Source organism: Peromyscus eremicus, chromosome 10 (genome assembly GCF_949786415.1).
Source record: "Peromyscus eremicus chromosome 10, PerEre_H2_v1, whole genome shotgun sequence".
In the NCBI taxonomy this organism is placed as follows: Eukaryota; Metazoa; Chordata; class Mammalia; order Rodentia; family Cricetidae; genus Peromyscus; species Peromyscus eremicus.
Window position 1 is genome coordinate 18015159 of NC_081426.1, and position 251493 is coordinate 18266651.

A 251493-nucleotide genomic window follows, 5' to 3' on the forward strand; every position below is an offset into this window, starting at 1 on the left:
CTAGTATGCAGGGTAAGATTCCAGGGAACAAGCCCTTGCTTTGTGCAAACATGAATAACTTTCTGAGGCTCCCGAACTCTTGTTTTTTCCCCATTGTAAAATGGTGACAGCAATGATACCTATGTTTTGTGTTGATTTTCTGTAGAGGGCAGTGCTGGGGATAGAACCCAGATAGGCACCCTATCACTGAGCTATACTCAAGCCCTTTGGAGTTTCCTTAAACATTAAGTGATTAGCATTTTTTAACAAGTTTATCATAATCCACGGCATCTAATTGTTGTATTTTGATTTTGTTTTACTTTTTGCAGCATTGGATGCTGAATCTCACCCACATGCTGGACCCTGCAACTGTCCACCACCAGCCCCTATAGCCACTGCTTTTAAATATTAACTTTTGCTATGGTTCAACAAACATTGGGGTATTGTCCACTGGGTACATGAAGTTATTATAATTATTACTCAAAGAGAGGAAGAGACAAATGAGTATCTATACTGTTTAGTTGCTGGGGGGGCGGTTCAAAGGAAATAAATGAATCAAAGTGGAGACACGGATTCAGCTCACAGACTGTGATTTTGAAGTACAGTAAGATAGGGACTCCTCCCATAAGCCTCATCCATTGCTGGCAAGTCTGTAAAATAGTGCAACCACTTTGGAAAACAGCTTTGCATTTCTTCAAGGGAACCCTGGAAGGAACAAGTATGGAGTTACCTATTGGTCTGGTAATGCCTCTTAAGTACATACCCAAAGAGAACCCAAAATATACATCCACACAGTTTTCAATATGTATAGCACAGCAGCAGTATTTATAACATCCAAAGCAGAAATCCAATTAATGTTTATCATCTGATCCACAGTTAAATTCAATGTTGTTTGTACATTCAATGGAGTATGATTTGAGTATTAAAAGATGAGATAATGACATGTGCTACACTGTGGATAAACCTTGATGATATTATCCTAAGTAAAATAATCCAGCCATTAAAGACCATTTGTTGTATGGTGTCATGTATATAAATTGTTGAGAATAGGCAAATTAATAAGGGAGATTAATGGTCCCAAATAATGAATGCCAATAGATACAGGGCTTACTTAGGGGTGATTATAATGATCTGGGATGAGATGGTGGTGGTTGTTGCCAAGATCTACATGCATACAAATACCCACTAAACTGCATTCTTCATTTCTTTTTCCTGTGTGTGTTTGTGTGTGTGTGTGTGTGTGTGTGTGTGTGTGTGTGTGTACACCTGGAGGCCAGAGGTCAACCTAGTATGTCACTTCTTAGCTGTACTCCACTGTTTTCTTGAGACAAGGCTTCTCACTTGGATTGGAACTCACCAATTAGGCTACACTGGCGGTTGACAGGGCTCGGAGATTTGCTCATTTCTGCTCTCTAGTGCTGGGATTATGAGCATGTCTGACCATGCTGTTGGTTTTTTGGCCTAGGTTCTGGAGATCAAGCCTAGGTTCCCATGTTTGTCTGGCAAACACATTGCCAACTGAGCTACCACACCAGTCCCAAACTGTATGCCTTGAAAGGGATCACTCTCATGGAATGTAAACTGTATTTTCCATAAAAGAGAAGCAATCTGTACAAACATTTAAGCCATCATTATTACCTAATGATAGCATGTGTGGGGAGCCATCCCTCACCCCCACATTCCCCCAGAGTACTCGAGTAGGAGCAGCAGGAAATATTAGATAGAAGAATAGAGGGGAGAGAAACAGAAAATACAGGCTAGCCTCTAGAGGGCTTGGATCCGAATCCATCAGGCCTCAACTGTCTCTGCCCTAAGGTATTTAAAGGAATGCCAAGGGGTAGAACAAAAGACCTCCCCCACAACAGCCAAATGCAGACCACCTCAGACACTTGCACCCAGGACCATGGTTCAATCATTCTCTCTATGCAGACCTGCTGGGTAAAGCCACTACAAAACCTGAAAATGGGCTCCAATAAGCATGTAAAATATGCCATTTAAATACTTGATTCTGCTATGTTTTAGATATGATTTGCCACCAAAAGTTCACATGGTGGAAGCTTTGTCCCTAATGCAATGGTATTGACATACTGAGCCCTTTATGATTTGATTAACTTATGAAATACCACCATTTGAAGGGAGTCATGTAGTTCTTTTAGAACCAGGTTTATTCTACTTAGAGAACATGGTTATAAAAGAATAAGTCTGGTCCCTCCCTTTATTCATTCCTCACTTCCATCTCTCTGCTCCTCTGTAATGCCATCCATCATGCTGTGACACAGGCAGCCTTATGGGATTAGGCAACACAATCCTGGAATTTTAGCCTCTAAAGCTATGATATAAACAAACCTCTGTTTTTTATACATTACCTAGTATCAAGTATTGTTGTAGAACACACAAAACTGACTGAGACACATGTGCTAGCTGGCCTTTGAGTTGCTGTGACAGAATGGGCAATGTAACTTAAGAGAAGGAGGGCTTCTTTTGCTCATTGTCCCTGATGCATCATTCCTTTGTGGTGGAGAGGATGTGATGAACAGAGCAAATCCCACTGCAGCAAATAGAGAGATAGAGAATGAATGCTCTTAGCTGGCTTTCTCCTTTTTCACAGTTTATTTCATTCAGAGAGGACAGTGAATTCAAAGTAGGGCTTCCCCTCTCAGTTAACTTATCTTCTCTGGAAATGTCCACACCAACATGCCCAGAGATGTATTTTACTGATCCCTGGGCACTTCCCAATCCAATCAAGTTGACACTCAAAATTAATCATTGAAGATACCATCCTAAAGAGAAAGTGTTGTAGAATATTATTTTAAGGTGTGTTACTTTTGTTCATGTTGCATTTGTTTAACTCTGTGACGCTGTGTTACTGTGCCTGTCTAAAACACCTGATGGTCTAATAAAGAACTGGCCAATAGCAAGGCAGGAGAAAGGATAGGTGGGGCTGGCAGGCAGAGAGAATATATAGAAGAAGAAATCTGGGAGGAGGAGATATAAAGGTAGCCAGAGAAGGAGGAGGACTCCAGGGGCCAGTCACCCAGCCACCCAGCTACACAGCAAGCCACAGAGTAAGAGTAAGATTTACAGAAATAAGAGACTGGAAAAGCCCAGAGGCAAAAGGTAGACAGGTTATTTAAGTCAAGGAAAGCTGGCAAGAAACAAGCCAAGCTAAGGCCAGGCGTGTATTACTAAGAATAAGCCTCCCTGTGTGATTTATTTGGGAGCTGGGGTGGCAGGCCCCCCAAAAGAGCCAAAACTAGCAACAAGAAAGCAATTCAGCCTTTACCTTGAAGTAGAGTTGAGAATGGCATAGCAACATGGATGTCAGGACATGGGGTTATCAGGTCTCTTCTCAAGAGACCTTGGGCCTAAATTTAATGACTCCTTGTTGCAGACTCCAGGTGGGTGCCACAAGCTGCACAGAAATAACACACAGCTGCAGCTGTGAAACTCACACTTTCCCCAGGAAAGTGGTTCCTAGGACTTCAAGCACCCAAGCAAGATGGCTGAAGAAGAGACTTTGGTCCCGAGTTACTTCTCAACCTTCACTCCCGTGAGGAGAAAGGCATCCCTGTTCTGGCACTGTTTACCACCAATAACCTTCCCGCCACCACCCAACTCGTGTCACCTGCCAGAACAAAATGACTGGGGTGTGGCTTTTGTTTATGTTCTAGCAATGGTTCAAGGAGCTAGAACTCTGGTCACACACGTTTGAAGGGAACTATGCACCTCAAGAAAAACGAATATCTAATCTGTGCAATTAGAATTAAAAAGGATTGATTACTTATGAGTGCCAGGTGCCACCGTAAGCCATTGATAAGTGATATCTTGTTTAATCCTTACCCAGACATGTGAGATAAATATTACTCTTTATTCTTACCCCTGGGCGGCTGACTTACTGATATGCTAGCAACCTGCTGATTTGTAGTGGTGTGTCGACTTTGAACAATTGTTTTAGTGGTTTATTTTCTAAATCTTTTTCAGTCTCCTCAGACTGCCATAACAAAAATACGATGGAATGGGTAGCTTAAAAAGCAGAAATTCATTTTCTAATGCCTCTGAACGCTGAAAAAGACATGATTGACATGCTGCTGAGCTTGTGTTCTGGTGAGGACTTTCTCCTTGGGTTCCACACCGCCACCCTCTCACTGTGTCCTCAGGTGGCCTTTGTTGAGCATACTGAGAATGCTGGTATTTCTTCTTTTCCTATAGGACATCTACCACATGGGAGAAGAGATTCAACAGCATGTTATTGTTTTATCTTACTGCCTTAGAACCTTTCTCCAAATACTGTGGATTATAGACTAGGACTTTATTATTCTTTAGAAGGCCACAAAATTTTATCCATACAATAAATAACCACCTTAGAATTACAATTTATATCAACCATATTATTATTTTTAAAAGGTTCCTGAAATCATGTAAGGTTAAGGCCCCACAAAACCTGGATCCGTTTAGGTTGCTCTCACATTGCACAGAAGGAAATGAATGTTTAGAGAGAAGGAATTTGCTGCTGGCAACACTACCAGTCAGTGCAGGATCAGTCCAGAAGCTACTGTGTGTGACCTTCAGTCCCTGGGCCAGCAAATTTTGCATCCCTGAGAGCTCATTAGGAACAAAAGCTCTCAGGTGCATCACTAACTGGATCAGAATCTGCACCCTTTTCACATTCTAATTCAGGAAGCACCGGCCTAGCCAGATTCACCTCTACCCATCTTTATGTGCCCTTGTGGTGACCCTGGGCCATCCTGGGCACCTTGTATATGGTCTGGGTGTACAGTAGTAGGGATTCTGAGGTCCCAGGTGTCCCTACCAGAGGAAAGGCAAGACTTGAGAGGAAAGGTAGAAGGGAAAGGGGAGATTGGGACACAGTAAGACAAGGAAGTCCCTCTAGTGACCTGGACTCTGGTGCTAGCTCTTTCCCCTGAGTCACCAGCCTCTCCAGTCACAACCCCGAGATGCACAGCTAGTGCTTAGCTGTGCTCTTGGATGAAAGGGACAGAGGTACAGCCTTTGTGTAGCACATAGGAAGTTGAGATCTGAAGAAGTACAAGCGTGTTGCCTCCCCCTTCTTCCTTCAGGAACACCTTGATGGGAACCTGACATCATCAGTCCATGTGGACTAGTCAAATCATGCAAACTGACAAATACTACATCCTTACCCCCTCAGCAATTATAGATAATTATCAGAATATCTTGGCTGTTTGCATGTCTATAAAATATTTTGTGAAGGTCAATATTTGAAAGAGTGTTGGTTTGTTGAAAGGCATTTTAAAGTGCATGCAGGGAGGAATCATCCTCTTCCTGGAATCAGTGTCCTAACGTGTCATTATGTAATTTTGCTCTACTCAGATCAAGGTGTACATGAAAGCATCCAGTGTCCTCCAAGGTCAAGTCCTCTCGGCATGTGGTACTGTACAGAATCCTCCTCAGACCTTTGTTTTACAGCCTCTGTCTCAAAGAGCTATGCCTTCTGCGTGTTATTTCTGTTTTCCCTGTCTGGTTCTACCTATTACCGGCCTTCATAGGTACCTGTGAGAAAGATATGATTTTGGAAACAATTGTGCATAGATGGATCTGTTGGGACCCTTTCCATAAGGGAAGCTGGGTCCTGATTGTCAGGGCTGGCCTATTTACATTCCGAGCAGAGGCGTTGGGAGCTTAGATCTGCCTACGGGTATTAAGCCCCAACCTTGCCTTGTGCTTCACTGTGGTAAGTCTTCCCAGTTTCTTCCACCCACTCCACTTCCCTTTTGGGTTTCTCAGATTATGGTGTTTAGTGGATTCCCTAGAGTTGGAAGTTGTCCAAGCCCAATGCTACCAGGGCCCTTTTCCTAGGACAGAAATGGGAAGCTCAGCCTTGAGGTGGACAGTGCCTGACTTCCTCTAATACTTTTTGTGTGGTATTCTCTCTCTCTGAGAACCAACTGCCTTCCGTGCTCATGACTTCTAGCTGCTATCTCTGCCCACCATCTGAGCCACTGATACTTCTTGAGATATTCGCTGGGGTCTAGATCCCTAGTTCCTGGCCTGCTGGCCTCTCCCAGGCTACTCTTTCCCACAGTAGTGTCCAGAGCACGGAGAGATCTTAGAGATTCCAGAAGGTAACTTCTGATACCCACACCCAGAGCTGGAAAGCAGCCTAGAAATTCATTCACTCAATGTTCTCTTTATGTAGTGAACCCTAATCTACCCTCACTTGCTCTCCTAAATGTTGAGAGTAATGAAAAAAATCAGACAAGGCCCACTGTTCGAACACCGAGTCACATTCTCAGGAAAGAAACCCAGGTCAAATACATAAAAACAAAAAACCATATCCAATACAGTATGGACATATGCATATACTTATATCCCATGTATATATAATTCACACATCCATATTTATATAAATATAAAATTTGTATGTATATACATGGAAGCACTTTATAAACATACAGACACACACACACACGCACACACACACACACACACACACGCATACACACACACACACACACACACACACAATAAAGTGATAAGCATCCATGAGGAACATCAAGACAATGAGCAAGAGTGTCAAATTCAAGACACTGGACAAGAAGCAGATGGGAACTGAGAATGGGGTTGTGCTTTAGTGCAAAGGGGTCACAAAAGGCCTCCCTGAGTAGCAGGTATCCGAGCAGAGCCAGCAGGGTTCATACAGATCCCAGAGGCCCCAGGGTGGGAAAGTGCTCTGAGTATTTGCATTCAGAAGGCGGCCAGGCCATGCTGCAGGTGTGAAGTGGCTCACCTGTTCTGAGTGGGCACTGGGGCTGGAGGAACTGAAGGCTTTGCAACCACCTCAGGACTTACATTTTGTACAACGTCTGGCCTTCCCATCTTTCCTTAAACAGAAAGTTGGGGCTCAGAGGCAGAAAGGCTTAGGGCTGGCTTCTGAATACCGAGTTCAGTCACAGAATCTTGCATCTTACTAGTCTTTTATTCTAATTCGAAGAACCTAGTACAATTGCTGTAGTTGTAGGGCTGAACTTCATAGCCACCAGGTTCTTTTCCTGTTCCCCTGGTGTCAATTAGCAGTGTGGAGAGGTGAGGCTTGGTGGATCTGGGCCTTTAGGTTGACTTGCCCTGAGGTCTCAGCACCTGTTTTTGCCCACCAGTCCGCACAGGAGTCGCCACAGTAATGTCCACTACTATCCAGTCAACCAGGCTGGCAAATCGAAGCATGCATCCAACCCAGTGCAGTTCTTGTTGGCACAGCAGGTCTGCACCAGCCTCACTGCTTTCTGACGTCTCAGGAACGTGTACCTGTACCCCAAACTACATCCCTCTCCACTTCCCGGTGCTGCACACCAAGAACCTCATGGACCACTCTCCCCGCCCCTCGCAGTAGCCCTGTGGCACTGACCAAGCTTCTTTTAGGTCCCGGGGCAGAAATTGGGGCCCCAGGTACGCCTCTCGGTTCCTTCCACTCAATTCTCGACAGCTGGTCCACCAGCCTCGCCCTACACAGCCACAGGTGGCCAGGTGGTTCCCTGCCCAGTTCCTACCACCCGCCTGGCAGGCAGGCAGGCAGGCAGGCAGGCGAGCCGGTGCCCACCGCGGGGTGCGCGCCCCGCCCAGGTGCGCTCGGGCGGCGGCGGGGGCGCGCGGGGAGGCGGGCGCTGGGGAGCGGCGCGCGGGCGCGGGGCGGTGCCGCGGTGGGCGCGGCTGAGCCAGCTCGGCGGGGGCGCGGCGCACCTTGCTCCCGCGTCCCGGCCAGCCGCGTCGGTCCCTCCCCGCGCCCCCGCCCGCCCGGACGCCTCCGGTCGCTTCCGTCCTCTCCTCTCGGCACGGCCGCTGATCCTCGCCAAGCCCGCGTGGGAGGACGATGGGTCAGCGCGGAAAAAGTGAATGAGGACGGCGGCGCCGCAGCCAGCGCCCCACTCGGCCGGCAGAGCCCGGAGCGCAGCCCGCCGGCTCCATGGACGCGCCGCAGGCACTGGCGGCCAAGCCCCCCACCGGGTAAGCGGGTGCTGGAGAAGGGCGGGCACAGTTCTCCGCGAGGTGCTGAGTACTTGGGGCGCCAGGGTCTTGCACTGGTCACCATGGCAGGCCTGGCCCGGGAGCACTTTCTGCGAGCGGTGCTGGTGTAAAAGCCCTTGTGTATAAATGTGTGTGTCGGGGTCGGGGGTGGGGGGCTGACCCTCTGTGCAGAACCTCAGCTTGGGGCTGCCTCCTGCCCCTTGCGATCGTGGCCGCTGCAGGCCGAGGGGACAAGGGGACTTCGGGCCTCAGACTCCAGGGGTGCCCGTCTGGTCCTGTGTGTGGGTTCCTCCAGCCACCCCTGGCAGGCCCAGTGGCCAGTTTGCACCCTGCCTCATGACAGGAGGGTACTTGGACGCGTGAGGCCCATGTGGCCAGGCGATCTTGGGAGGTGTGTGTGGAAGGGACTAAATGAACACTGTTCTTCGTGCTGCCCCCCCCCCCCCGGCTGTATGGGGCCGGAAGAGGTGAAGACCCCTTCATCGGACCAGGAAAGCAGAGCTGTCATCCCTGTCTTCCGGTATCCTCTAATGTCCCAGCCTCTTTAGTTTCTTTTTGCTGTTCCCACACCTTGGCGGCAGAGATTGCCTGTCACATTGAGGATTTTACTTGCAGAAAGAGAAACTTGCCTAACACAGGTCAAACAACCTTGCCCTTTAACCCCTCCCCAGATCGTGCCCACTCGTGCCCATCCCTGTCAGGACGGTTGGCAACCCTTGTGGACTAGGTAGATTTCAGAGAGTGCCATGGGGCGGACCTTTGACCTCTGATCTCTGGAGCAAATGTGTCATGAGTGTTGCGAATGGAATGAGTTGGGGTGGGCCCGCACCTGCTCCCGGAATGGCCCACTTTCCACTTGAGCAACTGGGTTTTCTGAGGCAGCATTGGGGACAACAAATCTCTTTTCTTTTGCAGTTATGTCCACTGACTCACCCTGTCCTTTGCCCGTAGATGTTGTTGCCCAAGTGTTTATAAAACCCTTCTAAAGCAGCTCTTTATTATTTCTTAAAAATCTCCCCCTGGAGGCTTCCAAAAAGTAAGCTACATTAGTAACTCATAACCTTGAAGCTAAGGAATGTTGAAAAAAAAAAAAGACTTTCCCCCCACTATACTTAGGTGTGGTTATATAATTTCTTTGAACAAACAGATTCCCCTTAAAGAAAATAAATACGGGAATACTTTTTCTTGGTAACCGGAAATCCCAACATGACCCGGGGAGATGTAAACAGAATTGCTTTTACATTTGTGGCTTTTCTAGATTATTACATAAGTGTATTTAAGGGAATTGAATTATTTGATCACATTTTCTTATAAATAAATATGAATAGAATATTTAGGAGGCCTGCAAAGTTTCCTATAGTATCTACAGAACCAGTAAAAGAGTCTGGTAATAGTGAAACCATCCTCCTCTGCCTGATCCCTAAGAGGACAACCTAGGTCCGCCTTCCTCACTTCGGGTCACCAAGGAAAACCAAGGACTTGTACCATGGTGCAGAGCATATGAGGCGTGATGGCCAGCAGCCCAAGCATATTGTTTGCTTGCTTCAACCTCTCTGTCCAGGAAATGTAGATCTATTTTTTGTAATGTCTTTTATTGCCATTTGTCACTTGTTTATACTTTGAGTACAGAAACACCAAGAAAGTAAAAATATGCTTTTTTTTCAACAAAGATTACAAGTTCGATATAAAGTATCTTGTGTTAAAATTCGAAGAAGGAAATGGCACTAGAATTTTGGATATTTTATATTGTTTAGTTGTATTGCTTGCCCCTCATAAAGGATTGTGGCATTTTGGGGCTTCACAGTGTTATCGGAGGCAATTAGATTTTGTTGGCTTGTATCGGAAATTACTGTTTTCTTTATCTCTTGAAAATAGGCAGTGTTTGCAGTGTGCTTGAGGGAAGTTTGTTTTCTATCTGATACCAAAGAGGCTAGTTATAAAATTAAACTTTGTGTAAACTATCATTTTCCCATGTGACAGCAGACAACTGATGTAATGGGTTTGTTATTATTGACAAAAACTCCTCAGTCCTCCTTGTGCTGTGTAGACTGGTTGGAATGGGCAAGAGATTGCGTATTATAAAGCGTGGATTAGTGAAGGGACAGATGGGCTGGTGAATGTAAAATCATCTTCTTAGAGCGTTATCTTTGTTAAGAACACAAATGCAAATTTTACTTGGATTGAAATCATATTTTTCTTGGTAATTCCATTAAAGCAGTGACTGTGACGTGCGTCTGTCTGGGGAAGGCATTCTTTTAGGAAGGAGATTGTGTGTAGACTTGATGTGTTGCTTAGGGAATTTTAGAGCTCATTTTTAAAGGGCGTGGTGTGTGTGTGTGTGTGTGTGTGTGTGTGTGTGTGTGTGTTTGCAAATGTGGCTGGCTGCACACATGAGTGCAGATTAGGAAGACAACCTGGGAGTCAGTTCTCTCCTCAGGTTTCGACTAGTCAGAAGTGATAGCTGGTGGAATATTTTAGAATACAGATTTAAGCAAATTGCTTTTGGGTGAAGTTTTAAAATATAGTTAAGCCCATACTTAATGTATTTTAATGCATCTGTTTGAGTATGTGGGATCCATCTTAGAAGTTGGTTGTTATAGAACTAGAGACTGAATTCTGTACTGAACACCATGTAAATAAGGGAGAGTGTTTGGCATTTGGCAGGATGGTAGATATTGATTTTTTTTCCATAGAGAAAATGCTTAATTGTATAGAACTAGAAAGTATCCATTGACATGAAATTTCAAAACTGGGTACATCTGAGCAAAGGCTGAGTCGCTCATACAAAATCAGTGAACTTCACAAAAACGTAACTTTACTTATTTGTATGCATATATTTATTTTAATAGACTTATTAGAACAAGAAATAATTTGAAAAAATATTAAGTGGGTGACTTTTTGTTGTTGTTGTTGCTTTGGGATATAGAGTCTCTCTATGTAGCCCAGAGTGGCCTTGAACTTGTGATCTTCGTGCCTCAGACCTCTGGGATGACGGGCATGCATTGCTATGCCCTGCTCAAAGTGGGCAATGTGAGACACTCTTACCTGTCAGCAGCCAACACAATATCAAGAAAGAGGGCCTATCCATTTTAATGGTAATATGACCAGCCATACTCATGCTTTGTACCAAACCATTCAGTGTTTTGATAGTAAAGAAATAGTAACTACATATCATAAGACATTTAGATTTGCTTTTGGAGAATGGACTGGGGAGTGTTGAGATCCTTAAGAATGAGAGAATAAGGATTATCTGTTACAAAACTTCAACACTAAATTTGAGCTACATTTTTAAAGATGTTATTACTCTGAGCTCTTCTTTATTCCATCAATCCACTTAAATAACATTTAATTTCTGGTTTGGAGAGTATTCCTAGGGATTTTACTTTTTGTAGTCATGGTTTTTTATCTATGAGTAATTAGACATTTACAATGTCAAGTAATCATAGATCATTTTTATTACATCAGAATAGCTGTGTTCAGATGATGGATCTGAAGGGCCATGAACATTGCTTCAAAGATACATGCCAACTGTTGAATCACTCCTTCTCTGGGATTCTAGAATGCAGGCCATCCTTTGGTTTTCTCTCATGGTCTCCCATGCATGGGCATATTAGATTATTACTGGGTGGCACTGTGACCTGGAAATATGACAATCCCCACATTTATGCAGGCTTGAATTCTGTGGCCTCTTTAATTTGTGACTTGCACAATGAGGTCGTAACTTGTGTGCACCCAATTATATGTCTGTATTTATTAAGAAAACAGTGATTATAGGATGTATCTGTATCCCATAATAACTGCCTTAAGATACTAGGCCTTTTGAACTTTGTGATTGAATTTACAATTATATTTGCTTTTGCAACTGACCAAAAGGTTTCAAAACTGATCAGAAATATTTAATATCAAATCAAATTTGAAATACACGAACAAGGTCTTATTTAGACTTGAACTAAGAAGACACATTCAACAGACAGTGTATTTACTGTGTCCCTTTGGCCCCATTCACCTTGAATGATGGGGTTTGTGGATTTTGTGGATCTATTTAGTGATGTGTTTTAATCTGTGCTGCAACACAGCACAGCTCTCATATTGTACCAGCCACTGAAAACTTACATATCTTCTCCTACTTGTACTTTTCTTAAACTATTTACATTGACTTATATTGTTGGTATAGATAATGTATCTTTTAAAATTATTTTCGTTTATATAAGTGAATTGTGATCTGTGTGTCTGCAGTCTTCCTTCCGTCTTGCCACTGTGTGGTTGAAGGGCCTCTCACAGGTTTCCATTAGCCTTCCCTGCTTCCACCACTCTATATTTCCGACCCTTCTCTTGCTAGGGGGACATTATGTATGCTTGACAAGGTTTCGGTTGCCTTTTATAAAGCTTTCAAGACTTGTACTCATCATTGTAGACGCACGGTGGTATGTATGCACTTTACAGTGACAAATGGTGATGTTTCTCCAACAGTACATACATTCCCCATAGTCCATCCCAAGGGCCTTTCCCATGTTTCGGAGCAAGTCTCTTTATAAGATAGCTTTTTCCCCCAGCCAGCAGCACCCTGTAGTAATTTAGGATTTTAAAATCATCTGTCTAGTCTCCCTCAACAGGAGGTAAACTGCTCCTGGCTAGGACCGTGTCTTCCACAGGCCAAGTCCAATTAAAGTAAGTTCCCTAGCCAAACATATTTTATTTAAAAAAACGAACAAGAAGCTTTTTTTTTTTTTTTTCCTTCGAGGCAGGGTCTCTCTGTGTAGCTTTGGCGCCTTTCCTGGAGCTCGCTCTGTAGACCAGGCTGGCCTTGAACTCACAGAGATCCAACTGCCTCTGCCTCCCGAGTGCTGGGATTAAAGACGTGTACCACCACTGCCCAAGAAGTTTTAAGATCAACTGTCAAAATATGTTTTACTTAGGCTCATTTGATTAGACACATTCCCAGGTCACAGGTGCTTTTACATAAATGCTCTTGTAGATCCACTTCCCATCTACACCAAACCTAGTGATGTTTTGTTTTTGTTTTTGTTTTGTTGTTGTTGTTGTTTTTTTGGGGGGGTTCGAGACAGGGTTTCTCTGTGTAGTTTTGGTACCTGTCCTGGACCTCACTCTGTAGACCGGGCTGGCCTCGAACCCACAGAGATCCGCCCGGCTCTGCCTCCCAAGTGCTGAGATTAAAAGTGTACACCACCACCACCCGGCCCAAGTGATGCATTTTAAAGACTCCAGCTGAAGCTGGGCATGGTGGTACAGGCCTGCAGTCTCAGCTACTTGGGAAACTGAGGTGGTAAGATCGTAAGTTCAAGGCCAGTCTGAGCTACAGACTCAGTCACAGTGTCTTCTTGGGTTCCGGAGTGAGTTCAAGGCCGGCCTGGGCAACTTAGACCCTTTTTCAAAGTGAAAAGCACAAGGAAGGGTGGAAATGTGGCCTAAGATAATCTCTTAGGATTCTCACTCAGTGGTATAGCTCCCCACCCCCAGAACCTAAAATCAGTCAATCAATCAAATAAACCCTGCACACAACAACAGCAAAACACTACCTTGAATTCATTTAGAGAATTCAATAAGCCCTTATCCCTTTAAAAATTTCCAACTGTAAGTCACTGAACTCAAGAGTCCTACTCCTCTACCTCCTCCTTCTTACCATAGTTCCTGTCCAGTCTTTGCTGCTCTAGAACCCAGTGAGGGAGCCATTGTTCTAGGGCAAGCCCCATGTTACTCCAGGCACAAGGCAGCAAGGATACCCATTCTCTTTTATGCACTAGGAGAAGGTGGAGTTAGTGGGTACCATTTTAGGTGACTAGGACTTTTGCTTGTTACTCCTGTTCTCCTGTGGGAAGCAGAGAGAAGACTGGAAGGAGATATGGATGCTGGTGGTAGTGTGCACCTCTGATAGCATGGTCTGCAGCCCTCCTGACAGGGCTCTGCATGTCAGTCAGTTGAACTGTCTGATCTTACAGTGACGTCCTGTGTGAGTGGCCAGTGCACACGGAGGACAGAGTTCTTCACCTGGCCTGTTTTTAGCTCATTTTAAATCTAAGTTACTCTGTGCGGCTTGGAGGTCTAAGGTGACTGGTCAGGATTCTGACTGTGGTTTCTCAGTCTCTGATGGCCACGGCAGCATCTTCCCTATAATTCTGCCAGTGTTGCACACTTTTCCCCATCACTTTGCCCTGGCAGCCTTTCCTTCTGTCCCAGGATGGTTCCTGGAAGCCTTTAGACCGTGTAGGCTTTCCATCCCAGGCCTCCGGTGACTTACAGAAGTTAGTTGACTGGCATTTCCTCTTGCATCTCCAGGCTTTCCCCTAACAGAACCTTTGTAGGAATTGTGATTTTAGTCGGCTAATCTCTTCCCCACTGAATTCAGAGCTCCTCGGAGGCAGGCACCCTCTGTGTTAGTGTCATCTGCCTGTGGCACAGGAGACAGCTGTCATCCAGTAAACCAGCTCCGCTTCCCATTTGTGGCTGGATAAGATAGAACTCAGAGGGGCCTCATGTCATATGATTCAGTGTGTTCCCAGCATGTGCCGAATGCCTCTTTCAAAAAGACATTTTTCAAAATGGCATTTTCTTAAACTCTCACATACCTTTGTTTCTGCCAGACTGTGTGTGAACAGACAGATCAGCTGGCACTGTGGGTTCTCGGCTCTGACAACATTTGCCAGCGACATGGCCCTGTTCTGCACTGACTTGAGAGGTGTCGGATGCCTTGTGGAGGAACTTGGAGCAATGGTGGCTTTGGGAAAGTATGTCCATTTTTAGCTGATTGTCCAGTGAGTGGGCTGGGGGAGATCCCAGCTTATCACAAAGCTCCTTCCTTGCCTTGATGCTTTGAAATGGCCATCATGTGGCTTTGCCATATTCTAGCCCCAAAGAGGAGCAGGACGCAGAAGCACCTGCCCTTTACTTTGTGACACAAGTTGTACATATCTCTTTTATGTATGTGGCCTTGGCCCAGCTCCCAAAATACAGTCATTAAGGGGAGACTCAGCATAGAGGAAGACAGCCTCTGACAAGATGGGGCAGTGAAGGATAGGAAGAACTTGACACAGTAGACTGACGGGACAGGTGATCTCAGTGCACATGTGACTCTTCTCCCTCCTACCAGGGGCCTCAGAAGTCAGCTGTCAGGAGGTGTGTCCAGATGGTTTCTAGCCTGAGCTGACAAATGCATCCTTATTTTGCTCAGTTTATAATTGGCAGGAAATGGGCCTGAGCTTCACAGAATGGCTATGTATTGGCCTCTAGCAGCTGGTATTTCTGATTCTTGTCTCCACATCTGAGTGTGGAGAAAATGCAGACCCTTCACCCCTGCCATCTCTCCAGGACTTTAGAGACTCAGAGCATAGGAGTTCCCTGTCCATCCCCAGGAGGAAGTGACATTTAGACAGTCACCCAAAAGGATGGAAGGGAAGGAACCAGGCCTTTCTCTCTGTCAGATGTTGGGGGACTGGCATGCTTTGACTTTTATGATTTTCATCTTCCATATTCATGTCACACCAACTTTTTTTTGTTCGTGGTGTACAACAGTCTAAAATTGAACAGGTTGGGGAGGGAATTCCCTAGCCAGAGCCATAGGCTAGCTGTGCTGGGAAAGTTGGAGAGCCTCTTGCCTCCTTAGAGAAGGCAGGATGAGCAAGGAATACCTGTTCTCCAATGACGAAGGTTGTCTGCAAAGTTCAGCAACTTAAATACTGTGTGTGGCTGGAAGAGTCAGAGACCTGAACCTGAGACGTACCCAGGGCACTGATTTTCAATTCTAACTACATAGTCTGAGCAATTAAATACTTAAATAGCTTCCTCAATCAGTCCTGGCAGTGTTTCCCAAACTTAATAGTTTGGGAGTTGTTTAAAAATAGGCCTGGGTGGGAGTGATAATTCAGACATGAACACTTCTGTTCAGGTGGCTAGAACCTTGATAATTAAGAACAAAACTCACTAATGTTCATTAAACAAATGGTTAGCTTGCAAGCAGCTGGTGTAGTGTAGGTAGAATCTAGACGTTTGCCATTGCAAATAGTTCCTTGTCAAGGTCCCCATCTGTCTGGTCACCCATCTTGCTGCCGCTAATTTGGTGTTGCCTCGGTTTTAAGGTAGAAGTAAAACCTTGTCCGTCCTACTCAGTGCCTAAGTCACTTATTATGTGGTAATGGTCATTTATGCTCTGACAGCATTGTTTGTATGGAGAATGAGTTAGAGATCTCTTCCGGCCCTTACCAGATCACATGACTTGTTCTCACGAGTGTTAGTTGGGGTACAGAAATCTCGGTGTTTCTCATGCTGTATCAGCCCTCTAAATTCCTATCCTTAACTACTTCTCAGATGTTTTTGACTGGTGTTCATGGAGTGATTCATTTTCAAAGAAAATGCTCCAAATGAAGTTCATGTGCAAATTTCACAACATTAAGAACCATAATGAGAGGCTGGAATGATGGCTCCCTGGGTAAAGTGCTCACTATGCAGGCATGAGAACCTGGGCTCAGAATTCCCAGCACCCGAGTAAAAGCTGGGTGTGGTGGCATGCATCCGTAAAGTACAGCATCAGGGGCAGAAACAGGCTGGCCTCTGGGGGTTGATACCCTCTCAGTCTAGTAGCTAGACTCTAGCTGAAACATGGAGCTGCCGGTTCAGTGAGACACCCTGAGTCAAGTAATAAGGGGGGCAGTGACAGAGGAAGATGCCTTGCATGGATCTCTGGCTTACACACACACACACACACACACACACACACACACACACACACACACACTGGCACTCACACAGATGAGAGTATACCCCACATATCTGCACACACACATACACACTGGCACTCACACAGATGAGAGTATACCCCACATATCTGCACACACACACACACACACACACACACCATACACACTGACACTCACACAGATGAGAGTATCCCCCACACATCTACATACACACACACACACATACACACACACACACAACACACACACACACACACACACACACACACCATACACACTGACACTCACACAGATGAGAGTATCCCCCACACATCTACATACACATACACATACACATACACATACACATACACATACACCATACACACTGGTACTCACACAGATGAGAGCACTCCCCCACATCTATACATACACACACACACACAACACACACACATACACACACACACACACACACACACCATACACACTGACACTCACACAGATGAGAGTATCCCCCACACATCTACATACACATATACATACACACACACCATACACACTGGTACTCACACAGATAAGAGCACTCCCCCACATCTATACATACACACACACACACACACAACACACACACACACACACACACACACACACGCACACACACACGCTCACGCACGCGCTCATGCGGGAAGGTAATGAAATCTAGTTTGTAAAGTAGACCAATTTGAGAAATTTCCTTATTATTTTTCAGTTTACCTAAAATTTTACATTTTTGGAATGGTAGTCTTTTGGGTTATAGTTTTTTAATTATTTATTTTTGTTTTATTTACGTTGGTGTTTTGCCTACATGTATGTCTGTGTGAGGGTGTCAGATCTTGGAGTTACAGACAGTTGTTAGTTGCCATGTGGGTATTAGGAATTGAACCCGAGTCCTCTGGAAGAGCAGTCAGTGCTCTTAACCACTGAGCCATCTCTCCAGCCCAGTTTTTTTTTTTTCCTTTTTCTTTTTAAAGGAGGAAATTGAAGTGTTCATAGGCTGTCAGTTAGGTGTGTTACTGTACTGGTGGTATGCTGTAGGTTATGTTGAGTCTTTAGATGCTCTGTGGGGCTTGACTCTTACAGGGTATTCTCCTGGTCAGAAGGACAGTAGTAGCTTTCTTCTGGTTGGGGTTTCAATTGTCCTGTGACTTTCTAATCTGGCAGGTAGCCCCTGCACCTCATCCCTTGGTTCTATTGCTGCACCAGCTGGAAACACAGAACTGAGGTTCCAAAGTCCCCTCTGCTGGGCCTCTTCTGCTTCCTGCAGGAGGATGTGATACCCCGATATGCTATAGCTTCTCACCAGCCTTTTAAGAAACAGTCTACCGCAAGCATCCCCATGAAGTCTCTTGATATCTGTCACCTGCTGCTGTCCACCTGATGATGTCTTGCTACAGTTCCAGGAAGCACAGCCCCTGAGACTCTAAATGGGACTTAATTTCCTGAAGGAAGTATGCATGTGTGGTAGGAGAGGACCCCCCTCAGAAGTGGGTGGATGCAGTAAGAGCATAGCTGAATTCATACAAGTTGGGCCCAGACTCTGCCTCCCATCTAGCAAGTGTTTCTGCCCCGATGCTGGCTAATGAATTAGTAAACATGAAAAGCCTTCCTTTGTACTGATATGACTCGGCTCTCTGTGCCTTGTGCTGATACCTTTGATAGAGGTGCAGAATTCTGCTGTGTTCAGTAAATGCACTCCCTAAACTTCCAGGTTTCTTAGTTGTGTTTTCTTGTGTATAACTTTAGGCAACCCTCAGTGAGAGCTAGGTGATTCTTTAACTGTTCCTTTGTTGTTGATAAGTGAGTTTCACTGACAACAAGTGTACTTGGTACGTGTAGGGCTTCTAAGGGCTGATATCCTTCTGCAGGGACATGCTAGACAGGGGAAGGATAGTGTGTAGCATTTTGGTGTGGCTCTTTTTTTTAATATAATAAAAATTTATTTATTTATTTATTTATTTATTTATTTATTTATTCATTCATTCATTCATTCATTCATTCATTCAACATCCCAGCCACAATTTCCACTATCTCCTCTTCTCCCAGTCCCTCCTTGGCCTGCCCCATTGTATGCCCCCATTCAATGCCCCCAACTTCTCTTCCACTTCTATTCAGAAAATGGCAGGCTTCCAATGGATATCAACAAAACATGGCATATCAAGTTGCAATAAGACTAAGAACTTCCTCTTGTAGTTATACATAAGTCTACACAATTATAATAATAAAAATCTTGTATCACCTACCTCAATGTGGTATTTTTATTTCCTTTTTTCTTTCATTTTTCTTTATTAAGAAATTTTCTACTCACTCTACATACCACCCACAGATCCCCCCTCCTCCCTCCCTCCACCCCCCATCATAGAGCCTTTGTCCAGTGACTGATGGAGGCAGATGCAGAGATCCACAGCCAGGTGCCAGGCTGAGCTCTGGGAATCCAATCGATGAGAGAGACGAGGGATTCTGCAGGCAGAGAACGTCGAGATCATGATGGGAAGATGTGCAGAGATGACCGGCCACATTGGTGGAAGCCCATGAGCTGTGGACTAGTGGCTGTGGAGCCCCCATGGGACTGGACTAAGCCCTCTGGATATGGGAGATGGTTGTTTGGCTCTAACTGTTTGGAGGGCACCCAGGCAGGGGGATCGAGATCCATCCCTGGTGCATGGGCAGGCTTTGGGGAAACCGGTGCCTGTAGTGTGAGGCCTTGTGCGGCCTTGGTGCAGTGGGGAGGGGCTTGGACCTGCCTAGGTTCAGTGTGCTGGGCTCTGCTGACTCCCCATGGGAGACCTTGATTTGGGGGATGTCAGGATGTGGGGAAGCTTGAGAGGGTGTGGCTCTTACTGGGTTATTGTGCCTGGTATTGCACCCATTCCTACAGCTTACTGGTTCTTATTTTTATTAGTCAACTTCTTATTAATGTGACAATTACCTAAGATATTTAAGTTCTCAGGAGGAAAGATTTCTTGTGGTTAGGGTTTTCAGTGGCTTTAGTCCATGGTCTCCTGTTCCTGTTGCGTTTGGATAGTGGGAGTACATCATGGTAGGGAGTACTGTGGAGGAAGCTGCTCAGATCATGGTGGCTGACTGGGAAGTAGATACAGGAAGGGAGGGCAGGGTCCCCAGTAACAGGACTTTCTCCATCTGGGCTCACTTCCTCAAAGTTATGTCACGCCCCAGTAACACCAAGTTCAAGACCAAGCTATTAAAATGCCAGGCTTTTAGGAGCTCTCCAAATCCAAACATTACGTTGCACACTGAGAGACACAAAAGTGGAAAACCATTCCTTCTTCATGGCTAATGCATTTCTCACTTAGTGTGAGTTGTTTTTGTGTTGAATCTTCTCTTCTCTACAAATTAGATTCTTAGCTCTGTGGGGGTCTGTGCACATGGAACATCCCTCATCCAATCTTTTTTTTTTTTTGAGTGGAATCTGTTTGTGGTGATGTTGGATGGACCTGAGCAGAATCCTTGTTTCTGTTTTAACCAGTTGCTATGGCTAACTCAGGTGAAGGAGGAAGAGTATACCCCTGACTCTTATTTTAACTGTTGCTCTGTGGGAAACATTGCTCCTTACACAAGACATCTGAGCAGCAACCGTAGAGGAAAATTGTATGCTTGAAATGTTTTTTGGTGCTGACTTTTCAAAACTATAGGTCTCTTACGTCAGTGATGATCGTTTAACAGGGAGCTTAGTGGAAAGTGATGGGTTATTTGCCTTTGAACTGAGTTGGCCTTCATAAAAAAAAAAAAAACCTCCCGTGCCCTGAGGGGAGGGCTGCACACTCATTTGCATAACATTTTTATTTAGAAAAGGCAGTGTTTCTGTAATGAAAAGAATGTTTATTGGCTTGAAAATGTGTTTATTTGTTTTAAATATGTCTAAGTGTTATATGATTTTTGTGAAAGGTTTTCCCCACCCGTCTGTCTTTCTTTTGTTAGTGATACAAGGGATAAGGCCCTGCTCTGTGGGTGCTTCCTGGCGTTGGGACTGTGGGGGATGTTGCTGCAGAACCATGGCTGTGGTTCTGGTCTCTTTCATGCTGAGCATGTGGAACTGCAGATCTTGTGGGGAGGAAAAGTAAGCTCTTCCAAACCATCCTCGGCCACTGAGACATGTGTAACTTGAACCAGTTAGCTAGTTTCCTTGTCCCCCAGGTCCTCTTGATTTTCTGGAATTACATGGATTATAGAATGTTTTCAAAAAATTTTAAATATTATTTAGTGTGTGTGTGTGTGTGTGTGTGTGTGTGTGTGTGTGTGTGTGCTACAGTGCATGTGGAAGTAAGAAGAGGATTTTCCGGAGTTGCTTCTTTCTTTCTACTGTGAGACTGGGGACTCAAACTTAGGCCATCAGGTTGATGTGGTCTTTATCCCCGAGCCATCTTGTTGGCCTTGGGTTGTAGAATTCATGAGATAATTTGACAAGGAGTAAAAGGATCCAGTGGAGTGCCTGCCATATGGTGGTTCCTCTTTTTTCCCCATTACTTTTTTCTACCAGCAAGCCATCAGGCTAAACAAAGGAACAGACAGTAGGTACTAGTACGGTACACTGCCCCAGAGCATGTCTGTAGAGAGACATGCACTACATTTCCCATTGTTTTCCCACGGTAGAGACACGGCCGATGCTACTGTAATAGGAAACCGAGGACTTAGTATGTGTTCAGAAGGGCCTGCTGCTTTAACACGGGAAAACAGCAGTAGGGGTTCAATAAAGATGATAGCTTGTGTTCCTAAATTGCTCCTGTGCAGATGTTATGAGCACAGCATTGTACATGGATCAGGTAGGCTAAACTACTGCGGGAGTTCTGGGGTGGACAGGACTGGAAAGACTCGGGGCTGATGGAGAAGCTCCAGAGACCTGTTTGTCTCTCTTGAGGAGTTTTGTCATCATTTTGGAGTGTGGGCTGCACCTTGTAACAGCTTGGTGACCCTGGCTGGGGGCTCAGTGCTCTGCTCCCAAACAGAAGTGTCTGCTCCATGAAGACAAGGCTAGGTCTCCTCCAGGATGAAGTGATAGCTGCCCTTAACAAAGTTATATGCCATCCTATATCCAATTAAAATGAGTGTGAAAGTACATCTTTGAGCTTGGTGTTTGTGTAGCACCATCAGTAATAATATTCAGAAAAGAAGCAACAAGAATCAGGATGACACATTGGTGTCTAGGTGTTAGGTAAAATGCTGCACATGTGTATAGGTCATTCCAGAGGATGTTTACACGTGTCCTGTTGGGAGTTGGACCAATAGTTAAGCTAAACTATGAACAGTATGCCTATTCTTGTCACATGTAACATCTAAGAGTCATTAAGACGTTGCCCTGCCTTTTTCCTGAGGCCCCACTGTCCAGATGGGGCAGGGTGCCCTATCCCACCAGTGATGATGCCACCTTGATATGGCACAATAACTTGATGTATGGTTTTAGATGGTGAAATTTTCCTTTCTCATTCAATTGGGTTTTATGTCCTCAGACTCTATAAGGGGTAAAAAGCATTTATGTATATCTTTGCCCTCTGCAAATGAATATTAGAGCATTACTCTGAGATTATAGTGTTTTGCATTAACTCTGTAAGGAGGCTTAGACAAACATTAGTCCATTATAGTATTTTAACCATCCTATTTTATAAAGTATAGAGTATATAGCAGTAATGGAGGCAATAGCTCCTTTTGAAAATGCAGGCCTGTTAATTGGTATATGTTATCATACTTTTAGCGTTACATTGGAAACACTAACCTAGTGATTTCATATGTGCCAGAGCCTGGTTCCGCTGGTGCCTGGCAGGTGTCCCTGTCCAGCTCTGAGTATCGTGCTTGGTGCTGTATGTGATGCCCCTTTTTAAAAATAGATGCAAACTGGCAGAAGAAGTTCTCATGAAGAGGTGGAATGGGCCCACATTAGGGCCCTATATATAGTTTGAAAGCGTGGTTATCAAGACACTTGTGATCCTTTAGGGGGAGAGAGGGCTTTATCAGTTTACATGGCAGTAGAATGTGGGTATGGCTTGAAAGTGTCCTCCAATCTTTATAGGTTGGAGATTTTAATTCCCAAATTGATATCTTAGTGGAGAGGTATTTGGGAGGTAACTGGGATTTAAGATCATGAGTTGGGGACCCCATGCTTGCTTTGGTGGCTTTTCAGAAAAGGTAGCAGGAGCCCAGTTAGCCCACAAGCTTTGCTTTATTGCACAACAATTCAGGACGCAGCTGTATCAGATGCTAAGCAAATGCGGGTGCCATGCTCTGGATGTCTCTGTCTCCAGAATCATGGGGTAAGGGAATCTGTATTCTTTGTAGGTTTCCTAGTCTGTGACATTCGGTTACAACAATAGCAATGTCTGGGAGTGGGACTTCTTGTCAGGGTTCAGCACTAGGAAAGATGTTCATGCTTTATTCACAGGTTTCTTCCAAGCTTACTCTGCAGAGAGTGAGGTCAGGTCTTTACCCTTGTTAGCTACAGTTCTTTCATAAGGGCCTTTTTTAGCACAAGGCACAGGGACTGTCCTCAGAGAGGACATAGGAATTGAGTGGGATGCAGGTGAGGGAAGGTTGAGGCAGTGAAAAGCAAGCAGAGGCAATCAAAGGCAAGGCCTGGCTATTGCTGCTGAGAAATGATGCCTTTGTGAAGCTGGGGGGGGGGGGGTTGTTAAGTGCTTGTGAGGCTTTGAGCTGGAGGTTGAAAATAAGATAAGGTATAGCTAAGGGGATTGCAGAAGGGTACCAAATGGCATGAATAGAAGCCACAGGACTGACGAAAGTGTGGGCTGTAGTCACCACCGTGCATGCGTAAGTCAGTAGCAAGGGTAACAAGTGACTTAGATACTTGCATCAGGAGTGCATTGTGGAGGGTCAGCAGGTGGGCAATGCAGAACATGGCTTTATCTTGATGAACTAGGAATCGGACCAGCATTTTTGAGTGCAACAGGATACTAATGGACAAAGGTTGTTCTCAGAATATTTCATGATTCCAGAGAGAGAATAGAGGAAAGAAGGGTGGAGATTAGCTGGGTTGTGATGACATGGCTTGGTTCTGCTGTCTCATAAATAATGAAGTTGGTATCCTGAAGCGGCTCTAGTCTGATGAGTCCTGGATGGTAGGGTGTTGCCCTGTCCCACAGTCTTGGCGGAGGGAGTATAGTTGGAAGTGTTAAAACCTTCACAGTGGGGGTGTTGGTGTCTTGGACAGATCACAAAGTGGGAACTGGGCAGAAGCCCAGGGTCTGAAAAGCTCCATAAATTTCCTTAGTGTGGGAATGGGTGTGTTGTATTCTGACCACAGGATAACGATTCATCAGATGTGACTGTTAGCAGGTGCCTCTGTCTCCTCGAAGATTGATAAACTTTGTGATTGGCCATGGGGTCAGGACAGCTGCTCCAGTGTATAGCAGAAGTAAGGGGGCAGGCGGGGCTAGGCCCTGGTGATATCAGCCGAGAGTGTAGAAATTGGCAGGGTACATGATGTCTAATGTCTTCCTGTGTGTCCTCCCCTTTACTTCTCACAAATACCTCATGGGGTGGGTTCTAATCCTATTTCAAAGGCAAGGACTGCAGACAGACCACAGAGGGTTAACTCTCATGACCAAGGACAGCTAACTTGATACATTCACCTATTAATTCTGTTGATGTAATCTCATTCCCTCCTCAGATATTCATGGATAACATGCTGGAGGGCCCTGAGGGAAGTCCAGACTCTGAGGTGAAAGCAGGGAGATCAGGGAGGAGCAGTGAGAGCTCACTCAGGTCCTTGGAATGCAGGTGGACCTGGGAGGAAGGCTGGGTTTACTTAGGCCATGCTTGGCCCTTGGCGTGGTTGGCTTGGAGTTTGTCACAGTTTATTCTTTTATTCCCCTGAGAAGGTATCCATCCTGCTTACCCAGTGTTTCTGCAACACACAGGTGGTAATGACATGGTAGAGGACATAGACCAAGGACTGTTGAGTGTGCACTGTTTATTCTAGTACACGGTGCATCCTGCTCTTTGAGAAGCGGGGGTGTCTGAAACTTAAAGCAAGCATGAACACATGTGTACATAAAGCAAGCAAGAGTGGAAGCCAGTGAGCTTCTGGTCAGAGATGTGCAGAGTTACTCAAATTAGTCTGTGGGCTCATCTGTCCACAGTGAGATAAGCATGGCTTTGAGAGTGAATCCCTGCTTCAAGAAGTTCAGAACCTTGTGGAGACACCCAGGCATACCATGAGAAGGATGCATACAACTTTGGACTTCTAGACCCAGAGCAGGCCACCTGAGTCACTGAGTACTTTTCTTAGATTTTTGTCATTCATCCACCTCAATAGATCTGTTTGCAGGACCATTACACTCCCCATTTTGGAGCTGAACATAGTGAATCCAGAGAGATTGAGGAGCTAGTTTAGGGTAACCTGGAAATAGTACCACACATAACACACACACACACACACACACGCACGCACGCACGCACGCACGCACGCACGCACGCACGCATGCACGCACGCACACACGCGTGTAGCATTTCTATTGTTAATACCACCTGTCCTCTGAACAGGACTACCAGCCTCTACTGGCTCCAGGGCCATAGGACCCATCCTTACTTGCAATGAGTGGGAAGCCACAGGTGTGTACCCCTGGAACCAATGCTGGAGTGCTGGGATTTATTAATCCTGCAGGGGTTTCAAGCTTATGACTGGGAAGAAATAGGAACAGATAGGAAAAGATGAGTAAACTCTAGATTACTTTGGTCTCTGATTATAACTCTTTTTGGTTCCACAGCAAATTTGCATTAAAATGTCTTTGTTTGTTTGTTGGCTTTAAAAAAATTTTTTATACCATATATTTTTATCATACTTTTCCTCTCCCCAAGACTTTGTGCCTTACTTTCCCTTAGCCGTGCTGGGATTTTGTCTGGCTTGAAATTACTCAGGTCTTATACATGATGTCACAGTCTCTTTGAGTTCATATGTGCATCAGCACTGTTGGGTCTGGAAGATGTTCTGTCCTTGGAGAATATAATGCTTTCTTAACAGACAACTTCATACCTTCTAGGAAGCCAGGCAGTGGGGACTGACTGCGATTGCTCAGCTACATTACTTCATTTCTCAATGTCTTAAGAGTGCTGAGCCCTGTGAGGGGTGTGCTTATGTGTGTGTGTGTGTGTGTGTGTGTGTGTGTGTGTGTGTGTGTGTGTGTACAGACCATGGAAGGTTGTGTTGGCTGGTCTTTGAGAGGGTGTGTTGTATAAGCTTGTGGCCCTAGGAAAGAGCAGAACAAGACTACATCCTCTTCAGCAGTGCCTGCCTCTTTTCTTGGCCACACCATTTGTACCATAAGGGACTCTATTCAGATGGTTCTTCCTGACCACAGGAACTCTGTGATGGGGAGAGTCTTGGAGGGGAGTCTTTAGGGGTAAGTGGAGGAGATCTGAAATGACAGAAATGAGTCATTATACTGAGATGAGCTGATTGGACTGGAGAATTAGAGTCTACTCTATTCTACACAAGCAAGTCGACTGTAAGCTTTCTTATAGCTGTGGATTGTCTGGGATCTTGGATGCTATACAGAATTCCCTCTGTTGATGTTATTTAGGTCATTATTGTTACTTCTGGGGTCTGTTTAATGATACTTGATACATGTCACTTGAATTTCATGAATTTCATTCTCTACTTTCCAAATGGAGAATAGCCAATGTACTGATTAAAGACATCGAAGTAAGCTGGGCATTATAATTCCCATCTGTTATTTTAGCACTGGGAAGGCTGAGGCAGAAGAGCTATGAGTTCAAGGCCAGACTGGCCTACATAGTGAGTTTCCAGGGCAGTCTGAGCTACAGAGGAAGATCCTATCTCCAAACTAACCAACTTCAAATAAATCACTCATGATGACGTAACCCACCTTGCTCAGTTATCTGCCTTTGTGCTGGGTTGTAAAGCTCCTTGGGGCTGGCTCTATGTAGGTAGCCTGTATGCGTGGATGGTTGTTGTTTACTGTGATGAAATCACATCTGATCACAAAGGAAAGTGACTGGATTTAAGACTATAGATAGTAGTGATTTGTTACTTTGTATCAGTGTCCTAAAACTGTGCAAGGGGCATCAGGAACAGCTTTTCTAAATGTGACATAAGCTCCCTTGTTGCAGTAGCTCTGTGTAGTCATTCATATGAAATGGCTAGGAGATGGCTCCATCTTTGTTAACTTACAGTGGGATGCCTCGGCTCTTTGCGGTGTGGCCATCTTTCTCTGTGTGCTTGGGTGTCCTCACAGCTGGTACCTGACACCTGCAGATGACAAAGTGACTTGGGGGAATGAAGGAGGAAGCTGTAAGGCCTTTTGTGACCTATCCTCCAAAGTCACACATGATAGCTCCGAATTCTGTCGGTTAGATACAAATCACTAAGTCAAGACCATGCTGGCGGGGGTGGGAGGGGTGGGGGTGGGGGTTGGAGGGGTTGGGGGGTGGTTGTAGTGGCTACTCTAAAACACCTGTTTGGGAATTTCCATGGCGCACTCAGCTGAATCGCCTTCTTCCAAAGCAACTGTCAAGACCCTATTGAGGATCCACTAACAACATCCATCAGGGGTCCAAAGAGGAGACTTTTATAACCAAATCCCACTTGAGGTGGGATGGGCACAAGGTGTTCTGATAGTTGTTTTTCTGTGTGCAGAGAACTGCATGTGGTAATTATCTTTACATGAGTATGTATCATTGTTTACATAGACATTCACAAAATGGTGAAAGTTTGCCTGCTGTTAATAACGAAGGACAACAAAACCCTCAGATACTGGAAAGTGAACAAGTATCTCAGTTTGGGTTTACCCTTGTTATCCTCATGTTGTTCCTGATAATGTCCATTTGCTGCCATTTTTAATGCATTTCACATGCTTCATCCGTGTTGCTTAGAGAAAAGGCAGCTGAGTCCAGATTACAGGCAAGCTCTTGATGGGCTCAGCACTCTCTGTGAGTAATCAGCAAAGGGCTTCAGGAACACTCATGGTTAAAGGACCAATTAGTTCTGCCTAAAGTGCAGGGCCCAGATACGTCCAGTTTACTTTTGTGAAGGGCCATCTCAGAAAATCTGATGTGTGTTTCATCACCATAGTCACCATGTTAAGTGTTTTTCTTGCAGCCAGCAGTTCCGGTATTCGGGTATGCACCTCCGCTGTCCCTCCGCGCCTTCGTCTGTCTGGTGCTGCCGTCAGTCTGTGTGTGGCTGTCTGCATGTGGCGCTGCGCATCGCAGTGCTCTGCTTTGGTTATGTTCTTTCACTGAACATAATGGTTTCGATATTTACTCTCGTGTGGCACTTCTGGGCTTCACACTCTTTATTGACAGGCACTGATCCATGCACTAACTTGGAACAGTTTGTCTAACCATTCTCCACTTGACAGATATTTGGATGATTTCCAGGTTTCCTATTATAGGTAAAGCTACTGTGACCATCCACATACAGGCTTTATGTGACATGTATCCCCTTCCTTTTGGGTCAATACTTTGAGAAGAAAGGCGGGGTCACATGATTGATGTGCTTTTAATGTTTTAAGGAACTTCTGCCCAGTCGTACATTCCACCAGCTATGCACAGGAATTATATTTGCTGGGCCAGTTTTCCCCCCATTTTAATGTGTATGAAACTTACTGAATTTTACATGTAAGTGGTTTTTGTTTGTTTGTTTGTTTGTTTTGTTTTTCAAGACAGGGTTTCTCTGTGTAGCTTTGCGCCTTTCCTGGATCTTGCTCTGTAGACCAGGCTGGCCTTGAACTCACAGAGATCCGCCTGCCTCTGCTGGGATTAAAGGCGTGCGCCACCACTGCCCAGCTCATGTAAGTGTTTTGATTTGAGATGTGATATATGTTTGGTAGCTTTCTTCAGAAGGACAACAGCCTTCTTTATAAGTGCACCTTGTTTCCAAGCATGGGCTGTGAGGCAAGTGTGTGAGGCTTTACGCCTCTCCTCCCACATATGCAGAGTGAAGAATCAGTCTTCCTTTGTGGCTCTAATTCTCAAGTGGCTGAATTCCTTGAGCCAAGGTTTCCTCTTTCCAGTTTCTAGTATTCCTTGTGCTGGTCATCCAGCTCATGATGCACGCACACCCTGACGTTAACCTAGCCTCTGCTGTTTGGGGATTCAGCGCTAGATGTCGGTGACTTGGCTCTTTAGAAGGCGGACACAGTTGGTTGTAGTCATGCAGGCTATATGCTGTTGCTATTGGTGAGATGTGGCAAGAGGGACAGGCAGTCAAACCTCAGGGGAGGCCTCTGCTAGAGGGAGTGCCCCAGGGCTTCCTCAGAAGATTAGTATGCGTGTGCAGGGGAGGCATGTGCTTGACAACAAAGTCAGGGTTGGATCTATGGGGAAGTGCCATTCACATATTAATAGTTAGTGTCATTATTTTGGTAATTCAGTCTTCCTGAAACTTGAACGGAGAAGAAAAGACTGACGATGTGAGGAATGATACTGGGAAGTAGTCTAGGATGGTAGAGGAGCCCCAGAGGTTCAAGTGGGCTGAGGATAGGCTTGGGTTTAACTTCAGGAAGACAGCCACGTGTACTCCTCAGTGCCCTTTCTCTTTGTATTTATGCTTATCTTTGTGGGTGAGGGAACAGTTAAACTTTTTGCTTAAGACAAGATTTAAAGGAAGACTGAACGCAAGTCTTTCAGTGATATTAACAGGTTTTGTTTTGCTTTCCTGAAGTCGGCTTCTTGAACTGTGACATTTGGTGACTCACATGATCTCTGCTGGGAAGATCCTAGTGATAGGGGTTGGGGTAGGGGTGTTCCAGTCTGCTTAGCTTCTTGGAACCAATGTGTCCCAGAGATCAATAGCCAGATTTCCAAGGAAAAGGAAATGGTCCTTTGTCTTCTGGTAGCCAACAGCACATGGCGCACATAATGATATTGTGACTTGGCCTTCTACTGTCTCTACGATTGGTGTTTGTGTTTGACTGTATTTTTTCAATGTAAATGTGGACCTTGAACAATCATTGCTTCTCCACTTCAAATGGAAGTCCAGCCACCCTGAGGTGAGGCCGATGCTGCTCCAGTTAACATCCTACTTCCCGGTACCTTCTGAATGGGTGCCTCCCAACACCATTTTCTTGCTTCTGTGCTCCTATTTTTTTTTTCTATACCCCATCTGTTTCCCCAAGGCTTTAATAGGGCCCATATGCAAGGATGGTAATAGAAACAGAACTAGCAGAGCAAGCCAAACAAACAAATAGAGAATGGAGAGAGCCTTTAGCTATGAACACAAAGCAGTGTGCTGTGACTGAGCATCAGTTTTGTCTTAGTATTTCTGGCAAGCTGAGCATAAGGGAAACAATAATTTCCATTATTCCAGTTATTAAAAGTAGGACATATTCTGGTTCCCCAAAAGTGGCGTTACTTTTCCTGCTACTAAAGGGTAATCCCTTGCAGTTGTTTGGTCAGGGCCCTGTACTCCGATCCATTCTGTGGCCCTTTGGAAAGGTTTACTCAGAATTTCCAGACTCTGTAAGCATACCTACTGCATGTGGAATGTGGTAAGTGGTTGATGGTGTAGTGAGAGCATTTGTGGAACCTTCTGTGGGTATGGTGCTCCACTGAGTCAAGAGCATGGGGCTGCCTGTGCTGGGCTCAGTGGCCTGGGCAGTGAAATTTCCAATAGAAAAGGCATAGTAGCATAACAGGAGCAAGGAACAGAGGCATCTGATGAGATTTATTTATTTATGGATGGCAAGAAAGTTGGCATTGCATGAAGGGAGGCCAGCAGAAAGAATATCTGGGCAGGATCTCTCATAGAGGCCACACAGCAGTGTAGCCCATCAGGAGCTTTGACCAAAGGCATTGGAAGATCATGAGGGACCACTGGAGCCTATCTTAGAAAACTAACTCTGGTAGCAGTCAGGGGATGCTGGGAGACAAGAGCTTGGGCTATGCAGTGGCAGCCAGCCTAGAGGGAGGAGAAAGAGGTTCTGAGCTGCCTCAAGAAGGAGGTTGTGGGTTGGGAGGGGATTTAGGATGCCTATCATTGATGGAGCAGAGACCCACTGTAGGTGCAAATTGGGGAAGGAAAGGGACTTTTGAGTTCTAATGTTATGACTTGGTTGGTCATGAGCCCATAAGAATAGTTTGAAGAGCACTTTGTAAATGCCTTTGCAAGCATGATAGTGCCATCATACATGCTTGATCTTCCTCAGAGGACAGGACAGGTTCAGTTCAGTCTCACTTCATCAAGACTCATTCAGAGTCACATAGCCAGAGTGGTGGAGGCCGGCCTACAGCTAGCTGGAGCTGCCAACTCCCTGGGTCATGGTGGTTGTCAAAGCAGGTCTGTAATTTCAGCCATCAGTTTGGGGTAAGGAGCCAAGGGCCAACTTTCATATGGAGTGAGAATGCAATGGAGGGCTGGTGAGCAGGGCCTGCCTAGAGTGCTCAGCAGCGACTGGGTACCTGCAGGGAGTCCAAGCTCCTGAATGGACCTTGGAGATCACCAAGTGGACCAGAGACTAACTCTGATTAAAGGTTGCTAAAGCCGCAGCAGAAACTGACACTACCTGTCTCGTTTTTATCACCCATCTATCTGGTAGGTCTCACCTTCCTCTCTTCCCTAAGGATACTGTGACATGGAGGATCAAGAACTTTCCCAGGGCCTGGAAGCTAAGGCGATGACTCAGCTGGTTAAAGGACTTGCTGCACAAATGTGAAGACTTAAGGTTGAGTCTCTAGTACCCACGTAGAAAACTGGACAGAGTGACCCCATTGCTGGTAGGGAAGGTAGGGTGTAAATAGGAGGACCTCAGGAGCTAGCTGGTTAGCCAGTCTAGCATAATCAGTGAGTTTCATGTTCAGTGAGAAATCCTGTCTGAAAAAAGCAAGTAGAGAGGGATAAAGGGAGACACCTGATAATCAAGTTCTGACCTCCACGTGCACACATGCACATACACCTACATTTGCATGCCACACAAGTCCACACACACACACACACACACACACACACACACACGTGTGCACATGCCATGTCCTAGGGTTGTCAACATACAGGAAGCCCAGTTAAGTGAGAATTTGAAGTGAAAAGCAAGACTTAAAATTAAAAACATATCCTAACTCTTCATTGTTTATTTGAAGTTCACATTGAACTAGGCAGCTTGTATTTTTGCTTGCTGTTCTACTGTGTATTTGACTTAGTTTTCTGACAGTCTAAACTGACTAAGAATATCATAGACTAAACAACTTAAACAACAAATATTTATTCTCACAATTTCTGGATGCCATGAAGCCCCAGATCACAGTGCCAGCATGGTTGGTTCTGATTCTTGGTGAGAGCTTTCTTCCTATCTTAGGGTTTTGTTGCTGTGAAGGGACATCATGACCATGGTGATTCTTATAAAGGAAAACATTTAATTGGGACTGCCTTACAGTTCAGAAGTTTAGTCGATTATTATCATGGTGGGAAGCATGGCAGCATGCAGGCAGACATGGTGCTGGAGAGGTAGCTGAGAGTTCTACATCTGAATTTACAGGCAACAGGAAGAGGCAGTAAGCCACTAGGCCTTCGTTGAGCTTCTAAAACCTCAAAGCCATTCCCCAGTGACATACTTCTTCCAAAAAGGCCACACCTACTCCAACAATGCCATACCTCCTAATAGTGCCACCCCTTTTGAGCCTATGGGGGCCATTTTCATTCAGACCAGCACACTAACTTAATGATGGCATCCTTCTTCATGTCCTGAAGTGGGAGAGATGGAGGCACAGGCAAGAGAGAGAAAGAACCACTCCTCAGGGTACTGATCACATTTTTTTTAGACTCTCCACCCATGGCCTATGCTCTTCCTTCAGGCCCTACCTCCAGGTGGCATCATCTTGGGCATTAGGATTCAGCAGAGAATTGCGGGTGGGGGGTTGAGAATGTGAGGGGTGGAGGGGGTGGGGGTGGGGGGTGGCATGAACATTGATTCTCACAGTTCAGGTGACAAAGCTGTTACTGCAGTCTATGAAATTTGTCCTTCCCTTCTGAGATGGAACACAGTGTTCTTCAACAATCGCAGCTGTAAGTCCCTGAGGGAAAGTGTGTGAAGTGAGGACAGAGGAGGAACAGGTGCAGTCTTGGAAGCACTGTTCCCAGAGGGATGACCCTAAACCCTAGACAGCTAAAAGAAAAAGCACTGCCATGAACCAGTTGATGTCTATTCACTGTCCATCCAGTTCTGAACCCCAGATGCAGCTGGCACACTTGGAAGAGATGCAGTGACTGTTATGTGCCCTTTTCTATCAAACATGGATATGATGTGTTTTGATCATATTTACCTTCACTACCTCCACCTCCTCCAAGAATTATCTCTGCCTCCTAAATCCTCTTACAACTTCATGCTGCCTGCCATTTTAAAAAATTGCCCCCACTGAGTCTAATTTGTGATGCCAGTATATTCAGTGGGCCGTCTGTTGGAGGATGGTAGACTTACCAAGGGCCATATTTTTAAAGAAAACTCACTCTCTCTTCCTGAGCGATCATCAACTGTCAATAGCCCCTCAACCTCAGCGTGTAAGGTTTCTAAGCCCTTTCTCCCTTCCAAGCAGTCATGTTCACAGGCTTGATCTTATGCATGTCTTGTGCAGGCAACTAAGCTGATGCCTTTATGAGGGTGGTGGTCTGTCATGTCCAGAAGACACTGTTTGCCCCACTGCTCCCCAGCCTATGGCTCTCATAATCCATCTCTTCTACCAAGATAGTCTCTGAGCTCAATTATGGTCAAGCATTCCACCAACATTTATCCTCTGCGCTTTGACTAGGGTTGGGGGTTTCTTCCTTAATTGCCTAGTCTACTGCACAAAGAAACTTCTCTGATGAGGTCTGAGATATGAAATAATCTATGGGTATAGATGTAAATTTAGATCCGCCCTACTTCCTACTTAAGCTGTATCTATATGGCATCATTATCCACAGCAAGGCAATCCATTTTGACATTTTAGAAATATTTTATATTATTCTTAGGAACAGGTTGAAAAAATGAATATAGTATGTGCACTGTAGCTGCAGGTTCTCCATTTTTAGTTTGAATATGCATGGATTGAAAGTTATTTAAAAATTGCATCTGTAATAAATATGTACAGGCCTTTTTCTTGCATTTTAAGCAATGCATGACAATAGCTGCTTCTGTATAATTTATGTTGTATTAGGTACTGCAAATGAGTTAGACATTAAAGTGTATATGATAATATATAAATTATAAGTAAATAATACAATCTTACTATTTTATAGGAGGCACATTAACAGGTGAAAATTTTGATATTTGGGGAGTCCTGGTAAACCAAAGGGTCCTCACTCTCTCCATTATGAAGGATGACTGTCATGGTTTCCAGTGACATTAAGGGGAAGATAGTTTTTCATGAACATTAATTGTAAAGACAGATACTTGAATGAGTTCTTGTTTTTAACATTTTATTTTTTAAAGTTAATATAGTATGCAATTGATTTATATATATTATATATATATATATATTTTTAATAAAGTCCTGTATCTGTGTAGGTTTGCTAACACATTATAGATCTGTGTTTATCGTCAGGGTGAAGAACATACCCCTGACCTCTCATGTTCTTATCTCATAGTCTTCCTGACAACTCTTCAATCTGTTCTTCCTCACTGTGACTTTGAGAATGCCACACAAATAAAATCTTGCAGGTATGTTTTTGTTGCGATGAAACACTATGGCCAAGGCAACTTGGGGAGGAAAGGGTTTGTTTGGCTTACACTTCCACATCATTGTTCATCATTGATGGAAGTCAAAACAGGAGGTCAAACAGGGCAGGAACCTAGAGGCAGGAGCTGATGCAGAAGCCATGGAAGAGTGTTGCTTACTGGCTTGCTCCTCATAGCTTATTCAACCTGCTTTCTTAAAGAACCCAGGACCACCAGCCCAGTGGTGGCACCACCCACAATGGTCTGGGTCCTCCCACATCAATCACTAATTAGGAAAATTCTACAAGCTTGCCTACAGCCTATGGAGGCGTTTTCTCAACTGAGGCTCCCTCCTCTCAGATGACTCTAGCTTGTTTCTAGTTGATATAAAGGTAGCCAACACGGTGTATCCCTTTGAGTCTTCACTTACCATTACACTGGTGATTGTGTATGTCTGTTTATTCCTCTCTGTTGCTCAGCAGTAGTCTATCCTGTGGGTCCACCAATCTGTTTACCATCACTCATTGTTCCAGTGTTATACCACTGCTATGCTGCTATCAGCATTCTTGCAGGTCTGTGTTTGTGTGCACTTCCTAGTTTTATGTTGCCAGGGTGAGTATGTTTACTCTTGCATTTACCTGATGACTAATAGCTTCATTTCTTTGCCAGCCATGCATCTGTTTAGTAAAAGAATGCGTCTAAGTCCTTTGCCTGTTGCTTTTTTTTTTTTTTTGAAAATAATGTTTTTTTGAAGTTTCTTTATGTAACCTGAGTACAGTTCTTTGGCCCTGTATGTGATTTGAGAATCTGTTTTACTCAGTCTATAGCTTGTATTTTCATTTTTTTTTTTAATCATCATCTTCAGAAGAGTGGAAGTTTTCACTGAAGACATTTATTCTCTTTGAACTTCATGTTTACATGTGTAGGTACCGTGCCTGAGAACTCTTGCCTACTCCTGAACAGGAAGGTTTTGTCTTATGCTTCCTTATATACATCTCATTTTGTGAATTTCTGTATAAATGTGGGATTTGGGTCAATGTTCTCTTCCTTCTCCACTTTCTCCTCTCTGTCCCTTTTAGCCCAGGGTCCAGTCACAATGCCACCACTCATTGAAAAGACCGTTTGTTTGATTGTTTGTTTTCCTTCATTCCTTCATACTTTTATAAAAAAAAAAAAATCACCTGGCCATATTTGTGAGGGTCTGTTTCTTGATTAACTTGTTTAATGACTTAAACCTGTTCCCCACAAATACCACACTGCTTGAGTATTGTAACTTTATAGTAACAACTAAAGTAGTGTAGTCTAATGCCCTGAACATTCTTGGTTTTTCAACACTGTCTCGGCTGTTTTTCCTTTGCTTCTCCACACAAATTATTAAATAAGGTTATCCATAGCTACAAAATAATCACATTGACAATGCCTGGAATCATGGGAAATCTGTAAAGCAATTTCAGTCTCCCAATCCATGAATATTTGTCCCTTTTTCTAAGTCCCCCTCATTTCTCCCATCAGCATCGTCTATCAATTTTATCAGTGTTCAGGACGGTTATACCTAAATATGTTTTTCTTTAGGAACCAAAAATATAAGTGATATTTTCAAATTCCAGTTTGAAATTGTTGATTGATAATATAGAAATTTAATTGATTTTTGCATGTGGACCTTGTCCTAGTCCTTTGTTAAATCTATTAATTCTGTGGGTTTATATTATTTGAAGATTCTTTCGGAATGTATATGACTGTCTAGAAAACAGGCATGGCTTCATGCCACTGGTCTAAACTTTATTTCTTTTAAACTTTTCCCGTCCTATTGCCCAATGTTTGGGTCGAGTGAAAAGACTGATGGTGTCATCCTTATCTTGTTCCTAATCTTAGTGGGAAAACATTCAGTTTTTTAACCAAAAAAATCTATCAGCTGTAGGTGTTTTATAGATGTCTTTTTAAAAAAATTGTTCATTTTTATTTTATGTGCATTGATGTTTTGCTGTGGGTTGTTGGGTTCCCTGGAACTGGAGTCACAGACAGTTGTGACCTGCCATGTGGGTGCTGGGAGTTGAACCCAAGTCCTCTGGAAGAGCAGTCCATGCTCTTCACCACTGACCCATCTCTCCAGCCCCCTATAGATGTCTTTTTAAAAACTAAAGGGGTTCCATTTTCTTCTTTATTTATTGAATTACATCATTGTGTTTTTTAATTTGGTTTTCCTTCAACTGATAGTGTTGATTATTTACAATAACTGATTAATTACATTAATCAAGTTTCAAATATTGAACCAGCCTTGTACTTCTGTGATTAAGACATTTTGTGTGACATATTATTCCCTTTATGTATCTCTGATTCTATTTGCTCTTTTTTCTTAAGTTTTGTTTTATATGTTGCTAAGGGCCATTGATATGTTGGTTTCTGTTCTTTTTTTTTTTTAAATTTATTTATTTATTATGTATACAGTGTTCTGTCTGCATGTATGCCTGTATGCCAGAAGAGGGCACCAGATCTCATTACAGATGGTTGTGAGCCACCATGTGGTTGCTGGGAATTGAACTCAGGACCTCTGGAAGAACAGCCAGTGCTCTTAACCTCTGAGCCATCTCTCCAGCCCTGGTTTCTGTTCTTCTGCTATTTATTTTTTCAGATTATTTCATCTGGTTAATAATAGCCTTATGTAATAATTTGGAAAGTGCTGTCTTCTGTTTTCTAGAAATGATTATATAGAGCAGAATTTTTTTTTTAGTGTTAAGTAGGCCTGAAAACTCCTTTTCCATAGTGTTCCTAACTATAAATTCAAAGTTATTTGTTACTGTTCATGTTGGTGGGGATTGAAATCAGGGCCTTATGAATGTTAAACATGTGACTCACCACTGAACAGCATTCCCCCCCCCAAAAAAAACCCAAAGTTTTAAGTGGATATCTTTAGGTTATCTATTCTGATTTTTTAATTTCTGGTGGTTTTTTTAAAATTTCCTTTAGAAAACCTTTAAAATTCTGTGAATTTACTAGTATGGGAAATGCACAAGCTTTTGGCATTTTACTTAAGTTAGTATTTTGCCATTTATGTGGCATATAACATACAGGTCAAGCATTTCTAATCCCAAACCCTGAAATCTGAAATTCTGTAAGATATAAAACACTTTGAGCTAAACATTATTCTAAAAATGTACAAATATTTAAGAACCCACCCCCACCCCACCCCCCAAAAAAATAACCCCAGAAATCCAAAGTACTGCTGGTGCCAATCATTTCTTATAAGGAGTGCTCAGCTTATCCACTCACATGGTGTCTGTCATCTGTGCCTTGTGCGCTGTGCATATTGTCAAGAACTGAAGTCAAGAATGCGCAGAGTCTATGGAACTGAATGTGTTACCAGGTTCCCTTTCCTCATAATGTATGTGCCACGTTCATTGCCATGTCTTGTCATATCTGAAGAGCTTAATTTAGCAATTGTAGAACAGTTTTGTTGACAATAAATTATTTTTAATCTGCCTTCATTTGAGAATGTCTTTTCTTTTTCAACTTACATGTGAAGGAAGGTATTAGTTTGCTTTTCATGGCTATGACCAGATAGCTCTTATAAGCAGCTGAAGGGAGGAAGGTTTTACTTCAGTTGGGGTTTCTTAGGAGTCAGTCCATGATTGGTCTTGTGTGTTTTAGTAGAACATGATGTCTATAAGAGCTTCTTCACCTGGTTGTAGACAGGAAGCAGCAGAGACAGGAAAGAGCAAAAACAAGAGACCCCCAAAGACTTGCCCCCAGTGACCTCCTTGCTCCAGGTAGGCCTCACCTCCTAAAGTTTCCAGAACCTTCCAAAATCATGAAGTCAGCTGAGGACTCAAGTATTTAACATGGGAACTTATGGGGGGGGGGATCTCATATTCATTTCAAACTGCAGCCAGGATACAGTCACCGAATGTACAGATTCCCTTCGGTACTTTGCATAACTGTTACTCCCTAGGCATTGTTTCTGTGTCATGAAAAATGTGGTTTGCTCTGTTTGCTCTCAAGATGTCTTTCTTTCCTGCAGCCGTTCAGTCCCAAGTAAATACACAGAGGCTTATATAAATTATAAACTGTCTGGTCTATGACTCAGACTTCTCACTAGAAAGCTCTTTCATCTTAAATGAACCCATTTCTATTAATCTATGTTTTGCCACATGGCTTCGTGGCATTACCTGTGTTCCATTACATCGTGCTCCCCCAGCAGCACTCAGCGTCTCCCTTGACTCTGTCTTCTTCTCCTTGTCTCTCTGCTTAGATTCCCTATTCTGCCATAGGCCATAGCAGCTTCTTTATTAACCAATGGTAGCAACACATATTCACAACATACAGAAAGACCATCCCACAGCACTTCCCATTTTCTGTCTAATCAAAAAGGAATGTTTTTATTTTAATATAGTAAAATTACATATAACAAAACAGATATCAAGGAAGAATTATAGTTACAATACCTAGTTTATTTGTATTTAGCAAAATTAAAGAAAATACTCTATCCTATTTTTGTGAGTCTAAAGTTTCATATCTAATTTACCATTTATCATGATTAAGAAAACATGTACTTATAACTATCTAGTCTTCAATTCCATCAAAAACCCCAAAAGGATATAATATTACCTGAGTAAACAGGAAGTGCATAGTAAACAACTTCCAAAAATCTAGAAATGACAGAGACATCTGGCTATCTGGATAATCACCCAAAATTCCTCTGTAACATTGGGGTATCTATCTTCAACCTGCAGGCTTAGATTCTCTGGCAGACTTTTTGGTGAAGCAGGAAATTTGAAGGACTGTTTCACCTATTTTAGCAAAGTTTGTCAATCTCTTTTCTCCATGTCCTGCAGAATGTCTGGCAGTTTCTTCTGTGAGGCAGGAACCTGAAGGACCGTCTAGCTCTGTTTTGACAAAGTTCAGGGGTCATTTTCCCATGGGTCCTGCATGTCCAGTTTATACAACATACTGTCAAACAGTCCAGGCAAGAGCAATTTCTTGGTTCATATATCTCATGCGGGCCAAGGCACAGAGACACTGCAGCATTCGAAATTGAGCACAACACGGTGGATTCCCACTGTGATACACAGAGGCATCTCCAAGCTGCACAGAGCACTGTATAGCAGATTTAGCTTTTGCTAGTGCAGACAAAAAAAAAAAAAGTTTCTGGGCTACACGCTGCTTGATGGAGGCATAGACAGTGTTGGCAGTGATCATGGCTCCCAGTGCTGGCAGTAAATGTACCTCTGCCATGTTGGGAATCTATGTTTTGCCATGTGGTTTCATGTTCTCTCACATCTTGCTTCTCCTGGTGTCCATTTGGAACGTCTCTTACTCCACCTATCTTCTCTCTATCTCTCTTGGATTTCCTGCCTGGCTCCATCCTGTCCTGACATGGGCCAGTGCAGCATTTTTCATTAACCAATGGAAGCAACACATATTCACAGCATACAGAAAGACATTCATCCCACAGCAGTCTTCAGCTTTAAGATAACTTAGATCATGATGTCCAAGATTGTGCAGTGCCTTCACTCTGTATGGGGTTTGCTGAACTTTATGAATATGTGGGTTTGTTTCTTTTGCCAACTTTGGGAAGTTTTCTGCCATTAACTCTTGAAATGGTCACTTTCTCTTTCCTTTCTAGAATCCCATTGACATGAAGCTTAGACCCCTTGGTACCATTCGGTAGGTTCCCAAGCCTTCATTTTTGACAGATTATTTCTCTCTGACACTCAGATTGGATAATTCCACTGACAAGTACCTAGGCTTCGTGATTCTGCCGAGGACCCCTCCCTTGAGTTGTTTACTTCACTTACTGCACATTCTCATTCCTCCTTTTCTTCTCTTTCTGCTGGATCTGGGGGAGGGCAGGTGGTGGTTGCATGGTGCTTGTCCAGATTTCCTTATTCCAGCCTTGCCTGCCCCAGGTTTCAGGCTGTGCTGAGTCCAGGACTGAGCAAAGAAGTGGCAGACCGAGCTGGTGATCCTCCGAATTCTGGCTTTTGTTCTCAGTTCATCCACCACTGTTCGCGTTCCCCAGCTCACGCAGCGCTGTGCACCCCGAGCGTCTTCTGTAGCTGCACTGATCAAATCGTGCATTCCTTGTATTTCAGCCACTCTCCTTTTTCTGTGAAATTCATGTCCCATTCACATCCAGACAGTGAAACTTCATTCAGCACTAAGAAGAAATAATGAGTCAATCTAGGACAGGACAGGACGGGCTGTTAACTGTGTGTATTATGAAGCTAAAATCATCGGTCTCCAAAAGCTACATGCATGCTGTGTCCTTCCAACTGACTTCTGAAAGGGAGAAGATAATGGAGAAAGTGAAAAAGAACAGTGGGTGCCCGGGATTGAGGAGAGGGGAAGTGGGCACATTTGTACCTTACAAAGGATGTGTGGGACACTAAAAGGGCTTACAGGACACTACTGGTGATTTGTGGCTTTGCACCTTTGTTTGCTGTATAGCCTACTGGATGTACAGCACTGAGAGTGATGTGATGATGTGATGTAATGTAATGTAACATAATGTAGGTCACGGTGATGTGTGCTATACTGTACCAGTTTTAACAATGCATGATCACAATAGAAAGTGTTGATAGTGGGAATGGCTGTGCCAATGTGAAGGAAGTGAGCATATGTGACCTCTGTACCTCCTTTTCAAATTCACTGCAAACCTAAAACTACTAAAACATTTAAGTTGATTTTAAAATTAATACATTCGCCCGAGGTTACATAGTAAAGCAATTGGAATGCCTAGGAACTGTAGTTGAAATCTTCAGTGTATTTGCTTTAAAGCACAGTGTTATTAAATTTATCAAAAAAGCAATGTGCACTTTGGAAGTGTAATGCAGCCCCCCCCCCCACTTTTCCTCTTCATTTGTCAGGATATGACTGCCGGCTGCTTTTTATGTGTCTTATTGGAATTATCAGGATCTAATAGATAATTTTGAACTTGCTAGAACTCCATGATAAATTTAAAGTGTGTACAATGCCTTTTTCAGAACTTTGCCACATGCTGCCCTGGTGAATCATTGGGTTTTAAGAGCTGAGACAGTGGATTCATCTCACTGCTGGGCTGGCACACAGGGTGGGGCTTGGTGGTAATTGGAGAACGATAACAGCTGTACCATTCCTTATAGGACACAAGTGTCTCTGAGGAGAGCATTTCCCTGTCGCCTGCCCTGAGGCTGTGTGGGTGCTGCAATTAGTCATAACACACAGCCCTGGAACAGTCACAGGCAAGGCATGCGGTAGCTATGTAGAGTCTGTAATTATCATGTATCTCCAAATTGAAATCTTAAAAGAAATACCACCAAACAAACGAACAAACAAAACAACAACAACAACAACAAAACAGAAAAATAAAACAAAACCAGACAGTGCATATTAAGAGACAGGGTCTCCACCCCATCCCTGTTCTCTATGGCTGCCATTTTATAGTTTTTGTAGTTTGTTTGTTTGTGGGTTGGTTGTTGTTGTTGGTTTTGGAGGGGTTGTTTTTGTTTGTTTGTTTTTCTGGTTTTTTTTTTTTTTTTTTTTTTTGCTTTTGGAAAAAAAATGAAGTATTAAGACACTGTCTGTAACCCACTGGCTTAGGATGTGAGAGTCAGGGACTTGTCTAAATATAACACTGCTGCTGTTTCTAGTGCTGGAGAAGGGGCCATCGGAGTGACTATACAAAGGTTGTTCTGTCCCCTGGTCTGGGAGGAGGCTCATCCTTCCTCCCTGCCCTGGCCTGTTTCTGGGTTCAATTCATCTGATCAGACACTGCCCTTTTGGTGTGCCTGTATGAGTCTGTACATGTGGAATTTCTACATTTACTTATTGCTTGATAAGAATTTTGTGTTCTTGTATTTGGGTACTCCAGGCTACTGCCGCTATTAGTACAGTTTGGATTACTAGACATGTTCGTATTCCTATGCAGTCCAAAGATGCATGTGGAACTGAACTGCCTACTTACATCACAGACACAGCTCCTTCATACATGTCAAGCTGAATTGCCTACATCACAGACACAGTTCCTTCAATTCCTGCATGCTCAGAGGTGGCCCTCGAATATTGCAGTGACTCCAGGATGTATTTGAGAGCCCATACCGGGCCAGGTTCCCTGTCTTCCCAGCTGAAGTCAGTGTTGATCGTTCTCATTGGCCAGACTCTGTGTGTTACCTCTTCAGTGGCTATAGTATAATTTCCTGCAGCAGTCTCCCCCCTTTTTTTAATGAAAAAAGATTGTTTTCATACAATATATTCTGATCATGCTTCTCTCCTCTCTCAACCCCTCCCAGATCCTCCCTGCCTCCCTACCCACCCAATTTCACTCACTTTCTCTGTCTCTTTAAAAAACAATCCACACACACACACAATCATAAACCAGAATATACAAGTAATAGACCAATTAGACAAAAAAAAAAAATGCCCTAACAAAGCTATATGAGACAGAGTGTGATGGTTTGAAAGAAAATGGCCCCCAAAAGGAGTGGCACTATTAGGATGTGTGGCTTGATTGGAGTAGGTGTGGCCTTGTTGGAGAAAGTGTGTCACAGTGGGGGTGGGCTTTGAGGTCTCCTATGCTAAAACTATACCCAATGACATAGTTCACTTCCTGTGGCCTGTGGATCAAGATGTAGACCTCTCAGCTCCTTCTCCAGCACCATGTCTGCCTGCATGCCACCATGTCCCACCATGATGATAATGGACTAAACCTCTGAAACTGTAAGTCACCCGAATTAAATCTTTTCCTTTATAAGAGTTGTCATGGTGTCTCTTCACAGCAATGGACACCATAACTAAGACAAAGGTACTAAATTTGCTTTGTATTGACCATATATTTCTGGACATGGGGCCTGCCCTGAAGTGTGGTTAATATACTCAGTGAGCCTCTCTTGGAAAAGACTAATTTTTTCTTTGAAAGTGGGTACCAGTTGCAGATAGCTTCTTGGTTAGTGATGTGGGCCTGTATCCACTTAGGTTATGATCCTCCCACCTGCATTTGACCTTAAGAACTGTGGAGGAGATAGGATGTTCTGTCACGTCAGCCTTGCTGAGTTGATTATCAGTGGTTAGATACTGTAGATCACTAAGGGATATTCACCATGACTACAGAACCTCATTGTAATTAAGGAGGGCCAACTCATGGGAATAAAAAAAAAACATATACTCTTCATACAGTTAAAATTTTAAAATGCGACCAAAAGTTCTTCTTTGGAAAATAATTAAATTGCTTCAAATAAAGAATCTTGAATTCCTCTTAAATGTTTTAATTTATACATCAAAAACAACTACTTATGACTAAATTAAGACAGATGACAGAAGAGAGGCTTGAGGCCAAAGTTGGTAAAGTACTACCAGGAGTGTTAGGAAGTGGTCTGGAGGAGTGGTTAGGGGTGTCTCTGGTACACATGAGTAGGTGGATCAAACAGAAATTACACCATTATATTTGTGGATCAAATCTAATTTCCTTTTTTCTTTTTTTGCTTTATATTTTTGGAATAATATCAGATTTATGGGAAGTCCCACGTTGAAAGAATCTTGAAGAGAGTGAGGCAGTGGTGGCACACACCTTTAATCTCAGCACTTGGGAGACAGAGGCAGATGGATCTCTGTGAATTTGAGGCCAGCCTGGTCTACAGAGGGAGTTCCAGGACAGCCAGGGCTACACAGAGAAACCTTGTCTCAAAAAAACAAATAAATAAATAAGTGAATGAATGAATAAATAAGTGAATGAATGAATGAATGAGGGAGGAAGGAAGGAAGGGAGAAAAGAAGGAAGGAAGGAAAGAATCTTGAAACACTCTCCCTCGATATATTCCTGCTGTTCACGTGGATATACTGTTCTCTGCTGCTCTCTCTTCTACTCCTTATTGTCACATGTATCTGTTCACATGTGTGTGACACATGCACACACATTCTCTTTTATCTCAGAGCAAGATATACTAATTCAAGAGCTCACCCTTATGTCTCTCTGTCTAACATTGCCCCTCCCAGCCTTCCCACACTCCTTATTTATAACTCATTCCCTGGCACTGATAGGCCTGACTCCTAGTCTTTTCCATATAATTACATAGTTTTCTCACTCCCCTCAGCCAGGTCTACCTTCCCCTTCCCCTCTAAACCAGTACTCCTCAAAGAAAGAACAGAGGTATAAAGGGACGAGGTTCCTTTAGGGAAAGGCTCATTTCTTCCCCCCAAACGGTGATTGTACTGATACATGAGAGTTCCACACATTTTTGGAAATGTGTTTTGGGACATTGGACTTTTCATAGGTAGAAATCTTACAGCAAAATACTCTGTTTTTCATAATTAAAAAACTGACAGTTTTGTTGATCTTTGTACCGTACATTGCCATGCAACTCATACCTACATTTTCAATGTTTTAGATATAAAAACATCCAGATGAGTAGAGGCCAGAGTCACATCATTATCAACCACTCACCCCCTTTCATCAGCATCCCTAGGCAGAAAGCCTCTCACTAAACTCTTGCTCTTGATGCTATCTGTGGAAAATGTAGAGGAGGCAGGGCCTTGTGTCCCATGGAGCTGCTGGATGGGGACTGGCTGTGTGCAGATATCTGCCGGCTTATCCACAGATATCAGACAAATCTGGGCTCACAGTTAAGACTGGGTGCTACCAACTTAAAAATCATTGCATCCTGCCGACAGTGAGAAAGCGCAGGGGGAGGGTCTGTTCTTGGCTGACTGACCCTAGCTTTTTAAGAGCACAACTGGCATGTTTGGATTGGACATGACATTGACTTGGACTCCAGAGCATCTGTGGCCATCATAGAAGCAGTAGGGTTATATCCTGAGCCTTGACAATAGCATCTCATCCTGCATTGAGAGAGATTCTGTGCTTGGGGTCCTGTCCCCTGCCTGCTGCCTTTGTGCAGGCTGGTGACAGACCAGGAGCAGGAGGGCATGAAAAATACCTACTTCAGCTTCCCTCCATGTGTGTGTGCTCACTGCAGGTTCCGGGCCTTCCTTCCCTTTGGTTTCCTGTGCTGTATCTCATAACTCTTGCTGGTCAATTCCTACTTGCTTATGTGTAAGCAATGACTACAGATGACTCCTCTCCCCTCTGTGGTGCAAGCCAGGTTCTTCCTTGGGCATTGGGCCCAGGTACACGTAAGGCTTGGCTAACATTGTGTCCAGCCTTCCCCTCCCCTTTGCTAACGGTGACCTGAAACTTCCCCCCCCTCCTCTGGAGGCATCTTCCTTCCCACTTACCCACTCCCTTGCTCAACCCACTTAACACCATGCCTCTATGCCCATTCTCAGGTTCCACCACAGCCCTTTGGTCAGTGTGTACCCCTGGGGCCTCCTTGCCCTGTGTGGTCGCTGGCTTTCTGGTGGTATTCTTGGAAGTTTTCTGAAGGTTTCAATGACAAAATAAAAAGAGCCATTGCTGGGCAGGATTGGTGAGAAAGTCCAGCATGGACGTTCCCTGAAGTCAAGGCAGATTCTCCATCTGTGGCTGAGTGTATGGCATCACCAGCAGGGGCCACCCTGACCCGGCAGCTACCATGGGTAGTGCCTCCTTTCCCAGAAGTTTGGGTTATCCTTCCCTTTCCCATAGGCTTCAGGGCCCAGAGTTCTCTAGAAGTTGTAACAAGTCAAAGAGTCCCATTCCTCATGTTCTCCAAAACAAAGAGTTAATGGAGTCAGAGACCTTCTTACATAGACTCAGAAGGTACTGAGCATGCGTGTGGGCCATCCAGCCATATATGAGAGTACCGATGGAAAGAGATTCCTTACCGTTCCTCTCTTACTCTAACAAAAATGTACGGAATGTCCTGGAAACCTGTCTTCATAGTAGATTCTCCAAAGTGTGCCTTCTATTTGGAAAAACCAGAGATTAATTTGTAGAGAAAAGAGTGGGGGCTGATAGTTATCCACGAGTGAGTAGAAAGAAGATCAATTCCTCTCTGTTAAGGTAGACACTTCAGTTCCCACCTGACAGGTTAGAGGAAGAGGGAAACAGGTGAAAATAGGGCTGCAGCATTTGCCAGGGCTTTGAGAACATATTTGAGGTTCCCACTGGGAGGCGGAAGCCACAATTGCTAGCCTTCTAGGAGTCTATGGGTAATTGCGTTTGTGCCCTTGCATGGCCAGGTGGGATGCTGTGGTTTCTCCTGAGCACTTGTCACTGACCATGGGGTCTGTGTCTATGGGCTGCCTGGTGCCCTGGGCATCTGTAATTTTGTGTTCACTCACTGACCATGGAGGTCAGTGCCTGTGGGCTGCCTGGTGCTCTGAGCATCTGTCACTTTGGGAAGTTCCTTCGTGACTCTAATAGATGCTAAGGGCTGAGGATACTTGTGTCCTTATAGTGGCTCTTGAGCCACACTGCATTGTGTGACAGACATACTTGGATGTCTTTTTCTTTGTGTGTTTCCTACATAGTCTTTTCTCCATCCTTCAAGGAACCTCTTGCTGTGGTGGGGTCTTATCCTCATCCTCTCTCTTCTGCCAAATGTGCTCTAGAAAGGATTATGGCCACTTGGACTGCAGAGGCCAGAACCCTGGAATAGTGTGTGACCCAGTTGGAGAGCAGGGCCAGAACTCTGTATATCATGTCACCCTGTGTGCCCTGCCCTGCCAGATCTGGAAGCAGTAGTTCTCCAACAGCAACCACAAGTATGCTAAATGTGGGGACAGAAAAAAAAAAAGCTAGAGGATGAGGTGTTTGTTGCCTCAGTTTCACATATGCATAACGTCCGGAGGGGTTTATCCTTCAGGCAGAGAAGGGAACTCCCCAGTGGAACTTCCTGGCCCTTACTGAAGCTGCCCTGGTGCCCCTTCTCTTTGTGAGCTGGCCTCTGCTGTTGCTTCCAACTCTCTGGCATGGAGTAATCATCTCTGTAACGGTTCCTAGTGTTTACCATCCCTGTCAACCCCGTCTCCGCCAGCCTCTTCAGCCCTGCCTGCATCTCTTCCAACGGTTCAGTCCCTGATGAAGTGAACTCTCAGGCAGCCAAGAGTTCAAGCCAGATTGTTTATATTTTAAGTTGTTATCACCATGGGTGTTTCTCCTTTCAGAGCCTCATAATGAGCATGCAGACCTTCAAATCAAATCAAATTATTGGTGTCAGAGAAGAATTCCTTTTATTAACAATGTGTCAAAATACTGCCTTGCGTTTCAAAACATGACTAAATAACAAAGATTTAAACTAGTGTTTTCTAAAACGAATCTGTTGTTGGAGGCAGGGAGTCCCTGAACTTGGAATTCCTGCAGGAGTGTTGTTTACTTTGACGAGTCCTCCACTGTGCAAGGCAAAGATTGTGTTGAGCCTGTGCAGAGAAGCATGCTGAGTGGCGGATTTTAGTGGGGCTTTGTAGGTTGAGCTTTCCAGAGTAAGTTACCGCACAGATGCAAGAGTTGTCTACTGTGCTTGGCTCCAGACACCCCCGCTCTGTGGCCTATTTCTGCCTTTCTTTCACAGATAATTAGTGGTCTCGACTTGGTTCCTTTGAAAGCAAGGGAGTAAGAAGTAGAAAACAGTTTGGAGCCCATTGTGACAGTAAAGCAAACAGATAAAAAGGAACTGGAGGGTGTGGAGGCAATAACCATGGGCAGAAAAGAGCACATTAGAGGTCCTTGCAAGTGATGCCATCCTCAGGCCTGGGGTGACTTAGCTTTGGGGGTGAGCTGGGGTAGTTATTCAAGGGGTGTTCTTTGTCTGAGGCACAGTGTATTTATTTGGTAGGGAAGGTGCTAAAACATGGTTAGGTATAAATTGGAAGTCTATTTATATGGGAGGGAGCAGTTGAAGGCAAGGCACAACATGACAGTGAATTTCAGGCAAAACGAGGCCCTTCCAGGAGAGGAGAGGAAGGCCCACTCAAGGAATAGAAAGGTGCCTCTGTGGAGGGGGCCACTGTGTCCTATGACACGAAGAAGAGGAAGAGAGCTGTGAACAAGTGGCCGCCGAGGAAGACTGCATTTTCACAAGGCGTACAGGCCTGTCCAAGGTTTTGCCTGCTTTTCTGTTGCTCTGATAAACACCATGACCAAGAACGACTTCGGTGAGTAGAGTTTCAGTTTACAGATTACAGTCCATCGTTGAAGGAAACAAGAGCATGAGTATGGAGGCAGGAACTGAAAGAGAGACCATGGAGCGGTGCTGCTTACTGGCTTGCTCTCCATAGCTTGCTCAGCTTGCTTTCTTACACATTCCAGGACCACCTGCCACCACTGACAGTGGGCTGGGTCCTCCCACATCAATCATTAATCAAGAAAATGCTCCACAGACTTGCCTATCGGTCAGTCTGATGTAGGCATTTCCTTAATTGATGCTTTTTTTTTTTTCTTGCCAGATGACTGAAGCTTGTGTCATGAACACCAAAACCAAACAAACAAACAAAAAAAAAAAAAAAAAAAAAAAGAAATAAAACAACTGACTAGCACAAGTCCCCATCGCAAATAGGTGGAGTTAGTGTCACCAGAGAAAGCGCTGCTGGATGCAGGAGTTGGGACGGTTCGGTGACACTTAAAAAGAAACATCTAAAATAGGTTGTATGAAATGCTGGCATTCCAAGGCCGCTGAAGTGATAAAGTATTTTAAGAATTGGTTTTGATTATCAAACACTTTAGGCAAGTTCACTATTTTCAAAGAAGTAAAATTAGTTTGTCTCACTGGCAAAGCTCGCCATTCTCATTTAGAATCTTGATGTTAAATGCCAGCTAGACCAGGCCGCTATAAATATGCAGCAGACAAGCGGCCCAGGCCCTCACATAGGAGGAGCTGAGGATGGAGGAACAGTCTTCTGTCTTAAAGCAGAGGACTGTGGCAGGGAGTAAGTCCGATCCAGGTTGTCATGATCTGACATCTGCAAGAATTTTCTCAGAAATGTCGCTGTAGGTACTGGTTACTTTTATGATAAATTTTATGGGAATTTTAGATAGTGGCATTTTTCGTCGTATTACCTCGGACACCTTTACAGTATGTTGATGATTAATAGCAGATGGTTTGTATTTTAAGATGGCTATCCGACTGATTAGCATTTTACTTGTTCTAAAACAGGAGCAGGCATGTGTTTGGGTTATTGCTTCTGCTGTTGCTTGTGTGGCGTTCCATAATGGAAGCACACATCGAGGAAAGGGGTCTGTTCTGTGGCATCTCCTCTTTCCAGTAAGCAGTGGATTGTGAATAGCTTTCTGAACTCACAGGCCTGCTTTAGGCTTCTGTTTGGACATCTCCGGACTCCAGAGACAGGTTGGCGATATGGAGAGAGGAGCCTGGACAGCATTTATGTGGGTACGTGGGCTCCCCTTGATCTGGCAGCTTGCACCTATTTGAATGTTTTAGATGTCTAAGGAAATATTCACTGATATTTTAGGACTTAGACTAGAACTGAATGACCCTTGAATTAGTTTTTTTCCTGAATTTATTTGTTCTTAGTAATCTGAATATTCTTTTTGAAACTTCAAATTAAAAGAAGATTTTTGTTTTACCTGTGGTGGAGGGTTCAACGGGCTAAATATTTCTAATTCTTATCTGTACAAAAACGTGATTTGGGTTTCTTCAGAGTGAGAGTACTAGAGACTTGAAGAAAAGGATGCTGTGTTGGATCAGGTTGCCTGGGATTAAATGTGCTGCCTCTGAGCTGTGAGACCTTGCCAGGCTAAATCCATACTCAAGATGCAAAGGGGGAAGAAACTCTACCCCAGTGGAAGAAGACCCAGCTTGAGCGGGCCATGCCTACCTGAAAGAGCAGGGACCTTAGGCTCTTTAGGCCCTCACTGTGCTAGCAAGAACTCACTTAAGTGAGTTAATTTACTGTCTATTTACAAGGATGCGGCGGCCTTTTGATAGAGGGCCATGCCCAGAATGTGACTAGGAACTGCAAACCATGTGGTAAAATCTGAGATTCGGTCCTCCTCCTGCTCTGAATCTTTCTCAGTTCCCTCTCTGTGACCTTAGTAAACATCTGTTTACATGTTTATAATTTTTAGCAGCTCACTTAGGTTTTCCTTAAACATTAAAATGGAGCTTTTGTAAAAATACTTCTACACTCTCTTTACAGCTATTATCTGCTGCAAAATTTTGCAAATAGTATGACTAGCTATTACACTGCTGGCCTGAGCCATTTGGGAATGTCAGAGTTGGCATTTAATGACGATGTCCCCACCTCACAATCTGGCCCCTGGAGGAGCCTGGTAGGAGCTCTTTCACAGAAGGAGCTGAGGAAGTGGTTCACAGAGTGGCCGGAAGAGGGACAGCCCATGTCTTGGAAAACCTTGCGTGCCCTACGCAGCAGGGCAGGAGTCGGCGAACACTTTGGCAGAGGGTCAGGTGGTAAATGTTTCCAGCTCTGTGGACCATCTGTCTCTGCAGGACTCCTTGGCTCTGCCATGACATCCATGGCCACTGAGCAGTTCATAAATGAGTTCTGGCTGGGATCCAGTGCTGCTTTGTCTATGGGCAGAGGAACTTGAATTTCTTGAAATGTGTAACAGGAAATATTGTTCTCTTGTTTTCTCACCAACCCATTTTAAAAATGCCAAAGTCATTTTAGTCATGATGGTGGTTGGGAAATTTTTTCAATGTCTTTTATACACTTACTACCATTTGTATATGTTCTTTCTTCAAATTTTATTTATTCTGTGTGCATGTGTGTAAGATGTGTGTGTGGGGGGGGTACTGTGTTGTCCATGTGAAGATAAGAGGATACTTTGGGAAGCTGGTTCTCTTCCCCTTTTCCACAGGTCCCAGGGATGGAGCTCAGGTTGCATACACCTTTACTTGCCTCGCCGTCTCAGACCCCCTTTTGTCTTCTCTAAGGAGGTGTCTGTTTCAGTCCATTAAATGAGAAAGAAGGTTGAGGTTAGACCTCTGATACAGAGATAATCTGTTGTATTCTCAAGCAGGCCCTGGGTTAACAAGGATGCTTTCCAGACAGTCCAGAACCAATGTGCTGGCAAACCTGCGTTTGTAAGAAGGTCTGCAGCTACAGCAGGGAACGGACCAAAGCTTGTGAGCCAGTGTGCCATCCCTGCTGGTGGAGGGGCGCAGGGCTGGCTCATAGTGCCCGCACCGAGGCCTGGTGGTAGCAGGTCTTCTTTGACTGGACAGGTTGCACAGGAGCCTGTTTGTTGCTGCAGAGGAAGACCAGCCTGTCCACATTCCCTAGCTAATGCCCTCCCACATGTTATCTACACAAATACATTGAACAAAAGCAAATTAGTAAGAGTTCAGCACTGTGTGTTGGTAGCAAACATACTTCTGCGTGCATACGTGTACATGCATGTCCGTGTGGGTGTATGTGGACATATATGCATGTGTGTGTACAAGGTCAACCTTGGGTGTCATTCCTCAGGAGCTGTCTACCTTTTGTTGTTGTTGTTGTTGTTGACAGAGTCTTTCCTTAGCCTGGAGCTTACCAACTTGGCTAGGCTAGCCTGCTAGCCAACCCCAGAGATCACCTTGTCACTAGTCCCCAGTTCTGGAATTACAAGGTATACCGCCATACCTTACTTCTTCTTTCATATGTTGTGGAGGTTGATTTAGGTCCCCAGGCTTGTGCAGGAAGCACTTTCCTGACTGAGCTTCTTCTCCACCTGTTTAACATTTCTAAAATCATATAACCTTGTTGTTTTTTAAAAAGTCAGATGTGTTTTGTATGCTTCGTAATTCTCTAGTAAATTGCTATCAAAACGACACTGAGGTAAATGGGTTTTTCAGTCTTTCAGATCGCCTTTTGTGAGACCTTAGTTTCCATGTGTCTTCTCTATCCTATTAGCATTCCTATTTTCTATAGAAATAGTCTATGAAACCCCATTCGGAAGGTTAAAAATCTGACAGTGGGTTATTAAATTTATGTTTCTGTGCCACGTCTCCTAGGGATATTTGTGTTTGCATAATCAAGTTTGCCCAGCAAAAGGCACCGTCTCCTTTAATGATGTCTGAAGTGTAAGCAAGTCAGATGTTTTTGCCCTCTGCCAGAATTCAGGCTGTGCTTTCTTACCCCCGCTTCACCACACGACTCCTGAAAGCAGCGCTTGGCACCCAGTAAGCACATATTAAACACGGGGATGAATGAGCAGATTGAGGAAACTCGGAACTACATCCAGGAATCTGAGTTTGCAAGGAACCTCGTTTTGAAGTCGTTTTTGAATGGGACTGCTGCTTCTCACCACCTCGGAGCTGGTCCTGGCGCAGAGCTTTGGTGTCTTTCAGCTGAATAAAGAAACTTTTCAAATTTCTCTTCCCTTCTGAAAAGGATGCCTTTTATTTTGTTTCAACTAGACCCCCTGTGCTTTGTCAGGTGCTCCAAATATGCCCCCATCACAAGTTCTGCTCACTAGAAGCATTTGCATGACAAGACAGGGGCATTCATATAAGTCCGTGTCCATGTCAGAGGCTGGCTGTGTAAGTAGACTCCAGACAGAAACCAGTGCTTGGGAAAGGTTTAGGCATCGGTATATTTACATTCTGCTAATTGAAATTTAGCCAGAAGGGAGGAGAAGCATGGGCGTTTTCTGCCCTTTCTCAGGACAGCCTTCAACTATCTCAGGATTTTCTTTGTTTTGTTTTGTTTTCCCCTGAAGACAGGACAGACACCTTATCTTTCCTATGGGAGTGTTGGTATAACTGAACATTGATTTTCTAACTGAAAAGATGAGCAGACATAGAAAAGGTTGATAAAGAACCCACAGAAACATGATTTCCCTTTCCTGCCTCTGGTTGTCTCAAAAGAAAATTTCAAGGATGACACCAAGAAGTCTGCATTTATTGTCCCTTGCCTTAAACTGAGCAGGTCTTGTCTGCTTACTTGGAATCCGCCATGGAAGAGCTAACCCACAGGAGTCGGGTGAAGAAGAACACGGGGCTCCTTTCTGAGTGCTTCCCCACCCTGTGTGGTAAGGCAACACCCAGACTTGAATACATGCCTCACATTCCTGCCAACTGGGCCAGCCAGGGGCTCTGGGTGATGGCTGCATCTCGTTCCTTCTGTTAGTTACAGAACCATGACAAGTAGGTCCTTGCAGTACCACCCAGCCCTCTCCTCTCCTGCAGCCACTGGTGTATATGACCTTAGAGCAGACCTCCAGCTGTGGGTTGCCTAGAGACCCTGTAGCTTTCTGGGACATGCTGAAAGGGAGAAGGGATGCATCTGCCTTTAGGGCTGCTGCTGCTTGCACTCCTGGCTCTGGAACACTCATTTCCTGTCCTTGGCAAGGATGGGGCAGAAGGCTGTAGGTTCCTTATCACTCCACCATAAGACCCACCAAGCGTGGATAGATCACTTGTTCATTTGTTAGAGCTATGTTCCCCCAAGTGTTTGTGTGTCATCCTTGCCTGCGCCTTGTGATCCAACTGGATTTTGGCAAGAAAATATTTACTGTTCTCTTAGTCTTCCAAAGATCTATTTTGTATAATTTTTGTAATGCTCACAATATGCTAATAATGTGCCTATGATTTATAAGTAGTCAAATATACAGAAATAGAGGTAGTGGCATAAAGCCTTTTCAGATGCATTCATGATGTGGACCTTGCTTGATGACCAGAAGGAATGGCTTTTGTCCTTAGATTGGCCCCCTAGGGTTGTTTTGTCTCCAACTACTATGTGGAAAAGTGCCAACAACCTTCAGTTTAGAGGGCTTACCTAAGTAGACAGGCTATTTACTGTATCAGAATTGGCATGAAAAGTCAAATTTAAGGAAATAAAGGGGGGGGATGGTGATGATGATGACGATTGTTACTATTATGTCATGAGAGTCTCACTTTGTAGTCTCATATGGCTTGAAACTCATTATGTAGAACAATTTTGCCTTGGATTTACAGAGATCCTCCTGCTTTTGTGTCTTTAGAGCGGGCATCAAAAGTGTGCACCACCTTGCCCAGCTAGGGATAATTTTTTTTATTGGTTTCCTCCTAACACACCCTGTTTATTTAAAGAGCCAGTGTGCTAGAAGGAAGATTGATAAATTGAGATGACATCTTTGACTCCTTTGAGGTTTATCCCAAACGCATTTGGAAATTTAACCATGACACTAGTTGAAATGGTTTTGTTTTTGTAATTATGTTATTTAATTTAGCTGTGTAATAAATCATTGGCTGAAACTGAGAAACTAATGAATGCAGATTGCCATAGTGTTAATAGGGTATATAAAAATGGGACTCAGTTTACACATTTCCCTTTCCATGTACCTCCCAAGGCAAGCGAGTTGCATTATCTGAATAAAAACACAATTATCCACAGTCTACAGTCCGCAGCACTTGGAAGCAAGTCATGAAACAGGCACACACTGGTGCTTTGCCCTGCAGTCCATCCATCCATTTGTGTGTGGGAGGATGGAGGTGTCTTTGTGTGCAAAAGGGCTATCAAGCAGCCGGTAGAAAAACCTTTCTCACCTTGTCCTTTAAAGTAATAGCAAGTTGACCTTTAAAGCAAAAAAGAAAAACAAAAACTGCATGTCCTGAATGACTCTTTTGCTTATAATAAATAAAGTTCAATCTGTATTTACTATACATTTTCTTTCTGTGACAGAAAATGATAATTCTTATTTTGTGATTAATTTGCTCACATACAAGTTTGTTAATTACCAAATTAAAATATTTCCACAGCATGTGTCATTAGGTACTTGAAATGCTACAGTTTGTCCTAGTGTCTGGTAAATATCAAATGCTAACTGTTATAGTAACTCAAGAAGGCTCACAGGGTTATAAATTACTGTAAAAGAAATCATGAGTCAAAATGTAGATGGAATCATGGGTGGACTGAATCCCACATGGACCTAGTTTTTATTACAGATACAGAGATACTGTTTCCTTAGACTGTTGGTGGGTATACATTTTATCATATGGTTAAAAAAAAATTTGCTGGTCCCCATAGACTGTATCAATCTATGTGAAATTTGAGCTCCTTGTAGAAGCCTGAGAGCCCTAGCAGGGAGGGAAGTGACAAGAAACTGAACATTGCCTGTGTGACCTCGGCTGGGAGTAAGTGCCAGCCTTCATCCCCATCCTTTTGCCCTGAGCAGCAGGAGTCTCCACTGGATCACTAGGAGAACAGGATCCCATCCAGAGGTGGGCCTGGCAGGTTGCCCTCCCCCCTTCCATCATCCTCTGCAGTAAGCTCTGTTCCCAGGACCGGGAACACCTTGTCTCACCTGCTTCTCTGTCCTCGCTAGAACCATGTGACAGTTGTGCCCTCTAGCCACTCACTGATGAACATTCTGCCCTAATGCTGGTAGTGGTCTGTCTGGGGGACAGCAACAGAGGCAGGAGTCAGTGGTTGGGGACCCTCCCCTCTGAAGTGTTGCACTGACTCTGTGCTCTGAATTTTCTAGAGGTTTCAGGGATACAAATGCCACTAGCCTTGAACAGCCAAGGGACGCTGAAACAGATGAGAACATGACTGAAGAGTAAGAATGCCCCTACCTCTGAGGTCCTGCCTAGTGGATTTTTCTTGAGCAGCTCATAAAACACTTTTGTGTAGAGGTTTAAGGCCACTATCATGTAGCCCTTTAGGAGGGACTCACAGTAGAAATGAGAGAGTGTGACTGATCTGAGCAAGGAGACTTCCGGGACTCGCTGGATTGATGCCACCAGCTTAAGGGAATTGAAGGCATCTGCTTCTTCTTGCCTCACATGTTAGGATTACTTTTATCATACACCACTCTGTTTGGCAGCGAGCATCTCCTGGTGACTGAGCTGAGACAGACCTGAGCTGGAGTTATGGCTCCATCCCTTGCTAGCTAGCTCGTGTTTTGACAGTTACTTAATCCCAGTCTCGGTTTCATCTATAAAAATGGGAAGTAACCCCTCCCTTATGGGTTGCCATGAAAACCCAAGGAGACTGTGTGTCTGGACGCCTATCTCGGCACCGTCTCAGAGTGAGGGTGAGCATTCCATCCGTATTAGTTATCTCCTCTCCCTCCTGTGAAAAGGGGATAACTCTACAATGCCAGATACTTTCGCATAGAAATGATTATGAAATGTTCGGAAGTCGCCAAAAAGGTGTTCAATGACATTAGACTTGTGTCACCATCAGAGGGACAATCTATCAAGACCAGTCTGGCTGGTTCTTTCTCCCAGGCCTCAACCGGAGTCCTGGAACTTAGAGCCAGGCTGGCAGGGCTGAAACCCGGAGCCTTACAACCACGTCTGGGAGTTCTTATCCTCATGGCTTTTGAAATTTTTACTAAAAATGGTTAAGATTCATCTAAAAGTCAATGTGTGTCTTTTGCAATATACCTTAAAGCAGAGTCCTCTGCCTGCTGCATGAACAGGTCACCTATTAGTTTCTCTCTCTCTCTCTTTCTCTTTCTCTCTCTCTCTCTCTCTCTCTCTCTCTCTCTGACTCTCTCTCTCTCTCAATCCCTCTCTCTTTCACACACACACACACACACACACACACACACACACACACACACAGAGAGAGAGAGAGAGAGAGAGAGAGAGAGGGAGGCACCCACCCCTTTTTGTTCAGGAAGATAGATCCAGCTGTGAACATTTCCCCTTTCATTCCCCTTTGACAGAATTTGTCCCTGTGTAGTCTGTGGAATCTTGACTAACTTCAGACCCTACTTGGGGTAGCTGACCTTGGTCTGTCTCCCAAGAAGCTCTGGCTCCTGTGAGAAGTCCTGGCTCCACACAAGGTGTGGATCCTAAGGCATGTTCAGAATCTGCAACAGATGGGAATCCAAGCCTGGGTTTGGAGGGACCTTGGTAATCCACTCGGCCCAGGTAATGAAGTGACACAGTGAATGTGGCTGTGTGTGGGATCGGCATGGTTGTCATGAGCCAGATAATGTGGGGAGAGGAAAATGCTGACAGTGGTCGGTCATGACCCTCTGAACTCTCAGACCCCTGCTCAGCTACCCCTCCCTTTCATTGTGGTCTCCTCCAGCATTTCCCTATTCCGTGGTCTTATCCCCACTGCAAGGTTTGCGCAGCCCTGGTTTTTGTTCAGCGCCTTGCCGGTTCCTCCTGAGGTTTCTGAAGCTTTCTTGCTTCAAGCCTCATACTTGCTCACCCATCTTCTGTTTGCTGCAGAGAGTTCTTGAAGCACACTCCTCTCGTCGTCTTTCCTTTTCAACAATGTACTTGCACCTTCTCTCTGTCCCAGTACCACTCAAATGCAGCAGCCCAGGAGCATCTGAGAATAAGGTCCTGTAGCCTAGTCCAGATCTTCTCAGGCTGTGTGGTCCATGCTCAACAGAGCCTGAGCGGGAGCATGCTTCTCTTCCTTTGCCCCAGTGGGGTGAACGTGACAAGTGATTTCTCGAATAGGACTCTGTCCCAGGGCCACTCTCTGGGTTTGGGAAACTCCCAGTGAATGAGTAGTCACTCCATATGTGGTCACCCTACTGCTATTAAGGACATTGCCACTAATGCCAGAGTGAGCCCGGAGCCCCGGCTGTTGCTGCCTTCATCTTGCTTTGCCCAGCCCACCAGGGCAATGCTGATTGCTCTGTGTACACATGGCCTGGGACTCTTTCATCTCAGAAGCTTTTGTCCCCAGCTTCTTGGAGGACTTATCAGTGCTCTGTCCTGTGTGACTTCTGCTGGGGTGTATCCATGTGTTTCTGGCCCCACTCTATAGGGTAATACCTTCTTTTCTTTTCTCTTCTCAAAATTCTTGAAAAACCCACAATTTTTCTGCCTTACATTCTTTCCTGAGGGTGTGACCTTCTGACAGCACAAAGGCCACTGTTCTGTAGCACTTCCTGCTGTTTCTGGGACAAGGCCTCTCTATTGTGGAATATTAATTTAACTGGGCAAAGATGTGTTCCCTTAGTTTATGCTGCAGAATATCACTTTAACTGTGTAAAGATGGGTTACATTTGTTTATGCTGCATTTGTTTAACAATGTATGGATGTGTGTTTAATTTTGTAAAGATGTGTTACATTTGTTTCACGTTGCCTGCCTAAGGCACCTGATTGGTCTAATAAAGAGCTGAATGGCCAATAGCTAGGCAGGAGAGAGATGGCCGAGGATGGCAGGCAGAGAGAATAAATAGGAGAACTGTAGGCTCCAGAGAGGAACAAGAGAGGAGAGAATAAGGAAGACACCCGGGGCCAGAAGCCAGGCAGCTGCCAGCCAGCAGACACGAGAAGCAGCGAAAGTAAGTTAAACACTGTGCATTCTAAGTTCAAACCATGCTTGTAAGCTCAATTGTTCCTATGTCCAGCCATGTTTCCCGTCTTTTCCTCTTAGTTCATACCCTTCTTTCCATGATGAATATTGTGCTGTTCCTTAAAACATAGCTCAACCAGCACCTCCAGAGATTGTTGCCAGGGACCACATTCTCTTCCTTAGGGAGACAGTGCGCATACTCTGATCTTGAGCTCTTGTCTTGTAGCACGAATCTTAAAGAGTCTTGTTAATAAAAACAAACCCAAGGCCAGTTATTGGGGTGAATGCTGGATGATCAGAGAAGCAGAACAAGCCACAGTTTCCTCACCTCGCCAGTTCCTCAGCTGATCTTGTTTCCTCAGACTGGAAGCCTCTGATTCTTTATCCAAATGAATCTCAGCTGAACTGCTTCTCAAAAGCCTGATGCTTAACCAGCCTAGTTCCTAATTTTCACGCCTTATATACCTTTCTGCTTTCTGCCCTCACTCCCTGGGATTAAAGGCTCACTTTCTGGGATTAAAGGCATGTGTCACCATGCCTGGCCATTTCCAATGTGGCCTTGAACTCACAGAGATCCAGACAGATTTCTGCCTCCGGAGTTAGGATTAAAGGCAAGAGTGCCAACATTTTCTAGCCTCTGTATCTAGTGGTTATTCTGTTCTCTGACCCCAGATAAGTTTATTAGGGTGCACAATATTTTGGGGAACACAATACCACCACATTGTCTAGTTAGGTATTTTCTATGTTTAGCATGCTACTGGGGTTGGAATTCCCTGTATCTCACCGTATCCTTCCTCTTAGAAGGGCCTTTGGCAGTATGCTTCTGTGGGCCACTGCCTTTTCCATCTTGTCCTGGCTGTAGTATTCATCTTTGTTGCGACTGCTTAGGAAGCTCAGAGTCCTGCCTACTACTGTAGGGACTGAAGAATTTGTGGCATCGTGGACTTCGGAGCATTTGTGGGGCCTTTCACATCCCTATCTGTTTTAGGTACAACATAATGGATAAATAATACTGGTGAAAGAAATGGTAAAAATTCCCATCTAGGAAACGTGTGGCCTCTTTACCTGCAGTAGTAACTCAGGGAAGCAGGCTGTCCAACAGGAAATGTTTTAAGCTGGACAATTATGAGGCAATAAAACTTCCTCTAGTGTACCTGTCATCTATGAACCAGCTGGCCACCTTCATCAAGCCTCAAAGCTTCTTCATCTAGGTTTGTGTTTCCTGTTAGTGGCCACGGTGATACTAGCTCTGCCTCCTTGTGGGCTCCTTTTGAGTAGACTATGCTTAGAACTGTCCGTGTACTAGAAAGATTATGTAAAAGCAGGTTGGCCAGAAGAGAGCTATGGCCTCCAGCAATGGCACCACGGGCAGGCAGCTCCCATGATAGTTTTTCCCCAGGGATTCTGGCCTCTGAATCCCAACTCAGAACAATGTGGGTGCAGTTGTTGACTCTCCATGGTGTTGTAAGAGTGGGTTCTGCTTCCCAGTGGCTATGTGTGCCAACAGTGGACTTCTCTGGTGCACAAAGGCTTGTTTGTGTCCCTGCAAGCTTGATTTCGAAGGATGCTGAGGAAGAACAGATGGGGTGGCTCCTGTAAGAATTTCATGACTGGATCTTTGTGTCTTTGGCTTCAGCCTTTTATTTGGCTCACTTCTCAAGTCTATAGCAAGTGAGATTGCTAATTTGTTCTTGTCAGATCAAGTACCCAGGACAGGCTGACGAAGGGCCAGTATAAAGGCTAGGTAGCTCTGTTACTGCCTGGGAACACTGCCTTTGTTCTGAAAACTGACATGACATCAAAATCCTGCTCATGGGATTTCAGAGTGCATTTTAGAAAACCTAACCAAGAGTAATAATGTTAGTGTAGTGGGTAAAAATAGCCTCTAGTCCTGTCATGGAGAGGTAACTACAGGCTGGTCCTGGCTTTGAGGCCAGTGTCAGGGTATGGTAGGCTTGCTGATAGGAGGCAAGCATCCGACTCTGTAGGAGCTTAAGGAATAAAACAGAGTGGGGCTGGAATTCCTGCAGGTCAGCTGAGTGACTGTGATGGGTGAGGCCACCTCTAGAGCCTGAATGGCCCTTGTGTTGGGAGCAGGACAGTTCTCCTTTAACTGTAGTCTCCCATGATATGAGACAACAGAGCTCTGGTCATGATTCATTGCGAGCCTCACAAGAATGCAAATGCCACAAGGACAAGGCAACTGGTCTACCAGAAAATAATTAAGGCCTGGATGATGCCATTTCCTATAGTGTCCGAGGTCTGGCCATCAATAAGTTTGTTCAGAGGAGACTTGGCAAAGGCTGTAGTGTTACTGCTTGGCTCTTTTCCCAGAGAAAGACGAAGAAATGCTCTCATAGGATGGCTGAATGTCACTGTGCACCCAGCAGTACCCCAGACACTCTTAAAGACCTTTTTTCACTTTACCCTCACAGTAGCAGCAATGTGAGATAGCTGCGATGATCCCTCTTTCACTTAGAATGTGCATTTAAAATGCTTATTTTTAGACAAAGGAATCTGGCATGTTCTAAACAGCAGGCTCAGAAATAGCATAAGATATTCAGATTAATTCAGCCTTTGCAGAAATCTTATGGTTCAGTTTCTTATTAGTGATTTAGGGGAAATATATGTTTGGCTGATGGCTTGAAAAAGTGTTTGTAGTTAAGTGAGTACGTACATGATAGGACATGTTAATACTTTTTAAATGGAGGTAGGACTGCTATAGATCACCTGAGGAGTAAGATACCATGGAATCAAATATTCACCTAGCACTGTGCTGAGGTCTGAGCAAGACTACAGGAAACATAAGCAAACAGGGACCGTGGGATATAGGACCATGCCTTCACCATAAACCCAAGAACTAATAGGCCCTTGTCTAGAGAATTTTAGTTACTCACAGCTCTAATATTTGATCTGGAGGATTCTTGGAGTTTAATAGGCCACTTGATGACCCTAATGGAGGTGAATGAAAGAGGAATTCAAAGAGAGGGAAAGAAGATGGATATGGAGCTCTGTATGGGTGATAGGATTTGGTTGTTTTTATATGATTTAGTTCAAGTTCACAGTTCAATGTTGAAGATATGTTTTTGTCTACTTGCTGTAAATAGATAATGCATTTTCCTATTTGCTTTGAATTTAGGATCCAATTAAATACAAATAGCACCTCATTCTACAGTGATAGTGCCACATTTAATTATCAAAGGGAAGATGCTTCTTTCTCTGTTCTTTCATATCAAGACAGTATTCTTAGTCTTAGCTCATTTTCTAAAAGTACTTTGTAGCAACCATAAAAATAAAGATGAAACTCATTGATGGTTAACAGAGTGATTTCTAATAGTCACTGTAAGAGAAAAGAGCATTCAGAAGCTGTTTGTTGTATGTCTTTGGAGCAAAAATTGAAGGGAAAATGGAATAAACACATATTTGCTTTCTTTTGGGGAAAAAAATATCAAGAGAAATAGTACATGTCTACAAGAAAAGGATGTCTGAAGAAAATAGAAATGAGACTTCCTCAAACATTCCTCTTTATATGATTTTGATTTTGAGATGTGAGATGTTTTACAGATTCAGAAAACAAGATAGTGCCAAAGCTGAAGTGAATTCTGAAGTTGAAAACCAAAATGCTGTCTGAATAGAGAAAATTGATAACATGGTTGAGACTTTTCAACATAGCAGCAGTAAAGCTTCTTCATAAAACTCAGTGTCATGATCCTAAAAGTCCTGTGGAAATGCAAGAGACCCAGGAGAGCTAAAACAACCCTGAGAAAGAACGGCAAACAGTATGCCAGGACTTGTTTTACCTGATTTCAGTGTGAGCAAGAAGAGCCTTCCAACCAGGGCTGCCAGTCAACCAGTGCTTGCTGCAGGGCAACCAGTGCTGCCAGGAACAGCTGTATACCCACACACAAAAGAATGGATTCAGTATTTGTATTATATGCAGTGGCCCGCACACTCTGATTTAAATTTATTAGTATTACTATTATTACTGTGTGTATGTGTGTGCACATGTGATTGAGTATGGGTGTATGTGATGTGGTGGAGGTCAGACTACTACTTTGTGGAGTCAGTTCTCTCCTTCCTCCTTTACATGGATCCCAGGAATTGAACTCAGGTTGCTAGGCTTTTGCAGCAAGCACCTTTATCATGGAGCCATATTGCTAGCCCAGATCACAGACCATAATCTAAGAGCTAAAAATGAGAAAATTCTTAGAAGGAAACAGGAATAAATTTTTTGTGATTTTGAATTAGGAAAAGATTTTTAAAACTAACAGCAAGTACACAGTAGGCCAAAGAGAACCTGGATTAAGTTAGACATACAAACATTTGTGCTTCATAAAATATCATGAAGAAGGAAAAGTGTAATCTGTGGAGCGTGTTAAAATATTTGCCCATTTCTTATGTGATGCAGGCACTTGATTCTGGAACCTGTGAAGAACTCTGTCCATCTCTGTTGTAAAAAGGCAACCTGGTTAGAAAACTGCCAAAAGGTTTCAGCAGATCTTTCTCCAAAAGAGATATCCAAATTGTCAACAAACACATGAAACGTGCCTGATTCCATTAGTGATTGAGGCCATGCAAATGAAAACCGTGTGAACTGCCTCTGAAAAACCACTAAAATGGCTGTAATAGAAAAGTCAGTACAAAAACAAAACAAAACGACAAAAGCAAAGCCAGTAACAGATGCCCCCGGAATGCAGAGCAGCGAGAAGACTCGTGCATTGCTTGTGGGACTGTCCAGTGACTTTGAAAAATGGTTTGTCAACTCCTCTATTTATTAAACACGGGCTGGCCACATGGCACAGCAATTTTATACCTACGCAGAAACATGAAAACACATGTCCACACAAAACCTTTTTCACAGATGTTTATGGCAGCATTATTTACCATAACTAAAAAAATGGGAGCAGCCAAAATGTCCACTAACTATTGAATTCATAAATATAATGTGGCCTGCTCTTACAGTGGGATATCTTGCAGCACTCAAAATAACCAAGTGCTGATACATGGTGCAGCAATGAGCATACAATTTGAAAATATTCTGCTATGTGAAAGGAGCTAGCCACAAAGACCATGAGGTATATGGTTCCATCTATATGACAATGTCCGTAATAGACAAATCCAGAAAAAAGTTGATCAATAGTTGCTCAAATCTAAGGAAGGAAGGAGCAAGAGGACTGGTTACTAAGACATATAGGTGTCATTGGGGTTGATAAAAATATAGAATTGTTGGCTGTGAATCGATGAAACATCGAAATGGTACAATGTCAGTGGGAAAATCTTATGATATGTGTATATCAATAAAACTGCTTTTAAAAATCCAATGCTAGAACTACAATACAAAACAAAGACAAAGGAGAGAATGTTTTCATTTAAACGGGTCCAGCAATGAAGCACAGTGCCTGAAACTTGACTGTGATTTTGACTGAAAAAATTCTCCAAAGAATTGCTTGGGCACAACTGAAACTTTTGAGTTTAAATTGAGTGTTAAGTACTTTTTGCTTAGGTTTGATGAAGGGTCATGGGATTGACTAGGGTTCTTCTCCATGCCTGAGAGATGCTTGCTTTGAGAAAGATTGCATTTAATTGATTTAAGTACTCCTTCATGTGGTTGGTAGCACCCTGAAGCAGACGCAGAACCCCTTATCACCAGCAGTTTCCTACGTTAACGCTCTACTCTCACCCCTGAGATGGCGGGAGATACAGAACTGTCGAGTGTATTTTGTGCTTGAAATTCCTAGAGAAAAGAGGTCTGAAGTATACAGGAAAATAAGATGTCTGATGTGTCTAATACATTTTCATGGGGTTGCCTATTCTTTAATTTATTGCAGTCATCTTAATTTGCATGTTTATCTCTGGTCCTCTTCCCATTCATGTGACATTTATAGGGTGGTTATACTGTTCAAGATATTGTTAATCATTTTAAGTTTAGAATATATACTACAATCTGATGTTAGACTCTGACTGTCATTGAGGAGATTTAACAGTGCTCAAAAAATCATCTTAAGCAATGCCAATACTTGGTCAGCTGCTTTAAAAAGTTATTTAAAGGAGGAAATATGGTACATACGTACCTTTATCTTAACAAAATATGTAGAATACCTTCATTGGCAAATTCTTCAATATAGGGCTGTCTTTCAGTTGTTGTAACAGAATTCCTGAGGATTGCTGACTTATAAAAAATAGAGGGGCCTGGCAGTGGTGGCACAGGCCTTTAATTCCAGTATTCAGGAGGCAGAGGCAGGCAGATCTCTGTGGGGTGGAGGCCATCCTGGTCTACAAAATGAGTTTTAGGACAGCTAGAGTTGTTACACAGAGAAACCCTGTCTCAAAAAGAAAAAAAAAAATAGAGATTTATTTTGGCTCACAGCTCCGAAGTATGGAACCAAAATCAGCATCACTACCTGATGGTGATCTTGTACTGCATCATAACACAGTAGAAAACTAAGATGGATGTGTGAACATGTAAAATAAGGCACAGTACTAGGGGTGACCTTGCTCCTACCAGTATTTGATAACCATTAGTCCTTGGGGTGACTAATCCTTTCCTGAAAACACTGCATTCGTCCTGATGACCTGTTCACTTCCGGAAAGTTTTTACATGCAGGATTTTAGCGTGCATTTTGGAGGGGACAAACCGTATTCAAACCACAGCAGGAGTGAGGCCCTTTCCCCAAGTGTGACTGGAGGCTGTATGGCTCTCACCCTCAGCGTTCTCAGGGCACCTATTACCTGGGGCTGGTGAGGCTAACACCAGCTTGTCTCTGTTTGCTGTTGCCGATGCCTACATTGTTGGCAGGAGGACTATTGCCTTTTTCTGTATTACATCAAGCCCCCTATGGTTGACATGGGGTTTAATACTTAAGATTCAAGAGCATCTTTTAAGCAATTTTATTCACGTAAGAACTTGAGATTTTCTTTTAAGTTTCGTAAGGGACAAAGACAATAAAAGACAGTTGTACTGAATCAGTAGTGAATGCATTTTCACTTTAGTAATTCCCATTCTTTTACAGTTTGCTTGATGACTTCTAGGAAGACTATTTTAAAAACAAAGACAATCATTGTTACTTGTCCACAGTATTTTACATACAGCCATCTGTTGTTTTGCTGTCACTAATAGTTGGGGTCTGGAATGTCCCCTAGACCCATGGTTCAAAACTTGATCCTCATAGTGGTGCTTTTGGGTAGTAGAATCCAGTAGAAGGAAGTTACGTTGTTACAGGTGTGCCTTTCGAAGGGATATGAAGATTTCCCACCCCCTGCTTCTCTCTTTGCTTCCCTCTTTGTCGAGGTAACAGAGCCTGGGCTGTGTTAAGAAAGGAAGCTGAGCAAGCCAGAGGGAGTAAACCAGTAAGGATCATTCTTCCATAGCCTCTGCTTCAAGAGCCTGCCTCAGGTTGCTGCTTGAGTTCCTATCCTGACTTCCCTTAGTGATGTACTGTGATGTCAAAGAGTAAGCCAAATAAATCCTTTCTTTCTCCGAATTACTTTGGGTCATGTTTATCACAGCAGTGGGAAGCCAGCTAGGACAATTGCATATCTCAAGTATTTTGCCCATGTGATGGAAAAGGCAATTAACGGAGTTGTTAAACTTAGATCTCATTACTTTAACTGATATTTAGTTAAGTTATATAATTGGTCACATGGACAACTGGTAGTGATGAACGTGTACACACAGCCCGTTCTGCTTTGTCAGTTATCATCATAGCCAGCTAGTAGGAGGAATGGCTGTTTGGTGGGTGTGATGGGTTGAGGGGACTTTGGTTTTGCTTACTAGAGACACGGGAGCCCATGCTTGTAGACCTGCCACACATGGACTTTGGTCAAGAGAATGCCCGTTCTGTACTTCATTTGATAAAGCTAGAGTTCACAGTCAGACCCAACCCTGTGCAGAGAGCATGAGCCTCCCTTCAGGGCTGGGTCTGCTGGCTTCTGCTACTTTGATGCATGAAAACTGCAGGATGGTCAAAGCACAAAAATAAATGAAGAGTCTTCACTGAGAAGCAGAAGTAGGAAGAAAGGAAAATGTCAAGTAAGAATAAAAGCTGTGACAAAAATGTGGGTGTGTCTTGCTTGGAGAAGTGAGATTGCAAAATATATTTCATTAAGGAAAATGTAGTTGAAAGGAGTCACATTATCTTTATATAATTCAGATGATCTACTCTTGAAGAATTAAAGAAAGTCACTTTTGGATTCCTTGGTCTGCCCTCATTGAAAGTGTGATTTGATATATAAAAATGGACTCATGTAGCCCTTTCTTTCCAGAGTTTTATTCTGTGGATCACATGATGAAAATATATTTTGGGGAAGACCCTGGGCAGGTTAAGCAGCAGAGTCTCTGTGTTAGTTATTGGTTTTCATGTATTCTTTTCTCTAGCAAAGATTCCATTTTAGGTTACAGGACTTATGTCTCCCTTTGGTTGTCTCTTAGAACTCACGCCTTCCTCTCAACATACTGTTAATCCTGTGGGTCACCAAGAGCCCAAGAGAGAGGAGAGGCATACAAATTGGTTGAAAAGTTGCCTCATTTAAATTTACTGGATGAGTAGAAAGGCAAACTCACATAAATAGGCAGCCTACTTTCATATTTAGGAATTGTAATCCATCCATTTTATTTTACTGTATATTAGAAACCTCAGACAACTGAGCTTCCACCTAATCAACTTGGTAAAAGCTATTTTTTTATTGAACTTTCATTTGTAAGATCCCTATAGCTTTGGCAAGAAAAATATGTAACTTTGCTTTAAGATAAATACATACACACATACACATTTATGTATACATTCCTTTCAACACACACATATATACATATATGTATACCTTTCAACACACATAATACACACACAGATACACAAACATATAGACACAGACACAGACACACAGACACACACCATCTTCCATCTAGCTGCCTAGGATTGTCTCAAGTTTAAAACTGAGAAAAATGAATCTTTATTTCCTGTACAGCAACACTCCCAAAGGAGGAATTGCCTTATTTACCCTTTATCCTCAAAAGGCCTTGTACCAAGGGCCAGTGGGGGTCTTTGAGGGGGAGAAGAGAATACACTCTCCACATCCTGCAGGTATCAAGGCAATTCAATGCTAGCAAGAAGGCAAATGGCTCTGAAGGAACTGGACCCCAAACTTACTGTATTTCTAGAGTCAGTTCCAGTTGGGAAGTAATTTGAAGGACTTGTTGGTGGGTGGTGTTGATGTTTCACATCCTGTGATTTTGCAGCATAGACAAGAAAGAAAGAATGTGGTATTCTTAATTTAGTAATGGAGGGCGTGGACTGTGCAAGTTCCGATGATATTCATAGGTGTCCACTGATCTTATAAGACACCCAGGCCCAAAGATCTGATGTGCTTCTGGTTTGTAGAAATGCCAGTCTCAGTTAACTGTGAGGAGCTTTTGTGATGTGCTGGACCCTAATGGCACTGACATGAAACAGGTGCACGGTCCCATCTAGATCATTCTATGAAAACCCTGAAATTTTTCTAATATCTCTGATGTTTATCATGTAGTTTAAAAAGAATAATTAAAATGCACTCGAGTTGTCTACATAAAATGTCTGTTTGCCCATGTCCTACCTTGGAAGAAGTCAGCAGGTATGGCAAAGTGTTCATAACTGGGATATCTGATCAAGTCAAGCACGATCTAGAATAACAACCACCATAACTTTTATTTCATAAACATTTTAGTGATTTATTAATCAGCATTCAGTGCATTTTTTTCTTTTGATCCAGTACCACACGTTGTGCTGGGCTGTGTTATGTACAGATATCAGTCTGTCCCTATCACTGCTGGAACTGAGAGCTGGGCCAAAGTATGCAAGGGTGGGGCCGAGATAATGTCTGAGATGTGTGCCAGGGACTTGGTTCACTCACGTAGCTTTGAGCAATGCCTTGTGACTAAAGATGGACAGGGAAGGATCTCAGGAGACTTGGAGGAGTGGAGTTATTAGGTACCCTGCAGCCACAGTTATCATGAGGTCCCAAGCTGGCCGAGAAAAGAAGAGTTGTCCTTGCTGTTGTAGCTCCTGCCTGGACAGAGTGCAGATTATCTGTCACTTTCTGCCTGATTATACATTGAAATGCTTTTTTCTGAACAGAGCCCCTTTGTTTCGAATAGGGAATTGAGATATTAGATTGTTCTTTGTGAAGTTTAGGGTGTTTGAGTTTTCTTGTTTCAAATTAATGGAATGATAGTTTTTCTTTAAGTGTACTAAATATTTTTGCTTAAAATTAAATACCATATGCTACTATGTGACATAACTGATTATTATTTTGTATTTAATATTTGCAATGATCTTTGTTATATTGAGAATTAACCTTCTGAGTAATATGTCTTTTGTGCCAAAATAAAACTATCTTACAAAATTGTAAGTTACTTTGCAGGCAAGCTTTGTTTTTTCATCTAACTTTCTTTTGCATAATTTAGTACCATTAATAATTGCTTTTAAATGTCCACATTTGAATCCTGCAAGCTGCCTTCCTTACTTCCTATCACTTAATCAACATGCTTTCTTTCAATTTAAAACTTAAGTGTGTTTCTTACCATCTCTAATAGACTGTTAGCTACCAAAAAATCTGAGACCATATAACATTTGTATCACAAGTTGCCCAGTCAATCTTCCAAAAATAACAAAGTCCTAAATAGTCACCCCTCCATATCCACAAAGGGATTGGTGCCAGGACCCCCCAAAATACCCATCTACAGATGCCCAGACCCCTTACCTACAATGACATAGTCCTTGCCCAGAACCTATGCAGTGCTCCTATAAAGCTTAAGTAATCTCTATATGACTTGTAATGCTACAATTACTACAATGTAAATTCTATATAAGTAGGCGTTTTATTGTTTAGATAATTGTGATGAGGAAAAGGTCTATTCAGTACAGATGCTATTTTTATTTTGAGAAAGGATCTGGTTATGAAGACCAGGTGGACTTGAACTTGAGTCCTCCTGAGCCTCTACCTACTAAGTGATGGGATTGGTTCCAATCAGGCACCATCATGCCCAGCCTCAGTGTAATTAAAAAAAAAAAGTTTTAACTCTGCATTTGATTAAACTCATGGATGTGGCACACCCATATTCAGAAAGTCGATTTTCCATGTTTATGAATTTCGTGCTCTTTGCATGCCGTTTCTATGGGTATAATTAATTCACTTGGCAGTTATGCCTTGAGCTTATATTTTCAGCTAGCTACTCTTGACTGTTTGATTGGTGCAGAGTTTGGTGAGAAGACAAAGCTTATGCCACTTGGGACCAAGTTGATCAGAGCACATGTTGCAGAGCTCTGGGGAAAGTGTTGAGAAGAAGCACAGAACTGATATCCTAATTGGGAGGTTGCAGAAATGGCTTCTCATTCTCACAGGAGTGGGTGGAAATGAAGAGGAGGTGAGGGTTAAAAAATATAAGGTGTTTTAGGACTAGCTAAAGTTTTTGTTGCATTCTGTAAGAGGTATGAGAGCAGGGCAGAGACAGACTCTCAGGAAGAATGAGGAAGAGGGGCCATCTTGGGAGGGGACACTGTATGTAACCATGATAACTTCCTACAGACTGGTCATGGTCAGCTCTCTGACCAGTCCAAGTGCAGAGGTAGAAGTCTGACTTTTAGAGATGCTGAACCAGTAGGGGGCTTTTTTTTTTCTTTTTCCTTCCTGGGCCCTGCACTCCCTGCATAGAATTGCTAAGCTCTGTTGATGAGAGCATGAGGGTTAGCGCTCAGGAGAAGATCTCGGCAGAACTGTAGTGGTCAGTAAGAGGTTTGGCAGGCATAGGAAGGAGCAGCCAGGAGACCTTGCATGTCTTTGGAAGTCATTAAGTGTGCATTTGGAAGGAGATCATGTTTCTTCCAACAGTGAGTACCCCGAAGCCAGCCAGGGAGAAAGCTAAGGGAACGCAGGGAATGGGAACAGAAGCAAGTGGCTTCAACAGAGGCTTGGCCCCATCAGGCCTGAACTGTTGCATGTGAGAGAGAGGATTCGGTTTGCTAGGAAGTAATTAGTCATCTTGTACACCAGGAGAAGACAACTCATTATTTTACCCACTACCCCAGTATGCTCTCGGTTCTGTAGCCATTTCAAAGACACTGCCCCTGCCACTTGGCTGGTGTCCTCTCCTGCAACCTCTCCTGCTTACGGAGTTTCATTATTTTTCCTCTAATACTCATGCTATTGAGAGCTCTATCTTTTGAGTCGGTGAGCTTCATTCCTCATCATCCATAGAACACAGTTCTGGGGATGCAGACCATGATAATGACACTTCTGTGTCCTTGTGACCAGCATTAATGCATTGGTCTGTTATCTCTTCAAAGACTCTGTAGCTGTCCAGATCTTGAGATATTTCATGAGTTAAAGTTTGGATCACCTCAGACGCCTTCTCTATCCTGAGGGGAAGGCCCCTGCCCGATTGGTGAAGGTACCTACCCACACTGAAAGGAATTAAATGCCCCAACTCTTGGACATGCTGATAAAATCTGTCTACCAGACTTCCCTGGGATTGGATCTCATCTTTTCTTTTTCCTGGGGATCAAGCCAACAAATTTAAGGGTCATTCTTCCAGTGAAGCTTGAAAACCCTAAGTCTCTGGTAAGGGGGTTTAGTGATTTTTCTCCCTGAAAAATAGTGGTAGGTCAGCTGTAGGGTTCCATCCCTGCCCAGATGAAAGGCTTTATGAAGAGTTTTCTCGGGAGATCTCCTGTGTCTTGTCTAGTATCTACTGTTCTATACCATAAGTGCTCCAGGGCTGAATTCCTGTTCTAGTTTAAGTCACTTATGGACAGGAACTGGGTTTCTCTATTTTTAGGACTTCCCAACCCTTCCTGTGAAAACAGCAAACCTCAGTTTTTCTCTTTTAAGTCAGATGACAGCTCCCGTGTGGGTCGCCACAAAAGACCTTGGAGTTTCACTGAAATGTTAGTTTTCTTCAGTCTTGGAGGACAAAACAGAGTAAGGCTAAGCCTCTGCTTATATAAGGGAGGGGACACACTTGAAAACATAACAGTTTCTTTTTTCCCTACATAAGAAAGGTATGGGGTGGGATTTTTGGCACAGCATACTGAAGTGCCCTGTCTATGGGAAGAGTAGAGAGAGTAAAAGGTGAGACTGGATTGGGGCTGGGAAAAGTAGAGGGAGCTGGGTAAGAAGAGTGTGCACTTTTGCTGGAACTAAAAGCCAATCCTTCCCCATCCCACTGTTAAAGGAGTCTCTGGTTCCCCTCCTTACTTGATAGCTGGTTTGGATGTTCTAGCAGGGAGTGCAGCTCTTCCTATACCCCTGACCTGAAAGCAATGCTACTGCATTGGAGAAGGTTGTCCTTTTTAATTGAACAGACAGCTCTAGGAAGTATCTATATGGAGTGGTGAGGGAGAAGTGAGTGTTTTGTAAGGTTTAGAGAATGATCCATGACAGTCATATTTGGCCTTTAAATGAGTGAGTTTATGAAGTACATAAACAAGTCAAATCAAAGGAATAAATGATAAGAGATGGCAAACAATCATGGTATCCAAAGCATCCAGCAGAAATCAGTTAGGGAAGGCCTGGTGAGGCAGACGTTTATAGTCACTGGCCAAGTCCCAGGATAGTATCCCCTTGGATAGAACTTCCAAGTAAAATAACAAATAATAGCCGAAAGGTAACATCATCAAACACATGTTTACAAACATCCTGCAGAAAACAGTTTGGAGGAAGCTCCCCAGCCAGACTACCAACAAGGGAAGGACAGAGACCATCAGCCAAGGACACGCCCTCTTCCATGTCCCCACCTGGGCCATGGAGGTAGATCTCCAAGGAGAGGAGGCCAAGAGCAGGAGCCGGCGCTTTGCTAGCCAGGCCCCGCAACTGTGGAGTTCGTGGTGGGAGCAGGGGATTTAGCCCAGTCTTCATGTTCACCTTCTGAGAAATGGAGCCGTTCAGGTAGTGCATAGAGCCTGCTTCCAGGAGAGAAGAGTGACAGAGACAACTGTTAGTCCAACTCCCCATAATGCAACAGTGTCCCCTTCAACTCCAGTTTCCAAAACTGAACCCCGTGCCCCAGAACTGAAGTCTGGGTAGCAAGGTATACTGAACTAACTAGCCAATTTGAAATAATGTCCTCCTGAACATTTGTCCAGTTTCTTCCCAGACTACTTGACCACTGCCAGCTACATCCTCTGGAACTACCTAGGCATTCTAGTGTTAAATAATAGGTAATTAGGAAACCACCAGAAGTAAACTGCACAACATATAACTATAAAAATGGAAAACAAGCCACAAGAGTGATTGGCGAAAACAAATATAGACAGCAATTAAGTTATTGAACATACCAGAATGAATGTTTACAAACCTAATTAAAATGAAATTTGTCAAATTTGGGAAGCATAACCAATTTCCAATTACATCTTATCATCACATTAGCCCCAGAAGAGATATGCTGGCTGAATCGGCACTCATTTTAGATCTAAAATTCTACAATAAAATTAACAGTTTTCATGTGAATCCACTCACGGAGCTAGCGAGGGTAGAAGTCACTGTGTCTCCTGTCTCAGGAAGAACAGAATGCCATGCCCAGAAGTCAGGAAAATATTAAAGATAGTCATTTGCTTTCAGTAAGCCACATGGTGTAGTTTTTTTCTCCCCAATCAGTGGGAAAAAAAAATAACAGAGCTGTATTAAATTCCTTCTAACAAAGCATGAAGAAAAGTGGAGTGGGAATCTTAAGATAAAGATGCCAGAACCAGGAGTTAAATAGGAAGCCATCTACTCTGAAATACATTGTGGCTCCCCACTGATAAGCCAGCTCTCTACTTACTTTTGTGAATAACTGAAAAGCAGGGAAATCTGACTACACAGTTTTCCACACAACTAGTAACTGATGGGAATTGAACAGAGCTCAGAGAAGTTCTCAGGAAAATGAAGCCAGCTCCCTGCACCTGGGGGTAGGGGCTCATATAACACAGTGAGTCAAAGAAGCAAATGTCCACGTGGTCCACATCCATGTCTTAGGGACTTCCTTGTTTCTAGGCCGGCACTCTTCCATACAATGTCACATGTTAACAAACGTCTGTGTATTTGTTCTAAAACCAGCTAGACTTGTGTATAAATGTACTTACAATTTAATTAAATCACCTTACAATCTTATTTTTGCTATTGTTTTAAACAGAGCTTCCACTGCCTAAAATAGACACAACTCGCTTCCCCCCACCCCCCCGCCCTCCCGGGGTTGGGGGTGGGGAGACATGCTATAATCCAAGATACCTCCAGTAAAAACATCAGAGAGAAGGGACAGTGTAAAAACACAGCAACCCAGAGCCACTCTGATTCCATATGGACATTTTCTGAACAAAGAGCCAAGTGCTGGGTGCCTTTTAATTCTCTGTTGAAAATATGACACTTGATAACCTCACTGTGACTGTTTCTCAAAATAGGGACAGGGCATTACAGCAGATGTCTGGGCTGGTGAAACCTGAGCTGAGTGGCCCCACAGGCTCTGTGGGAACAGGCAACACAGCCTCTCTGGCTCTTTGTCCACCCTCTCAGAATTCCTGCAACCCACCCCCAGGACTTAGAACTGTGCAGAGATGCCAGACCGTGGACTCCAGCTCTACTCACCCACTTCCCAGATAACACCTGCAACAAGAAGTCTAAGCAAAGAACACTAACAATGACAGCATAAACAAAAACAAACCTTGAAAACAGTGTGATGATTGCCCATCATTGGAATTGACTGATCAATTGGCTGAGTCCTAGGCATGGGCCTGTGAGAAGCATTGGTCTTCCTGGCTTGTTACAATAGAGAAGGAAGAGAGAGAGAAGGGATATTGTAAAATGGTTTTTGAAAAATACTTTATGGTATTTGTTTGTGTGTTATCTGCACCCCTGAATCCCAGGGGCCTTTGTCACTGAGCTCTTGGGATGCTCCAAGCCTGAAAGTGTATCCTGTCTGCTGACCTCACCCTGCCCAGCCCTACATAGGTCACCAGGAATCCCACTTGTTTGTGGGGTAACTGGAGAAGCACCAGGTAAAGAGGGCAGTCTGATGTCCTATCATTTCTGTAGTGTGATATCAGGGGATGAGACACTTGTTGCTTGCTGTGGGATGTTCTGTATGTCAAATGTGTTGCTCTGATTGGTTAGTAAATAAAACACTGATTGGCCAGTAGCCAGGCAGGAAGGATAGGCGGGACAAGCAGAGAAGAGAATTCTGGGAAGTGGAAGGCTGAGTCAAGGAGACACTGCCAGCCGTCACCATGACAAGCTGCATGTGAAGATGCCGGTAAGCCACGAGCCATGTGGCAAGGTATAGATTAATAGAAATGGATTAATTTAAGCTGTAAGAACAGTTAGCAAGAAGCCTGCCACGGCCATACAGTTTGTAACCAATATAAGTCTCTGTGTTTACTTGGTTGGGTCTGAGTGGCTGTGGGACTGGCGGGTGAGAGAGATTTGCCCTGACCGTGGGCCAGGCAGGAAAACTCTAGCTACAGTTGCTGCTTTCGAGGGCTCCCCAGTACAAGCACATTCCTAGTGTCTGATAATGGGATTCTGAGTCAGCTTTAAGATTTCAGGAGGTGTGTAACACAGACTGCTTCATTTTTGCACTGTGTTGCAGGGTCATTTCTGAAGGCTTAGGCACTAGGAACTTGACTTTGGCCATGGACTTTGAAGATTAGACTCCTGCAGTCTCTACTTGATCCCATGGTGAAGGGGTGGCCATTATCCCCATCACACAAAGGGGAAAGAGAAGCAATCATAGCATATATTGTTAGGCCACGCATGTTCCTGATAGTACTGAGATTTGAGCCCAATAAATGTTAACTTTTCCCCGTCACTCCTTAAGGGTCTTCTTTACCTCCTTGCCTCCCACTGCAGGACACTTTTACAGTCTGCCCTGTGACTCTGTTCTCTACTAACTCAGTGGAGGCTAGGAGGGATTGGCAGACCATGAAACCTGGAGCCTACACCAAGGTTCTTGCCATGGATGATGCAGGGAATGATGGATATAACATTGGAGTCTTAGATCAGACAGAACGATCTGGACCAAGCAGGGAATGGAGACTCAGACATTTGTATCATGGAGGGAAGCTAGACGGAGATTTTCTAGAAAAGATACATCTTTAGCTTGAGATGGGACTTGGGGGTTGGTGAGCCAGGTAGGTGGTGGAGATTTCTTAGGAGTCTACCCTAAGAGTCTGAAGGTAAGAGGAACAGCCAGAGCATCTGTAGCTCTAGAGACGTGGAAAGTGCCTTGGCAGCATTGAAATAAAGTTGGATTTGGAAGAAGAGTAGAAGGATTTTGTTGAATGTGAGGAGGAAGAGGAGAGGAGAGTGTGGGGTTGAACCCTGAGCAGAAGATGAAGTACTGCAAGAGACAAGAAGCTCCTTAGGAAGTTCTGCTCTGGATATCCTTAGGGGCTAGGGTGCTGCAAACTTGGATCCTCATGGTGCCTGTATATTCAGGGTCAGGGGGTGTTTCAGTATGCTGAGTGTTTGTTGTGAGGAAGAGTGGAGGAGATGGCCTCTCCCCAGGGATGCCAGAGGCCTACTCTGTACTTCCCTAGGTGTATTTTGGAAGTGGCCTTTGTCCCTAGGAGATGAGAGAGGCTGATCACAACTGTGGAGGTCGTCAGCCAGGCATGGCGTGGATTCTGGTTACACAGCAGTGGACATGGAGATGAGGGGAGCAATCAAAGATGGAGGAGAGCTGGAGAGGATGGCCAGATTCCTAGATCCTGAAACCTGCTGTGCGTTCATCAGGGTCCTTGAGCCCTTGACTGCAGGAGAGCTGAGAGTCCACCAGGCTCACAGACGTAACTGCTTGCCTGTGACCTTTGTATCAGCAGCAGCCTTTGTGATTCTGGGACAGGACTGTGAGTGGAACAAAACGTATCTTTCAGATTCAGTAAATAAATAAATAAATAAATAAATAAATAAATAAATAAACCATCCCTTAAAGACAGACTACCAAGAAATAACGAGCTTCCGGTTGCATAGCTTTGAAAAGAAGAAAACCCCAAACTCCTTCAGGAGAAGGTTCTATATCATGGCTGAGAAGATGATAAGGAAGGATTGCTATATCCAAATTCAATAAAGCTTAAGCACATACGGCCACCTGGCAGTGTTAGGAGAGCTGACTCATCTCTCCAAGAATACTTAGGCATCTTCCCCACAGGAACGCCTGTGCACCCACACTGCCAACTCCCAGAGGTTTGCACACGCGTTGGGAGGAAGAAGCAGGTGCTGCCAGACATCCTCATTCCATAGGAACTCTGCTCTTCCTCCTGCATAACTTCTGTGTTCTCCTCTATGTTTTTATGGGTTTAAACAGAGGAGGGGGGAGCAGGACAATTCCATTGATTTCGTTCTGCAAAGAGCCTTGTGAGCTTTTTGCTGGGAACCCAGGCAGCAGCCTTTTCCCCACCTGTGAAGTACTACATCAGGTGGCCCTCATAAAAATGTCACTGTGCTCCTCCACCAGGCCTGACTGAGCCCAGTGGAATCTTCCCCATAGCTCCTGGGACTGCACTGACTACCATAGAAAGCACATGCTCACTTCTGTGTAGGGTGAGCAAGTCCCCTGGCCCGGGTAGGGAACAGCCTGAGATGTACGCATGTGTTGGCTAATGGTTTGGCAATTGGTAAGTTTTCTCCCAGTTTACCTCATTTCATTTGTTAAGAATGTTCAAGCCTCAGTAAACTAGTATTGGCTTGTTTTTGAAAGTAGATACTCCTTTTCTGTAATATTCAACAATCCAACTCTAGCTTTTATCTGCTCCTCAGAGCAGGAGCTGCCATGCTCAGCCCCAGGGTGGAGTATTTGCTGATAGCTAAGACATGCACACTACAGGCTTTCTTAACTTGATAGGAGTTCAGTAATAGCTATGAGACCCAGGTCTCAAATGTTCCTCTTTGAATATGTACCTGATGTCTGGTGAGATATCAGCATTCCCATATGTACTAGTCCCTGAGTTTAGAGGTTGGTCAGACCTAATAGCTTTTGTCACTGTGCTGCAGAGAATCCTATCAGGAAAGTCAATCTTTTTATGGTGAGTTACTGAAAGCTTCCTCCACCCTAGGTCAAAACTAAAATTTTATTGTGAATAGCGTTTCTTAGTTTTCAGTGGGTTTGCTGTGTAAGTGAGCTTTTCATTGTGCATCTGGAAGAATAGGCTAATGTTCTGCTCTTACACAGATAAAAGGTTTTTCTCTTAATCCCAAAGAGTAAAAATACGTGTGGTTAAGTAGTAGTCATTGATCATTGCCTGTGTCCCCGTAGGAGTCATTTCATATAATGCTCATGCCACCACTACCTGGTAAACCTCTGCATTTTCTGTTCAGCTCTTGGAGAAACTGAGGCCTACAGATTACAATGGTTTGTCCAAATAGAGCCACCTGCTGGAGGATGCACAGTACCTCAGAGACTTGCTGGGTCTGGCCTGAGAGACTTAGTGAATCTGGAGTAGGGAGCCATACCCAGTATTTCATTTGTACTTATGAGAGGGTATCCTGAGGCTGACTGTTTCCCTGAAATGAAGTATTTTTGTGGGTTAACTTACATCCCTGCATCCGATGAGCAGTGAGCTAGACAGCACCTCTCAGCAGCTCTCTTGCAAGCCGTAGTTTGAATGTGGTCTCAGCCTGTCTGTTTTATAGATACATACTCTAGGCCTCGATTATCTGGATCTTGGATGTCTTCTTAGAGTTAAGTTCTGTTTTGAAAGGCAAGGACAGCTGTGAAAGCTTTGTCAGAAGTTTCCTGATTTATCTTTTCTATCATTAGAAGACAATCTTGTCATAGGAACAGTGCCCTGAATTTTGGGATTGCTGAGCCCCCAGGGTTTCTTACCTTGGGTCCCTGAAAGACAACCTGTTTTGCAAAAACCATGTTTATAGGAAGAAAATGTGGTATATCTTGTTTTCAAGAAATTTCCCAGCTTTGGTTATATGTTCAATGGAGGTTTTGGCCCCAGAGGCATTGTGGAACCCTTGGGACTAACGGGCCTGCCTCAGCTCAACTACCTGTCGTCAGCCTGAGCATGTGTTTCCATCTGTTTGCAACTTCAGTTCTTTCTCCATTTCCTGAGGCAATTTAGCAAGTTCCTGACATTATGTCTGAGTCACATGGAGCCTTAACAGTGGGTGCAGTTCTCAGGGGGCACCAGTTCTGTTTACAAAGGTTGGCCATAGCCCTCATTAGAGAAGAGGATGTATCTGATTGTATGCTGGAAACCTTGTTGAAGGATGGCCCTTATCCAATCCCTTTCCCTGCAGGGCCCCCAGTGTGCTAAGGCAGTGCATAGGGCCTGCATTTCTACATTAGCTTGGGGTTGTTTGGTTTTGAAAAGCATTTAAGGCAGTGTAGTGTCCACAGCCACCAGTGCAGTGCTCAGGGGTCAGTAATGCTGCAGCTGGAGTTCTGACGTTCTAGCTGTGTGCTTGTCTGAAGGTTGATGCATCTGTTGGATCCTCAGTAGCCTCAGATGGAGAGAGGAAGCTTGTCACATGAAATTGCTGTTAGGATTGGATACTTACAGTGTTTGGTTTGACGACTAGTTCCTAATTGTTCAGGGAAACAATAGCTAAAAAATTGACTGTTAATGGATTATAGATGCAGGAGCTGGGTGCTGGACAATGAGGACGCCCCTTAACTTCTTGACCTGATTGTATGCTGGGTGAGAGTGGGTTCCTGAAATCCTTTGTATAAAGTTGAGCACAAGACGACTGACCACAGGGGATTTACTCCAGTAGCCACTCTTTGGGCCAGTGGCTTCTGAGCTCTCTTCCCTGGGCTTAGCACTGTCCTGTTGAAGTCGGTGGTTTCTTGGGATTGCTGTCTAGAGCTGTGGCTAGTAACTGACACTCAGACAGAACAGAGACAGCTCACTTTGCACTCAAAGGCTCCCTTCCAGGAGAAAGCAAAGACAGGAATCCAGAGACCTCCAGGAGAGAAAGGAAACCCCCATGGGCCTGCAGCATAAACAGATACCGGTTTGCTTCATGGTGTGATTGGCAGGCAGGATGTGCCAGGTCTACCCGGTTCCACTAAAATGTCCTGTGAGCAGGTGCTATTTAGCATTAGCTAGGCAGGATATCTTGCTTGGTAAATTGAAAGAATCTCATACTTGGCATTTTTCAGGCGAGTTAGTGTCAGCAACCTGTAACTCAATTTTCTAAATGGTCTTTTAATTAAAAAACCCAGAGCCAGATATTGGGGTAAATGCTGGAAGATCAGAGAGACAAAGGAACAGGCCACTGCCTTGTCTTACCTCTAGGACTCCTTAGCCTGGAAGGGCTTCCTCAGCTGAAAGACTTCAGCTGAAAAGCATTCCTCAGCCAAAAAACTTTAGTTCCTGTCTCCTCACACCTTATATACCATTCTCTGCCCAGCCGTATCACTTCCTTCTTAGTGCTAAGATTAAAGGAATGAAGGCATGTGTGCTTCCCAAGCAAAGGCATGAAATCTCAAGTGCTGTGATTAAAGGCATGTGATTCCCAAGTACTGTATTAAAGGTGTGTGCCACCACTGTCTGGCTCTGTTTCTCTCCTAGACTGAGTCAATCTCATGTAGTCCATGGTGACTTTGAACTCACAGAGATCCAGACAGATCTCTGCCTCCCGAGTGCTAGGATTAAAGATGTGAGCCACCACTGCCTAGGCTCTATGTTTAATCTAGTGGCTTGTTCTGTCCTCTGATCTTCAGGCAAATTTTATTAGTGTATACAATATATTACCACATTTCCCCTTTTTGTCTAAAATAATAAGAGAAGTAACTAATATAAGAAAAACTATATACATAAGTATATACAATATATACAGTCAAAAATTACATTAACAATGTCCAGTCCATTACCATTTGACAGATTCAGAGAAAATACTCCATTATTTATCCTATTTTGGTAAGTCCAAAATGTTGTACCTAATTCATTTTCTATCCTAACTTGTATTACCAACGCAAAACTATCTTTTGATATCGTTCAAACTTACACACTTTACCCCTCTTTAGTGAGTTTCTTTTCTGAATTTATTAACAAGGAAAACTATAACTATCTAATCTTCAGCTCCCTCAGAGACTCGAGAAGGAAATGATACTAACTGAGTAAGCAGGAAGTGAAAACAAGAGACTTTAAAAACTGTGAGAAATGACAGAAACAGCTGGCTGCCTGGAGAGTCACCCAAGGTTCCTCTGCAACATTGGGGTGTCCATCTTCGGTTTACAGACTTAACATATCTAACAGACTTTTCTGTGAAGCAGGATTTTCTGAAGGGCCTTCCCACCTTGCAAGGTTTGGCAGTCCTTTCTTCTGTGTCCTGCTTGTCCATTTTGGACAGCATACTGTCAGCAGTCAATGTAAGGGCACTTTATTGCCCAGTGGCTAACTTTTGCCACAAAGAAAGTAAATTCCATATGGAGTTTCTTCAATACCCATCATCTTCTCTGAAATAGATTGGTGCTGCCAGGAGCAGACATGTCTCATTGTCATAAAAAAAAAAAAGAATCTATGTTATTAAAACATCTTAAGTGCCATATTCTGAGGATCTCTGAAGTGTTTGAAGATGACCTGTCTATCTAAAATATATCTGTTTGAACTTGAAAACATACCTAATATGATTACAACTTCAATTGTAAAAACTAAATACTAACTTTCATTTCTTTATATTCTAATAATTACTTTAAAGGATTATCAATTTGCATTACATTGTTAAATGAGCTGTATAGGTACAATACCTTGAACAAGTGTAGAAATGTAAGTACAGTATATTCCAATGAAAATAATCTCAACTTTGTATCAATATACACAATTTGTATACAATATAGAAAAATCCAATCCAATGTAAAATATTTAAAATAGTAGTTGCTTTTAAAAAGTGGATTCAATAATCTACCTTTTAATCTTATCATATTCATATTCTCTCTTTTTTCTTTTCAGAATAGATTCAATAATCTACCCTTTTATCCTATTATTTCTCTCTTTTTAGAGTAGATTCAATAATCTACACTTTTATTCTATCATTTCTATGTAATACACTTTTATATCATACTCCCCTTTCTTCTTCTATGACCAATAGCAATTTTTAACCAACCCCTAAACAAAGACAAACATCCATAATCCATTTTGGGGGCATAGTTTTCTAGGCTACTTCCTACTGATTGGGGATGCTGGTAATCTTATGGGGACACAAAGAAAATTTTGGATTATGGTCAGGTCCTGACAAGAGTAGTATGTGAGGCTGTATTGTCTCAGCTAGCCATCTCAGTATTGTCCAGAGCAGTTTGTAGTCCAAAGCTGATCTTTTGGTGATGTTTGTCAGCTTAATGGTGTCATCATCATCCTGATGATTGTTGTGGTGGGGTCCCGTCATCCTTTTTGGAGACTTCAAAGGTCGCTGTTAGGCTTGGTCATGGTTCATTGCAGAAAATCTTTTTCTTGCAACAAGTTTTCTGGATGATTTGTCCTTTTTGTTTGGATGTCTCTTTTGTCCAGTGTTCTTGAGATTCTTTAGCTTTCATTCTCCTGAAAGACAAAAACAAAACCTTTCCCCAACCCTAACTTTAGGGAGTTTCCAAATCTAATCTTTATCAATTTTGATTTATAATTTTTCCTTAAATTTTTGTTTTATTTTCTAAAGCTATTTTATCATCCAGAGTTAAATGGTTTCTTACAATAGGCCTTAGGTTATTTAATTGCTCTGAGAAGGAGTTTCTTCCATCATGACTGGAAATGACTGAAAGGAATTTGACATGGAGGCCTTTGAAAGGTCCCTCAGGGCATTTTCTGCAGGCAAAGGCAACGGATTACCTTGTCTGTCCCTTGTTGATCTACATTTGTTAGTCCAATATCTGCCTTTGCCACACCTTTTGCATAATCCAGAAGAGAGGGGTGTTCTGTTGGGTTTATTCCTTGAAAAAACATTGTTTCTAGGAACACCCTGTTTACAATCCCTTCTTAGATGACCATGTTTACTGCAATTGAAACATTTGACATTACTATTTTTCTTCAAACCTCTGGAAATCACCTCTCCTATCCAGGCATCATCATGAGATTCAATATTTATTGTATCTCAGATCCATTCTTCCAAGGGTGCTGATCTTGCCTTTAACAGCATAATTACCCTTTTCATTGTGCATTAGCATTTTCAAAAGCCAGAGATTCAATAATTATATGTCTAGCTTCTGAATTTAGTATCATTCTATTTACTGCTGAAGTCAATCTTTGTAAGAAATCAGTGAAGATTTCTTTTGGGCCCTGTATAACTTTAGTAAATGACTCAAATTTCTTTCCTACTTCTTCAGTTCTGTCCCATGCATTCAAAGCTGCCATGCAACATAAAGCCAGGGTGTGGTCATCGTATAAAGATTGTCTTTGTACATCAGCATAATCACCTTCTCCAAGAAGTTGATCTTGGGATATTTCAAGACCTCTAGCCCTACTTCATTGTTCAATGGTCTTAGTCTCATCCTTCCACCAGGTCCTCCATTGTAATTGGGGACCAGCCTCTAAGATTGCTGTAACAAAATCTTTCTAGTCTTGAGGGACAATTCTATTACAAACTGACCATGAGTCTAACATCTGCTTCACAAAAGATTAGCCATATGAGACTATTGCTTCTTTGAGTCTCCTCAGATTTAACATTTGCATAGGAGTCCATTCAGCTTGTATCCAGTCTTGGGGATATCTATTATTTGGCAGTTCCTGTAAGGTTACTGGATAAATTAAGGTTGGCTGTTTGAAAGCATTAGGCAGTTTCTCTGTAACCTTATAATGCAATGTTGAGATTTCATCTCCTTTAAATTCTGTCTGGGTCTGAATATCTCTAAGATCTGTTTTAACAAGTTTTTTAAAACTTTTATCTTGGCACTCATATTAACAAACTTTTTTAATGATAAAATAGAAATGATCAAACAAATAATATTTATAATTAACATTACATAAATCACATCAACATTAATTATCCTCTCATTTAATTGTTCTATCATTAGACTGTCTGTCATTTCATATTATCAAACAGAGACCAAACTCCCTCCAATGTAAAAATACTTCCTAATTTTTAATGTGGGAAAAAAATTTCTTTTAACTAATTTCTCCCTTTAAGAAATCTTAATTGACTCACCAAATCTGCTGACAATGATGATTCAGATAATGGTGTTGCCACAGCCCAAAGAGGGTGCCCAAGGAAAGCCAAAACCCACCAGGCGAGGAAAGAAGTGAAAGATCCAGCTGTCTGCACAGGGAAAATGTACGAAAGTGGCTAATTCCTGTGGTTTTTGGAGCTGAAAAAACCTACGGAGTTTGCTGCAAAGAGGCTGCAACAGAAACTTAGCCAGCAGGGTGGGAACTCTGGCCTTGTGTAGCTCCGGCCTGAGCCACAGACAAGCAGTCTTTTTGTGAATTTGTGCCCCAAAAGTTGGACACCAGATATAACTCTAACTTCTAAATGGTCTTTTTTTTTAAAAAAAAAAAAAAAAAAAAAGAAAGAAAGAAAGAAAGAAAAGAAAAGAAAAGAAAAGAAAAAGAAACAAACAAACCAACCCCCCCCCCCAAAAAAAAAACCCGGAGCCAGATATTGGGGTAAATGCTGAAATATCAGAGAGACAAAGGAACAAGCCACTGCCACATCTTACCTCTAGGACTCCTCAGCCTGAAAGGACTTCCTTAGCCAAAAGGCTTCAGCTGAAAAGGGACTCTCAGACAAAAAGCATTAGTTCCTGTCTCCTCATGCCTTTTGTGTCCTCTGGTCCTGGGCAGCTACAAAGAATTTATGCCTGGTCTGGCGGTGGTGACGCACGCCTTTAATTCCAGCACTTGGGAGGCAGAGCCAGGCAGATCTCTGTGAGTTTGAGGCCAGCCTGGTCTACAGAGCGAGATCCAGGACAGGCACCAAAACTACACAGAGAAACCCTATCTCAAAAAAAACCCAAAAAACCAAAATTTTTATGCCTCTATGTCTGCAGCTGAAGGCTCTGATGGAGAGACAAGAGAAACACAAAGTACATACCCTTTAGATGCTGGCCTTGGGGCTACAGAGAGGCGGGAGAGGTATGAATTTTCCCTGTTCAATCTACAGACCCTGGACTCCCTCATCCTGGGCCTCAGTAGTCTTGAGTGAAGGCCTTTGATCCCTTATGGAATTTGGGTTTAACTCATCTGTCTGCACAGAGCCTGAAATTTGCAGTCTCTGGACCATGTAGCCCATGTCTTCATAGGGACCAGGTTTCAAGCACTCTTTGCTATAGTGAAAAAGCTATCAGAAATAAAACCCAGCTGGGAGCCACAAACTGATGGGGAAATTAGTAAGTACTCAAGTACTCAGGAGCGTGGATGTAGGATGGTCCCACATCATTTGGAGCCACAATTGATGACTTGGAAATGCCAGGACTGTTTTCTTATATAATATACTTTTTTTAAATAAACAGTTCCTGCCAGGGCACACACACTGTTTTAACTTGGAGAGTTGGAAAGGAGTTGGGTTATGTGCTAGTGATTCATCTCCTGAAGAGCCCTGGCTGGACCAACCTGGTGGCAGCTGAGCAGCACCTGCCCTGGGTGTGCCCAAGAGGAGCCAGGCAAGGCCCTAGCCCTAAGGACTTCATGGCACTTGGGCAGAAGCTTGGCCCTCTCTCATGTGCTCCTGTATTCTTGAATCTTAGCTTCTGTAGATTGACGATTTGCATAGATCTTTGACAACCATCTACTTGGTAGCGCTCATGAGGTTGTTCACTGCTGAGCGAAGATGACTCAGGATATCTGTTTGAACAGCAGTGGTTCTGTCTGTGGTGTTCAAAAGGGCAGGAAGGTGGAATTTTCTGTTTCTCACTACGACTATGTTCTTTTGTTTGTTTGTTTTTTGTTTTTGTTTTTCAAGACAAAGTTTACAAGTTTCTCTGTGTAGCTCTGACTGTTCTGGAACTTCATCTGCATGCCAGGTTGACCTTGAACCTAGAGATCCACCTGCCTCTGTCTTCTGAGTTCTGGGATTAAAGGCATAGGCCACCATACCCAGCTATGACTATGTTCTATGGAGGACATTCAGAGAAGCCATGCCTGCAAGCATGGAGAAGGGAAAAAAGATCTTTGCCCTAAGGCTGTGTACTTCACCCACACTAGAAACCTCTGCTCCCTAATGCGCACATCCTTGACAAGCCTGACTATAAAATATCTGCATCAGTACACTGTCCCTTGATGGAAGATGAGTCAGGGGGGAGCCAGGGTTGAGGCTTCATCGTATTCCATGCACAGCCTGTTCCCTCCATCAGGATCCCTACCTGGGAGACTCATCATGTTAACCATGACCTCCTAAGAGACAGTTTAAAATCTCTGTCCGCTTCCTCTTCAGGCTCAGCATCCTTGCTTCATCTGGCAGCCTGCTCATCAAAACAGCCACCTGCTATGAACGCAGGTGAACAAACACCTAGTCAAGACTCTCTTTTCAGTTCTTCGGCATCTATGTCTAGAAGGACTTGTTAGTCACATGGTAATTCTAACTTTTAAGGAGTCACTCTCCTGTCTCCTGTAGTGCCTGTGCTGCTGCATAGGGTCAGTAGCAGTGCACAGGTATTCCACCTCTATAGTATCCTAATGGCTACATTTCGTTGTCCAGTGAAATAAATGTTGTAGCTATAATAATGCTATTTTAACTTTTGATTACAATCCATACATTTCAGATGTTAGGATTTAACTGGTCAGTGACAGACGCAGGGCACATTTTCAGCTCCCTGTGGAGTCTCAGGCTGAGTGTAGAGAAGTGGAGACTCTTCATCTTGGTCATAGGTCTTTCCCCAGGCCTGTCACATCCAGAGATGAGCACTCTGAAACTGTGGTCTTCCAGGGACCTGCACGGGACAAAGAATAAGGAGAGGGCAGAGTGCCATGAGGCTCATACAGATGGGGCTGCTCCAGACTACGGACCAGTTGTCAGGACAGTGGGAGAGACCTGGCAGAGGTTGAAGGCCAAGACTCCAAAGGTGTGGTTACCAGTATAGTCTGGTGGGGCAAAGATGTATGATGTCACTGAGATGGAAACCCCCTCCGTCACTGGAATGGACACAGCTGACTTTGCTGCGACTGTGTTCAGTACACTGTCACGTTTCCTCCTTAACAGGAAGAACTAGAAATTATGTTGTGGTTTTGAAATAATTCTGTTTTTCTTAAATATTGGCTGACTTGCCACATGTGCATATATGATGTACACACACACACACACACACACACACACACACACACACACACACACACCCCTCTCACTGTCCTGAGCAAAAAGCTCTACTCAGAGTACTCACAGCCTTCCAAGTTGTATCAGGCCATAGTCAATGGGCTTTCCCAGGTAGTTTGTGGGGTGTGCTGTGAGGATCAGCCCTCAGATCATGTTCCCTAAATACTGTGGAAGGAACCTTAGGGTGGTGTAACTGACTGGGAAAGAAGCTGGTGATGTGACTGTGGAATTGTGAGGTTCATGACCACTGGAATCATGAACACGGTAGGGTGGATAAAGTGATATCACAAGGTATCTAGAAGATGGTGACAGGTTGCTTTTGCAATGAGTGAAGGAATGGATGACAGCCGTGGCCTCACTATAATACTGGGCTCCTGTAATAGCACTGAACACTGAGCTGCTTCCTGCCTGACTCTGCTCTGCTAAATTGGAAAGGTATTTCTTCTCTAAAAATTACAAAATAAATTTTTTTTGTCTAGGCACCTGTGGGAGGTAACTCATAGACTGAGCTTCTGGCTTGGAGTTAAGGCTAATTGGTGAATGTTTCTTTGTCTTCGTCTTTTTAATCTCCAAAATGGATTTAACAGCTGTCCTTCAAAGAGACTCAATAATACAGTGGTTAAAATTTCAGAGACTGTGTAAATTATCTGGGTTTGAGGGTAGCTCTATGTCTTTATAATGTTGGGAGGATGTGCCCCTTTGTTATCTATACCATAGGAAAAGTCTTACCTTTGGAAGCGGCACAGACGGAAATAGGAGTTAATCAATAACGGGACCTCTGATTCTAAGGGTTTTATTTTTATTTGAAATTGTTTTTTCATGGTTTTGTCTTATATAGCCCAGATTTGGCATGAAAGTTACTATGTAGCTCAGGCTGGCCTGGAACTTGCTACCTTCCTACCTCAGCCTCTTGAGTGTGTTGGGGCTATATGAGTACACCACTATTCCCGGATATTTTTGACTTTTATGTCTATGAATGAAAAGAAATAAGCAATAACAGTTAAAATATAGCATAACATACAAATATTATAATATAAATCTTATGTTTTTATTTTTTAAACTTAATTTATAATTACTTCCCACAGCAGAGAATAGTAAGCAAGTGCCATTCCTCAGTCTGTGTTAACTGTGATGGGGACATCTGGAAGCTTACAGCCTCTTCTGGATCCCATTTCCTGCTTGTTCTCATTTCTAAATGATGGCTCATGTTTTACAAGTAACACACATTACAGTAGCAAAACACATGTCATATCTGGCATCTCCCACTGCTAATTGTTCACTGTGTCTTTCTAGACTGTTGTAGAGTCTGTTGCTAGAATGTAGCCCTCTCTAAAAATGGTTTCCTAAACAACTATTTTGAAATTTTCTATTTTTTTTAAATTATTTTCAAAAACATCTGGTTTTGCCCATTGAATGACACATTTTTAACTATTGGTACCAATATACCAATATAAAATAATTTATTGATTTTTACGGATATGTCCTATTGGTTATTTAATTTACTGGTTGGTATGGGGTTAGATTAATTGTCTGCCATTAGAAATGATGTCATCATATTACATAGTAGAGTCGTATGAGCTTCTTGAGAATAAATTTCTAGAAGCCTGTCTGATATCTTTGAAACCTCATGCCAGAATGCCTACAGAAGTTCAGTTGGGCAGTAGAGCTCAGGGTGTGTGAAGGACTCTCATGGCCTCTGTATGGGTCTTCTGGCTAGGGCTGTACAGGGTGGGGAGGAAGTAGGCAGGCAGTAGGAGCATTGGGGCATCAGCTAGGTATGGTTCCCACCTCTGCCTGATATTGAGTGATTGTGGGCTTTTAATTAAGCTACAAATCAATCTGGGATGCAAGTTATTTTGAAATCTGGAAAGTGACTATTGAATGAATAGGTAGTTATTAAGCAAATTGTGATGGTTATTTAGTTCAGGGCATCCAGTATTACAGGTTCATAGATCCAGGCCCTCAGAGCTGGTCCTGGTTCCTGAGCTGGAAAAGGTGGACACGAGAGCTTTGCAGAAAATTAGGTATGACCACCTACTTGTTAGTGGTGAGCCAGCATGGAGAATCCAGAAAGGACCAGGCCAACAAACTCCTCTGTACACGCCTACACCTTGACCAGGGTGGGTAGAAAGTAGGACATGTTGCTTACAGATGGGGACAACATTTTTAGGATGTTTCTTTTTCAGAAACACTTTCAGAAATGCTTCTCATGCTGTTTCTTTGAACTGGTTTGGTTTTTACTTGTTTGTGGAAGATATTATCTGTTAGGACTGGAGACTGCTGACACAGAACTTTGAAAGGTCTCCATAGCTTTCAAGGTATTTCTGAAGCAAGCCATGAATGCTTTTAAGGATGAATCATTTGGAGGCAAGCATAAAACCCTCATCTAGTGTCTCTGTGTTATCATTTTCAAGAAGGAAGATGAAGGCCCGTGCTCCACCACCTCCTGGAAAGCCTACTGCCCAGAGTATCCACAGTGAACAGAAACTGCCTCATGATGCCACACTGGGTTCACAGCAAAGCCTGGTCCACATGAAGGAGGGACTACAGAATAGCACCTTGGACATCACTGTGGTTCTGCCCAGTGGACTGGAGAAACAGAGTGTGGTCAGTGGAAGGTAAGATCCTGGTACCTGGATGATAGATAGCTCCTGTGTTCTGCCTCATGCATGTGGGAAGAAAAGGAAGAATGGGTGTGGGCATGTCATACTTAGTTCCATGTTGAATTTGACTCAGGTTAGAATGCATGCTATCGATTGGTACAAGATCACAGCCTAGGAGAACCAGAACAGTCCCCCTGGGAAGAGTGTGGGCTGACTGGCCCAGCCAGGCTCTCTGTAGTCTTTAGGGGACCCAGAGCTAAAAGCCCACCCTGGTAGAGTTTGGGCTCAGAGAAAAGTATAGAGATACATAAGTTTTCAGGTTTATTTTATGTGATAATTAAACATAATATTGATGAGTATTGCTTCCAGCCTCAGTCTATAGCCACAACTGGAATTGTTGTGTTCTAAGATACCATGCCTTTAGTTATAATGGGTAATATCACACTGTCCTTGAAGGTCTCACCACCAGCATAGGGTAAGAAGATATTTTTCAGCAGGGTTCCTCCTTGCCACCATTGTCACAGGTGTAGGGAGATCTTCACATTAGCATCAAAGGAGCTTCTTGGGCTTGAGACTGATACCCAGTGGCATTTCCCCAGTCCCAGCTCAGAGACTCTGAATTGTAAGAGTTTCTATGTGTGTCTGGTTGTTTTATAGAACAGTCATTAGGTTTAGCACACACTTCCTGCAAAGTCAGGAGTATGTTATACTATCATATCATAGATTAAAAATGATTTTAGAATGCATGCCAGTCTACCAGTAAATGTATATTTCCCATTTTTATATTTTGTCCCAGTTGATAGTTACCACTTTCTCTTCCCTTAGCTTGTGGCATCTGGATAATAACACATGAATCTTCTTTGACAAACACAGGAAAATGTGGGGTTCCTCCTAGAAAGTAGAAATATTTCTGAAAAAAAAAATGCTTTCAAGTGAATGCATTGTGCTCCCTCTATCCTTCAACTTCTCCTTCCCTTTAGAGCAGAAGTTATCACTGTGCAGTTTTGTAAGATTGCCACAGAGACGAAGCCGAACCTTATAAAAGATTCAGATACATTCTCTGTTCTAAGCAGGGAAGCTTAGAGTCAGGAAGAATCAGCACCGGCCTAGAGGCCTCTGTTCCGGGGCTGCCCTCTAGGTGCTACAGGTGAAGGCATGTTAGGTTCCTGATGTCAGGTTCCTGACTCTTTGCTTTTCTGTTACATTTTTTTCCTCTTCTGCTTAAGCAGTGGCTTTAGCAAAGAACATGCTCATCTTGCCCTAAAAAGCACTTTACAAAACATAGCCAGCCCTGAACCTTGTGTTTCCTGACGGGCAAGAATCACCTAGAGAAAACATGCTAGTGATTGAATGCTTATGGCCCCATTCTGCAAATCATAGTTTTTGATTTTTTGAGCTGCTCCGTAACTTAGGGACTTTTACTTGTGTTTCTATCTGTTCTGAAATATTAAGATGTAAGGATGGGGCTTGGAACCATTCCTGACTAAGGGAGAAGGCCTGGCAGGCCTTTAGGAGTTGGGCTGCCAGCTCTCTGCATGGCGGGTGGGAAGGAAGCCAGCAGCCCCATTGCTTTAATTGGGAGCACAAGTGAAGAGAATATCTTTGAAGACACAGTACCCTCAGCCCCGGGGGAGCTTCATAAAAGGCTCGTAAGTGTTGACAGTGTTAGGCTGTGTCATTTTAGTGTAGAAAATTAGTCACATCCACATTGGTTCACACAGCTAAGGGACATCTGGCAGGAAAAGGCAAGTATTTCTTTTTCCAGAATAGATGAAATCTCTCCCAGGGTTCAGTCCTGATTCTGCCCCTAAGAACCATTGTGCCCCAAACACCACAGAATAGACAAGTTTATACCTGTGCAGGGAATTCCAGGTCACGAGCCTTGTAAAGCAGCATAAGACTTCCACTTCCTAGTTATTAAGCCTATGAAAAAGGCTATTAAAGGACATCATTATTTACAGGAGTTTCCATACCCAGTTTCCCCTTTCTTCCTTCCTCCCTCCTCCTCTCCTTCCTTCCCTCCTTTTCTCCCTTCCTCCCTCCCTCCCTCCATCCTCTCCTTCCTTCCCTCCTTTTCTCCCTTCCTCCCTCCCTCCCTCCATCCTCCCCTCCCTCCCTCTTTCCTTTTCTCTCTCCCTCTCCCTCCCTTTTAAATAGAGGAAATTGTCTTTTCTGTGTAAATAGCAAGACTGAGGGTCTGACATTTGAATGGCAAAGAGCTTGTTGTCCTGCAAAAGGAAAGGAGTGTTTTCACACACCCACAGCCCGATAGATAGTTCATAGAAGGTTTTGTCCTTGTTTGGTGGTCCTATTCCAATCCAGGAGAAGTATTACTTTGTGGGCTCTTGATAGGTTACTAAATAGTAAAATGTTCATTTATCCATCAAGAAAAATAAGTAATAGATGACAAACCCATGCGAGTCACTGGGAAGAGGGTATCTCAGGCAGCAGGGGGAGAGGGAACATTTGTTGAGCAGCCCACATATGAAACAGGCAGGTCCATGTTACAGAGTCTAGAGTGAGGAGGAAAGGTAGATGGGCCTGCTCATGCAGTGGTTTTTCCTTAGCCTACAGAAATTGTAAGAAATCTGGCTTTGGAACACTAATTTTCTTCAAACCCAAAGAAAAACAAACATATTGAGTGGCATGTAAAATTTAGATGAATTTTTAAGACAACCAGAATTCATTACTCTGAGGGTAATTAGGTGTGTCCAGGTCTGCCACGGTACAACCTCTTAATGAGGATCGTATAGAAGACATCTGCTTCTCCAATAAGCTGGACACAGAATGGTATAGACCAGTGGTTCTCAACCTGTGGGTCTCAACCCCCTTTGGGGTCAAATGACTTTCTCACAGGGGTCGCCTATTGATATACTACATTGCATATCAGATATTTACATTACAATTCATAACATTGCCAAAATTAGAGTTATGAAGTAGCAGTGAAATAATTTTATGGTTGGAGGTCACCACAACTGTATTAAAGGGTTAAAGCATTAGGAAGGCTGAGAACCATTGCTATAGACTCTGAAGAAAGGTGACCTCTAAGACACAGGTGGAAAACAGTAAGGACAGAGTTAAAAAAGGACAAGAGTAACTGTGGTCAGAAAAGGGATACCTTTGGGGAAGAACCTGTCCACACTTGCTCCCATTACCCGCATCATATGGGATCGCTACTGAACAGGATAAGCACCAGGTTCTCCTGGATTCCCAGCTTAAGCTTATCTCCTCTCTTCAGAGCAAGGACTCCAGGCAGCGTTGTTTTCAGATTGTTTTTAAGTTCAGTTGCCGTAAGAAGACAGGCTCTCTCCACTTAGCAACCTGCACTTCTCTCTAAGCCCAAATTATTAGACCTCTTATAGACAGGCAACAGCTACACGGCCTTGGGAGATCAAGTCTCTGGAATTTTACTCCATTGTTCTCTCTATAGCGTTTGTTAACCAGGACTCAGGCTTTCATGAGACTGGATTCTGGTTGGAGATTTCAGCTTCATATCTGAAATCCTGCCTTTGGCCATCAGACCTCCCTGTCTATGGGCCTTTTTCTGGTCTCCTATCTTGTTCTTGACTGTATTGCTGTATGTTCCCTGGTAAAGATCCTCAGTGCAGACTGTCTGCCAAGGACCTTGATTACATCTTGCCTTTCCTCTTTGGTGCCACATGAACCTGTCAAACTGGACTTTCTCTCAGGATTTGTACTGGCCTTGTGGTATGCCTCACCCAGAGCTTCGGGCCACATGCTGGCCTTGGTCCATACCAGAAACTAGGACACATTGGAACAGTTTGAGATTTGGCCATGCACGTAAATTCAGTTTGTTTTAAGACTGCTGGGTTATACCTGAAAGCACTCTGCGTACCTAGCACCCGGTGACCATTCAGTCAACATAGGTCCCCAGTGTGCATGTTATGATACTTAGTATCATGACGTTCTAAAGGTGAGCCCCTACAGCTGTAACATTGGCACCACCAGGGCACTTGTAAGAAGTGTAGGTTGGGGGCTGGGGATTTAGCTCAGTACTAGAGTGCTTGCTTAGCAAGTGCAAGGCCCTGGGTTTGGTCCTCAACTCTGGGGAAAAAAAAGTATAGGTTTTTCAGCCCCACCCAAGCTTGGCTGAATCAGAACACCACGGGTGGGGTCCATTAAACTATGTCTCCATAGCCCTAAAGTTTCAGATAGCATCCTCATCAGGAGATCTTCTGCTAACAGCATGTTCTTGGTTGTGCCCTTGGCCAGGCACTCTGTCCTGACATGAGTTTGGGCTCTTCCTGGCCTGATGACATGAGGAAGGAGATTGGAGTACTATATGTACTCCATCCTCTTTATCACCCAGACACCCAGATGGAGTGTCCTCAGTGCCTTTCCACCTATCCCATCCCTCTGAGGGTAACAACAGGTTGTGATCTAGAGACAGATTCCCTTCAGTCCAGGACAGCAGTTGGTTTGTGGCCCCTCTGACTTTGGCCTGTTGGCCTCTGAGTGGCTCACCAGCGTGGGGATAGTGCTGGCGGCCACACAGACCTTTCATTTCTTGTTTAGTTCCTTAGTACGACTCTGAAAACAGCCACGTAAGGCAGAAGACCAGTTTCTTACTGGAGTCACTGACTCAGGCAAAACCAAGTTTTAAACTTTGTATACTTTTAGAAAGCAATAGATGTATATTATACATACATATATATATATATATGAAAAAAATTTTTATCTTGTCCCCAGAGACAGGGTTTCCTGACTATCCTGGAATTCACTTTGAAGACCAGGATGGCCTTGAACTCACAGAGATCTCCCTAACTGCCTTCCGAGTGCTGGGATTAAAGGTCACCACTGCCTAGCAGAAAGAAATATTTTTAAGAGAAAGAAGTTTATAAAAATTCTGCTCACTTTTCAAATTTATAATTAGGTTTATAATAAGTGCCCAGAAACAGTTTCATCTGTGTTATGAATGTTAAATGGCATTGGGCAGCAGAGGGCAAAGCAGCTGAATGAAAAAAGCCATGGAGGGTAAATGGGAGGAAAAAATTAAAGAGACAAGTAAGCCCTCCAGCTCAGCTTACTTGTTTCTGGGAGATGGTCACTCCCCCTTTATTACTATAATTTTTGTTCTTCTATTAAGCTTGTGATTCCACCTTAATTTTAAATGGGTGATTAGGTAGAGAAGTAGCACAGAGGGCTATTTGTGTATTTTATTCAGATTCTTGAGTGTTCCTATGGCATCATCCCTGGGGGCTGGGTCTCTAGCACTTCCTGGTTTTCTAGCATGCCTAACTATGCCTTTGACATTCTGAGAGTGTCTGATTGCTAAGTTTCATTCCTTAGGAGATAGGGGAAACTCTTTTGCAATTTGAGGGTCTGATGTCACTTGCTGAGAGCAGGGTGGCACTTAGTCACATACACTGTAATCCTCTGCTAGAGCAGTATACAGTTCACATGGAACAGAGCAGTGAACTGCCATTGACTTAGCAAGCAGTGACATGGTGCCTGCATCTGGGCTGACAGTGTTTAGTGTCTTAAAGCTATTAATTTATGGAAGTCTCCAACAACCCTCTAAGGTGGACTCTAGCCTAATGCTCATACTGTGGGGAAACTGAGGCACAAAGCAGTGCAGGCACATTTCCTAGGCTAGAGAGGCCATGCGTAGTGATCCCAGGATTCCACACAGGCAGGCTATCTGAGTACCACTAACAGAATGCTGCTGGGGAAAGACACCAGTCCCTGACTAGAGGATGATGTCAGGAAAGTTGTGGACCAGGGGCCAGGATTTCTCTAGGAGTTCATGGGAGGAGAGGCCAGGCTCAGCAGGTGGTGAGAATGATGAGGAGTGGCCAAGCAGCCTTGCCAGTCTTTGGAAAATTCTCTGTGGTAGAGTGACACAGTGACCTACTAACACCACGTGGAGGTATACGCATAACACTCAGTTAATAAAGTCATTAGTTCTTGGTCCATGGGCAGCAGGAGGCAAGTTGGGATCTGATGCGTCTGTCATAAAAACACACAGAGACTGGAGGCAGCTAGCACCTCTGTCCATTCTTAGGCATTGCCACTATGCATAGAGCCATCTTTCCCTTTCTGGATAGGTTTCTCCAGGAGGATCAAAGGAGCTTTTAGAGACCTGAGGAGCTCCACCAAGTAGCAGTTTAACAGGTGTGCTTCAAACTGGAACAGACATGGCCCCACTCACACTTGGTTTTGATGAATGTAAAATGATGGCAAAGTCACAAGTCATGCCAGTGAGCATCCTCTTTTAAATCAAGTGCCAACCCCCTCTCGACACATAGTAAATTGACCCCGCATCCTGTGTTTTCTTATCTGTACCCAGGTTCCCATTACAGCCAAGTCAGTCCTTAGGAGAAAGCTCCAACAGGACTTTCACAGTGAAAGATAGCTGGGGCAGGGTGGAGCAGCTACTAAGACCTCAGTCCTATCTGCCCCCAAACCTCCTCACCTTTCCATAAAAACTGATCTGAGCTGAGTATAGGCTCTAGCCACCAGGAAGGTGTGGGAACCTGTTTGCTCCTCAAGGCAGAATTAGTAATGACTCTGTGCTCTTTAGTAATGTAACATTCATAGTGAGGCATGTCTAGTTTATTGTGTTTGGGAGTTTTAGGTTTTGCTTTGTTTTTGTGCCTCCCCCTCCACTTAATGATAAGTTGGAGTAGGTAGGTTATTGGCTATTGATAACTGCTCCAACCCTCAGATGTTGAAATGTCATTGCAGTTCTATGGAAATCTGCATCCTTTCCTCGGTGACTTGGAAGGATGGAGGACAGTATTATATAGAGATTGGGTCAGCTGATTTTAGAATTTCATTTGATATAGAAAGTTGAGATTTGGACACCAAGTTATTTACTTCGACCTAATGATAAACACTGTCAATACATAGAGTTGCATGTATTGGCATCTACTAAGGCAAAAAGGATGTATTCTCTCTAGTGGAGAAAGCCCCAAACATGCATGCTCCCTTTTATAGCACTTTGCATTTCAGATATATTTCCAAGGACTCTGGTTGTTCTTCAGACATTAATGTTTGGATGGTATTAGTTAATGGCTGTGTGCTTTTTTGTATTCTTTGATAGTTTCTATTCACATGTTTATGTGGTGGGAATTGATTCCCCAGTAGGCTTAGTTGAGACAAAGCTGGAATCAGTATCCATAGATGTGGGTATAAATTGAGCTCCAGCACGGCTAGTTTGTAGAAATCTCGGAATGACTGTCCCTATTGCTCATACTGGAACTACTTGTGAATATACAGTAAGTAGCCCTAGGCTACCAGAAAGACAATGAATGGAAATTAGTATTTTTTAAAAGATTTATTTTCATTTTATTATATATATATGTATGTATATATAAGCATTTTGCCTGCATGTATATTAAAATGCATTGCATATGTTCCTGGTGCCCTCTAAGGCCAGAAAAGGGTGTTAGATCCCCTAGAACTGGAGGTACAAATGATGTGAGCACTACAAGGATGTCGGGAACCAAATCTAGGTCTTCCACCAGAGCAGCAAGTGCTCCTAACCACTGAGCCATCTCTTCAGCCCAATGATAGTGGCATTTTATTGTTCTATTTCATTTTATTTTTCCACAGTGCCTATTTCATGATAGTCATGCCAATGAGCTTCACCCTCAGCCTTATTTTATTTTATTAAACCACCAAAAAGAAAAACCTAAAACCAAAGGAGGCAACAGAAAATCATAACAAATATTCAAAGAATTACACAGCAATGCTTCTTAAACTCTTCAACAACCGCAACAAAGAATAAATATCTCCAAACTACAATATCAGCAAACCACAGGCTGCCATCCAAAATGAACAGGGATGAGAAAAACCCTGAACAAAATACTAGCAAAGAAGATGCAGGGTTGTTTTAGTACTTTTCAAAGAGATTTCTCTGTGGAGAAGGCTTTACTGTGGTACACTGCATGGCAGTGTGTGTTTTCCTTGTACTGTAAGTTCTGTTTTGGGAGAAAGGTGAGTATGTATCCAAGCTGGAAGAATCAGACGTCACAGCAGGGCTTATCCTGCTCATGCCTTAGTGTATATGTGAAGGTTGAAGGTGTCCTGGTCCCTCCCACCCAATGTCAAAGGGAACACAGGTTGTCAGCTTCATGAGAATCATTGTTGTACTGGTTGGCGCATGCTGTTAATGTCATCTTAGATGGAAGATGTGGTAACCATTGCTTGACAGTCTTGAGTATTTCTTTGAATCAATCAGAATATTCTCAATGTTCATTAGGTAATAAATGAATAAATAAATGAATGAGAAATACAGCATTTAGGGGATTCTTTTGATACTGTATTTGCTCAGAGCCAAGGATCGAGGAACCAAGGGCTTGTGTTTTCTTCTGGGTTCAGACACAAGGCTTTATTTATTTTAAAATTTTTCAAATAAATGACCCCATACACCAGTAAGTGTTCTATGCTTCTTCATTCTCTCTCTCTCTCTCTCTCTCTCTCTCTCTCTCTCTCTCTCTCTCTCTATCTCTATCTCTATCTCTATCTCTATCTCTATCTCTGTCTCTCTCTCTCTGCATGTGTGATTTTTATTGTATTGCAGTAAGTTCTTATGTATCTATTGTGGTGAGAGATTTTTAAATCATGAATGGATGAATTTTGTAAGATATTTTTAGTATGAATTGAGATGTATATTTGTGTTTTTATGGTAAATTTTGATGGTATGATATATCACATTATTTATTGACTTGCCCTTATATATTGAGCTGGGCTTGAATTCTAGAAATAAATCCTATTCATTCATGGGACATAATCTTTTTGCTGTGCTATTGAATTATATTTGCTAGTATTTTATTGGAGTTTTTTTTTCATCCCTGTTCATTTGGTATGGCAGCCTGTGGTTTGCTGATGTTGAGAGATGTCTATTCTTTTGTTACTATTATTCATGAGTTTAAAAAACATTGGTGTGTTATTTAATTAATTGGTATAATTTTCTGTTGCATCCTTTGGTTTTAGATTTTTCTTTTTGGTGAGGTTTGATTTGGTGAGGTGATTCAATCTCTATTTATTATTGGTATGTTCAAGATTCTCATTTTTCTTTGATTCAATCTTGGTAGAGTCTGTCAGTTGTTAATTTGTTGGCTCATTGTTCATCAAAGTACCTCTCAATTTTTTCAACTTAAAATTTAATCTTTGAATTAATCTTTACATTTACAAATAACTGAAAAACCAGTGCCATGAAACCATAGGTTGTGTAGTTTTGCTTATAGAATTTAGAGAGCTAACCTAGTAGATCCATGGATTTAACTAGAAATGGAACTCTTATTTTCATCTATTATGATTTTGAGGGGCTGTTAAAATAGTTTTTCTTTTAGTAATGTTGGTAGCATTGAAACTGTTAATATGCCATCATATAATCATGGATAAGAACTTAGTTTTTACATTGTTTTTGTCGTCATTGTCTTCTTCTTCCTCCTCTTCCTCCTCTTCTTTTCTTCTCTAGGCTTTTTCATGCATCCACATGTGCATTTGCTCTGCCTCACTCAGCTAGACAGAAGGGAGCCTGCAGACAGTCTTGATAACCATGATTTGTCTTCTCCTTTTCAGCCATGCCATGATGGACCTTCTGGTTGACCTCTGCCTTCAGAACCACCTGAATCCTTCTCATCATGTCCTGGAGATCTGGTCTTCTGAGACCCAACAGCCCTTGAGTTTTAAGCCAAATACTTTGATTGGGTCCTTGAATATACACACTGTACTTCTGAAAGAAAAAGTTCCTGAAGAGAAACTTAAGCCTGGCCTACCCAAGGTGCCTGAGGTCAGTGGCGCCTGTGTGTTGTCCGAGAACATACAGAGATACAGATTTGTGTGTGAGTGTGCAGGAGTGCTGTCAAGGTCAGGCTTGCTCTTTGTTTGAGTACCTAACACACAGTGCTGTACTGAGGGTTCTTCTTCTATGCCAAGTGAAGGTAGGTACTAATGAGATTTGCAACAGGAAATAAGAACTTTAAAGCCGGGCGGTGGTGGCACAGGCCTTTATTCCCAGGACTCAGGAGGCAGAGCCAGGTAGATCTCTGTGAGTTCGAGGCCAGCCTGGTCTACAGAGCAAGAACCAGGAAAGGCACCAAAACTACACAGAGAAACCCTGTCTCGAAAGACCAAAAAAAAAAAAAAAAGAACTTTCCAAATTTATAATGTTTGTTGTTGTAATACTGACCCTTTCTATATTATACAAGTGGAACTATTATAGGACAAAGTGTCCATCAGAACCACATCGAAGATGGAAGTGTTCCTAAATCTGCATTCTCCAGCATGACAGTCACAGGTCCTATGTCACATCTGAGCACTTGAAATGTAGCTGTGCGATCAAGAAATTGATTTCTCAATTTTACTTAACTGGTGACTGCTTTCTTGACACACATATTCCTGGATTTCTTTTGGCCCTAAGAGTCAGAGCTCCATAAAAGAATTTGCTGTCTGAGAGAGAGAGAGAAGAGATAGGCCCTTTGGAAATTTTTATTTTAAGTTTTGATTTTTGCTATTTGTTTTCTTTTGGTTCTGAGAGAGGGGGATGGGGCAGGCATATGAAGTTGGGGAGTGGATAGGACCTGGTAGGAGCTGGGAGAGAAGAGAGATTATGATCAAAATGTATTATTTAAATTTTTTAATTTAAATGTTTAGACTGTTGCATTCAGGGAATATCTTAGTTGTTATTCTATTACAGCCATAAATTATCAAGTAAAATTAATCCCAAATTCCTTTAAAATTTTTTTTTCTGAGGCAGGGTTTCCTTGGGTAGCCTTGGCTGTCCTGGAACTCATTGTCTAGATCAGGTTGGCCTTAATATAACTATATGTAGTGCATATGTACATACATATATAAATATATGTATATCTATATGTACATATATATCTGTCCATACCTTATATGTACTTATATTACATATAATGCCTTTATATATAAACTTATATATATATTCACATTTATATGGATATTTTGACTTCTAAAGCAAGCATTTTTATTTTATGAGACTTATTCTTAAAACTATTCATACCATTTACAGAGAGTTTTCCCTTAGGAAAAATATATAAATGATTTGTGCCTGAGTCTAACCAGAATCTGTGAAAGGCTGTACATGTACAGGATTTAAATTTAGATGCCTCACTTATGTCGATTTCTCCCTGTTGTTTAGTGGTTGCTAATTATAAGAGCGATCCTAACAAACATCTAATATTCTGTACATTTATTTTTCAGTATTCATTATGTTATTTTTTTCTCCTGGACCCACCAACTTCATGGAAGAATGACTAAGGCCATACTCAACTCTAGAATTAAAACAGAAATTAAAGTAATACCAGGAAGACGTATTCATAGAATTCTTGTGTCTGGTGTGTTCTTGCAGAAATCCGTGCGTCTGGTCGTGAATTACCTGAGAACACAGAAAGCTGTCGTGCGTGTGAGCCCTGAGGTGCCTCTGCAGAATATTCTGCCAGTCATCTGTGCAAAGTGTGAGGTCAACCCGGATCACGTGGTTCTGCTCAGGGACAATGTTGCTGGGGAGGAGCTGGAGCTGTCCAAGTCCCTGAATGAATTAGGGATAAAGGAGCTGTATGCATGGGACAATAGAAGAGGTGAGGCTTGCCGTGTTGAACATACCCTGACGCATAGTGACTCGGACATGAGGTCTGCACACAAAACCTGTATTCTCTGCTTGCCTCTGTCAGTAGCACTACCTAGACATGGGTGTGGGGAGCTTCAGGCACCTGGATTTTTGTCCAGTGGTGAAGTAGGCAAAAGAAGAGTTTGGCCTGTCTGCTAAGTGTGTCTCCGTCTTCCTTCAAACTCTGACAAGAAATAGCAAATAAAAAGAAATGGTGAGGAGAGGGTCCACCTTTTGCTATTCCTACTCAGAGACCACTTACAACATCGCTTGAATTCTGGTTCAGCTGTCATGGCTCCCAGGCCTTAGCCACTGTTCGTGTCTAAGATCACCTGCCGGAAGAACACTGACTATCTTCTGACATCCACCAATTCTGGTTCCCGTGATCGGTGCCGCAGGCCAATTTTACACTAGTTTACTGCCCATGCTGCACCTGTGATGTGAATGTGGCACCATCATTAGTGCCAGAGATGAGTGGCAGGCCCTGTGTAAGGTTGGTATAGAGAAATACATTATGTGATCAGAATTTTCCAATTGACATAACAATTTGAAGTTTTCGTTAAATAACTCTCAGGCAAAAGTATAATTTATAGTCCTTGGCATTTCAGTTTTAAGATGGACTTTCAAGGGTGGAACTCTGCCCTTGGTCAAGGCATAGATGCCACCATCATGAAGTCAGAACAGCTGCGATTACCTGCTGGGGACTCTCACAAAATGGGTCCAAATAACACTGGCTGCTGCCCGTGTCCTTTATTCTCCAGATAGCCTGGACTTCTAAAAACATGCAGCTGGTCTTTTATATGTGCTTCTATGGTCTTTCAAATACAGCTTTTAAGATAATTGATTCTAATAAAAATATGGTTTTCCTGATTAGCAACTATATTGTGAAAACAGTGGTTTTCTCTGGGTCCAGTCCATACTTTGGCTCCTCTCAACCCACCCCTTCTCTGGGGATTCTGGGCTCCTTCTCCCGATTGACATGGAAGAAAGGGTTCCAGTCCCAGGTAGGGTGAGGCACGTGGAGTAGTGAGTCTCCTGGAAAAGGTGCTCTGAGGCTTAGAACATAGTCAAGTTTATTGTTGCTGATATTCCTGGTTCTGGAGGTTGAACTTGGGAACCTCAGGTGTGATCTCCCAACCCGAATCTTTTTCAAGCACACACAGCAGTGCTCCCTGTGTTAGCAGCACAGACCCGGTGCTGAGAGTATATTTGCTTGGTTACATTTAAACTTGGATTATGGGATTTTTTTTTTTATGTGTGTGTGGTGGGGGGTCTTCTCTCGTAATACAAAAGGAAAAGAAAATCTCTCCTAATAGAAAAAGAAAAACTGTTCTATGTTTAGGGATCCAAGAGTAAAAAGGCTTGCACACCTAGGCTTCTGTTACACACTCACTTGGACATATCTTAAAGAGCAGAAGCCAAGCTGCTTCCTGGAGAAGTCATACCAGCCTGCCTCTCTGTTAAGGAGAAGTCCCACTGAGGTGTCAGAAACATGAAAGTTGAAGCCTCAGCAGGACCATGACGCTGAGCACAGCTCATGTAATCTATGGACATGGCAAGCTTCAGAACATGAGATACAGCCAGTTAGCCTTTCCACTCTTGACCGAAACTCCAAAGACCCAGAGTAGCCCACTCTCTGCCGTGGCAATATATCTCCCAACCCTGTGGTGGGTAGACCTCCCAGCCCAAGGCCACCTGTATGCCTTTCACTTAGACCAGGCCTGTTTTGATGTCCTTGGGTACCACCCTGCCACATGCCTCCATCTCATCCTGCTAACCACCAGACATCTAAGAAGAAAGGAGCATTTTCCAGAGGTCCTTGAGGACCCTTCTCTCTTTGGAAGCTGACCAGCAGAGCTGCTAGGGTGTGGGTGGGGAGCCTTTGCAAGAGGGTGGGGAGCTTTTTCTCGGGTCCTGCGGCTGCTGGAGAAAGGGGAGAGAGCCGCAGGAGTTTAAGGCTGCTGGCTGATGCCTCAGCTGTCTGGGCTCTGATGGATGCTTGAAGAATCCCAAGGCTCTGCTGCCCCCTGTGCTCACTGCAGGCCTAGCAGCCTGTGCTGGGGAGTCCAGGCTTGGAGATACAGGCCAGCTCTGCATAGGCCTTTGTCACTTTTGTGAGTGTGGTAACCCACACTTGAGACTGAGGAGTAGTTAGAGCTTTGGTCGGGGCTGCTGCAGACCTCCAAGCTGTTCTCATTCTCTCCTTGCCTGCCTTTTCCAGTTCCTCTGACCAAAACGCAGTCTGAACCTTCTCTGAGCAGTCAAGGTAACAGTGAGTGAGCTCACAGGCTGCACTCTGCATGGCTCCGGATGGGAGGGTGCACGGAGGCGATATGTATGTCAGACCCTGAGGAGCTGAGTTTGGCTTGAGGCACCCCAGGGAAGGGAGGGGGCCTGCTGGGTTGACAGGAGGTTATGGTTTAAGTTTTCAGTTCCCCAGTTGTTCTAGACAAGAGCGTACCCGTGTGAGAATTTGCTGTGTGGCTTTAACCCATAGCAATGGCTGCGACTGTTGAAGATAGGGAAGTCTGTGGGCCAGGGCTTCAGGTGAAAGGGATATGTACTGAAATGACACCAGGCCCCTTTTCCTCCACTTGTCTGTGGTTCTCACTTTTGTGCTACCTGCCCAGGTCTAGCCTACATGCTGCGGAGTATGCGCCAGTGTGGGATTGAAATTGAACCCTATATATCCTAGTAATATAGGTGTGCAAAGGGTTGGTTCAAATTTGGCACTTATTTAGAAAGTCTCTGTGTATTTACATGTACATTCACATATATATATATATATATATATATATATATATATGAACACGGAGGTACACATATTTACATGCATGTATTTGTGCATATTTGCATAAGCATATACATACAGACATAAACACATATGAATTACGGTTTTAGTGAGCCTTTTAGAGCGTACACATACCCATATGAACATATATACTAAAAGCTAATATTCTGATGAGTTTCTGTTTTCGGCAGGAAGTTTATCATTTTTGGTAAAGTATTGATTATAATACAATAAATGCCAATTTATGTTTAAAACACATTTAATGAAAGAAAATGCAGCATTTGCATAGAGCCCAGTGATGTGATGGAGCATCTGAGTGCTGGGGCTGTGTCCTGTTTGCCAACCGATAGCTGACCTGTCTCTTCAACAACAGAATTTCTCACACAAGCATTCTCTTTAAGGAACACCATTGTTCTGAACAGGACACTCATGACACGTGAAGGCTTTAGCCATTCTGGGAGATTTTACTTCGGGATTCAGGCAGACTGGGGCTGGGGAGAGGTACACTTACTGCCTCTTCCTTTGCTGCCCTGTGTCTGTACCTTAGAAACAGCCTATGATGAGAACGCCCTCACGGACCATGTGGGAACTCCCCACCCCACCCCCCCACCCCCCCCACCCCACCCCCCCACCCCATCCCCCGTTCTCTCTTCCGGGGACTTGTTCAGTGGCCTTTTTCTGGTCACGGAACTGCAAAGTTTCCACTTTTCCCATCTAGACAAACAGGTGCTCTGGACTAGATTCAGTGATATTTTCACTTTCTCCTCTTGTGCCACTCAGCGCACCTCTATCATTGTCTCCATCACTTTCATATGTCCACATGGGAATTGCTTTCTTGGAGATTAAATGTGAGCCTCAAAAATAAGTGCACTGTTCCCATGTATGATCATCCATTTGGAGCTGTGATTCCAGTTCTTAGAGCACATGCTCTCCGGGGAGATCTGTGTGTCCACAACTCACTGCCCTCATGGGAGAGCAAGCTGTCTGTGGAGACTGAGGCCAGTGTAGAGATCTCTCTGTTGCTCAGCTCTCTCCCCTCTACAGTGTTTGTCTAGTATCAGGAACCTCTTATCGATCCATAGGTAAAGCCTTTAGAAATACGCCATCAGTTTGAGGCCCTACTGTACCACGCAGTTGTTAGACAGTGGCGTGAGAAGCCACCTTCCAAACACTATGGTTCTGATGCCACGGTCATACATAACCCTTCTTCATAGGGTGCTCTCAAGCCGCTGAACAGTCACTGTCTATTCAGGGAGAGAAACAAAAGATTTAGCTTGCTTTCAGTTTTCTGTTTCAATCTATCATTTTCATGGGTATGATAGTTGAGCCTGTGCGATAGCAACATATTTTCTTTCTTGTTTGCCTATGGGGTTCTGCAATGTTACCAATTTTAATATATCCTTGTCATATGCCATTCAGTTGTAAAACCAATATAAATTAGAAATACACATGTTAATGCATGCCGTAGTTTGAATATGGTATTATTTTGTGCTGTAAGATATTTTATTCTTCCTAATTCTACACCGAGTGAGGATTTTTGAAGTGACTAACATATAATTATGTGTGTGCATGTGTGTCTGTGCAACTGCATCATGTGAGCAAGTCCTCTGGCTTGGTTGCTGTGTGATGCAGAGCCTGTTAATCTCCTTAGCTAAGCCCTTTGCGTGTCGGTAAGCGCCCTGGCCTGCCCAGGCAGGACCAAGGCCCTGCTTCCTGCAGGATGGTTTAAGAACCACAGGGCCTGGGTTTGGCTTTGTTGACTAGACAGTATTATTTCATTACGAATTTTTAAAATGCATTGACTTTTATATTCTTCTTCAACTTAGATAATGAATCCACATGTCATTAGACACAAACATTAATGGGTGTTTACTGTGTTTGGGTTGATATACTCCAGGCAGTTTGTCAAATCCCACAAGGAAGTATTTCCACCAGTGGTCCTGAGGTCTGGCCATCCTGAGGTTTGGTCTGGGAAAGTTGATCTTTCTTCCCTTTACAAACACCTGTTTTGTTTGTTTTTTGTTTTCCCCAGCTCTTTCAGACCTTTAAGTGTTGGAAAAGAAGGGCAGAGTGAATGAAGAGTAAAAGCCCAGAATAGGCAAATAGGAGAGTGTAATTTAAAAAGGAAATATTCTGTGATTGGAGAGAAGACAGCTCAGTAGTTACGAGTGCTTACTGCTCTTTCAGAGGACCTGGGTTTGGTTCCCAGAACTTATATGGCTGCTCCCAAACATCTGTAACTCCAGTTGAGGGGACTTGATGTCCTCTTTGGGCCTTTGTGGGCACCAGGCATGAATGTAGTACACAGGCATACATTGTAGGGAAACACCCATATGTGTAAAATAAAACAAATCAAAATTTTAATTAAAAATGTAAGAAAGATTATAGAAAAAAATGATGACCAGTACCCCTGGAGATCTGGTTTCAATAGTACCCAAATCTCTTCCACTGTTCCTCCATGTTCTAGGAAAGAACAGGGGAGTTCATGATTTATTTAGCATTTCTTTAACCTTACTTATAGCTCCTGAGGCAGACTGTTTTTTACAGATGCCGTAGCCCTTGCTGCAATACTATTTAATTGAGTAGCACCAGACCATCTCTTGCCCTTAGAACTTAAGTAGTCAGTCCAAATGGAGAAATACTGTCAGTTCCAAGGCAAGTGTAAAAGATCAGTCACATTCGTATTAACCTTGGTAAAATTATAATATTTTAATTATTTTTGATTAGATAAAATTATAAAGTTGACTTCACCTATTTTTAATTTTTCTTGTTTGTAGAAAATTTCTTAATTAAAAAAATAAAAGAAAATAGTCTATTTTCAATAAAAGAAAAAAGGAAAATACATCACCTGGTTTTTTTTTTTAATGCAGCTGCTAGCAGATGTAAAACGACAGTTTGCATTAGCCGTCTCTTGAAAGGCGTCACTATTGAACCTCCATTGATTTGCTTCTTTTCAGCTCCACAAGGACAAAGCCATTCTCAGAGAAAACGCTGCTTTAGTCCCTAAAAACCTGTGTAAGGACTTCATGTGATTTCCTGTGGGCCAGAGGGCTTTGAGGTAGCGCCGAAGGCTTTGAATGAAATCGTGATGATTTTCTTCTTAGAACTAACAGATTAAAGGATTCGGTTAAGGTTTTAACAAGTGAAGTACTTAATCTCACATTTCAAATGCTGAAGAATACAACTTTTTTTTTCCCCCTCCAGAAGTGTTCAGGAAATCATCGCTTGGCAATGATGAGACAGATAAAGAGAAGAAAAAATTTCTGGGATTTTTCAAAGTTAATAAAAGGAGCAGCAGTAAGGTAATTCACCATACGCATATGACTCTGTGGGGTATAAAGGTGTTTCTCACAATATTTCTACTGCACCGATCTTGGGACTTTTTTCTAAATAATTCTGTTTAGTAATACTTAATCTTCACCTGGTGCTCCAGGCAATTATTTAAGATGAAGTCATTCACTTATTGGTAGAGTGGCAAACCTCTGGACTCCCCAGGCCAAGGTGAGCCACACGCTGCCGGGTGCCCACACTCACACGGAATGCTCTGAGACTTAGCACACAGTCCTTGGGTATATGAATGAGTGAATCTTGCATTATTAAGTTTAAGTGCCTGGTCAGAGTTCCTGCAAATAATTGCAGCTTTCTAGCTTAAAGTAGGAAGCCTGGAAGAGCTGAACTCAAGACCATTTGCAACTGTCTGGAACTAGCCCATTTTCTATAGTTTTAAATGTTTTCATACCTTTTTAACATGGCCTGAAATCATAGAACATTGTAAGTTGTTTTTGATCTCATTACTCTTTGTTAAATAAGTCTTTATATTCATATTATAGATGTAATATTGTACGATAATTTAAAGTCGTATTACAAAGAGTTAAAATGAAGGGCTTTTTGTTTGTTTTGACTTCTAACTATTTGGCAAAGAACACGTTAGTGTTATTCTATTCTTTTAATATGTGTATTTTACTAGCATGTAGTATCTGTTCCTTGCTAATAATTATGGCTCAAAAATACAAAGTTGAAGGTAAAGGGGTGGCTTAATGGGTAAGCGTTATCTGCTGTGCAACTATGAAGAAAGACCTGAGTTTGGGTTCCCAGCTCCTTGTAGAAAACCAGGCACATGTGTGTAAGACACACATAGAACACACACACACACACACACACACACACACACACACACACACACACACCGTTTTGGGGTTGTTTTTTTTTAAGAAATGACTAATATAAGTAATTGACATTAATATCACTCTCTCAGTTGGGACAGGGTCGCCATCTGTGTGGCTTTATAAGAGGTGAGGAAGCCCTTCAGCTCTACTTTACAGACCTGTACCTCTGTGCTACATAGACATCTCCTGCTCTTTCCTTCTGTGACTTGCAGCCCTGGTATTATGATTCTGCCTGTGCTTGCTGCTGGTGATGGTGCTAAAGCTTAGAAATGTAACGTGCTTTGCCCAGTGTCCCTGACCCGTTAACGCCAGGGTCTGTCCAGCTGTGGAGGCAACCAGCACCTTCCACTAGACATAAGTTACACAGAACTCCAGACTCTTAACAGGGAAACCCTCATGTCTTCAGTGATTTCAGTCTATTCCTCCTTCCTCCCGGAACCTTGTACTGGTTTTCTCATTCTGATTTGTGAATGGTGAGGTGTATAATTATATATTTTCTGCTCTTTACCATGTTGTTCTGTGTTCTTTGAGAATTTGTGCTCAGGATATGACTCTCTACTGAGATCTTTTTAGCCTTGGGGAGTTCACCCCCTCCTCTTCTTCCCCTTCCCTTCCTGGCCTCTTTTCCTTTCATGTCTAGTATAAATGAAATTAAGGAATCAAAATTCTTTAGGTCCCTTAATTGTGTTTTTGTTCCTGGTGTTGTTTAGATGAACTTGCTGAGACTGTGTTTTCTGATGTCCCCTCGGTCACCAGTTCATAATAAAACCGCCATTCCCCATTCCACACCTTAGATCTGGCTGATTCTGCAACTCCTTCTTTATGTGAGGCAAACCCAAAAAATAAAGCAAAATATAGGGGGTCGGAGTACATTTGGTTTAGCCAGTAAGGCACCTGCCAAAGCTTGGGGTTTGGAGACGACCATGTAACTTTTGATAACTAGAAAGGAGTAGACACCAGGACCCCATGACTGTTAGTCATGTGGTGGTATAATCCGCTCCGTTCATCATAAGGACATTTCCTTATGTAGTACCTTATCTTTTCTGTGTTGGAATTCTAGAGTCATTTTTCACTTTTTATGTACCTCATCTTTCATTTATTACTGCTTTATTTAAATATATTTTGCTCTAGACATCCACTTACTCAGCCTTGTCTTTATTCTCATTCTCTCTCTCTCTCTCTCTCTCTCTCTCTCTCTCTCTCTCTCTCTCTCTCTCTCTCTCTGGTGTGGTGTGTGTTATGCATACACTTCCTAGCTCTTTGCCTCTCTCCTTGTTATAGTTAGAGGTTTTTGCATGCTAAATACATCCTTACCTTTGTCCCTAAAGGCCTGGGAGAGAAGAATTATCATCACATTATACGGATCAATATGGTCCGGCAGCTCGTGCCTTTGTAATTTAGTCAGTTATAGGATTAATAAATGCTAGAATTAACACCTTTCTAAGTCCTTTATGTTAATAACTCATTCATATTGTACAATGCTTAGCAAAACTTTCAATTTCTTTATCTATAAAAAACACTTGGAGTAGCTTTAAAATGATTCTTAAAATCCTGTGATGTGATGACACAGTACAGAATCAAATCTGAGAATGGGGACTTGTGAAAGCATTCAAACTGAAGTTATATTCTAGTATATTGCCATTATGGAAGACTATGCATAGGTGTATATAGGTGAGTGAACGTTACATCCATAAAATGTCAATACAGTATATACCTTATAGGAACATAATTTTGGTTCAAGTAAGTGAGGGCCAATGTTTTATAATTTGATTTTTAATGCATGCCAGTCTTGTATCACTTTGGCATCATATATTCTCTTAAACCAGTTGCTTTCGAAACATACCCAAGTGTCATCTTGAGACCTAATTGAAAGTGTGAATTCTTGCAGGTCATGTCCCCAGATTCTCATTAGGAGGCCAGGGAATTGAATTTTCCAATTAGCTCTCCCTACCTGATCGTGTGGCTGATGGTGTATTATTGTTGGCCTTTTATGCATAGGAAGGGAATCAGCTGTTTGGTAAATGGTTTCTGTGTACACTCAGTCCATTAACTGTGCAGAGATTAAAACTGGGAAATCTTCAAGACCTAGTTAATCAGTTGATTTGTTGGGCTAACTTGTCACTTCACGGCCCCTGCTATTTTTTAAATTAAGTGTTTTCTAAATTAAAGAAATGCATTGGGGAAAGAGAAAAGGAAAAAGTAAGTCTCTTCCCATGCGTTGTGGGTTCAGTAATGTGATTTTGGAGTGAGGGAGTGCTTTGGTTAGGAGCTGTTTTAAGACAGTATTCCATTTCATAAGGTGAAGGAGTGAGTGTGGACACTGCACTCTCCATTGTCGGAAGCTTGGCCATGCCATGCCGGTGTTTTTTGCCTTAAGAGCTGCTAAGGATGCCTGCTCTTGTTGGAGCTGATTTTCCCTGGAGTTGACGGTGGGGTGCATGTCTGTGTTCTAGGCTGAGCATCTCGGGCTGTCTGGTGCAGATAGTGATGAGGACCCCTTGAAGTCAGCGTCTGGAGGGGACTTGAACGTGAGTACTTAATCCAGTGGGTGCTTCTGCTAGCCAGGCGGAACTTCCCACTGCAGGTAACAAAACTGAAGATTAGCTTCTCTTCACTCCTCTGCTTCGTTTCTGTAGTGGCTGCATATGGTTGCTTGGACTTATTTGGACAGTGTTCAGTATTTTGGCTTCTGCTCTTCTATATTCCACTAAGCACAGGCAGGAGAACCCTGCATTAGATTAGGCAAATATACACTTTCTGAAGTTTTTCACATATGCTACCAGGAGCAGGCTGATAGTTTATAACCACTGGCCACCCAGAGCTAACATTTATTAAGCTCTGTAACTATATTTTGTGCACATAACCAAGAAAGGAATCTCTTCAAACTCCATTTTACCCACATTTAAATACTGGCATCTAGAAAGTTTCCTTCTAATTTTTTTAAATACCTGAAAAAATGTAATTCATTGCATCGTATAAGGATGTATATGTTGAATATCTTTAATAAAAGTCTGACAATTACTTCTAAAATTTATCTAGACAGGGCATAGGAAAATGGCCCAGTGCCTGGCACCCACACATAAAGCCAAGTATGGCTGCTTCGTGTGCCTGTAACTCCAGATTGGAGGCTAGAAATGGGTGGATTCTGGGAGCTCACTGGCCAGCCAGTCTAGCTGAAATGGCAGTTTCCAGGGGCAGTGAGAGGCACTGTCTCAAAGGAATAAGGTGATGAGTGACAAAGTAGGACAGCCAGTGTACTCCTCTGGATTCTGCTCAGCTCATTCATTATCCTCAACACACATGTGGACACACGTGTGGACATGCACACACGTACATGCATGCACATGTGCATCCATACAGGCACACACACATGCATACATGCACACACAAATTACCCAGACAAACTTTCCGTATCAGTAACAATTTTATATTGTCACTCTTGGTCTCACCTCAGTTACCACGGCAAATTTTCTTCTAGCCAGTGTGTTTTATACTTTAAAGCATTTAATAACAATCTTGAAATAAAGTCTGGTGTAGAAATATCCATCTAAGATTTGTTTTATTTCTGTGGTTATATAGCTATAAATTAGAAAACATTTTCATATGTTAAGTTTTATAACAATTCTTCAAGATAATATAACGATATTACATTTGACATTGAATCGTTAAACATGAGAAATAAATTTTTCTTGCAAAGGCCTTTCTTCCTTCCTTCCTTCCTTCCTTCCTTTCTTTCTATCTTTCTTTCTTTCTTTCTTTCTCTCTTTCTTTCTTTTTGTTTTTTCGAGACAGGGTTTCTCTGTGTACCCCTGGCTGTCCTGGAACTCACTCTGTAGACCAGGTTGGCCTTGAACTCACAAACATCCACCTGCCTCTACCTCCCAAGTGCTGGGATTAAAGTCGTGCACCACCATCAACCAGTGCAAAGACATTTCTTAATAAAATGAAAGATAAATTGTCTTTCACCTATTCCACAGGTTCAGAAGAGACTCAGCACTAATTCAGTACATCTTTCCCCATTCACTGATTTAAACTGAGGAACACCAAAGCACAGAGACCTAGGGTCAGAATAAACAAATTGTCTTCCAAATCTGTTCACGGCCCAAACTTGGGAGCCTTCGGATGTGTAGTCACTCGGGAACAGCTGATTTCTGGGAGGTGTAAAGGTCTATCTCAGTCGTTATCCAGTGCTTGTCACACTCACACCAGTGGGTAGTTTCTAAACCTTATGTTGTGAGACTTGGAGTCTTTGTAATAGCCTTACTTTCTACTAATTTTTGCAAACAAATTCTTTTTTTTTTTTTTTTTTTTGGTTTTTTGAGACAGGGTTTCTCTGTGTAGCTTTATGCCTTTCCTGGAACTCACTCTGTAGCCCAGGCTGGCCTCTTAATGATTTGTATTTTCATGAAGTGCAAGTCTATTTTGGGGGGAGGGCAGGCAAGAATGTGGAATTTTATTTGAGATCAATCTTGGGCTTATTTTTTTGTCAAGGGCTGGGGTTAGTGAAAGTTAGCTCATTCAGACAGTGGGAGATGCCTGTTATCTAAGTTAATTGGTACAAGAAGCCCTTACTGTTGGCCTTAGAAAATGTCAAATTTCCCTTAGTTACAAAAGTCCAATTACGTTTTTAAATTCAAGGAAATAAATAAATATGTGCCCGAGGTAATTATGTCACGTCTGCCTTTAACCACAGCTGTGCTGGGATGTACTGATGCTCTGTATGCACTTGAAAACACAAGTTTAATGCTCCGAACTTAAGTGTTTCCTCCTTTCAATGGCCTCCTATGAATGCACCGTGGAAACCAGACTTCCGCCTTTATTGTAGCCACTTCTTTTTGGCAAGTAAGAATGTTTGCAGTTTTGAGGATTTAATGCAATCCCCAAAGCTCCGCTGAGCCCGCATGAACAGGGGCACACACTTGTCCATGCCTTTTCCCATACAAATCGCTCCAGCCTGAATAGAATTATGGAATGATTGTAAGGAACGCTCTTCTGTGGTAATCTTCAGTAAGTTCCTATCTGAACTAATTGCACCAGCCAGGCATTGTGTTTGTTTTGCTATTAAACAGAATTAAATCAACAGAGGATGACTTTTGATGGCTATAAACTCCCTAGTCTTTTGGGCTTGTCTTTCATCAGCCTATTTTATCCAGGAGATGTTGAAAACAAAATGTCTTCTAATATTTCACACACTCAATAAACAAACTACTTATGTTTGAGTGGGGAACCCATTATAGCCAAGGGCTTGGCATCTCCTACGTTTCAGGCTATTATATAACCAAGTAGTAACTCTTTCTATGTTAATGAATGCTAGCTTAATTTTTCAGTAAGCATCGCTAATTTGGGTGAGCCATTTTGGTGTGCTTAGGAACATAACATAGTCGTGATACCCATGGCTGGCTGACTGGATGAGTAGATAGAAAGGTGGATGGGTGGATAAATGATGGATGGTGACACATAGATGTCAGAACCTAAGCAAAAACTTCATAGGAAATGTCTAAAACATTTTTTTTTTAATTTAAGATCCTACAAATATATCTGACAATAGAACTGTTTCTATGGAAACAGGGGCCATACTCTTGGACAGGTTGATTCAGTACCATTGTTTCAGTTAGGTTTTGTTTTAGAACCAATTAAGTTAATTATAAAGTTTAGTTGGAAAAATTAACAAACAAGAATAGCTAAGAAAACCTTTAAAAAAGCCTGAGAGATGGAAAGCCTTATATTTTTTCAAGTAAATTTTGAAGCTTTGAAGAAAACTATAGCAGTTTGGCAACACTATGGTGGTATGGCAACACAGTAGGAAAACTTGGAGCCAACTGCACAGGAAATACGGACTACAGAACAGTCAGCACTCCCCAGCAGAGGCCAGTGAACATTAATAAGTGAGGGTGGGAATGACCAGGAAGAAAAGTGAAAACTGAGCATGCTCTATAGCATACAGCACAAATCCAAAGATCAAAAATCTACATGTGTATATTGAAACCAGGCATGTGACCAGCAGAAAACATGTGTGAATAATTTCTAGCTGTGGCTCAAACTCAAGATGTGCTAATGAGAACTTTGATAAATTTGACTGTGGGGTGGGGTGGGGGGGTTGGGAATGTTGAATGACAGGATGAAAAATAAAGGCATAAGAAAGCAATCCAGGAGAAAGAGGAGGGAGAGCGAGAGGAAATATGAATGTAAGAATAGTATAAAAACTATAAAACTCCAAATATCACATGGGAGAGGGCTTTTAGAAATATCGAAGGCAGATTTAAGTTGATGCATAGACAGTCTAGAAAGAAAACTGATGTGTGTGGTATGTAAATTATTGAAAATAGTTGAAACTTAGTCATGAGAAATACTAATTACACTTATAGGGAACTTTTATTACCCACCTATTAGATGGCAAAATTTCTGAAGTTTGCCCATCACTTCTGCTGGCTAGTCTGTGGGGACTCTTAAATGTGTTGCTGAGCAGAATATAAAACAACATAGCATTTAAAGTGGGGGATTTGGTACTATCTAGCCAAACTGTTAAGTAGATTTATTATTCCTTGCATCAGAAATTCTACTTTTAGAAAGCTATTGATCGTAAAAGCTCCTTTATCAGAGTCTGTGGTGATGCAGGAGTCCATTTCTTACGGCATCATTTGTAATAGCAAGAGCTAAACAACGCCCACAGGCTCCTGAGTGGGAGCCTGAGCGGGTAAACAACCGTGATTCAGCATGATTCACTGCAGCATTGTGAAGGGAAGAAAATGATGTTTACCTACTGATGTGAGGTCTTCTCTGGGATATATATTTCCCCATTAGAAAAAAGAGGAATAATTATTTTTAATGTAAAACAAAGTCTGTAATGAAGCTTTGATATGCCAGGTCAACCGTTGATTTTGAAAATCATTCAAGTCCTAGGACAGGATGACATGTAATGAAATGGTGACTGTCCCTACAGGTGACCTTAGCTGCTACCCCAGCCCTGCCTGGCATCAGTGGTTAGCTTAGTTATATGATCTCAGTCCATCTTCCTTTTACAGACACAGAAAAATCCAATTTCCAGAGGTGGATGATTGATCGAATCTGTTGCACTTGTTGAATCCCTTTGTGGGTGTTTAATGAGATCTCTGCTTTGCCAGAGTGCATAGATGACACAGTATTCCTTCAGAACACCGTGCTGCCGTTGCCTGTTACTTTGCTGTTGTCTTCTAGCCTGCAGGTACACCCTCAAACTGACAAGAAGGCAGGGTCAGATTGCGTTAGCAGGCGGGGGCACAGAAGCCCTTCATATCTTTGTACGTTCTCTGTTTTGAAGGACTGAAGGCAGCCATTCCTCCTTCTAGTTGTACTATTTAGACTGAGAGACTCCCAGTACACAGATCCAGTGATAAATTGCAAGCTCTTCATCTCCTGGTTTCTTCTTCTTCTAGGCCCGATACTGTGTATTGCCTTAAGAGCTGTGAGATGATGGCTCTGTGACTCTTGAGCACTCCTCTGCCATTAGGCTGCTCTGTGCTTTTATATAACTTTTCCAGCCACAGACAGTAGAGTGCTTGGAAGGGTGTGTGTGTGTGTGTGTGTGTCTGTGGTAAGGGTATGGTCAGTATGAGACCCAGGCCAAGTACCTGCCTCAGGGTCAGGAGCTGATCTTTATATTCCATCCTCGCAGGGGGACCTGTCCATCTTTCCTTCCTCAACTGTAAAACAGCATCCTTCAGGAGAGCTCAGTATAAAGATTAGCGTTGCATGGCTCACTTAACACCACCCACCGGGAAGCCTTCTGAAATACTGAACACAACTGAGTGGGGCCTTGTCAGAGGGGTTGCAGATATTGTTGATTGCTTTTTTCTTTAGAAGCTTGTAACTAGGTTATCATATCTATGAAACAAACAACTACAAAAAAAGGTATCAATATAAATGGTTCATATAACCCACTTCTCAGGAAAATTCAGTTTCTATAGACTGAAGTTTACTTTAAAGATTTAGCTTCCTTCTGTTATTTGAATCAAATTAAGTATACTCAGTACTTTTCTAATAACTTCAAATGATTTTCTTGGAATTCCACATTTTCCAGGAAGCATTTCTTTCTGTGTCTATGGATGGAATGTGCTTTAGAGGATTTGTCATTAGCTCAGGTACACTGAGCAAGGCATGCTGACCTTTCCAGAATTAACATGGGAAATAATCTACCTTTAATAGGCCCCATCATTTGCTTAAAAAAATCCTATAAATGAACCAATCTACAATTCATTAACAAGAGGTTCATTGGTACTGTTGTCTTGCTACTGTGAAGTCAAAGGCTTTTTGATGAATGAGTTAAAGAATCAGGGATCAAAACATAAGTACATAAAATTCAAACTAGAGGCAGTTTATTCACTTGCCCCGTTCAAGTCCTGGGGAAAATTGGTACTGTGGCATTGGCTCCCCTGGGTAGAAGGAGTCTCTTGCTGTGTTTTGCAGTGGCTTCCATATTCAAAGCCCTCATAAGCTCTCTGTAGTCTTTACCCACAAGCCCAGCCATTTAGGACTCCAGAAAATAGCAAGGAAGCCCATGAACACAAGGACAACTTAGGAAAGGTCATTAGAAATACCGTCTTCAGGAAATTCTGTCATATTTCCAGATGCATTCCAGCCTAGCTTCCTTCCCAGCTGGTGCTGGCCTAGGTGAAGAAGACAATGAACTCCCAGAGGCTGCCAGAAGCATGTGTGTGGAGCTGGCTCACCACAGGGTGTCAGTGTTCCCACAAGTACAAGGAATCAGGCTTGCCCTAGCCTGGAAAAGCTCAAGAAGGCTGTTTCTGGAACATTCACAAATTGCTAATAAGAAAATATATCCTGAGGGCTGAGCCATGTGCTTTTAGGGTAGAACTAACTTTTGTTAGAAATCAATTTTGTATAGTCTGTATCTTTACATTATATATTCAATATTGTAAAATGAATAGCAGATGGCAATTTAAAAATATATTTTTATTTATTCTTTGGGAATTTCATGCATGTATACAGTATATTTTGATCATATCCACTCCACTCCACTCCCTAACTCTTAACTCCAAGATCACAACACCATGTTTCTCTCCCCAACTTAAGGTCCCCTTTGTTGGTTTGTTGTTGTTGCTGTTGTTGTTAAATCCGCTGCATCTAATTAGTGCTAGCTACCAGTCCGTGCATGAGTAGCCTGGGAGTCACATCAAATGCTTCTGGTCTCCAAGGTTTCTTGTCACTTTGTACCTTTCTTGGTGGTAGAGCCACTCTGATGTACACGTAGAGTGGCAGATTTGCTCTCCCCTTTCCCCCATTTAAAATCATATGCTTAAAATTTTGCCCTGCTGTCTTCATAGTGAAAAGGCTGGATGTGCTTTTGGAAAAGGAAGCTGGGAGTCCAGCTCAGTGGAAAGCCATTGCCTAGCGCACCAGGCCCTGGGTTCCATCTGCAGTACAGAAAGGAGACTGACTCTGGGTTGTGTCTGTACGAATTTGGATTCTGACTTTAGCACTTAGAGTCCTCTGACCTTATAGAGCCCTGTCTTTCCCTGTGTTGGGTGGATTTAACATCCCCGCCACCCCAGCGTCTTTAGGGAAACTGAATGATCCCGAGTGAGTGGAAGCAGAGTGAGGGCTCTCGGTCATTTCTTGATAAAGCTCACGGATCTGTCACTTGTTACTGTTTCACTCATGCAGGCCACCATGGTCTCCAAAACTGTTTGCATTTGGAAGTTTTGTTGTTGCTGTTGTTGTTTTAATGAAGCTAGCAGAAGAATTAGTAAATCAGTGCAACTGGGAATTTTGTGGCTTTCACAGGACTGTGCCACTACATTGATTCCTGCAAGGGCATGCTCCTGCCAGAAACAAGTACCAGTTCATTGTGAAGTCGCTCAGTTTTGAGTTTCTTTTCCCATGACTCAGTTGTGAAATTCCTGTACGTTGGAGGTATGTAGACCTCAACACACAGTTGAGAGGAGTTATCAAATATTTTTTTCTGTGTGTACTTGTGCAAAATAGTAATTAAAATGTTCACATTAGGCTGATGAGATGACTCAGCATGTAAAGGCACTTGCTGCCAAGTTTGATGACCCCAGTTCAGTTCCTGGGACCCACATGATAGAAGAAAAGTGACTGCAGCAAGCTGCCCTCTGTCTGACCTCCATATATGTCCCCCCATGAAATAAATGGAAAAATTATATTAAAAATAAAATAGTCATGCTATGTCCTTCTTAGAGCTAATGTGGGAGCTGTCAGAGAAACATTCATATTTAAAGCTTCAGTGAGTTTTCCTCCCAAAGTATTTGCAATGAGAGTTCAGATTAATGCCCCTTATCCAACAAATACTTGGCACAAGAAGTATCTGCAGTATTTGTGTTTGGTTTTCCAGCTGATAGTCCTTAATTCAAAAGTTCAAAATCTGAAAGGCTTCACAATGGGAAACATAAGCATCATGTCAGTACCCAAAACCTTTGGAATGTCAGAGCTTGTTAGATTCCTAATTGCCCAATTAGAGATGCTGTGTTCATCAGCATCTGCTACTGAAGCGAGATGTCTTTAGATGAGGTTAGGAAGATGGCTTAGTGGGTAAAGTTTCTGTCACAGAAGCATGAAAAAACCAAGATCAGGCTTGCCAGCACCCACCTTCGAAAAAGAAAAACGTGTGGCCATGTATGCCCATAATCCCAGCATTGGGAGGCAGAGCCAGGAGGATCTTGGGGACTCAATGAGCTCCAAGTTCAGTGAGAGACCAAGTCTCAAAAAAAGAAGGTAGAGAGTGGTAGAGGAAGCCATGTGCTGTCCACATGTGTTCTCTGCAGGCAAACCCACAACTGTGCACATGCATATTAAAATTAAAAGTATCTAAAGCAGTCTGGGATGTAGCTTAATGATAGAGCGTCAGCCTACCCTATTGTGTGCATGATCCTGGATGCCATCTCCATAAACACACACACACACACACACACACACACACACACACACACACACACACACTCACTCTCTCTGTCTCTCTGTGTCTCTCTGTGTCTCTCTGTCTCTCTCTCTCTCTCTCTCTCTCTCTCTCTCTCTCTCTCTCTCTCTCTCTCTCCCCGCCCCACCCCCAATTTTTAAAAAGGTTTATCTTAGCTCACATTTTGCATTTTGGAGGTTTCAAGTCATAGTTGATTATCCTGTTGCTTTGGGGCTTAGGTAAGGTAGCAGATTATAAGGGAAGTGTGTGGCAGAGAAGGCTGGTCATCTCATAGTGGCCAGGAACCCAAGAAAGAAGAGGATGAGATTCGAATATCCCTATCAAGGCTATTCCTTCAGTGATCTAAACTCTTTGTACTAGGTCCCCTTTTGAAGCTTCTGCCACTTCCTAATAGGTTCTAAGAACTAAGTCATGGCTTTCAGGGATACTCCACACCCAGCAATTGCAGATGCTTAGCTTGTAGTACATAACAGAGCCTGAAAAATTGATTGACAGTCATTAACTCTAGGTGAAAAAAAAGAAAAAAAGGAAGTATAGATTTTTTAAAAAACTTTTTATTGATTCATTTTGGATTTCATATCATGCACCCCAATCCTATTCATCTCCCTATCTCTTTTTATCCACATTTTGCCTTTGCAACATCCTCCCCCAAACAAAATAAAATTTAATTAAAAGAAAAAACTCTCATCATGGAAGCTGTACTGAGGCACAGTGAGTCACACAGTGTACCCTTTAGTCCAAACATCTTCACTTGCAAGTGTTTATTGCAGTGAGTCATTGGTGTGATTCAAGGCTGGCTTCTGCTACACTATCAATAATGACCCTCACTGGGACTCCTCTTGAATATCCTGTTGTTGTCCTGTGTCATGGAGAGCCTGCAGCTTTGGATCTGTAGAACCACCCCTTCACATGCTCTAAAAGTTCATAGATAAGGTGGATGTTGGGGTGGACCACCTCATAGCCCTGGTTCTGGGCTTGGGTGGTCGTTGGGTTGGTCTGCCCGCCAGTTCTCCTTTATCCTTACTATCAGAGAGAACTCTCCAGCATGGCCTAGCTAGCTCACCCAATGGAACAGACTGCAAGGGAAAGGGCCATTTATCCTGTTCTCAAGCTCTGAGGGCCAGCTCACCCATACCCACACCTCCAGGGCCAGTTCTACTGTGCTGCCCAGACAACGCGAAGGGGCCCACTCTCCAGAATGCTGCAGCCGGTGAGGGGTGGGGCCAACTCTGTGCAGCCCTTGGATATCAACATTGTCCCCAGGTGGCAATCTAGACCAGGGACATCCACATGGCCTTTGGTGTGCCTTGGACATTGACACAGACCCCTACTGCTTCATGGCCATCAACCCAGTCATGGCCCTCAGTGACAACATGGGCCAGGACTTGACTTCACCATGGTCTCAGGTGGCTTCACATCAGGCTGTTTCTCTCCACCTTTGAGTCTTCGGCTCTACCTCTCTTCATCATGCTCAAACCATTCAGCTTTTCTCTTTCTCTCCCATCTCTCCATCCCATACTTGCACGGTATAGTGGCTAGGAAGTACAGATTTTTAACTTCTACTGAAAACATGGTATTTGTAGGGATTCTGGGGGTAGAAAATGTCCCTCTCAAAACACTTATTTCCCCTTTCCCCCTTAAGGCATGACTTGCTGTTTCTCACATCCTTAGTTCTTTCCTGGCCTTGTCCCTATTCTCTAACAGGTGAATACAAAGCTAGACTCTCACATGGCTACATGCCGATTGGTTTAAGTTGCTTCAGGTACTAAGGAGGGGTGACTTGCAGAGCACTGGACCCATGATCATTTCCATCCAGGAGATGGTAGTTCTGTATTCTCTATGCCTAAACAGAAACCTAGGGTGCTCTCTGCTTCCTTTGTCTACTGTTGCACCTGTGACCCACTGTCAGGTCATCTGCTACCTGCAAGGAGCACGCAGAACATCATGTTGTGGCACAGCCCTGTTGCCATCATCTTGCCCAGGCTGATGCTCCCAACTCCCAGCACAGTCTATGCAACCACCTTCTAATTTTGGAGTTTGTGGTCCTGGTACAGCCCTTCAAAAGCTAGAGAGATGCTGTCTGCAGCCTCCTTGGCTTAGAGCCTTGGAAGTCTGGCTGCCTGAGAAGGATGCGTCTTCCTGGGGCCTCCTCATTTCTTCAATCTCATCTCTTCCTGTGTTGCTCCCTCAAACTTCCTGTGCACATTTGCTTGTGCCTGTATCTAGATCTGTATGGAGACAGGCTTTCTATACTATGGCTTTTCCCTGGATATGTCCTTTCAAACAATTGTAGAGTCTTTTTTCTACTCATTGCCCAACACCTATGCTATCTCAGACCTCTTGCTACCTTGTTCTAATGCTCTGGATTTATTTTCAGTTTGTACCCTGAGAATGTTGAGTGGTGGGCACAAGGCCAGCTGCGCTTTGCACATTCTTATGATCTCATGTGTTCTTTCTACAATGAGTTATTTCTTCCCGAAGCTGTCTGATGTTAGCTCTCTTGTCTGCTTTCTCCCTGGACTTAGCAGGCAAAGTGTGTCCAGCAATGTAGCTATGGGTTCCCTGGGAGCATCTAGCCCCCACTTTTTTGCAGTCCTGGGATAAGTTCATCTCTAGTGTTTAGGACCTTGGACCGGGTATCTGTGACATGTATCTCTACCTCTACAGCATCTTGAAAAATCCCAGCATTCCCTGCTGCTCCATTTACTTTACATTTCCTTCTCTATTGGCTGGCCTTTGCTGTGACTTTCAGCTTAAGTGAGTTCCATGTTGACCTTGTCTCTTACGATGGTTTTGGACTCATGACTGGGGAGACTTAGAGGTCCTCAGCATCCTACTCCTTCGCTTAGGACTCCACTCTGAAAACAAACCACCTCTGAGGGTCCTTCTGCATTTTAGAAATGCTCTTAGCCCCAATTTGTACTGAACTACTGAGAACAAACAAAACCACTCATCCATCATGCACAGCTCACAAGGCTTCATGTTTAGCTACATTTATATTGTATTGTATTGTATTGTGTTGTATTGTATTGTATTGCATTGTATTGTTAATCTCTGAGAAACACAGGAAGTGCAAATGGTGTTGCCCCTCTAAGCCTAGCACATCTCATGCTCTCCCTCCCTGAGGTAATGACCCCTCTGAAGCAACATTCCCCCACCCAGGGTAAGGACCCTTTTGACAAGTGTTCATAAACAGTACACAGTATGTTTTTTATAGTTTAACAGATGAGGACTCCTTTTCTTCATTTAACTAATAAATGAAAATTATGTAGCTTTTTCTGTATACTATGATGTACAAATGTTCCTTGCAATATAGCTGAATCAAAGTAACATCTCTGCTACATCATATTTTTCTCAGTTAGAGCTTCTACATTTTCCATCAGCACTTTTCCAGCATGTCAAACATTAAGTATAATCACAGTGATGTAAAGTAATCAGCTCTTTTGAAGTGATGGCTTATTCTCTAATGTTGGGTCTTGATTCATGGAATAAGACCAATTAATATTGATAGGGCGAGAGATGAGGGATGGAGGGAGGGAGGGAGAGGGCATAAAAACACCTCCCCTGCAATAACTAAGCACACAGACATGACTCTCACTGGCGCAGACTAAACCTGTACTGATGCTATGGGCCTGAGGTCATGGTACTCAGATGGAAGCTCATCTACATGCTAGGGGTCCACTCCCTCATTGGTGTAGGTTGCTCCCAGTGAGAGAGGAAGAAGGCCTGGACACATAAGATCAACTCTCCTCCGGAATTCCCTAAGAATCCTGAGGGGAACTCCAACTTAAGGGGACATTTGGGCTTCCAGCTCAAGTGTAGAAGAGTTTAAAGGAGACGGAGAAGAAAGGCTAAGTAAAACTTCCAGTTCTTCAGTCATACTATTTTATGATTAGGAAGCTCACCCTTAAATGTTTAACTTAGGCCGTGGTGTACACGTTTGTGCCTATGTGTGAGCATGCACCTGGGATGTACATATGTATATAAAGGGTGGTTTTTAATGGCTACTATTGGAAACATGCATCTAGAGATAAGCTGAACATATGGCCTATCACTACTCCATACATGACCTCCACTGTGGTGAGAAAGATGAAGTAATTCTTTTCATGTCACAGTCAGAATGACTCCCTAGTATCTTGGCTAAGAGTGCTTTCAGCTGTGGATGAAGCCATGCACTCGTAATTAGAAAGCATAACTCCTTTGAAGGGCGGCCTCCCATAAACCTGGACACTTCTGCGTGATGCTTCCTGCCATGGCCTCCCTGGAGCTGGGTGTCTCCTTTTAGGGTGAAACTTGGATGAGCCTTCAGGAAAGGACCTTTCATCAGGGATGGCATTGAACTTCACACTGAGATGATTTGGTAAATTTGGACAATAACTACTTCATGAATACTTTGACGAGATTTTTTTTCTGAAAGGAAGAAAACACATGAAAACTAAAAGTGTAAGAAAGAAATTGTTTGGCTTCCTCACTTGAAAATAATAGTTATTTATTGCTAATATATGTATTCCAGCTTTTTATATAAGCATTTTGAAGTAAAACTATGTATTTAATCATAATTCCTAAGTTAACTCTATTGCCTTGGATATTTGTTTTCTTTTAGCATAATGAATTTCTGTCTTAGATGGGCTAGAAGCGTTGTGTGTATGCATTTGTGTGTGTGTGTGTGTGTGTGTGTGTGTGTGTGTACGTGCATATATATGCAAGTTGTGAGTTTTCTTCCATTCTTACTCTCGCTTTATTTAATGTGATGTGGATCCTCTTGGTCTTGTGGAGATGAATAAGTAAGAATGCTGGAAATTTCCTGAGTGATGTAGGCTGTCCTCCATAGAAATCTTTATAATTGGACCCAGATTAGATGCCTCAAGTAAAACCTAAACAAGTCAAATAGCTGACTTAAATATTACTAGGAAGGTGGTGGTCTGCTTATGTTCCATTAAATCAAGTATGAACTCTATTTAGTATGTACTACTCTGTAGATATCTTCCTCTGAGTATTTATTTTTTAATTTGGGGTAAGGAAGGGAATTTGGACTATGCAGATAAAAAGCCGTGAACTCCCATAAATTATGTGTACAGTCATTGTCACTACTATTAACACTTTATCTTCTATGTACTGTATCTCTAATGGCCCTGCCAAACAGTGACTGTGGTTTCCTTTCAGTCATCTACACATGTTTGACCATGTCAAAATCTACCTCTGCTATTCGTTTTGGGGGTTATCTTCTTACTTCAACAATCAATTGCATCCTGCTTCTTTTTGAAACATTGGAGTGATTTGGTAGCACATAAAAGATTTTAACTCTAAAACACAAGCACCGTTTATTATTTTCCTTATTAATCTTACAATTATTAATCCAGATCGCATTAAACAATGCAGCTGGAAAGTGGAGTAGAGCCATTACTTACATGTCAAAATGTCATGTTCGAAGTACAGCCAATGAGAACTGACTTCTGGTCTAATTTGTTAGTATTCATGGCCTACACTAAAGCAGATTGCAGTGTTTCGGCAAAGCTATGATGCACACAAAAAAAGGAAGACTATTAGTGCTAAAACTTCTGTCACAGTTGCAAAGCAGGTTTTCATGCAGAGATCTGGAAAGAGGCGGCCTCCTCAAAAGGATAGAGCATTACACTCAATTATTACTGGGTGTTCATGGAAAACTATGAGTGCCCATTCCTCTCCAGGAACTGCCATCTCCAGCCCATGCGGGTTGAGGTCAGGAGGACCAGGCACAAGTACCAGTAAGGCAGCCCCAGATGTCACTGATGACCCCTACTTCACTGCATTGTTGAGACTGCTGACTCTCAAGAGGAAAAGGATATCCCATGTCCTGCAGAAATTTTATATGGCAGAAGCAGAGGAGGGAAAAGCTTCAGCCTGATATTTTTGTTGAATCACCAGGATATTTATTTTTTTGTTGTTGTTGTGAGTACCATCCCCCCAGGTCTACTGTCTCCTTTAAAATATCACCTTTTGCACTGAACGCTGTAATGACAACTGTGTTACCTTTGTTCTGTGACTCTCAAGCTCCTCTGCCTCCGGGCCTCACCTACTAGTTACCCATGAGGTCTATCCCGTGTAGCTCACAGTTGCTGGTCCATTCTCAGATCCAGTGAACAGCCTTAACAAATTTCTGCTTCGGAAAGTAGCTTAAAACTGCCATAGTCCTTCTTCAGGCTTTCTTTTCTAGACTAACATCCATGGCCTTCAAACAACCTCTCACAGTGGCCACCATAATAGGGAAAGATATGCTGCTATAACAAGATTCCAAAATGCAGAGGTTTTGATCAGACACTCTCTCACACAGTGCCTGAAAAATTGCAGTAATTAGACATGGAGGCATCGGCCTTTTAGCACAACACAGTTCCAGGGTGGCTCTCATTGGTGACTATGGTTGGGTGTCACTCTAGAGAAGACAAGCCTGGAAGTACATGGCCATTTTGTTGGAGAGAGTTTAAGAACACGGGTGTATAAAGCTACAAAAGAGCCTGGGAGATAATAGCATTCAGCTTAGCACAGACGTTGGAATAAAATAAAGGGAAAGGAGTTGGGCACACAGCTGGCGGAACCGCCATTACCCTCCTGCAAATGAAAGTTGCTGAGACCTCCTTTGCTTGTCTGCCTCTGCTGCCCCTCACCTCCCTTTCCTGATGGCAAGAAAGTGGAAGATAGGGAGAAACAGTCTGAGTTGGGCAGCTACTTTGCTAATTTACTTTGTGGGAAGAAAAAAATTCCTATATGGTTTTAATTAGTTGAGCATGCTGTTAAAACAGCAACAACCAAGTCATATTCAACATCTTTTTTTAAGAAAATAAATAAAAAAAACAGCAACGCGTAGTTCTGGGCAGCATCTCAGTAATGAGTTATTATTATTCAGATAAGTAGGATGAGATAATGTTTACGTATGTTTTAATCTCAGAGTATAGATAATCCCTTCTGAATTTTATGTCATTCTAGTTTATGTAAAAAGTATATGCTGAGCATCCTGTTCACAATAATACTTAATTGCTAGCAAGCAAGCAAATTCAACAGCAATATATCAAGAAGCACAGTAATATAACCTCAAAAGAAAGACCAATTTTTATGTGACTACTTATCCTTGGGTGTCTAACTAAAGATGGTCCACATTTGGTAAGACCCTTACATTCCAGGACCCATAGGAGAGGACAAAACTAGAATCCACAGTCAACTCAACGAGCATGTAAATTTAATATTATGGGCACAAAAGTACAGTAACTCCCTAAGGGTTTCAACATATATAAAAATAATTCCCAATAAATGAGGGCTCTAGCTTGTATACTGTTGGTTCCTGCCTGTCTATTCTGAGAAATCCTATAGTCCAGCCATAGCTGAAGGTCTGAGCTGCAGAATCCTGGTGGGTCAGCCAGAACATTTCCATGTTGGGTCAGAGAAACAGAAATGCCCCTCAACCCATTTTCATCCTTTGTTTCTCCAAGGCCACCATGTCTTCCCTGCAACCATATTCTAAGGCAGAGAGAAGATGCTGTCTCCAAGCTGATTAGTGCTATCCATTAGCCTGTGTACAAGCTGCTTTCAATTTCAGAATATTTTTGGCCTTCGCCAGCTTCTCCTTAGCAACAGAACACAGCACCCCAGGAAGCCAGAGACTAGTGAGAAAGCTTAAAGCAGCGAATTGACAGCACTAAGAAATACCTGGGGAGCCTTGAAAATATGAAATGATGGTTTATTCCTTCTCCTCTTGCTTTTGGTTTGGCAATTGTGCTAAAAAGATGTTGGAGAGAGTTGGTTTCTATACAGAATCAGTGACCTCTGCAAGGATAAATGCTGGAGCTTTTCGTGAGGCCAGAGGGAAGGGTGGAAGGTGAATATCGCCACTGACCACCTTTGATTGGTACCAAATGCCTGGTCATCTGAAAGGTGGAAGTCGGAGCAGCTCTGACACAACCTGTTGGTTCCTGCCTGTCTATTTTGAGAAATCCTTTCCTCAGAATAACACATAGAAAGAATATAGTAGAAAGCTATAAACACCTTTCTACTGGGGCAGAAAGATTGGTTTTTTGTTTGTTTGCTTGTTTTTTTGTTTGTTTTGGCTTACAGCTGACAGGTCCCCTGCTTCTGAAATTCTTTCCTGAACCAGAAGTGAACAACTACCTTAGAGTACTTGCCATGTCTACCCCTTTGCCCTGTGCCTAGCCAGCCCTTCCTGGAACACTGACATTGCAAGAGCAGCCTTGCCATTTCAGATCGTAACGGTTTCCTCAAACACTGTCTAAACGTTTAATGCAAAGTTGCAGTGTGTAAATTAAACATTAAGGTATGAGTCAGAGTATATTTTTCCCTAAGACCATATGATATGTGAGCTAGGCATGGATGGCATAAAGCCAGATTAGATCACTGAAGAAATAATCTGCCAATGTATTTGAGTTCAAGAATGGACTCAGGTCCCTGCGGGTGCTGGCCTTGGTGCACAGGTGGGAGGACAGCCATGCTGCATCCCTACCCTGCACAGGCAGGAGGATGGCCATGCTGCATCCCCAGCCTGCACAGGCAGGAGGACGGCCGTGCTGCATCCCCAGCCTGTATAGGCGGGAGGATGGCCATGCTGCTGCATCCCAGCATGTCTTGCTGTGAATCCTTCATCTTGTTGCAGTGAGACTTCTGCTTTTGAAAAAAATGACCATGCTCATGTCTTAATCAAGGAAGCTTGGACTTTGCCCCTCTAATTTTTCCTAGTATGAGTGTTTTTCATTTTTATATTAAAGCCTGGTAATGTATACCTAGAGAACTAATGGACTATGCTGGACATTATTGTAGGTAAGCTATAGTTGCCCTTAAATGCCTTAGTTTCTTCTTAATTGCTTTATGAAATATACTATATCATGAGGACTACACACAGACTTATTAGCAAGGTTTAAATACACCTTCTTTAAATTATGTCTTTTATTTTTTTGAGATTAAAACATAATTAAATCATTTCCCCCTTCCCTTTTCTCCCTCCAAGCCCTCCACATACCCTGCCTTACTCTCTTTCAAATTTATGTTTTTTTCTTCATGAATTGCTGTTATATACACATAAGTATATGTATACATACATACACATATATATTCATACACACACACACACACACACACACATATATATATATATATATATATCCTAAATACATAGGTATAACCTGCTCAGTCCTCATATTGTTACTTGTATGTATGTTTTCAGGGCTGACCATTTGGCGGTGAATAACCAATTTGTGTGTTCTTCCCTGAAGAAGACTATTTCTTCCACTCCCAGCATTCCTTAGTTGCCTATAGTTCTTTGTGTAGGATTGAGGCCTTTTGAGCTGTCACCCATCCATGTTAACATTTCTATTGTTGTTGTCTTTGTTCACCTCACTTTTAGATAATTTTGGTGAGACTTTATGGTTGTAGCTTCTGACATTCCTAGGTGACACTTATGAGGGTGCATTCATGTCACACATACCTTGTTGGTACCCGACAGCTCTCTAATTGGACTTAAGATCCTCTTAACAAGAGGGATAACCTGTATGTTACCAGAAACCTACCTAACTGCATGGGGCTAGTGAGGTCAGGAATCTTGGAGTAGAACCTACAACTACCACTTTACTAGACCGGCACAGTCCCTGACTGCATTCTAAATATTTGCTCTTGTACCCCCAGATAAGTGAATTCCTCACCTCTCATCAAGGAAGCTTTGCAGCAGGGACCATTACAGAAAAACCACAATGAATCACAATGCAGAGTTGTAGAGCCCTGTCCCGATGGAAAAAAAAAAATCTATAAGCCCGACACCTAAGACACAGGGAACATTGTGAAAGAAGGGGCAGGAAGATTATAAGAGGCAGAGGAGCAGGCATTGAATCTCTTCTTTAAACATCAGAACATCTGTTTGCCAGCCTTCTCTACTTTCCTACACATGCCAGTGTCCTATGGAAACTCTTAAGAAGGCAGACTGGGCACAGTGGGTGAAGCTTGTTTTATCTTTCTGTAGTGTCTGAGAGGAGATGCCAATGTATATCCCAGGCTCAAGCATATAGTATACCAGTGGGCAACAGACTGGCGCTAACATACAAAATTTATATGGATCTTGGTTTTCTGTGATTCAGAGCCAAGGGAAATTGGCATAAATCGCTGAATTAAGATTGGAAAATTTGGGGCGTGTTCAGCAGATGAGGTGAATCCAGATCTTGTGGCGGCTTATGCATGAATGCACTGAGAATTTTAGTTGGCTCAAAGTTTCTTACTAGTATCATTCTATTTTGCTCTGAGGGTATGTCTTGGTCATGTCAGAATGGCTAGTGCTAGTTGAGGATGGGAGACTGGTGACTCTCATCTTGATCAAGGGCTCTCTGTCTCTTCAAGACTGAGCATCTGCAGAGAGTTTCCACATAAGCTCATGTCTGAAAATGTGACATCCCAGCTCTAAGATCCTATAGTTTTATGTGGGAAGAAACAGTGCATACTCCCCAAAGGCCAGTAAGCCAGAAGGAGACCCATTACCCTTTGAGTTGTGGAGCTCAGCATCTTTCTTTGGCTTTAAGTGGCCCTTGTTGGTTTTCATCATTACAAAGAATTAACTAGACCCTTTGTAACAATGGAGCCATAGGTTTGCTCCCTTTTCTCACCTCCAGACTACAAGGCCATGGGGTAGTTCTACTTTCTCCTGGAGAATTACTTATATTTACACACTCCCCAGGGAGTTGTTAATGTGCTAAGGAGGATATTGGCTCCCTTGTAGCTAGAGTTACAGATGGTTGTGAGCAATCTTACATGAGTTCTGGGTTCTAAACTTGGGCCCACCACAAGAGAACTATCTTTCTAGCTGCTTCATTTGATACCTCTAATGTGACAGAATGATGCCAGGTGCTTTCCCTTAGTTACTTCATTTAGTGCTTATAATAGTGTTGAAGCCAATAGAATTTTCCCCATTTTAAATGTGATAGCAGTCCTTGCCCTAGTTGTTGACCATTCAATATGTCAGTGCTTTTGGGGATGGAAGAGTTATAAAATTAAAACTTGAAATCAGTAAGTTCCTTGTCAAATGTTTTAATGGGAATAGGCAACATAGAACTTTAACTTTACACAGAGACATTTAAAGAACAGAGGTAATTTCACAAGCATGTTGTGTGATCAGTCAGGCAAGCATACTTAGTGGTGAATACTAAGGAGAGAGGAAGTGAAGACCCATAACTAGACAGGATGGAGTGAAGAGAAGCAATGAGATGCCAGAATTGTAAAATGCATTGTCCTGAGAATGGTATTAGTGTTACTGGGATGCCAGATAGTTAGTCTTGTTCTCCATTGAGGGAAACCAACCTCCCTAACAAGAGTGTGTGAGCTTATGCTAATATTGTGTGTTAAATGTTTATGTGAAGGGGTGTGTGTGTGTGTGTGTGTGTGTGTGTGTGTGTGTGTAATCACCTGACTTTATGTATAAGTAAATTGCTTGGATGGTCCTGATGTCTATGTTTCTGGCCACATGCAGACTGGTAAGGAAAATCGAGGTTTATGCTCCTCCAAAATTCAGAGATAATTTAAGTCAACTTGCCACCAGTGAAACATCTCCACAACTCCAATCATTGAATGAGCAAAGTTCCTTTAGTGGTTTGTTTTTTATACTTCATTTAGTCACTGAACCCTCAGGTCCTGTGTTCTTGAGGTTTTCCATGAACAACTTGGAAGCAACTTATAGAGGAGAGAGTTTATTAGGGGTTCACTTCCAGTTTCAGAGAGTTAGTTCATGACCATCATGGCAGGGAATATGAAAGCAGGTAAGCAGACATGGTGCTGGAGCAGTAGCAGAGAGCTTACATGTTGAGACAACCACAAGACAGAAAAAGAGCTAACTGGAATGGCATGGTCTTTTGAAACCTCAAGGCCTCCTAATGACACACCTCCTTCAACAAGGCTATGCCTACACCAATAAGGCCACACCTCCTAATCCTTCCCAAATAGTTCTACCAACTAGGAACCAAGCATTCGAACATGTGAGCCTATGGCGACCATTCCCATTAAAATTACCACAGCTTTTGTAATTAAGATCAAAGAAATCTGAGACTAAATTTCTATATCAAGTAATTGAATAATAAAATTTATGACTAACCAAAGTAATACTAGGTTGTTGATTACTCTTTTATATATTTCTTTAATTAAAACAATTATGTGATAAAGTCTTGTCGTATCGCTCAGACTGATCTTAATCTCATGATCCACCAGCCTCACCATTCCAAGTGTCTATGATTATAGGCATGTGCCACAATGTTCAGAAATATATATCTACATCTATCTATCTCAGAGAGAGGTGGGGGGTAGGTTACATATGAGGAATGAGTTGGTCACATGAAACCTTACCTACAAGTTCAAATGTGAAAGTGGAGTTTTGTAGAGGCTAAAGACCATCCATTCATTCCAACAGATATAAGCTCATGAGCCTTCCAGGCTCTAGGAACTATGAGTGCTGAGGACATAGCAGTGACTAAAACAAGAGACAATCACTGTCTTCACAGAGCCCTCATATAAATAGGAGAGAAAGATAGACAGGGCATTACATAATCGTAATCACTTAAACATTTTGAGTGTTCACTATGTGCCAAGAACTCTTTCATGCTCTTTTACATGTAGTAACTCATGTAGTTCACAATGATGGTTCTGTTATGTAGGAGCTATTCACTTCAGTTTTGAAAGACATAAATTGTTGCAAAGACAAATTAAAACTTGCCCAAGGTTATGTGGCTGGTGGGGGACAAAGCCAGAAATCAAACTTAGTATCTCCTGAGTCTGAGACTTGGTCTTTCTCTGCACTGACTTTATGTGGAACACATCCAGGATGGCTTGTGCTGTCGATAAAGATCAATGTGAGTGACAGTATAGCTTAGGGTATGGCTGCCTTTTGTTTTTAATGTGATGTTAGAGTTTTCGTTCCCTAAGTGTTTTTTTTCTTCATGAACATACCTTCTTTTCCTATTAAGAAACTTGGGCAACAGTTGATTGCAAGAAAATGTGTATGTTATTTAGCTCATTTCTCAAGGATGGAAATTGTTTCTAGAGACCAACAAGAAGTGTGTTGAGTGGCAATTATATGTTTGCTCACTAGCAACTGTTGCCAAGTTCTACACTATTGGTCTGAGAGTCTTCAAAGCCTAGTGCTTACAATACACCATCCCGTTTTCATCTAACTTTTGAAGGTTAGAAGAACCGGGAAGTAGGTGAAACATTTGTCAGTGGTAAATGACTGTTACTCTTCCCCATTGCAGTGCATTGCTTCAGGAGCCCCTTCTTTGCAGTCTCTAAGAACTCATTCCTGTGACACATTAAAGCTTTAAGATTGATGATTTACGCCCACAGTTTAGATGGAAATGCCAAGTGGTTCTAGCTGTTAAGTGCCCTTAACAGTTTAGAGCTGCTGAATGCTTCGTGATTGAGCTGTGCCCACGAAATCTTCACAGTGTACTGGCCCAAACAATACCTGAAAATGACAGTACCAACCGATGTGCCAGTGTGAATGGGAGAAATCTCACAAGGTCCTACCCCTAGATAAAAAGCTATGGACAATTACTGACTTTTGAGAGAGGGAGAATCTGTCTGCTCCCACGCTGATCTTCTGATAGGAGATCCAATCCCAAGCAGTCAGTCCAAAACACATATACATATGAGCAACACTAAATGAACTCAACAGTTGTATATAAATTTATGTGCATATATATGTATATGTGTGTGTAACAATTAAAGAAATAATAATTAAAGAAAAAAGGTCATGAATTTGAGGAATGTGGGAGAATATAGAAGGAATTAAAGGGAGGAAAGAGAAGGGACAAATGATGTAAATACTGCATGCATGCATAAAATCCTCATAAAAATCAGTAAAATAAAAGAAAGTAGATCCTACTACATAGGTCTGGAATGCTGTAAAGTTTCCTAGGAGAATGGTAATAGGTGTTTTGCTCTAGTCCTTCATGTCATAAATAGATGCCAATAGAAACTTGAGTGGGTAGTTTCAAGTTTGGACATCCATACAGAGAGAAGTCACCTTATTGATGAGGTGTTGTCTGTCTCTTCTCCTACAGGGCTGCTTGACAACACCCAACTCACCGTCCATGCATTCTCGGTCCCTAACACTGGGTCCCTCCCTCTCACTGGGCAACATCTCTGGAGTGTCTATGAAGTCAGAAATGAAGAAGCGCCGAGCCCCTCCTCCTCCAAGTCCAGGACCCCTGGGTCAAGACAAAACATCGGAAAAGGTAGGGGAATGCTCCTCTCACGACCAAAGCATCTTTTCAGTGACCCACTTAACTCCACTGCAGATCCTTGGAAATGCTGAATTCTTTACTTTTGTGGTTTTAGCAAGCTGTGTTCAGGGTGAATATCTGAGCTTTATTTAGAAGTCAAGGTGCGACGTCACTGTGTTTCAGTTACTAAGGTAGGAAACTATTTTGGGGGCTTTGGTTCTTAAGGACCCAATGCTTGTAGATTCACATGTGTTTTATTTTAGCACTGAAGTTTTGGGGAGTGTCAGAGAGATTGCATATGAGAAATTGCACAAATAAAGGTACTTCAAGAAAACCGGAGCCCGTGAAAGAGACAAATTGCACAAATAAAGCTACTTCAAGAGAGCCGAAGCTTGTGAAAGAGACAAAGTGTGTAACCACAATGCCTCAAATTATTCAGACTCACAGAAAAACAAACTTCACCATATTAAGTTGCTTTTAATATGATACAGGGTTCATTTCATAGGCCTGGTATTTAAGAAGCCCACTTTCTGTTTGTCTTAAGAGCAGTGCAAAGCCTTCTAAGGCATTGTGTCATTAGATGTTGTGCTGAAGATCACATCCTCAGCAGTGAGTTACCTAGCCCATGGTTTCTACTGGTTCTCTTTCCTTCAGCTACCTGCTGATACCTGGAAGCATTACTTGAAATATCAAGCCCTCTCTTCCCAGGAGTAGGGAACCATGTGTCCGTATAAACTATGATATCGTTTTCTGACATTTCTGTTACTCACAGCTAACTACACTCCAAAAATATTAAATAGGAAGTTCTAGAAACAGTTTATATATTTAACTCCCACACTCCTCTGAGTAGCATGATGGAAGTCTCAGTCATACTCCATCCTGCTAGGAAATGAGCCATCCCTTTGACCAATGTATCTATATTGTATGGACTATCTGTCTGTCAGTTACTAAGTGGCTATCTCAGTTATGACTGACTGTCGTGGTATTACAGTGCTATAGTCACATAATTCTTATTTGACTTAATTGTGACACAAACATGAAGAATAGTAATTTAAACATGGAAGTGGTTGGTATTTGCGAAAGAGAAGCTTTCATTAAGTGGAAAGGTGAAACATTATTCAAAGTGTATGTGTACACACACACACACACACACACACACACACACACACGGAAGCACAGAGTATAAGTCGTGTGTGTGTGTGTGTGTGTGTGTGTGTGTGTGTGTGTGTGTGTAGTTTGGTACTAAGGTTTCAGGCATCTCTGAAACTTGTGGCCTCTGTAGGTATTGGGGGAGGGATTACTACTCCTCTTTTCCAAGCTCTAAAGGAAATACTGAAAAAAACCATGAAAACTTATTTTTCTAAACACATCCTCACCTGGATGAAGTGTGGAGATCACCTCTTGGGTACCTGCGAGGGGCTCATGCTTTGGGCTGTTCCAAGCTGTGCATCATCATCCATGTGCTAAGGTGCAATTTGAGAATGAGGATGGCTTTTTCTTCATTGGCTGCTTTGTTTCAGCTGGCCCAGCATTTCTTCTCCCAGGAGAAGAAAGCATACCCTGAACACTGGTATCACATGAGTCATGCTGTACATCTTTTGCTCTCTGATGGACTTCACATCCTCTTTTTTCCTGATGCCTTGGCATCCCTTGCTCTGTCCCTGCATTATGACTCTCAAGAACAATGACAGTCTATGGGTTTGAATCATTTTTACATTAGTCATAACATGGCTTATTCTGAAAATATACTTATGTATACTAAAAACAATGTCCAATCCACCAAAATTTGAGGCTTTGCTTTGGGTCTTCATTACAGCTGCATATCACTATGATGGGGTCCTGACATCTTCCTTGACATGTGTTAGTTGTAGTTTTCATTGCTATGAGAAAATATCACCCTAAAGTGGGAAGGGTTTGCTTTGGTTTGCAGTTTGAGGATACAGTCCATCACGGCAAGAAAATCACAGCAGCAGGAGATTGGACATCTGTTTACATTTCATCAGGAAGCAGGGAAAGATGAGCGAATACTCTGCTCTCTTTCCTTTTTATCCAGTCCATACCTCAGTTCATCAGATGATACTATCTACACTCAGCATGGCTCTTCTCTCTATTAAACCTTTCTGGAAATGACATCATAGACATAGCCAGAGGTAGGTTTCCAAATCAGATCAAGTTGACAATGCAGACTAGCCATCACAGCATCTTTATCATTCTGTCTGTCTGTCTATCTGTCTGTCTGTAGACTTGTCCTATAGGTGTCTTTATTTTTTCCACAGGCCTTCTTAACCTTACCTGTCAGAGACCACATCTGACCCTATAGGCCCAGACTCATTTCACTAGAAATAAATCTCAAAATCCTACAACACAACACATTTTAGAAGAAGTTCTGATATTTTTTGTCTCAAATACTCATTTCTTTTGAGATTTCTGTGATGCTGCAGCCATGTTCTAATTAAAGGAAATTTAGTCACAGAGGTACATCAGTTTGTTCCATACTTGATGGGATGATGTAGCCACTACGTGAAGCTCTTTCCTGTGAGCATAGTTCATCCCTTTAATCAGTTTAGATTCTGTACTTTTTCAAAACACCCAGATATAGTGATAACATTAGCCATTTCCAGTTACTCTCGAGACATCTTTTTCCTTCTGGTTCAGATAGATATTTCTTTAATGATAAAAAATATGTATTCCAGGAGCAGGGTTATGTAAACACTTTACTTCAATAAGAAACCTTAATGTGATAGAACATAGATGGTACATCAACATTTCAACATTTTCTTCTATACAAGGATGTTATGTTTTGTTTTTCTGAATTTAATTTAGTTACTCATACTGGATATTCTGCTGGAACAGAAAAACATATAGTAACTAGAGAATTGGGAACTTTAAATGGAAAATAAACAGTACATTCTCCCCTGCAGAATGAACAGAGTTCCCTCTGCAGCAATAAAAGCTTCTGCTGAAATCTGTTTTATTTGGCACAGAATGAGTTGAGAAATTGGTTGCTGGAAACCATCTTCCTTTTTAATTGTGTGAGTGAAATACAGATTGCATTTAAGCCTTTCCAATGAACATGCTTCTTTTTAAAGAGAAATATATTTTGTTATTTACCAATTTCTGAGAAAGGAACCCAAAAAACTATGTTGTCCTGGTTGTTGGGAAGAACATCAATTCCTTCTAATGAATTTCCTTTCATCTAAAGATAAGTTGTTTGTTTGAAAACCTTATTTATATGTAGCTGCTACTAAAACCAAAATCCTGAATCAGGAGAAAAATGTTTAGTTTCAGGACTTGGCCAGCTTAGGAGAATACTTAGGTTTTCATCTTTACATGTCTCTTTTTCTTATCGACTAGGTGGCAAAATTTAAATTTTACCTGTCAGTGACTTAAAGGTAAAACAATTTCGCCATGTTCTGAAATTAAAAAAAAAATATTATCTATCTTTTACCCAGTTAAATACTCATGATTTGGTCATCAGTATTTATGTTTGAAGGTAATTCCCAAGAGATGTCCCTAGAGATGCTGTAGCTGGAAAACAAGCAATGCCACCTTTATACAAATCTCTGTAGAGTATTTGAGAACATGAGTGGGAACAAAGGCATGATCTCTTCAGGAGGAGGATGGTGCCTCTCTTCAGAGTCCATTGCTTCGCCAACAGCATCTTGACCATTGACTATATTATGGGGAACTTTCAGGTAGAGATAACATATTATGTAGGTCATGCACTAGGTGCTGGGCCAGTATTTCTCTAACTTGAACAGACACAGAGTAGGATTGTAAACTCATGTTCTAAGCCTTGTTCCCAGAATTCCCATCCATTGAGTCTGGGAGGAACCTGAGCATTTTCATCTCACCATATCTGTTTTGCACTTTGCAAACTACCACTGCATAGAAGACTGTCTCCACTCAGAATTCTGACTAATCAATGTTATATATGGAGAAAACTACAGCAGAAAATTTATCTCAACACCAACAAATATAATACCACAAAATAACAATTATTTACAATTGGCTTTACATAGCCATCGATTCCATATCTGTAGATATAGCCAACCTTGAACCAATGTAATTGGAAAAATATTGTGTCTGTGCTGAATGCATACAGTCTTTTTTAAACATAGTCCCCTAAAAATATGATTTCCATAACATTTATGTTTTATTAGGTAATCTAGATGTAATTTGCAGCATATAGAAAGATGTATACATATATATGTATATATATATCATATGCAAATGCATTGCCATTCTAAATAAGGGATATGAACATAATTTTGTATCATTGTGGATACAAAATTGATACCAAGAGACACCTGTAAAACTACCATGAAAGAAGTTGAGACCTAAAGTTGTATTTCAAAATTCAAAAGAAGTGCACACTGGGACCTGAGGAATATTCATCAAGCAGAAAGGAAATATCCATTTTCCTTCTCTTGTCTCCTGGTTAGGAAGTCCATGCTGCATCTCCCGCTTGCCTGATGCTGTGATGGCTTTTCCCAAAACCTCAGCTCTGAGTCCAATGGGATCTCAGCTTGCTGTACCTGCCTTTGAGCCACAACTTATGTACTGTCTTCAGCAACCTGCCCCAGGGAGAACTGTTTCCTTTCCATCTAGCCATGGCTTTCCCACTTGGTTTGCACTTGTTTTGTGCAAAGCAATGACAGATTATGAACAAATGCTCAGTCAGATCCATGCTTGACTGAAATCTATCCCCAGCTCTCTCTGTGGTCCCCAGTGCCATCCTCTGTAAAATGAAAACAATCAGCAGTCTTGACAGGAACATGTTGGAATAGTCAGAATGAGGGACCTGCGGCAAGATCCCCTGTGTACCTACGTTCTTAAGTGTGCAAAGTGTACAAAGGAGGTGCAGGAACTGCTCTGTGTGAGGGGGAGGTCGGAGGACGGAAGGGTGTCATGAGAGAGCTGTAGGGTCTAGCCAGAGTTAGACCACGTATCTTTAAAAATCAAATTATTTATAGCTACAAAGTATCAGGTATATGATAAAAGTGTCACCCTGGGACAGATTCATGTGCTAAACAACTCTGGAGTCTTTTCCCCTCTTAGTGATATTTTCCCTTCTCAGCTTTGTTAATGTAAAACACAGCCCTTTCTGACAAGGAAGAAAGAAATCAGTTTGTTCTGAGCCAAATATGAGTGACGATGGCTTGGGAACATGGTTTCTAGTTGCCCCAAATGAAATTGGTCACACGAACTTTTAAGAATCATAAAACGAAAGAAAGTCATAAATCAATGCATTCTGCAAATACGTTGGTGGGGACGACATTGGGTAAGTTGGTAACAGTGAATTGGAAAGTGTCTGCTATAACTTTAAGATGCTGATGAGGAACCAGGTGAATATATTCCAAAAGTTTTATCTCATTGTCAAAAGGATGTTAGGTTCGATGGGTTAGGTGATGCATGGCTACTGAAGGTACTAATATAGCCCAAGATAATGTCAGCTCTCCATCTGCAACGTTCTAGCTTTCCGCTGTCTGGAAATTCTCGTAAGCTAATCAATCTTGTGAATCTTCAACATAGGTGTGGCTCTTATTATTATTTTTAAGTTTGGTTCATAACCACAAAGGACAGACCCACTACCCACTATTCCATACCTTCAGAGAATTATGAAGAACAGGGACACCCTTCCTCCCAAGTCCTGGTCATCAAGCTGGGTAGAAAACTATTAAGAAGACATTCTTCTCCAGATGACTTCATTGCCCAGTAAAAACTGCAACACCACCCTCTACCCAAGGCCTGCTGATACCTCGTTTCCCCCAAACCTGTGCATATCACAGAGAAGTTCATTTTGCTTTCATCTCTATCAATTAATTAGAAACAACTAGGAGAGGTTTACCAGATAATGCTGTTGTCCAATTTCAGTTATCATTATCTACAAATACATAATGAACAACTATTCCTTTCTTCTATAAGTATACGGTTATTATGTACCTACTTTTATGCATATCAAACTGTATATTTCTTCTCTTGTGATAAAAAAGAAAATATTTTAAAGCTACTGAAACATCCTTTTATTTTATATTATTTGAAATGTTGTATTCTAATGTTCAGCATCCCAAACTTTCAATGTGACAGGGATTTTTGATGTAATTTTGGGCTCATTGCCCAAAGGGCAATAGGGATTCAAAATAGCAATGTGAACTACAAAAATAAAATGGTGAAGGCCTGTGCTGTGAACAGGCACTAACATCATCCAAAGTAAGGTTTTCTATGATGGTGTTGCTTATTTGTTCAATAAATACTGGTGGAAAGCAAGTCTTTGCCCCAAGACCAGGAATTACCATTCATTGTTGTCATGCTTCAGTGAAGCATGCACATGGAAGCATAATATCTCATATCATGAAGATACAGAATGATCCTAGATTTTAGAAACTTCACTAATAACATCTCTACTACTTGGATTTAGTGGTTAGAATATTACAGAAAATAAAAAACTGCTGAGGGTACCTCAGAAGGAATACTTCCTTGAGAATTGAAGTATCTATCTTACTATTAAACTTAAAGGCTGGTTCTTCTTGTTGTTTGTTCACTTGTTTAAGAAAGGGTCTCGTAGCTTAGGCTGGCCTCCAGTTCACTCAGTATATGTTGGGCCAGTCAAGGGTAGCCTTGAACTCTTGACCCTTCTGTCTTCACCTCGAGTTTTATGGTTACTGGCATGTCTCCCACCACATGCAAATTCAGGTATTTATGCACACTAAGCAAGAACTCTACATCTTCAATGCTAAAGGCTGATTCTCTTTTCTTTATGAGGCATAATTTGGTTTTTAGTAACAGTATTTTAATACAATCTTGACCCTGGGAGTCATAAAAAAGAGAGACACTGTGGAGGAAAGATAAGATACACCCAATGTGGACGTGGCTTCTTTAAAAGGAGGTTGTAGAAATTAAGACATACAGAAATATAGGTAGAGAGCGTACAAGGGAGAGTGGCATTGTAATATATTTTGCCTAATGTTCAAAGAAGGAATAGGAACGGGGTGAGGAAAAGACAGACTTTTTGAGATAGAACTCAGAAACGTGGGCAGGGTTAGTGGAAATGTTCTGCAAGCAAGGCTCCCTGCAAGGTCGCCTCTGATGGCATGGCACTGTGTCTGCTCTCCAGAGAGGTCACCTTGGCTGAGGTGGACTTTAGGATCTCTGGTACTATGGAGTCCCTGTAAGTTTGCCAACAGGACTAGCATGGCTACTGGGAGATGGTTAGTGCTATCTACTTCATAGAATCTAGAATAGCTGGAGAGGTAGAGTTCTGGTTTTGCCTGCAGAGGAACATCTAAATTGCATTAATTGAGGTGTAAAGATACTCCCACTTGGTGTGGCACCATGTCATAGCTGTCATTCTGGACTATATAAATGGAGGACAAGAAAGCAGACCCTTATGTGCATCACTCTCTGCTCCTGATTGTGGATATGATATGACCAGCTGTTCTAAGCTCACACGTTATACCCTTGAACTGGGGGCTGAAATAAACCTTTTCCTTTGTGCTGTTGCTGGTGGGTGAAGTTTTATCACAGCAGCAGGAAAAGAAACCAAGACAGCCATCTTCTCTTGTCATTCTATGTTCCCTTCCTTGATTTCACTTTTCTCTTAGCCCTCAACATATAGGTTTAGGAGACAAAGCAATTTGTATCTTTATTCACTAATATCTCCAGTATATCACATAAGAAATACAAAGAAAAGTAAAACCCAAAAGGCCAAGCTGACTGTTGTGGCAGACAAATCACAGATATATGGATGTTCAGTGGCAGTCCTTTCCTGTGACTATTGGGCAGTAAAGTCCCCTTCATCTAACTGGCCCCAGGTCTCATAAACATAATTATAGTGGTTTAATAACAATTCATCTTTTATCCAAAGACCTTTATGCTCACCATCTCATGTAGCCTAATAGTTGTTCTGTCTTATAAATAATGTACAGTTACTGTCTTCATTTTACCAGTAAGGGCAATAAGCTTAGAAAGAAGAAATGAGGTCACAGGGCAGCGGCCATGCCAGTCAGTGACACATTATAGACTAACTGATGTCTTCCTTACATATAACCATTGGAATTAATGCTGGTTGCCTCACAGAGATATGTAGCTGTCAGTTGGCTGAGTGAGGAACATGGTGGGGTGAGTCTGATCTGCACCCTTTGCCAGCTCTGACACTGGGGAGGTAGTAGACCAAAGCACATTGTACCACCGAGGTAAATGGCCTTCACATGAGCCTGCCTGACAGGGAGATGCTGAGGGTCAGGGGATGTTTGAAATGGAAGAGATTACTTATTCACCACTGACAAGGAAAGCCTATGTTTGCTGTCCGAGGGTCAAACAGAAAAGACAAGGAAGTTCCATAAATGCTGAAGGAAGATTGTTTTCTTGCTCCACATTTCACATCACTCATGTGTTTTTAAGAAACAGCTTCTTCCTGCTGTCAGGGCAACGATCTTTCTCAGTAGCTCACGCCATTTGTCCTAGAGGTAAAAAGTACTGGTAGAACACTTGGCAGAAACAGGTTAAAAATCAGTTCACCTCCACATACATCCATTGTCAAAAAATTAATTTAGACTGGCATGAAACTGATGAGGGATACTGGACTCATGAGAGAACTATTTTAAATAAATGTATTCAACTGTCTTCGACTTACTGGTTTCAAAGTAAGAGTTTTAAGAGTTTTGAAGCCCATATTAAGCTCATATTTTTAAAACTATTTTATTAGAATATTTAAATTTATATAATGAGAACTCATGAAAGATAAAAGGCATGATATAAAAATGAAACTCGGTGAAATGAGTTGAATGTGTAGACATGTGCAAAAACAGCTCATATTTAGAAGCGTAGTATTCTAAGGCCATTACTGTAGATATAGCCAAATGAATGATAACTATATTTACAAGTGTAGCTGAAATGTGATTATCTGTGTATTTTCTGAACTGCTAGTTTTATTTATTGACTCCATATAATTTCCAAGTCTGTTTATGTACTCAGATGGTATCAGAAACTTCACAAACCTTGGCAGAAATGAAGAATAAAATGAGTAGAATTCATTGGACCTAGCCAAACTGTCTTTGAGTCCACAGTCTACAAAGAAGTGTGTTATTAATCTTTAAATGTTCCAGATGTTAAGTTTATTTGTCTTTTTAGTGAATGAACCAAACTAGCACGAAACTAATTATTTGGATTTGTTATGATTCTGTTTTGTATGGATACCCTAGTAGAAGCTCCATTTGTATCTAAAATGTGGAAGTATAACGCAACATTTATGGCAGCGTGGAACAGCTTTTTAAAAAGTGTTGGGTCGGTGGAAGTGCGGAGATGTCTCTGGTGTTTGGGAGGCTTCCTTCTTCTCTGGAGATGGAGAAAGTGAGGGCAGACAGCATTGTGTTCAGCGGCATGGCGGAAGACAGGCTCTTTTCCAACATAAACATCCTGAAGAACCTGGGTGTCTCCCTTCCACTGCAGAGCCTGGGAAAATAGGCCACAGAGGAAGTTCTCCAGTGGAAACAGCAGGGCGGCCATACTGAGAGTGCATTGTGGAAGGAAGTGGTAGCTATTTTAGCTCCTGGACATCTACCTTTTGTTTATAGATCCTTTCCTCTTTGACACTTGCTGTGAAAGCACCAAATGTGGCTTTGAAAGAGATTAGATTTCTCACCTATTTTTAGCTATCCTTAAAGTGTGGCATTTTAGAGAGGCTTTCAGCTAGAATCAAAGTAAGAAGTGCCATGTCCATTTCCCAGTGGGAAACAGTTTCATGGGCAGTGGAAAAGGGAAGCTGGACTTCGTGTTCTGGGCACATTGTTTCATTTTTGTCATTGGTTTTGCCTGTCAGCCATCTCAACAGAGAAATAGGTGAAATTGTGGTTCTCCTAACTTCACATCTTCCCTCTTTAGTGTTGATTTTTATTTTTAATTATGTATATATGTGTGTGGGAGGAGTTATATATGTTAGTGCAATTCCTATATGTCCAAAAGAGGTCATCGGGTCCCCTGAAGCTGGAGTTGGAGCTATGGGCAGACATGTAGTGCCCAGCATATCACTGAGCCATCTCTCCATTCCCGTAACTTTTTATATTTAAGTATTTTCATGATTCTTTCCAGCTACCTTGATAATCAACCTTAGGAAAAGTGAGTTTAAGAATACAAATCTGTGCTTAAAACTTGAAGTGAGAAGTACCCTACATCCTTTCTTGGAGGCATGATCTGTTTTGGAAGCTGAACCCAAGTGCTGACTTACCAGGATTATCTTGTATTAAACTTCCATTCTGGACTTGGGTGTCTCTACTTTGGGTTTGGAGTAGTTAAATAACCTCCATGTTTTGAGACTTTTGGTTTATTCTTCAACCAATCTTATGAAATTTTAGTGTCTGTGACATGTTTACTTTTTATATCAAATGACAGACCTAAAAAATTGTAGAAGCAGCCTAGGGAACTTAAGATATTTGAAAAGAGTATTTCTAATAGAGGATTTAGCATCTACAATATATAGATAAATTAGAATTTAGCAACAACAAACAGAATAACAATAAAACATTCACAATACAGTTGAATAGGCATTTTCAAAAGAAAATATGCAAAGAGACAATGTGCATATGAATAGATGTTCAGTATCACTAATCACCAGGGAAATGCAAATCAAAAATCATGGTATGAACTCACACTTACTGAGATGACTACCATAAAAAAACAGAAAAGGAAAAAAACAAAATGCCGAGAATGTAGATAGACTGGACCTTGTGTGTTCTTTTGGTGAAAATGGGAATGGTACAGCCTCTATGGTGAAAAGTGTGTCAGTTACTCAAAACATCACAAACTGACTCCTGTCATAAATCTCCTTCTGGTATGTTCCACAAAAGATTTAAAACCATGGGCCTAAGGAGATAGTTCAACACTCATTCTATTCATTGTAATCAATAAGGGGGAGTGGCCCCAATGACCCATCAGTAGATGAATGAGTAAGGAAAATGGAGTGTACCTGTATCATGAATTATTAATTTTAAAAATAGAAATAATTCTGATACTCGGATCAACATGGATGAACCTTGAAGACATTATGCTAATTGAAATAAGCTAGCCTCTTAAAGATAAATACTGTGTGATGCCATTTATAGAAGATGCCCAGTGTGGTCAAGTGTATAGATACAAAAAGTAAAGTGGTGTCTGTCGTGTGTGGGGAGAGAGAAGAATGGATGAGTCCTGCAAGGAGAAAAGAGTTTAGAGGACTAATTGTACAGCACTACCGTTCATGTAAAAATGGTTAGGATGGTAAACCCCATGTGATTTTTACAATAAAAATAATGATTTCAACACTTCCTTGAAAAGGTATAATCTTAAACAAAATGCTTTACTTAATTATGGGAAATACACATTCCAGTGAAGAACTTACATATGTTTTTGTCTACCTTTCTTGTTCTCTGTGTATATTGTTCCATTTGTCAGCATAACTTTGATTACTTCTTTGATAAATGTGTGTTTTAAAAAGCTATTGTTTTCTTTCTGTTTTGCACTCCTATAGTTAATGTATTCATTTCCACATACATACATTTGTACACACACATACACGCACTGTGTGGTGTGGTGTGGTGTGGTGTGGTGTGTGTGTGTGTGTGTGTGTGTGTGTGTGTGTGTGTGTGTGTTCTGCCAAAAACCCTAGTGCAACAGGAGACCTGAAAGCATGTAGTGCATCTTTGCTGAGGTACCTACAATGGATTAAGAAGTCACAGCATGGGCTGGAAAGATGGCTCAGTACATAAAAGTTCATGCTATGCAAACAGCAAGATCTGAGTTTAAACTTGTAGCACCCACAGCTGGGCACATAGTCTGAGCATCTGTAATCCTAGCACTCTTTCGGGGATGTGGGAGGTGGAGACAGGAGAATTCCCAGAACCTAGAGGACAAGCTATCCTGGTTTGCACAATAGAAAAACCACAAAGAGACCTTGTCTTAAACAAGGCAGAAGGTGAGGATTAACGCTTAAGGTTGTCCTCTGAGCTCTACGCATGTGTTGTTACATTTGCCAACCCATCTTCATGCACATAAATTCACACACACACACACACACACACACACACACACATCATACATACCCATTACATACATACATGCATATACTTACACAGTGACATGTTGAAATTAAATTTAATAGTTTAGAGGTACTCTTCTCATCCATGTATTTTTACAACTTTGGGCAAGTCATTCAAAAGAACTTAATAATCACCATTTCTGACTTCTGTTTCTATGAAGTAAAATAATCTGTCCACATGACGAAGAGCTTTTGAAGAGCTCATGTGTTTATTAATAAAACATGTTAGAGTGGAGGAGATGGGAATGGGGGGTGGGCTGGAGGAAGGGCAGGGGAGGAGGGAAGAGGGAGGACAGGGGAATCCGTGGCTGATATGTAAAATTAAATCAAATTATAAAATAAAAAAGGAAGTATTGAAATACTAGGTTTAAAAATGTAAATCTCTATATAGATGAATGCTTTAAGTATCTTATAATGGGAGTCATTTGGAGGCCTTCTAAACAATACTAGACTTGTGGAAATCGTCATAGACCTACTATAGCATGCTTGATCTGAATGGAATGTAGAAATTAAAGGTGTATAGTATTATCCTTAGTACAGTTACTAAATCAAATAAGCAAAAGAGAAGAAAATGTTAAATACAAAAGTAACATTGGAGCAAAAAAGGAGGAGGACGTAGAGGAGGAGGAATGATGCCTTCAAGAAAGAGAATGGCTAAGGTTGAGGGTGGACAGGGTTCAGATGGACCCACAATAGTCATGGCTGCCTCTGGAAATTTCGCACTTCACAGTTCAAGAACTCACTACGTGGGTCAGAATGCAAGCAGTAAAACAGCTCTCCCAGAATTTCCTCCTGGGTTTAAGGCTGACAGATAAAATTGTAAAGAAAGCTGGCAGCCTGCCAGATGCTTATGTTTATGAAGTTGGCTGTGGGCCAGGGAGAATCACATGATCTATTCTTTGCCAGTGTTGGTGAACTTCTGCTGGTTGAAAAGATTGTGTATTCATTCTTGGATTGCAGATGCTTTCTCATGCAGACCCCAGAACACTGAGAAGTGTCCCTGGAAATATGTTGACATTTAAGATAGGGAGGCTTTTCCAGAGAATCTTGAAATTATCTCTTTCCCATGTCCTGTATATTATTAGAGACAAAGAAGAGATCGGAGGTCAGACTTTGGAGGATCAGGATTCCATACATTTTGTGGGCATAAGGAAATCTCATTCTGTATTTTACAGTCATAGAGGAAAATGGTGGGTTGCTTTTCTTTCTATTGTGATAAAAAACCATGACCAATACAACCAAAGTTAATAAAGTAAGAAAAACAATAAGACAACCTGTAGAGGAAAGTATTTAATTTGGGACATGTGGCTTCAGAGGGTTAGAGTCTATGATTGAAGAGCAAAGGCATGAGGGCAGAACAGCTGAACGTTTACACCTTGATCACTTTCTCTCCTAGAAAGCAGAGAAAGAGAGAGACTGGGAATGGAGCATCTTTTGAAACTCTAGTGTCCATCCCTAGTAACACCCCTGCAACAAAACCACACCTCTCAATCCTTTCCAAACAGTTCTGCTGATCTGGGACTAAGTATCCAAATAGATGAGCTTAGGGTAGGCATTCTCATTCAAACCACCACACTTGGGTCTTTGTAAGTAGCCATAGCTGTAATGGGGTCATGAGTATATGAACTTTTCCATATCCAGAAGACACTATTCCTCAGCAGTCCCTTCCTAACATCTGGCTCTTTGAATCTTTCCACCCCTTTTCTCTTCTTGAGTAGATGTAATACGATTTGTTCCTTCAGATACTTGCCACTGTCACTTCCCTGCCATGATGGACTATACCCTGACACTGTGAAAATAATAACCCGTTTCTCCCTTAACTTGCTTTTGTCAGAGTATTTTATCATAGCAATAGGAAAAGAAACTAAGGAAGTTGGTTAGAATGATTGTTTCCCTCATCTATCTTTATGTCTTTAGGATGGAGTGATTTTTTTTTTTTTTTTTTTTTTTTTTTGGCGCGGGCCAGGGAGCAGGGTTGTGTGTGTGAAGATTTCGAGATAGGGTTTCTCTATGTAGCCCTGGCTGTCCTGGGACTTGCTCTGTAGACCAGGCTGTCCTCAACTCAGAGATCTGCCTGCCTCTGCCTCCCAAGTGCTGGGATTAAAAGCGTGGTGTCAGAGTGATTCTTAATCACTGTAACCTTAGATATAATACTCTTATTATACATCCATGTAAATCTTAGGTGAGTTACAGAGAGGGAGGGAGGGAAGGAGAGAAGGAGGAAGGAAGGAAGGAAGGAAGGAAGGAAGGAAGGAAGGAAGGAAGGAAGGAAGGAAGGAAGGAAAGGAAGGAAGGAAGGAAGGAAAAGGAGAAGACAAAGGGAGAGAGAGAAAGAGAGGGAAGATAAAAATAAAGAACTCAGTCCTGGATTAAGATGGGAAATAGGGAGAGAAATTAGACTTATATCCCCATTTAAAAGCTGAGAACACATTTGTATTTTGTGTTTGGGTTTTTTTTAAAGTCATATAAGGAAAAAATGCTTAATAGACAACCTCAGTGTTATATTTTATGGAGCATAAAGAGGAGGCAATAAGGAGAATGGGAGACTGAGCCAAATCCTTTAGGCAAGAGAGTTATTGATGCTATAGGTAGAATCTGATGTATATAGTTTCATCTCACCCATTCCTACACCTTGCAGGCACAGCAAAGTGGCTTCTTCTATGGTTTGCAGGGGAAGGAGAGATCTTGCATTTCTGGAAGCAGGTCTAGTTAATGTGTTACCTATGCCATGCGACAGAGGGCCATGGAACATGTGTGACTTACTCTACATGACAGGCTTTACTCTTCTGATGGGTAGGGAAATGGGGCTTGGTTAATGTGTGACCCATATTATGTGACTATATTCTTGGTGTCTCTGACACCTAGCCAGTAATTGTGTTCTTGCCTCGCTTGTAGCCTGGATGGTCTTGGTTTGCTAACAGTTAGTTTATTCTCATAACACTCTGTGAAGAGTTTCCCATGTTTTTCTTTCTTGAATTACCAAAGACTGTGATGATAGGTAGTGTTCCCTGCCAGCATGCCTACACCCACCTATGAAAATACTTTTTTAAAAAATACAACGTAGACAACCAAGGGAGTGCTCTGTTGACCTATGGCATACGTGTTTCCTTAGACTCTTTCCAACCTTCCAAAGGAACCTAAAAGTAAAGCAGAGTCCCAAAATACCATATAGATCCTAGATTTTGCATGAAGAAAATGCAGTCATTTTACAGCCATTTAACAGCAGTAGATTATAAAACTCTTTGTTTTCATCTCCCCACACTTTGGGGACAGGTAGATAAAGTGTGCTTTGTTCAGACCCTGGAAGGCTTCCTACTTCAGGGTTAATAATTTTATCAGTTAAATTGGAATTTTATCCCTTGTCCATCTTCTTAGATGGGAACTTCTGGAATTCTATTTCTGTCAGACAGGTTCGTGTACACAGATCATTATTCCGTTGTCTGCAGTTACTGTGTGACAGACTGTCCTTAGGAGACAACACACACACACACACACACACACACACACACACACACACACACACACACACACACCCCTAGTCCCCTCAGAAAAGGAACCCAGTGCAGACCAAAGTAATGACTGCACCCATGTCCAGTATGGTGGACCAGTGAGTGTTTATTGGGTTACTATGAGGAGTACAGGTGAGAGGTTGTTACAAGGACTAGGGATGACTCCAAAGCAGGTGCATCACCAGAGTGCTCACCCCAGCACATGTGACAGCTGCAGCCCTAGAGCTCCCATCACCACTTGTAGGCAGCTTGACAGTCTGAGGGCCTCTTCTCTCCGTGTATCTGCTGCCGAGGCTCCTCCCTAAGTAGTTGTTGAAGCCTACATACACTGCGGGGGGGAAAGGGCCTCTAGAATGTTTCAGATTTCTCTTCTTCCAGACATGGACCTTTTGTTTCCCTGCTGAGTCTCATGAGCCTCTCCTTCCCTCCTGGAAGGAGACCTTTAATTTGACTGTTGTTGCAGGAAATGGCAGTGTAACAACAATGTAAGGAATAAGATGTAGGGCTATTCTCTGCCAGGAGGATTAAATTCTTCAGACGGCACGAGGATGGCTGCATTGCAGAATCTCCTCCTAGGCATCACTAACAGCTAGGGTGAATACCCTGCCAGGTGAGATGCTCCAAAATTAAAAATTAGGATGGTATGGCACCACCCCTTCTTCACTTCCCAGGAAAGAAAACCGTCCTCACCCAAGAGTCCTTTAGTTTGGTTCCTACAAGCCAATTTTAGCTGAGAGAGGGATCTCAGCAAACTCAGCCCTATAGGCCTCACCTTGATGGCTCTGCAGAACAGGCTGGTGCGGAGGGAAAGTCCACCTCCGCTTCCATAAATATTATAAATAACGACAAACCAAAATCTTCCAAGACCTCCTCTTTCCTCATTATGTCCTTTGACCCAACATATTAAGACTCTCACCTCCACTTACTTTTTTCCATTTCTGTCTTCCATTCCTTCCCTGAAGTCACTACTTGTCTGGGTTCTTGCATAATCTCAACATATGCTCAGAATGCCCAGATGTGGTGTCTGTGCTCATAGTCTCTGAGCAGCCTTCTAGGAACACAACAGCCCAGTCCCATAGTTTAGGGTAGCCCTAGATCAGGTCCCTTCCCATCATGTACCAGTCCTGACCCACCAGGTTTCACCTCTGAGGTCTCTTCCTAAAAAGTTTCTCTCTACACTTGTGTGGCATTTTGTATGCTACATCAGTGTCCAAGTGGGGAGGATGCCTCAGCATCCCACCATGTTTTAGACCACTCACTCACACACCTGCCCCTCTTCTCCACCTTGAACTGCCATGGCAGAAGCAGGTGTCCAACCTTCTTCAGCTAGATCCATGTTTGCTTGACCGTCCCTTCTGGGAGAGTACTCCTTCCCTGTGTCCGTTCTTCATTGTCTTCCCCCAAACTTCTGTTCTTGGTTCTTTCCAGCAGCACATAACACGTTCATCAGTTCACTTAGCAAATATTCCTTACATACTGAGTTTGTGCAAAATCCTCTACTGGGCATGGAGAAAATACAAATAACACAAAATACCTGCTGTCCCTTTGAAGTTTCTGCCTGTCACCCCTGACTCCCCAGAACCCTAATCACATGCTCTGCCCTGCTTGATCTTGTCTTATTCTCAGTGTCAAGTTCAGCTTTCACATAGAGTAAGAAGGAAGCCATCAAATGACTGTATCTATCCTGTAAGTAACATTGTTTTAGTCACCTACATGCCTTTGGTTAAGGACATTGATTCAGCCAGTACTTTGTGAGCATCCTGCATAGGCCAGGAAATATTCCAGGGTAGAGGGCTGGCTACAGACCCTTTCCTTCTAATATACAAAATGGGAGACCTGTGGATTGGCTGAATGCATACTGCTCTACCACCATCTCATTATGTCAAACAAAGGTACTGCAGCATCCAAAGGGCAAGCTGTCCTCCTACACCCTTGCTCAAAACCTCCAGCAACTTTCTTGACCTTAATGAGCTTCTTTTCCTCTTTGGCGCAGTGAAAATTACAGCCATGTCACTTCTTAGGGTCCGTGTGATAATTAACCACAGTAGTGACACATGGGAAGCTCTGAGCACAGATCTTGCCTTGGTTCATGTTAGATGTTCAGTGAACAGGCTGGGTCCGTTATTCTTTTTCATTCAAGATGGATAATGTGATCTTGGTCTATCTTCCAGCCTCTTTTCTTACCTACGGCCTATGCATCTGGTTCAAAGATATTGTGTTTCTTTTATGTCATTTAGCTAACTTCCCAATTATTTAACATGCACATATATAGCACTTTCTAACAGCCTCTGCAGCCAGAGACCTTTCTGAGCACTCAGGAATTCTTACATTAGCTCTGTGGGGTGAGAGCTGTCATGATCCCATTTAAAATGAGGAAACCAAGACACACAGAAATAGGTCACAGCCCAGGTAGGCCGATTTCCAACCTGAGGCTGTTTGTTTTTCTTTTAGGTTTTTTTTAATACACTTTTAATTAAAGTATGATTATATCATTTTTCCCTTACCTTTCCTCCTTTCAGCCCCTTCAAAATCCCCTCCCTCCAACTCTTTCCATATCTTCCCTTCCTCACTCTCAAATTGATAACCTCTTTATTATTATTACATTTATGTATGTATGAATATGCACAAATACAGAAATACAACATTTTGAGTTTGTTTGTGTTATATTTATAACAAATTAGGAAGTCATCCCTGAGAGAGACTAATTCTCCTCAGTTCTTGTCTAGGGAAGCCAGTGAGATTCCTCCCTTCGGAGTTAGCGTGTCTACTGATACTTTTGTTTAGGCAGGCATTTCTAGGAGAGGCTGTTTCACAGCAGATGTCCTTGTATTCTGGCTCTTACAGTCTTTCTAGAGGGAAATGGAAAAATGGGGGGGGGTGAGACTCCGGAAGGGTCAATACAAAAAGAGAGAGAAGGAGGCAAGAGGGACAAATCACACCTAGGGGTGTGTGTGTGTGTGTGTGTGTGTGTGTGTGTGTGTGTGTGAGAGAGAGAGAGAGAGAGAGAGAGAGAGAGAGAGAGAGAGAGAGAGAGAGAGAGAGAGAGCTGGCAGTGTTCCGCATTAAAAAAAACATAGAGTACCAAAAACCTTAGGACCATGCACCAGAAACCTCCTTTGTTTTTTAACTGAAAATATTTTTCCATACAATATATTCTTATTTCAGTTCCCCCTCCTGCAGCTCCTACCAGATCATCCCCAACTCCCCACCCATTCAACTCTTTTTCTGTTTCTTTAGAAAATAGTAAATTAAAAACAGAATTTAAATAGATACAAGCAAATAGCATCACACACACACACACAAAAAAAAACAACAACGTAAAACCACAGAATCAGAATCTGTAACATACAAGCTAAGACAAATAAGGTAAAAAAAAAATGCTCAAATGAAGCAATGTGAAACAAAATTAAAACTCCAAAAATATCACTGAGTTCATTTTGTGTTAGCCTTCTATTGCTGGGCATAGGGCATGCCCTTAAGTGTAGAAACCTCCTTTCTAATGGTTGGTCAGGGTAATTCAAGTGACTCTTGAAACCCAAAACGATAAAGACAATTGCAGTTGCTCTTGGTTGCCTCTCAGAGGTTGAAGGTAAACTCTTACTGCTGAAGATACCACATCCAAGACACGGGACTTGGATGATTGGAGTTCGGTCTAACCTGATAAGCTCCTTCCTGTGGTCTAGCTTCCATAGCACCAGAAAATACTCTGCAAGCTGCCAAGGTAGGGAAGCAACTAATAATCCTTAGAGTTGTGATACCTATGAACTACAGAGTGGCTGAAATCAGGACATCCATAAGGTACTGGGGCACTCAAATTGATAGCGACCAAAGACTATCTAATTGGACTTCTGGCCTTCTCAACAAGACAGAAATCTTATCTAGTACTAGAGGCCTAACTAACTTCCTGGGGCTAATGAAGTCATGGGTTTTAAATGAGAATGCACTGTTGCCATTTTGCTATATGGCTATACCAATATAACTCCTTATCTAAATTCTAAATCTTATCCTTATACCCACATATAAGGGTAGCTATCACCCCTCATCAAAGAAGCTTCTCTTTGCAGCAAATGGAGACCATCACGGAAAACAACAACTATATATACCTTGTTGTTGTTTTTTTTAATAGAACTGTATTATCAATGTGTTTAAGCTCAGGTAACCAAAGTAGAGAGGCAAATATTGTTCTCTGAGAACTCTGTGTTCCCTTAGGAACAGAGTGACTTAAGGCAGTGCAGATCTGATGCTAAGGTGCCTCTGGGTGCCCAGGTTCCCACCAGGCTGGATGCTCTTGATAGGGAAGAGCCAAGATTGAGAGTAAGAAGTCTGCATCAACTCCTCCAGAAGTTCCTGTTCTCTGTGTTTCCCATTTGGACCTCATAGGGACTGGAAGAGCCAGGTTCTGTTTCTGTTCTAGATCAGTGGCTTATTTAATGTTGTCTGGCCAGTAGACACAGACCTGTAAGCCTGGCAGTCTGCTTACCATCATTCCAGGCACTTCTTTCCTATTAGTCTTTCCTTGGCTATTTTGGTTCATAACATTTGTCACATAGTCTAGGAATATAGAGTATTTAAAGGAAATCCTATATAATAGTCATCCTGTAAGCATGTGAACAAACAGTTTTCTTCTACACACATGAAAACTAATGGTAATTTTTAAAATTGCTAATCCCAATGTTCATTATCTATATAATGCTTTTCATGTATTCTAATAAAAACAAAAATGGATACCAACAATTATTGAAGATTAAAACTCATACAACCTTTCTAATTCCAATTTGTAAAACTCATACAACCTTTCTAATTCCAATTTGTAAAACTCATACAACTTTTCTCATTCCAATTTGGCAAAACGGATCACATTTAAAGCCAATTTTATTTCAAAGCATGTTTCTCCCCATAGTAAGTTCTCAAGCACATGGTGTAGTGTTAGTGACCACAGGGACAAGTGTGATAGCATCTCCAGGCTTTTTCATCTTACATAAATGAAACTAGATTAACAAACTTTGCCTCATTTCCCTCTCCCATATGCCCCTAGGAGCCCCTGTTACACCCTTTGAGTCTGTGAATTTGAACTGTTTTAGAAGGAAATCCACTCGGTTTTCCTCTTCTCCTTTGGGTTTTTCTTGGCACCAAGCACACTTGTACATGGATGAATGGACAGACAGATGAATGGATGAAAAGATGAGGAAACACATAAATGGATGTGTGATGGTACTCATTCTACTAAACACCATATGTGGACCCTTTGATCCATTGTTCTTCAGAGCGTTGTTAAACATGAGACCCAAAAGAATGTTTCCTTTCTCCTTAAGAATGCTCATATAATTCCCTTCTTAGTCAGTGTTCTATTGCTATGAAGAGACACCATGACCAAAGCAACTCATATTTTTTTTTATAAAAGCATTTAATTGGGGCTTGCTTACAGTTTCAGATGTTTAGACCATTATCATCATGGTAGGAAGCATGGTGGTATGCAACCAGGCATGGTACTGGAGAAGTAGCTGAGAGTTCTACATGTGGATCTGCAGACAGCAGGAAGGAACAGCTGCTGGAACTGGCTTGGGATTTTAAAAACCTCAAAGCCTACCTCCAGTGACACACTTCCTCCAACAAAGCTATTGCTCCTAATCCTTTAAAATAGTGCCTGCCTCTCCCTTATGACTAAGTATTCAAATCTATGAGCCTATGGGGGCCATTCTCATTCAAACCACAATACCTGTTTGGAGATTAGAGCTATAAAGGATCACAGAAGCCAACATAGGCTCATTTACTCACCTTGTATGAAGTTCCTATAGAATATCATACCCTAGCAAAGTTGCAGGAGTCAAGGTGAGAAGCACGAAGCTGTGTGTCTCATAGTGAGAATCCATATTTATCATCTTTTAATTAATTTCTCCTCCCCTTGAGATGCTTTTGGAACTTGAGTCTGGTGCTACATATAATTGACACAATGAGATTAAGAAACTAAGTAACCGAAGAGGCCCAAGGGAGCAGTGCTTTCTAACACTAAGCAGCCCAATGTTCTCTAGGCTGCTGTACCAAATGCACTTAGACCACAGACATTTATTTCTCATAATTCTGGAACGTGTGAGCTAGAAAGTCTGAGCTCCAGAGGCTTCAGACTTGGTATCTGATAAGGTACCCCCTCCTGGTTGTCTGACATATGTCTTCTTGCTGTGTCCTTAACTGGCAGACACGCTGGGATCTGAAGCTTTATAAGGACACTGATGCAGTCCATGAGGGTTCCACCACCATGACCTACTCACCCCTGCAGTCCCCACCTCATACTAGCCTAATACCATAGCATCAGGGCTGAGGTTTTCAACATAGGAGCTTGTTGAGAAGATGCACAGCATTCGATTTGTAACAAGGAGCTACAGTTCCTGGTTCCAGAGAGGAAAAGAATAGAAGCAAGCTCCACAGAACAGCTGAACTGGTGTTTGTGTTTTGTTTTCCTCCAAGAATCCCCTAATGAAGATAGAGCTCAGGGAACCCACGGAAGAGGAAGAGGAAGGATTGTAGGAGCAGAGGGGTTGAGGATACCAGGGGAACATGGCCCACAGAATTAACTAAGCAGGGCTCACAAGGCTCACAGAGACTGAACTGGCAATCACAGAGCCTGCATGGGTCTACACTCAGTCCTCTGCATGTATGTTATGGTTGTTAGCTTGGGGGTTTTGTGGGACTCCTAACAGTGGGAGTGGGGGCATCTCTGACTCTTCTGCCTGCTCTTGGGACTCTTTCCTCCTACTGGGTTGCCTCATCCAGCCTTGATAGGAGGGTTTGTGACTAGTCTTATTGCATCTTGTTATGCCATATTCAGTTGATATCCCTCGGAGGACTGCTGTTTTCTGAAGGGAAACAGAAGCAGTGGATCTGGGGGAGAGGGCAGGTGGGAGTGGGAGTCGAGGGAGGGGAAATTGCCATCGAGATGTATTGTATGAGAGAAGAATAAATAAAAAGAGAAAAAAAAGAGTGCCTTAATGAGACTATTAGACTTTTTAAGTGTCTCTAAAGCAACATTTTCAAATACGAACTGGTTTATGTAGTGTCCAGTCAGCAGATGTTTACCATATGGGACATTAAGAACTCTAGTGGGGGTGGCTAGAGATGGCTCAGTGGTTAAAAGCACTGGTTGCTCTTCCAGAGGACCCAGGTTCAATTCACGTGGCAGCTCACAACTGTCTGTAACTCAAGTTCCAGTGGATCTGACATCTTCATACAGGCATACATGCAGGCAAAACACCAATGCACGTAAATAAAAAAATAATTAAAAAGTAGTTTAAAAAACAACTGTGCTATAGTTGCTTACAGTATCACTGGAAGACGACGTATTTCTTTTCAAGCTGCAGGTGTTTAACCCTAAGCCTCTCACCCCTAGCCAGATAAACAATATAAAGAAATAGCCAAAGAGATTCTGTTTTGTGCCCGTTAAAGGCCGAATGCTGGCATTGCCCACTTCTTAGCTGTATAAGCAAAGGCGAGTTATTTTCCTTAAGCCTCCATTTCTGTTCTCTGTAAATGAAAGAGGTGGGCTGGTGAGATGGCTCAGCAGGTAAACACACTTGTGACCCAAGCCTGATTGCCCACGTGTGCCCCAGAACCCACGTGAAGGTGGAGAGAAAGAAGCAACTCCTCTCTAATTGTTCTTTGATCTCCACGTGTGTTCCATGGCACACACGTGCCCCCACACATGTTATAGACCCCCTATACAGACAATAATGATACATATTTTAAAAATGAGAGTAACTGGCTCTTCAGAAAGGATCTTGGGGTGGTCCTGTGAGATACACTTGACAACTCCAATAAAATGTCTAATAAATGTTTTTGGCTGCCACTGTTCGTGTTTTCTTCCAAGTCTATAAACCTTTCTACCGAAAGCCTTTGTTTGGGCATGGTAAGCCTCCAAAAGCTTCAGGAAAATGTCCTTGCCCATTAGGACTTACCTTCATCGGAGGGCCTCAGACCTTGCCAAACCCTTTGCAAGCACAGTGCCTTAATTAGTTTAGTGTGAGTGGCCCTGTGGCTGAAAGGCACCTGCTGTTCCCCAAGTGCTGGCTGAGTGGGAAAGATTGGCTCAGAGGAAGCATTTCAGTGGTGGCGTGAGGCAGCTTTGGCAGGGGCTCCGGACGTTAATGCTGCTCCAGATCTGTAATGAGGAGGGCGCAGTCGCTGTCTTTCAGCAGGTGAAATTGCTTTTCCAAATTGGGCAAGCCTGAATTGTTTTCCTGTTCCCTCTCCTAATTAATTCCAACCTACTGTGGATGTGCAGCAAACTTCTAGAACGTATCCCTATCCAGACATCACTGGGAGCCTAGAGATCTCTGCTAGCTAGTATGAATTACAGGGGAAAAAAATGACCCAGGCCCCCAAATCACAGGTCAGGGCAGCATTTCCAGGCCAAGAGACTGTATAAACTCTATAGAATTACCTATCATACACATACAGAGAGAGAACATGTTGAGGTTGGAGATTGTATGTATCATTGGATCTATTGTAAATTCAGTTACAGAACAATGACTCAGCAGCTTCTTGCTGATTCACTGAAGGGAATAAAATAATGGCTGGTACCAAAGTCTCACTGTATTTGAGGAAATAGTTGAGAAGCAGGACGTAGTTGATCACCTCTATCATCCTAGTACTCAGGAGGTTGATGCAGGAGCATAACAGTGGATTCACATATGCTGAGTTCCAGGCAACCTAAACCACAGAAGGGAATGCCAATCTCAAAACAAAACATAAGAAAATAAATAAATATTAGGATGTATGGGCTAGAAAATAATGCAGGTGGGCAAACCCACAGTGTTGAATGACCACAATTAATGAATGGGTTCTGTTAAGCCTAGAGGAAGAAGTCTGTGGCCAAAAGACTTTATGGCTTTCAATGTTAGCAGCAGCAGCTTCAGTGGAAAACAGAAGTACTGCCAAAGGCCAAACAGTCTTGCCTACTAATATCCCGCTAATTGGGTACAAGGCAAGCTGCTGCTCCAGGATGCTTGGCTCACCATACCACCAATACCGTGCAGGCCTTAGAATTTAGAATACTGTACCATAGTTGATATTTGCAGAAACATTGCAAGGTTTGCTGTTCATCTTTTTTCTTTTTGAAAACATGCTGGTGGTAATTTATAAACTCAGTGTGAGCTAGCCATCTAACAAGGATTCTTTATATTACCAATGTGATACAGCAGAACCATCAAGGTAGAATCTTCATCACCCTCAAGTGTGCATCAGTGAGGCTTGGCAGGCAAGAGTGCACACTGCTTTTACAGAGGACCCACAATCAATTGCTAGCCTGACCCACATCAGGCAGCTTATAGCTGCCTATAACTCCAGTTCCAGGAGATTCCACTTCCTCTTCTGACTTCTTTAGGCACCATCATGAACATGATGCAGAGAGAGACAAACAGGCACATATACATAAAAATAGAAAATAGCATATCTTTGTAACTTTGTACAAAATTTAGGTATGTGTACCCTGTACAGCTCTCTCAAACTGTTTCCTGTTGGATAGCTAAACTTTATAACTACTTCATCTCCCCCTTCCTCTATTTCCTGTACCCCCAACAATCACTATTCCTACTTTCTGTAATTTAGAATTTTGGCTGTTATAGAGATCCCATGTAAATGGAATCATGCATTATGTTTTCATGACTGATATGTTTCACTTAGCAGAATCTTCCAAAGGTTTACCCATATTGTAACATGCTTTATCATTTCTTATTTCTTAAGGCTAAATGTGTTTTTCACAATGCATTCAATAATCATCAGAAATTTAGGTTTCACATGTCTCTTGGCTATTTGGAACAGTGATACAATCAATACGGATATACACATATTTATTTGAAATCCTACTTCAGTCTTAATTGTAGTTTCTAATGTATACACAAAAAATAAGATCATGGATTATATAGTAATTCTATTTTAATTATTTGAGGCTCTACCATTCATTTTTCATAATTATTGCACTGTTTTTATATTAATATTTCATATTCTTGAGAATTCTGTGCATGTATACAATGAAACATTATCACTTCTGCCCCCACTTCCTTCCTTCAACTCCCCTCCCCCAACATGGCCTGCTCCCAACCTCCTGTTTGGTTTTGTTGATAACCTGCTAAGTCCAATTAGTGCTGTCCATATGTGCATGGGTGTGGGACCATCCACTGGGGCGTGGGAAACCTACCAGTGGCCATACATTAAAAAAGAGAAAGAAGAAGAATGATTTTCCTCCCTCCGGCAGCTGTCAACCTACCCCTTCCCCGCATTATCGCCAAGGCACAGGGAACACCAAGGAAGGGAAGGAGGGGCAGGAGGAATGTAGAAGCTGCAGGATGGGAAGAAGCACAATGAAATGAAAACTTCTGGGCTCAGCAAGTCAACGAGAGCTCACGCCAGCCACGGCTGTGTTCACAAGATGCCCATGGTCACACGATCAGCCCAACTGAAATTTGGGAAGTGCTCTCCAGGCCCCAGTCCTTACTGAGATGCTATTGGCAGGTGATAGCTCCCTCCCTTAACATGTAACTCCCGTCAGAAGACCCTTTTCTAGTGGCTTAGTGTCTTATAGGTAGGAGTTCTGTTGCTGGGATAAAGCACCATTAACATGTAACTCCCATCAGAAGACCCTTTCTAGTGGCTTAGTGTCTTATAGGTAGGGGTTCTATTGCCAGGATAATGCACCATGACCAAATGATTCTTGGGAGGAAAGGGTTTCTTTCCTCTCCACTTCCACATCAGGTACATCATCAAGGAAATCGGGGCTGGAACTCAAGGCAGAAACATGGCTCAGGCCGGCTCCCCTCCACTGCTGCTAATGTCCTTTGGCAGTTGTCCCATCTGCAAAATTCTGGGGTCTCTGCAGCTGGGCTGTACCTTCACAGATAGCCTCTCCTGGACCCTCTTGAGGGACTTGACTCTGTTACTTGACTTAAAGCTTCAACTTCTCTCCAGGACCCCTAGGGCACCTACTGAAATGGAAGCTGTACTTTATCTCACAGCCTCTCCTAGCCTCTCACTATGGCAAGCCTCGCTCTCTCCATGACCCCTTCATGTCTTCAAAGCCAGCACCCCCTGGGTGATTCTTACACCGAGTTCAGCTGGCAGCATGAGTTACAGACTTGGCCCCCTTCTCTACCATAGCTTCTATGTGCTGACACCGAGGAAATACTCCCAGAAGATTTTACCTCAGTGCTGCTGGTCTCCTAACAGCATCTGATTTCTCAGCCTCAGCTGACCAGAATCAGTTGTCCCCATAAAACAAAGTTTTTACTCCAGTGGTGATAATTTTTGTTAATTACAGCTGATTCTTGATCCCTGCTCACCAGATACCACAGATCCTAAACACAAAAATATCACTCCACTGGTCCCGGTGGGGTCTATTAGGCTCTCAAAGCTCACTATCTACTACTACTATTCTTTCAATTCAAGTAAGAAACCACTTTTAACAATCTTTTAGTGGAGGTCTGGCCCTGATAAATGCCCTCAGCTTTTGTTTTTCTGATAAGGTCTTATTCCTTGGTTTGAAGATTTGATTATTTTAAATAAATAACAATTGTGTGTGTTTCTGGGTGCACTGTGATCCTTGATATATTGTAGAAATAGTTAAGCTAGTCAACATATCTGTTACCTCACCAATTTGCCTTTTGTGGGGGGGGGGGTGGAAAATATTAATCATCTATTTTCTAAGTAATTTGAGAATTTATATTATAGTGTTAGGAACCGTGGTTCCCATCAGGCAAAAAGGAAATTTGCTTCTTCAGTTTAACTAAAACATAGCATCTTTTGATTAAACCCCTCCCCTTTCTCTCCTCCTCTGTATTCCATAGTATGTATATTCTACAGTTTCTTTCTATGTTTGTACACTGACAGATGATTGTCTCTGTGTATTGGCTCTTGTGAGTAACATGAGAGAGCAGATATTCCTTCAGCTCACTTTTGTCCATTCCTCAGCAAATGGACCCCGAATGGGAATGCCTGGGTCATGTGGTTCCTATTTTATGAGCCTTCATGCTCTTTCTACGAAATGACCACTAACTCAAATTCCTTCTAGTAGCTAGCAGTACTCCTTTTTTCTATATCCTCCCCAACTTCTGTTATCATCTTTCAAAATAATAACCATTGTAACGGGTGTGGTGAAGTATTGTGGTTTTAATTGTCATTTCCATGATGATTTGAGTTGTTGACCAGTTTTCATATAAATTGGTTTGTTTGTTTGTTTGTTTGTTTGTTTGTTTAAGGTAGGGTTTCACACTGCAACTCAGGCTGGTCTAGAATGCACTATGTATCCCGATTTGGCATCAGACCATATCAATCCTTCTTCAGCCTACTGAACACTAGGATTACAGATGTGAGTCACCATGCCCGACTTCTATTGACTATGTGTTCAGACCCTTTGGCCATTGTTTAATTGAGTTATTTATGTACTGTTGTTTGAGTTCCTTATACAGTTTGTATATTGTCCCTGTGTTGGGTATATCGTTTGAAGCACTTCTCCCAACCGATTTCTGTTCTCTTACTCTTCATTTTTTGATTTGCTATGTAGAGGCCCTTTAGCTTGATCCCATCATATTTGTTTCTTTTTGCTTTTAGAATTTTATAATTTTAATCTAGAGAGCAAAAATGCAAAGCATTAGTGATTAAAAACTGAACAAGACTCAAGTAAATGAAAAGATACTCATTGTTTAAATATTAAAAGTATTAGTGTTATTAATATGTCCATAACACCCAAAAAATCTACAGATTCAATCCAGTCAAAATTCCAAAGTTGTTTTTCATACAGACAGAAGAAGCAATCCTAAGATTTGCATGGAACTGCAAAAAAGACCCCAAATAAACCAAACCTCAAGAGCAAAAACCAATGAAACAAACAGAGCCAAAGACATTACATGTCATGATTTCCAAATACAGTATATGTTATAAAGCTACTATAATCAAAGCAGCAACAGATCACATAAAAATAGATAGAGCCATGAATGAGATAGGTCAGAAACACCAGAAGTATACTCACCAGTTTACAGTCACCTGACTTTCAGCAAAGCCATCAAGGGCACTCCATGAGTAAGAGCTTCTTCAATAAATTGTGTTGGGAAAACTGGACATTCATATGTAGAAGAGTGAAATTGGACTTTTATCTCACCCCATGCACAAGAATTAGCTCAAGATGGATTTTAAAACCTAGAAGTAAGACCTGAATTCAAAACTATATGGAGAAAATATACAAAGAAAGTTCTGCGACATTAGTCTGGGCAGTTATTGCTAGTTAGATCTCTGTTTTTAGCACATGGTTTTGCCAGAGTGTTCTTGGTTGTCATTCTGTTTTTCCACACAACTTCGGGTCTACCATCCCATCACTTCTGGTCTCCACAGTTTCTTCTGAGAAGCCATAACCTGGTGATCTGCTCATGTGTAGCACTTAGCAGTCTGTCTTCGCTGCTTTGAACTGATTCTCTCTGCCATTGGTTTTCGATGATTTCTTACCAGGTGTCTTTCCTCTGGTCCGCTCTGGGTTTGTTTCAGTTTGAATCCTTTGATCTACCTGACTTTTTATGTGGGGTGATTTTGATTGTTATTTCTCCAAAGAAGCTCTACCCTTTTCCCATTCTTCTCTTTCTGGGACTTCTATAATGCATACATTGCTCCCTGTGAGATTATCTCAAAAGGAGTCTCATCTTCCTTCTTTCTTAGGAAGTCCCTGACTCAGTAACTTCTAGTGGCATGTCTTTAAGCTTGCAGACCCTTTCTTCTGTTTAGCTAGGCTTGCTGGGTAAACCCTTAGAGTGAACTTTCAGCACTGCTGCCTTCCCCAGCTCCAGGACTCTCTCTCTTTCCCGGCTTTTGTCTTTGTGTTGATCTTTTAGCTTGCTCACATACAGTTTTCTTTAATGTTGCTTACTCTGTCTGTCTGTCCTCTTATAATTCATCAAACTCTACTAAGATAATTACTTTTAACTTTTTCAGGCCATCAATCGCCATTTCTTTGGGATTGCTTTCTAGAGATTTAATTTGTTGATATTTCTCAGGACATAGTTTTCTGGCTTTTTAGTGTAATTTTTATTTTTATTTGTTATTGTAAACTGTACATTTGAAAAAAAAAACAAAACAAAACAAACAAACAAAACCCACACATTCCTCCAGACTTTACAGCATAGCATTTTATGGGTCCATCGGGGTAGTAAATTCATCTGCAGATCTTGGAACAGCTCAAGCTTTGCCAGTGTTTGTATCTTCTCTGGCCTTATGTGACTATATTCCCAGATAGAATGTGCATGAATTTCTTTTTTTTTTTTTCAAGTAGCTTATAATTTCTTCCTCCCTCTGGTGTTTGACTGTGGTATTGCAGGTTCTAACACTGCCGCCAGTCTCTAGGCTCCCGTGGTCTCCATAACTTCCTCAGGAAACTTGAGAGTGTTCTAAGAAATGTAGTTTGTAATAATCAAGACAGATATTTTTAATATTCAACTAAAGGCAAGGGGCCTTCGTTGTGTATGGCTCATCTGTCCAGCTGAGTAACAATCACTTAAGAAAATGTTTGAAATTTTACACGTAAGAGGATGGAGGGAGAGGGAAAGAGAATATAAACATAAAAATAACAGGTATCAGAAATACGTCACTTCTTTCCATACCCCCAGTCAACTGTGACCAAAACCTTTCACTCATGGAGGCCTATACAGAAAGCTAAAGCATTACCAGCCCTTCCCACTCTTCTCATCCCCGCGTGAGTAATCTGCACGTTAGTGTTTACTCCTGATTGTGCCACACTATAGCAGTCTCCATTGGAGGCAGTGCCAAGTCTCTGAGCTCTGAAGCAACCAGCCCTTAAATTTTTATTTCTTCAGTTCCTGCCATCTGCCCACATCCGAATGACATCAGCTCCCTAAGAGCTCTCCTGTAACTCACGACAGAGCCAGTCCCTGCCTAGGCAACCCTTCTCAAAATCTAGAGAGTGGCCTTATGCTTCCTTTGTCTTCCACCCTAGGGAGAGCTGAGCTATTCTGGCTTGGGGGAAGGAATGAGGTACTTGAAATGAATTGGCTTTCTTATTCATGTTCATGCGACTGCTCTTGCTTGAGTGGTCTGGATGCTGTGACATCCTAGCTGATTACGGGAATTCTCATTAAAGCTTTGCAAGCTGCAGATGGATGCTAAGTCATTGCTTGTATAGAACAAGGCCCAGGGCTTCATAGTCCTCCATCTTACTGTTGAAAAGGATTTTTAAATTAGGATAAGTAAATCTGGACTCTGTTGTCTTCACTCTGAATTTGCTTGAGAAGTGAAAATAAATGGACTTAATGAAGATTCAGAAGAAGAAAGGAAGAGATAAATGTTGGGAAAAGAAACGAGAGTGTTCTAAGAAATGTAGTTTGTAATGATCAAGACAAATATTTTTTTCTTTCTTTTTTTATTTAAGAAAATTTTCCACTCATTCTACATACTAACAACAGATTTCTTTCCCATCCCTCCTTTCACTACCCCGCCAGCTTCACCCCCTAATCCACCCTCCATCCCCTCCTCCAAAAGGGTAAGGCCTCCCATGGGGAGTCAGCAAAGCCTGGTACATTCAGTTGAGGCAGGACCAAGCCCCTCCTCCCTGCATCAAGGCTGAGCAAAGTGTCCCATCATAGGTAGTGGGCTCCAGAAAGCCAGTTCATGCACCAGGGATAGATCCTGATCCCACTGCCAGGGTTCCCTCAAACAGACCTAGCTACACAACAAGACAAACATTCTTAATATTCAACTAAAGGCAAGGGGCCTTAGTTGAGTAACAATCACCTGAGAAAATGCTTGAAATTTTGCATAAAAGATAAGACAAAGATAAGAGGATGGAGGGAGGGGAAAGAGAATATGAACATAAAAATAACAGTAAGCATGTGAGTGAATAGATTTATTAAGTAGCTTATGATTGTTTCATAATGTATACATATAACAAACCTTCAGTTTCAGCACCTCAAATATATTCAATGTTTACTTACCATCTATACATCAATAAATTTGAAAGTAAAGGAAAACATGACAAATTAATGTCTCTCCTTTTGAAACATTTTAATGAAAATGAATAAAAATTATTTTTAAAATAATGTTCAGATAATTTTAAATAATAGGGAGTGAAACAATGGCAGTTTTCAGGAGGCACTGTGATAAATGCCTAGTAAAGTGGGAGCAGCTGAATAGGGATAGGGCAGGCAAGCCCAGAACCGGACTAGGCTCAGAACCCTGAGTCCACTCTTTGGGGATGGCTGACTTAGGAGAGAATCCTACACAAGTGCATATGTGGAGCTCTTTCCTGTCAGCTAACAAGATTTCTGCCCAGACACTTCAGGGAATCTTGTATGTGTGTGAATAGACTCTACCCACCAAAACAATATATTGTAAGCAGTCAGCCAAGGAGCACAGATATTTGAAGACAGGTTAAAATGAAATTATCAGAGACAGACAGAGGTGCAGGGAGGGGAGAGAGGGAGGAAGAGATAAGGGAGAGAGACTTATAGAAAAGTACAACAAGTAGTTAAAAATACTGAAAGTAAAAATACTGTATATGGGTCAGGCAGTGGTGGCACACACCTTTAATCCCAGCACTTGGGAGGCAGAGGCAGACAGATCTCAGTGAGTCTGAGGCCAGCCTAGTCTACAAAACGAGTTCTAGGACAACCAGGACTGTTACACAGAGAAACTCGGTCTCAAAAAAAAAAATACTATATGTGTATTACTGTCAAGAAGAAAATGAAAGAAACTATACCCAAGAAAGAAGACCACAATGCTGATTTTAAAATAAGTAGAACTCCTAGAAATTAAATATGCTGTAGTATACTTTAACACTCACAAGACCTGGGCATTCGAGTAAAGGAAATTTCTAAGAAAGAGGCAGGAACACTAGAGAAAAAATAGGCAGTTGCTTCACAATCCTCCATACTCAACTGACTGAAATTCAGAGAGGAAAAACAGGGAAAGTAAAAGTAAGAAAAACCTGAAAGGTAGAGCTAGAAAATTCTGCAGATTGCAGGAATATAAATGCCTCAGAAAAGGATGAAAAGAGCATGCTCCGCTACACCATGGACTATCTGGGCTCAGAGGGGAAGAGGACCTTCCAGGTCAGCAGGAGGAAAGACTAAAGCAGGTGGAAGACTGAGTCTTAGCAGGGTTTGTATCCCATGGGCACAGTGGCAGTCTGGGAGTGGGCAGACTGAATGTTTCCAGTATTTTGTAATTGGATATGTCTCCTCTGTATCTATGTACAATGTAATAAGATAAAGACATTCTTAGATTCAGAATCTCAAAAATCTTTATGTATAGTATGTTCCATAAACAGTGGATCAATAGAACATAAAAAGCTAATTTCCTGGATGTTCAGCTAAGAAAAGAGAATTAGGTGGCAAGCCTGTTTTCCCAGGCAGGAGGCAGTGGGACAGTGCGAAGCTTTGTCTTTAAGGAGCTGGACCCAGGGGAAAACTTAAGAACTGCTTGTTTTCTGTGTAAGAATTTCAGATCACAGTTGACTTCCGGTAACAGAAACCGAACCTGTTGGTAAGGATGGAGTCCTGGGCCACTAGAGAGTGGAGGCTGATTGAAGTCTCAGACTGTAGTGTCAGGGGCACTCTGGAGCAGAAAATCAACCCCTTCCCTGTGTGTCCAAGAACTGAGTCTCCATCTTCTGGAGCAGAAAGACAGCACTCTAGCACATGCAAATCAAGAGAGCATAGCGACCTTACTCTGTGGTGAAATAGTGAATTCTAAAGGAAGGTGTTTTCTGCGGGTGCTGCTGGAGTGGAGATGGGAACCAAGACTCACTTTGAAGGGCTGTTTGAGTTCCGGTTTGGCCCACTCTTTATGTGCAATATACCAAAGAACTTTGAAAATACAGGAGATTGTTGTGATATATTGCATATATAAAAAGCATCACTTTAAAGAGAGAAAACTAAAGATTAGAAAAAAAAGATATGACAGCTGTTAGTACTTTATCTGAACAAAATGATTTTTCTATCTTTTGTTTTCATATACATTTTAAACTTTTTGCAATAAAAGTGTATTACTGATAAAATTTATACATGTTTTACAGAAGCACACACCTCTAGTCAAGAAAAGGGGTTTTTTTTTGTAGTATGGTGCTGTATAGATACTATATTGTACTACTCATGAAGCATGCTTCAATTATTAAATCAAAGAGTACCCATGGCAGGCCTGAGTTACTAAAGGGTGGCAGTATGCTCAGGATCCAGCCCTGGAAAGGTCTAGGAATGTTTGGACAGGACTTGGCTATGAATAACTGAAGACATAAAAGAGTGAAGCCATCCTCTGCACCGAGGCCCCTCCTCTTAAATGGATTCCAATCAAGTGAGAATGAACTAATGATAACTTTGACTGCAAGGAGGAAGGGAAGAGAATCGAGTCCTTCAGGAGCAAAGATCTATAACCAGTGGATCACAGACAAAAAACCTATTCTACTTTCAACTGTGAACGCTGCCCAGGCTGCTGATAGACAGTGTTACAATATCATTGTCATCCTCCCTGAGCCAGAGCTGGACATAATGTGGCTCATGCTGGCCCTGGGATGTCCACATGTGTTCTTGTACAAACCAACTAATCCTTGTTATCCTTTATTGTGCTTCCCAGGCCTCACTCAGCTCACAGGCTGATCTACAGAAGAAGAAGCGGCGGGCGCCAGCTCCTCCTCCACAGCCACCACCACCAAGTCCTGTGGTCCCCAGCCGCAAGGAGGATAAGGAAGAGAACAGGAAGAGTACAGTGGGTGAGTTGAGTGTGGCCTGCTGTGTGCATGCCTCTGGGATGCCTGCTTTAACACAGTTCTTTCGCACTGTTGTTAACCCTGGCAGTGAACTCCTTGTTAATTATATTAACCCAGAAAACATGAATGCTAAAGAAAGAAAGTCTGGAAATGATTAGCTCTGAATTCCCTTAATATCTTATTTACACCGAGGAAGGCGTCGAGGAGGCGAGGATGGTGGGAAGGGTGGCTTGTGGTTAGAGAACCCCAGAACCCCAGGAGAAAGTGATGAATGGAGCTCACGGTGTGAGTGGCTATGGCAGGTGTCTCTGGAGGATGTCTGTAGAGGGTGTTTGAAAAGTGTCTGTCATTTGAAAGCTTATCTTAGACCCCTCGTGGTATATGCAGGTTGTGCATTCTTAATTTGAATGTCTGAAGTCTAAAATTCTTCATAATCTGAAACTGGTTGAGCATCAGCATATGATGCCACAAATGGAAAAACCTGCACCATGGAGCTTGGTTTCATGAACAAAATTATTTAAAAATTACATGAAATTACCTTCAGATTCTATAGATAAGGTGTACATTAATTATAAATGAATTTCATATTTAGGTTTGAGTTCCATTCCCCAAGATACCTCATCACGTATATGCAAATGTTCTAAAATGAGAAAAATCTGAACTCCAAAACACATCTGCCTCTGAGCATTTGGATATCAGTCAGTGAGTTCCTACTTGAAAATAATCCCCATTTATATACTGTTTATGCATTTAGTAAAACCCCATGTTGCGAGTAAGAGAACACAAAGAATCAGGCTGGAGTCCTGACATCTGTAAGCAAGGAGTAATCTGTGATGTCATTCTACCCCCCCCCCCTCATGTGCTGGAGACCATGGAGGGGAGATGCTAAGGGCTGCCCTTCCTGGGTCCATGAACCTTAGGAGGCTCATCTGAGTTTCAAATCTTTCAGCATCAGCTATCTCACTGCAGTAGGATATCTCACTTGCAGCTTTAGAGACTCCCATAGGTACATCAGAGCCCTGGCTGAAACCATGAGGCAACCATGCCCATTCACTGACTCAGGCCACCCATTGTTCCCCTATTGGTCTGTGGCCCCAAAGGGACAATACTCCCAAAGATAAGTGATTGCATTGTCAAGTTCTGAAATTTTAATAAGGGTGACTTGGCTGTTTGTCAGCATTTTTTCGCTTTAGTCAGTACTTTACTTTTAATGCCTGGCATTTCACAGCCTGGGAATCAATTACCCTAAGAAGTAATAACCTGCATTTTATATATCAGTTCATCCCATTTCCCAAAGGAATATAATATCAGAATGAAAAACAAGGGCTGAAGAGACAGCTCAGAGATAAAGGCTCCTGCCACCAAGCCTAACACCCTGTGTGTGATTCTTGGAACACACATGTAAAAGGAGAGAACTCCCACAGGTTGTCCTCTGATATCCACATGTCACTCATGCCCTGACCCATGCACATGTATATGTGTGTGTGTACACACACACACACACACACACACACACACACACACACACACACGATAGATAGATGATAGATAGATAGATAGATAGATAGATAGATAGATAGATAGATAGATAGGAAAATGGAATGACCTGGGGTCCATATTGGACATGAGATCAGCCAGTGCCCACAGATGGCAGCAGGGATGTGAGGTAGGTGTCTAGAACTGAGAACTGAGCTAACATCCCTTCACTGATAGTGCAAAGAGAAGATGTGGATAGTAGCAGTTTGCCATACTTCCCCTACCTGCTCTGTAACTTGTTGGTGGATACAAGAAAGCCAGACAGAATCCCTTTCTTTCTAAAAAATATTGTTACCCTTTGAGGGCAGGAGTGGTAGACAAGGTCTTGAGAAGCTGAATTTCCCTCCCGATCAGAAGAATCCATAAATTAAGAGGATATCCCCAACACCCCACAAAACTCAGCAACAAAATCTAGGTATCAGGTTAGAAGGAAGATAGAAGATTCTTCACACACACACACACACACACACACACACACACACTGCATGTGTGCACACATACACACGTGTACACAAAGTTGATTTTTCTACTCAGACATCTAGATTTTAAAAAGCAAGAATTATTTTTGGAACATGAAGTAAAATAATATTGCAGTTCCCTTCCTTTGAGTCAAGGGTCTAATTTATTAGAAATCACAAATAAATCTTGGCACGGGGAGCATCCTTCCAGTGTGCCTTGCTCCCATGGTATAACCTTATGTGTGCTTCCTCCCACATAAGGCTGCTCGCCAGGGGCCACCAACAGCATCACTCAGACTGATTTGCACTTTGGGGAAGAATGACTTTAGCATGAGGAAGTCAGTGTTTTCCTACATCTAGAGAACCAGATCCAAATAGGGGATACAGGAGTCTATCTCTTAGTGAAGAGCATATTTCTCAATATTTTAGTTGTATGGCAAAGGGCATAAACCATAGGCTATATTATTAGAAGATTCTAAACTGTACATCTTGAAGAAAGTATTTTTAAAAACACAGCAGTAAACATGAATTATGACATGGTAATTTATGTCATGTATGAACTCAAGCCATTGGCTTTCACAAAATCACTAGTATAAGAAATCTATTTTCACATAAAATTGTAAATGTATCCTGACATGTAACAAATAGAAAGGGACTTCTCTGATTCTTGATACAAAGTACAGGTGGACTGCACACCCCTAGCTCTTTCTGCAACCTGTAACCCACTTCAAAAGAAAATTTGAAGACTTTGGTCCTAAAAAAAATGAAAGAAGTTGATAGTGAGGTAGTCTCAAAAGTAAGTGAACGAGATCTGTGAGCCTGGAAAAGGCCAATGTGAGGAATAGTCTCATTTCAACTTGACTGTGCTGCCTCCAGGGCTCTCTCAACTTGTTTCCGGGCCAGCATTTATGAAATTGTGCCTGACAGACACAAATGGCTACCAACCAAGCAAATCTTTCCAAATTATAGCTGACAGTAGAACACTGTGTATATGAAATGTTTAAGCATGGGGATGGTTGGCTGTGGTGTACAATTGGGTGAGTGACTTTGAAATGGGGTGTGGCTGGCTTGATGTAGAGTGAACTGGGATTTGGCATTGAGTGTGACTTGTTTGGTATAGACTGAGGCTGCATTTGAAATTGAATGTGGCTGCTTTGGTATTTGACTTGGTATTAGCTGTGATTTGTTTAGTGTTAGATTTGGTGTTGGGCGTGACCGCTTTGGTATAAAATTTGATGTTGTGTGTGTGTCTGCTTTGTTGTTGGATTTGGTGTTGCATATGGCTGGTTTGGGGCAGAGTGGTGTGAGCTATGGTGTTGATTATGACTGGTTTTGTGTCTGGTGAGCAATGGCAATGTGCCCTTGGTTAGAAGACAGGACATCCTTTGGCTTAACCTTTGAATCCTTCCTATTGATTCCATGTAGGTGTTGGACGTCAGGTGCCACAAAAGCCTCCCAGAGGCACAGCCCGGGGCCCACCCCAGTTAGTGCTCCCCCCGCCCCCACCCTACCCTCCTCCTGACACAGATGTGACAGAGCCTGTCACCTTTCCTGGGGAAAGCGCTGGTTCCGAGACCTCAGAGCTGAGACCCAAACGTACGTGCCTCTTTTTTTCCATCCCAGCTATGTGTTGACCATCTGTCTTTCTGGTCGCTACTGGTACGAATATGTTTCCAGACATTCCCTTCTTGCTTTTGGACATCTGTACCTTTCCTTTTCAAATTTCTTTCCAAATGCTCAATGCAATGCATCTAGCGTCACAGAGAGTGCACTGTGAATGCCACACAGTGGCCTGTAAGAATGATGCAGTGAATCAGTTGTTCCTACTGCCTCTAGACTTTAGCTAAAGATGTGCTCGTGGGTGTACCACCAGGGGGGAGCTGATGCTCTTGGTGTTGGGAGTTCCCTCAGAATGTGTGCAGAGAGCAAGAGCCACTGGCAGAGCAAACTTTGCCATTCTGTGGAGGCTCACTCAGGATGGCTGTGAATGCCTGTCAGGGCAGTCAGTGTTCAGGAACTGGAGTACTTCACTTTTTTAAGTCAGCTGTGACCCTCGTCTTTGTCGTCGTCGTCGTCAGTGGGTAGGCACTGGACTGCTTCTCTGTAGTCAAAAGAAGCTGAGAAACCCAAAGCGGAAGCAGCTTCTGTCTGGCCACAGCCAGAATTAGAGTTCTATTGTGCCTGTTTCTCACTATGCATCACCTCCCCTCACAGTCTCTTGGGATTCTTTTAATAAATGTTAATAACTGTGTATAGCATTTCTGCCTTGAGATGGATAAGAGCTTTACACACTCTGCATGTTTGGAAGGCATCATCTTCATGCCAGGCCTGTGACAGTGCACACTGCATCACAGCCCATGTATTCTAATGGTGCAGTGTCACTCTGAACTAGCCCAGTTGCCAACATCTGTATAATTGTGCCATGTAGGAAGTTTGTGCTTTTCCACTATTGCATCTACCTTTTTCTAACTTTGGAAATGACAATTACCTGTCCACTAACTTATTACCTTTCTTGAGGCAAAATAATGGTGATTGAATTTAACTTTCTCCCCAAATAGTTTTTATACCCTTCAATTATTTTTATCCTCTTTATATTGAGCATGTTTCTTCATGAAAATGAATTATTATAAAATATTTGATTATTAATAATCAACAAGTGCCAGGTGGTGGTGGTGCACGCATTTAATCCCAGCACTCAAGGGGCAGAGGCATGTGGATCTCTATGAATTCCAGGCCAGCCTGGTCTATAGAGTGAGTTCTAGGACAGACAAGGCTACATAAAGAAACCTTGTCTTGAAAAAAACCAAAAAAAAAAAAGAGATGCTGAAGAGATGAATCAGTGGCTAAAAGCAATTGTTGCTCTTACAGAGGACCCAGGTTCAGTTTCCAGCACCTACACAATGGCTTACAACCATCTGATGCCGCCTTCTGACCTCCATGGACACCAGGCATGCACATAGTGTGCCTGTGTGTGTGTGTGTGTGTGTGTGTGTGTGTGTGTGTGTGTGTGCAAGGAAACTGATAATACATATAAAAATAAAAATAAATCTTTATAAAAAATCAACTAGACATCAGTGAAATGCTAGTTATGGTGGTATCAAGCCATTGTGGCATCTCTGAAGAGAGGGGCATTCTCAGCCCCCTCATACCAAAGCACACGATAATTTCAGAGGCCACTTCTGTGACTGTTATCCTCACTCTATCAGCATCTCCTTCTTGTGGGGACAAGTGAACAGAAATAGTGGGTGAGCACAGTAAAGCTCACACTGTCAAGAAGGAACACCCACAAGACCTGCAATGTGGTGGTCTACAAAGGGTGGAAGAGCCAGATAAACCTGAATCCTCTCCCCTGCTTGCCTTTCTTCAGACCCCCAGATGTTTTGACATCCAGCAAGCAGGCTGGGGTTTCAGGCAGACAGGATTGGGGAGGAGCTTACAGAAGCCTTCATTAGGCTTGGGAGGCAGAGCTTCCCTCTTCATTGGCGGTACTATGAAGATATTTCCCAGCCTGCCCTGAGACTTCCTTAGAGGTCTGAGGGGTGTGAAAGTAATGCAGCAGACTTGATTGCTTCTTGCCTTGTGGCTCAATTTCTCATCCTATGGTCACTGCCATCCGACTTTGAGTTACTTCTCCAAATATGGCATTTCCTTAGCCCTCCACATCATAAATCACCTTTCCTCCACCCTCCCTACCCACAAAGATGCAGGTAGTGGAGAATACACCGAGACAGAGGCTCCGGAAACCATTAGATGAGAGTCAACAAATGCCACTTTGTTCAGTCTCCCTTGGCCCCTGCAATGCAGTCCAGCCCCTTGGAAGCAGCCTGAGGCCACTCCTCTTCTCTCCTGACTGTGTGCACCAGAATCGCAGGCATCCAGTGCAGACCTATTATGCTGCCTAATTAACAGAACTGGCCTGTCTGATGTTTATGACATTGAAAATTGCAATCACCTGCCCAGCCAGGCAGACTACAACTTGCCTTCTTTGATTCAGGATTTAAAGGATAGTTAGGGAAAAGGAAACCTTTGTATTCTTCCATTTCTTTCCATAAAGCAGAAATCTAGTTACTCCTCTTACCTGTCTCAAGAAAGGCAAAAGTGGTGAGCATATAAAGTATCTGGTGTTGATTTGTGTCCATATCATATGCTCTCTCAATCAGACTTCTGGCTGTTTGGGCTACATGAATGCTCAATAGAGACGTTTTCATGTGAGCTCCAAGCTCTTCTGTCTCTCTTCCTCCTTTCAGTTTTAAAACTTCATTCCTTATCAAGGAATTGCCATGCCTTCAGTGGGAACTTATCTTGAGTATCTGTGAGGGCCAGATGGCCCATCAGGAATCTCATGCACAAGACCTCATGTAGACTCCACCCCAGCTCTGCCATGCTAGAGAACTGAGCTTGAATGCCTTAAGTAATGCAGTGAAGTTTCTCACTATAGCGTCTCCGGCCCTCTCTCTCTCGCGCGTTGTCTGTCACCTGCTCTTTTCTCTCATTGTGCCGAAATCACCCACGGGACACCTTTGGCTTTGGCATACCCATTGTGATTTGTGTAACAGATGTGTATATCATTCAGGTGTTTTAGTCTTTCTTGGAAACAGTAAGCTCAACTAGCCTTCCTAAGTTTGAGAACGTTCCAGAAGCCAGTCGATGATGGATCTGTATGCAGATGTAGGAGGGCAATGGGAAGACACAAAATAGGTTCTCTGACCTCTGTCCTGTGCTTTGATAGCTCCCAGTCTATCTTTCTATTTCAACCCTTCCCTCACTTCCTCCCTAACCTTTATAAACACTTGGTCCATGGCTGTGAAACCACACTAACCTGTGATGGGGGAAAATGGAAAGACAGTGTCCATGTGTTTGCTCTCACACAGATTTGGAGCTTTTGAACGTATCTAGAGTCAAGAGCTCCAGAAGAGAGAGAGAAAGTAGCCATACATTAATGTATGGACTTTGCTTTAAGAGCCCACCTGTTGTAGCCTGTTCTGTAGCCCAACTTAGATGGTCTCAGACTAGATCCAGGTTAATATGAAGTCTGTACACTCCAGTTTGTTAGACAGGCTGCATTATCTGTGTGTACCCTGCTATCTAGGAACCAGCCTACCACCCTTCTGACTTGAGTTTTTCTAGTCATCTCTATGTGTTTACCCTTTCTTGTCCTATATTACATGTAATTGGTATATGCCTAAGGAAGCTAGAGGCTGTTGTCTTATATTTTTGTTTATCTTACAGCTTGGTGCTTGACGTAGTAGAGACCACTTTTCCATTCAGCTTCATTAAATTGAGATTCACTTGAAGCTAGAGAGAATTCAGCAACACCATCCTAATTGTGCCGTAGGCTATCTATCCTGAGTGAGCCAATGTTCTCTAAAAGACATGTGTCCGTTTTACTTCAGAGAGATTGAAAGTCTAAGCGGAGTTTAGTATATCAATTTCTTTCTGCTTGCTTCTTTTTTCTTTAGTTGGAGCTAGACCTTCAAATGTGGTGAATACCTCTTTTAGAATGTTCCCCAATAATGTCCTTCCTCCTTGTTAATTTCCTTCCCTGGCCCCAGTGATTCCTAATGAAGAGGATGTGACAAAGTAGTAGGGAGATCCTTGTCACTTCCAAAATGAACCTAGATGATGGCTGTGGCTTTAATCTTAGACATCCCTTACTCCTTCCTTCTGGAGAGACCTGGCTGCTATAGGCGAGCTGATTTCAGGAGACCCTTGGATAAGGGACTGAAACCCTATGTTCACGGAGCACAAGAACAAATCCTGCCAGCAGCCCCTTTGAGTCAGTGTGGAGGAAGACATCTTGCCCGCAGAGCCTGCATATGAAGCCCCAGCCATGATGTAGCTCTTGTGGGAGACCTTCTGCCACAGTCATCCAACTAAGTATGCTTGGTCTCCAGGCCTACTACAAAACTGTGATGTAAGAAATGCTATTGCTTTAAGCTTCTGGGTGTTGGGGCAGCTTGTTTGGTAGCAATAGGTAACCAACTCAAGTGGCAAGTAAATGAAGCCTATCTTCAAGGGCTGGTGTCCCCAGTGAGAGAACGTCATGTCACAGAGCAGGTGTGGCAGAGATGAGCCCAAACTGGTCACCAGAGACCCAGGTGCTTTCTGCCCCTTCTCTGTCCCCTTTGGGGTGATTTCCTTCTCAGGCCTTAAGCAAGAGGTCTGTGGTTCTTTCATAGGTTACATCCAGACACCAGAATCTTCAGAGGGAGACAACTGTCTCTCCTAATCCCTTGTAGCAGGAAGCAAACTCATTAAAGGGTTCCTCCATGTCTCTTGATCACACTGGAGAATACACTGGCCCAAGGCCTGGCAAAAATGACATCACCTTAAATGAACCAGGCTCATCTAGACAGAGGGGTTGGGGACCAGCTCTCCTTGAGGCATTGATGGGTGGCACTGGGGTACCATGGTTAATATTGCGTACACAGCCAGTGGTGTCTGCCCTGCTCGTTAGAAGCCTTCAGTTTGGTGGTTGTCTCCATAAGATGGGCTGTGAATGGGTGTAAAGAGGAGGTGCTGTCTCTTGGTAAAGGGTACATGAAAGAGTAATGTCAAAGACAGCGCAGCCAAGGACCTGAAAGCCAGAAATCACCAGGGAACAGTCCTCTTGAGGAGGGACAGTGCCATGCAAGACAAGCCACCTCAGACTTGGCATCTACCTATCTCTCTCATTTCCTGATTTTTACAGAGCAGAGGAAGTACTGATAGAGCTCCTAGCCTCAGAATGTGGACATCCTTCCTCGCCTCCACTCATCTGTCCCATAGTTCCAGTCACCATTATCTGAATGCACTAAAACATTCCAGACATAATTCATACATTTTAAATTATATACTCTCTTAAACCTTGTGATAAAGTCTCATACCATCCAGCTCTCTCCTGCCCAGGACCTGAATCACCCCTTTTCCCTGTACCCACACTGTTGCTGCTACCTGCCATTAGTGTCACTTGGTAGCGTCTCTGTTTTAAGATTGACTGTGAGGATACTGCAGTGCCCGTGTCCAAGTAATCCTTATTGTCCTTAATAATGGCCCCAAAGTGCAAGTGGAGTAGTGCTGGCAATTCAGACATGCTTCCCTTAAGTGAAAAAGGAAAGGAAAGCCTACGCTGAAATTGCTGAAAGATCTATGGTAAAAATAAATGCAACACACACACACACACACACACACACACACACACATATCTATGTCCATGTATAGTTGTAACTACTTCAGTATTCTTAGTATTTTCTAGCATCCAGTGGGGGTTTTAGAACACCTTCCTTGTGGCTATTGTATGCCTTTTTAGTATCCAGAGACTAAAGTGTCTGTCTTCTGGATAGTCTTAGTAGTAAAGAAATAGAAAAGCAGTGTTGGTGAAGGTGTGTATCGAACTCATGAGTCCTAAGAGTGTTGTCATTTAAAATTACTTCCTGCTTTAGAAAACATTCTTCCATGTTCCCAAGTACGTTAACTATAAACAAAAAACAACAGAAGGCACACATGAAGTTGCCTCTGCCAGAGAGTAAGTTCTTCCTTCTGCTAGCCACTGCTACACATAGAGTTAAGGTTCCTTCTCTATGAGCCTTGCAGTCAGGACCTTCATTGTCAAAACATCTTGCAGATTCTGCATGGATGGATGCCACAGGAAGAGAGGTGATTAAGCTCAATAGCCTCCCAAAGCCTCGTGTTACCAAGTTCATCTCCAATAAGACTGTGTATGAATGGTTCTTAACGTAATTGTAAGGGTGGAAGACTAATAGGTGTCTGCTCTGTGTTCTTTAATCTTGTTCATATTAATAGGTTTTCCTATTTCCCATTAGGTATCTACTTATACTACTTACATAGGCAAGTGCTTGGTATGCATGTCTAAACCAATAATAATGTGTGCATTTGGATCTTGCTTCATAGCTTTCTAACCAGCTCTCACATTCTGAGAGCATTTGAATCTGCTCTCTGAATCACTTCTGTGGAATCATCCCATGAGTTGCACTGAATTGTTTGTTTTCAGGATTTACAGTACAATCCTAATTGGGGTATTAATGGCTCATCAATTACAAATTCCAGTTAGAAGACCCCGGGGATTTGCAGATAGAGCACATGGAGCTTATACTGAAGCATTGCTTTAATTTTTTTATTTTTTTTTTTAGTAAATTATCCAATGGCTATCATTCTCTTACACATTTTCTTGTGAATAGCTTGAGGAAATAAGTCTTTCTCTGGATATATGTTTATAAGAGAATTGGCCAGGAATTGTAATGGCATAGAAAAAAATCAGGCCATTTTCTCCTGTTCTCAGCAGGAGCCATCCCATTGTGTTATTTCTAGCATTTTGATTTTAAATTGTGATCACTTCGGGGTCTTCTGGTTAAGATTGTCTGTAGAAGCCTCTTAAATTTGAATAGAAACCCTGTTCTAAAACACATTAAGGAAATTCTAAGCCAGAGGGGAGGAAAGATCAGAGAAAAGAATTACCATTTTGAATTAAAAGTCGGTAATTTGAGTTTGATCAATGCAAAATGAACAATAATAATTCACACTCCAGGCGAGTGACTCAGCAGAGGAGCTAAGGAACAGAGAGATCTGGAGCATACTGCCGTGGTAGTTTGCAGATGCCTGCCTGGAATCTAACTGCAGATGCTCACAAAGGGAGGGCTGATGGCCAGTGACACTGTCTGCCTGAACAGAGAGCCTAAAGCTAGTGAGATGAAGTGAAGATGCCTTTACATTTGGGTCAGTGGTCCTAAGTCACCTAATCTTTTGTTCTAAAATCCAACCCCGCCCCTGCCCCTGCTAAATACTTCTGCTTTTAAAAACAAACCCATTAATTGCAAAGCTCCTTAAGTCCACAGGTGGGTAGAGGTCAGAGCCAGCTCAGGAACGTTCGTTACTTGCCCTTTTCTCCTATTGATTTCCTCCTTTCCTGACCATGGCAAGGAAGCTCGCTGCACAGCTGCTCCTGCTGCTGTGGGAAAAGGCAGAGCATCCAGGAAAACAGGAAATAGATCATGAGCGAATAGCCTTTTCCATAAAACAGCAGGAAATTATTGACTGTGGGAGCAGAGTCTGTCCCTGACTAGATTTTCAGCCTGTTATTTTTGTACCTTGGGCATTATTATCCCTACCTAGCACGAATATTGGATGCTTTTTAAGATAGAAGCACGGAGAGCCACAGTCTGTGTGCAGCACTGAGGGGGAAAAAAAGAAACTTAGGAACTTAATTCTTGTTGCTTATTATTTCCAGCCCTTTATAAGGTGTCATGTCCCTGACTTGAAAGAGAATTAAAGAACTTAGTGACAGGGGCCTGTGTCAGCTCGTGAAAGCATGTTGTTAAATCTTCGGGAGTGTTATAAGCCAATTGCTAAATAGAATTATTAATAAAAAGGAAAAATGTTAAGGGTGAAATTTTTTCATTTTTTTATTAATTCTTTGGGAATTTCACACAATGGGTTTTGATCATGTCCCTCCCCCACTCCACCTCCTTCTAGATCTTCCCCTATCCCTACCTGCCGAAATCGTATCCTCTTTTTGTTGTTTGTTAAACCCAGCAAGGGCAGTTGGTGCTGCCCGCCTAGTCTTAGACTGGTGGCCTTTCATTGGGAGGTAGTCCACCCACCAGGGGATACACCCTTAAGAAGACTGACTCTCCCTCTCCTGGCAGCTATTAATTGCCAAAACCTCCTTAGCTAGGAATGGGACTTGGTGCCCAGCCCCCCCCCCCCACTTCACCCTCTCTATGCTGGGATTTGGTCTGGCTTGAGCTTGCACAGGCTCGGGGCACACTATCACAGCTGCTGTGACATCATAACATCATATGTGCAGCTGTCCTGCTCTGTCTTGGAAACAGTTCCTTTTAGCCGTCCACGGCCTCTGGCTCTGGCTGCCTTTCCAGTCCCTCTTCCACAGTGATCCTTGAGTTGGGGGAGGAAACAGTGTGATGTAGATGTCCCATTTAGGGCTGAGAGGATTTAAAAGGAAGGACGGCTAGAACACCATGGCCTAAAAGGAAAGGGGGGGATAGTGGACAGGAAGGGATAATTGGGGGGAGGGATGGAAGAACAGGGTAAAGGAGGGAATAAAGAGAAGAAGAACAATACTGCAGATATTTCAGCAAAGTCATAAGAAACCTACTGCTTCTTAAAAAATATACATACACAAATATAAAGACTTTAAGTGGAATCACCCTGTAACAGAGCAGCAATGCCACTACTAGACATCATATACTTACAAATGAAAAGACCTAGTGCCAGGTATGAGTTACTACTTTTGGAGTTGTTGGCCCATGTGGTCCCAAAGACCCCAGACATTACAGGCTGTTATCAGTCCTGTTGGTTACCCTCCAGAACTTGACGTTAAGAACCTGTTGCTGTAGATACCACAAATTGGAGTTTTAGAACACAAAAAAATCAAGTCCTCACCTTGAAGCCTCATCTCTACCAGCTAATTTTCATAGTGCTGGAAGGTACACTATGCATGATACCAGAGGAGAAAAGTAATTATCAGTATTACCCAGCTGTGACCCCTGCAAGTCATGATGATAACTGGCCTGGCAATACAAGTAATAGTGGCATAAATGTCATGTGAGTAACCAACTATTTTCTGATTGGATTTAAGGCCTGCTCCACAAGATGGAACCCATACCTGGCACCATTATTGAGAACCTATCACTAGACAGGTCCTAGGTCCTAGGGAAGAACCTTCTACTATTCCTTTGCTAAACCAACATGGTATTAAACCAGCTCCTAATGACCTACTGTGATAGATTAATACATCTCTCAGAGAAGCTTCTTTTTTGCTGTAAATGGTAATTAAGACAGAGATACACAATTGTTCAAGGTGCAAAGAATAAAAAATGAAATTATATTTTGGCTGTTATAAATTAAGGAATTTGACAAAAATTAATGAAAGTATTCTGTCAGAATCAATTGGTTATATAAAATTTATAAAATCAGTATTACATATTTTATAATTTCTTATAAATATTGTGCTTCCAATCCTTATCTCAGTAAAACTTATAATTATGCTTTTGCTTCTATACAGCTGGTTATTATTTACCATCATATCAATAAAAAGAAATAATAAATATATATAGAATGGAGAAAAGAAGTAAAATTGTTTAGGAAGCATAGGGACAAGTTTATCTTCAATTTTCCAGAAGTTAATCAAGCACTATGTTGACTCAACAATTGTACCCTTACACTTATGGTTGTGTGTCTTAAATCTTTAGCTTATAGCATTAAATCAAGTTAGGAATACAACTTTTTTATATGAAATGTTATGAGAACTTTTTTCTGGATTCATATAAATTTAAATTCTTCTAAGAAATAAGTAATGGGCACATTGGTTTTTCAGGAATGGTGAAAAAAGTATTAAGTACCATTGCTTCCTTTTATCAAAAGTAAATAAGGTCCATGATTGTCTTAGTTAGGGTTTCTATTGCTGTAAAGAGATACCATGACCATGGCAACTCTTCTAAAGAAAAACATTTAATTGGAGTGTCTTGCTTACAGTTTCAGAGGGTAAGTCCTTTATCATCATGGTGGGGAGCATGGCAGCCTGTAGTCAGATGTGATACTGTACCAGTAGCTGAGAGTTCTACATCTTGTAGGCAAAGGAAGTTGACGGAGATGCTGGGCAGTATCCTGAGCATAAAAAAACCTCAAATCCTGTTCCCACAGTGACACACTTCCTCCAACAAGGCCATACCCACTCCAACAAAGCCACCCCTTCTAATAGTGCCACTCCCTGTGAGATGCGTGTTAGGGAGCCATGTGCAATGGTGTAAATTCAGAGTCCTTGATTTCAGTCCTTAGCCATAAGACCTTAAAACTTCGAACTACTTCCCTGTAGTTGTCCTTTATATCTATCATAGGTCAGTTTCGCCCTAGAGGAAACAGCAGGACTAAAAAGAGCTTAGGACCTTTCAAACACTGTATCACAGCCTGCCCTGACACCTTATGTCTATCTCCAACTCAGTGAACTCTGACCTGTGAATGTAGGCTTGAGCTCACTAGAATCAAGAAGGGATATCTGACCTTGAGAACATTATACAACAATACAATCTATTTTTCACTAGCTCTACAGGTAGCTTGGCCATTTTTTTTCCTGAAGGTAGTCCTGCTTCCAGCTGAAAAGCTATTGACAACTGATGAAGAGCTACTGGGAGTGACAGAGTTAGTTTTCTTCAGGGGTGCATCTTCTGAGAGGCTAGCCATGCCCCCAAGAGATGGGCCTATACCGTGCACATACTGGCAGGACTAAGTGAATCCAATGGTATTTTTAAAAGGATACAGGAAATTGAGATCAAAAAGTGGGGGGATAAGAGAGGAGTTTAAAAGGATGAAATGGGAAGGTGGTTTGGTCAAAACTCATATGCACATATGAAGTTCTTAAGCAATACAAAACTAAAATAAAATAAATGAGGTAGGAAATAATATTTTTCTTCTAACTAATAAGTGTTATTGCTTATTTTATCTGGTGAACTAAAAGACATAACACAGTTTTCACTGGAGACAGAATTCTACTGCTGGATCAATAGACCCACTTAACAACAGACCTGGGAAGGGACTAAAAAGAGCAATGCTGACGTCAATTGACCAACACCGCTCTGTGTGCAGTGTGAAATCTCCAGGGGTTGAAGTGCATGGTACCAGCAGGCAATTGTTGTACCAGGACTTTACATTCATTTTGCCATCTATTTCCTCTACAGTTTATTGCTGTGCGTCGTTCCCTACCCATGGCAAGCGCTCCTGATGGACAGGCCTCTTCCTGCCTCAGGCTTTTCCTGGTGTCTCTGCTGTCCGGGCTCTGATGCTGCTGTCCTTCTGCGTTCTTCCAATTTTAGGACAAAAAAAAAAAAAAGCTCATTTGTACCCCCTTTACTTTCTTTAGAATTTACATATAAATGCAAAAATGGCAAAGATTTGCTTCAGGTTCATGTTTCTTTGACGGTGATAAAGACTTCTAAATATAAATTTTAAGTTGATGATATCGACTTATTGGACATTCACTGATACATGCATCTCTTACTGTGAAGTACATTATTTTAGCTTATTATTGATTCATACTTTTTCTTATTCTGTGTTCTTTTCCAGAATTTAGTCTCCATTTTCCTCAGAAGTAGATTGTATACATGATTTGTCTGGTATTGTCAGTTTGGCCAGAATGGAAATAGTCTATCTACCTTGTAAAACATAGTGCTGAACACATGAACTCTAGCCTCTAGAACTCAGGACCTAGGATGTGCCCTTCCCCACTTTGGCATTCATGGGTCCAACTCCTTGATGTGTCTCCAGTTTTCCTGTTACTCTATCTTCTGCCATTTGGCTAGTTTACAAAAGAAAGGAGAAGAGGAGCTGTTTCTCCCTTCTTCTGTTCATTATTCATCCATCTTTTTCTCACTAGACACTCATCAAGCACTGATCTGATGCTAGGCGTTGTCCCACTGTCCAGAAAATAAGAGTAGCTAGCAAACACATGGGTTTTTCTTAGTTGTGGAAGGAAAAAACAGTGGCTCTGTTGGACAAATACAGGTCCTAAGATTCGTACAGATGAGAGAGGTACCAAAGAATATAGCAACTATGTCTACAAGGGATGGTTTGGATCTCCATGGTGTCCAAACCTCTGCAATCTTGAAGAAGCTGACATACTCTGTCATCATACAGCTGTTACTGTCACCTCTGTCATCCCAGAGTAGGTGAGGATGATCATATCTGAAGATTTAAGGTTAAGCAGAAATGGCAAATGTTCCTTGCTTGCTTTGGTTAGCTTTTATGAGTGTGCAAAGACACATTTGATCTGAGAGGTTTGTGTGTGTGTGTGTGTGTGTGTGTGTGTGTGTGTGTGTGTGTGTGTGTTTCTCTCCGAATCTTTTAAAAAGGGTTTTGCTTAGAGTAGTTTTTATTGCTCTTGTCTTGTTGATCGCAATGAAAACATTAGCTAACAAATACAGGAATGATCATAGCAGATGCTGGTATGTGTAATAAAACAAATACAAGCTAGAGCTACATAAAACCAATGTAGTGCCATGAATTGGGGATAAAAGCCAAAAACTGGTAGGATTCACACACGCAGAGACACACGTGCACGCACACACACAGACACACACACACGTACGCACACACATTAGAAAGTGCTTTCTCCTTTCTTTTTCTTTTTTAATTTTCCCTTTTTCTTTCTTTTTTTTTGCATTGAAATAAAGGACTTTTGTCTGATAAGTAGCAGTCATTTGACCTCAGATCATTAAGTGGGGAAAGTCTAAACAAGAAAAGGTAATGTTTATAAAATGTTGGGAAAGCATCAGGATTTATGAGCCAGACATTAAAGCTTGTAGAAGATTGTATATAATTACAGCAATAAGCATTTGTGTGAGAAGCAGCTATTATGCTTAGGAAAGATGGCAGCCAAAAATTCTCAAGACAAAACATGAGTACAAAAGGGGAGGGTGATACTACTTATGAAATCATTGATTAAAGTGAAAGAGATATGGTGAAAAATATACTGAAGATGAGTGGAAGTAGAGTACACACACACACAAAGGGAGAACAGTTCAGTCCATGGCAAGCACAACTTGACTGCACAAACCCCACTTACTTGATTATAAAAGTCACCTAAGACATGGATGGGTAGTCTCTGACAGTCCCCAGTTTACCTTTATGACCAAGGACCTAAAAGCCTGTTACAGCATTATTCAGAAGAGCTCAGTTAAGTCAGGCAGATTAGTGTCTGCCATGCATTATACCAGAGTCTTCTACAAATTAGAAACATTGATTTGCCCCAGAGCATCTGCATTTCAGAAAGGCGCTCTCCTCTCTGACTTACTCCAGAACCCATCCCTGACTTTGTGGGTCGTGCCTTCTCCTGATAAGCCAGCTGGAGGGAAAACATGTTGATATCTATTCTCCATAATGTGTTGTGCGTGCTATCTGTGAAAGATGATAGTTCCCATGTCCCGAATGGAGACCTACAAATCAAGCAGACTAGTAACTGGCCTGTTCTTTTGCACATTCACAGAGCAGAAAGCACCCTGGAGAATATTGTTCTGTAGTAAATGCTAAGGTAAAAGAAAAATTAACTGTAATTATTTGTAAATTATAATTAGCTTAAAGGCTTCTGTTTTTACTGTAGAGAGCATCTATCCAGCGGACAGTGGAACACAGTGAGTCTGTAAACTGCATGAGCTTTCACTCTTGATGGGAGGATTCTGAAACTTTCTCATTTTACGTAAAAGCTGCTAATTTTGCAGCTGAAATAATTTGGAGATATTTTCCAACTGTTTACTCAACTGGTATTTCATTTTCGCACCCATTATAATCAATCACACATTGCATCTGTGTTTGCAATGCTTATCAGCTGCTAATTTTCACAGTTTTCATGTTAATTTGGATGTATAATATGATTCAGTTTGTTCACAACTTTTATAGTTCCTATAATCGGATTCAAAATATTTCTATGTGGAGGCTAACATTTCCCATAACCAAACAAGCTTTTTGCAATAGGGGTAGGATTATATTTTCCAGAAGTGGAAAGGAGAGGTAAAGGCCTTCCTCACAATGATGCAAGGTACGTTTCAAACATCACAATCATTTATAAATTGCCAAGGTCCTGAAATTCATCTATTACAGAGCATTTGCTTCCGGTCTCCTCTTTGAGGGTGTATGTGTGCGCATACACACTGTTGTATTGTTCAGGCCCACGAAATATGGATCAGGGAAACAGCTGAACATAGTATTTCTCTCATCAGTCACAATGGTTAAACAACAAGAAAACTTCAAACATGTCACTAAAAACAAATACCTAAATAGTAAAATTACGCTGCTCAGGAGGCCTCTTTGGGATGGAGAGGGTGGGTGGGTTCATGTTTCTCTTCAGTAGCTGGATGGAGTTAGTAACCATGACTGAGTAGTCCCCTTTATATCATTATTTCTTTGTTTATTCTATCTTCAAGTGACCCCGATGACTTCTGACCCTTTCTTCTTCTTCTTAAGTAAATAGTGCATTTTATCATAACGCATGAAGCTGCCTAACAGTCAGAAAACAGTGTCTGCTGGTATTCCCCAGTAAAGAACAAAAGAAAAGAAAAAGGAAGAGGACACAGAAAGAGAGGATTAGGCAGACTGGATAGGTTGTATCCAGATTTATAAACTGGATGAAGAAGGGAGAGAAGTGAGGAAAGAGTAAGCCAAACCTGAGTCCAGATGCCAGAACTGATGTGTGCCACACAGCCATCTTGGGCCTGGAACGGACTAGGACTGAAGAACAAATGTCTCCTCAGGTGGACTATAGGGAGAAGCGGCCTTGAGGAATGTAAAAGCCCCCTGCCTCACACAAATCTCCAAACAAAGGAGACTGGGGATGGCAAGAAAGCATACATATGGCATAATTGCATGGCCTCACTGCTCAGTAAAGCTTCCTGTGTTGAAGTTCCATTTAACTTAGAATGCTAGTCCCTCTGGAGTGTATGAGAAGCCTTCCACACAGACTTACGTACCCCCAGGGAAACACGGGCAGCAGGTGCCCATAAGCACAGGCTTGGACCTTTCTGGTCCCCTTGGCCCCAACATTTGTATTGGCACCTAGGTGTTTTGGGGTGCTGCTTTTCCAATAAAAGAATTAAATGGAGAGTGGTTGTGTGATTGTGTCCCACAGCCAGGCTCCTGACTGTCTGACCATAGGTGGACAGAGGTGTAAAATTAAACATGTGCTATTAATAGAGCTGCTGTTTGTACAGGAGAATGGGTGGTTCTTGGGAGCAATAAAGAACCTTTGTTCTCAGGGCCAGTTTCTGTCTTTGCTGTTTGCTGCCTGTACCCAGGAGCATGTCATTGACAGCCTCCCTCTCCACCGTTTTTGCTTCCATTCAGTCTTCTCTTAAATAGGCAAACTCCTCTTAATCTGTACCACAGTTCCTTAAATGTTTCTTTATCTCAAATATCCTCAAATATTCTGTTATCCAGAGCCATTTTTATTCTGCAAGTATGCATATTTTTTGCACAAATGAAACATTATTTACATATCTACATACATCACCTTATGTCAGTATTAGAAATCTAAGGGGGAAGTGAGCAAAACATGCTTTCTAATGACGTTGTAAATCAATTGAGATGTAAAGCTCCATCCCATCTAACGAGGAGATTGTTGAAGTGTGGACCATCACACGTTGAAATTAACATCCTTAATGATGAAGTGGCCTCACTCTTGGGAGAAGGAAAACTGAGTACGGCATGTTGTCGTCCATGCAATCGTCTGGATATGTTATTGTAAGTGAAAATGCAGATGTGTAAACATGCACACAAGATGTTGCCCTCTGCCCCCTGTCCGTTTCCAGAGGAAATATGAGGCTGTTCTTCGTGCCACTTTCTCCTGCCAAGGAAGCATGAATGCATTTCTCATACATATGTCAACCTCCCTCTTTGCTATCCTAACCCCACCTGACAGCCAGCTGATAGGACCAGCTTCAACCAGTCTCCTTCAGACCATCTCGGGAGTTGGCAGGGCTGGTGCTAGGGGAGAATCTTTCCAGGTTCCAGTGTGGACCAACTGCTGACCAACCCTCATTCTCTGCAAGCTTGGCAAGTCCCTAAGGGGCTGGTTTAATTTAAGGTATCTTGGAAAACAAGTGGTTTTATCTGCTTATATATGTAACCACCAGGGGGAGCTCTAGTTATCCTGTCGACGGACAGCTCTGCAGAATGGAAACAAAGATACAAAAAAAATAAACACCAGGGCTTTGCTTTTATGCCAGTATTATGTTGCAACCAGTCACACAGAACAAGCAGGCTTGGTGACTACAGTCTTAAAGCTGATCCCTCTCTAGTCACACAAAGAAGAAAGTAAAGCCAAAAGAATCAACTGATTTGCTTAAAATCACACAGTTAAGGGAAGGCCTGCCTGTACTCAGCTTGGTAGATTCTCCATCTGCTGTTGCTGGGGTGACTAATGAATACATGTATCTGGTAACATTATGTATAGGTGCATATATACATGTGTGTGTGCGCTTTGTGGGAATATACATGTTTATTCACTGTATCTCTGTATAATGTATACATATGCACATGCATAATTTAGAAAGACACTGGTACATGCTATAAACACATGCATATGCACACGCAACACACAGGAGTGTCCATACCATATACATGTATGTGTATACATCATTGTTATGGAAACACTATATCCATATATTCATTCATAACATATATACAACCATGCATATAGACATAGTGCATTATATGTGTACATGTCCGTGTATGAGGTTAGTATAGTATGTGATATTATTAGCTTGTGGATGCCAGTTCATGTCACACACGATATTTATGAACCTGTGTTTGGCTTTGTAAGAACTGTGAACCTGTCCACTTAGCCTTCCCAGAAATCATTGATGGCCTCCTTTATTTCCTATCTCGGGTCCTTTTCTTATGGCTGTGACCAGATACCCAGCAAAAAGCCATTTCAGGGAGGAAGCGTTTATTTTGGAGCACATTTTGAGGGGCTGTAGTTCATGGTGGCAGGGCACATTAGTAGGAGCATGAGGCACTAGTCACATTGCATCTGTAATTAGGAAGCAAAGGGTGAATAGGATGTAGAGCCAGCTCTGAAACATCAAGGCTCACCCCTGAGGACTGATTTCCTCCAGGGAGGCTCCTACCTCCTAAAGTTCCATAAGCTTCTAAATGAGCACCACGAGCCAGGGACCATGTGTTGAAATATGTAATAAAACATTACACTTTATATCAAACCACTGTGATTCTTAATTTGCCACCGGAAGGAGATTTGCAAATGGAGGAGAACACGATCAAATGGTTAAAATGGAGAGTTATCCAACTTTGGCTAGGGCCAGAATCTCATACCGCCATATTGATATGCTTGTTTCAACATTCATCTTAATATCTGTATCCATTAGCTGTTTTGTGTCTGGATATCGCTGACACACAGAGGGGGGTGGGTGGGCACATAGTCGGTCTGCAAAAAGAAGTCTTCTGGAGATGGACAGCGCTTTGTACTCCATGGCCTCACCCCTCATAGGATAAATGCATGAGGTAAAAGTAGCTAAAGGTACCCCCCCCCATTTTTATGAGTTAATTCTTTAATCTTTACCACAGGCCTAACAAGGCAGTCCTGTTGTTAACATCCTCGGTTTACAAATAAGAAAACCTTGGCACAGAGATAAGTAACTTGTCTGGGCCAAAAATCAAGTTAATGCTTAAGCCAAGCCGTGTTCCTTGCCAATTGGGCCCCACTCGCTTAACTTGGTGTCTGTTTCCTCCCTTCACCGTACCTCCTGCTAGTGTGCGGCCAGGCGTTGTGCATCTGCTCTGCCGCCTCCTCCTCCTTGTCCCCCAAAACTGTCCATAGGTCCCCAGAAGGAGAGTATGGAGCATGGCAGCCCTTGCCATTTGAGGTACGGGCAGTGGTGTTTGGTCACGTTTGAAGCTCTTGAGTCCACCGCCACCAGTTACGCTGCGTGTTAAAACGCCAGCCGAGAGCAAGTACAGAGATGAGCCAAAGCACTAGGGCTCACATAATTCCCCACCTGTGGACACCTCTCGAGACTAGATTGTGCAAGACTCTTCTCCAAAGCCACACCGTACACTGCTGCCTTGCGGAGGCTACTATGACGTAGTAGCGACCGTCAACTCAAACAAGCCATGTGTTCTTCCCCGACTTTGAAGGCCAGAAGTACGTGATCAGGATGTCAGTAGGATTGGTTCCTTTACATGCTCTCTCACTGACTCATGGATGACATTTTTCTCCCTTTGCCTTCATAGCTCTTCTGTGTTTGAGGCTCTGATCTCTTCATTTGTTAAGAATGCCAGTCATATTGTCTCACCGAATGAGGCCTACCCTATGGTCTGACTTACTTGCTCACTACTTTCAAGACCTTTTTCACATAATGTTCCATTCTGAATTTGCTGCAGCTGGTGTGTTTTTAGAACAAATTTTGGACCATAACAATCGCTGTCATCATCCTGTGGTTGCTAAGGAGATAGGCTGCAGAGAGTATGATGTACCATGTGTAATCATGGAACAGCAGTAGTTCCTGACTCTAGGGCCTGCGCCCTTTTCCATGTCAGTACCCCACCTCTCTCCAGCTACTAGCTGTACTGAGTTTACCCATGTTTGTCATGGCCTGTGATGCCCTGTCCCTGAAGTAGCCATTTTCCTGTGTGTATTCCTGCCCTTACTCTGACTTAATTTCATCCATGTTGACAGTTTAAAGAGTGTCTGCAGTTCTGATGACACTGAGTTCTCCGCTGACTATCAGAGAAAACCTGTCAATCCCAGGAGATGCTTCCAGGAGCAATCAGGAACTGTGATATCCTACACCATGCTGACATCAGAGGCTGCTTCTGCTTGTGCCAACCCTTGGCCCCCATGTACCTCTCAGCCTCTCCTTGGACCTTTCAAGCATTTGTGGAAACACATGAACCTATATGCTGGTGTACACACACACACTCACACACACACACACACCACGGTTGAAACCTATCTTGTGCCTTGGTTGCATTTGAACTTTGGGTTTTACAGACCATTCATAGTAAGCTCAGCATTCACTTCCTGTTTATCCTATGTTCTTTCAGAGCATTGTAAAGATGCTTCATATTTATGGACCTGCAAATGTTCTCCTGAAGTCAGTTACTTACACTCCTCTAATGTAATGAATTCTATCTATCTTAAAGGTTACCACATTGTCACTGGTTTCTCCCAGCTAACAGGACTTCCGAGGAAACTGAGCCAAGATATTAACCATTAGCCACAGATTGTGTTGCAGACTTTGCAGGCAAAAGGGCCCTCGAGACGCTGCTCCAGGGCCTGGCAGCCTCTGTGTTTTGCTTAGACTTGTTTTTGCTTGACCTATGCAAGGCATCTTAAATTGTTTGAGTAAACTGCTGAATCAGTTAGTAGCCCTTAATTATAACTTTAAAAAATAACACAAAATGTGCAACATTAGATATTTCCAAGTACACGATTCTGTGGTGTTGGGATATTCACATGGCTGTGCAGCAGACCTCCAGGTCCTTTGCTGTCTTTCAAGCCTCATTCTATATCCATTAACTTCTGTTTTGCCCTTTTCCCCAGCCTCTGCCAACCACAGTCCCACCTTCTTTTTCTAAGAATGTGATGCTCGAGGTACCTCATGTAAATGGAATCACACAGCATTTGTCTTTCTGTGACTCACTCAAGGCCCTTAGCACAATGACCTCAAGATTCATTCATATGGTGGCGTAAGGCAGAATTGCCTTCCTTGTAAAGACTCAGTAACTCCCATTGTTTGTGTATGCCATATTATCTTTCTCCATCCATCCATATACAGAGATTTAATTTGTTTACACTTCTTATCAGGACTAATGCCAGAGGGAACACAGATGTACAAATACCTCTTCAGAGACACGCTTTCCATTGTTTGGCATAACAGATCCAGGAATGGGTGGCTGGAATGTCACTCAGTATGCCTTTTGTCTCTGCCAGTTCCAGTGACTGTGACTCTAGAGGTGGGAACTAGCTCCCTTAAACCAAAGTAAGTCTCATGTGAGCTCTAGAGTCAGTCAGGGTGACTGATCCATGCAGTTACATTTTTTAGGCCAGAATGCAATGACCAAGCCATAGCAAGGACAGTAAGATTTGACTGGGTCACGAGGATCCTTGTGCTAGACAATTAGGCTGCTTCTCCAAGTAGAAGAGGTAGAAATGATCCTGAGCAACCCCAACGGTGTCTACGGAAGCCTCTCCAGAGCAGCAAGCAGGCTAGAGTCATACAACTTGGGCCAAGTTCTTAACTCTGTTATTGGATAATCTCAGGCAATTTCATTGTACTCTGCCAGAGTTTCTATGAAAAGAAAAGCTGCTTTTGAGAATTACACAAGCAAATAAATGCAGAAACATTTAGAACAACAATCAACACTGAACAAATCATAATTAGTATGAAAATGGCTACAATTCAAAATGCAAGAAATTATACATTAAAATCTAGACTTTTTGCTTCTGATGAGAAAAAGAGGCAAGGCAACATCAGTTTGTCTCTTTGAAAGTGTTATGGTACAGTGATGCTTATGTCTAATAGGTGGCGCCTGGCACTCTAGATATCCTCTATGCCCTCTCACTCCTATCCCTTGGCCTGTCTCTCACTGATGTCCCAAGATCTCTTTCAATACTCTTCTCAGATTTCTACAAACTAGAAAGATTAAGCAACTCAAGTCCTCAATTGTAAACAACAACAACAACAAATATCAGAAGAAAAATGCTGATCATGTTATGAAGTAAGCCCAACTAAAACCTCATTTTCTAATTCAGACCCCTTCCTGAGAAATGTGGGGCTAAATTGCTTTTCTCTTTTTTCTTGAGATGTGGTCATTGCCTGTCTCCCTTGAGAGAAATCTTAAAGTATCTTTAACTGCTTTTGAAAATGAATGCCTTGCACTTGGGGAGCTCCTGCCACTTCTCAGAGAACCTCTGATGCCCCCCAACTACGGCTGTGAGTTCTGGGTGCCATGCCCTTGGCAGCTAGGAGCTGAAGAGTCGGACTCCTCTGTACCCTCTTTTCTTTGTACTGCAGAGCATTACCAACTGTCTTCGTGCCCATGAGCAAGTACTAGTCTTTCTATGCAGCAACAAAACGCAGGAATAAATTAGCCCTGGCATCCTCTGGGAGCACTGCAGCCAGTGTCTAATTGAGATGCCTAGAGTGGACACTTTTGCCACTTCAGAGACACAACTGATGCTAATTGGGAGCTTCTCATCCAGTCGCTACAGGTAGGCCCAGTGCTGGACACAAAGTCCCCCAGTGTCTAACCAGAGTACAGGATTCCCCAAGCTACAGAGAGGCAGTTGAGCCCTCAAGCATGTTTCCATGGCTGTGAGTCCTGTATCTCTCATGGGACAGTTGAAAGAAGCAAGAAGGGAGGGGAAGGGGGAGGCTGTGCCAAACATCCATGCTGGATATGCAGTTAGGGTTGCACCCTGGGAAAGCTGATTCGGGAGGAATTACACCATTGCTAATTGTGTAATTCATTCTCTGAACAACTTCAAAGCATGGGCAGAATAATAAAGTTTTTATGAAATATGGATATGTTAATCCTGCCTACTGTTTAGCTCTAGTGACGTATGCAGTCACCCCTCAGTATTCACAGGGAACTCTGGATGCCCAGGTTCCTTTTGTGAAGTTGTGCAGTATTTGCACGCAACCTACATAATCCTCTCATATATAGTTTAAATTATCTCTAGATTACTTATACTACTCAATATAATGTAAGCACTATATGAATCGTATTGTTTAAAGGAAATGACAAGAAAACAGTGTATATATGTTCAGTCTTGAATGCTTTAATAATGTAATAATGCTTTATTCATGGAACTGGTGGATACATAGAGATACCTGCTTGTATTTTGCATGCTCATTATTTCAAGAGAAACTGAATTAAAATACAGAGTGGTTCATGTGTGACAGGAGACCAGAAAGCCCTACCATCTGCCATATACAGGCAACAGCCTCAAGAGCAGCAGAGCTGTGAGGCAAGTTGAGTGTAAAGGACCTCAAGCCAGGAGCTCTGTTGTCTGAAGGTGAGGAGGGCTGGAAGTCACCCTGCAAACAGAGCAGTTTGTTGTCTTTTGACTCTGAGCAGATTGAATACTGAACTCTATAAATCCTCTTTTTCTTCTAATCTATAATAGTTAAAATGCTTATGTTCCATACCAGCCTCAGACACCCCGGAAATATTTTGCTCGCTTAGACTCATCAGATGACATGTAAACAACTGTCAGGAGTTCACTCCCTCTCATCAGCTTGACCACATGGATGCCTTTAAACCACACTTAATCTCCAAATACAGATAAAGACAAGGTCTTAATATCAAGTAACACAATTCAGCTCTACTGCAAACTATGGAAACCTTAGTATTCCCTTCTTCCAGGGGCAGCAGTACCTCTGAGACCTGTCTTTTTTCTTGGTGTAAAATTAATAATACTTAAATACTGACATAAAGTGTCAGTGGTATTACATGTTAAGGAAAGAAAACCAGAAGAAAATGATTTATTTTTGCATAATTTATATATGTCTAGAAGTATATTCATAACAAAATAAGTATAACTGTAGTCATCATTTCTGTAACAGTATTCATGGCATGAACTGATATTTCTATCATCTACCTTCTTTCTATAGCCCTTTTTGGCCTTTATTAAGAACCTAGACTCTTTATGGTTCATTACTTAGTGAAATAACCCAAACCTTCATTCTTAAAGGGTCTGAGCCATTAGTAGTCTGCCTGGAATGGATTAGGGTAGTTTTCCATTGACCTTAATCATAGGACATTGTAATTTTGAGACTTGCCCTAAGGGGCAGGCTGTGTTCTAAAGAGAGATTCTTTCCTACTTTTCTTAGGAGGTACATCCAGTTTCCCTTTTGTAGTCTGGGTTAGTCACCCTAGCCATCATTCTAACCGTCTCTTAGCCTTCAAAGATAGGAAGATCCCCAAGTGATGGGGTGAGCAGTCTTAAATTTCAGTTCAGTGAAATCATTGTTGTGTCTACTCATAGAACTCTAGGATGGAGAACCTTAAGCCTGCAGAACAAAGGGATGACGAGAGAACAGGCAGCAGGAAGTTTGTTAGTGGATAACTCAGGGATGATGGTAGGTGATGCCGCCTCAGTTCCACCCTTTGAGTCCCAGCTATGGGAAGGACAGCATGGTATGTTGGATGCTGGCTCCACACATGTAGCCTCCTGAAGAATTGTGCTCAGCATCATTTGCTACCAGCACTTGGTCAGCGCTATCTGCGTCTCCAAAAGACCACAGTTCTACCAGGCTGGCAAGAAACATGTGAAATGGGTGCATTCTGTAAGCAAAAGATAGAGGAAAATATTGTCTTGAATTTACTGACTATAGAACGAGTGGCTAAATCAATAGTGGGTGATGTATCTAATTTTCTTCATACATTATAAAATTTTCTTATATGTGTATCCTTTAAAATAAAAAAACAGAAGTAAAAGCAGCCAAATGTAGACCACCATGATTATCCTAAGAATAAGTGAATGAGCAATTTTATTCCAATTGCTAGTATTTTCTTGATTTTCTAATCTAGAGGGTAAGTAACCTTGTTTTAAGACCAAAAAAAAAAAAAAAAAAGAATCCTAATAGCAACCTACCAGGTAAACTTTGGTGATAGTGTGCCATCATTTCCTTTCAGAAAAGGAAAGTAAGGGATGCCTCAAGTCCTGAAAACTTGGGGCTGGACCTCAGCATCCATGAAGGTTATTTTGGGGATTGGTAGTTTTGCTGAGGTGAGTGTTTTCTGACCAATAAAGCCAAGTTATTTTGGGCCACCATAATTGTGCGTTAGACAGGTGGTTTGTGTATGAAACGTTTAATTTGCTGGCTGTGTAGTCTGTTGACTTTGGAGAGGGCTAGAAACAATTCTATACAAGTTTCCCCAAATGATGGGCTCAGATGCTGATCTTGTCACCGTTACAAGCAGATACACATCACCAAGCCTGCTGGAGTGGCAAGAGGGCTCCGTGGGAAAATCATGGTGTGACTTTTCATGGTCTGTAGGCTAACCACTCACTGGGATTGAGCGGCCTTCAGATGGTAATTTTGCAGGGTATGTATGTGTTGTAGAAGAACGCATTATATGAGTATAAATATTAGTCACTTAGCTTTTCTCCACATATTTCATGGTATATTTTCATTTTGGGGGTTTCTGATATTATGTAGAAAGGAACTTGTCTTAAAACAACACCTGTCACAGTGTCTTTCCATATTAAATACATATGCTTTTATTCATTAGTACAGACCCCGGCAGCAGTTTGAATAAGTCATGTTCACAGCTTGTGCTAGTCTATGTGTCCCAGACTTTAGACGATGTACACAAATAAGAAGGCGAAAATAATGAGCTGGCCAGCTAAGCAGATAAGGCTGTAGGTGTGGGTGGGGATGTGCGATGGGTAATCCTCAGAGACCTAGACTTTAACAGTCATTGAGGATCCCTTAATCTCCCTGCTGCCTGCTCACTTTTATAGGTCTCTTCATGACATTATGGCAACATATTTTGAGGGGAGGGGTAGAATAATGAAGATTTATTGTCTCTGAGACCTGGAGGACAGGTGTCCAACATCAAAGGGTTGGTGGGCCCCATTCACTCTGACACCTGTAATGGTCTGATAGCTGGAAAGGGGAAGTTTGAAGTAAAAGGTAAGTTCCATTTGCTTATATCGTGTTCAGTGAAAAGAAGAGGAAAACATAAGAAAGGATGTGGGATGGTGATGTCCCTTGGGCTCCTAGAGGATAGAGCCAGTCTCCATTACCAAGGGGTCTATAATGGGATGTAGATCCGGAGCCACTCAGACAACATAGATGAAGGGACTTCAAGAGAATCTTGAGCTAGAGCAAGACTAATCAGCCACTAGCTCAGTGGAATGTCATGGAGAACAAAGTTCAGGAAGTCACTTACCTCTAGGCCAGTCAGTCAAAAGAGGGAGAAAAATAATGTAATAATCTTGATTGATCTAGAGAGTCTGGGCCACTTAGCACCTGTCACTCAGGTGGCAAAAGTCCACCTCAAGGCTCTGTTCAGTATAAGACATATGATGTGGTCTGAATCCAAGACAGGAGCTAGAACACCTTGTATTATACCGAACAGCTTAAAAGCTTCATGCATTAGATGGATGTATAAATAGCAAAACTTAAGAAGCCATCAATATGAAAATAAAAAGAACAGGTGAACAAATGTAATCTATATTAAAAGAAAACAACCATCACCTTATATTTCAATTGTTTTAGAAACACCAAGTGAAAGGTTTTGTTATAGATATACAATGGCAGTTTCATCTGTAATGATTGACCTCACTTTCAGTATAACTGAAGTGGGGGGCGGGAGTGGAGGTATAAAGATGAGGGTGTGGCTAGCCTAATGCTGGATGGGGCTCTCAGGATCATGGGAGGCCAGGGAGGCCCAGGGATGGGGGCCTCTAAGATGTCCAACATTTCATGGTGGCATTGCAGGTCATTTGACATCTTTTCTGAGCTGTGTAAGGTGACTCACAGGACTGTATGTCCTTAGCCATGCAGAAGATGAGGTTTTGATGTCAAGATTCTCAAATTTGAACCAAAAGTATGCATTCCACTTATTGAACACTACAATTATTCATTGTTTCATCATGAATTTAAGGTTCATAGTGTGGCAGTAGAAAGAGGCCTCCTCACCAGGTTGGACAGGCCCCAGATACCCCTTGTTTTTACAATTCCTAGGCCTGCCATCTCAGAGGGCAGGCAGGGGTGGTTGAGGGAACACTCAGTGGTGCATAGTGTTTGTGAAAGGATTGTCTTTTCTTCTAGTGGAAATATCTGTGTTATTTCTAAATGGCAGGAAGTGTTAAGAGGGATTATAAGCATTATTCAAACCTAGAAGACTCTTGAATAGGAATGTTTTTTATTTTGAATGATTGGAAATAAATCCATCTTTTCCTAAAATAACTAACAATAAACCAGGAGACCTCAACGTGTATGTGACAGAAAACAGGGGAAAGGAACCCATAAAAAAATAACAATAAAAATCCAATTGGTTGGCCTGATGAGATGACTCGGCAAATAAACTTGCTTGCCCCTGGGTGTGAGAAGCTGAGTTAGGGCTCTAGAATCCATGTGATGGGAGGAGACAATGACTCCCACAAATTATCCTCTGACCTGCACATGTGCCGCGTCATGGTGCACATATGTCATGGTGCACACGCACCCACACATACACATACACACACATATATATATATATATATATATATATATATATATATATATATATATATATATATATACACACAACAGGTGGACAGATGGATGAATGGATAGATAGATGATATAAAAAAAATCAATGACTATTCCTAATCTACTTGAGAAACCAAGGCACGAAGACATCAAGAAGGACTCTGGATCAAAGATTACACATTTATTCAATAAAAAAGAGAAAGTGTTTAGAGGGCAAGGGAGATCTAAATTTAATAGCAAACTGAAGAAGGCACTTATTTCTAAAACACATCGAGACTTTGATGCAGTGATTTACGACCTTCCTAATGCTGCGACCCTTTTATACAGCTCTTCATGTTGTGGTGACCCCAACCATAAAATTATTTTCGCTACTACTTCTTAACTGTAATTTTGCTACTGTTATGAATCATTATGTAAGTAGCTGATGTGCAGGATAATCTTAGAAAACACCTGTGAACGGGTCTTTCAATCCCGAAAGGAGTTGTGACCCACAGGTTGCGAACCATTCCCCTAATAGGTAAAATCAACAACAATTCAACATAACATGTAAAAACTTCTCTATTTGTTTTTATATTAAAAGGCCAGGCGTGGTAGCTCTGCGGTGTATTATGGACAGTTATGCAGAAGTAGGCCCTAAGCACTGTCTCTCAAGGCTTAACCATGAAAGGTAGAAGGTGGAGAAACTTCAAGTGCAGCAGGTGATATTTTTCATAGATTGCCTTGTCCATGTGGCAGATGACTCACCTGCTCTGTGAAGGACCCGAGTCACAGTGACTTCCAAATTGAGCCCCTTTGCAACTTGGCAAGTCCCAAAGGTCAATTTTCTGAGGTGTTGATTAAATAAAAGTCATGTGCTTTCATATACTAGCCGACCTGGAGACAGGGTTTCTATTTTGACAGTGGAAACGAAGGCTTCTTTTGGCTCTTGGCAGCAGCAACTGGCCTCCACTCCCAGTCTTCCTGTCCCATTCAGAGGTGAGGCCACAGAAGGACTTAGAGAGCTGAGGTATTTTTATTAAAAAATACTTTCAAAACCTTGGATATAGGTAACTAAAATTTGTTCCATTGATTGTAAAAGATGACTCAACTTTAAAAATTTCAATGCAGATATTCTAGTAAAGTTCTGATTATATTTTCTTGGTGAAAGAACCTTGCTTGATTTAGAACTTGCCTAAACAAACTTTTGTGATCTTCTTTAATGTACCTGCCCCTTTTCTGAGCCTAGCAGAGTGTTTCTGTCACATATACCCTCAAGGGTAGGTGAAATAAATTGTTGAACTTTAAAAATGTTATATCCATTTAGTTATTTTCTCTGTACGTATGTGAGTAAGGGGGTTCATGCTATAGTACACATGTAGAGGTTGGGGACAGCTTTGAGAGAGTCAGTTCTCTCCTTATTGTGCGGGTCTTGGGAATCAAACTAAGGTTCTCAGGCTTGACAGCATGTGTCTTCACCTGCTGATCCATCTCTCTAGCTCTTAACTTCTTTTACAGTTTGCAAAATTGGAATCATGGTACCTGCATTGGAGGTATCATGAGAATTAAACATAAGATAGATAAGTGCCAGCCACTTGAACAATACAGACTATAAAGACCCAGTTCTATGATGAGGCTTTCACATATATCAGTGTTGACCTGACCTCTCCTTCATAGTAATTAGTCAGTACTCAAATATTGTAGGTGACTTTCAAAGCCATCTTCTTCATAGTAATTAGTTAATACTCAAATATTGTAGGTGACTTTCAAAGCCATGGCATTACCATCAACAGGGAATCCTGTTTGGCTATATGCTAAAGAATTGTGTCTTAGTCAGGTTTCTATTGCTTTGCTAAAATACTGTGATCTAAAGCAACTTGTGGAGGCAAGGGTTTATTTCCTCTTACAATTCTCAGGTCATGCTCTATCACTGAAGTGTGTCATGGCAAGAGCTCAAGGCAGGACTCTAGTAACAGGAACTGAAGCTGAAACCATGGGAGTAGTTACTTGCTGGATCCTCGTTGGCTTGTTCACCCTGCCTTCTTATATAACACAGGATCACCAGCCCAGGGATGGCATCACTCAGAGAAAGCTGCCTCCCATCAATCATTAATCAAGAAAAATACAAGACTGACTTCCATGTCGGCAATTTGATGGAGGCATTTTCTCAATCAAGGTTCTTCTTCACAGATAAATCTGCTTGTGTCTAGTCTAGTTGTCAAAAAATAGAACAAAACAAAACAAAACAAAAAACACAGCAGGGCAGTGGTAGCACACACTTTTAATCCCAGCACTCGGGAGGCAGAGCCAGGCAGATCCCTGTGAGTTCGAGACCAGCCTGGTCTATAGAGCGAGATCCAGGACAGGCACCAAAACAACACAGAGAAACCCTGTCTTGAAAAAACAAAAAACAAACAAGGACAACTTGTTTAAAAACAAAATGGAACCTTATTTTGATGAGGACTGGGTTCAAGCACTGGTCACCAACACCAACATTGTGGCTACTGTTTTTTGAAACCCAGCTACCTGTGTCAATGTATTGTTTACCTCAAGAAGTCAAGCTGTCTTTCAGCGCATTGGAACTCTATTTAGTCCAGCTCTGGCCCATGTGCCACATCTAGGACTGCTGTCTTTAGGCTTTTTGTACCAAAGTAAGGAAACACTGAAATTCACCAGTACCAAGGGAACCCACTCCCTCCCATGCTGCCACCCTCGTGAAACACATAAAAGAAGCCAAGAGTCACCTCTCCCCTCCCCTCCCCTCCCCCTTCCCCTCCCCTCCCCTTTCCCCTCCCCTCCCCTCTCCTTTCCCCTCCCCTTTCCTCCCCTCTCCTCCCCTCCTCTCCCCTCTCCTCTCCTCTCCTCTCCTCTTCTCTTCTCTTCTCTTTGACATAGGATCTCATTATGTAGCCCCAGCTGGCCTGGAACTCACTATGTAAACCAGACTGGCCTTGTACTCACAAAGATCTTCCTGCCTCTGCCTCACAAGTACTCGGATTAAAGGAGTGCTCCACCATGAGAGCCAGACTACTTTTAAATGCATAAGAGACTGATTGATCGAAGGAGTTGACTCTAAAGAAAACAAAGTTACTTAGAACTTAAGAAATGATGCAGAACTTTAAATGCTGGATTAATTACTTCAGAAAATTTCCATATGTCACCCTATGCATAAAACAAAATTAATCTTTTTAAAAATAGACAAATGTTTACCAAAACATTCATGAAAATTATGTATTCATCCTTCAAAACATACACATTTAGAGGTGGGTAAGGACGTTTTAAATAGAACACCAGCACCACAGGAACTAGCCCCAGCTATCAACAGGTGAGACTATGTGAAAGGGAAAGAGTCCTACTACAGCAAAGAAGGCAAGCGAACAGTCCACAGCATGGGAGAAAGTCTTCACCAGCTGCCGTTCAGACACAGCCGGCATCTAGAACTCACAAAGAGTTTCAAAATTAAATACCAAGGAAACAAACTGCCACTCAGTGAGTGAGCAGGTGAACTGAATAGATAATTCTCAATAAAGAGAAAAGGAAAAAGAAAATCAAATGGCCAATAATTATTTGTAGAAGTGTTCAATATCCATACCCATCAGGGAAATACAAATAAAACCTACTTTGAGATACCACCTCACTCTACTCAGAATGACTATCATCAGCAAATCTGACAATGAATGTATGGGGAGGGAGGGAGGGAGGGAGGGAGGGAGGGAGGGAGGGAGAGAGAGAGAGAGAGAGAGAGAGAGAGAGAGAGAGAGAGAGGGAGGGAGAGCCTTATTCACTGTTTTGTGGGGAGAGGTGCAAATTAATACAGCCATTGTAGAAATCACCTTGGAGATTTCTCTAATACTTAAAATTAAAACTATCATATGACCCTGCTATTTCACTCCTAGACCTACACCAAGAACTCCATACCCTACAATAGAACTATTTATATTCCTATGTTTATGTTTATTGTAGCTTTAGTCACTATAGCAATGAATTGATAATGAAAGCTCAGCTCTAAAAAAATGAAATCACAAAATTTTCAGGAAAATGTGTGGACTTAGAATGAAAAATGTTAAGTGAGGCCACATAATCTCAGAAAGAAAAAAATGTTCTCCCCTGAGTGCAGAATCTATCCAAATGTGTGTGTGTGTGTGTGTGTGTGTGTACATTACATATGCAACCAAATGTGTGGAGGGGGTACTGTCTAACAGGCAGAAAAGAGAACAAGAAAGGCTAAATAGTAGGGGATGGGTAAGGTCCAAATGCAGGCAATGAACATGAGTTATGAAAGAGGATATAAAGCTAATTGTTTTCTAGTTATAACTGTAGATTTTTTCCTTTTTGGTGGTAGGTAAGTCTGTAAAAATGTGTTTGATAGTGAAAGTATAAAAATCCAATGAGAAGCTCCACAGCTTCCAGTTTGAGCAACTACTCTAACTATATAGAAGTTCACTGAGTTGCATAGTATTTGGATCTCATCTGGTTAATTTCCGTGTGTGAAATTTTTTTGCAAATTTTTATAATAGAGTTTAAAATAAACTAAAAAAAAATTCATAGTAATTATGGATTCATCTTCAAAATATACACATTTAGAAACCTATTGGTCAAAGTTTTGATACACACATGTAGAAAGGAAAACCTTACAACCTTCTACATTTAGGTTGTATAAACAAATCATGTTAGTACACAGGCATTCATGTATTAGGCAAGGTGCTAAAAAGAGAGAAGCCAGGAAGGAAGATTTGCCTCTAACTCATACTGTGATTGCTCTAGACACAAAGTCAAGGTAAGGAGTCAGTGAACTTGCTGTCTGACAAAGGAAGGCTGCCAAAGTGTTCTCCAGGTTCACTCAAGCATATCCTGAATTGGATTATACTCACGTGCAATACAAATAAGTCTGGGAAAGGTAAGGCATAGGTTGGGCGGCTGTCAAATTACTGTCCTTTGAAAATAAAGGTTTCTACAGTGGAAATACCATCTTGGAAAATATGTGTATCTTCAGTCAGAGAAATATAAACATTCATTAGATAGAACTCTTTCATTCTAAGAAACAACTATATCTTGAATGACTTAGTCAAAGAGAGAGAGAGAGAGAGAGAGAGAGAGAGAGAGAGAGAGAGAGAGAGAGAATGTTTAGCTTTTATCACTTGGAATTCTACAAGGTAAGTCTTTACCATATGTATGATAGCTCTGTGAACTGAAATTTTTCTTGGGGCTATGCTTCTTTCCAACCAGTGGAAAAACCATGTGCCAGTTATCATGGCCAGCACTTATCAAGAACTCACTCCTAATCCATTTCTCACAGATGAATGGAACCAGCTTCCTCGATAGCTCTGATGGAGAGGTTGTGAGATTTTGAGGCTCCCAGCTTCAAACACATATCTATCATTGGACTAGTCATTATGTTCATGTTTTTCACATTACCCATGCTTTGTTTCATCTTTACTACCTTCTGTGGCTAGGGTTTCTTGGGAGCAATAGACTCACCCAGAAAATGAAAACTAGGATAGAAAAAGGTAACAGCAGTGAAAATGTAACTCTGTTTTATAATGAAGTAAGGTTGCATTTTCTCAGACTGAGGTTCTAATAGGTACATTAGGATTCTAGGACTAGACATAGTTCATGCTCTGAAGGAATGAGGATAGGTTGATACAAAGAATAAAATATTTGACTCTTAAGATAACCAGCTCTATTTTCTTGGTCTGTTGATGCTTTCCAAGTCTTCATCATCTTTTCTTCCTAAACATGGCCATGATCTAGGTTGAGTTTCCTATATTTGCTACCTTCACCATGGGATGGTCTTCAGAGGCCTGTGTCTCTGGGTGAATTAATTGACAAGGACATTAATATGAGATACTAAACAGTTTCTATCAAGATAAAGAGGATATAATTTTGAAGAGTAATAAGTCAACTTCACTTGATGAGAACTGTGAGAATTGATGAGAAGAAAAGAAAGCACAGCATTTGCAGACACTAGTTGGAGCACTATCTATGCAGCACTGATGGCAGAGGGTCTCTCAAAGACTAATCTTAAACCCACCTCCCTATTTGCACATATGTATACATGCAGTCATAAATGTAACATGAGACACTGGAGCCCTGGCCACTCAGCAGTACCCAGCATTTCCCAAGCTGCCTTTGGTTTTGTCCACCTCTCATCAGACTGTTCATCTCTACCTTCCAACAAGTTTGTTCCAAAATGTGGCTCAGTGGTCAGTTTCCTGACTCCCCTACTTAGGAGGAATGTTCTACTCACTACATTTCCTGGACAATCTCTATGGACTTCATCACCTCAGATCTTCAGCTGCCACACTGGGCTTTTATGTGGCTTTAACCAGTCATGTTTCCATCAGAGATCTCCAGGACTTCCAAAGGAGCACTTTCCAGGAGTTTTCTACCTTTTTGAGAACAGCTATAATAAGAACTCCGGCATCATTCCATGTCTCCTTCCCTGTTCCAGGCTTGGCAAAGGTTCTTCTCCCTTACAAATACAGACACTCTCCTTAACCACTGGGAACCTCACTAAGGTGCAGTTTCTTACAGTGGACAAGTCTTTCCCTCAGGACCTAACTAAACCAGTGGAGATACTGACATATGGTTGAGCAGATATGTAACACTAGTGATAAAAAAATCCTTCTGAATATCAGGAATTTCCAGTTCTTCTCTTCAACCAAATTGATAAAAGACCTAACTATACTGCCCAATTATAGATCATTAAGCATAATTTTTTGTGACAGGTCTATTATTTTTGGCATGTAACAGAAGAAGAGCTTTTTAAATTTGAGTGGAATGATTTAGCCATAAGAAAATTCCTTTCTTTCACCTCTGCTTTTTTTGGTGCTTATATCTGATAAAACCGGAAGTTATGAATTGAATTTATGCTAAACTGTGTCTCATTTTAACAATAAGGGATCCAGACATTTCTAAGCAATGAATGGAGGAGAAAGAGCCTCAATTTGATTCATTATATAAGATTCATTTGCAGCATTTTACCATTTTGTTTAAAAAATGTCAACATTTTTAGTGTGTTTATGTAGCTGGGGGTGTAGCCCAGCGGTAGATTGCTTGTGTAAAATATACAAGACCCTGAAGTTGATGCCTAGTGTCTCAGGAAAAAAAAAGAGATATTTATGCTAATTCTCTTGACTACTAATCATTGTGGCAGGAAGTCGGTGCACACACAAAAGAATTTAATAGTATTGCCTTACAATGAAAAGATATAAAAATTTATCTTTCACTTATAAACATATTTTACAGAAAAATTTGTTTAAAATATATTTTGCACAAAAAGTATATTCAGTTAAAATAAGATTTTATTGGGCTATAGAATGGAAATTAATTCAGGGAGGAAGAGATGTGGCCTAAAGCCCTGCCTATTAGAGGAGGAATTTTTTGTTCATTTTTCTATGGAAGGAGCTGATCATGAAAATATAGTAAGTAGTCTTTGGATTGCAATTTTTAATTAATGAAACATTTATATGAAAACACTAATGTTTACAGTACAGTAGAACTGTTGCAACTTGTTGTAATCACTTGAATTCATGATGGTAATTTTTCAAGTGTTGCTTTAAAAAGGAAAGGGGAGTGTGGTTGTTTAGAATTACTCAGGAGATACAGAAAAACATACTAGAATGCATCGTGTGAATTTGCATGACTACATGAGGAGCATTTGCCTTATTTTCTCTTTGTTCCCAGGACATATCGTATAAAGAACTAAGATAATGTACGTTGAGATGAAAGACAAACATTAGTTGCCAGCTCTGTATTGGATATGGAACCCACAAGTCTTAGTGTGGGACATAGAAATATTTTTTTTCTTTTTAATCTAGGCCATATAAATTTAGTGATATCAACTCTTTTTTTTTAATTAAGATATTTTCTATTCATTTTACATACCAACCACAGATCCCCTCCCTTCGCTCCTCCCGCCCCCCAGCTCCCACCCCCTCCTTCCCACCTCCTCCAAGACAAGACCTCCTGTGAGGAGTCAGCAGAGCCTGATACACTCAGTTGAGGCAGGTCCAAGCCCCTCCCCCTGCACCAAGGCTGTGTAAGTTGTCCCATCATAGGCAGTGGGCTCCAAAAAGCCCGTTCACATCCTAGGGATGGATCTTGATCCCACTGCCAGAGGGCCCCTTAAGCAGATCAAGCTACATAATTGTCTTGCCTATGTAGAGGGCCTAGTCCAGTCTCATGGAGGCTCCGCAGCTATTGGTCCACAGTTCATGAGTTCCCACTAGTTTGGTTTGGTTGTCTTTGTACATCTCCCCATCATGATCTTGATGCCCCTTGCTCATAGAATCCCTCTTCTCTCTTTTTGACTGGACTCTTGAAGCTCCGCCTGGTGCATGGCTGCTTCCATCAATTACTGGATGAAGGCTCTGTGATGACAGTTAGGGTATTCACCAATCTGATTACTAGGGTAGACTAGTTCAGGCACCCTCTCTAAGGTAAGGTCATCCTTGTGGATTTCTGGGAACTTCCCTAGCACCCGGGTGAAATCAACTCTTAAGGACTCTTCTTGATGACTAGTGGGAAAAAAAGAATATGATATATGATTTTCCTTTTATTGATCAAAACAAAAACAGAATCCGTTGTAAGTATAGATTCTCCTTGACTGATAGATTTCATCTTGAGGAACATAAGGAAATTTGAAGCATTAGAAGTGGAAATGGGTTTGCTACATCTGACTGGCGTATAAGCTTGTCAACACCATATGGTGTTGAGTATCCGTGGTTCACTTCCTTAGCCTGTGGCTAACTGGAAGCAGTTACTCAGTGTTGCTATGCAACATCACAAGAGAGCCTTGGACCACAGCAGGGACCCCCAACAGTGATTGGGATTCAAAATGCCATTCCAAATGAACATTTGTTATTTTGTACCATACTAGATTTGAGAATTTTTAAGGTGAATCATCATAGATCAGGGATTGTCTACCTTGACGAGATTGATACTTGGGGTTTGATATTTTTCCCCTGATGATTTTCTCAGGACATGTATAAATGAACAAGAAGAGGACTGAGGGTGGTTGTCTAATTTTATACGTCCGTTTTCATCCTGTGCTGTGTACTTTAGTTGACAATTTTACACATGTAAGACATGAGCTTGGAAGGGAAGATAGATAAAAAAAAATTAAAGATCACAGTGTGGGTAAGAAATAGAGAAACAGTTCATTTAATAGTCATTAAAATGATTGTTACACAAGCATGAGGACCTGAGTTTGATTCCTAGGACCAAAAAGAGCAACGATAAAGTCAAGGTGAGGGAGAAATGAATGGCAGTGAGCAGACTCTCCCTGGAGTCTGACTGGGTAGCTTCAGAGGATCAGAGTTCGAAGTGGGGATGGAGTCCAGGAGTAAGGGACATAGGTACCAACTCCAAGGCTTTATCGTGAGAGCAGAGAAGAATCTTAAAGCTTATCACCAACTCATGGGCAGCAAGAATTGCAGGCTATGGAAGTCTGTGTGTTACTTTTCTCATGCCTGTGGTAAAATTCCTGAAAAGGCAATGGAAGAAAGGGAGGGAGGGAGGGAGGGAGGAAAGATGGATGGATTTTAGCTTACAGTTCTAGAGTGTGTAGCCCATTGTGGTGGGGAAGACATGGCAGCGGTAGCCCCAGGTGTCATCTGGTCTCGCATCAGAACTCAGAAAACAGAAATGAATGTTGGTGCTCATCTTGCTATTTTATTATCCAGTCCAGCACCATGGCCCATGGAATGATGTCACCCACACTTAAGGTCGTCTGCCTGCCTCAATTATTTTACTTAACCCAATCTAGAGATTCCTTCTGAGTCATGTCCTGAGGTTTGTCTCCTAGGTGATCTGGATCTTGTCAAGTTTACACTAGCCACCAAATACAGATAGTCCTGCTTGTTCTTCAGTCTGTCCTGTTAAGGCTTGCAGCTGGGCATGGTGCTGCACACCTGTCATCCCAGCACTGAGGAGGCTGAGGCGGGAGGATGCTGAGTTCCAGAATAGCCTAACCAGGAATGGAAACAACAACTCTTGTTCAGCAGCGCTATGAAATTAAGTGCATTGCCTTCTGCATTTGTGCCTCTCCCACCCCGCTCTGTAGTTCTCCACTTGCCTTGAGCTCTTTCTGTGAAATTTGTGTTCTGATAAGTGTTCATTTTTAATGGTTTTTTATTGTTCAAGATCTCATATAAAGCAACACATGAAGGGATTTTCCTCCAGTTTATTGAGCACATGCTGTTAGTAGTTGCTGAGATATAACGTTTAGAGATGTAGGGTGTGACTTGTATTAATGCACAGTAATATCATTGGAGTGTGCACTTGCACACATCGACAGCCCACATCAACACCGAAAGTCCAGGGGCTATGGAAAAGGGATTGACTTTGGAACACAGTACCTGGTTCTAGCCTCGAATCTTTAGATCTAGAGCCTGTGTCTACTGAATCAACTGCAACCCTAGGGTACAACTAGTGGAGAGTGGTCAACTGCTATCTTGCAAACTCCAGCTCTATACACAGAGCTTTCTGATACTCCAGGAGAGAAAGGTGACTTCTCACTAGTGATATTTAACATGTCTCCAAGTAGCAGGATGACTGTCGTGTTCCCTATCAGGTCTCAACAGAGACAAACTCTAAAGTCAACAGAAAGTCACACACAGCTCTGCATACAATCTCCCTGTGTGTTTCTTCTTAATGCACACAGACATCAATCAACCACTGGTACTTGAGTTCTGATACCTTTTAATTTTACCTTCCCTTCCAAGCTCATCTCTTATTTACACAAAAACTTATCTCAAGTCTAACAATGAAGACAGGTCCAAACATTGAGTAGGAATGTCATGAACATGTAGGATCACATTTCCAGCATCATTCTGTGAGGCTGCTGGTCAGAATCCCTATACCAGAATGATTTACTTCTAGTTATTCTTAATGTTTTTGTTTGCTTGTTTAAGGAAGTCACTTTTTGTTATTTCTTTTAAAATTATAATTACTTCATTTCTCCCTTCTCTTTCCTCCCTCCAAGCACTGCTATATACCCCTCCTTCCTTTGTTTCAAGTTCATGGCCCTGTTTTTTTTTCATTAATTGTTGTTATATACATATATGTGTATATGTGTGTGTGCATATATATGAAGTTGTTTTAAGAGTCAGACTACAAACAGTTGCTTTCATTATCACTAGCTTGAATATTTAATCAGCATAATTGCCTGGAGGATGCATGTTTAAAAGACTAATTAAGGGTTTGAAGATGTAGCTCCTTGGTTGGGCCCTTCCTTAGCATGTGCAATGCCCTGGTTAAATCCCAAGCACCACAAAGATAAATAAACAAAATTAATCAAGTGCCCAATTTTTATGGGAATGTTTACGTCAATTATGCATACACATAAGGCCTTGTCACGTTTCCAGGGGATGCCATTGGTTTGGCAGGGGGTCTTCCTTACATAAATCTGCCTGAATCACACATTTCAGATAAGTCAAAGGGATGTTGCCCATGTTAGGAAGCATGACACCCTGAGTGGCCTGTGTTGACCTGTCTTTGTGTGTCCTCTCCAGTGAGCCTGCCCCTGGGGCCTGGCAGCCACTGCAGCATGGGAGGAGTCTCACAGGTGCCACCAGAGGCTGAGGAGACAGCATCTGTGGGCAGCTGTTTTGCATCCGAGGATACAACCGAGGACTCGGGGGTGATGAGCTCCCCCTCAGATGTCATCTCCCTGGACTCACAGCAAGACAGCATGAGATCTAAGGATAAATGGTCCACAGACCAGGAAGACTGCAGCGACCAGGATCTAGCTGGAACTCCAGAACTGGGTCCCCAAAAGAGCCCATCATGGGGGAAAAATGGCTCTGGGAACTCAATTCTAAGGTGAGTCATGGAATAGCTGGAGGTGGAGCCACCTATACCCACCTCCTAGTTTTCAATGAAAGACGTTTTTGTCAGGGTGACCCAAAATAATGATCATTGATACCCCAGTGCCATGTGCCTTCCATGGATGTGTCCCCACCCTAATTTGCAATTTGTTATCTCTAGTCCTGTCTTCATGCTGTGTGTAGACATGAAGATGCTTATAAGCAATGCATTAGAATGTTTGGTGTGCCTTGACACTGGATCCAAAGGCACTATCCTGTGATCTACTTTTCTACTCAACAATGTTAAAAGTCACCCTTGATAACACATAGAGTGACCATTCATGTATTTGTCCTCTTTCATACTAACGGACTCAGGTTATTCCAGGTTTTCAGGGCTGGAAACAATAAGCAAACTACATGTACGTTACTGTGTAATATAGAGAGTTTTCCAGAGGAGAAATTAGGTCATCAGAAAAATTCATCAACTACATGGAATATCAGTGTGTCTGTGGTACCCTGTATTTGCGGTTAGTAGACATCTAAGCTTTGCTGATCCCATGAGTGTCAAATAGCATCTCAAGTGTCCTCAATTTATAGTCTTTGGATAGTAAAGATTGATTATATAATCTGTTTACTAACAATTTGATCTTATGTTTTATGAATTGTTTTTTGTGTACTTTATTATGTTTTTTTAAATTGTATGTCTTGCCATATTTAAATTAGTAACTTCTTCATTGGCTATTTGACCATAAGCAGTTTCTAAGTCTGAAGATTGAATTTAATTTTGTTATTTTAAATTGTACAATAATTTCCTGTGTCATATGATTGAATGTGTCCTGGCCTTCCAAATGTATATAGTCTCTGCATATTTAAGAGACCCCTCCTATTACCTCAAGGACTTAATTGGCTGAAATTCTGTTGCTTTCTTACACCAGGGTGCTCCTCTACCTGTGGTTCCTTTTCAGGCATGTTGTGATAAGAGTCTGGGTTTTTGTTGTTGTTTTGTTTTGTTTTGTTTTGTTTTGTTTTGTTTTACCAGGATCCACTTCCTCCCTGACTTGACAACAAGTTTCAGTAGCTACATCACTCTGGACCACTTTGAACAACACTGGTCCCTGTCACTTTCCTCTATCTGACCTTGTTCACCTTGTCAGCTGGGCGAAGATGATGACTATCTCTGATCTCAAACCCTGGCTGAGACACTAAGTTATCCTCTCAAGAGATGACCTCAGGTCTCTCCTTTCCTGAAATGAAAAACTGTAGGTTGGAGGAGGTTAAAATTTTTGGCAGAAAGTATCTCAGCTGAAAAATCATACATTCTCAGCCCACGGGTATATCATGTATGTATTTCAAAGTACGAAATCCAGAGCGTTGCCAGGTGGATGGTAGGCGATGTCCATAGTGTAAGAAGGGGTTGAAGCTCATGTGCTGCAGCTGGCATGGGGTGAGGTCAACGGCCATCGTTAAGGGAGCAGACAGTGAGGGCAGAGGACTTGCAGGCATCACCTGAAGCTAGCCCTTTTCTGGACATCTAGTTATCACGTGGCAAGGAGGTTACAGACCTTGTGTGGATGGTGTCTGAAGTGTGCCAGACATCCAGATTTGCATTTCACATCTCCCAAATGTAAAATGCTGTTACGTAACTTGAGCATTCACAGCCAGACTAAACAGGTGTGCAGTTCATCGTAGGCAGTCCTCAGGTGTGCCCTTAAGTAAATATATAGGGATACCTTCACTATTCTGTGACTCTTATAGAAGCACTTTTACCCTGATTGCCCATCTGTAAACTTTCAGATGTTGCTACAGCTATTCAGAATAAGAGCATGTACAGATATATCTGGGAAGCCATGATATTCGCCTCTTAGCCTCAGTGGGTTATTAGAAGATCTTAAAGACCTTGCAGACAAGGACACTGGTTTATACAACCCCCTGCAAAAGGCCTCTGGGTGGGACTTAGGATGGTGCTCCCTTAAGCACTGTTTGGAAACTCTGTTTAGTATCTTTTTCCTACCAGGGTTCATACTTAGTGCAGATGCAGATGTCATTCCAAACTCCTTCCTCTACCCAGAATAATTCCAATCCAATAAATAGTTTCTGAACTAATATTAAGATAGCTGTTTGTGTTCCCAAAAGGGTTCATCCTGCATGGGGCATAATGGTAGTATGAGACCAGGCTATATTGTGTCCCTCTCTGTCACCTCTGAATGCTAGACCCTAGAAGGTTAAGGACACCAAACGTTACCCTTTGCCATAACAAGCAAGGTCAGGACTCTAGGATGAGAGTGGATTCCAGGAAGTTGTCATAGATACCCTCAACATGCAGAAAGTATGGGGTCAGTCACTAGGGAGGTAAGAATTATCTATGGCTTTCAACTTTACTAGCATGAGATCTTCTGTTGCCACACCTCCGTTCCTCAGGAAGTCACTAAATACTGTTTGAACATCACGTAAAGACAAATCATGACCCATAAAAGCCCAAAAGGTCCTGCTTTCCTTGGCTTCTCTTTTCTCTTGTCTTTACTTATTGATATCATCTGTATTTGGGAGAATGGATTGCCTGGGTTTGCATGTTACTGTTTCTCCCAAGCACCCATCCAAGAGGACTGTGGGGGTCACCCTCTGCTACTAGCGATCTTTTTTCTACTGTGCAGTCATGTGGTAGAGGTGCTGCTTTGATTTGGCATGGCTGAGGGTAGAGACTTAGCCCATTGCCTCTATAGAGACTGCTTCTTCATTGCTGGCTTGTGTTGATGAGTACCACCCAGTGTTCCTGGAGCCTAGGCTTTAAGTTTAAGGACCTCAGTCGTAAAAACCCTATCTTCTAACATAAATAAAGCAAGTGGGAATGGTTGACCATAAGTCTAGTTTATTGTGTGTGGTACAGTTTGAGAAGGGAGGTGCTTTTCCATCAACTCATTTGATTAGATCCAGTTGCAAATTATTCACTGCCCTGAATTCAAACTGCACCCAAAAAATGGGGCATCATCTTTCCATTGTCTTCCTCTAAACTTGGTACACAAAATCAATTCACAAGAGGAATTCTGGCCGAAAGGTGGACACACACACAGGTGAAATATGCCTGTGGTGGCAGTCCCTTCTTCTGAGTGACACTTTGAGCTTCACCAGTAGCTTTGCCCTAGGAAAATGGTTACAATTCGTGCTGGATGGACTTAGAAGTATCTTACACTTTTCTGTTAGAGAGGACCCAGGCCACCATTCCTTGTTCTTAAAGAATAGCCAGGCAAAAGTGGGCCTTTGGCCTGCACATTCCCTTCTGCCTTCTATTTCTTCCTCAGTAAAATTGAGATATGTAGCATTTCCTCTTAGGATAGTGACTAGCATGTTGTTAGCCTTCAAAAGTGGTGCCTGATACTATTATTGTTGCTGTTGCTATCATTTACAGTTCATGGAGGAATAAGAGAAACAGGATTCTTTGGATAATCTTTATGATCATTTCCAGCTCTGCTTGTCTGCCTCCTCTTCAAACTAGAACATCTTTTTTTTTTTTCAGTAGAAATAATAGTGAGAGAAGGGAGAAGCAGAGGGGAGGTTGTCTCTCCCACCCCAAGAAGACTAAGAGCTAACAATGTTGCTGAACAGTGGATCCCCAGAACCATCTGGCTGTCAGCAGGCACTTCGTCTGTCTACACATCAGCATCATGAAACTCTGAGTTCTAAGGTTCCTGTGGGGAGCTTCAGTTAGGCAAAAATGCTGTAAAATGTGAATCAGAGAGATGACTGTGTGGCTTGGGGTTTTTCTTAACTGTGTCCCCACATGCAGTCACATGGAGAGCCTCCCAAAGTAGAAAATACAGTATCCCTTCGGCATTTCAAAAGATGGTAATGTAAGAGCCAGAGGATGGGGAGGATGCCGTGAAACACCATCTGCGGTACGTGGCATGGCCACTGGACCCATGAACTCACAGCGGCTGCAGGTACTTAACAAAAGACCTGCACAAAATGGGGCCTGTCCACCATCCATCATGCTGAGAGGAGGGGCCATGAGGCCTCACCCCTCTCACATTATCAGGAGTTGTTGACAAGTGACAGTTGCTGGGGAGAAAGGGAAGTCACTTTTCTCAGTGCTGTAGCTACTGGTAGGTTGCTCACAGTCTAATAAACAAGCATCCATCCATATTCATACTAACTAACCTCGTTCAGCTCGGTGGATCACGAATGATGGTAAAAGCAAGACACGTGAGAGCGGAGGTGACTTCTTGGGAAGAAGGGTTCAGCAGAACTGTGAAGAGGATGAGAGGAGGGATGGGGTGAAAATGGTCAGAACATGTCATTACATGTATGGAATTTTCAGAGGATTTTTTTAAATAGTGTATATGTGTGAAGAGAAGTGTAGTTTCTGCGGTGAAGAGGGTTCCCCTCTCCCACCCTCATCCATTGCCCCACTCTCTACCTGGAAACTTTCCAAGGACCTTCCTAGCCCCAGCTTGTTGGTAAATGGTAGGATGGTAGCAGTGAGGTTCATAATTACAGTTTGAGAGAAATTCTTCCCCCACTTGCAGAGCATGTGTTCCCAAGTAGCCTTGCATGTGGACGGAGACTGGAAAAGAACTTGGGCCCTAGATTCTACATCATCCAGCCTCTGGATCCCTAAACTAGAACTCCAGCAACTGTGGCCACAAAAGTTTCAGAAGTCATTCATGTAGCTCAGGCCATAATACCTGGAGTCCAGAAACCATGTGACCACAGGAGCATTTATAAACAACACCATGACCATGTAGAACCCTGAGTATTCGTGACCATCAGCACAGTAGCTACAGGAACAGTGAAAAGCATGTTATATGTTGTACAGTCCTTCTAAGGAGTATCAGAACACACAGGAATGTGGGAAACGTTGAGGACAGTACTCATTTGGTAGAGTGCTTGCCTTGTATACATAAGGCCCTGATGTGATCTCCAATACTATAGAAAAATATTGAGTGCTGGACTCTACTATAGCCACTAGTCATATTAGCTGCTAAGTACTTGCCACATGGCTGTCCAAGTTGAAATAATTTGTATGTCTAAAATATTCATCAATTCTAGTGCACCGTGTACAAATGTTTTAATCACATGTGTACATAAAGCTAAAATTAAAGCAATTAAAATTGCATTCACTTCTCTCCTTTAAAATAGGATTGCAAGAAGATGTAAAATTACACATATGACCCCCCTACCCCATGTATTAAACACTAGTGTCACAGTCTGAAGCCTTATCACCGGGAGAATGCTTACAGCTGCAGTGAGCATGTGCAGCAGTCATCCAGTTTCCCAGGCTACCTACTCTCAGGCTGCCCTTATCATTTTGCAGTAGCAGGGTTGCTTTGGTCTCCATAAACAAATTACACTACTCTCTGAAAACATCATGATTTTCCTCGTAGACGTTGTTCACAATCGCATACATCTCTTGGAGAAACTCAGCCAAATCAAAAAGAAGCATAACAATGCACTGCGAATATCTTATGATTTGAGATGAGTCAGAATCATGCTGTTCACCTTTTCTTTTCTAAAAGCAAATGGAAAGAAAAATCTCACCAAGCTCCCATTTGTCCTGGCACTGAATAGACAGGACAATTCCCTATTCTCATCTGCCTGGAGCTACAAAAACAAGTGCTGAGGCCAAGCTGGGCCAAAGCTGCCACAGCTGGATAAGAGGCATACCCTCTAGCTCCACTCTGAGCTCCCAAAGGGAAGGCATATGAGGCAGATGAGCCTCCTAGACAGATGGGTTTGGAAGTCCCCGGTGCTCTTTGCTTGTCCCTCATACCTTATGCAGCAATAGCATGAACATTATCGCATTCTCCACAGTCATCACCTCCAGTTCTGTGTGAGAAAATAGCTCTGGCTGTGTTTATTCAACATGTGCAGGCTGATAGCAAAATGCCCACTCAATGTTTGTCTGCTTTCAGTTTTCTTGGTCTTCAGCCACAATAAACTGCCAATAAGAACTCTATCTAAAGATTTGGTCATTGTCGGGGGAGGGGGAGCCTGGGAAAGAAACATCCGTGCTTCGTGTCAGCAGATGCATTGCTCTCTGCCCACTATGCATTCAGTGCTGCATGCCTTGTGCTTTCCTGTAAGCCCAGGAAGCTACTCTTCAGGCCCCATGATTGAGTCCAGGTAAGTTCCAAAGAGGAATGGCAGTCTCATGCTTCAGTGTAACCCTCTGCAACAATGGAGAATGGCTATGGAGGAAAAGCAAATGCCACTAGATCTCTAACCCCAGAAATCTTAGACAGGAAAACAAAATTGGTCAATTGGACATTGGCATTGATCTTGACTAGATAACCCTTCATGCAAAAGCTCAGGCTCAGAAAATAGCAATCCTTGAGGTACATCAAAAGTAGGGCAAGCTGAAGAAGCAGTGAAAGGGACCCATTGCTACCTTGCTCAGAGAGTGAAGGGACTTGGCAGCTTTGTAAGAAACCTAAGCCAAGGGCCTGGCAATGGTTAGACTTTCCTGCATTCCGTAAGTCACCCAGGTTGGCTACTGCTGGCATATGTCTACTCGTCCCCAAATAACTATGACCCTAAGGGCACAAATCACATCCAAGTGCCAGGGAGCAAGGCCAGGACCATGGGAGAATAGAGGTGTGCTGGCAGGGTCTAAGACTGGGTGCCAGCATCAGTGGGTGGAGAGGGAAGTCTGTAAGTCTATATGAGGCAGGAAGAGGAAAGGGACTGGTCAGGGGAAAGAAGACCTGGGAGAAGGAGTAGCTTTAGTAGTATGGAACCTCGGACTTGAGCACGACAGTTGGTCTGGATGCAGGGAAGAAACTAGCTAAGAAAGCCAATACACCTAGAACTGAGCTACTAATAGCTAGAGCAGTTGAGACTTCTCCTGGGTGGTAGGAGTTTGGTGAAGGACTGAGGCTGCTCCGAACTGACTGTAGTCTTCTCCCTGATGGATGGCCAGTGAGATCTTGGGACCAGTAGGCTCCTGTAGGAAAGACGGCCTTGCCATACCATTCATGTGAAAAACATTTAAACTCTTTTACAACAAAAAAGAATCGTTAACTGAAAACAGTCTGAAAACAGTTTAAATTTTGCACATTAAAATAGGCTCATCAGTCTTGGGAAATAGGTCAGTAAAGAGCTTGTCATATGATCATGAAGAACTGAGTCCAATCTCCAGAACCTACATTTAAAAAAAAAAAAAAAGCCCAGTATGATGGCATGTGTTTTTATTTCTGGCACAATGGAGGCAGAGCCAGGAGGATCCCCATAGCTCACTGACCAGACAGTCTAGCCTACATGGGGAACTCTAGAGCGAGGCCATCTCCAAAACTTCCACATTCATGCACATAAAAGCACCCAAATACGTAAGCATGCACTTTAAACAATTACTTGATCACACAAGGCACTGGTGGTAAACAGCCCCTGCAAATCCTCCTTTTCAGTACGGCACACTGCGGCTCATTCCTAGCCCACCCTTGTCCACAGGCGTTTGTGGTGTTTGTCGTCACAGTTACCCTATATATAGTTCTGTGTCTTGGTTTGTTGTTTTTTTTTCTCATGCATTGTGCTAGAAGCAGCATTAGGCCGTGTTTCTCCATAGGCTCTCTGATTGTCATGGTTACTGATTGGACTGTATTTCTCCACAGGCTCTCTGATGTCAGAATTACTGATTTTATTGCCCTTTACAGTGGAGACAGCTCTCCTTGCAGCTGAATATTTTAGATTGCTTCACAGAGTACAATGAATACTGTTGCATTTATATTTTCTCCTCCAGTTGAATTGCTTCCTTACAAAGATAAAGTGTTGTTTGTTGATATGTGATTCCATATTGTGTTCCATTTAAAATCAGCAGCAGGTATGCGTGTCTTATATTCATTGCGGTTTCGTTAGTTCAAAGTGGTTTCCTTTCTTTCCTAGTTTAACGTTTAGAATAAATTGGTGGAATTTAGTTTTAATTCTTACTGATAATCTTCTTTTCAATGTCTCCTGGGTGATAGAACCATACATTCTTTGAAGACAAATATCTTAATGTAAAAGAATATATATGTGAATATATGTATACATATACATATATTTTTAGTATATATTCTTTGGCTGGACTTTAAGCATCCTAAACCACAAGTATAAATCTAAAAACTGATTTGTTTTATATGTCAAATACCATTTTGCCTGGAAATTTCCATATTTTCCTCTGCCATGTATTCTAGTAAATATTTGAATTTATTTTTTTCCATCACATTCCCTGGGAGAGAAACAGCTTTAGTAGACTGCATTGAAACAATTAAAGGCCAAAAGCAAAGCAGTGGGAAGGACAGTTGGGCACCTCTTGTGGTCCTGAGTAATTGGTCTGCATGCACACACATCTCCAACCAGCCCCTTTTGTCTAGCCTGTCAGAGGACATTAGCGGAGACTGATCCTGAAGCTACTTCCTGGCTCCCAAATGGACATAGTCACGAAGAAAGAAAGACTCATTTATTAGAATAAAAATTTTGCTGCGTAAGTGAGGATTGTACAAGGCACATTTCATGCATCATTATCTGGGCCTGATTAGCAATGATGGAAATTGGTCCTCAATTTTAACAATCAGCGGAAAGGAACCTTCAGCTCTCACTGAAGACGGACAATTGCCCTAGACATGTCTGTGTTTTCTGCACAATAGGAAAACAGAGGCAAAGGCCCTCGCAGAGGCAGCTTTCAAATTGGTTTGGCAGCATTTGTCTCACATATGCCATTGTCCCCGTGACGCAAATAAATTATGACCTCCCTCTCCTGAGCAGCAGGATGACATATCTTAGGATGCCCTGTGCCACAGCAGGCCACATTGTCTCTCTTGACCCTAGACGTGGCTGGGCCACCTGATCAATGCAGCCTACCCTTACTCGAGCTTTGGAGCAGGTGCACCTGGCTTTGAATGCTATGTGACCTTGCACATGCCAGTTGGTCTCTCTCTACAGTTTCCTATCTGCACAACGACAATGACGACACCACTTACCTTGTAAATCATTTGTGAGGGTTGTAATAAGGTGATTTATACAACTAATCTCCTTTTGGGGTCCAGCAGGCCAAAGCTGCCTCTCTAGCACAGAGGCATGCCATCTTCTGGAGCCTCCCTCTGAAAGACCTCCAGGAAGGAAGCCACAGGGAAAGCCAAGAATGGGAGCTTTTCTACTATTCCAGTGGGCTAAATGTTTTCTGTCTCTCTTGTCACGGTCTTTATGGTTACAATAAAAAGAATCCAAAGGTAGTTCGCCGCCGTGTGGGACACAATCAGGTTTCCCAAGCCCCCATAACTCGCATCTTCTGCCCCGTGCAGGAACTAAGATGCAATAATGTGATGGAAAAGAAACACATCAGACAGTATGAAAGCCCCTTATTGTAGAGAAACGAGTTGTTCCTCCCTTTCCAAACCTTGCAGATGATTCACTGCAGAGAGGCAGCACAGGGGGGAGGCAAAATCGAAGGACTTCTGAATGCTCCCCATACGTGCTCTGCTCTTAGATTCTCTCTGACAGCATAGGAAGTTCGAAAGTGTCCTGTGCCAGAGCCTGAAGCCTACATGACTGCAGCCTGAGGGACACTGATGTTCACGGACAGATGTTCATGATGCAGATGTTCAGGAACAGGCTGACAGTTTAGAGTCTAGCAGAGAGACACGGCCCTGGCATCATGACAAACAGCTGGTCATCAGGTGCCTCACTTCTTAGAATGCCAGGCGCAATGCAACTCAGATATGTACACGAGACCTACCAGCATGTTTACCTGTCTGGTGTAGCAGAATGAAGACATGGGGACCTCATTCCATCTACATGGAGTTCGGGTGTTGATAACATTTTGGGGCTAATATGAACATAACACTCCAAACATATCTGGTACTACATGTGTAACGTACACGCTTTATATAGTATACACACATCACCCATGCAAATCTGTGTAGTTCCAAGGACAGCAGTGGTCTAGTGAATGTAGGACTACTTAGCCTTGAATATGAACTGAACTTTCTGGAAAAGAGGACTAAATTATAGTCAGTACTAGGAAAATAAGCACTCTTCTTTTCTCTTTGGTCTTCCTTAGAAACGAGAAAGTCACCATGCCTCCAAATGATGATGAAGACCTATTCATTACTGGACACTTCCATCAAACCCTGGCAGAACTTGATGGAGACCTGGAAGGTAACAGCCACAAGCCTCCTACTTTGATAGCATCCTGTATGACCTTACAGGAAGGCACTTTTTCTGAGTACTTTGGTATGACTCCACAAGAAAGAAGTCTTGGGATTGCAGCTTGTTTTGGATGTGTTTTGCCTGTATGTAAGGGCTAAACTCCTCTCTCAGGTGAGGGCTGTTCTTGATGGACTGCTTTTTGTCAGGGCTCCAAGCAATATTAAGAAAGCATCTCAGTAGTTGTTAAAGTATGTGACAAGCAATACTGCTTTAGAGTGTTAAGTATCAGTCTACACACATTAAAGATAGAAACATCCAGAATACCAAAATGAGGTAGGGAAGCCCTAGATGGCACAAAGAGAAGCAGCTGTCTATTAAAACTTATAACTCCTCCTTGCTTGGTTGTGCAAAATACACAATCTTTTGTCCATGATAAACACCCTTACCATGGAATGCCCCATGGCATTGCTGTTCTTTTAACATGTTTCTTGGAAAATAGCACTATAAGGTCAAGGCAGGTACAAATAATTTCAGTAAGTAAGCAGGAACTCCTTTAGACAAAGAAAGCTGCACTATTTTCTTCGTGGCACACATCAGAAATAAACTAGAAAAACACAACAAGGATAAAACAGACATTAAAACTGACCCTGTCTTTGTCTAATTCAGTTTTCCGTGTCTCCTCATTGGTATTCGGTTGACACAGCTGGGAATCTGAACCAGCCATATAGTCTCCCACACACTGTGACCACATGACCCACTCCATCATTTAGTGCTTTGAAGAATCAGTGTAATTCTGAAGACACCAAAACTTACTTATTCTCTCTTTAAGAAATTAAAGCTAGAACAAATCATTCTCCATATCTTGCTGTGCTCCTAGTAGACACGAGAAATAGGAAGGGTAAAATCCCAGTTCACTTGAGGACATTTTCCAGAATTTCAGATGTAGGAATCTGTTTTATAATTGGACGACTTGGCAAAATGTGGTGACTAAACATCTCACCCTGAAACATCATGGGTCTGCAAATGGCTCCCTTGCTGTATGGTGAAAGTTGCACTTCTGGCTCCAGACAGATGTAGATTATAAATCAAGATAACACTTAACATGTATGCTTTACAAAACACAGTAGGAATCCCTGGGGAAATCAAAGGATTGGCCATGCTTGCAGTAACTCACTGGAAATACTACAAAGGGTACCAATTGGTAACTTGTGTTTATCTTTTGCTGCAGGAATGGAAGAAAATTATGAAACAGATACCAGCTCTCTAACCAGCTCCATAAATGGTGTGTCTAACCACAGTCTGCAAGAAGCCATAATCCCTGATAATGGCATGGATGACATCCCAATTACATTTATTGGGGAGGTTTCTGATGAGCCTGTTGACTCAGGACTGTTCCCCAGTAGAAGCAACAGTGCGGCTACTTTTAACACAGAGGGCGTTGCCAGCCAAAGATCTCACCTGTCCCCACTTCAGACTGAGCATAGCCAGCCCTATGTAAGGACAAATAGAAAAGAGCCTGACCCCTCCCCTCCTGCCCCAGATATCAGAAAGAGAAATCAGTCATCAACCTTAGCCAGTACTTCTGAAGATGAGAATCTGGTTGAAAGAGATCCCAGAGGTACTTCATTTGTTTCAAAGCTTTTTATAGATGACCTAAAAGCGAAGGATAAAGGCAAGGGGCATGGATCTACTCACAGCCAGAAGACACAGGCAGGTCCCGGAGTAAATTCACTGCCAGTGAATCAAAAAGATGGTGAGGAGGAAAACCCCATCTCAGCACTACCACCATGGTCTCAGCATGGCCAGGCCTCAGGGGGAAGCTATGGACTCAAGTATGGCCTCACTACATATAAAATTGTCCCTCCCAAATCAGAGATGAAGTATTATGACAGGGATGTGTCCCTCTCCACTGGTGCCATTAAGATTGATGAACTAGGGAATCTGGTGAGTCCACACATGAATGGGAGCAGGACCATATCCCGGTCATCAGCTGTTGTCGAAACAGATGCACAACCTATTGGAAAAGTCAAAGAGTTCTGGAGGCGTAACTCAATGGAAAAATACCTGAATGGGCCAGCGGAGTGTACAGCCAAAAGCGCTCCCTCCACCACCACCACCGCTACCACACTAGCAAAACCACAGCAGGAAAATGGACTGAAGGCAACCTTCACAACGCCCACTCCCCAGCAACAGCCTGCCCCACAGGAATATGGGGCCCACCTGGAGGAAGAGAGAAGCCGGCCACGTTCAGCAGTCTCTTGTCATGTGAAAGTGCCAGCAGCTAACCCCGCAGAAGTCACATTCCTCAAGCCTCAGAGAAGAACATCCAGCCAGTACGTGGCCTCTGCTATTGCCAAGAAGATGGGGCCTCCAAGAGTCCATGCTGATGTGGTGAGACCACATAAGAAGACTGCTGAAAGGGGTCATGAAGAAGCAAAGCTGGTTAGACCACCTCCCACTGGGAAAGACGATGCAGCTCCCAACCAATGCTCAGAGGCACGGCAGCATGAGCCTGATACAAACCAGGGCTCTGTCTGCCTTTCCAGCAACCCTGGTGTGCATGTGCCAGCAGGAGACCATCCCAGGGTAGGGGTCAGCAGCCCGTATGGGAAGCCAGCTACTCAAGACTGTCCTGCTGCCGTCCACAGAAACTCCAATTTCCTCCCAGTCAGATCTTCCCAGAGGGATCGTGTTTCTGTGGGACCAAGCTGTGGTTTCAATGAAAAGCAAACTACAAGTAACCAAAAGACAAGCTCAACATCTAACCCCACACGGGCACCGGACAGGACGCACCCGCACCCGCCCCCTCCACTCTTGGCAGAGGCCCGTGACTCTGGGAGGATACTGATGAATGGTTCTGCACGGGCCTCAGGAAATTGTGAGCCTCCTCACTGTCCAAAAGAGTCTAGCCCTACTAGCTACATCATCTTACAGACAGAGGAAAAGCCTAGTCCGTTAACTACAGATGTTCAAGACACAGATGATGCTCTACCATCCAGCATTTTTGGGCCAAAGAAAAAATTCAAGCCTGTTGTTCAAAGGCCAGTTCCAAAAGACACATCTCTGCATAGTGCCCTAATGGAAGCTATCCACTCATCAGGAGGGAGGGACAAGCTCCGCAAGGTGAATGTGGTGGGCATCGGGGTTGGGTGCAGGGAGCACAGTGAATGTGGTGGGCATCAGGGGTTGGGTGCAGGGAGCATGGTGAATGTGGTGGGCATCGTGGTTGGGTGCAGTGGTGGGCATCGGGGTTGGGTGCAGGGAGCACCTGGGCAGGCCTTTCATCCCTGTTGTAGATCTTGAGAATGGGACTGGAGGAAAGACTGCAAAGACAGAGCTGCTAGTTTGCAGGTTTCATTTTAACTATGTTCTGTCTCCTGCTTTCAAAGCATTTAAATAAAAGCACTAGAGAGGCCAATGGGCTTTATCTTGTCAGGCTCCAGCAGTGCAAGGGAAAAGATGTCAAATCAATAAATATCCATCCTCTGGGCCAGAGTAATAGGGAGGCCAGGGTGTGCGACTATACTCTGGTCTGGAAGCACTCTTGTCAGCTTTGTATTATCATAACCAAGTACCTGAAAAACTTAGAAAAAGGAAAGGTTTGTCTTGGCTCACAGTTTGGAGGTTTTAGTTCATGGTCAGTTAGCTTATTGCTTTTGAGCCTGTGGCAAAGCAACAGAGTATGGTGAGATCAAATGCTCACCTCATAACCAGGGAGGCGAAAGAGACAAGTATCCCACCATCCCCTTCAAGGACCTTCTTCCAGTGACCTTGGACCTCCTACCAGGTACCACCTCCTAAAGTCTCCACCAGCTTCCAGTGGTAACAGGCTGAGGACTGTGCCTTTCATGAGCTCCTGGAGAACATCTTGACACTCGGAGAGAGTAAGACTCAGGCAGGGTCTTTCCGATTGATCAACACAGCTACACATTCTGAGAATGGCATGGCAGTCTGGATTCATTGTTGTGTGACCATCGTGAGGTGTCGCACAAGCCTACATGGCAACAGGCCAGCACTCAACAGGGACTTCTCGTTACATCAATTGTAATCATCAGGAGATGAAAAGGATGCTACTGATCTAATAGCAGGCCTCATCATTTTGGAAGTAGATAAAGGAGTAAAACCATATCCTAAAGGTCATTGTCCATGCCAAAATAACCATAGAACCTATAGTATAGTGAATGCATAATACAGTCACACGGTCACCTGTGTCATAATCCAGGGTTATAGCTATATATAACTGTGTGCCATACCCATGCATGTCTACCAGTACAGTGCATAGGCTTGCCTATACTAGCATCACCCCAAAAACCTGCAAAAGTCATTGCAGTAGGACAATAGTATGGCTACAGTGTCCCTGAGAGACAGGAATATTTCAGCTCTTTTCAGTCTGGGTAGTCTGTTGTCATCAGTGTGGTATACTGTTGACTGAAACATTATGTGATGGTATTGCCATTCTACAGTTAAAAAAAAAACACAAGAATTTTGTGATCCTTCTCCATATCAGCTCATTTAATACATCAAAATGTTATTACTAAACCAGTGCTAATAATGAGTTATTTTCTGTGTTTTTTCAGTTGAAACATGGTAGGGTGAGTCTAAATGCTCTGGCCCAGTGTCACCCACTAACATTCCCATCCAGGTTTACAAGCTTTCAGTAGATTTACAAGATTTACAACATTGCCAGTTAGGGAAAGCTGGGAGAATAGCAAGAATAGTCTCATAGTGAAAGCCAACATTTGATGCAACCCCAAATCTATAGCTTTTGATTCCCAGATAGCTGTCATGGTAGCTCATAGAAAGTTGAAGATCTCCTAAGCTGAAAAAGCCTCAATGCACTGAACTCTGCACGTGCTCAGAACATTTACATCAGCCTACATTTGGGCATCATAGTCTAGCTCAAAGCCTGCTCTACAAATGTGATGAATGGTTATGTAAAGTTTTTGAATGTGATGAAACTAGACAATCAAATGGTTATGCGATACTGTGGCTAAGTTGAAAGCGTTTCTGGGACCTTCTGAGTGCACCTTTAGGCAGACAGAGTGAATGGAATGTATGCTATAGGCCTCCACTGATTTGGAGTAAGCCTTTCCTTATTGTCAGAGTGGAATATGTTGACCTTGTTAATATTCTAGACTGCAGAACACACCTCAGAAGGAAGGCCAAAGAAACCATCCTACACGGAGACAGAGAGCGAGCGATCCGCCCTTCTGGCAGCCATTCGGGGCCATAGCGGGACTCTCAGCCTGAGGAAGGTAAGGGAAAGGGTCTCCCTGTATATATAACAGGTTCAGAAACTTGCCTGTCCTTCTCCCCAGCAACCTAGGCCAGGACCACCAAGTTTCCATCACTCTGACTAGATGGCAGTCACCGTCAGAGCTGCAGACTCTGCTCGCTCAGCACATTGTCTCCCGAATCCAGGCAGCGGTCAAAGCTGCTGCTCGTAGAAAGTGAGAGACCACTGGCATCCTCCTGCCTTTTCTGCAAGCCTGCCCTGTACACTAACACTTTCCAAATTCTCTCACACACTCATCATGATCTCGGGCTAGGAAAACCAGGCCACTGCCTACCCTCACAGAATGAGGCTGCTGTGTGAAGCTATCCCTGAACATGCACAACTACCGGCAAAGTATTAATTGAGTTTAGGGGCTAGACAGCGCACCCATAGCTGTCATACATGGGATTTAAGAAATGATGTGACGTGGACATTTCCCCTGTGGTCTTAGTGACTATCAACCCTCAGCCCTCGTTGTTCAAGTTTGTATGTCTGGCTTCTGTTTCTCACATGTGAAGGAAAGTTGAGTGACTAGAGAGTACTCCTGCCATACTTGGTTCCCATGGGCCATGCTTTGGAAGAGCACAGGGATATGTGTATAAGTCATCAGCAGACAGATGTTGGTTTCTTGTGATTCATCATTAAGGAGCTGTTTGAGGTTCGCTGTGAGATGGGTAGCTGTGTGCTGTATTCTTGGAAAGGACCTTTACACAAATGGTAACTGAGTCTGGCAGGCTGCTGCAACAAAGCACCATAGACTGGCTGGCTTAGAAACAACGCAGGTGTATTTCCTACAGTTCTGGAAGCTAGAAGTCAAAGATCATGGCAGCTGCAGAGTTGATGATTCATTTGGTTGTCTGTCTAGTTCAGTGTATCTTCACACCAAGGCTTCACGTGACAGAAGGTTCACGGGACTCTCTGGGGTCTCTTTTACAGGGTACTGATTCTGTTCATGGTAGTTCCATATTTATGATCTCATCACCCCTGAAAGTGTCAACCCAATCACCATGGGGTGTCGCAGATGAGATGGGGTCCATGAGCACTCACTCTAGTAATCACTTAACTGTCTCGTTAGGTGTCATCCCTTGCCTCTGAGGAGCTCCAGAACTTCCGAGATGCTGCGCTCTTAGCCCCAGGTTTGGACAAAGCTCAGCAAGAAGATCATGGCCTTCCACCCCCACCTGTCCTGCCACCACCACCCCCTACAGCCCCCCAGGCTCCGTCAGCCCCCATAACGGCTTCTAGGTTCAGCACAGGCACCCTCAGCAACACGGTGGATGCCAGGCAAGCCTTGATGGACGCCATCCGCTCGGGCACAGGAGCTGCAAGGCTGAGAAAGGTGAGCGTTGGTAGGGGTAACAGAACTGGAGGCAAAGCTGACTGTGTAGCCCCGCTTCTGGAGGGCACCACCGAGGGCTGGGCAAAGAAGAGCGGACTCAGGAGAAAGCCAGCTCTACATACCACCTGCTGCCCGTGTGGCAATATTTAAGCCAAACCCTCTTCTGTCCCCCTCCTAACCCCAAATCAGCGCTAGTGCAGGGACAGGCTGAGTGAGAATCCACAGTGTGCTCGCTGGAACTCCTTCTGGGAATGCAGCACCCTTAGTCTGTGATGCCATCAGCTGTCTTCCCCTACCTACCTTCGTCTGCCAGCATAAAGCGTAGCTCTTAGTGAATTCAAAGTCTCCCAACAGAGCGTACACTTTTTTCTCCCCCTCCCCCGCCCGCCCAGGTCTCTTTGTACAGTATAATGCAGGCCTTCTTATCTACTTCCCACCTAGACACTGTAGAAAACTCAGGCTCCTGAAGCAGTTAAAAACTCCACCTGGCTTCTGAGCTCTGTTTCAGCTCCAGACCGTCCTATGAATTCACTGACTTCTGTGGTTGCACATGCCTCCTGGATATGGAACGTTATGCTAATAACAGGAAAGCCTAGGGTGTTTTAGATTTTCTAAGAGATCATTTCTGCATCCGAAATTGTGCTGTCCCTGAAGAGGTTGGTAGAAAGTTAATCTTTACTTCGTATGTTAAACATACAAGGCTAGAGAATCCAAGTCCCTTGGCTTAGTCAGACATGGACTGGACTTAGCACAAAGGGTACTTGTTGCCCAGGCCGTATCCTCTAAGGAAAGCAGGTTACCCATGAAGCCAAGGCTGGGTCCCTTTCATATAAGGCTGCTCTTGCCATGAATAAGACAGACAGATCTCCTTGTTTCCCCGATTAGAAGCCTAATGAGTCAGAAGAAAGGAAAGGTCCCTAGGACATGTGGCTGAGAAAATCTGTCTTTCCCTCCATGGGCACCCATAGGCTACTAGCTCTTTTGCTGTGTCAGAGCCTCATGGGCCCCCCGAGTGACAATTTTCTAAGCTCCCTCAGGCATCCATTAGGTTCAGATCCCTGGTTAGCCCCACCTCCCTGGGCTTGTCCTGTTTTGAGGGCAATGGCTCTGCAGGTGTGACTCCAGATAAGAAGTGACATTTCCTATCAAGGATGTAAGCCATCTCCATTGGAGGCAACGCCTGCTACAGGTCCCTATCCCCCAGCACTGGAGCATGACAAGCTTCAAGCAAATCCTCAGGAAGGGCATGGGAGCTTTATTTGGGCCCTTCTGTTTTCCCATGTCTATGGACCTGGTGTATTTCTGAACTTGTGTCATGAATGGTTGAGATGGACTCATGGAAGTCAGATGAAGATGACTAAGTACAGCTCTGAGGCCCCTCTGGACCCCAGACAGCCATTTCCCAGAGCCTGAGTACCAGAGCCAGTAGCTCTGAACCTCTTTGGAGAAGTCCTAAGTAATTTAGTGAAGACCATCATCAGACTTTGTTTCTGAGCTCCTAAAATCATGTTTTTAAGCAAAAAAAAAAAAGTCTATAGGCAACATCTGAATCCTGAATCAGACTTTTCAGACTTTAGAATCCATATGTCAGCTGAGTTCAACTGTCTACAAAGGGACTTTGCTGTAAGATTTGGGGTAATTATATGTCTTGTTCACTGCTCTGATATATTCTGAAAAACGCTGAGTATAACCTATTGGAGGCTTCTCTTCCAACCATTTCAGTGAGCTAGTCAACCATGGTTTAAAAATATTAAGTGGAAATTTCCAGGAATTAACAATTGATGAATTATAAATTACTTTCATTATAGCAAATGGGCATTAGTATTATAGTTGTTAATGTCTCCCTGTGCCTAATATGTAATATAAACTTTTCATACTCATAGATGTGTGGGTCTAGTTGAAAGCATAGTCCACAGGCTCTGGTACACTCCACAGTTCTAAGTACCCATGGGGGCTCTGTGAAGAGGGAACTGCTGCCATAAAGGCTATGTGCACACGCTTGCTCTCAATATTTACACACATCTCACTGGCCAATAGTTGGAGCTTTTCAAAATAGCTGCCACTTTATCCTGCTATGATGAAAAGGATTCTGTGTCGAGAGAAGCCAAAAGCCGAGGCTATTCAACTAACAAGTGGTAGTCTCCAAATTGAAAACTCAGCCTTGCTTTCTCTGAGACCGGTTTCCTCTGCTTCGCAGGAAGATAAAAGAAACAAGATTAAAAGAGTCTGAAAAAAGAGACTAAGTGATTTGGAAAGGAAGGGGCAGAAATGAAGGGCAGAGAATGAAAAAGCCTGCAGTAGACATGGCCAGCTGAAGGTTTGGAGGTGAGGAGGAGGTTGGCCAGTGTGCACCCCAGGCATGCGTGGAGGAAAGGTCATCACAGCTAAAATGTTCTGGCCAGAGTAGGAGACGCAGCTGTGATTTCCCACATGATCTCAGCTTTCGGTCAGCTGCTTAAGTGGAATCCACAACACCAAGTTTTGATTATTTCTTGGATTGACTTAGCTCTTGGGTTCTCCTTCTCCACTCTGGAAAGTATGGGTCAGTCAGTGTTTAAGGATTTATATGGCATGTTTGTTTACAAGGTGATTTGGGTCTTACAGTTGGGTCCTGGGTGATGTGGGGCAAGATGACACTGAACGAGTTCTTGTCACTCTGTCAATATTGTACCCAGATGACCTCTGCTACCTGCTGCAGAACATGGCTTAGGAAGCCAGGGCAGGATGACACACGCTCCTGAGCAGCCCTTCCCAGGCCCTCTGGTGGGTGTGTGGGTGTGCAGGTACTCATGAGCTACACCGCCCTCTCCTGGGCAGGTGCTGGTCCCTAGGGGCATTCCCCCACCTTTGTGGCCTCTGGTTTGCCTTCCTCCTGCAACTTTCTGTAGAGCACTGGATCTGGGCCTTAGTGGAAATGTTCACAATTCAGGTAATGGTTCCAAAATGCTGATCAGATGGTGCTCTCCTGCTGTGTGGCCCGTGGGCTATGATGGCTCAGGAGTGTCAACACAGGGGCTTTCCCTCTCTTTCTTTAGCTTCCTTCCTCTCTTTGATCCAGCTGACCTTGAGGAAAATCCAGTAAGCCTGTGGCTTTTGCAGCCTGGGCAGGGCTCTCTACAGTGAGGCATCTATGTGGCTCTTCACACCTGGGTGTTCAGTGTAACTTCCTACTCAGATGGGCCCTTGGCTCTGGCTCTCCAGGATTTGGAGAAAAGCTGCCATGTACATTGCAGGGTGCTTCTTGCCCCCTGAGAAAGCCCTTTCTCAGCTCAGATTTTGGGGTGGGAGACTTCCCCAAGATTTAGAACTTTAAGAACAAAAAAAAAAAAAAAAAACTGACCATGCCAGGCAAAGTCGGATGGTTGTTCACCCTACTGTGACTCGGGTCTCATTGGGAAGGTGCTGCCCATGATACAGAATGGTCAGCTTGAGGGAGAAAGAATAATGATCTTCAAGATGACATCATTGTTTTTCACAGTGATCATAGTCGCCTTCATGGTGTGAGTGGTCCAAGTCTCTGGCTGTTGACTGCTGCCATTGCAGCTCCCAGCTGCCTGATTTGCTTCTGGTTCCATATGAGGGCACGTGCGTCTCTGCTCTAACCACTCAGGTTTCTTCCTAGGATGTCTCCTCTTCTCAAAGATAGGTTTCAGTGCACAACCACCTCCCAGTGATAGCTTCCTCCTTCTTTCAGTCCTTCATTCACAGCAAAGGTAAAAACAACCTTGTGCATCCAGCTGCCTTAGCAGATCTGTGTGAAAGGAATTGTGTCAAGGGGCCTGGAATGCACACCTTGCTTCCTTCTCTCTGTGTGTATGTGTAAACATGCACGTGGCAGTGCTTCGTTCCCTAAGCCTGCAGTAGCCCCTTCCAGGATGCTGGCACTGGGAGAGCCATTCAGAGTAGACAGCTGAATGAAGCCTCATTGTGCCTACAAAAAGCACTGTGCCACAGAGACACAAAAAGGGAGAAGTAACCTTTCAGAATAACTGAAGGACTTGGTTAGAATCCCCACCCCACCCCACCCCACACAGAGGGCATAACAAGCTCCTGCTCTATTCCCCTGGGAGGAAAGGCTGTGGCTTCCATTTGATAAATAGGCAGGTGGGGTGCTGATATCCTGTGAGTTTTCCTGGCAAAACACTCATAGGTCAGCACCTTTGTAATGCCCAGACATCTTATCAGCTCCCGGCCGCCTTGGCAAATGCCCATGAGCCACACTGAGCTCACACAGCACAGGTGCCCTCTTTCCCACTACAGGAATCACAGATGTAGACACATGCATGTCATGCCTCTTGACCTCAACAGGAAGCCCCAAGAACTGATTAGACGTAACGTTGTCAGGAGGTCCCAAGCTAGGGAGGAGTAAAACAAACCTCTTCCTTCTCAGCTGAAGAGAACACCATGTTCCAGGGACTAGGGAACAGAAACCTGTGTCAGCACAGGCCTGACTCCTAAGTACAGTTGCTTCAAACACTGGGCCCCGGTTGCTCATTGTATAAGCCTAGCTATGTGTAGTTAAATTGGAATGGCTTCGAGACAGGCAGTCAAGATATTCCTGTGACAGCTCTCCCACGTTACCTGTTGTCTCTGAAAATGGAGCTGGGATGCAGCATGTCACGAAACCGCTGAGTGAATTCATCCTTGTTTTCAAATGCACTCTAAGCTCTCCAAAAGGCTCCTTCAGTCCCCAGGCAGCTCAGTTTTCCCACATTGTCACTATGTAATTTTCCCTTCATAATGCAGGTCACAGCTCCGAGTTCCCTGAGAACTAGTGTAAGTCCTGTTGGGTGTGGGCCTGTGCTTGCCCAACATGGACTTGCACAACAAGACTCGCCCATCATTGTATCTTCAGCCCCATCAATAGCTGCTGGCATAGAGTGGGCATTGGGTCCCGAGCTGGAAGGCGAATTAAGAGAGTGTGTCTCATTCATAGTGTGCCACACATCTCAGCCCTCCTGCTGCATCCTGCTGTCTATGCACTGAGAGATCACGGCCCATGAGAATCAGTAAAAAATCTTGCCAGATATTCAGTTCAAATTGGAAGTGCACACCTTCCTTTCCTTAGAGGAAATAAAATGACCTTTGGGCATCTCCAATCTTTCTTCCTGGCCTATTTGCACCCTCAACTGAACTAGAGAATTTCCTGCTCTCTTGGCAATTTCTTTTTGGAAAAAAAAAAAGTTGTTCTCCAGCAGCATTCCCCAGGAGTACTGTTCACTTCACCTTTTTCCATGCAGAGAATATTCTCCTTGGCAAGTAAGGAAGAAAAATAAAAGTCAAATATTTTTGTAGCTTTCTGTATTCTCTAGTGACCCCCCCACACACACACACACACCCAGAGAACTTTTCTTTTTGTCTAAACAAAATAATATGAGACTCTTTTAGGGGTCATGAGTTTTGGAGGAGGTTCTGGTGTGTGGCATCCACACTGATCTCTGCTTTGAGACCTTTTCCCATGGGCACTACCTCTCTCCTCCTCGTACACGCTCTTGGCTCCCAGGCTGCTGCTGGCCTGCTGGCCACAAAAGCAGACTCTCACAGTACAACCATCCCTGATAGCAATCTAGCTGACAGTAACCCAGCAATGTAGCCGAAGCCCGAGCTGACATCATTTGCTGTCAATATAAGCTCAACCTTCATTGACAGTTACCTGCCTCCCTAAACTTGCTTCAGTGAAATTCTACCTAGGTCATTTCCAGGCTGTCCTTTTGCAGTTTTCTTTTTTATATATACACAAAAAAAGTGAGCATTACTTTCCTTTCCAAAAATTTTTCCTAACATACTGAGAACTGTTCTAACCCATGTCACACCATCCTATGGTCTTGCAGGTAGTAGACATGACTTCCAGATCTTCTATACTGCCTGTGAGAGCAAAGGATGAGCAGTTGTCTTGCCTCCTCATCTCCCTTATCCTACCATCACCAACTTGACCCGTTCCCACTTATCCCATGTGTCTTGAGAGATTCACCTAGGTAAGGTACCACAATACCCCAGACAGAATGATCTCAGCATCCTAGCATTAGCAAGCTGGGAATGCTCACTCGGCCTGTGGCTCCATGCCAAACCCTCATTACAGATCACTAAACCTGACTCTGGGAAGTGATATAGTCTGCATCTGTAGTGTTCGCCAGAAGCCCATATGCCAAAGGAGAAGCCTAATGGGAGTTCTGGCCATGGTTGGCCAGCTCCTTCTGCCTTCTGCTTCCCTCCTTCAAACGGAATGCATGTACCCAGCCACCCATGCCCTATCCAATGCTGCCTTCGTGATGTGCTTCCATAGACCTACAACCTTGGGCTGATACCTCCAAAACCAAGAGCCACCTCAACCCTTTGCAATGTGTGGGGAAGCGTGCCAGCACAGGAGCACCCTGGAACCCCATGGTGAGCAGGTGTGCTGGCCAGCCCATTGTGCTAGGCACCCTGTGAAATGACCTTGGCTACCTGACAACTCTGTAATGTAGATCTCACTCTACCAGTGGAAGATACAGGGGTTAAAAAAAAAAAATGTGAGCAGCTCTCAAAGCTTCACCCAGCCAAGGTTCAAGTTCGCAATCCACAATGTGTGCTCCTCACACTCACACACATTCTAGTTTTACATTTGGGGATTACTTTGTTAATGAACTTATCCCAAGACTGGGTGGAGGACTTGCTTGAAAGCCTGCCTAGGCTTCACAGCCATTTCTTACTCTGACTTCTATAAAATACAGTTCATCAAGCTCCATTTTTCTTCATTTTTGCATGAAAGATTTTTTTTATCATTTTTTTTTTATTTCAAACATGTTGAAAAGTTGAAATAATTGTGCAAGTTGAAACAATTGTGCAAGCCCCGGGAGCTTTTGATGGAAACTTGAAATATTTGTTTTCTCTCACATCTGTGTCCATCTTCACTGTCTACCCGTCTGCCTACCAGCACACACCCTTTCTTCTCTTGTTGAAACAAGATCCCACTGTGTAGCCCAAGCTGGCACTGAACTCAATGGTCCTCCTGTCTCGGTGTTCAGAATGCTGGGCTTGCAGGCCTGTGACCCTCACACCTGGCTGAGGATTTTATCTGTGTGCAGTAGAAGCACATTGCAAATATTAGCATACTTGACTCCTGGGTGACTTCACCTGCGTGCTACTGGAGTTTGTTTACTTTTTACAGTCATTTTTTTCAGGTAAAAATATACATAGAGTGGCATGCACACATTTAAGGAGCTCAAAGGTCATTTTAGTGGGGCTCCATCTTAACCATTTTGAGATTGGTTTTTGATAAGGATCACAAGAAGAATAAAGCTGAAATAGTATGTATGGAGAGCTTACAGGTGTGCTAGCATGTGTGTATGTGTGTATATGATTCGTAGCTATTCAGACTGCCTGCTTCTGCCTTGGCACAGTTTGTATAGGCTGAGTGGAGAGGGAAGGGTCAGGTACAGTTGGAAGACTGCTAACCCAGAACAGTGGAGGTGAACCGGTAGAATCAAACTAGCCAGGAAGAAAGGGTAAGGCATACCTAGGAGGAAAGCCACAGCTTTTTAAATATCCTCAGTGGGTCTCTGGAAGATTCTTCAACCCGGATTTATCATCCTACCCAAAGCAGCCGAACATTTAGGAAAATGTGACTTCAAAGTAGTTAATCATTGAGCCACAAGGATCATGGTCCCTGAGAGACATCACAGCAGATGTTGAGGCCTGCATCTGACATCTCCTTCCCCAGCAACATCTGAGCTGTAGTGTAGAAAAGGTGCTGACACAGGCCCATTGTCCTTGTTAGGGTTCCTGTGTTGTGATGAAACCGTGACCAGAAGCAACTTGGGGAGGAAAGGGTTTATTTGGCTTACACTTTCACATCACTGTTCATCACTGAAGGAAGTCAGGACAGGAACTCAAACAAGGCAGGAGCCTGGATGTAGGAGCTGATGCTGAGGTCATGGAGGAGTACTGCTTACTGGCATACTTTTCATGGCTTGCCTAGCCTGTTTTCTTATAAGACCCAGGACTACCAGCCCAGGTGTGGCACCACCCACAATGGGCTGGACCCTACCCCGTCAATCACTAAGAAAATCCACTATAAGCTTGCCTCCAGTCTGATCTCATGGATGACTTTTCTCAGTTGAGGTTCCCTCATCTCAGAAGACTATAGCTTATGTCAAGTTGACACAAAACTATCCACCACACCCATAAACTCCTTGTTTGAGAAGCAGAGCTACAGTCCCAGAACACCAGGGCAGCTGGCATGCATAGTGAATATTGAAGAGGAGATCGTGACAAAGAGCAATCCAGAGACCCGTAGGACCTGCTACAGTATTAAGCCTGTACACGTGAGGCTGCAAAGAGAACCACCAAGAAAGACTGGAAGAAGAGAATCTGGAGCTCTCATAGGTTGAGAATAATGCCTTCAAGTCTTCCGAAGCTAGACTCAAATGTCATGTCTTTTGGGCACTGGGTAGACACTCTCATCTCAGCAGTGAGCAACAATTTACATGGCCCTCTACTTCCCCAAAAATCTTTCAAACAGGGATCAAACTACCTCCAATGACCACATCTCAGAACAAAGCTTAAAAATATACATATGAATGTGAAACTATTTAACACTCAAGGCAAAATTGGCACTGTCTGGCATTCAATCAAAAATGATCAGGTAATAAAGTGGAAGGCCAGCCTGCAACATTAGCTACTTAACGTGACTCAGACCTGCCCTATAATGAACCCAGATATTAGAGAACAGTTACTGTAGCTACATCTAAAGAGTACAAATAAAAATTATGTTCATGACTGTAACAGGATTAAATTATAAATTAATAACAAAATGGCCTCAGGAAAATCCCCAAGTATTGAAATAACATAGTTCTAAATAACCCATGGGCAAAAGGAAAAAAAAAAAGGAGAATTAGAAAGTAGTTTGAGGTGATTGTGAATTACATCATGGAAGTGTGGAGTACTGCCAAAGTAGTGTGTTTTCCAGATAATTCCATGGTCCTTTGTCATTCTACAACTGAGTTGGGTTCTTCCCTAGGAAACTAGCAAAAGAGTGAAACTGAAGTCTGAAGTTAGCAGGAAAAAGTAAAGGTCAAAGCAGGAATCAATAAAATAAAAGAGAAAGCTGATTTTAAAAGTTAAACCCATAGCTGGTTCTCTAACAAAACCAACAAACTGGTAAGACTGCCACAGGATATGTCAAGAGAAAAAGATTATTTGTCAATTTTGGGAAGGAGACATAATATCACCCAGATTCTACAGACATCATAAGAGACTATTACCAAAAGGGAATATCACACACAATTTCATGCCATGGGTGTGTTACTTTAAACACACCAACTTCAAACTATGAAAATACAAATGCAAAACTCCAGAAAAAATACATAAGCTGAACAGCTCCAGATCTAGTAAAGAAACTAAATAATAAGCCTTTTACTAAAAGCCTTCACACACACACACACACACACACACACACACACACACACGTGTGTGTACTTCCAAACCTCCTGGATAGCTTTCCCGGTGAGTTCTACAAATGTAACAAGACTTTTAAACACGTTCATCCCGAAAGCTGAGGAGGAGAGCAGGCCCCAACTTCTCCTATGAATCCACTGATTCCTCTACCAGACAAAGATAGATAAGAAAGAAAACAAAATAAAAATGATGGTGTGTGGTAGCCAAGAGAAATGTGTCCTAAGGAATGCAAGGTTGGGTTAACATTTCAAATCCATTCCCTTATGAGCTGTTATTTAAAGTCATCCTAATACATTCCTTTGATGCATTTGACAACAATCGTCATTTCTCATGAAAACTCCATAAAGTAGGAAAAAAGGAATTTCTTCAAACTGATAAAGGCCATCAGTGGAAAGTGGCAGCTAACCCATGCCTGATAGTACAAGATTGAATACTTCCCCAACATCAAAAAGTAAGAAAATGTCTGTTTTCTCTGATTTTCTTCAACACTTATGGAGAAAAAAAAAGAACAGGGTAAAATGGATGCATTTCCATTCATATATAATGCTTACAGAAGTTGTGTTTATAACTGTCTCAAAACATCAGCAAAAGAATTAATAAACAAATAGGATGTAGCCGTACAGTATCTATAGCAATGACAGATATGTGGATTACTGCAGCAGTATAGATGAATTTCAAGACAATTATGCTGAAAACAGCCTGGCCATAATGCTGTATTGTTTGATTGCTATAAAATTCTAGAAAATATAAACACCTCTGTCGTGCTAGATGATTGGTGGCATCTGGGGACTGAAGGGAGTTGAAGGAACTCTTGAAAGTGCTGTTGTGATCTTGCTTGAGGCAGTGGTGCCCGTGGTACATGCATTGTTAAAACATACCAACTTAATCCCAGCACTAGGGGCAGCTGAGACCATTGGACTGTTCACAAGTTAGAGTCTAGCCTGGTCTAAATAATGAGTTCCAGACCAGCTGAGACTACATACTGAGACTTTGTCTCCAATGATGGGTGTGTGTATGTGTGTATGTGTGTGTTCTAGACTCTACAGTGAATTTATTCTGCTGGTTTGGGTTAACAACAGAAACCTGACTAGAGGAGCATGGAGGGCAGGGTCTGGAGTTTGGAGGAAAACACTATCATAAAGTATGGACTCCCTATTCTGTAAGCCTACAACTCTCTGCCTGCCCTGCTGAGCTGTACTGCTGGCTATGCCAGAGTTCTTTATGAGGTACCACCCTTGCCCATTCTCCACCATGGCCCTGGAGCTGACTCTAGCTTCTCCCTAATTCATCCCCTCTCTCAGCTTCCTCGTGGCATATATCTGCATGAGATTCTGATGGCCCTGGCTGTATCTCCTCCTGTACCTTCCAGGTGGTCCCTACTGTACTACCCACTCTTACCTCCAGCCCTCCCCAGCTTTCTCTGTGGCACCTGCAGGCAGGCTCCCTTTCTGAGTTAGAGCGAGGCATCTCTGACCACATCCTGACCTTGTCTCACCTCATCCTCTCCCCAACCCCATGACACCACCTGATTGCATTGGATACAGGTCTCGTCCTAGTCATTGGACCCTCAAATGTCTGTCTTCTCTTTGCATCTTGTCCCAGCACAGAAGAATTGATCTTGGCTGGGGATGGTGGCTATAGCTCCCCCACTCGGCTCCCAACCTCTTCCCTTCTCCCCCCTTTTTTTATTTAATTTTTTTTATTTTACATACCAACCACTGTTTCTCCTCATTCCCCTTCTCCTGTTACCCACCACCTCCCCCATCCCACCCACCCCCCATTCACTCCTCATAAAGAGTAAGGCCTCCCTTGGGTAGTCAACACCAGTTGGCATACCAAGTTGGGACAGGACTAAGCCCCTCCTCCCTGCATCAAGGCTGAGTAAGGCATCCCACCATAGGGAATGGGCTCTAAAATGCCAGTTCATGGACCCAGGATAGGTCCAGGTCCCAAAGCCAGGCCAAACTAGGCCCTCCCTTTTTTTAAAAAAAATTGAAATTTTATTGAAAAAAGCTGATTTTTAGATTTATACTGGAATGCAAAGCACCTATGATAGACAAAATAGTTTTTAAAATAAGAAAGAACAAAGCTGGAGGACATACATTATGTGATATTAAGACTTCTTACATAGATACAGTAAGTGAGGACAGGTAACTACATCAGTGGAGGCAATAGAGTCCAGAAACCAACCCATGCAGATAGTCAGTTGATTTCCAACAGTGTTACTGGGGCAATTTGGAAGAAGAAGGTCACCTCAGACTCACTAAGCCTCGGATCTTCCTGGGAAGGGGAAACAGAAGTGATTTCATGGATGTGCTAGGTCTCATCCCTTCTTAACCAGTAGCTAATGCAGCCCTGTTCCCCCTCATGTCTGCTGGCTCTGGGCAGCTTTCTGCAGGGTTTCTGGAGCCCCACACAAGCCAATCTGCCGTGGGTATCTTACATATGCTTTTGCTTCTGCTAGGGATGGAAGGACAGAAACAGAGCAGGGGCTTTGAGAGCTGTAGGTGTCAGACAGACTGGAGAAGCCCTTCTAAGGAGCCACAGTATGGCCATTGCACAGCTTCATAATTGGCAGCTGTTAGTAGGGCTGCCACATCTCCTTGTTCCCAACCTTCACCAAGGCTGCTCAGAGAGGCCAGCCCCAAAATGTGAAGGCACCAGAGGTCCGAGGGTGCTGAAAGACCTGGGAAGGTGTTCCTGGGCCGACATGAAGACAGAAGAAGTTGAGCCTTCCATGCAAGTGGTCAGAGGACCTGTGCGCTGAGTAGGACTTGCTAAGCTATCTACTTGTGAGCATTTGACCCAAAGGCACTAATTACTTCCAGCTGAATGTCCCTTTTGTCTGTGTCTCTGATTGAATGTCACTGGACTGAAAGCATCTGACTCCAAAGCTGGTCCGTCTGCCTCATCTGTTGTGCCTCTGTCCCTGCAGGGTCATCCTTCACACATTTTCTCCATTGCTATGCCACAGGTGGAAGCAGAGACGTGCCACCCCCTTCATCCACACATGCCACAGGTGTTAGGGGAGTCGTGGGGCTGACAGTGCTACCAATTGTACCCCCACCAAGTCCATGTCTGTTGCTGTGGGAAGAGGCCACTGGCAAATGGCTTCAGGAGCTACAGACAGTGGCTTCCCCCCTCCTGGGAGGTCAGGACAAGGGGATGGCAGGTCCATTGAGGATGAAGTCCAATGCTTTTAGGCCAGAAGCACAACAGTGAGAGTGTAGAATTGTTCCAGGTCTGGACTGGACACTAAGCCCTTGGTAGTCACTATACTCCTCTGGGCCTAGTCACCTCCCAAAGCTACCACCTGGGACTGAGATGTTTAGCTTACGAATAGGAGGAAATATGCTCTTCCAGACATAGTGTGCCCATTATTCTTGAGTTATAGTAGGATTGTTGGGAAGATCCAGCTAAATGGAGACCCACTGAGGGAGCAGGGCCCCCTGCATTCAGGCTAAGGGTAGTAGAAGGGAACTAGAGTGGAGGCTTGAAGGGTTATAGACAGCAGATGGACTGGAGAAGCCCAAGCCCTTGTGAGGGACAACTGAGAAAATATACACAGGACAGCCCAAGGGAGGTACTTCAGAATTAGTAGATATTTGCGGGGAATCCACCTACACCTTGGTCCAAAGCTTCATCAACAAGGCTGCAAAGGGAAAGGATCCCCTGAATGTCCAGGTGACTGAGGTAGAGGCGAGCTTACAGGGCTGCAGGGGATGGGTTACTGATGTCCATGAAGAAAAACAAAATTGGAGCTATATATGCAGGTGGACAGAGGGCCTGTGCATTCAACTCGGCAGGCCTGGCTAAAATAAAACTGTATATGACTTGACTTGAAGCACAACTCACCTCGTCTATATGTAAGAGGCAAAACTCCTGATGATGGTGGACTGATTTGCAGTTCCTTGAACTGATATCCAGATGAGCTAAGACTTGTAGAGTCCACATGATACTCAACACACAGTGGATACACTGGACATAAGCCAGGGACTGGCAACCCAGTGGAAGGAATCTGTTTGTGTCTTTTGAGTTTTTGCTTTGGTTGATGAACTGAAAAGGTAGAGCCTGATGCTGAATTCCCAGTCCAGTCTGTCCAAACTGTGCCCCAGTTTGATACTCCAGGAAAGCAACAATGGTTATTTCATAGAAAATCCATTTCTGTAAAAACATGTTGAAAAGCACTAGAGTCAGTCCCCTAGATCTGGATTTCCTGCTGTTGGGCTGTCAGGAGAGAATTGAACCAGCAGAAGCTGTGTGACCTTTCCTGCTAAATAGAGGATAAACTTGCATGCTCCTTTATCCACACCACAAACTCTGCTCATGCACTTCATATATGTGTTAGTGAGTAAGCCTACTAGGGTTCCTGACTCCAGGTGGCCCTTCCAGCAGAACTGTAGGTGGAGGAACACAGAAAGCAATGAGTATAGTTTTGGGGGAGAGACCTACAAACAAATATCTACAGACTCCACAATGCTTTTTATCTCCCATATAATCACAAGTCATTGCAAGGTTTTAAGTGTATTTGTATTTTGGAAAGGCTCTCTGGAACAGTAAGTAGCATGGCCAGTGGTCTAGATTTCAATGCTCCAACACCCTTTACAAGGATGAGCATGCATATCTCTCTTCTGTACACTTTTGTTGCCCACAGAGACAGTAACTCTACCTGTCTTCACTGCAGGTTCCCTTGCTCGTATGAAGTCCTACCACTGCAGAAACCACCTGTACAGCTCCCAGGATCATCACTAAAGGAATCCAAGTGACAGGAAATGAAACCAACAAGAAGTGGTACTTTCCAGTCTCCAGGCCAACGTGCCCACAGTGGATTTTCGGTGTTCCTGCATAATAGTCAAAGGGGAGATGGTGCTTTGCTGTGTGGCTTGTGTGCCAAGGACATGTGATCTGCCTCTGAATGCTCACAATTGCCAATAAACTGCTCTTGTTGGCAGAGTAATGGGAACACACAGGCTGGAGCCCAACACTCACACTTGATTATAGCCATGGGCACAAAGAATCACGCCTTACATTGATTTTTGGATCTTTGAGACTTTGACCACATACACGCGGTTAAAATCCTTTGTTTAAGATCTTTTGAATTCTAGGTGGACAAAAGCATAAATCAACAGAACCAGTCAGAATCCATCACACGCTACATGATGCTCTGTTTCTGGAGTAAGAAGGGTGATGGAGGAAGGCTGCTACAAGATGACTTTTGCAGGATAGTAAAGCATCAGATTCCTAGTCCTCACACAGTGAAGCCTCACACCTCACAGATGATCTTGGACTGTGATCTGACCAACTAGCTTTTAGAATTCAACTAGTGTTGCCCAGAGTAGGAGCCTTACTGGACCATGTGAGCAGGCCATTCCTGGCTCCTTACAAGGTGGTAGGAAGCAAAGATCAGAACACTGGAAGGGCTGTCCCTTTTTTTATGGCTTGTGTCCCACTTATATAGCTGTCCCCAGTGCCCCCGCAGGCTATGAAGTGCAGCAGGCCACTCTGAAGGAGCCTTGCATGGAGCCTGAGACTTCACCAGTAGCCTTCTGAAATCCTGCAGAGGGCCAAGGAGCAAGGTGTTGGGTACTTATGTGTCACAGAGCGCAGTCCAAATTGTGCTGCATATTCTGTGACTTACAGTTTATCCTGACACACTTCAGCATGGTCCAGCAGCTGCTCTGCTATTATATGACAGTCTTATAGCACATGGTGGGTAGACACCATCTTTAAAGAATTTAAGCTCAGCAGGGAGTTTTGTGGGTTTTTTTTTTCATGTGTCTCTAAAACCTTTTCTTATATGGAGAAAACCAAGACAGCAATAGAAGTCAGAAAAAGTTCATGATACAAAATCTCTGCCTTAGTGAAAAAAAAATACATGAAATCATTTTGCTGTTTCACCCTATTTCAAATCTAGGCATCAGATAGAATGGGAACTTGGTACTGTGTGATTACCATTGCTAAACTTTCTCAGTGAAGCGAGAGCTACCAGCCAATTGCTCTTAGTCACAGCTGTCTGCTCTTTCTCTTAGTGCCACAAATAAATGCAAATCCAATCCTGTAACTGTCGTGTGGATTTCATGCTACAGTGTATGTCCTGCCTGCAAAATGGAGGGATTAATTTATTCTGCCAACAGATATTTCGGCTGCTGTGTTAATCAGCAGTGTTCCATCACTGTGACCAAACACCTGAGGGAAACAGTTTAAAAGGCTATATTTTGGCTCATGGTTTAAGAGACTATGGCCGTGTTGCTACCGCTGTGGTAACACAACACATCATGACCGAAGTATCATGCCCAGAGAGGCCACTGCTCACCTTATAGTGGCATAATACAAAAAAGAGAAGAAGGGACTGCGCTCTTGATATCTCTTTCAGTTGTGTAACATTTCCTTAACTTCCTCTGGGCCTCAGCTCCTGACAGTTCCCTCCCGATAGTGTCATAGGCCAGAGTCCAACTCGTTAATGCGTAGGCCTTTGGGAGCCTTTAAAACTCGAAACTCCAGCTGAATCTTGCTGTATTCCTGTGAGTCTCAGCAAACACCATAGACACGATCATCATCACCACATAGGTTAGACTGTAGAGGAGAGAAAAGAAATCACCAGGAAAAGGGGGCAACAGACTCAAACGGCAGGTAATGGAGACAGGCCTTGGTGTGGGTAAATCACTGAAGGAAAAGCCGTAAACAAGGCAGCGAGAGGAGCGAGTGCAGGGGCCCTAAGGACACAGCCTGGGGAGAGGAGTGAGAAAGGCTGTGGAAGAAGAGGGAAGAGCAGATGAAAGTGTCCGTCTCTCAGGCCTGTAACTCCCAACCCTTCGGGTGCTGGTGAACTGCCTGGAGCCCTTTTCAGGGAAGCTGTGATCCCCCAATCCAACCTGAGGGGTCCAGAGATGGCCCTCAGGGAGCACAGGGACGCCCTGCTCTAGTTAATTTTGCTCACGTGGATCAGTAGGATGCTATATGTGCTTGTGTTCTTCCCCTCAAAGTACATAAACATTCAGGTTTTAAGGTGTGGGATAGAGAATAATCACAGCCTCCCGGTTCATGGTGTGGTCTCTGCTAAGCGTTGCCCCAGTGACTCTTGATTCATCTTCTTAGGAAACCCAAATACCAAAGCATCAACTTCCAGATGAGCAAACGGGAGGCTAAGAAGACTAGATGGGTCCATCATGTGGCTTACATTCTTGCAGCACCCCTCTGTGGCTCCTGTTGCCTGGAGTTAAGGCAGAATTCTCTCCTTGGCCTACCAGACTCATAGGCCCTATCTCTCCTCTCTCCTCCCTCCTCCACATCTAAACAACCCTTCCACTGTTTCCTTTGTCCACGTCCAACCACCCGTTTACTGAGAGTACCCTGAGAGCGTATGTATTTTTTATATTCTTGGAGTATTTCCCCTGCCTGCTATGCCCAGAATCCTCCACTACCCATACCTTTCAAGTGGAGTCTTCAGCTTTGTCCTCGACAACTCCCCCACTCTATCCAACGTGCTCACACCTCCTTGCTCCCACCTTGTCTCATCTCCGCCTCTATTAGCTGTGCTTCCCATACCAAGCTCCTCATCTCTCACTTTCCTGGCTGCAAAGATGAGCCTGGAGGCGAGTAGCAGGAAAGGCTTAGTTCCTTCAAGGAAACCTCAAGAGCCCTAACTCGGGTCATCAGCCTGGCAGGAAGCCTGTAAAGACATCTATCCACTCCCTTCTAGTCATATTGCGTAACACAGAGGCAGAGAGAAAAGGTGAGCAATCTCAAACAAGAAGTAAATGGCTCAGCTCCAGTCATTGCCCAGCCAATTACGAAAAGCATTCCCAAAATATCCCAATGTAGTTCATAAAATCCATGGCATCTATTACCAGATTCTGGCCCACACAGTGCAGTAAAGGTTCAGTGAATGCCTCAGTCTCCTAGGAAAGCACAGATTAGTGGAGATGACCAGAGCTAAGGCTCACATCTTGCCTGAGATTTGTCTGTTTTGCTCCCTGCCTCTGTGTGACACATGATGGCCAGAAAGGAACCTGTAAGATGTCCTTTCAGGCACCCCTGCAGGGCTAGTAGCCTGAAAAAACACTGGCAACTCTTCCCTGATGGATCTAGCTGCTAAAACCTGCTGATAGTTCTCAAGAAGGAAGTTGTTTGTGACTGAATTTAGAAGGCAGGCCCTTTACAGCTTGCCTAACCCATTCAGCTTTCAAAGCTGCCTCTTCAGTGATGGATCCCAGAAGCCCCACTATGAGCATCACTGCTACACAAATAGTGTCCCTTTCTATGCCTCTGGAAAGCGCTTCAACTGCGCTCCTGATCTGGAAGACTGCTGGCTTGTGTGTCCTGCCAGCTCGCCTCACTTGACCATGACCCCACTTTGTTGTGTGTGTGTGTGTGTGTGTGTGTCTGGGCCTTGTGCCTGCACCTCCTGAGTGGCTCACTTCAGTAGTTTCCAAGTCAGAAAGACAAGGAAACATTTGCTAATCACTAAATTCTTCCGTGAGTTTCTCCTTCCAGGGCTGTGGGTATTTGTCCCACTGCTGCTTCTCCATGGCTCCCCCTTACTGCCTCCACATTGCACCAACTTCCTGAAGGTCCAGCTTCTACCCCCTGTGCCTTCCTTATACCTCCAGACCTATATGCAGCCCAGCATTATGGCCACTGGGCTCAATGGGAGCTCCATAGTGCCTGCTGATCAGGCCACCTCCAATGGGTAGCAACTATGCTGTATGTTGTCCATGTTAACTTCTGGGACACATACCTATTGGTTTGGAATCTAAAATATTTAGACAAGAGTATGACATTATTCCTCCATCACAGAAGCCCCAACAAATAGCAGAGTCACTTCCCAAATTAGTAGGATTGATGGCTCCATTGTCCTTTTTCATCCCATGTACATGGGTCAGAAAGGGGAAGAAAGCAAGTGTTTTCTGTCCCAGCCTATGCCTGGCTGCAGCCACATCCCCCATTCTGAGTAGAAGAGCAACTAATCTCAATGCACAGTAGCACACACTAGCAGACTGGCCTGAGTGCAGTTCCAGAATCTACCATGATATCACCTTCCTATTCAATAGGAGACTGAATGGCCAAGACATTGGTCCAGAGGACATCTCTCCTCTGCTCAAAGCATCCTGGCTCCTCAAAGGGCTGGGACATTTTCCAGGACCAGAAGCCATCAGAAGGGCAAGTTGAGCCGGGTGATGGTGGCACACGCCTTTAATCCCAGCACTCGGGAGGCAGAAGCAGGAGGATCTCTGTGAGTTCGAGGCCAGCCTGGTCTACAGAGCGAGTTCCAGGACAGGCTCCAAAGCTACACAGACAAGCCCTGTCTTGAAAAACAAAACAAAACAAACAACAAAAAAAGTGTAAGTTGAGACCCACAGGGCTAGCTGAGAGTACTCTTTCAGGGACACCCATGCTGGACACAAATACGTTTATTCCTGGACACACAGGAGTCAGGTACCAACTGATCCCATCATTTCCTCTAATACTCCATCAGAGTCATACATTTTTCCTGATAAATTCTTCTTTGTTATAGCAGAGAAGTGCACTGTCAGTGAAAGGAGGATTGGTCCATCTATCAGGAAGAAGAAGAGGGCCAGAAGGCCAAGGAAGGGTGATTCCAGAGACCCAGGGAGGCTGAAGGCTAGCATGACAGATGTTCCTGGGGCAGGGAGGGAAGAACAGCAGGTGGAGAGAACAGGTAGCCCATATCACCACTGTGCCGTGCCTCTGTCCAGCTCTGCCTTGTCTCAAGGCTCTGTTCTCAGAATCTACCCCACAACACAGGGGTACAGATGCATTTGGCTCACCCATGCCCTCCTTCCTCCTCCCCCCTTTCTCCCTTTTTTCTTCCCTCTCCTCTTCCCTTCCTCTTCTCCATCATACCCCATCCCTCATTCCTTCCTTCCATCCATCCTTCCCTCCCTTCTCTCCTTCCTTGGTGCCTTCCTTTCCTTGCCCTTCTCTCTTTCTTCCCATCTAATACTACAAGTGCTTCTCTCAGTCGGAATCCCCGATGGGTGCTAGAGACAATTACAAATTAGTGTCTCTGCCTTCCAGTAAGCCTGCTGGCAAGTAGCCACATGGAAATGCCAATCAAGAGTGTAACAAGTATCCTGGGGGAGAAAAGATGTGGGGTAAAGATTGGAGATTCTTCCTGGTGGGTGGCCGGGGTGGAAGCCCCTCAACTGAGCATCAAGGCAGAAGCTTCTTGGCAGGTGGATGGAGCAGGCCATAGCCAGAGGGCTTGGGGAAGCCAAGGCTGCTACGGGAGACTCAGACAAGAGGTTCTGCACCAGGGCTCTGTTCCACTGCAGAGACATTCCTAGGGCTGAGGCTGCTGCCACCCACTCCTGTGTTCCACTAGAAATACAAATGTGTTCAAAGCGGAAAGATCAAGAAACGATTAACTATGCTGGCACCTGTTCATGAGTGGTTTGGCTGTGTTCCCAACTGGGGTGTGCGCCGAGTGAGTGCAGGTGGCAGCAGCTTGCCTCACACTGCCTGGCATACTCCTCTGGGGAAACCATGCCCCATGGTTTCTGGACTTGCATCTCAGACCCTTGCTCTAGATGCAGAGGCTGGAAACTCATGAGGGAGAAAGAAATGGACTGTCAATCCAGGTGGGACCACACATTGCTCTCCATCTCCTCTCTGAGCCCAGCCTCACCAGGTCTCTGAGAGCAGCAGGGTATGAGACTACTCTCATACCCTGACTCTGTAACCAGAGTGGGGCTGGCCCTGCCCAACAGGCAAGGTAAAGGACTTGCTCAAGGCTGAGCTCTGGCAGCTGTCCCTCCACTCGGCTGTGGCCTTTCAGATTTCCTGCTGCTCTTCAGGTTCTGAGCCCTCTAAAGCTTAAGCAGCTTTGATTTCTCTGCAAATACCTTGTGGGTTCATTCTACCCTGCTTTATCAGAATGCCTATTGATCCTCCAAAACCCAGCCACCTCCCAAGGAAAGCCTCTTATAACCACTTAGTCCCCTGTGGAATGTCGCGCTTCTTGTTACTATGGCCATTTCTCAATGGAGTCTATTGGCGTTTGCGACCCGGAACTCTGTAGGCCTCATTCATGTGAGAGTGTCAAGCCTGAGAACACAGGACTGATGCCATGGGCATTCGTTGAATGGTGCAGAGTCTGCCCCAACCAGACTGGCAGCAAACTCTGAGTACAAAACTCCTGAAGACCTGCTTGGCCAATGGCTAGTGGGCAGATGCCCAAGAAAGGGAGGCTGCAATGTTCCTGCAAGGCAGCTCAGAGTCCTTGGAAAGACTCCAGACTGCAAGGATGGCAGTGGCCAGGGACGGGACAAAGAATGGGCTTGCTGGCAGGTTTCCAACTCAAGGGTACAGCTGGCCAAGCCCAGGTTGGGCAGAGAGCCACTAGCACTGGGGATGAGGAGTTGGCTGAGGTGGGGCTTAGAACAAGATGGCCACAAGCCACTCAGAATACGCAGTGTGAATGATGAAGCGGCTGGGAGTCAGTGAGTGAGTCATACGTGAATAAGGCTCAGCTTGGAGAGCAGAGTGGAGCATGCCCTGGAGTAAGTGATTCTATTTCACAGAGCCAAAGTCCCCCTGCCATGGCACCATGACATTTACCATCCCAGATCCTTCTGGGTGACATCGTGGATACTGGATAAAGCAGTACCATTTTCTGAGTGATGACATCAGTGGCCTTTTAAGGCCCCTTCCTATAAGATGGAGTGGGGGGGGGCGCTACCAAGGCCCTGTGACATCTTTGACCACACAGGAGTTAAGGGGTCAGCTGGCAGGGTCCACCACTCTCCTCTACCTTCATTTGCTTTGCTCTTTTCTACTCCTTACAAAGAGAAGTAATTAACTTAGCAGGCCGAGTAACTGGAAGGCCCTTAAGCATTGCCTTGATTCAGCCATATGGAGTTCACAAGTGTTTCCTGAATTTACCTCAAAAAGCCAAACCTAGGTCTCCTCAGATCCCTCCTCCTACCAATGGAGGCAGAGAGACATCTAACACTTGGGCCTACCCTGACATTGGCCTGAGCCCTAAATCTCCCTCTCCCCTCATCCATTGTACCCCAGGAAGAGCTCTAGTCCCAGGAGAAATGAATGCTTTTCGTTGCCTGGACTCATGTCATCAAAGCTGCACCTGATCAATGTATCTATGCGCTTGACACACAGCTAGCTGGTCTGCAGAGGGTAGGCAGGCTCTATGTTGCCAGGATTCCTGAACCAGGAGTCTCATGGAGCCTTGGTTCCTCACTAAGACGTCCTAGTACCCAAGCAGCATCAAGTCAGGACTGCTGGGCCCTGGGGTGATCTAGTCTTTGCATCTTTGGGTGCATCTGAACAATAAGGACCTAACTTCTTATAGATCTTGCCTGAGAACTAGAAAAGACAGGTGCAACATAGACCCTACTGCAGACATTCCTGAGCACCTGAAATTAAAACCTAAAGGGTCCCCAAGAAGAGGTGTGAAGCACGGCTTGGGAGGAGGTCTTCTAGGTCCCATCAGGCCTAGGGCTCCCCACAAGGGGCTTCTAGCTCTGCTTGCCTGGTACTAGAGACTCTCAGGAACCTGAGGCTAAGAGGCTGCTACAAACATCATGTGACTGCAAGGCCTGAGGTGAGGTGGAGCAGGGAGAGGGCTGAGCACCCAGCTCTCTTCACAAGTGCGTGCTTATTCAGCTGTATTCCCAAGCAGAAACTCAGCCATAAGACAGAGCATCGTGGGAAATGCAAAGCTGTTCTGGCCCGTCTGCCTGTTCTCTTACAGATGAGAGAACAGCACAGTTTGCCTCAGAGGGCACAACCCGCAACCGTCCTGAGTGAGGGCCAAGCATGCTGGCTGTGAGTCAGTGTCTGGTCCCCTGTTGCTTCCAGGATCCTCAGGGACCAACAGGCAGCAAGCCCGGCTGTGGGTGTGAGCCCCGTGGGATGTGGTAGTGCTTCCTTGATAGGTTCTCTGCCAGACCCAGGAAAGACAGCCATCTCTCTTCCAGACCTCGCTGTCGTCCCAGACTGTCCCCTGTGGTGGACAGCATGGCAACATGCCTGAAAGGTTGATTTTCTTTTCTCCACTACCTCCAGCCTTTCTTTATTAAGCAAGTAGTGATTTTATCATATGAACAATAGGCAAGAACCATTGCTATGTATAATTCTTTAATACTCTTTGTCACTTAAAATTATTACTATTTTTTAGACAGGAATAGTCTGTTAGCTCCACTTGCTTGAACTCTGAAGCTCATGGGATCCTCTGCCTCAGTCTCTTCAGCAGCCAGGACTCCAAGCACTTGCCACTGCTCAGGGAATTTCTTTTTCTTAGACACAGTGTCACCATAGCCCCACTGACCTAGAACTCATTATGCAGACCATGCTGGCTTCAGACTCACAGAGACCCATCTTCCTCTCTGCTTCCTAAAGATTGGTACTAAAGGAATGTGCCACCATTCCCAGGTTCACTTTATTTTTTTAATCATAGATATTTATGGAATACAATTAAGCATTCATTCATAAATACAGTGTAAAATGATCAAATTAGGTTAATTAGCATTCTTTTATGTTAGAAACTTTCAAATCCTGTCTTCTAGTTCCTTATAAAATGTATAATCAATTGTAGATTGCTGTCACCCTGCTTGCCGTACAACACTGGAATTTAACCCTGTGGCGAACTCTCTTTTGGTACTGCTTATCTTCTTCTCTTTGTCTCTATTCCTCATACCCTCCTAAGCCTCTAGTGGCCACTGTTCCCTCTACTTCTGGAAAACCGACATTTTCTTTTCTTTCCACACATGAAAGAGATCATGCCGCATCTGTCTTTCTGTGCCTGGCTGAACATGATATCCCTAGTTCCATCCATGTTGCTGTTGCTGCAAATGGTAAGATTTATGACAGAATACTATACTATCCCTGTGTGTATGTGTATGTGTGTGTGTATGTGTGTGTGTGTGTGTGTGTGTGTGTGTGTGAGAGAGAGAGAGAGAGAGAGAGAGAGAGAGAGAGAGAGAGAGAGATTTTCTTCAGCCATTCATCTACGGATGGACACCTGTTGGTCCCAAAGACTGGCCATTGTGAACAGTGATGCAATAAGACAGAAGTACTGACTTTATCTTTGTTGACTTTACTCTCAGTAATGGGACATCTAGATCATATAGTGGATCTATTTGTGTTCTGTGGTTTCTGTAATAGCTCTGACAGTGAACATTTCTCTAACAGAGCCCCACTGCTGGTTTTCTCAGCCATCCTGTGTTATCTTCTGTGTCTTCAATAACAGCCCCTCCACCTGGGCTTGTGTGATATGTCATTGTAGTTTTGATTTGCATTTCCCTGAAGGTGATGAATGCTTATTCAGGGCCTCCACTGTCAGAATTGCTTAGGTAGGCATCCTTGCTGCATCCTGGCTACAGGAGGCTGTCAGAGTACCTGCATGCATCTCTGCCCTTCCCTGGGGTAGAAGGCCAGATCTTGGTACAGTCATACTCGAATGCTCTTGACTTTATGGGTCAATAATTGCAGTGAACTTTACAACTTCCTAGTTCTGATTCTGGACTTCAGCATGCTCCTGGACCTTAGGGCTGCCTGTGAACATTGCTCAGGGACCCCTGAGAGCAGCTCCAACTCTCAGCACTTGGCCCATTTCCCCAGGGCCTCTAGCTTACTTGTAATGCAGGGACCCATGTTAGCCGTAGTCTGGTAACCCCATACCCTTCCTGTCCTTGCACAGCTGTCACAGTCAAGACACCCTTTGCCATTTGGTCCGGCCTCCGGAACTCTACTTTGATTTTAGATTAGCCCACATGATGGGGTTGGGCTTAGCCAAAGGCAAGGTGGTTTAAATATAGCTCTGTTGTCAGATCCAGGTGAGAAGCCTGCCTGTCACACATTCCCCAGGCCATGTGGTTGATGATAGCACTGTAGGCACTGTGTTTCCTCATCTGTGTCACTGGAAGATCTGGAGACCAGAAGGTGATGAGTGAATACATATGGCATCTAACAGCCTTGTCTGATGGGAGAGTGAAGACAGGAATGCAGGAGTGCTCAGTGATGTGACTCATGCTGCTTGGGACCACGGTGAGAGTGTTCCTGTGGCAAGAAGACTTCAGCCCTGGGCCTTGGCCACAGGTTGTCTGGCAGTAGCTCTGTAGAGCGCTTCTTCTTAGTGAACTTCTCTGTCTCTCCCCAGTACAGTAAGGAGTTTACAGTGTTCACTATGGCCTCTCTAGAGCCTTGGTGTTCTGGAATTGAATTTTTCACATGGAATGACCCTTGATGCTGTGTCCATCAAGATTCAGAAATACCTTTATTCAGGTGCATGACTTGAGGAGACTAATCCCAGAACTGTTCTCAGAGGCATGAATGTCACAAACCAGGCTAGTTGAGGGCCTTGGAGTGAAAGGCAAGGGAAGGGACAGTCACCACAGCCTGACAAGGGTTCTGTGCTCAGCAATTCTTTGAAGAGGAGACAAGCTCATGTGACAGAGAGTCAGCTGCTGACCACCTCAGCCTGGCTGGACAGGAAGTGCTTCTGTTTGTTAATCTTAGGCCCTCCTGGTGCTTTTCTTTCAGATCCAACTAGAATTCACAAGACAGGAACTTGTCAGTGCTATACACAGTGATCATCCTCCCAGGTCCATGATGGTTATATTCCCAGGTCCATGATGATTATATTCCCAGGTCCATAATGGTTATATTCCCAGGTCCATGATGGTTATATTCCCAGGTCCATGATGGTTATATTCCCAGGTCCATGATGGTTATATTCCCATGTCCATGATGGTTATAATCCCATGTCCATGATGGTCAGTCTATAGAGTCCATGAAGGTCAACCTTTAGGTCCCATGATGGTCAGCCTTTAGGTTTCATGATGGTCAGCCTTTAGGTTCCATGGTGGTCAGCCTTTAGGTTCTATGGTGGTCAGCCTTTAGATTCCATAATGGTCATTCTGTAGGTTCCATGATGGTCAGCCTCCAGATCACACAATGGTCAGCCTCCATGCCCCATGATGGTCAGCCTCCAGGTTCCATGATGGTCAGCCTCCAGGTCCCACGATAGTCAGCCTCTTGGGTCCATGAGAGTCATTCTCCAGGTAGACAGCAGAGGACAGAAATAAGATCTAGAAGGGCACATGTAATACTCTGCCTAGTGCCTAGTTAGGGCAAGGCAAAGTAAACAGTGCTTCAGCACCTCACTGTAAGAGTGGGGCTTTAAGGTACAGAGGGTGGTTTTGAATAAACAACAAGTAATTTCTGAACTCAATGTGAAATTGTTCCTTTAAATGTAAAACTGGGTTTAATTGTTTTCACATTTCAGCAGTTACAAATTTCCATTCTTTTTTCTTCTGAAACTATTTTCTAAACAAAAGTTATAGTAATCATTCATTCACTTCCCTTCGTAACTAATAATGCACATGACCAACCCCCTCCCAAAGAGCTCTAACTTTATCCCTCTTTATTCAGCACACCTGAATGGGACGGTTAAAAGGGAGATCACATGGTTAGTGATGTTTCAACAAGTTAGTCTATTCTTGGGGCCTGTCATGACCCAAATTCCAAGAGAAAAATCTTTAAGAAATTAGACAATATTGATGAACTACATACATGTTGATTACAGAGGGAAGCAATTCAGGAGCAAAATGGAATTTTCAGCCACAAGACTA

General features: G+C 42.9%; 1 protein-coding gene across 1 annotated transcript; it reads left to right on the forward strand.

The window, feature by feature from the left end:
• Positions 1–7826: 7826 nt before the first annotated feature.
• Cobl (cordon-bleu WH2 repeat protein) lies at positions 7827–240941 on the forward strand. The gene is made up of 15 exons (XM_059275430.1): positions 7827–7956; positions 88978–89181; positions 98719–98929; positions 100514–100742; positions 106767–106864; positions 110182–110256; positions 132725–132898; positions 167072–167207; positions 170624–170794; positions 208422–208731; positions 218743–218840; positions 220060–221954; positions 223967–224086; positions 225182–225445; positions 239565–240941. The coding sequence occupies exons 1-15, from the start codon at positions 7916–7918 to the stop codon at positions 239580–239582; spliced, it is 4044 nt and encodes a 1347-aa protein (XP_059131413.1). The 5' UTR covers positions 7827–7915; the 3' UTR covers positions 239583–240941.
• The last annotated feature ends 10552 nt before the right edge of the window (positions 240942–251493 follow it).

Coding starts and splice junctions, on each gene's coding strand:
- Cobl (XM_059275430.1), top strand. CDS start 7,916: ATGGACGCGCCGCAGGCACTGGCGGCCAAGCCCCCCACCGG. Junction 7,957..88,977: donor GCGGCCAAGCCCCCCACCGG/GTAAGCGGGTGC, acceptor ATCATTTTCAAG/AAGGAAGATGAAGGCCCGTG. Junction 98,930..100,513: donor GCCTACCCAAGGTGCCTGAG/GTCAGTGGCGCC, acceptor GTGTTCTTGCAG/AAATCCGTGCGTCTGGTCGT.